Source organism: Bos mutus, chromosome 8, assembly GCF_027580195.1.
Source record: "Bos mutus isolate GX-2022 chromosome 8, NWIPB_WYAK_1.1, whole genome shotgun sequence".
NCBI lineage: Eukaryota > Metazoa > Chordata > Mammalia > Artiodactyla > Bovidae > Bos > Bos mutus.
The window spans coordinates 105,648,509-105,918,166 of NC_091624.1; the positions used below are offsets into that span (position 1 = coordinate 105,648,509).

General features: G+C 43.9%; 2 protein-coding genes across 3 annotated transcripts; one reads left to right on the top strand and one right to left on the bottom strand.

Annotated features, from left to right (window-relative positions):
- The first annotated feature begins 23,833 nt into the window (after window positions 1-23,833).
- HMGB2 (high mobility group box 2) lies at window positions 23,834-26,222 on the top strand. The gene is made up of 5 exons (XM_005892760.3): window positions 23,834-23,974; window positions 24,329-24,512; window positions 24,766-24,911; window positions 24,996-25,170; window positions 25,665-26,222. Exons 2-5 carry the CDS (start codon window positions 24,363-24,365, stop codon window positions 25,821-25,823), a joined length of 630 nt encoding a protein of 209 aa, XP_005892822.1. The 5' UTR covers window positions 23,834-23,974; window positions 24,329-24,362; the 3' UTR covers window positions 25,824-26,222.
- A 7,318-nt stretch (window positions 26,223-33,540) lies between these two features.
- Window positions 33,541-169,507, bottom strand: GALNT7 (polypeptide N-acetylgalactosaminyltransferase 7). 2 transcript variants are annotated; one of them, XM_070376038.1, is made up of 12 exons: window positions 169,313-169,507; window positions 99,797-100,257; window positions 60,002-60,168; window positions 55,385-55,515; window positions 55,065-55,144; window positions 52,111-52,293; window positions 49,191-49,308; window positions 47,640-47,762; window positions 43,579-43,797; window positions 41,205-41,303; window positions 40,208-40,336; window positions 33,541-35,967 (listed from the first exon to the last, which is right to left on the bottom strand). In XM_070376038.1, the coding sequence occupies exons 1-12, from the start codon at window positions 169,436-169,438 to the stop codon at window positions 35,830-35,832; spliced, it is 1,974 nt and encodes a 657-aa protein (XP_070232139.1). In that variant the 5' UTR covers window positions 169,439-169,507; the 3' UTR covers window positions 33,541-35,829. The 2 variants fall into 2 exon arrangements, with proteins under 2 accessions (XP_070232139.1, XP_070232137.1); XM_070376036.1 differs by lacking the exon at window positions 52,111-52,293 and adding an exon at window positions 52,443-52,625.
- Between the last annotated feature and the right edge of the window lie 100,151 nt (window positions 169,508-269,658).

The following is a 269,658-nucleotide window of genomic DNA, read 5'->3' on the forward strand; positions in this document are numbered from 1 at the left end:
GGAGGGGGGGTTGTGATGTTTTCTGGCTCTGGTAGCTCCCGGGAAGTTGAGCTGTGTTCAGCTCCTGGATTTTGCAGAGCTGGCACTTTAGACGAAGAGGTCACTTAACTCCTGAAGCGAAGCACAAAAGGCGGGAGGCGGGGGTAGGAGGGGAGGGCATGCGAGGGTAGGAAGGGAGGTGATGCGAGAGGAGGGAAGGTGTGGGGGAAAAAAGTTTCGGGCCTTTTTTGTATCTGTGAAAAAGTTTTTGATGTAAATATGTCTTTTGTGGGGCTTCCCAAGTGGCTCAGTGATAAAGAATCCGCCTGCCAAACGCAGGAGACATGGGTTCGACCCTTGGGTGGTGAAGATCCCCTGGAGAAGGAAATGGCAACCCACTCCAGTATTGTTGCCTGGAAAAGCCCATGGACAGAGGAGCCTGGCGGGCTACAGTCCATGGGGTTGCAAGAGTCAGACACGACTAAGCAACTAAACAACGTTTTTGTGGGAAACCCAAACCAAGGGAAACGGCGCTCTGGCAGTTTTTGGGTCCCAGAGGTCTCATGTCTAACCCCATGGGGTCTGGGTAGCAGCTCTGCCGACTGACGCCCGAGATGGTCCATCAGGGCGCCTGCGGGGGGCTGTGGGCAGGGGGATGACATGCGTCCTAACCTCCCGTTCGGCAGGAGGACTGAAGGATCTCCAGATCCTAGCATTGTCCGTGCGAGGATCGCGCTGGCTTGCGGGGCGCACTCTGTCTGGCCTCCTGAGGTGGAGCTCCGGACGAGTGGACTTAAAGGGGCTGCTTTCCTCCTCCAGCCCGGGCACCTCCACTTTGTCCTCGAAGGAACCTAATCACCCTTGAAAAATAAAAAGCAGAACCCCTCCGAGTTCCGGTCAGCCACGAGCTCCCAGAGACCGAAGGCGCACGCTCGGCCGAGAGCGCCCCGGGAAAGTGGCGCTTCGAACTCGTGAGCGCGCGCACGAGTGTCTGGGTACGTGTCTGTGTGCTCGCGCGTGTGAATGTACGTGTGTACGCCTGCCTGTGGAGGGCGGTGTGGAAGGTTGGGAGTGGCTGGTACGAAAGCTGCACCTTTGCTAATGGTAGCGCGTCATTTATCAGTACGTATATCCTGTTCAATCCCATTGTTTAAACAAAAATAGAAAGCAGTAGGGTTTTTTTGAAAGCTCTTTTATATTTGCTGAGTAAACTGAGTGATAGATGAGTTTTTAAAAATGTAAACTGTCATCTACCCTGATATTCATAGCCATCCAGTCCATCTGTGCACTTCCGCTCTAAGAAACAGCAAAGGAAGAAAAACTTTAAATAAATGTAGTGGGCAAAAGATGCTGAATGGTGAGTGTTGTGTTTTCTTTTCAAGCTGCACCGTCCAGTAGGGTATCTGCTTGCCTTATGTGGATATCGAGCACTTTAAATGTGGTTAATTGTGAATGAAAAACTGAATTGTTCATTTTAATTCATTAAAAAATCTTAAACTGATTTCATTTATTGGAAAACTTCTAAATATGTTTGGAACAATCTATTTTTTCGACTTAAGTGTTAAGTCTAAACTTAAAACCTGAACTGAGATATGCCAGTATATATAAACTACCAGCAGGATTTCAAAGACTTAGTAACATTTTTCTTAAGAATATTACTTTAGTAATTTTTTTACATTAATTACAAGTTCAAATTATATTTTCGCTATACTGGGTTAAATAAAATATAACATTAAAGTTGACCTGTTTCAACTTTGCAAAATATGCCTACTGTAAGATTTAAAACTACACATATAGCTCGCATTATGTTTGTATTAGATATTGTTGGCTTAAAGTATTAAAATGAAGAGTAATATTTCTTATTGTTTATGGATATAGTTTCTTAAATAATAAAAATGAGAATATATGGACAGGATGGACCAACTTCAGGGTGGTGGTCATGTTAGGAGAGAGGCCATGGATGTTATGTGGGAATGGCTGAAAGGTGGTTTCCATTTACAATCTAAAGTAAACATTTTAGGATGTTAGATTTTCTTATTTTTGGTACTTTTATATATAATTTAAAATAATTTATAATACTGTGTGGTTCTTGCCCAAAAGTTTATAACCTGTCTTCTCAAATATAATCAAATCATATGATTATACAGTGGAAGTGAGAAATAGATTTAAGGGACTAGATCTGATAGATACAGTACCTGATGAACTATGGATGGAGGTTCATGACATTGTACAGGAGACAAGGATCAAGACCATCCCCATGGAAAATAAATGCAAAAAAGCAAAATGGCTGTCTGAGGAGGCCTTACAAATAGCTGTGAAAAGAAGAGAAGTGAAAAGCAAAGAGGAAAGATATAAGCATCTGAATGCAGATGCTTATATGCTCCAAAGGAGAGCAAGGAGAGATAAGAAAGCCTTCCTCAGCGATCAAGGCAAAGAAATAGAGGAAAACAACAGAATGGGAAAGACTAGAGATCTCTTCAAGAAAATTAGAGATACCAAGGAAACATTTCATGCAAAGATGGGCTCGATAAAGGACAGAAATGGTATGGACCTAATAGAAGCAGAAGATATTAAGAAGAGATGGCAAGAATACACAGACGAACTATACAAAAAAGATCTTCACAACCAAGATAATCATGATGGTGTGATCACTCACCTAGAGCCAGACATCCTGGAATGTGAAGTCAAGTGGGCCTTAGAAAGCATCACTACGAACAAAGCTAGTGGAGGTGACGGAATTCCAGTTGAGCTATTTCAAATCCTAAAAGATGATGCTGTGAAAGTGCCGCACTCAACCTGCCAGCAAATTTGGAAAACTCAGCAGTGGCCACAGAACTGGAAGAGGTCAGTTTTCATTCTAATCCCAAAGAAAGGCAATGCCAAAGAATGCTCAAACTACCACACAATTGTACTCATCTCACACGCTAGTAAAGTAATGCTCAAAATTCTCCACTCCAGGCTTCAGCAATATGTGAACCATGAACTTCCAGATGTTCAAGCTGGTTTTAGAAAAGGCAGAGGAACCAGAGATCAAACTGCCAACATCTGCTGGATCATGGAATAAGCAAGAGAGTTCCAGAAAAACATCTATTTCTGCCTTATTGACTATGCCAAAGCCTTTGACTGTGTGGATCACAATAAACTGTGGAAAATTCTTCAAGAGATGGGAATACCAGACCACTTGACCTGCCTCTGAGAAACCTATATGCAGGTCAGGAAGCAAGAGTTAGAACTGGACATGGAACAACAGACTGGTTCCAAATAGGAAAAGGAGTACGTCAAGGCTGTATATTGTCACCCTGCTTATTTAACCTCTAAGCAGAGTACATCATGAGAAACGCTGGGCTGGAAGAAGCACAAGCTGGAATCAAGATTGCCGGGAGAAATATCAATAACCTCAGATATGCAGATGACACCACCCTTATGGCAGAAAGTGAAGAGGACCTAAAAAGCCTCTTGATGAAAGTGAAAGAGGAGAATGAAAAAGTTGGCTTAAAGCTCAACATTCAGAAAACGAAGATCATTGCATCTGGTCCCATCACTTCATGGGAAATAGATGGGAAAACAATGTCAGACTTTATTTTGGGGGGCTCCAAAATAATTGCAGATGGTGATTGCAGCCATGAAATTAAAAGACGCTTACTCCTTGGAAGTAAAGTTATGACCAACCTGCTGCTGCTGCTGCTGCTAAGTCACTTCAGTCGTGTCCGACTCTGTGCGACCCCAGAGACAGCAGCCCACCAGGCTCCCCCGTCCCTGGGATTCTCCAGGCAAGAACACTGGAGTGGGTTGCCATTTCCTTCTCCAATGCATGAAAGGGAAAAGTGAAAGTGAAGTTGTTCAGTCGTGTCCGACTCTTCGTGACCCCATGGTCTGCAGCCTACCAGGCTCCTCCGTCCATGGGATTTTCCAGGCAAGAGTACTGGAGTGGGGTGCCATTGCCCTCTCCAATCACCAACCTAGATAGCATATTAAAGAGCAGAGACGTTACTTTGCCAACAAAGGTCCGTCTAGTCAAGGCTATGGTTTTTCCAGTGGTCATATATGGATGTGAGAGTTGGACTGTGAAGAAAGCTGAGCACCGAAGAATTGATGCTTTTGAACTGTGGTGTTGGAGAAGACTCTTGAGAGTCCCTTGGACTGCAAGGAAATCCAACCAGTCTATTCTAAAGGAAATCAGTCCTGGGTGTTCATTGGAAGGACTGATGCTGAAGCTGAAACTCCAATACTTTGGCCACCTCATGTGAAGAGTGGACTCATTGGAAAAGACCCTAATGCTGGGAGGGATTGGGGGCAGGAGAAGAAGGGGATGACAGAGGATGAGATGGCTGGATGGCATCACTGATTCGATGGACATGAGTTTGAGTGGACTCCGGGAGTTGATGATGGACAGGGAGGCCTGGCGTGCTGCAATTCATGGAGTCGCAAAGAGTTGGACACGACTGAGCGACTGAACTTAACTGAAAGTGATAAACTGACTATGCCTCCTTTACAGACAATGCAATGTTTTTAAAAGTTCCAATCAAATACTCATTTATTGGCACGCCAGGATCTTTTCTGGGCCCTTGGGATAGAAAAATAATTGAGAAAGGGTCCTAATCATTTTGGGTCTCAGTCTAAATGGGGAGACAGGTACCTTAACAAGCACATGATACTTGCTGCTGTAAACGAACGTTTGTGTCCCCCACAAAATTTTTATGTTGAAACCAAATCCTTAATGTGATGAGATTTGAAGGTCAGGTCTTTAGGAGGTGATTAGGCCATAAGAATGGAGCCCCTAGGAGTGGGATTAGTGCCCTAGAAAAGAGGCTCTAGAGAGCAACCTCACTCCTTCTGCCATCCATGTGAGAAGATTGCCATCTAGTAACCAGAAAGTGGACACTCACCAGCCATGAATCTATCAGCACCTTGATCTTGGACTTCCCACCCTCCAGAACTGGAAGAAATAAATTTTGTTTATAAGCGCCCCCTGCCTACCGCCCCACCACCAGCCAACAGTATTTTTTATAGTAGCCTAGACAAACTAGCAGAGAAGGCAATGGCAACCCACTCCAGTACTCTTGCCTGGAAAATCCCATGGACGGAGGAGCCTGGTGGGCTGCAGTCCATGGGGTTGCTAAGAGTTGGACACGACTGAGTGACTTCACTTTCACTTTTCCCTTTCATGCATTGGAGAAGGAAATGGCAACCCACTCCATTGTTCTTGCCTGGAGAATCCCAGGGACGGTGGGGCCTGGTGGGCTCCCATCTATGGGGTCGCACAGGGTCAGACACAACTGAATCGACTTAGCAGCAGCAGCAGCAGCAGACAAACTCGGGCTTCCCTGGCAGCTCAGCTAGTAAAGAATCCACCTGCAATGCAGGAGACCCTGGTTTGATTCCTGGGTCAGGAATTTCCCCTGGAGAAGGGATAGGCTACCCACTCCAGTATTCTTGGGCTTCCCTGGTGGTTCAGACAGTAAAGCATCTGTCTGCAATGTGGGAGACCTGAGTTCAATATCTGGGTTGGGAAGATCCCCTGGAGGAGGGCCTGACAACCCACCCCAGTATTCTTGCCTGGAGAATCCCCATGGACAGAGGAGCCTGGCGGGCTACTGTCCATGGGGTTGCAGAGAGTCGGGCATGACTGAGTGACTAAGCACACAAACAGACTAAGACACATCCCTCAATAAAATTAAAGGAAAAGTATAGACTTAGCATACAGGAGGAAATGATTCACCTCTGGCAAGTAGAAAATGTTCCTGGAGTAGATGACATGTAAATTCACCATCCCTGATTTAAAGTATCTCTTTAGTGTATCTGTTGTCCCTACAAAGAAATTTTCTTAACAACCATGGTTCATTGTTTATTTCTACAACTTCTCATATTCAGCAGGAGGCATAATCCAAGTCAAGGTTGGAATCGTGTTTTGGGGAGCTTCAAGTCCATCGGATCCCAATGAGTCAGACACGACTTAGCAACTGAACTTCAACAAAGTTTATGTAATCTGAGGGACGTTTAAGAAAAAACATACAGAATTATGAATGCAAAATTAGATACGAGCCTTGTCCAGGTGAGGGACTCTGAACCTTATATCCGTTTGCTTCATGGTAAATCTTCCTCACAACAGACAAAAAAGAAATATAGATTAAACCTAAATAATAAGCCTATTTTTGACATCATCAAAATGTTCTTTGCTTTCTGAAAGGGTCCAAAATATTCTTTAAAAAGAATTTTTCCCTGCCTTTCTTCCCTCTAAGGCTTTTAATATGATTGAATTTTTTCTAGCTTTACTGCAAAGTAAGCAATTCCATAATTTCAAAAATATGCAAATTGGTCCTTAATCCTCACATGAACATGATTGTAAGTTCTAATGACACAAAAAGATTCAGTATGAAAAACCAAAGCCCATTTCCCCTCATCTCTCCAAATCCATGTCCCTAAAAGCAACTAATGTTAATTTCCTGTGTTTCCTTCTAAGAAAACAATTATGTGTATATAGCATAAATTGGCTTCCCTGGTGGCTCAGAGGGTAAAGAATCTGCATGAAATGTAGGAGACCCAGGTTCAGTCCCTGGCTTGAGAAGATCCCCTGGAGAAGGCAATGGCTACCCACTCCAGTTTTCTTGCCTCAAGAATTCCATGGACAAAGGAGCCTGGTGGGCTACAGTCCATGGGATGGCAATGAGTTAGACATGACTGAGCAACTAACATACCAGTATAAACATCTTTATAGAGGAATAATTTTACTTTATTGCAACTAAGATCATGCTGTTTTATTCCATGCTTTGTCCTAGTTTAAATTACAATAAGCACAACAAAAAAGTGCACACCACATAAATGTCCAGTTTAAGCAGTTGTGGTAAAATAACCATCCATGTAACTGCAACCCAGCTCAAGAAATAGAACACTGTCAACAGGGCCAACGCTCAGAAGACTCAGGGCCACCGTCTTACTCTCTCCACTCTGCTTGTAGCTCAGTGATTACCACGATGAAATTCTTAACCGCTTTTCTTTGAATTTGTGGGTTCTATGGGCTCTCCTCACCCATCTCTGCTCTGCCTTAGCACCGAGAGCTGATGGCAGGGAGTGACTGCTGGCGTGGGCAGTCCCTCCCTCTCCTTGCCAGCAAGCTGAGTGGGGAATCAGGCCCCTGTAAGAGTCTGCCTTTGACCAGTAAGAACCGCTGTACCCAAGGGAGAGCAACATTAAATAGCAGATTAGAAAAACACTGTAGCAGGTCCAGAGACAGACCAAGGGACAAAGGAAAAGATTTTTGCAGGCGGCACCACCAGTGCAGCTGACCCTGACTGACTGTTGGCACCCTACGTGCTCCTTTTCCATCATAATCATCTCCAGGCCATCAGCAGCTATGCTGACTTAGGATGGTCACTGCCTCCTTTTTCTTTATAATTTTATGGCACAGTTACGAACTCTAAAAAGACTTTTTAGTTGCCTGGTTTTGAACTTAAGGAAAGTGGAATCGCATACTTCGTTACTGTTTTCTCTGACTTCACTGATTTGAAGATCTGCTTGTACCTCGCTTAACTAGCTCTTTTCATTGTGGATGAATAAAATACACTTTATTTAACCCATCCTATTATTGATGGACATAGGAGTTGGTTCCAGTTTGAGGCCATGATCATTCTTGTGCATGTGCTCTGGTACATCTGTGATTGCAGTTTAACAGGACAGGTATTGATGAACAGAACTGCTGAATCATGTCTGAATTTCCAAACATATACCTATGGTCTGGTAATTCTAAATCCTCTAAAATTTAATGAGGTTTGCTTCTTAACCAAGAATATGGTTACTTTTTAAAAATATTCTGTATGTAGTTAAAAACAATTTATTTTCTGTGTTAGGTTAGTGTTCTATTTATGCCCATTGGGTACTATTAAATGGATTAATAACTCATATATCCTTAGAGACTTTTTTGTCTGTTTGTTCCACTAAGTAAAAATATCCCACTTAGTTTGATTTCTCTCTTTAGTTCTATCAATTCTTGCTTTATGTACGTTAAGACTATATTATTAACACATATTAAAAACTGTTATGTAAACCCAGAGCTGAACATTTTAGCATTCTGTAGTGACCTTCTGATCTTAGCTTTAATTGTTTTGTCTGGTTGCTATCAATATATCAATAGTTATAGCACCTGTCTTTTATTTGGTGTTGGCATATTTTTCCATCTTTTTACGTTCAGCCTTTCTGTATCCTAATGTCTTAGATGTGTTTCTAGAACATGTGGTTTAGCATGTTTTCTTTTTAAATCTAGCCTGATAATCTTTGCATTTTAACTAGGGCATTTAGTCCATTTGCTGCTGCTAAGTCATTTCAGTCGTGTCCGACTCTGTGCGACCCCATAGACGGCAGCCCACCAGGCCCCACCGTCCCTGGGATTCTCCAGGCAAGAACACTGGAGTGGGTTGCCATTTCCTTCTCCAATGCATGAAAGTGAAAAGTGAAAGTGAAGTCGCTCAGTCGTGTCCGATTCTTAGGGACCCCATGGACTGCAGCCTACCAGGCTCCTCCATCCATGGAATTTTCCAGGGCAGACTACTGGAGTGGGTTGCCATTGCCTTCTGCATTAGTCCATTTAGAGTTATGTAATTACTAATATATTTTAATATATTTAAATCCAACTATACTAATTCTTCACTTTTTGTGCTTTGTATTTGTTTTGCCTACTCTATGTTCTTTTTTTGCTTTCTTTTGGATTATTTTTTATAGTCCCATTAGTTAGTTTGGAAATTATATACTTTGTTTCTATTCTTTTAACACTGAAACTTACGTCTTCTTCACATTTTTTAGCCTAGTATTAATCTTTACTTTGCCCTCTTTCATTTGGGATTTTTTTTTTTCTAGCGTCTTTTGAAAGCTTTTTTCTGTCTTTGATCTTCTAGTTTCATTTAAAGTAAAATGCCTTTTATTTTTTTAATTCTTACTTGGACTTTATTGGTTTCTTAAATTAATAGAGTAACATCTTTAATCAATTTTTAAAAATTTTTCAGCCATTATTTCTTCACATATCACCTGGTGCTACAGTCCATGGGGTGGCAGAGTAAGACACAACTTGGTGACTGAACAATGAGAACAATCATCTGGGACCTTACTGTCTCATTCATTTCTGGGGCTCCAATTCCATATATATTAGACCATTCCAGTGTTTCCTCCTTGTCTCCTGCTCTATCTTCAGTATTTTTTTATTTTTAATTTGTCTCTCCTTTCTTCATTTGGCATGTTTTGTAAACCTACCTTCCTACTCATTGTCTCTTTAGGTGTGCCTAATCAGCTCTAAAATTTACCCAGAGTTTTAATCCTTTTAATTGTTCTGTTTTCTAGTTATATAATTCCAGTTTGGTTATTTTTCAAATCTTAGAAGTCACTTTTTATGGTTTCCAGTTTTTTGACAAGATTTATAAGCTTGACTTTTTTCTCATGAATAGAACAAGCATAGTGATACAAAGACTAGGCTTGATATTAAGTTTTTCTTTTGTCTGTGGTTTCTGTTGGTGCTGGCTGATTATGACTATCCTTTCATCTCATCACCTTGGATTATTTGCTATTCATTTTATTTGGAAAAGTAATTATGGAAATAATTTAAGGCACTGGATCATGTTGCATTCTTCCAAATAGGAGTTTCATTGCCTTCTTTCAGGTCCTAAGGGTGCTAATAGTCCTAAGCCAATACTTGAGGATTTCTAAGCCAAAATAATGATCCTGGTCCACATCTCCACTTTGGGGTTATGCTTCTTGGGGTCCTGTCAGACTGGGGGATGTTTCACTAGGGTTACCATCTTTAATGTGTATTGGACTCCAAGCCTAGACCCAAATGACTGACAAATGCTCAGCTTTTTTTCTCACCTCTTTTCTTAAGTTGCCTGGTTATAACTGTACCGTCTTATGTTAAAAACAACATCTGCAATCTAATACTGTTCAGAGTCTAACATCTTGGTTAGTCTATCTCTGCTGCTTCCATGATTTTCTTCTCACCAGAATGTGAGGTGTACAAAAAGCAGAGATAATTCCCAGGTAATGCAGGAGCTTGCTCTACAAATAAACTATTTGTGGCTGACTACCAAGATGGAATAGTATTAATCTTCAAAAATAAGTTGAATATAGCTTTAAATCCCCAGGATAAACCAAGAATTCTCAGGACATCTCTTCATCCATAATCCAACTGGATTATGATAAGATCCAATAAGACCCGCGCAACATTCCTGCACTATGGTCTAATCATCTGGGTCCAGGAGGAACATTTTACTAACAATTCTCTTTTTAGTATATCAAAATAAAATGCTGCTTCTCTCTGAGCCTATCTACACTGTAGGCCTCATATGATTTTCCATTAAACTACTTTGTCATATTATATTCTAGACAATAGGTTTAGTGTCATAGTTGGAGTGAACATCCATATGTGCATACGTGCTAAGTCACTTCAGTTATGTCCAACTCTGTGTGACCCTACAGATTGTAGCCTGCCAGACTGCTCTGTCCATGGGATTCTGCAGCAAGAATACTGGAGTGGGTTGCTGTGCCTTCCTCAAGGGGATCTTCCCAACACAGGGAATGAACCTGCACCTCTTATATCTCCTGCATTGGCAGGTGAGTTCTTTACCACTAGTGTTACCTGGGAAGCCCAAACATCTATATAACTGGCTCTAATTAGGCTGATGATAACTAGAACATTCTTGTTCATTATCTAAAGCCAATAATTATAGTACTTTCAGAGACTTTCTTCGTTTAAGAACATGGGAGAAAAATTAATTATATAATCATTCTGTAAGAGCATGGAGTCTGTTTAGTTCTGAAACTTTTTTCATTTCCTGAAATCTATCCATAGCAACATGGAAATGAAAATAAATTCACACGAAACAATTTTCAGCAAACAGCTGACTAACAAAACCCCAACACTCCAAATTACATGTGAATACTGTAGTAGGCAACTGAGACCAGAAGCAGTACAAGTGTATGTAGGAACTCAAGAGGACATTTTGGGAAAGAATTGAGCTTGAATAGGGTTCAAACATCCAAGAGGGTGAGACAGGACAGAAAGTTACTAATCAGAGATAGCAGATCTTAGAAAATACCAGTAAAATACCTTTCTAAAAGCAATATTATTATTTTGGAAAGCAAAGCCTTGGTGCCTGAAGCCTGTGAATAAATCAGGAAGTTGAGAACTCTGTGCAGAAGCTCTTCAGAGCCAGGTTAGGTACTGAGAGGCAGAGGAAACGTAACTTCATAAAGCTGCCATATTTTAGGGAAGTCATTTGCTATAGCAAAGGAGGAGAAAGCCCACCAGAGATTAGTTCTGTAAGGCTATTGTGGCCCTTCTTTCTACCTCCTGATGATAGTCTAGGAAAATTAAAATATAAGGATTGTTAAAGTCATATGCATAATAGTTACTGAAAGCTACAGTAAGAAAACACAATTTTCTTACAGAAGATGAAAATTTACCATAAAACAAATGGAATTATAATTTCAATATGAATCTGAAAAGCTTAACAAAACAATCATAGCTGTGAAGTAAAATCACAAAGAAATAATAAGCATAAGACTCAGGTAGCTGGGAGCCAGACAATAGGTTATTAATGTCTATATTTTATGAGAATATAATCAGAGAATTGAGTGTTTTGACGTCTTGGGGATGTGTAGTAAAGACTTAACCTTACTGGTTTGGTCTTTGCCCTCATGTCCTGGGAGGTAATTTCTAAGAAGAGTAGCTTTGTTTACCTGGGGCCCTGGGCCACGTGGTATCCTTTCTACCTCCAGAGGGCCTGGAGACTAAAAAACCAGCCATGAGGGCTGTCAACCATGTCCATATAACTGAGCCCCAGTGAAAACTCTGAAAACCAAGACTCAGATAAGCTCCCCTAGATGGCAGTATTCTGTGTGTGTCATTGCGCATTGTTTCTGGGAGAGTAATGCTGTCCATGACTCCACTGGGACAGGCCAACTAGAAGCTGGACATTTGGATTTCTGGCCTCTGTCTGTGTACCAATTCTCTTGGCTGATTTTAGTTTCCTTTTGCTGTAATAAACCATAACTGTGAGTATAACTGTTTTCAGTAAATTCTCTGAATCCTTCAAATATATCATCAACCCGAACAAAGGTCTTGGGAACCCTGAACTCTGAAGCTGGTGTCAGAAGTGAGGGTGGTCTCCTATGGACCACTTCCCTAACTTTGCAGGAAGTTTTTGAAGTTTGGCCACAAAAGAATGTATAATCAGGTTTGTAAGTCACGCCTACTGATGATAGTCTGGCCTTTCCCATTATCTCAGGCTGCTTTCTTGCTCCCAGGATCAGCATCTTTGCCCTAGGGCTGTCTTCTGAGAATGAAGACAACACTGTCAGAGCATTTCGGAAAAAGGGCCTGGCTCTCCTCTCATCAGGTCTCACCTAATGACTGACAGGATCGGTTGTAACAGATATCCTAGCTCTCTTGCCCCTCAGGTGGGTAACTTTGAGGCCTGGGTTTCATACTAATTCCCAGTTTTCCCATGGGATTACTCCAGGCAATACCAGTGGTAGCCAGCCGGCTTGATAAGGCACCCTTTATTTACTGCCTTCCCTTCTTTGTCTGACTTCCCCACCTCTGACTGGTGTTTCCTGAATCCTCCAGATAAACTACCTGCACTCAAATCCTTGTCTCGGGATTATAGAGGGCATTTCCACAAGGCTATTTCCCTAAAATCCGCCCAGGAGCTAAAGTACTTGGTCCAGTGGGTGAGCACAGGATTCAAGCCAAGCCAGCTGGAATCCTTCCCAGGGAATTTTGTTCAATCTGAAATAGGGAGATGGGAGCTCTTTTTCCTCTTTGCTTGTTTCTCCTCCCTCTCAATGTATTTCCAGTAGAACCTAGGACAAAGTAGGAACCTGCTAAATATTTGCAGAATATTTAATGCATACAAGTCCTACAATTTTTTTGCTGCCAAAAGATATCAATAATCAGGCATTAATTTAAAATGTGTGAAATACTCTTATTACAGTATACCACAGTGCCATAGGACTTCCCTGGTGGCTCAGATGGTAAAGCAGGAGACCCGGGTTCAATCCCTGGGTCGGGAAGATCCCCTGGAGAAGGAAATGGCAATCCACTCCAGTAATATTGCCTGGAAAATCCCACGGACAGAGGAGTCTGGTAGGCTACAGTCCATAGGGTTGCAAAGAGTCAGAGACGCCTGAGCAACTTCACTTTCTTTCTTTCACAGTGCCATAGCACACTGCAGTACTTGATTGAGCATAGGCTCAGGAACCAGACTGCTTGAGACTCAAGCTCAGCCACTTGCCAGTTGTTTGACTGTGTAGGTTATTTGTTTAGTCTCTCAGCTTCTTTCTCTAGCCTCTCCTCTGGACTGCAAGGGTTCTGGAACCCTGAACACGTCCTAGACTCACATGCCAGGACGTCTCCAGTTGGGTTCTGCTGACGGGAGCTCAGTAGTCAGGAGGAGGGTGGAAGGTGCTCTTCCTCTCCTGGGGCTCCAGTAGCCTCAGCAGCGCTGTGCTCCTCTGTGCTGGCTCCAGGAACAGGGGGCCCGGAAGGCTGCTGGCTTCCTGTAAAGCAGCTAGCAGACATCATCCTAATAATCCAACAGTTCACTTCTAAAAATCTCAGGAGCACACATTTGTGGGTTTTGGATAACACAGCTTTCTCTTCTGTTTCCCCAGGGCAGGGATGCTAGGTGTTCTTGCAGCACCCTCCGGAGAGCAACACTCTCTCCCTTTTGGTCCTGCAGTCCTTCTGTCAGGATTCCCTCAAAACAAAGGGAGTAACATCCCTTCTGAAATGTCCAAAGTGGCTTTTCTCTTCCTGACTGAATACGAACTGATACTGTGACCTAGGGCAACTAACTTACTCTTTTTGCCTCAGTGACTTCCTCTGTAACGTGAAGATAACAGTAGTATTTCTCTCTCATTGGCATTATTAGGATTAACTATTTTTAGAGCACTTAGAACAGTGGCTGGCATAAAGCAGACATAATGTTTGTTAAATGGCATCGCGTATCACATTCTCTCGTTAAATACATATGACATTAGCCATGAATGTTATAAGTCCAACACCCCCAGCACACATCTGTCACTATGTACAACCTGCCCCATGGTCTGCCCTTATCATTACTGCTTGTTGCAGTCACCTCTCTACCTGTCTTGTCTTCTCCTTTGCTCTTGTGTCATAAATCAGCATGTATGTTTTCAGTGTTTTTTTCTCACCTGCTTTAGACATAATATAGGCATCCAGAGGCACGGAGCTTTAAGGTTTCCCTGAAGATGTTGCAGGGGTGGGAGGGGGATGCAGGCTGGGCAGCAGCGCCGGCACTGGAGGACAAGCATTAGAAGCTAACATGAATCCAGGCTGTTGAGAGTGGAGTGCTACAGGGATTTTGCGCAGGAGAAAGGCTTGAGAAATACAGATTCTTTGGGTTAAATCTTATCCATGTTAAGATTATTTTACATTTGTATGGAATTATCCCACTGACTTCTGTTTTTGATTTTTGAGCATAGACTTGCTTTTGATTTCCTACTCAGCAGAGAGAACACACTCAGATTCTAGGTTACATTTAATCCATTCCCAAGATCCTTGAAACCTCCTCACCCTCCCACTCCTGGAACCACCCCCCTCCAAAAAAAGACACCCCCCCCCACACACACACACAATGTGGGAATGAGAAAGGTCTTGAGGTTACTGAACAGACAAAATACTGCTGTGTCTGTACAAAGGTGGGATCATTGTCCAGAGAACTGGTTATAGAAATTCCTAGAATGACAAAGTTTTCCACAAAGTAAGATCAGTTTAACTTTCATTTCAGCTTGTCCTACTAAGCAAAGAATAACTCTTTCTTCTTTACTAATTAGTCCAATCTTCAACTATGGGTAATTTTTTTTAGTCTAATTAGAATTCTAGGCTTTGAATTTAGATGGGTGTTTTTTAAAGTGTATCTGAAAAATCTCATATTGTTTGCAAACATATTTTTAAACACCATCAAATTACTAAGCATAGTAAATTATTTAGAGGGCAAAGTTGTATGTCACTCCTATGAGTATTTACACCAGAATTTACAATTTTTATCATTACCAAACTTTAAATTGTCATTGGCTAGATACAAGATCTGCATACTATTAATATATCACAAATTGACTTTCACTGGAAATACCTACAAAAAAGTAGACAAAAAATTTTTTAGAAGATACAAAAGAGTTCTTTTCCTACTGTATGAAAGCAATATATATTCGGTTAAATATGAGCCAAATGAACAATGCTATTACCCAATTCAATAACTGCTGACTCTCTTCACTGCTCTTTTCTAAAATAGAAGAATAGTAGTCATTTCCTCTCAAATGATCCCTCTGTTTTCATACTGTATTTTGCAGTTCTCATTGTTAAAGTTTAAATTGTTCTTGACTATTTTGGATTCAGTACTCTGCAAGTGGAAAAAATAAAATCATTGGTTTTTGAGGGAAAAAAACTTTACTGAGGCATATTTTACATATCACAAATTTATCCACTCAAGTGTACACTTCGAAGATTTTTAGTTAATTTATACAGTTGTGAAACTATCACCATAATTCAGTTTCAGAATATTTCCATCTTCTGAAAAAAGCTTTGTGCCTCTCTGCTGTCAAACTGGTTTCTACATTCAGCCCTAGGGCAACCACTCTTCTGCTTTCTGTGCCTTTTCTAGAAATTTCACAAAGACACAATCATACAATATGTTGTCTTTTGTGTCTTGCTTGCCTTAGTATAAAGTTTTTAAGGGTTCATCCATGTTATAGCTTGTATTAGTGTCTGTCCGTTTTCCCCTTGATTCCTTTTTATTGATGAAGAATTCCAGTATATAGATATACCACCTTTTTGTTTATTCGTTCATCAGTTTGTGGACATTGGGATTGTTTCTAGTTTTTGGCTGTTATAAGAAAAGCTGCTATAAACATTCATATACAAGTTATTTCTGTGGATATAGGTTTTCTTTTCTCTTGAGTAGATCCTAGGAGTGGAATTGCCAGATAAATATAGGTGCAAATTTTGAGAAACTGCTAAATGGTTTTCCATAGTGACTGTATCCATTAGTACCTTGATGCATCAGTGTTCCAATTTTTCCATATCTTCACCCACACTTGCTATTTCCTGCCTTTTCGACTATAGGCACCCCAGTAGGTGTGAAGTAGTATTTTACTGTAGGTTTAATTTGCATTTTCCTGATGATTAATGATGTAAAACACATTTTCATATGCTTAGTAGCCATTAGTCATTGGCTTTTTAGCATAGACTTATTCAAGACCTGGTATCCTACATACAGGAGGATGATTTCTTGCACATGTACATATCTATGTATATACATATGTAAATATATATACATATATCCCTATATATGTATATGTGTGTGCATATATATACATATATATCGCTATGTAGGGACTCCTAGGTGCTTCACTGGTAAAAAATCCACCTGCCAATGTAGGAGACTCGAGTTTGATCCCTGGGTCAGGAAGATGTCCTAGAGAAGGAAATAGCAACCCACTGCTGTATTCTTGCCTGAAAAATTCCATGGACAGTGGAGCCTGGTTGGCTACAGTCTGCAGGGCCACAAAGACTCAGACACAACTAACCGAGCATGAGAAATATCTTTGTAACTAGGACCCCAACCAAAGTACAGCATGCTAGGCACATTACAGCTTAATACAAATGATTACTTTTATCATTTTCTGAACAACAGACCGAAGATCCTTACTATTTAACTCCATTTATTTGTGCTATCTCTTTTTACAGTCTACTTCTGTGCTGTGCTGTGCTTATTCGCTCAGTCATATCCAACTCTTTTCGACCCCATGGATGGCAGTCCACCAGGATCCTCTGTCCAAGGGGATTCTCTGGGCAAGAATACTGGAGTGGGTTGCCATGCCCTCCTCCAGCGGATCTTCTCAATCCAGGGATCGAACCCAGGTCTCCTGTATCGCAGGAAGGATTTTTACCCACTGAGCCACCAGGGAAGCCCAGAGTCTACTTCTACATGCTATAAAAACTCACAGTTCAGTTCAGTCGCTCAGTCGTGTCCAGCTCTTTGTGACCCCCTGAACTGCAGCATGCCAGGCTCCCCTGTCCATCACCAACTACCGGAGCCTACTCAAACTCATCTCCATAGTCGGTGATGCCATCCAACCATCTCATCCTTGGTCGTCCCCTTCTCCTCTCACCTTCAATCTTTCCCAGCATCAGGGTCTTTTCAAATGAGTCAGCTCTTCGCATCAGGTGGCCAAAGTATTGGAGTTTCAGTTTCAGCATCATTCCTTCCAATGAATATTCAGGACTGATATCCTTTAGGATGGACTGGTTGGATCTCCTTGAAGTCCAAGGGACTCTCAAGAGTCTTCTCCAACACCATAGTTCAAAAGCATCAATTCTTTGGTGCTCCAACTTTCACATCCATACATGACTACTGTATGTAGTCTACATACATACATAGCCTTGACTAGATGGACCTTTGTTGGCAAAGTAATGTCTCTGCTTTTTAATATGCTGTCTAGGTTGGTCATAGATTTTCCTCCAAGGAGCATGCATCTTTTAATTGCCTGGCTGCAGTGACCATCTGCAGTGATTTTGGAGCCCAAGAAAATAAAGCCTGTTACTGTTTCCCCATCTATTTGCCATGAAGTAATGGGACCAGATGCCATGATCTTCAGTCAGTTCAGTTCAGTTCAGTCGCTCAGTTGTGTCCGACTCTTTGCGACCCCATGAATCGCAGCACGCCAGGCCTCCTTGTCCATCACCAACTCCCAGAGTTCACTCAGACTCACGTCCAACGAGTCAGATCCAACCATCTCATCCTCTGTCATCCCCTTCTCCTCCTGCCCCCAATCCCTCCCAGCATCAGAGTCTTTTCCAATGAGTCAACTCTTCACATGAGGTGGCCAAAGTACTGGAGTTTCAGCTTTAGCATCATTCCTTCCATGATCTAGATTTCTGAATTTTTAAGCCAACTTTTTCACTCTCCTCTTTCACTTTCATCAAGAGGCTCTTTAGTAGTTCTTCGCTTTCTGCCATAAGGGTGGTGTCATCTACATATCTGAGGTTACTGAGATCTCTCCCAGCAATCTTGATTCTAGCTTGTGCTTCATCCAGCCTGGCATTTCTCATGATGTACTCTGCATTTAAGTTAAATAAGCAGGCTGACAATATACAGCCTTGATGTACGCCTTTCCCAATTTGGAACCAGTCTGTTGTTCCATGTCCAGTTCTAACTGTTGCTTCCTGACCTGCATACAGATTTTTCAGGAAGCAGGTCAAGTGATCTGGCATTCCCATCTCTTTAAGAATTTTCCAGTTTGTTGTGATCCACACTGTCAAAGGCTTGGGCATAGTCAGTAAAGCATAGATGTTTTTCTGGAATTCTCTTGCTTTTTTGATGATTCAACGGATGTTGGCAATTTGATCTCTGGTTCCTCTGACTTTTCTAAACCCAGCTTGGACATCTGGAAGTTCACGGTTCACATACTGTTGAAGCCTGTCTTGGAGAATTTTGAGCATTGCTTTGCTAGCATGTGAGATGAGTGCAATTGTGCGGTAGTTCGGTGGCTCAGAGGACAAAGCGTCTGCCTGCAATGCAGGAGACCAGGGTTCCATCCCTGGGTTGGGAATATTCTCTGGAGAAGGAAATGGCCAACACGAAGGAATGGAAGAGCCGGACACGATTGAGCGACTTCACTTTCACTTTGAGCATTCTTTGGCATTACCTTGGGGATTGGAATGAAAACTGACCTTTTCCAGTCCAGGATAAAAACCCACAGTATTATTCTGTATGAAACAAATAATTCTCTTAAAATTTACATAATTATCCTTGCCTGTAATTTTTTTCTCCTCCTGAGGATTTAGGATCATTTTCCTTAAGCAGGATTGCAGGAAATGAATTCTCAGCTTTTCTTTTTTTGTCTGAAAACATCTTATTTCGGCTTGATTCTTGAAAGCTTTTTCTCTACATATAGAACTTGGTTAGCTTTTTTTTTTTTCTCTAGTAATTTAAAGATGTCATTCTATGACCTTCTGGATTTCATGGTTCTGTTGAAGAGTCAGGATTCAGACTTAGTGTTGCTTTTTAAAATTTACTGTCTTTTCCCTCTGATTCCTAAGATGTTATCTGTCTTTTGTTTTCACATTTTTATTATGATTTGCTCCAGATGACCTCCTCTACTAGCAGAGATTTGACCTTTATTCTATGAGACAGAACCAACCTCTCTAATAGGTAGAAGGATAAGGGGCTGAGTATCTCAATCCAATGAGGGACTGAATCGTATGTATCCAGGCCGTGTTGTAAAGTCTTAGTAAGATGAAGTTCACATCTGGCTCACTCCTGATCCTTGGATATTGTCACATGGGCTTTTGCTTGAGGTCCTAGTGGTCTCTGTCTCCTTATCCTTGAAAGACTATCAAAGATTCATGTCTGCTTTTTTGGTGGACATTTGCTGCTGCTGCTGCTGCTGCTGCTAAGTCGCTTCAGTCGTGTCCGACTCTGTGCGACCCCATAGATGGCAGCCCACCAGGCTTCCCCGTCCCTGGGATTCTCTAGGCAAGAACACTGGAGTGGGTTGCCATTTCCTTCTCCAATGCATGAAAGTGAAAAGTTCACACTAATTCACAAAAGTAATAGTGTTTTTTTTTAAGAAAAAATACTTCATTTACTTATCATTTGTCATTGAAAATGCTAGCAGCAGCAGAAGTTTTTGTTTTTTCTTAACCTGCATTTTCATTTCTTCAAAAATTTACTGTTGAGTGACATCACTAAGTTGACTCTCTGAACAATTAGGCCTCAGAACTACTGGTCTACTCACAAGTCGATGTGCCCATGTGATAACACTTTAGTATGCTTATCCTTCTCTCATTGCCTTTGAAACAACTTGAAAATATTAAACTCCAATATAAGATTCAACTCCATCTTTCAGAAACTAGTATGTGTTGCAGAGCAATTAATAGCTTTCTGTTTTTCATATTAACTATGCCACTTCAGAGAACAACAATTATTTTATATGCAACTTACCTTATGGAAAGTATACTTAATTGTGACTATATGAGTTGAGGGGCTTCAATGATAAAAGAATCCACCTGCACTGCATGAGACTAAGGAGACTGGAGTTCGGGAAGATCCCTTGGAGTAGGAAATGGCAACCCATTCCAGCAATCTTTCTGGGAAAATCCCATGGACAGAGGAGCCTGGCAAGCCATAGTCCATAGAATCACAAAGAGTCAAGACACAACTAAGCAAGTATATCACCAGGTAATGATGAGTTGATAAACTAATAAAATTAATAGTAATTATTGATAAATTATTCACTGCTTTGTGAGGGGGAGATACAAAAAATGTATATATTTCCCTTTCCTCAAGGTTTTCTAGTCTGATTTGATGATTAGATTATGAAAAGTACAAATTTTTAGGATAAGTGACTGAGTAAATGACATGAATTTCAATAGGTAGTACAACCCAGCACACTTCTACACAATCCTGCCAGGTTGACATTGCTATAGATAAATATCAGTTTATCTGGACAAACTAGGGGACAACCTTTCCAAACAGCTTTGATCTTAGCTCATAATTAATTTATTGCTAAAGATTTTCACTGTTTACAGTTTGTGAGATGCTGAATTCAGGCAAAGTTTGGCAAATAAAGTGATATAATGGTATCATCTAGTGGAAAAAACCCTGGTAAGATCATTTTACCAGAAGACTAAGATGACTGAACAGTAGTATGTAATCCAAAGTTTGTCCTATATATTTTAGTACATTTGAGTAGCTGTAAAATTCTTCATCAAATACTGTTCTGAAATAACTGGGCTCACACTTATCAGTACTTATAACCAAAGGATTTCCTGGAACCAAGATATTTATCTTTTAATATTAATTATAATCTCTTAACCACCTAACAATTGTTAATATTAAAATATTCCTCATATTATGATCACACTGGATAAGGAAGTGGCAACCCACTCCAGTATTCTTGCCTGGGAAATCCCAAGGATAGCAGAGCCTGGCGGGCTACACTCCATGAGCTCTTAAAAGAGCTCTTAAAAGAGCTGTACACAACTTAGTGACTAAACAACACACACACATAGTGAAGGAAATGACAACCCATTCCAGTATTCTTGCTTGGAAAATCCCATGGACAGAGGAGCCTGGCAGACTACTGTCCACAGGGTCACAAAAAGTCAGACACAACTGAATGGCAACCCAACTTAGCATAGCATGATCACATACTCACAGAATTATAGAGGTTGTCCCCCAAATGTCACTTTACTGTCAACTAAAAGTCTAGAAATGTTAAATGTACCATTCAAAATCACAGCCCTTGTTGGACTGTAATTTATACATTTTTAAAAATAAAAAACATAAACACTTCCCTCTTTATCATCTTTTAGAAAGATGCCAGTATTTAAAAAAAAACAAATCTGGAAAATTAGTTTTGGAATATACAAAATTGATGTTTCTGAAAAGAAAAGGCTTTAAAGTTGACCACCTTTTCTTTAGAAATACAATCTTATTTTCCCATTTATAACCACTGCAGGATTAGGAGCAAAATGAGAAACATCTTTAGTACTATCTCTTCAAAGGACATTTCAGTTTTCTGATTAAGTCACAATAGTATGACTAATGGGATAGTGAATATACTAAGTAATTCATAATAGTGAACTAGGCCTTTTGTATATTTAATCCATTCTTTCTAAACAACGTTTGGGATTAAGATTTGTGTGTGTGTGATCCAACTCATCATCTGATGCACTTGCTCAGTTGCTTAGTCTGATCTGGCTCTTTGTGACTCTATGGACTGTGGCCTGCCAGGGTCCTCTGTCCATACCAGATTCTCTATATAGTTTCTATTAAAAAACTGTTCTACAACCAACCACTGTCTAGATTTCACTCAAATCTTATTTATGACTTCATTGTGCATCTCAATGTTACTTTTAGATCAGGAAGTACAGCAGAGTGAAGACTTACATGGAGCGTAAAAGTAGACTAAATATAGAAATGTTTTCCTGTTCTTTGCTGTGATGAAATAAAGAATGGAAACTGGTGTCAGCAGTGTTGGCTCCTTCTGATGGTTCTAAGGGAAAGATCTATTCCCGACCCTTTCTTTAGCTTGTAGATGGCCATCCTCTCTGTGTCTTTTCACATCATCTTACCTCCATACCTGACTCTATGGCCAAACTTAACCTTTCTTCTTACAAGGAAACTGGTCATATTAGATTAGGGGTCCACCCAGTTCAAGTATGACCTCATTGTAACTAATTACGTTTGCAATGACCCTATTGTCAAATAAGATCAGTTACAATTGTGCTATAAAAACACACAAAAATCCAAATTAAAAAAATCGTACTACATTATTCAAATAGCAACAAAAAGATCACTAATGCCTTAGTTTTCAAATTTATTTTTAAATTCAGTGATACTAAGTACATGCATAACATTGTGCAAATAACATCCATTTCCGTTTTCAAAAACCTAGTTTTTATTAATAAATCTAGATAAACAGCTGCCAGAACTGAGGTTCAACCGAGTAGGATAACCGTATACAAACCAAATAGGAGCACGCAGTCTAACAAATGCCAGCGAACTTACTGAGAAAAAACAGAATATTTAAAATCTGTTGAAACCAACTGTCACAGTAACATATGTGCCAACAGGAAAAATAACCGAAGTTAAATACGACACAGAAATAGCTTAAGATGTCAGTCAACGTCCTCCTACCCCGGGAAGGGCGACTGGTGACGCCTGGAAGCAGTAAGTTAAGGTCGCTCGGATGCGCTCGCACGCGCTCGCACCAGAAACTAAAACGAAGGTTCTTAACTTGCGCTTGGAGAACCCTTGAAACGACAGGGCATGCTTAAATGCGGTGGGGGTGCAGAGCGTTCACGGGATCTTCGACAGGAAGGTTTTAAAAACGACCGCATTGCAGGGACCGGACAGGGACCATCGCGGTGACAGCGAGCGGGCCTTAAGGTCGGGGTCGCAGGGCTTAGAACCCTCCGCGGAGCGATCGGGTGACGGGTGAAGGATGGATGCGAGGTGTGGACCTAGCCCCGGGTTCGCGGTCCGGGAACTAGGCCCGGATGCAGGGGCGGGGCCGGGAAGACACCGCCTACCCGCGGCCCTGTTTACCCCGGAATATGACGCCCAGACAAAGGGAGAGGGAAGAGGGGTCCCGCAGGGACTTCACAGGCGTGGCTATAGCCCCGAGGGGTTGGGAACATCTCTCTCCCCCCCCCCCCCCACCCGGTCCGCGTCACCCGTCTTCCTCTGGTCCTACCCAAGCCTCTGCGACACCCGGCGGGGCTGGCCGTTGGCCGCAGCGCACGCTCGTCAACCTGCCCATTTGTTATTCTCTGGATGGGGCGGCGACCACCGAGCCGGGAGCCAGGGCTGCGGGCCTCGCTGGGGCGGGGGACTAACAGGACCAGGGCAGCCGTCGGGGCCAGCAGGGACGTTACTTCTGCCGCCTTAGCGCCAGCAAAGCAAGTGACGGGGACCCGGAAGACCTGCCCTGCGGCTCGCGACTGGGAATTTTTAAATCTGGCTGGGTTTACCCCGCGGGCCAGCCACGCCCCCCGCCGCCTGCCTCAGCCAGTCAGCGCCAGGCCCGCCATTTTTCAAACCCTCTTCTGGCCGCCAATCAGGATCGAGTAGCACATTCCTCTCCTGACCGGTTCTAACGGGTCTGGGAGTTAACGACCCGGGCGACCCACCGAACCTGCTAGGCTGCGGCCGGGGGGACGGACCTGGCGACATACCGACCAATAGAAAGCCGTATTAGTGAGGGGGCGGGGCCTCCTCGAGTTTGAATAATCCCCAGGGCCAATCGGAGCGGCAGGGGTGTGGTCTGTGACCCGGCTCGTCAAGTTGCAGTGGCGCGGAGAAGTCTGCAAAACAAGAGGCGGAGGATTGCGTTAGCGAAGAACCAGTTCACGCCGGAGCCGGGGAAGCAGCGTAGCGGTCAGACGCGGCCGCTGCGCGGAACTCTGAGGAAAATCTTCCGCCAGGCAAGAGCCCGCTCCGGGCCCCGGGTGCGCGGTCGGCTGGCCTCCTTCCGTCATGGCTTGCTGGGGCACCGCGGCTGCTGGGGGCGAGCCCCGCTGGTGGTTTCCGGGTGCGGGCCTGACGGGCCGGGCTGCGGAGGCGGGAAGCTCGGCCGGGCCCGGCTCCGGAGTCTTTTGAACGCGGGGCGCGAGGCGGCAGCTGGGGACGCGGCTCGCGGCGTGGAAGCCCGGGGCTTTCCTGTCAGGAAGGGCTAGGCTGGGGCGGGCGGCAGGCCCGCGAGTGTGGCGCGGGGGAGGGCGGGGGCGTTTGGGCGGGAAGCAGCCCCGCCCGCCAGCGCTCGACCGCTCTCCCGCCAGGTGGACACGCCGCCTCCGCCGCAGCAGCAGCATCATGGGGAAGGGCGACCCCAACAAGCCGCGGGGCAAGATGTCTTCGTACGCCTTCTTCGTGCAGACCTGCCGCGAGGAGCACAAGAAGAAGCATCCCGACTCCTCAGTCAATTTCGCAGAGTTTTCCAAGAAATGTTCCGAGAGATGGAAGGTGAGCCGGGGCGCCCGGGGGCCTCACGCGGGCGGGTGGCCGTGACTTTGAACTTCCCCTCGGGACTGACGCGCGCGCATGTTCTATTACGAGTTTGAAGTACAGGACTTAGGGTGCTTGTTTATTTTAAGGTGACTGAGGCAAAACGGTCCTTACTGAGGAAAACCGGGAGCTAAAGAAGATCACGCTCTTTTGGAGACGGATACAGTTTTCGAGTCCTGCTATATATTCACTATTCTTTTTATGCTAACAGACCATGTCGGCCAAGGAAAAGTCCAAGTTCGAAGACATGGCAAAAAGTGACAAAGCTCGCTACGACAGGGAAATGAAAAATTATGTCCCTCCTAAAGGTGACAAGAAGGGAAAGAAAAAAGATCCCAACGCTCCGAAAAGGCCTCCGTAAGTGTCTTTTAAAACCAACCGAATTGCCTTCCCCCCGTTTTTTTTCATTCAGGTTATTACAACTCTGTTCCTTCCTTTCAGATCTGCCTTCTTCCTGTTTTGCTCCGAACATCGCCCAAAGATCAAAAGCGAACACCCTGGCTTATCCATTGGGGATACTGCAAAAAAATTGGGTGAAATGTGGTCTGAGCAGTCAGCCAAAGATAAACAGCCGTATGAACAGAAAGCAGCTAAGCTAAAGGAGAAATACGAAAAGGTGTGTTGTCCTCACTTTTTTTTTAAGCCAGTGTGAAATCCAGTAGATATTTTCTAAGTCAGTATGTTAGAAATAGAAACTGTAGGAATTTGGGAGCTATACATAGTTCTGTGTTAATGGTTTTCAGCTTTGTTTTGAAAAGGTCTAGTGAGAGTTGTACACTTAGGCAACACAAGCTAATTGAAACTTTTCTTTTGACCGAAACCAATGTCTGTAGCCTTGGTAGGTTGGTGCATTCAGACTCATTTGTAGTAAAATAGGTCTCTTAGTTGAAAAGACTGACATCAGTCTAATACACCCCAGTTATTTTACATCAGCTTTCTAAGACCTTTCTTAGCTTTCTAAGACCTAGGGGGATCAAATGCTCTCAAAACCGGAGTTTTAGACTATCATTGGGGTTATTGGCCAATAATCGCAGATTGTTTACAACTTAGTGGTTTTTAAGGTTGGGTAATGACACCGGATGCTGATTTTATTTTTTTTAACTATTTCAGGATATTGCTGCATACCGTGCCAAGGGCAAGAGTGAAGCGGGAAAAAAGGGTCCTGGCAGGCCGACAGGCTCCAAGAAGAAGAATGAACCAGAAGATGAGGAAGAAGAGGAGGAGGAGGAAGATGAAGATGAGGAGGAGGAGGATGAAGATGAGGAATAAATGGCTATCTTGTAATGATATGTGTGGAGTGTGCGTGTGTGCTCAGGCAATTGTTTTGCTAAGAATGTGAATTCAAGTGCAGCTCAATATTAGCTTCAGTATAAAAACTGTACAGATTTTTGTATAGCTGATAAGATTCTTTGTAGAGAAAATACTTTTTTAAAAATGCAAGTTGTGGCTTTTTGAGGGGCTACTACATACAGTTAGAGTTTCAAGCTTCTGATGTTAAATGTTTCTAAATATTTAATGGTTTCTTTAATTTCTTGACTTGTGTATGGTAGCACAGCAAACTCATAGAAATTAGCATCAATAGCAACTTTTGGGTTTTCTAGAATGAGAATGTTGCGTTTTTTGTTTTTTGTTTTTTTTTTAAATTTTGTAATAAAATTATATATATTATTCCTATTGTCCTTGTCTTACATGCTAAATTAGCTTTTACTTTCATGGTCTGGAGCCGTATCACTTTTTTTGTCTTTCTGCCTAATAGTTCTTAGACATGGTTGATTTAGTATGTTTTGTTAAAAGTCAAACATGCCAATATTCATATTTACACAGAGTGTTCTTTAAAAATCAGTTATGGAATTTAATGAACTTTAAAAATTTATGCAGTCTTACACACTGAGCAGGTTTTGTTCTTGACATTTATGTTCATTTGTTAGCTAACTTGACCCTTGGGTTTTTTCTTTTTAGTTGGCATTTTAAGATTTCAAAAATCGGTGTGGTCTTAAGCCTAGAATTCTGGGTAACTAAGCCAAGAAAGCTTTTGAGATGATTATTATGATTTTCCGTGACTAACAAGATAAAATTCACTAGGATTTCTGTTTACAGGTGAAAGCAGTTATTAAGAAATGCTGATTTGAGAAAGCAGTTGCTTGTATTTGAATTAGGTAAACACTTCAAATCATTATCAAGTTATTAGTGAAAGTTGGCCAAGTGTTGGCTGGAAGAGTATAAAGGAAACCTATTTGTTGATGGTTTGACAGTTAAACCTGACAATCTTGGTTACCTAGTTTTTACAATAGAAACCAAAATTCTTAAAACCCAACCATGGGAGCCTGGGTTGTCTATCTTATGCCATATTCAGAGTAAATATTTTAAGATTCATTTCTTACATAACATTGTTAAATGGGAGGTGTAAGTTATTAGCATAATTCCCAGAGCGGATGTACTCAGGTAAAATCTTCAAACTTCTTAGTGATGGCCCTCCATTATCATACCACAGTTGTTATTTGGGGGCCTTCGCGGATCGTAAAAACTAGTTTTATGTGTTTAAAAACGATTTCCTGATGTTAGGTGACTTAACACTAAAACATTGTGGGGTAAAGTATTTTAAAGACATACCCATATCTGGATCCCAAGTCCCCAGCTTTACCTAATAACTGCTGTGTGGACTCTGCCTCTGGGTTTATTTCTCTCCATTTGTATATGGGGTCAATATCTACTTTGAAGTGTTCTAATGATTAAACAAGAATGTATTTACAAGTATTTACAACAGTCCTTAATGCTTAGAAAAGATGCTAGTTTCTAAAACAAATACAGTGAAAGTCTGTTTCTTAAGAATTTCTTTAAAACTCGATTCATGAAGTAGACCTATCAGGTTCCTTGTCACTTTTTTGGGGATTTTTTTGGGACTACTTTCATTTTCTTTAAATGAACTACATTTTAAATGTGTAAGCTAAGAATGACACATTTAAAAAAAAAGCTGCTGTGTAATCTCAGCATTTGAGATGAGTCCTCATTTGATATTTTCTCTTAAGTGTTGATCAAAATTTGCAACACCCTTGTTTTTAAGACTAAATGACTTCAAGGAGTGGTTATGTTGGAAAGCATTAAAATATGGGTAAGAGTCATGTTCTATTCCAGACCAGCCAGTACTTGGCGGGTGTGCTTATGAAGACCATACCCCGCTTTTTCTTTTTAAAAACAAGTCATATCTTTATGTAAATGGGCTATATAGTGGGTAGTTTACAATCTTGATTTCCAACTACCAGCTTCTCCCAAGAGGCGACTCCAGGAGTACAATGACACATCCTTCAAGAGAGATGGGAAGCACAATAGTCACAAAGGAAGCTTACTATATATGTTGTCCTGCCCCTTAATTCTCGTTTTAGGTTCTTGGCTCAACAGAATTGCCACATTTCACTTAAATAGCCATCTGCATAGTACTCCACTGAATAGATCATAATTTAACCAGTTCCCTAAAGATAGTTATGTTTGAATTTTTTTGCTTTAAGAACACTGCCATGAATATCTTATATGTACGATTTCAGAAATTTCTATAAAAAGCATTTAAAAGTTTGCACATTAAAAAATGTGCTAATTATAATAGCTAAAACCTGTACTTGGTATATGCTGGAACCTGCTCTCTGGCTGTTAAGCTGCTGAAACTTGCCAAAATTGCTCTCAGAAGTTTTACTGAAACATACTCCACAGCAATGACTGTTTCAGAGTGCCTGTTTCCTCAGCAATGTTATCAAACTTCTTAATCTTTGCTATCCTGATATATAAAAAAATGGTTTCTCCTATTATGAATTTAGTATATTTTTTATGTTAAAGAGCCATTTGTATTTCCGATGGCCTTCTGTCTCATTGGTCTTTTTTTAGTCATTTGTGGGAAATAAGGAAAATGACCCTTTGTGAAATGCATTGTAAATATTGGTATTTTTTCTTTGTTGTCTTTTGACTTTATGATGCTTTTTTTCATGCAAAGATTTATTTTTATGAGGCAAATTTATTCTTTAGTGGCCTTGGGAGACCTTTCCCAAAGTTATCTTTGCTTTCTTATTACTTAATTAAATCTTTGATCCTTCTGGAATTTATTTTGGTACAAGAACTGAAGTAGGGTCTCAAGTTTCTTTCCAGATGGTAGCCACTACTTTTGGTCTTCTAATCTATAAAAGCTGGGTTAGAAGATCCTAAGGTGCCCTACGTATTAAAGCAGTAACTTGCAAAGTTGCTCAATGCAAGACAGTAAGCATTTTTGTATTCTGCTTTTCAACAGAAATCATTTACTGTAAGTAGTAAACCATGTTTGTCTTAGCACAAACAGCATTATCTTAAAGTTAACTTCATTACATGCCACTAAAAATGTTGATAAAGCAGTAATGACTTTATTTCTTGGGGAATAGCAAGAAGAAAGCTAAAGGACCTGTTTTGCCAATGCATAAGATATAATCCTTTTAAAAATAAAACATCTGTAGAAATAAGCCATTTGTGTACACGTCATGCCAGAAAGAGCAGGTGATCTATAAACATTTGTAAGCATAAATGCCCAGGGTAAAGGTGACAGCTACTGTTCAGCTCAGTCCTGTTGCTAAATGGAAATGTGAGTCTAAGATCCCAAATGTCCCAAAATTTTAAGTGGAACCAGAATTCTAGATATTTTTAAAAATGTGTAGTCTGAATTGTAAACATTGGCAGTGAATTCAAATGTTGAATTCAAAGAAAACATGTTTGTAGGTAAGATTCTGTCAAGGGTCACGGATTGGTTACTCCTATAAATTAGTGTATGTAAATGTAATATTAATGATATTTACTTGAGTTAGGGGTATTGGTAAAAGTTTATGTATAGGCCTCCCAGCTAAGCATTATTTTCCCAGTTGTCTAGAAACCCTCGCCCTGTATGGAAACTCATCTAACTTCTTATCCAGTTGTACAGTCTCTGAAGTCTAAACGGAATGTCACTGGGCTCCTGGGCCCTTGTTCTTCAGGACTTGGCCCAACCCTCTCTTAGCCTCATCTTAGGAGTTACCATAGCTAATAGAATACCGGCTCAGGAGCACAAATAGTATTTCACATTAAAAGCAAACAACTTTTAAGCAAAACTGCAATTCAATCATATTCATGTGTTATTCTTCAATTCTCTGTATTTCTACAGTAAAGCTGAAACAGCATATACAGAGAACAAACTAAAATACAAAGAAAAAAGTTATGAAAGAAATTAAGAGTGAGCTGATTTCAAAAAAGTGAGCTGATGAGCTTATATTGAGAATCAGATCAGTTTGAATAGGGCTCAGTTTCTCTTTTTAAGTGAATTACTTTTTTTAATTAAAATTTTTTTTTCTATTTTTTGGCTATGCCACGCAGCATGTGGGATCTTAGTTCCCCAACTAGGCATCAAACCTGATCCCCCTGCAGTAGAAGCATGGAATCTTAACCACTGGGAGGTCCCAAGGATCTTTTTTTCTGATCAGTTTGGTAACATCAGACCTGGCGTATAACCTTTCAGTTTCCTCAGGTGTTAAAATCAGATTTTTCTTTTTCTGAGCGTTAAATGAGGCAATACATCCAAGACACTTCTCTTGGTGGTAAGAAAAATAAATATTAGCTAAAAGTATGCATGATAACATGTATATATATTAATAATATAGTTGTCATAATAAGATTACCAGATTCACTTCTGAGATTCTTAACTCTCTAAGTGGAGAGGAAAACTAGTTATGTGGAAAATACAATAGAAATTCCTCCCACAGAGCTCTGGGGATACTCAATATTGGAGCTATGTCCTTGACTTCAATACTAAATTTGGGTATTTGGACAAGTTATTTAACTTTTTTTTTTTTTTAAGTATAGTTGATTTACAATATTGTATTAAGTTTCAGGTGTACAGCATAGTGAATTCAGTTATTTTGCAGATCAAATTCCATTATAGGTTGTTAATAAGATATTGGGTATAATTCCCTGTGCTATATGGTAAATTCTTGTTGGTTATCAATTTTTACCTAGTTTGTTAATCCCATACCCCTAATTTGTCATTCACCTCTTCCCTTTACCCTCTGGTAACCATAAAGTAACCACTTATTAATCCCATATTATTTATCCACATATATTTGATCACATATTCATGTGTGACTTACTGTAGTTTTAGTTGTCTTTGATTTTACAAAACATATTTGTTGAATGAAGTCTTTTGGGAATTGCCTTTTTCACTCGACACTGCCCTACTGTCTTGTTTATAACCAGTTCATTCATGTTCATTGCCTTGTAACAGTCTATTGTGCGACAATACCACAATTGATCCACTCTCCTGTTGATGGATATTTAGGTTGTCCTGGAGTTTTTGCTGTTAAAAATGACACTGGTATAAAAATTGCTATACAGTTCTCCTGGCTTTCAAGCACAGCCCCCTCCAGTGATCTTGTCCCGTAAATCCCAGCTGACTGGGGCAGCCTCCTCAGCTGCCAAGGCTTGAGCTCCGCTTTCCTGGATGGTAGCTGGGAAAGTTCTTCAGGCAGCCGGACATGCTGAACCCGGGTTCACCCTGTGTGCTTCCTTTCTCTCACGTTATCACAGTCTGCTTTGCCTGTTACCCAGTTCCTGAAAACAGCTGCTGCGTATTTTTTTGTCCAGTTTTATAGCCGTTTAGGACAACAGCATACTGTTGAGGATGGTAACAATTACTGTGCCATGGCCAGACAGGGAAGCCTATTCATCTCTATTTTTTACGGAAAGTTTCAGTTTTGTTTTGGGCACTTAATCATTAAGGCAGCTGGAGTTTATGTGCTCATATCAAAAGCCCCAGAGAAATTTCATTTAAAGATAATTGAAAGAATGTTCTTAGACGTTCTTCCAGATGCACAGTTAAATGATAAAGTAGACCACTGAAAACTACATTCTGTACATGCTGTGAGGTAGAGGTAACCATTTATTCCCTTGTGGATAACCATTTCAACCCCAGTCTAAGAAGCTTAAGTTATGATCTTAAACTCTTCACTTGGAAAGTGGAGGCAATGACATGTCACATATGAAAGACGGGCATACACACATACACAGAGCCCTATAGGGTCTGCAGTATAGCTGTCTTAGTTCTTCTGATTAACGACTGATTTTAAGACTTTGAAACCAGATAACAATAGGTACCATTTATATTACTCTGACTACATGACAGGAAGTATTCTAAGCATTTCATGTATGTTAACTCATACAATCCTGATAAAAAGCCTATAAAATAGGCACTGTTATTTCCTTCATATTACTAATGGGAAAACTGAGGCATGGAGAAGCACTGATAACTTGCCAGGGTAACACAAGTAATTTGTAATGAAACAGGGATGCCAGTACAGACAAGTCCACTGTATATGCTATTCATATGAGCAGATTGTAAACATTCTGTTATGAGAATTAAGGAGCCCTCATCCCACCACTGCTCAGACGCCCAAGGCCTGATCCACTTATAAAACTGCACATACCAATCACAGTTATCGGCATTTCAAAATCTTAAAATTGAGATTGGCAAAGCAATTATTGAATTTAGCTTAGAAACAACCCTTCTATTAATCTCTAATCCCAGGGACAGTGCTCCTCCCAAATCATTCTCTCTTTTATCCAATTTTTTTTCAACAGATTCTATTGAATAATAAGCATTCTCATAGGGCTCGGTACTTCTAAAAGTACTTTCCACATGGATGAATATTCATATACCCAATTACTGATCCATTAGCCGTCTGGCTCAGGTCATGTACTTGTCATGGTCTTCCATTGAATTATAAGTGGATAAAAAAAATAATAAAAAAACCAACACACAGCTTGTCCAGAAATGATGATATATAGTCCAAGATCCCTTCACTCCAGGCTGGTGCTCTATCACTTTTTCAGGCACAGCAGCTGAGAAGTGAAGCCACAACAATGGCTGAGAGAGTTTCCCAGACCAACATAGCCACTTACTGGAATGCTGGCAGCAGTACCTTCTCTTGAGGTGTCATGGGTTGTGCTATGAGGTCCTATAGCCCATTTCTCACTTCATTTGGGAAGGCTTCCTTATCTAGTTGATCTAGAAGATTGTTAAGACTTTACTTAAATTTTTGGTTTTAATAGGCAATGGTATAGGAGAATACACTGCCAAGGATATATGTTGCTGGGGTTGTGTTTTATATTTGGTAAGTGACTTAAAAAAACTGCTATACATAAGCAACCGGGGCAAAAATAATTCTTTATGTTTCCTTTTTAGATATAAGCTCTGAGTAGTCTAAGCAAATTCTAACCAACACTCAAGCATATACTCAATATATGGTTGTTGCTGTTATTCAGTCGCTAAGTTGTGTCCGACTCTCTGCAGCCCCAAAGGACTGTAGCATGCCAGGCTTCCCTGTCCTTCACTATCTCCCAGTGTTTGCTCAAACTCATGTCAGCTGAGTCAGTGATGCCATCCAACCATCTCACCTTCTGTCGCCTGCTTCTTCTCTTGCTCTGAATCCTTCCCAGCATCAGGGTCTTTTCTAATGAGCTGGCTCTTGGAATCAGGTGGCCAAAGTATTGGAGCTTCAGCTTCAGTATCAGTCCTTGCAATGAATATTCAGGGTTGATTTCCTTTAGGATTGACTGGTTTGATCTCCTTGCTGTCCAAGGGACTCTCAGGAGTTTTCTCCAGTACCATAGTTCGAAAGCACCAATACTACTGTATCTTGCAAACAATGAGTGTGTGTTCTCAGTCATATCTGACTCTTGGCGACCACATGGACTGTAGCCCCTCCAGGCTCCTCTGTCCATGGAATTTTCCAGGCAGGAATACTGGAGTGGGTTGCCATTTCCTTCTCCAGGGGATCTTCCTGACCCAGGGATTGAACCTGCATCTCTTGCATCTCTTGCATTCGTAGATTCTTTACTGCTGTGCCACACCCTTATAAACAATAAAGTCAAGTAATTACTTCAAACATGCAGTGTTTAGATATATATAAAAAAGGATTACAAGTACTAAAAAAAAAAAAAAAAAACCCATGGATTAAAATACAATATTTTATTTATTTCTCACCTAAAAAACAAGCAACCCAGAATTAAGATATACATAAACTTCTCAAATTTACCCCTAATAAAATTTTGAATATTTATACAATTTCTACAGAAACATACAGTGTATCAAAATCTGCATAAATCAAATTTATAAAATGAGTAGAAATGCATAGTGATATTATCAACTTACAAAGCAAGGATATGGAATTATTTCCAAAACAGCCTACAGTAGAAAATAGTCATTATGGCAGCAGCTTCTGATGTTTTTTGTGTTTGGTAAGGTTTCTGATTTCAATATATAGAGTCATTTTTTATAGAGTATCTTAATGAATTGCACAAAATACCCATTTAAAATTTACATGCACAGTTTCTGTGCCACTGTTCTTAGGCCTATGCATAGTTAACAAGGTTATAATCTATTCAACAAGGAAAATGCGACCTACTTGCAAACACACAAGTATTAAATACCAATTCTCTTAGTTTCTTACTTATGGTTGATTTATTTTGCAGTTATATAGGCATAGAAATGTATTCCTTTTTAAACATCCCTAGAGATGAATGAAAGCTCAAATGGTTGATCAGAGATCAGGAGCAAAATACAAATTGACGATTCAAAATTATAAATAAAACTCTGTTTAAGATGTTTAACTTTGACTCTCCAAATTTAAGAGCTAAGCTTGGAAGAAGCAAGTTTGTAGGCTTTTCTTTTTAAATAAATGTAGGTGCTCTTTTCTGTTTTCTTTTTTAAGCTTTAGTAAAATATATTTTTCTCTGGTAGTAGTTTGTGAATTCCTTTCATTGATCATGATAACAGGATCAGTCTCTAATTTACTTGCCATTCTCTGCCTCATTAATTTTCTTTTTATTTATTTATTTATTTTGCCTCTGATGGAGCATTTTAATCTTGTGGGGTATAAGAGACTATTTAGATATTAAAATCAACTGACCACTTGCAGTATTTGGTTTTCCTCTTGTAGATACTATCTCAATAAATGTGTGAATTCAAACAAGTCTTCTTTTCATTGGAAAAACACTAACAGAAATATGCTTCCTAAAAAAAAAAAAATAAGAAACACTAGGGAACTAACAGATAACTGAACAGAAAGGAGTTCATATTTGTTCATGAACTGTATTTTTCAATAGGCTTTTTTAAAATTTAAAGACTGTGCAGGGAATTTCTTGAAGAAATAACTGAAAGGTCCATTCAGCCTTGACTATATAAATTGCACAGCTTAGGTTATAAGACACAGTAGTCTTGTAAGGCTTAATCCAACAAGGGTTTGGAAATTCTCACCTTGGTTAGAACAAACCTTTGATGTGTTTACAGTGGTGTTGTGTTCTTTGTGTTACTCTCATTTCAAGGTTTCAAAACTGAGAAATATTAATAGTTTTCTAAAGTGACAGGTAATGGGGAAAAGCCAATCCTCAATGTCAGAGGACTTTTCTTCTCAAGTTAGTAGGAACCCCTCCCGCCTTAGGAGTTGGGACTGATAGAGGGCAATGGAATGCCGACAAGTAGAGGAGTTAATGCCTCACAAATCTTCCAACTCTTTGGAATAGCCCTGGATTTTCCATCTTGTCATTTGTTTTTTGAGCCATACAGCATTCAATTTCAGAGCAAATGGAGGCGAGTAAATTCAGTCCTCAGACAGGTAACGAACGATTCCATCAATACCATCCTACAAATTGCATTCAAAGCTCCTGAAATAGTATACCAAGAAATGAAAGAGGCACTAAATGTGTTGAAATTCACCTTTCAAAAAAGCAGCATGACCGTGGAGGAAGGCCACCTTGGCTAATAACCTGTGGCAGTGCTTCAAAAAGATGTAAAATTAAATAAAGACATAACAGGTTGATAATCACCAAGTTACATAGGAAAGTCTGGTTACTCCAACCTTTTTTTTCAAGTGTGTTTAAAAAAAAAAAAAAAAAAATCAAACTGCCTTTCAGACCCCTGAGTGTAATCCCAAAGAAGACAACAATGCTTTTAACTCTGTTCTAAATAAAACAGAGCTAAACGCACAGATTACCAACAGCATCTTAAAACAAAACAAAAAAGATGTAAACATCTACAAAGTTTAAGGTAAAAGCAGTTTTGTAAACAGTAACTGCAGATGATCATGTTATTGTAAAAATCACAGTTTGTCAACGTCCTCAGGCCCGCGGAGCCTCTGGGTTTGGAGCTGTACAGGTGACAAGAGTTGCAGCAGGTTTCAGGCGGCTTTCAGTCCTGTATAAGCTTACGTGTCAGTAGGTAGGTTACTGATTTCTTTCGTTCCTTCTAAACACTATGGATGTTATTTATCTCCCACTTTTGAGTCATTTTGCTGGAGTCGCAGTCGGAGATGAACACTTGATGGAGGACCTCTGAGCGATCCAAGCACTTTCCGGAAGGAATGTGAGTCAGCCTGTGCAGGTTCTGGAAAACAGAGGGAAACACAGCGTTACACGTGAGCTCTGTGCTGTCACTGGCATTAGACAGGTCACTTCCTGGCTTTCGTAAGAAGACAATTCAAGCAAATTGGTCAGGTGTGAAGCAGCTTCACCCCAGACTCTGGGTTTCTCTTGTCAGTCTTCTACATCCTTTTGTTGTTCAGGTGTGATGTGCTGCGGGTACCTCCAATTCAACACATACAAACTTAAATTCATCATCTTCTCCTCCAGACCAGCTCCCCTAGTTCCTATCCAGCTAATCCAGCTGTCCTGAGCTTAGGACAGCGCAGCTCAGGCTGCATGCCCGCCTTCCTTCGAGTCACCAGCTGAACATGGACATTTGCAGGACTTGGGCTTGTACCCTTTCCCATCCCCACCGCCCTTGTCTTAGTCAAGTCCTTGTCACCTGCTGGAGGTTCGATTCAGCTCGCAGAGTGCAGTCCTCAGACTAGCTAAGATTGGGTCTGTAGGGTCGAAACAATTTCCTAATAATACAAAGACCTTAACTGTCTTTTCCACTGTATGGACATTTATACAGACAGTGCAAAAGCCATGCTGGGTCAAAGAGCTGGGGCTGTAACATCAATCAAGTGGTCACGTTCTCCGTAGCCACAGACTCACAATTAGAAAAAAAGCCAGTTTCATTTTAGAATGTCCTTGATGAAGCAGTAAAACGTGTTTGTTTTATTAAGACTTGACCCTGAGAGACAGTAGGTAAGAATGGCCAGAACATGGGCAGTTGCTGGACTTGAGGGCTGAACGAGCGCCTTTTCTTGTCATGTGACTTAAAAGGACAAATCGCAGGCAGATTACAATTATGCAAACTTGGGGCTGGGGAGACATTTTACAGAAAATAAAGTGAGCCTGTCACTTCAAGGGGAAAAGAAAAACAATATAAAGCTGACAGTTATTTGTTGCCATTGATAAAACCTAAGTTTTCAAGCAAAAATTTGAGTTTTAGAAAACTTGTATCCATCATCAAGAATGTGACAGCACCACAAGATTTAAAGACTTTTCTGGTGAAAAATGGTTATATTTGTGATTTCAGGAGCAGTATATGATGAAATGTGCCATCATTTGGAAGATCTGGATGACTTAGTGAGTCGATATTTTCCAAATGAGCTGTGAAAGTGTGATGTTACAAAAGATCCATTCAAAGTTTGAGACAGACAAGTGGCTTTAATGCAACAGAAGACAAAATGTTCACTGACAGGGATTCCAGATTCCACATTGCAAATAACTTGGACACAGGTCCCCTGATCTAGGAAGATCCCACACGTGGCAGAGCAACAACCCCTGGCAACTCCAGAAGTGCACCACATCTCCTGAAGCCCGTGCTCTAGGGTCCGGGAGCCACAGCTGTTTGAAGCCTGGGCACCTAGAGCCTGTGCTCCACAATGAGAAGCCCGTGCAGCACAGCTAGAGTGGAGCCCCTACTCACAGCAACTAAAGAAAGCCTGGGCACAGCTATGGTGACCCAGCACAGCTATAAATGAATGAATGAATAAAAAGAAACCACCACCTACACCCTTGTGTAGCACAATTATCTGAAAAGGCTATTAAATTATCCCTTGTTTTCAAACTGCATGTCTAGACAAGGCTGGATTTTCCTAAAATACTCAACTAGAACAACATCTCGCATCAAACTAAATGCAGAAGCAGAATAGGAATCCAGAGTTCTTCTATTAAATCAGATACTAAAGGCATTTGTGAAACTATAAAACAGTGCCATTCTTCTCATTGTGGTGGGGAAAATAGCTATTTTTCATTAAAAGTGTTATTTATATTAACATGTAATAGGGTTATGACTATTACTTTTACATGAATATGTACAGCAATACTCATAACAGTTCTCAGGTTTAATTCCCAATTCAGAAACCCCATTAGCTGTAAGCTGTATAACAAATCTCCCTGGGAGTGTGTCAGCAGTTAGTAAGGATGTAAATGGGTCCAGAGGAGCAGAGTGAGAACTGCTGACTGAGCTGGCCTCCTGCTCACCAGTCCAGGCTTGAAAATGTTTCCAGAATTATCTTCCTAAAAGTACCCACTGTTTGCTATCACTGTGATCCTCAGCTAAGGTTGGTCACTCCCCAAAGACCATAAAAAGTTCCATGCTCTTTCCCATGGAGAACAACTTAGGGAACCAGAAAACACCCAGCTCCTAGAATTCTCTACACTAAGACGCTATGACTCTGCTCACTTGTCATTGCATTCATCCTTCATGAAAAGTCTTATCACACCTCAAGATCCCGTGCAGTGATACTTCCTACCCAAAACTCACCAGAAATAAAGCCTCCTATTAATCTCTCTTTCCCTATCCTATGGCATTTTATTTCTTTAATATCTTGTTTTTGTTTCTTATTTATTATTTTTGACTGTGCTGGGTCTGTGGTGTTGGAGAAGACTCTTGAGAGTCCCTTGGACTGCAAGGAGATCCAACCAGTCCATTCTGAAGGAGATCAGACCTGGGATTTCTTTGGAGGGAATGATGCTGAAGCTGAAACTCCAGTACTTTGGCCACCTCATGCAAAGAGTTGACTCATTGGAAAAGACTCTGATGCTGGGAAGGATTGGGGGCAGGAGGAGAAGGGGACGACAGAGGATGAGATGGCTGGATGGCATCACTGACTCGATGGACGTGAGTCTCAGTGAACTCCAGGAGTTGGTGATGGACAGGGAGGCCTGGCGTGCTGCGGTTCATGGGGTTGCAAAGAGTCGGACACGACTGAGCGACTGATCTAATCTGATCTGATCTGGGTCTTCCTTGTAGGGCACCAGCTTTCTCTTCTCTAGTTGTGGTGAGCAGGCTTCTCACTGGGGCGGCTTCTCTTGTGGAGCCCGGGCTCTAGGGTGCATGGGGTTCAGCAGTTGCTGTGTCTGGGCTCCCAGGCTCTGGAGCACAGGCTCAGTAGTTGCGGCGCACAGGCTTTGTTGCTCTGTGGCAGTGGGGTCTTCCCGGATCAGGGATCAAACCTGTGTCTCCTGCATTGGCAGGCGGATTCTTTACCACTGAGTCACCAAGGAAGCCCCATTTTGCTTATTTTTATTTCTACATGGGCTTTAGCTATTTTTTGAAAGGCCCCAGTGAATATTTATTAATAGTAACATCTGATGCACAAACTGATATTCGGTGCTGTGCCCTTTAAAATATAGTATCGAAAATATGTGTATCCCATTTTTTATCCATTCCTTCTCATATTTTTTTGCATCTGTTAACCTTCTTTTACTAGTTAACTAATCATCCCTTGGCTTTACTGCTATTATTCATCTTTCTTTGTGGAAATAAATGCTCTGTTCTCTGGGAGTTATATTAATCTTCTTCCTAACATCAGCAACTGACACAAACTTACCGCTTCTTGGTAATTATCTATGCAACATATATAATTCCCATAACTGGGAATATTCAGCTAGGCCATTAACATCGTCACTACATGGCAAACAAGTGTTTTCTGGCAGGGAGGGCATGACAACAAATACAAGATGTGTACAGAAAGTTAAGGGCTGCCAGCTTCTTTCAGTTTGGGGGAGCTTTTTCAGCTTTTTGTTTCACAATAAATTGATTTACTTTAGCCAAGTCTAGACTTCGAAAATTATAGAGTACCATTCGAATGTTGGAATCCTCAACTTGGCATACAACATTGAAAATTCACACCTGAAATAGAAACACTGCTCCCACAGAGTCAAATGAAGAACTAAATGTGGCTTTTAAAACAAGCAACAGGCAACACCTATCCTGCATTTAACAGCCAGGAGGAGAAGCTGTGAAGCCTGGAATCCAACACGTTACCTGTTCATCTCTATCGCCACCTGCTGGACAACAGGCAGCAATATTTTAAAAGTTAAACTAACCGAGGCATTCATTAAAACTATATATACTTATGTATATATAAATAAGCCATTCACTAAAATTATATATATTATCATTTAGATTAAAAAGATCAGATTTTGATATTATAACAATGGTGATGATTGCCTCAGGGAACCCTGGTTTCCCTATGTGGATAAATGAACAGTGGGTCTGCATGGACCCTGGGTGGTACCTGTCCGTGATGACATTGTACTAGAGAATAAAAGGGGTGCTCTGTTATCGAACGGTGATTCTCCAGTGATCAGGAAAATGAGAGGGAAATGCAAGCCAGTGAGAATGCAGGTTTTAACGTTTACATGTCTCAATTCCATATATTAAAATGAAACAGCATATATTTCAGAACTAAGATGCAGAATACCTTGAAGTACTGCCATTCCTTAAATTCATTCAGATTGCAGTGTGTAATCATAACTTTGGATCCATCAGGCCCCTTCGTCAAACACTGGTCATACTGCATGAGTTGATTGGCTTCATTAATTCGGAAAAGCTATTTAAAAAAGAAAGAAACCCAACTCTTATAATTAGACTCAATGACTACCCTATTTCTCTATCACATTTCTGTATGTTCAGAACTGCAAGTCCAAAGACAGGAATTACTCATTTTGATGGTAGTGAAGACCGCTTCTAACTATTAAAAGCTTATGTTCTTTAGCCTTTTAGATACAGAATCGGTCGTTAAGATTTTAATCACACCAACAGTGTAAGAAAATGAAAATGTGGAAACAGACCTGATAATGTATCACCATCTAAATTAGAGACAAGAAAAATACTCACATAGGAAGGGAAGACAATATGTGGTTGCCTTTCTCAGTCATGTCTGACTCTTTGCAATCCCATGGACTGTAGTTTGCCAGGCTCCTCTGTCCATGGGATTCCCCAGGCAAGAATAATGGAGTGGGTTGCCATTTCCTCCTCCAGGGGATCTTCCCAACCCAGAGAATGAACCCGCGTCTCCTGCATTACAGGCGGATTTTTACCATCTGAACCACCTGGGAACATGACTGGTAATAACATCCCAGCTTCTTGGGGGGAATATGTGGAAAACTGAACAATAGCTGAACAAACAAAACTGTTAGGGAGTGAGGCTTACACAATTATACACTCAAGCAAGAACATATTCTAGTCTCTTATATGAGACACAAATTCTAGATTGCGGTTGCTTACATAAAAACCAATACTGCTCTTATTCCCTCATTTAAGCAAATGCTTCAGCACTGTTGGCTTTTCACAGAATGTTTTACTTTATCAAACAATCACAGTTACCAAACTGAAAACAGGCTACAGCCTGTGCTGCGTCAGCGCCTTGGCTCCCAGTGCACACCAGCTGCGTCTGGGAGCCTGAGCCAGCGGTGTACCTGATTCCCGCCCATCCTGTGGCAGGGGCCCAGCTCCACAAAGCCTCCATTGGTCTTCCCCATGCTGTCGATGCAGTACACAGTTTCAAAGCCTCTGATCTGAAAGAAATGAACGAAGGGTCACAGGTTTAGATTCTGATAAGCTCTAGCAGGAGGTCAGAGAACTTTGTCTTGAGGCTGAGGTCCACATGGAGGGTGGGGCATGTGCAGCCTGGTACCTACTGTCCTGTTAGGCCTCTTAGAACACAGAGCTATAGTCATCTCTCAAACCACTTATGGTCTTTTTTTTTTTTTCCTACTTATCATATTTATTTGTGAAGCAATTTTGTTACATGCAAAGAGAGAGGGTTTCCTGTTGTTCTTAGATTTATAAGATTGTTTACACTTGAAAAGTCATTGGTTAGGACTTCCCTGGTGGTACAGTGGACAGAAGTCCACCTGCTAATTCTGGGGACACGGGTTTGATCCCTGGTCCGGGAAGATTCCACATACTGAGAAGCAACTAGGCCCATGCTCCGCAAGAAGAGAAGCCACTGCAATGAGAAGCCCATGCACCTCGACTAGTGAGTAGCCCCCGTGGGCTGCAACTGGAGAAAAGCCCGTGCAGCAACCAAGACCAGCCCAGTCAAAAAACAATAATAATGATAACAATTAATTAATTAATTTTAAAAAGCCACCGGTTAGATAGCGTGAAACCACTTATGGTCTGAAAGTCAACACTGGAAGGGGTTCATTTCAATGAAGGACCTTGGCCTATAAAGTTCGATAAAAGATGAAAGAAATAAAAAAAATATCATTAGTACCATTTCAGATTCATGACAGGCAGAGCAAAGGGACCTGACTACAGTGGTCACAGACACTGGCCCTAAGTATCTAGACCATCAGTGATCCTGGGAAGTAAGGCTCTCACGCCTGACAGCTGTATTCAGGGGCTGGGGTTCATGGAGAGGTGGAGGGGTAGCTATGACCAGTAGGCTGTGCTGTGCTGCTGCTAAGTCACTTCAGTCGTGTCCGACTCTGCGACCCCACAGACGGCAGCCCACTAGGCTCCTCTGTCCCTGGGATTCTCCAGGCAAGAGTACTGGAGTGGTTTGCCATTGTAACATGTGTGCTCAGTCGTGTCCCATTCCTTGCGACCCCATGGACTGTAGCCCACCAGGCTCCTCTGTCCATGGGATTCTCCAGGCAAGAATACTGGAGTGGGTTGCCATTTCCTTCTCCAGGGTATATTTCCCACCCGGGGATCAAACCCGGTTTCTGGCATCTCTAGCTTTGGCAGGTGGATTCTTTACCACTGAGTCAAATGCGGGGAGTCAAGCTATAGCTGACAAATAATACAGACCACCTATGGACAAACTGTATATACTCTAAGTACGTGGCAAACATGTGCTTCCATCTCTGGAATGCATGTTTTGTACAAAAACAATCTCCCTTTTTGGAAATACTACTACAGATTTATAACTTGATTAGAGATCACTATTGGCATCCGTTGGCAGCTGGATGTGCTTGTCGGGGCTCTGGGACAGAGGTCTGGGTTAAAGGTGGACATCTGAGAGCCATCAGCGTGTGAAGGGTGGGCTCTGAATTCTCTACTGGGCAAGCTCACCAAGAGAATTCATCCCTTCCACACAGAAGGCTCTAGGCTAGTGAGTAATTCTCGAGAGCAAAAGATAACCAAACCAAAATGAAGTCTGGGCTTTCAGGAGCTCTGGTCCAGCTGGGAGTTAAACACAGCTCATCAAAATAGAAGACGGAAATATGGGACAGAGAACTGTTAGGACACAGGAGCAGAGAGAGATCGAGCACATCCTGCTACCCAAACTACTGACCTCTTACCAAAAAGGTCAGGTCGCTTTGCCCTACCTGCTTCTCTAGGGGCTGGGGCTCCTCAGGGACAGATCCAGCCTCTTTGCATTCTTCTCACTCAGTCCCATGAAACGTGCTGCAGGCTCCAAATATACGTCACATCCTTAGATCTACATGTAGCCTCCTTTCTGGGCCCGAGGTCTCTCGGACAGCCCACTGGGGTGTCTACCAGACCATGTGTGCCCTCCTGACCCCTTCCCATGCACCCTCACTGGCAACTTCCTCACCATGGCTGCCACCTAATGTGCTGGGCAAATATCGGGTTTGGCCAAAAAGTTCATTCGGGTTTTTCTGTGACACTGCATGGAAAACCCAAATGAACTTTTTGGCCAACCCGATAAAACCAAACTAGCTGTCCACCTGGCCCACACCTTCCACTCACTTGCCTTGTTTTCCACCAAACTTCCCCGCCTCAAATTCTTCTCTCTTCCCCAACATTTCCGTCTCACTCTGCTTTCTCCTGAGCTCAGTCTCCAAACACACACATGATCACCCAGCTGACACTTACTTCTCCCCAGTCGACATTTTTGGGCGGCAGAGGGTAGTGTGAGGTGATGTCATAAGCTATTTCTTCCATGAACCATTTGAAACTCTTACAGTTGTGATCTTCTCGAAACTTCTTCAGCTCTGATATATCCCCATATGCCAAGGCCTTCGATTCTGGGCGACTGGCATAGAAGTAGTCTTTGTACTCATCCCACCAGACCTCCACAACTCTAACGTAATTCTGGGGAAAAAAAGAAATGAACATTATTATAAAAATATTTGTACTATCATAAACAGTCTCTTCCTGACATATGAAATATGACACACTCGTTTCAAGAGGACTGTATATTTAATTGTGTGCAAGCGAGCTCATGACCCTGGCATGTCACTGTCATGAGTGTTCCACCAAAGAGTGGTGGACAAAGAATCTGGTATCAGTGCGCTGAAGGTCACATGTGCATGTGTGCTCAGCTGCTCAGTCATGTTCGATTCTTTGTGACCCCCATGGACAGTAGCCCACCAGGCTCCTCTATCCATGAGATTCTCCAGGGAAGAACACTGGAGTGGGCTGCCATTTCCTTCTCCAGGGGATCTTCCTGTCTTAGGGATTAAACCTGCGTTTCCTGCACTGGCAGGCAGGTTCTTTACCACTGCACCACCTGGGGAGCCCTAAAAAGGTTACATGCTCTGAGATAATATGTTCTCTCCTGCTGATGAAGCCGAGTGAAGACAGGGTTTGTGAGAAGCTGGCTGGAATCACCCCCACCCCCTCACCCTGTCCCCTGCCCCTGCCCAGAACAATCTCCTCTCTGAGCACCACACTGTTGCACCTGCAGAAACCACAGGGATAAACAACAGCTCTGCTCACTCAGACACATTCCTGCAGGCGCCTCTGCCTGTCTGGTAACAGCTATACCTGAACCACTTCACTATAGCCCAGAATTAAGTGGATATTTCCCCCTCCCCACGTCCCAGTGGTGCATCCTGAAAAGCAACTGAAGAACAATCAAGTAAGCTGACATGTGATAACTAAGACCTAACTTCTGCCGTTGTACTGAATGCGGGTGTGAATGGATGTAGTCCAGACCCAGCGAGGTCCTCGCACTTGGACATCAGCTGGCAGTAAACTTCATAAAGGACTTGGGAGTCCGTCTTTTCAGCTGGGTGGCCATAATGTTTCTGCTGCTACTACTCATGTCCACTGCTGCAGTGAGAAAGCAGCACAGGCAACATGCAAAGCAACAGCAGACCTTGGTTCCAACGCAACTTTACTTACTAAAAGGGGCTGCATTGGGCCCGCTGGCCAAGGTGACCATTCTATATCAGGAGCAGGAACATCTAGTATTCAGATTCAATGTTTTCTTGGCTACAAGGTAACTATCAAAGGGTGATTGCCTGGCCACGGGCCTGTTGCTGCAAAAGCCTGTGGGCTCAAGAAGTTCTAAGTGGCAGCTTCCTAAAAGAGCACAATATTACTGCTAAATATTTTGAATTCTTGCAAATGCATCCAAAGTTAGACACAGTCCGTGTCTTCTAGGTACTCATGAACATGAAGAATTCAGGGCATATGTATAAGGTTACAGTAACAAAAAGGAGGAGCATTTAACTATTTGGGATGGGGGGACAGGGCTGGCTTGGTTTGAGGGAGTGGTTAGTGAGTTGGGGTCGGGACTTGCAGCAAAGGGCAACACAGCTATGTGACAAACCACGGTGTGTGTGGAGCCCTCAAGGAGGTCAGTTACCATCTCTGGATGCAGGATTCACTGAGAGAAAAGCTGCCTCCATTTCTCCATTTAAAGTGAAAAGTGTGTGAGTCGCTCCAGTCATGTCTGACTCTGCGACCTCAAAGACTGTGTAGCCCGCCAGGCTCCTCTGTCCATGGGATCTCCCGGGCAAGAATACTGGAGTGGGTTGCCATTTCCTTCTCCAGGGGTCTTCCCGACCCAGGACTGAACCTGCATCTCCTATATTGCAGGCAGACTCTCTACCGTCTGAGCCACCAGGGAAACTCCTTTGGATAATTAAGAAGTGAATCTGCGTGAAGCATTTAGATTTTTGTACACACTCAGCTCTCACAAAGTGCCAGCTCTTGGTGACACCAGTGTTCGTTTTTAGGGACTTTGCATGTCACCTCTCAGCTGACAGCCATCCGCATAGAAGGGTCTATGCAGGCAGCAGACATCAGATTCAGTTTCCAAGGGAATAACCCTGACGGGGAGTGGAGATGGCCTGAGGGGTGGGACGGAGGGGAGAGGGATGGGGGGGGTGGGTGAGCACCCGTGGGAGACCTGAGGGCCTTTGCTGAGCAAGGAGAGACGGGAACCAGGGGCGGTGTGGGAGGTGGGAGGCGGGAGGTGGTGAAGGGACTACCTGCCTCATCTCACCTCGTGGGCTCAGCGGTCACAGAAAAAGGAACCGTCTCCAAGGAAAAGTTAATGGCTCAGCTCTGACAATGCTGAGTCTGAAACACCTGAGGACCACCTAAGACGAGGGTTCTAGGGAATTCCCTGGGGGACCAGTGGTTAGGGCCCTGTGCTTTCACTGTTCCATCTCTGGTTAGGGAACTAAGGCCCCATAAGCCGTGTGGTGCAAAAAAAAAAAAAAAAAAACCAACAAAATTAAAAGAAGAGGAGGGTTCTGGGAGACAGCTGATGCGAGAGGTCTGCAGTTCAGAGAAGACCACTGGCTGGAGAAACAGCCCTGGAGGCGGAGGGGACACACAGAGGCAGGGGACGGAGGTGCTGGCGACGGCTGCACTTGCTGGGCTTTGAGAAGACCCACGGCTAACCTGACAGTGATGGGTGCTGCCCTCTCATCTCTTTCTGTTCCTCGTAGCACAGGCTCTCCTGAGCTGACCTGACGTCATGAATTCCTGGTGACTGTGGGGCTGATTCCAAGGGCAGGTTCTCCTCCTGCGAGGCCGCGGGCCTGGTGTTATGTGGGAACTCTCTCTGTCTAACGAGGCTCCACGATGGTCATTTTGAAGATAATCTAGCTGGTCAGAGGGCTGTGCTGGTTCTTATAGCCTCATTTCTCCTTCAGTTATCTATTCCCTTTGGGGAACAGTCCTGAGTTGCAGCTGTAGCCAGAAATAGACTTCCTTCTGCTTTTGACTTGGTTAAGGGTTTCAGAAGATGAAGGGCACCAGTCACATGCTCTTAGAGTCTATGGCAGCCACACGGCTCCTACGTTGCTCCATCAAGGAGTAAGGTCCTGGTCCTGCCAGCAGCGGGGCCTGTAGACTCTAGGGTGAAACTCTCCTGGTTTGTCCCTCGTTTGGGGGACAAAAGATACTAAACTATTTAAAACAATTTTTTACTGTTATTTTTAAACTTTTAATTCTGTATTGGGGTATAGCCAATTGACAATGTCGGGATAGTCAACAGAGAGGGCACTTAGCCATACAAAAGATACTGAACTTTTATAAGCACTGTTCACAACTCTGACTTTGTTTACTACTCAAACTCCTATTATAATCACTTTACTTTTCAAAAAATCAGATAAGAACAATATTTTACTGATGTGTGAATGATACAAACTGGTATTTTCTTTCCAGCTATTTTCCTACAGTGTTGCTGCTACTGCTGCTAAGTTGCTTCAGTCGTGTCCGACTCTGTGCGACCCTCCATAGACGGCAGCCCACCAGGCTCCGCCGTCTATGAGATTCTCCAGGCAAGAACACTGGAGTGGGCTGCCATTTCCTTCTACAATGCATGAAAGTGAAAAGTGAAAGTGAAGTCGCTCAGTCGTGTCCGACTCTTAGCAACCCAATGGACTGCAGCCTACCAGGCTCCTCCGTCCATAGGATTCTCCAGGGAAGAGTACTAGAGTGGGTTGTCAGCTTTTACAAATTAATTTGAGGTATCTTCACAGAAAACACTTGATACAGGAATGATAATCAGAGTAGGATACAAGGAATAATCTTAAACAGTAAGAAGTTTCACAAATAAATCTAGCCTAAGTTAAAAGTGACACCCAGCATGACGGCTTCAAAGGTGTCACCCAGCCATCAGGTTGACACCAAGTGGCCATGTGGCACACGTGTCAGCTCCCAGTCTCCCCACTTTTAACCAAAAGACTCACCTTTAGGGTAGGAGAAGACCCGACATAGACGGGTGGGGGGTTCCCCTGCCAGCCCTCAAGACGGTAGATGTGCCCGACACGGGAACAAGGGACAAACAGCAGCTTGCCTCCACACTGCCAGATCTGTCAGGAAAGACACACGTGCAGCGGTTTCAAATGCCAGCTCTGTCCTGTGAAACCTAAACACTAGACACTAGACACAGTGTCCATAGGGAATTTATACGCCAAACAGATCCTGCAATGACTTCCTGTTTCTCGAGCTCACATACTAACAAAGAGGCTGCTGGGGAACCCAGGTGTGCCCGGGACCCAGGACCCCTTCCTGAGCCCCTGCAGCACCCGAGATACCCCCATGGTAACCCGCAGAGCCATACAGACATCCCAGTCCTCACACCCTCGTAACCCCCCTCCCCGCTCCACCAGCTAACATGTCTCCCATGGGGGAGTGTTCTGATCAACGCCTCACCAGCTTCTGCACCTCTGCTCCCCTCTGCCATCGCTCCCCTATTTATTTATAGTAGGAGATTATCCTTATGAAGGGCAGCTGGGGGTCATGCCCTCCCCCTCAGCCTCTCTGATGGTTTCCACTGCCTGCTGGATTAGTAACAGTGGAACAGCACTGGAGGCCCCCCACTGTGGCCCTAATATCCCTGCCCACATGGTCTTCCCCTTAATCTCTGTCTGATTCACGCATTCAGCTTCTGCCAGCATTCCTGTCTCCTGAACTCTCATATCCCCTACCCTGTGCCTTTTCCCATTCTACCTGCTTAGAAGCGTCCCCCAACCAATCTCACGCCCATCTTCCTAGTTCTGTCTTGAACACTTCCTCCAGCAGGATCCCACCAACTGCTCCTTCATCACATCAGCTGAATGTGGGTCCACCTTCTGATTGTGTTACGAGTTTAAGTAGAAGTCCCATCTCTTATCAACTGTAAGTTCCTTGACAGCGGGGACTGGGTTTCTCCTCTCATCCCTCACGGGGCTGAGCTCCAGACATTCAAGACAAGGTGAACAATTATCTGTTCAACTCAAACCGGATCACTGTTCTCTCTCTTTCTTTCAGGAAGAGGGTGGGGAGCTGCAGCTCCCGTGTCAGTGTGAGGACCCCAGTCCCTGTTGGGGTCTGCCTCTGTCCTGAAGCATCCTGTCCTACAGGGATGAAAGGCAGCTTCAGCAGTGGATGGGCAAACGGGACCCGACAACTGCTGATTCCCCCAGGGGCTCTGATAACAAAAGGCTCCAGTATGGAAAACCTTTGGGGGAGGGGTGGGGGATGGGAAAGGAGGCATTTTTATTCTGAAGCTTGCTGGCCTCCGTTTTTAGCTGAGCCGTGTACATACGCAGTCGGAGCTTGCATTTTCCCTTATTTTTTCCCAAAAGGCAAGTATGTTTGTTAGTCATTCCTTATAATTTAGAGAAATGCATCAAACAGTCCCCCCACCACCCCCTCCTCCACCCCATACACACAACCTGAAAGAAACCAGCCTTATCGTATAGTCACAAGAATCAGTAACTTCTTGGAAAAATTGCAGTTGTTTAATGAAATGTTACCTTGTATGAGATCTCAAAGTTTTCACCACCCCAAATCTGGAGGCCTGGATCATAGAGACCCAGTTCAAAGAAGAAGTCTCTTTCGATGGCGAATAACCCTCCAGCCATGGCTGGGGACCTAAGGGAAAGAAATGCTGGAACAACTTTGAAAGACAAATGCCCAAGACCCCTTCAACCACAGACAACAAAGCTTTTTGGAATACAGTTAAGTAATGCATAGAAGAGACAAAACTGATGGCCAAACATTAAGAAATTATAAAGCCTTCACCAAGCAATTCTGTTCATAATTTCTTATGAATTCACTACAATTTTTAACTGAAATGGTATGATATATTTCATTACAAATTAGAGCATTACATCATTTCGCCATTAGAGGGCATCTTGGTTCCTTGGTTGACTTAAAAATTAAGCCTTGTGAGTTAAAACAGAATTTTTGCTTTCACTCCTCAAAAGGACTGAGCCATAAGCCGTGGCTGGCTAAATGTTCCCGCAATGATTTATGAGTCATTCCAGGATGAGTGAAACCATACACCATGAAAGTAGTATCTCATTTTTGAAATTTTATAGCTCAGGGGTTTGCCAAATAAGGGTGTAGCTCATGGGAGGACAGCCTGGGTTCATTGTAAGTTTGCAAATGTGGCCCGGAAATGACACAGGAGAATGAGACAGAGTTATTTACTGTGTCAGGACGCAGGGATGCCAGAGGGTGACTCGTGGGCCTTCCTGAGTGCGATCCTGAACTGGGTACTTTTTAGCGACAAGAGAAAAAAAAAAAGACTTGGTAGCTTTCTATGGTGAGCCCCTCCCAGCATCAGAAGTTAGAGGAGAATAATTTTCATCCTGTTCCCTCGGGAACAAAGGATTGTCGCTGCATACGAATCTTAGGTAGGTCCCTCCATTGGAGCCTCTTCATCAGCACACCTGATATCAATCTATCGCCGATTCCCGCTGATTGCACCATCAACTCACATAGTGGGTTCACACGGTGAAGCCACTTCTTCCCAGCCTCACTGCTGCCATCCTAGCCCACGGACAGAACCCTGACGGCGTCCTCTTTCCTGCCCCACCGGAGCCCCATCAGGCAGCTGGGTAGCGCCGCCCTGCTGTGCTGACCCCCTCCTGCCCCAGGGCCCAGGCTCCTGTCCTCCTGCCACTCCACAGCCCTCATCCCTCAGGGCTCGGCCTCGGGAACAGTTTCTGGGCTTTGCTTCTCACCACTCGTACTCGCTGCTCCACAGTCATTCATGTAGTGAACTGTTTAATTTCTGTCTCGCCTGCTGCGTGTTCAGTGCCACGAGGGAACACAGCTCATTAAAAGGAAATGTCATCACGTCAGGGGAAAGTCATCCTCTCAAAAGGCTTTTCTTCTCAGAGTATGCAGCTGAACTCACTAAATAGCACTGGTGCATTTTCGGTTATATTTTCACACCACGTTTATTTAACTGTCATTTAACATTATTATGACTATGCCCTTTTGATCTTTAAACATATTCCCAGTTATCTCAGTACATATTTGAAAAATGTATCTTAATGTGAAAGCCAGTGAGTTATTTAAAGGGAAACCTTCCTTAAATTTTTCTAGCACATTTTAAAAAATTCTCTTTACTAGCCCATGGGTTTGGTGGGAATATACCTGTAGTCACCATCCCTTATTTTTTCCCTCCCAGAATTATTTGTGAGTCAGGTTAAACATATCAGTGGTAGGCTCTTGGACAATTTTGGGAAAAAAAAAAAAACAAAACCTCAAACAAATTTGGAAAATGTCACATAAAGCTGAAAGGTTGTATAATTTCCTTATGTTTGCCATTTCAGTATCCTGGTATCACGACATGCCCAGACCCCACCAGCTTTTTGCATGACATCGGACACTGTCCCCAAACTGAGTTCGAGCATCATCAGTAGCGCAACAGGAAGAGAGAGACCAAAAGCAGAACCATAAGATCAAAAAAATAAAATTAGACACATTTAGAAACCTACATTAGCATCTAACTAAACAATTCATTTGGGGCCACTCTTTAAAAGATGGTAAAAATGTTCTAGTAAAAAGACCAAAAAAGAGAGAAGAACATAAATTTTTCTATTTGAAGAGGCACAAGAAAGGAGAAAGGAAGATTCTGGAAAAACATCTCCTTTTAATCAAATGCTCTTCTGAGAATGAAGTCATAAAGGAATTCTGTGTAACATTTCCCAAGTCATGTATTTTTATTCATCAAATTTAACTGGCATAAAATTACTATTTAAGAGCATACAAAACAAAAGAAAGAAAAAAAAATCTTGTTACTGCCTTTTGTTGTTAATACTACCCTCCAAGGCATCAAAGTAGATACAAAACTTGGATAGTAAGTAAAGTTTACACATTTTAAACTTATAGAATTATATGTCTAGTCCACTTTCCCAGGTGGGCTCAGTGGTAAAGAACCCACCTGCCAATGCAGGAGACATGGGTTTGCTTCCTGAATCGGGAAGATCCCTGGAGGAGGAAGTAGCAACCTATTCCAGTATTCTTGCCTGGGGAATCTCATGGACAGTGGAGCCTGGCGGGCTACAGTCCATGGGGTCGAAAAGAGTCAGACATGACTTAGCGACTAAACAAAATAACAAACAAAAACCTAAAACTGCAAAGCTTTTCTTGTTTTTCACCTGTATTTGGAACTGATACCATAAAACATGCCCACCCTCCAAGTCTGCCCCCAAATGGAGCTTGCTTTTAAGAAGAAAGCAACCACAAAGATGAAAGGGTGAATTTAAACCCCTGAAACAGCACAAAGAAAGAAATCCTTTCATAGTCTGAGACAGCATCTACAGTGTTAATTATATTTATATATATATATATAAAAATATATATATTTAGCTTGGCAAGAGGTTAATAGGTTAGCAGCGACTGGAGAAAAGAAAAAAAGGTAAGTGATTTAGTGATTACCGATATGGTTCAGTTTTTGTCTTTCTCAGTCTCTTCTCTCGGGGGGTCAGAGGCACCCGTTTCCAGAGCATACTCCAGTCCCATGCTCCTCGGGCATACCCATCTTCGTCACCACCCCCTTGGGGCACAATCTCATATGTGTTGCCATTTATGACATCTATGAGCGGCACAGTGCAAATGGTTCTGTGTTGTGTTGTTGATGGATGGCAGCAAAGATGAAATGCAAGGGCGTGTGGGGACCCACGTGTTTACACCAGGACATGGGGAAGGAAGAAAAAAAAGTACTTAGAGAGAAACATTCCATGTTAAAAAGAGGAAGTAGCGAGCTTTACCGATAAGGTTCAGTTTTATGTTTTCTTTTGGCCTTTTCCTTGTGACTCAGGGGGATTCGCTTCCATAGCAAACTCCAGTCCCAGGCCCCTCTGGCAAAACCATCTTCATCCCCACCTTGCTGAGGCTCAATGGAATAGTCATTCCCATCTATGTAATCTATTAGAGGCACAGTGCATGTGGTTCTGAAACATTTACAGAAAATGAAAAAGCATTTAAGAAACCCAACACTTACTAGTTGAGCAGGTCTATCTGTATTATCTCTTGTTATTCTGGGTTGCTCTATTTTTTTTCCCCACTAAGGGACCTTAGGACTTCCCTAATGGCTCAGACAGTAAAGAATCCACCTACAATGCAGGAAATGCAGGTTCGACCCCTGGATCAGGAAGATCCCCTGGAGAAGGGAATGGCAACCCACTCCAGTATTCTTCCCTGGAGAATCCAATGGACAGAGAAGCCTGGAAGGCTACAGTCCATGGGTTGCAAAACAGTCAGACACAATTTAGCAACTAAGCAGCAGCAGGGGACATTAATATCTAATGGGAGGTCGACGTGAACGAATGCCTTAAAAAGTCAAGGAGGCTGTTTTCATAAGAGAAGGGGAGAGGGGACGTCCCTGGGCTCACAGACAAACGTTGGGGACAAAGAGCCGTGTCCTTGAACTTAGCAGCGCTTCCTCATTGTCACTCTGGTCCTACAGGCACGCTCTCTTGGTAACTTCACATTATTTCTCAGGTTTCCCTGCCCATTTTTTTCCCCTCCTTGCCCCTCCATTCAAAATCAGTGTGTGTGTGTGTGTGTGTGTGTGTGTGTGACTTCCCTGGTGGTCCTGTGGTTAAGACTTCAAACTCCCAATGCAGGGGGCATGGGTTCGATCCTTGGTCGGGGAACTATCAGGAAATTTAAGAGCCCACCTGCCTCATAAGGCCTGGCCTAAGACACAAAACAAATATAAATAAAGATTACAGTTTCTTAAAAAAAAAAAAATGAGTGTGTGTGTGTAGAAAGATAATACCTGCTACACTTTCAGCAGTGCTCCCAACTCTGCTGCTTTTTACTTCTTTGGAAGAAGTTATTATGAAAATCTGTTTCTATACATTTACTTGATCTTCTATCCTACTTCTTTTATTGCAAAAAATTAGCTTTTATCACACATACACAAAAAAACACAAAAATCCCTCAAAACCTGCTGAATAGCATAAATAGTGGCCTGAGAATTTGGAGCAAAAAAAAAAAATACCTTTTATCTGGGCTTCATAAAAATGCTAGTGGTATATGACTAATTAGGTATAGTGCCAACTCTGCTCAGATAATTGGTACACTGCTTGTTCTCGTGTTCATTTCATCAGAAAGGGTTTTAAAAGGCATCTCCCAAAATGGAGATTACAGGTTTTTCCAACCACGGTTAAGGTGCGTTTTAGATGTTTAGAAACCAAGAGGGGAAAATCCTTGGGGCTCAGGATTTTGACACAGGGGCTTTATTCCCGCCTGTGGACTCCTGCGGGCCAGTCGAGGGTCCGGTGGAATGACCTCACTCACCCTGCCTACATCTCAGAGGACTGCCCACTCTCACCAGGAGAGGGGAAGGCTGGCTATCTCTCCTCATGAGAGTCTTGTGATTCTCGGATTTTTAAGTATGCAGTGGAAGGTGTTCCAGAGGGATCTCAGCTGGATTCTTTATAAACTCTCCCGGTTGGGGCAAATTCATGAATTTCTCTCAGTCTCGGCATCCTATTTAGTTGAAGAGAGGTAATAATATCTATTTTGCAGGGTTGCAGTGAGAACATTGTTGATAGATCCTGGGATGATACAGTCCTCTGAAAGGTCTTCCTCTGACTCAGGCCACAGACACAGGGACATGTCTTATTTCCTTCTTAAAACTTTCATTTTAATTAATTCTTTGTTTCTGGCCGCTGTGGGATCTTAGTTCCCCGACCAGGGATAGAACCCACATACCCGGCATTGGAAGTATGGAGTCTTAACCACTAGACTGCCAGGGAAGTCCCCTTTATTTTTTCTAGGTTCTGACATAGTAAGGATTCTGGACTAAAAGCAGGGAAGGCTTTGGGAACCAGAAGACTGGTACTGCTGTCAACGTTTCAGATCCGATGTAAACTGAACAGTGATCACCACGTTCCCATGGGACAGCTGTATCCACGTCTAAACTTTAAAGGTCATGTGGAAATCCAAGGCTTTGACACAGAGGACAGCTAGCCCATACTATGTAAAATAATAATTTCCAAGATCATACAAAAACAAATAGGCATAATTTCAAAGCATGCTCCTTCAAGTCTTCAGAATGTTACCACAGTGTGGAGGGGGCAGTTAACATTACTCTTAGAGCAAGCTTGTGGAGCTGGAGGAAGTCTCTTTACTGACCCAACCATAAGGAGATTCTAAGTGAGATGTGCTGGGCTTATTCCAAACGTCTAACTGCCTGCATCTGAATCGGTCCCACGTTTCCGCCAAGCTCCACTCAGGGATACAACTAGCTAGAAAATAATACTCAACACGTAACTTGATACACTGAACAGAAATGAAATCAGGATGGGAATATTATTTGTCCTTCTAGGATGAGGTTTACTTTTCAACCAGCGAAGGAAATAAAAGCAAGGTAATGTTACCTGTCCTTAGATATGGGAGCTACAAGCGGTGCATACCAGTTAACGGCCACCTCACAGTGGGCATCGAGGTATATCAAAACCTTAAAAAAAAAAGAGGCAGGGTGAAAAAAACCCCACTTACAGGACATCATCTATCACGTACAATTTTAAACTAGATGCTAAGATAAGCTGGCCATAGTGTCGATTTTGATATTTAAGTTGTCTGGTTAAGTTAGCATTTTCATTTCAATTTTAAAAAATTAAAATGGTACCTAAAAATGTACATGATCTTTTAGTTACAAAATCCAAAACAGACACAAAAGATATTGAATGTTTCCTACCTGTCCAAGTTTGGCCTTCTGGGCACCGATACTTCGTGCCTGAATTAAACCTTCTCTTCTCTCATTTCGAAATACCTTGACTAGGCCATTCCACAGTTTAATATAGTCATCCAGTTTTTCTTTTAAGTGTTCTATGAATAAAAAACTCAGTCAATATTATACATTATATTTGTGGTTACAAACCAGTTAAGCTATCATTTTTCTCAAGAAACAAGGATAGGCAACAGGTCAGTAATTTTACACAGAAGCATGCTCAATGTTAACATATAGAGAAGCAAGGTGAAGTGTATTATTAAAGTTAAAATTCTGAGCTTAATACACCTATGGAGAACTATTAATAGCCTGAGAATGATCAAAACTCTCTCTAAACATACAGAACAAATAAACTCTCTCTATGCCAACTGACATGAAAACTTAAAACAATTCAAATGTTAATATCCTATGTAGAAGCTTTCAGGCACAATAGTTCTTTGGCTTTTGGCAGAAGCAATGGTTCAGGATTTCTGAAGATGCACTGTCTATGGATAACATTACATAGCCTCTTGGAATCCACACAGGGTATAGGTTAACATTTGTTTCTGAGCCATCCTCCCCCTACAATCAGTGATGAGAGGAGTAGTCTTGATGTGATGATCAATATAGTACCCATCAAGCTGGCAAATAACAATAATAAAAAAATCCCATCTTCTCTGTAGTTTAAGCATCAACACGTGTGTGCATGTGTGTGCACTAAGTCGCTTCAGTCATGTCTGACTCTGCAACCCTATAAACTGGAGCCCACCAGGCTCCTCTCTCCATGAGATTTTCCAGGCAAGAATACTGGAGTGGGTTGCCATTCCCTTCTCCAGGGGACCTTCTGGACCCAGAGATTGACCTGTGTCTCTCACGTCTCCTGCATTAGCCAACAGGTTCTTTACCACGAGCGCCACCTGGGAAGCCCCCAACAAGTGTGTATGTGTAAACATTTATTTATAAGTATTTATTTATATATTATAAACATGTGTTTATATTTATGAATATTTATAAATTTATAAATAAATATTTACACATTTATCTAATAAATACACATATCATTTACATATGTATGGATGTGTATATGGGCTTCCCTGGTGGCTCTATAGTAAAGAATCCACCTGCAGTGCAGGAGACACAGGAGACACGGGTTCAATCCCTGGGTGGGGAAGATCCCCTCGAGAAGGAAATGGCTACCCACCCTTGTATTTTTGCTTGGAGAATTCCACGGACAGAGGAGCCTGACTGGCTACAGACCATAAAGTCACGAAGAGTTGGATACAACTGAAACGAAAGCAACTGAGCACGCACTCACACAAGTATGCATATGAAAAGAAAAGGGAAAGTCGCATCTGACTCTTTGTGACCCCATGGACTATACAACCCAAGGAATTTTCCAGGCCAGAATATGGGAGTGGGGAGCCTTTCCCTTCTCCAGAGGATCTTCCTAACCCAGGGATTGAACCCAGGTCTCTCCCATTGCAGATGGATTCTTTACCAGCTGAGCCAGAGAGAAGACCAAGAATACTGGAGTGGGTAGCCAATCCCTTCTCCAGGGTATCTTCCAGACCCAAGAATTGAACTGGGGTCTCCTGCATTGCAGGTGGATTCTTTACCAACTGAGCTATCAGGAAAGCCCTATATATTTACACACACACACACACACACATACACATACATACATATGTTTGTAATTTGGTAGAGAAAATTTGGGGTTACAAAAACAAGATACATTTGTTAAACTTTCAATCTTGGCTTTGGAGCTGCAACAGAACGGTTTTTGTTTGTATCGCTATGAGCCCATAAAACTGGTTCATCACAGCCACAACTAATTCCTGGATTCTTAAAGACGTTTCTTGAATCACAAACGTTCTTTTTAAGTTGTTTAAAATTTTAGCCCACTAATACAAAAAAAAAGGCAAAAAACAGCTGTATTTAGTGATGAGCTAGTGGTTACTGGGCAAATCAAGCTGTACACTTAATACTTCACTCATTTTTAAGGAGCTTATAATTAGCAAGACACCCACACATGCGTATTCAAAACTGAGAAGAAAAAATTTTCCTTTCTCTATTTTGGCATCCAGTTTTAATGAGAATTATAAATAAAATTCTCATGCTGAGTTACTATTTTTCCCCAGAAAGTCTTGGTAATTTTCCCTTCAATAAAAGGTTTTTTTGTTTTGTTTTGTTTTTAAAGCTCTTACTTTACCTTTTTTTTTTTTTTTAGTTCAATACAGCCGTAAGTTGGTTTTTTCCTAAAGCCCTTCTGGATTGCATTAGGTATTTTCACGTATGTTATCTAAATAAATCTAAAATAAATTATTATTGTCAGAAACCTGTTTCTGTTCTTTAAATCTATTTCTAGGTAAGATAACTTGGCCACCATAGGGTTTCACAGATGCCAACACAGAGGCGGAGGGATCCCAGTCCCAAATAGGAAACACCTCTCCTGGGGGGTGATCATCCTGCCCAGCTTGGGACCACTGCTGGGCCACGTGACTTGCTATAACCAATAAGAGGCACGAGGAAATGATGAGTAGTTGTGAGCAGAAGTGCTCTTCCAGCCTTCTTTGCTAAGCCCTGCAAAGATGCATGGTCTCTGCAGCCCTTTGCTGGAGGCACAGGTGGAGAGCGGTGTTCTTAGTTTAAAGGCCCAAAACCCTCGCGTTTTGAGGACACTGTAACTTCCAGAAACTCGAGGCTTCTGAGCAGCCACCTCTTCTGTGTGGTTTTATATTAATTAGTTAAGTGTTTTGTCTTTCAGAGAAAAAAAATTATAACTCAAAGTTTTAATTAATGAATATACTGGGGAAAGAAAACAAACCTAGTTTTCAGTCAAGTCATGTTTACCAAATTTTGTATAATTTTACTGAGGCTAGGGCTGACAGATGTCAAGCTTGTTTTGAAATTGGGAGAAGTAATTAAAGACTTTCTGAACTTCTGTCCAAGGGTAGCCCCAACCAACGACTCTGCACTCTGAGTGAAGAAGATCCTATATATAATTGCCTTTTAAATGTGTTACAAAAGGCTGTCAGAGATTTGGAACAATAGAAGCACTGATCACACAAAAATTAAACTGGATAAAAAACTTAACCACAAAATTTTGTTCTTTCCTTGGGCCAAGCAAGAAAGCAAGATTTTAGAATGGGAAACATTTTATGATGTATCTTCACTTTTTTAAAGACTATGCTGAGCTTTTTAACTTGTATTAATAATGTAGTGGTTCTTAAAATCTGTACAAGCATGACATGGAATTTCTGTTATTTTTGTAGATTTAAGTTTTGCTAAATTTAAAACACTGTTGGCACCAACAATATCACTTAAAAACATATTATCAAATATTTATCCTGAGACAGGAATAGCATTCATAATGAAAATATTCCTACCATAGAAAATTGCAACCAAGATGTCTCAGCTAAAGGCATTTGATGACTGAAAAATTTAAAGTTATACATTCTCTCTGCTCTTTACTCTAAAATTATAAATTCTCTGCTGTGATTAGTTGAAGAAAGTGATTAGGTGTATAATGAGGAGGGGAAAAGGAAGTAAGTAGGTCATATTTCTATTTCTCTCCATGCTAATATAATGTGTGCAAGATCAAGATTCTGGTCATGTCTTTTCAAAAACAGCAGAGGTTTATAAACTTGGTTTAGAATTTGGAGAGTTCTATATTAAGTTTTGGAGGAAGCTTTTTTGAAGCCATTTTAAATGTTTTTTTTTTTCATGCTGATCATGTTCTGACTTCTTTTCTGACATCCTGGAGAAGACTCTTGAGAGTCCCTTGGACTGTAGCATTATCTATCTTTTGATATTTATGTCACTAAGAATATTTATTCAGCTTACAATAATGGATCTATTTGAAGAAAAAAAAATTAACTTAAAAGACCCCACCCCACTTAATTGGAAAATTATTGCTCAATCTCTCCCTTGTCAAGTGGAACCAAGACTAACTGATGCCACCATAGATGCATTAGCGCTCACTCCACAAGAAGAATAAAAAATAAAACACTGTTTCCAAATATCCTCAATCAAATATAGAACAAAGGAAGCTTTAGTAGATATTTTCTATTATAAACAAAATAGCCCATGGTTTCTGGTCAAATTCAATGTTTGCATCATCATTCAAATGCAAAATAAAGCTATTAAAATGTATATAGATCTCAGTATATAGATTTAGATAGGGCTTTAGGTGACATTACAACATACATGCCACTGCATTTTTTCAGTCATTTAATGAATTACCTTTACAATTAAATTTTTATAAAATCCAAGGCCCAAAGAATTGGTATAGTATAAGACTGTGATTAAATGTGCAGCCTATAGATTGGGAGGCAGCTGTTAATTACTACCTGTCACCTCTGGCAAGTTACTTAACATGTCTTAGTTTCGAGTGCAAAATGAAAATGAACAATATCTCTCACAAGGATTACTGTCAGAACTAAAGAAACTAATTTACATACAATGTCTGGCACAGTGCCAACTTGTTGATTATAGATGCTATCAATAGATACCATTAATTTCTACACTATTTTGAAATTACATGTTTGCGACTGTTTATAATTTAAACTTACTTTATAGATTGAATGTCAATCCCTTAGCCATTACCTTTGTTACTGAAATCATCAATTAACACGATTTCTGCTAAGTATTTCCTTGGAGTCCTTTTAATTACACTGTGGACTGTTCTCATGAGGGTGGACCACCCTTCATTATGGAAGACAATGATGATGCTGGCTGTGAGCAGGTTTTCATCGTAATGCCAGTACTTGCATCTGCAAAAGGAACATTTCATCATGTTTATTCAGAGATAATCTGCAATGCTTGGTTCCAACTGACAATGACTATGTTTTCTGGTTGGATTAAATATTATTGACTTTAAGGTAAGTAAATGAAATTTGTTGTTCAGTCACTCAGTCCTGTCTGACTCTTTGAGACCCCCATGGACTGCAGCAAGCCAGGCTTCCCTGTCCTCCACTATCTCCTGGAGTTTGCTCAAACTCATGTCCATTGAATTGGTGATGCCATCCTACCACCTCACCCTCTGTCAATCCCTTCTCCGGCCTTCAATCTTTTCCAGCATCAGGGTCTTTTTCAATGAGTTGGCTCTTCACATCAGATGGCCGAAGTGAATGAAATATAACCTTTTATATTTTAACAGAAACCCACAGTAGAAGAGAGAAGCTGCTGTGAGATGAAGTTACTCATATTCAAGTTACTTCTTCACCAACCAGCACTTACTGTGACAAAGAGAACTTATTTGTGAATTTATGCTTCTTAGCTGGGGATGGTATTAAGGTTTGTTTTTCAGGTCTTCAAGCTCGGTTATTTTCTGTTTTAAAACTCGAGCTTCTGGTGCAAGGGATTTATTTAACTTGCTGTGAATAAACCACTGTACTGCTGTGTTTGAAAGCTGTCCTGTTCTAATAGGGCTAAAGCATTCAGAAAAAAATTAAATGGGCTGAACTTCAGGATACAGGAAGCATTCCAAAATTAACTGCTGGATGAATAAACAAAGTTCTAATAGTGTTTAGAGTTATTAGATTGGCTAAAGGGGCTTTAACTATTTTACACAAAATTGCTTGAAACAACTGTAGCGGGAAGAATGTTGCAGAAGCCTTTCTCTAATTGGAAGGAATCCCAAAACAGGGCCTGATAAAGACTCGGGGAACCAGGGGAGGTTCAGTGAATTTCACAGAACCATCACACACACACACACACACACACACACAGAGTCAACCCTCCATATCTGTGTGTTCTGCATCTGAAGAGTCAACCGTGAATCAAAAATACTAGGAAAAAATTCCAGAGAGTTCCAAAAAGCAAAACTTGAATTTGCCAGGGCATCTATTTAATAGTGCTTGCCTCGTTTTTGTGTTTTGTTTAGTCCCTAAGTTGTGTCCAACTCTTTGTGACCCCATGGACTGTAGCACGCCAGGCTCCTCTGTCCATGGGATTCTTCAGGCAAGAATGCTGGAGTAGGTTGCCATTTCTTTCTCCAGGGGATCTTCTGAACCCGGAGACTGAATCCATGTCTCATACTTGGCAGGAGAATTCTTTACCATTTAGTCACCTGGAAAGCCCTACATTGTGTTAGGTATTATAAATAATCAATTGAAAGTATATGGGAGAGTGTGTATAGGTTATGTGTCAAGGACTTGAGTATCCACAAACTTTGGTATTCAAAGGGGTCCTGGAACCTATCTGCTGGTGGATACCAAGGTACAATCACGCCCATACTATGCATATACAAGTGTATGTGTATAGATGTATATGTGTGTATGTACACACACGCATACACTTTTTCCATTGGATATGGGAGAACAAGATAATAAGAATACAACAGGCAAATAAGAACAATTTGAGACCTGTTTTTTTTCTGCAGGAGTTAGTTTTCAAAACTAGCATCTGGTGCTTATTATCTTCCTCTGGATGAGTGGAAAGGAAAGAGGTTTTTTTAATTCCAAAGCTTTCCATGAAGTAATAAACAAGCTTATTCCCAAGGTTAAATTGAAAACCATAAAAGCGGTCTCGAACATTATCAGCTTGATAACCTACACCATCATTATCTAAAATAAGACCTGGCCCAATAGAGACACAAACAACTTTATCTCCAGGTGTTTGGGTCCCTTTCCAAACTCTCAGTTGTGTGTGCTCTTTGTTGCTGTCAGTCACTCAGTCATGTCCAACTCTTTGTGACCCCACGGACTGCAGCACGCCAGGCTTCCCTGTCCTGCACCATCTCCTGTTCTTAAGAGGTTGTTTTTACAGAAATGCAGACTGAGTCTGGAATCCGTTTTTTTCTTACTTCTTACATCTGCATTTCCTTGTTGAAGGAGTCCTAAGTACATGGGATCTTCTGAGCTAGACAGTAGCTCAGCATGGAGGAGCACACGTGCTCTCTGCTCTCATGAAGCCCACGGTCCTACAGGATGGCGAGACATGAAAGAGAAGACCGACTATGTCATTGGGGAAACCATGGTGCATTTGACAGGTGATCTCATTCAGTTTCAAGACAGGTGGCCAGGAAGGCGTCCTGGAGCCATGGGGTGAAGGGGAGACTAGAAGGATGATTTAAAAAGCACTGAGACCAAAGAAGTGGGGAGGAAAAGATAAAAGCACGGCAATGAATTGTGTGCACGTGATTCAGATAAAAAATGAGTAGATGGACGAGCTATGTCTTTGGAAGGTAGAATTAAAATCTGAAAAATAGTGAAGAAGAAAACTTACAAGGAAGGGCATTTTCAGTCGAATAGCAAATGCTAGCATATACTTATTATGTGTCAGACACTATCCCATGTGCTTTACTTTATTGACTTATTTAACCTCATAACAACCACTATGAGGTTAGTACTATTAATCTCCCCATTTTACAGATGAGATGACTGAGGCTCAGAGATGAACGGCTGCTTAATATCACTCAGAAAGCAATGAAGCCAGGACATAAATCTAGGCTGTCTTGGGTTTAACAGGAAATCTTGTTAAATGTAAAATAAAAAAAAAAAAATACTAGCTATACCTATCCATGAATGGTTAAGACGTGATTTAAGGTCTGAGAACTAATAATAACACTGAATATAATGTCAATACAAGGCACTCACTGAGCTTATTATGTGAGAGGAGCTCTCTCCTCTCCCCCTCTTCCCTGCCCTGTGCAGCCTGGAGATACCCCAGGAATGGACTGGGAGGGCAAGACACCCTTTGGCAAGTTAAAGCAGACTTTCCAAAGTTGGGAAGGGCCACATGCTCTTTCAGAATAACAAGTTAAAAAATACAGTAATGGCTGTACCAGTTTACATTCCCACAAACAGTGTTGGAGGGTTCCCTTCTCTCCACACCCTCACCAGAATTTGTTGTTTGTGGATTTTTCGATGAGAGCCTTTCTGACCAATGTGGTGATATCTCACCGTAGTTTTGATTTGCATTTCTCTATTGGTACAGCCACTATGGAGAATAGTATAGAGGTTCCTTAGAAAACTAAAAATAAAGCTATCATATGACCCTGCAATCCCATTCCTGGGCATGAAAGGTGAAAGTGAAACTCGCATAGTAGTAGCGAACTCTTTTCGACCCCATGGACTGTAGCCCACCAGGCTCCCCTGTCCATGGAATTCTCCAGGCCAGAATACTGGAGTGGGTAGCCGTTCCCTGCTTCAGGGAATCTTCCCAACTCAGGGATTGAACCCCAGGTCTCCCACATTACAGGCAGATTCTTTATCATCTGAGCCACCAGGGAAGCATATATACCCAGAGAAAGACATGGCCTGAAAATATACATGCACCCCAATGTTTATTGCAGCACTGTTTACAGTGGCCAAGACATGCAAACAGCCTAAATGTCCATCGACAGAGGAATGGATAAAGATGTGATGTGACGTGTGTGTGCGTGTATGAATATTAGTCAGCCATTAAAAAGAGGGAAATAAGGCCATTTGCAGGAACATGGATGGACCTAGGAGTGTCACACTGAATGAAGTCAGTCAGTCAGAGAAGGAGAATTATTATGTGACATCCCTTCTTTGTGGACTCAAAAGAAATGACACAAGTGAACTCACAAAGTAGAAAGAGACTGACCGACTTAGAAAATGAACTCACGGTTGCCGGGGGGAAGGGACACTTAAGGACTTTGGGAAGGACACGCTATATTTAAAACAGATAACCAACAAAAACCTATTGCATAGCACCTGGAACTCTGCTCAGTGTTACGTGGCAGCCTGGATGGGAGTGGGGTTTGTGGGAGAATGGATACATGAACAGGTATGGCTGAGTCCCTTCACTGTCCACCTGAAACTATTACAACATTGTTAATTGGCGTTAAAAGTAAATATACAAATAAAAAGCAATATGAAAGGTATAAAGATGTCCCAAGTGTGGGAAATAGAAAAGTGTGCACAAATATATTTTTCATCGCCATCCCCCCCACCGAAAAAACAAACAAAAAAATACATCGTGGAGGACTGCAGATCTTGAAAGATGTGATGAGTGTTTCTGGATAGAAACTAACCCGGGCAGGTATGTTTACTTTTGGATGGGAAGGGACAATGATCTCCCCTCAAAAAAAAAAAAAAAAAAAAACTATAAAAACAAACACTCTGATAAGAGATTCAGGCAATAATTTTCTTCCACTAGGCTTAAAGAAGCAGAACCAGATGGGAAAGATATTGATTTTGATTTATAGCAGATACTAGAACTGGTGAAAATATTTACATCATGGGAGGAAATTTGGAATTTGCTGATTTCTATGGCAAAAGATGACAGCTTGGGGAAACAAGCCAGATGAGGACTTTGAATGGGAGACAGAGAGGAGTTGAAAACATAGAGGGGATGAAGGAAGAGAGGAAGAGGATAGAATGAAGATGAGAGGGAGACCGTCGGGAGGGGACGTGCATTCCTACAGGACAGGGCGACAAGAGGTGGGAGAGAGTGAGTTGCCCGATTTCCCCATCTTCTCTCAACCATGTAAGGTGTGGAAATAACTCCAAAGATGTAAACTAGATTGTGTGGGAGCTCAGTTGCTCAGTCGTGTTCGGCTCTTTGTGACTGTGTACTGCAGCCCAGCAGGCTCCTCTGTCCATGGGATTCTCCGGGCAAGAGTACTGGGGCGGAGGGTCATTTCCTCTTCCAGTGGATCTTCCTGCATCTCCTGCATTCGCAGGCGGATTCTTCAGCACTAGCGCCACCTGGCGGCTCACACAGTAGAGGCTCTGTCTGCAATGTGGGAGACAACCTGGGTTCGACCCCTGGGTTGGGAAGATCCGCTCGAGAAGGAAATGGCAAGCCACTCCAGTATTCTTGCCTGGAGAATTCATGGACAGAGGAGCCTGGCAGGCTGCGGTCCGTGGGGTTGCAGAGTTGGACCCCACTGAGCGATTAACAGACAGTGCCACCTGGGAAGCCCTCATAAACTAGTTTACCTGCCAGTAACAACAACCCTCGGTATGTTTTTCCTATTTTCTTTGTCTTAAAAATTACACAAAGAACAATATTTTTTCAAGTATATCTCCTAAAGGCAAATACAAACAAAAATAAGTGAGATCTAATTAAACTTAAAAGCTTTGTGCAGCAAAGGAAACTATTGACATATCAAAAATATAACCTATTGAATAAGAGAAAATATCAGCAAATGATATGAGTGGTAAGGGATTTATATCCAATATATATAAAACAGCTCATGTAACTCAATATCAAAAAAACAAACAATCCAACTAAAAAAATGGGCAGCAGAGCTGAATAGACGTTTTCCCAAAGAGGAAATGCAGATGATCAACCAGAGCATGAAAAGATGTATAATATCGCTAATCATCAGGGAAATGCAAATGAAAAGCACAAGGAGATATTATCTAACACCTGTGAGACAGAGGAGCCTGGCCGGCTACTATCCATGGGGTCACAGAGTCGGACACGACTGAAGCGACTTAGCACACCCAATGTTCACAGCAGCATTATTTACAATTGCCAAGATATGGAAATGACCTAACTATCCATAAACAGATGAATGGATAAAGAAGATGTGGGATAGATATATACATGTATATGTATTTACCCAGTGGAATACTACTCAGTCACAAAAAGAGTGAAATTTTGCCATATGCAGCAACATGGACGGACTTTATGCTAAGTGAAATAAGTCAGACAGAGAAAGACAAATACTTATGATATCACTTATATGTGGAATCTAAAAAAAATACATCAAATTAGTGGATATAACAAAAAAGAAGCAGACTCGCAGATACAGAGAACAAACTAGTGGTTCCCAGTGGCTGGGGGAGGGTCAATGACGGGAGAGTGGGAGGAGCTAACTACTGGGTCTAAGATAAACAGGCTCAAGGATGGATCGTACAACACGGGGATATTCTTACCAAATATTCTTACCAATATTTGGTAAGAACCATACGTGGAAAGTAGCCTCTAAAATTATATAAAACTCTTTTAAAAATGGAGAAAAAATTACAAAAGCAATACGGAATTTGTTGCACAATATCCAAACAAGAGAGACGTTTATAAAGTAAAGGTAAAAGTTCCCTCCTGCTCCTCTCCCCGGCTGTGTCAAATCTTACCTCCTAGAGGAAATCACTGTTACTAGTTGCGTTTATTTAGATTTCTTTATACTCACGCAGACATGCAAACATGTGTCTGTGTATATGTACAGATCTATTCAGATGCGTATGTACAAATTCTTCTTCCATGTGAGTATCTAATTCTTGGAAGCTATTGCATAACGTTCCATAGTATGGCTGCTCTATCACCTACGTGACCTTCTCCTTACGGATGGACATTTCAGTTGGCTCTACGGTGACAGTGGTCATTCTTACATGTAAATCTCTATGCCCTTCCCTGGGAATCTTTTCTACAAAAGGCTCCAGACTGTAAGCTCAGTGAGGACAGGAACCTCATCTGTTTTGCTCACCCGCTTCTAACACAGAGCAGCTGCTCCATAAATATTTATCGGATTGCTTTGTGGATATATCTGAAATGCCTCTGGATGTGTTTTCTCCTCTGAGTAATGTCCACTCTCCACCCCACAGTGCTCCTATTTTGAGGCACTTTCAAGAATAAGTCAGTCCATATGGCAGGTGGGGGTGGGAAAGAACGGGGAGGCAGATGCTCCTCCAGGGGGAGGCTGAAAATCTGGAGGAAAGCAGGTGGCAGGACAGAATAAAAGCAGATGGATACTGGACAGAATAAAAGCAGATGACAACTCACTGACATATACACTGTTGTTACTATGCATAAAATAGATAACTAATGAGAACCTACTGTATAGCACATGAACTCTGCTCAATGCTCTGTGGTGACCTAGATGGGAAGGAAATCCAAGTAAGAGGGGATATATGTATAGGACTCACTGGAATAGACCATGATGCTGGGAAAGACTGAGGGCAAGAGGAGGAGGGGTGACAGAGGATGAGATGGTTGGATGGCGTCACCGACTCAACGGACATGAATCTGAGCAAACTCTGGGAGATAGTGAAGGACAGGGAAGCCTGGCATTCTGCAGTCCACGGGGTCGCAGAGTCAGACACGACTTAGCAAACTGAACAACAACAATATATACGTATAGCTGATCTGTTCTGCTGAACGGCAGAAACTAACACAACATTGTGAAGCAATTATGCTCCAATTAAAAAAAAAAAAAAAAAAGCAGATGGCAGGAGGGGCTTGAGCCTAGCTTCTGTTTCTGAACTTTAGGGGAGAGGCCAGGCGGGGAGGCTGCAGTATAGGACAGAAATGATGCTGGGGATATTCAGGCAGCAGGGAGCTAGGTAGTCCCTTCCCACCTCCTGTTTGCAGTCTTCTAGCCTCTAGATGGAGCCAGAGAGCATAGATGTTTCCACCTGCTGTCAGCACAATTAAGATCCAGGGCTTCCAGGAGCCACCACGTAAGGGGTAAGAAGTGCAGGTAAGTGATGGGCTGTTGGACTCAAGCCAGGGCCTGGTCCTGGGGCTCAGAGGGTCCTTTGTACCCATGAGAGCCCAAGTGTAGATGAGTGAGCGCCCACAGTGGGGAAGCTTGAGGAGGGACACTGGGGCAGGCAGGTGAGGAAGTTTAGTACATCTGGGAGCCAGAAGTGGACGGCAGAGATGGAGGGTACAGGGGCCAATACCACTCGGACACGGTAACCTCCAATCGCTGGATGCTCCAGAAGAAAGGGCAACCCCTTGGGGCACAGGAGCAGCCGGAGGGGGTCTACACTGCAGGCTGTCAGGTCCTGTTCTGGGAGACCTTGCAGCCCCCACAGACTGAGTGACCTTTAATCACAAGCCTTCAGTTGCCCCCGTCAGCCCGAAGGCAGGCTCAGGACAAAGCTTAGCTCTTTGGGTGGCTCTGCTGACTTCCTGTTGGGAGAGGAAGCTGCTGGGCAGGGCGCACAGAGTCAGAGCCGGTGACGATGCAGAGCCTGGACCAGAAGACAGAGCTGGAAGAAGCAGCCTGTGCTGAAGTCACACTGTCTGTTCTGCAGCATCTCTCTCGCTTTACTGCCATAGAATCACGGTAAGTTTTAAGAAGGAGGACTGACAGAAATACGAGGCCATGCTGAAAAAGGAGCATTCTGTGATAGACTCGTGAGTGATTTCTCCTTTCTGGCACTCTATTTTCCAAGAGACCTTAATGGCCCTGTGGCGTCCAGGGCACCATGCTCCAGGGTGAGTTATCACAGACCTGCTCTGGCCACACATGCTCACGTTCAGATCACTGGTTTGCAGGGATTCAAGCTGCAGCGTTTTCTGTTTTTTAATTTATTTTATTGAAGTAGAGTTGATTTACAATGTTGTGTTAATGTCTACTGTACAGTAAAGTGATTCAGATTTATATGCATGTGTGCTAAGTCTCTCATTCATGTCTGACTCTTTGGGACCCTATGGCAAGTAGCCCGCCAGACCCTTCTGTCCATGGGACTCTACAGGCAAGAATACTGCAGTGGGTTGCTGTGCCCTCCTCTAGGGGACCTTCTCGACCCAGGAATTGAACCCGCATCTTGTGCGTTCCCTGAATTGCTGGTGGATTCTTTACTGCTGAGCCACCAGGGAATATGAAATATATCTTTTTCATATCCTTTTCCATTATGGTTTATCACAGGATATTCAATATAGTTCCCTGTGCTATACAGTAGGACTTTGTTTACCCTGTGGTGTTTTTCTTAAAGTAATTTTACAGAATATTTCCATGACAGCTCTGTGGGCCAGGTACTTGTATCAGAAGACAGAAATGAAGAATTTTCTTTCTTCCTTTTTTTTGGCCACTTCTGCATGACATATGGGATCTTAGTTCCCTGACCAGGGATTGATCCCGCACCCCTGAATTGGAAGCACAGAGTCTTAACTACTGGATTCCAGGGAAGTCCCCAGAATGAAGAATTTTCATAGTGACTTTTCTGTAACTTAAAAAGCCAAAAATAGATTTCATAACATAAAATGACATGCCTATTAGCAATTTTCTTCTGTTTTACACTGTCCCAGCTAGGTTTTTTTTTTTTTAAATATCTGTAGTTTCATAAAAAGCCTTTATGTATTTAGGCTTCATGAATAAATAATATCTAATTCAGCTGACTATGAAAAATCGGTTACAGCTGGAAGGTTGCTTGGCCAGCCTGAGATCTGAGCATCCTGCTGGTTTTGAAAGCTGCCTGCTTCCACTTTCACAATAGGGATTGCTGAACAGACCAAGTTCAGATGTGGGCCCCCTCTCCCAGGGATGTCTGGGGAAACAAGGAACACAGCTCTTCATTGGCTCCTCTATTCTCACCCCAATGTAAACTAGTCCCTTCTTGATAATATATTCTTTCTTTTCACTTGGCACATAAAATTGAAGCACGATAAACTATTTTGTATTTAATCATTTCCTGAAAACTCTACCTCTGTTGTCTTGAAGAGTTTTGTATCCCTCTCCTCAGTTATTAGAAACTCTAGGATGGTCTCGTTACTTTTCCTCAATGTTCTTATCAATCAGTCTTCCCTTGAAGATTAAAATTAAGACAGTACTACACTGCTATATTTAAAATGGATAATCAACAAGGACCTACTATATACAGCATGGGGAACTCTGCTCAGTGTCGTGTGGCAGCCTGGACAGGAGGGGAGTTTGGGGGGAAATGGATACAAGAATTAGTATACGTATGACTAAATATGTGGTCTTCTCCAGCACCACAATTTGAAAGCATCAATTCTTCAGTGCTCAGCCTTCTTTATGGTCCAACTCTCACATCCGTACATGACTACTGGAAAAATCATAGCTTTGACTGTATGAACCTTTGTTGACAAACTGATGTCTCTGCTTTTGAATACGCTCTCTAGGTTTGTCATAGCTTTCCTTCCGAGAAGCAAGCGTCTTTTGATTTCACGGCTGGGAGGCAAGAAACCAGAATGGTCAGAAGGCAGGGCTGATGGATGGCTGCAGCTCAGCACGCCTGTAACCTCCATCAGGTTCACGCTCCCAGTCAGTCCAATCTAAATTAAAAAGCACAGGCTGGCCACCTGTGCAAGCTTTTAAGACAAGTTCCCCAGTTCCAACCAGGCAGTTGCATCTCAACTTCGTTTTCTGGGGCTGAGAGTTGAGGGGCTCAGGTTTATCTCACGTCCAAGTGACGATGTATTGGAGGAAAGGGGGAAATTCTTAGCAGAGAAGAATGAGTTGGATCAGAAATTCTGTAGTTCATTGTGGCTCATTTCTAAGGCAGAAAGCTACAAAACACCACAGCTCTATGTATCTCCCATGACAAACAGCAAGACCATTACCTACAAAGAACCACGGCTCTATGTATCTCATGTAACAAACGGCAAGGCCTCCCGTGAGCTCTGGCTCTCTGAAAAGCCTGCTGCTGCTGCTGCTAAGTCGCTTCAGTCGTGTCCGACTCTGTGCGACCCCATAGATGGCAGCCCACCAGGCTCCCCCGTCCCTGAGATTCTCTAGGCAAGAACACTGGAGTGGGTTGCCATTTCCTTCTCCAATGCATGAAAGTGAAAAGTGAAAGGGAAGTCGCTCAGTCGTGTCCGACTCTTAGCGACCCCATGGACTGCAGCCTACCAGGCTCCTCTATCCATGGGATTTTCCAGGCAAGAGTATTGGAGTGGGGTGCCATTGCCTTCTCGCTGAAAAGCCTATATCTGTCCTATTTCCGTTTCCGCTACCCTCCTCCGGCAGGAAATGGCAACCCACTCCAGTACTCTTGCCTGGAAAATTCCATGAATGGAGGAGCCTGGTGGGCTACTGTCCATGGGGTTGCAAACAGTTGGACACGACTGAGCTACTTCACTTTCTTTCTTTCTTTCCTCTGGCAGGCAGTTTCCCAGCTTCCTGCAGGCAGTGGGGGACAGCTGTCCAGTCCTCACCCAGAACAGTTCAGTGGCCAGTGACCCTCAGACAGTCGGAGCGTGGCTGGAATTCCCATCTCCGAAGAGCCAGACGCTTCCTGAGGTTACATCGCCCTGGGGCTCTGCAGTGACCTGGGATGGTGCACACAAACCCTGGGGTGGAGACCATGCAGGATGCTCCGAGAACACCTGCATCTCTGCTGTGCTGTCCCACCACTGCTCTGGCTTATTTAGCATCCTGACAAGCCAAGCAAGGGTAAAGGGCGTGCTCTATGCTCAGAGGTGCTCTTGGGAAGACAAGGATCTCACAGGTGTCAGGTGCCAGAGTGACTCCACGGGGGCACTCTGTCCCTATGTGGAGGACACCAAGCGGGGGGCACCAGGGATCTCAGGTTTTGGGAGCACTGGCTGGTAGGCCTGCAGGGAGGAGGCCATGAAGATTCTTTCTTAAAGGAGCTGGGAAAAATTTGAGGGAGCTAAAATCCTAGCACCGTGGATCATGTTTGAGCCAAGTAAGTGGTAATTTCCTTCTTTAGTTCAGTCACTCAGTCGTGTCCGACTCTTTGTGACCCCATGAATCACAGCACGCCAGGCCTCCCTGTCCATCACCAACTCCCAGAGTTCACTCAAACTCACGTCCATTGAGTTGGTGATGCCATCCAGCCATCTCATCCTCTGTCATCCCCTTCTCCTCCTGCTCCCAATCCCTCCCAGTGTCAGGGTCTTTTCCAATGAGTCAACTCTTTGCATGAGGTGGCCAGAGTACTGGAGTTTCAGCTTCAGCATGAGTCTTTCCAATGAAGACCCAGGACTGATCTCCTTTAGAATGGACTGGTTGGATCTCCTTGCAGTCCAAGGGACTCTCAAGAGTCTTCTCCAACACCACAGTTCAAAAGCATCAATTCTTCGGCCATCAGCTTTCTTCACAGTCCAACTCTCACATCCATACATGACTACTGGAAAAACCATAGCCTTGACTAGACAGACCTTTGTTGGCAAGGTAATGTCTCTGCTTTTCAATATGCTATCTAGGTTGGTCATAACTTACTTTCCAAGGAGTAAGTGTCCTTTAATTTCATGGCTGCAATCACCATCTGCAGTGATTTTGGAGCCCCCCAAAATAAAGTCTGACACTGTTTCCACTGTTTCCCCATCTATTTGCCATGAAGCGATGGGACTGGATGCCATGATCTTAGTTTTCTGAATGTTGAGCTTTAAGCCAACTTTTTCACTCTCCTCTTTCACTTTAATCAAGAGGCTTTTTAGCTCCTCTTCACTTTCTGCCATAAGTGCCATTTTTCCTCTTAGTGACCGTGATCTCATTTCATCCCAGGCTTGGGAAATGCATTTCTACCAGGCTGTATGGTACATACATGGTCACACCTGAATATTCCTGTCGGGGCTGCACTAGAGTTACATGACTTGCTCAAAGTCACAGCTAGTGACAAGCCAAGATTTAGATGAGAATGCTTTGACTTGAAGATTATTTTCCCTAAACCATAGATTTACTAAGAAATACTCCCCAACATCAGGCTTCCCTGGTGGCTCAGATGGTAAAGACTCTGCCTCCAACATGGAAGACCTGGGTTCGATCTCCTGGTTGGGAAGATCCCCTGGGGGAGGGGATGGCAACCCACTCCAGTATTCTTGCTTGGGAAATCCCAAGGATAGAGGAGCCAGGCGGGCTACAGTCCATAGGGTCACGAAGAATTGGACATGACTGAGCAACTAACACACACACACACTCCCCAATATATGCTTAAAAACAAACAGGAAAATGAATTTCTATTTTCACTCAACGCCCAGGGGATACAGGGTGGTGAACAGACGGTGGCACTCAGTTGTGTGGATGAATTTCTGCCTGATTCCAGGGCCAAGGGCACCAAGTGTGTCCAGGCAAACTAAGAAAGCTGACTCTGTCACTGGGTAGCTGTCTTCAAATGATCTTTTTTTCTTGAAAAGGAAAACATGCTTGGACAGATGTGTCTACTTAATGATCTGAAATATCAAACCACAATTTAGGGGAAAAAAAATCTGGCAGGGAATTTTAGTACTGGACATATGTTCTTGTGCATTTCTCTAAAACTCCTTGGGAAATGAGAAAGAACATTTCACAGTGGAAGCCATATGCTTCCAGCTATATTGGACTCTCAGCTCACACAGGAGCTTGCATTCCATGTTCTGACTTTATAGAAGCACCAGCTTAAACACCGATAGATCTGAGCTGAGACAAGCGCCGCTACAGGAGTAAGGATCTGGGTGCTATGGCCTGGATATAATGATGCTAAGGGCATTGACCAATGCTGGTTTGCATCTGTAACTTATTAATTTACACTGTGCCTTATTCCACAAAGGACTTCAAGAAGCTTATGAAGACACACAGGATACAACAATATAAAACTTCAAAATAGAGGAGAGGGAAAAGATGAAGAAAGAAAGGCTGAAGGGAAAAAAGAGGAAGGAAAAACAAGGCTTTAAAAGCACATACCAGGGGACTTCCCCTGGTGCCCCAGTCTCTAAGACTCTGAGCTCCCAATGCCAGGGACCTGGTTTTGATCCCTGGTCAGGGAACTAGATACCACGTGCTGCAACTAAGAGCTCACATGCCACAAACTAAAGATGCCACATGCTGCAATCAAGACCCAGTGCAGCCAAAATAAAAAAAAAAAAGTGCGTACCAGAAGGCCAAGGGGTCCTGCGTGCATAGTCCCGGAGTGCCGTTCACAGAGAAGACCCTCGGATCACATCCACCCCCCTGCCCTCCTGACCTGGACGGCACGGTGGCCTTGCACCCCACCTCCGCTCCATACCGAGAATGGATGGGTCACAATTTGGCTTGAATTTTCCAGCAGTGAAACCTGGTCAGGGCTGTGTTTAACAAACCAGTTGTGCAAAAAAAAGTACAATATACTTGGCGTGCAGACCAGATGGGATTTTTTTCCCCCCCCCTGGGGGGCCTCCTTATGGTGAAGGCAGTGATGAGTCTCCTGGGCTGTTTTCATGGAGGCTGTCAGTGGAGACCAATGGCATTGTACCAAAACACAAGTCAGTGTAACAGTTGTGTGGAGACCAAGTTGGGAATTTAACTTCAACACTGATTTGAAGATCACACTTTGCAAACACTCCTTAAAATGTTTACTGAGTCATCCCCTGTTCCATGTTTCATCGCTCAGTGAGTGATTATATGCCTTCTCCATGTGCTCCAGTTTCAACAAGGAAGTCACCTTGACCATGCGGAGGACTTGTATTTTGAAAGGCAGATTTTGACCCTGGTAATGACTGAAGAAAAGGTATAAGCTTACAAGGAAGCATGGTAAACTTACTCTGGACTGAGCAAATAGTTTCCCACCAGAGAATTGTTAGGTGCTAAAGGAGTTATCAATATAGGCTGTAGAACATTTACTTATGGAAGGTCTTAAACACAGGCTTATAGTGATGTTCCTATAGCAAAATGAGGAAATGTACATATATTTTATACAGGGCTTAAGAATTTGCCTGCCAATGTAGGGAACATGGGTTCAGTCCCTAGTCTGGGAAGATTCCATACGCCTCAGTGAACAGCTAAACCTGTGTGCCACAACTACTGAAGCCCGCATGCCCCAGAGCCCGTGTTCTGCAACAAAAGAAACCACGGTAATGAGAAGCCTGCCGACCCCAAGTAGAGAGTAGCCCCCTCGCATTACGACTAGAGTGAAAGCCCAAGCAGCAACAAAGATCCAGCACAGCCAAAAATAAACAAACAGGTTTTTACAAATCTATTTATTTGGCTGTGCCCGATTTTTATTGTGGCACAAGGGATCTTTAGTTTCGGCATTCAAAATCTTAGTTGTAGCATGTGGGATCTAGTTCCCTGACCAGGAATTGAACCTGGGCCCCCTTGGATTGGGAGCTAGGAGTCTTAGCCACTGGACCACGAGGGAAGTCCCCAGTATGTTTAGCAGTTTACCTTCGTAAAAGAACTAAAATGCCAGGTTGCTTGTTTAGCATGTGGTATAATTGACACATCAGTTTAGTTCAGTTTAGTCACTCAGTCGTGTCCGACTCTTTGTGACCCCATGGACTGCAGCACGCCAGGCTTCCCTGTCCATCACCAACTCCAGAGCCTACTCGAACTCATGTTCATCGAGTCAGTGATACCATCCAACCATCTCATCCTCTGTCATCCCCTTCTCCTTCCGCCTTCAATCTTTCCCAGCATCAAGATCTTTTCCAATGAGTCAGTTCTTGGCATCAGGTGACCAAAGTATTGGAGTTTCAGCTTCAGCATCAGTCCTTCCAATGAATATTTAGGACTGATTTCCTTTAGGATGGACTGGTTGGATCTCCTTGCAGTCCAAGGGACTCTCAAGAGTCTTCTCCAACACCACAGTTCACAAGCATCAATTCTTTGGAACTCAGCTTTCTTTACAGTCCAACTCTCACATTCATACATGACCACTGGAAAAACCATAGCCTTGACCAGACAGACCTTTGTTGGCAAAGTAATGTCTCTGCTTTTTAATATGCTGTCTAGGTTGGTAATAGCTTTTTTCCAAGGAGCAAGCGTCTTTTAATTTCATGGCTGCAGTCACCATCTGCAGTGATTTTGGAGCCCCCCAAAATAGTCTCTCACTGTTTCTACTGTTTCCCCATCTATTTGCCATTGAAGTGATGGGACTGGATGCCATGATCTTAGTTTTCTGAATGTTGAGCTTTAAGCCAACTTTTTCACTTTCCTCTTTCACTTTCATCAAGAGGTTCTTTAGTTCTTCACTTTCTTCCGTAAGGGTGGTGTCATCTGCATATCTGAGGTTATTGATATTTCTCCCAGCAATCTTGATTCCAGCTTGTGCTTCATCTAGCCTGGCATTTCACATGATGTACTCGGCATATTAGTTAAATAAGTATCGTGACAATATACAGCCTTGACATACTTTACTTGGGACCAGTCTGTTGTTTCATGTCCAGTTCTAACTGTTGCTTCTTGACCTGCTTACAGATTTCTCAGGAAGCAGGCCAGGTGGTCTGGTATTCCCATCTCTTTTAGAATTTTCCACAGTTTGTTGTGCTCCACAGTCAAAGGCTTTGGCATAGTCAATAAAGCAGAAGTATATGTTTTTCTGGAACTCTCTTGCTTTTATGATGATCCAACAGATGTTGGGAATTTGATCTCTGGTTCTTCCGCCTTTTCTAAAACCAGCTTGAACATCTGGAAGTTCACGGTTCGCATACTGTTGAAGCCTGGCTTGGAGAATTTTGAGCATTACTTTGCTTGCATGTGAGATGAGTGCAACTGTGCAGTAGTTTGAGCATTCTTTGGCATTGCCTTTCTTTGGGATTGGAATGAAAACTGACCTTTTCCAGTCTTGTGCCCACTGCTGAATTTTCCAGATTTGCGGGCATATTGAGTGCAGCACTTTCACAGCATCATCTTTTAGGATTTGAAATAGTTCAACTGGAATTCCATCACCTCCACTAGCTTTGTTTGTAGTAATGGTTCCTAAGGTCCACTTGAGTTCGCATTCCAGGATGTCTGGCTCTAGGTTGGTGAGTGATCATACCATCATGATTATCTGGGTCATGAAGATCTTTTTTGTATAGTTCTTCTGTGTATTCTTGCCACCTCTTCTTAATATCTTCTGCTTCTGATAAGTCCATACCATTTTTGTCCTTTATTGAGCCCATCTTTGCATGAAATGTTCCCTTGGTATCTCTAATTTTCTTGAAGAGATCTCTCGTCTTTTCCATTCTATTGTTTTCCTCTATTTCTTTGCACTGATCACTGAGGAGGGCTTTCTTATCTCTCCTTGCTATTCTTTGGAACTCTGGCTCCAAATGGGTGTGTCTTTCCTTTTCTCCTTTGCCTTTAGCTTCTCTTCTTTTATTAGTTATTTGTAAGGCCTTGTTAGACAACCATTTTGCCTTTTTGTATTTTTCTTGGGGATGGTTTTGATTACTGCCTCCTGTACAATGTCAGAAACCTCCATTCATAGTTCTTCAGGCACTCTATCAGATCTAATCCCTTGAATCTCTTTGTCACTTCCACTGTGTAGTTGTAAGGGATTTGATTTAGGTCATACCTGAATGGTCTAGTGGTTTTCCCTACTTTCTTCAATTTAAGTCTGAATTTGGCAATAAGGAGTTCGTGATCTGAGCCACAGTCAGCTCCTGGTCTTGTTTTTGCTGACTGTATAGAGCTTCTCCATCTTTGGCTGCAAAGAATATAAGCAATCTGATTTTGGTGTTGACCATCTGGTGATGTCCATGTGTAGTCTTCTCTTGTGTTGGTGGAAGAGGGTGTTTGCTATAACCAGTGCGTTCTCTTGGCAAAAATCTGTTAGCCTTTGCCCTGCTTCGTTTTGTACTCCAAGGCCAAATTTGCCTGTTACTCCAGGTAGCTCTTGACCCACCAGAGAACCACCAGAACTTACACAGGACTGGGGAAACAGACTCATGGAGGGCACAAACAAAACCTTGTGTGCACCAGAAGTGAGATGAAGTTAGTTATCAAAAGGGTTATGACTCAGAGATGAGATGTTATCATAAGGTAAGTTACATAAAGAAAGCTGAGAACCAGAATTGATGCTCTTGAACTGTGAGAAGACTCTTGAGAGTCCCTTGGGCTGCCAGGAGATCAAACCAGTCAATCCTAAAGGAAATCAACCCTAAATATTTACTGGAAGGACTGATGCTGAAGGTGAAGTTCCAATACTTTGGCCACCTGATGCAAAGAGTTGACTCACTGGAAAAGACCCTGATGCTGGGAAAGACTGAGGGCAGGAGGAGAAGGAGGCAACAGAGGATGAGATGGTTAGACAGCATCACCGACTCAGTGGACATGAATCTGAACAAACTTTGGGAGATAGCGAAGGATAGGGGAGCATGGAGTGCTGCAGTCCACTGGGGTCACAGAGAGTCAGACACAACTCATTGGCTGAATAACAACAAGATGTTACTGACAGGGTAAGTTAATTCTCACCCTGAAGAAGGTAGATGCCAGGAAATCTCAAGCCACAATTTTGGGAAACACTGTAATTCATTAAATTCTGCCAAAGGAACCCAAGGACTGAACACCTCTGAGATCACAAATAAGGTTAGTCATCAGCTTGCTGCCTTTTCTCCTCGGAGGCCCTAGGTTTCTAGCAGGTCTCGGGTAGACCACACACAAGGGAGACAATTACCAGAAAAAGAAAGAAAAAAAGGAAAAGGGCAACAGGAATCTGATTTGTGTGGGGTGGCAGCTGATGGAGCAGCGGGGACCAAGGGTGTGATGAATGGTGGGGAGAGTCAAGGAAACATCCCCAGGCATGAGGAAGGGTTACTGATCCTTTGATCCGGCTGGCCCAGTGGGATTCATCCCACTGAAATAATCAGTGTGGCACTGAGTTGGTAGCTACAAGGAGCATCATCTGTGTAAAAGCTCCTGCCTGGCTGCGAGGTGATTTTTATTTTCTTTTTTTAAATTTTCTGTTAAAGATACTTCCTCTTTCAAAATATTGAGAAGTGACATTGCTACTTGAGACAACCACAGCCAAACAGAACACCACGTGGCAGCTTCATAAGCATCAACCCCTTGGGCAAGAGGGGTTGGCCCTCTGTTTCTTTACTTTTTAAAAAAAAACTTTCTGGCCACATCATGTGGCATACGGGATCTTAGTTCTCCGACCAGGGATGGAACTTGTGCCTGTTGCAGCAGAAGCCTGGAGTCTGAACCCCTAGACCACCAGGGAAGTACCCTCTGGTAGCTCTTTTCTAACTAAAACCTTCCCATGAGGGCTTCCCAGTCCTAGAATTCCCCGTTCCCCACAGCACGTGCTCTGTGGGTGGCTTTACCTGAATGCATCTATTTTAAGCGAGGGCACATTTTATAAAAACATGACTATTTACACCCATGTGCATTTTGATTCAACAGGATACTGGACAGATTCTCACGTTAAACTGTGGGTGCCTCTGTGTTTCACTTCTGCCATGCTTTCCCTCCTGATACTGACTAGTTATACCATCGAATTCCATCTGATTACAGACCCAGCCCTCCCTGGGGTCTCCATCCTGTCGCAGGGGCAGAGCGGGGACAACACAGAACGGGAAGGGGAGGGCGGCTGTCCCTGGAGCAGACACTCTGCCCTGATGGGAAAAGGTTGCCATAGAGATAGATGTGAGAGCCTGAGAGCTTGGGGGTGGGTGGGAGGGTAAGGAGAAGAGGCCGTCTGGGAGGGTCAGGTGCCAACCCAGGGAGGTTTACAAATCCCAGCAAGAAAGTCAGCTCTTCCATGTGCCAGCACAGTGTTTCCAGAATTACCGAAAAAGTATCTCTAATTACCACCATTTTAGAAATAAAGTATTTCATGCGGTAGAAAAAAATTATACTTCTTCAAAATCCACCCAAGGCCTTAGAAATCAATCCTAGATATTGTGAAGCAGTTTTAAAACAGTTCTAGACGTTCTGAAGCAAATTGAGAGGTGTTCAATTACGCTTCTCAGGGAGTAAAAAGGTTTGTTTTTAAATTCCTTTCAAGGGACTTCCCTGCTGGTCCAGTAGGTTGACTCCAAGCTTCCACAGCAGGGAGTGTGGGTTCAATCCCTGGTTGGGGTTGAACTAAGATCCCACATGCTACACAGTGCAGGCAAAATAAATAAACAAAAGGAAATTTTTTTTTTTAATTCCTCTCAATAATGTAAGCAGAGAAGGCAATGGCACCCCACTCCAGTACTCTTGCCTGGAAAATCCCATGGATGGAGGAGCCTGGTAGGCTGCAGTCTATGGGGTCGCTAGTCGGACATGACTGAGCAACTTCACTTTCACTTTTCACTTTCACGCATTGGAGAAGGAAATGGCAACCCACTCCAGTGTTCTTGCCTGGAGAATCCCAGGGACCGGGGAGCCTGGTGGGCTGCCGTCTATGGGGTCACAGAGTCGGACACGACTGAAGCGACTTAGCAGCAGTAGCAGCAGTACTGTTAAGTAGACGTCACCGATGTAACACATACGCTGACCCTGGTTCCCATACCCCGAACCCCTCTGACCTGCCTGGCTATTTGCCCAAACGATGCTGGCCCCATATCTGCTGCCCCAGGTGAGCTTCAGAGCAAACACCTGCATGGTGAAGTTTCATACTTCACCGTGAAGTATGAAAGGCATGACCTAAGGCATGAGAGACGAAGCCGTCTCTGCAGCTCCCTCATTCCCTAAGATAATAGAAAACGAAAAACCATTTCCCTCTACAATTTTTATTCACATAACACTTGTTAATGGTAAGCTTCGGTTCATGGGGTCACTAAGAGTCAGACACGACTGAGCGACTTCACTTTCACTTTTTACTTTCCTGCATTGGAGAAGGAAATGGCAACCCACTCCAGTGTTCTTGCCTGGAGAATCCCAGGGACGGGGGAGCCTGGTGGGCTGCCATCTATGGGGTCGCACAGAGTCGGACACAACTGAAGTGACTTAGCAGCAGCAGCAGCAGCAGCAACACTTGTTATCCAAAAAAAAAAAAAGCATTTCTTCCCCTAAGCAAGACCTCAGAGGAGCAATTTAATTGAATCCTTTGGCTATACAAAGTCTTGTTTTCTGAAGCTGATGCCAATCTGTTCAGTTTCTCTTCTAGGGAGCAGAGACAACCGTGCTACTGCCACAGTTTGAAGGAAAGCAGTTTGTCTGTATTTACCGCCAGAGTATTCTCCCCTTAATTTTTAAAGATTTATGCGTGATATAATTCATATCCCTACATACCACCAGTAACAGCACCCTCTGTACCTCTGCAGAACTGGCAAAACTAGCAGCTGTACTCCTAAACACGTTCCATTAGCATTCTGTATTTTCAGATTCTAGAAATACGAATGTGTGCGTGCTCAGTCGTGTCTGACTCTTTGTGACCCCATGGACTGTAGCCCATCAGGCTCCTCTGTCCACAGGATTTCCTAGGCAAGAATACTGGAGTGGGTTGCCATGCCCTCCTCCAGGGGATCTTCCCAACCCAGGGATCAAACCAGCATTTCTTGGGTCTTCTGCATTGGCAGGTGGGTTCTTTACCACTAGTGCCTGGGAAGCCCTAGAAATATGCATACATGGGTATTACCTTTCTCTCCTCTTCACAGGACTTTTGTAAATAACTTGCCCACAATCAGCTGGGCGGGGGGTACGGTACTGGATCCCACTTGTATGTGACACCTCCCAGCGCCATGTCTGCGAACTTTCCCCCTCAACAGCTGTCCATCCCTTCTCCTGCATTATGACAAGTGACTTCATGGCTGTGGTCCGTTAGATTGCACTGTGCTCCCCTGAGATGAAGACCGAAGTAAGAACCGAGGGATTCTTGGGCTTTGTTTATGGGCTACTGGACAGAATTCCAATCACTTCTCTTGAAGAACAGGGGAGATAAAATCTGAGCATATTAAGCATTCCTGATAAAAGTTGAGGCTAGTTACTAGGGAATTAAACAGATTCAATGTAGCACCTAACCACATAGATAAGTGATGCGTTGGAGCTTGAGACTAAGATAACACCACCTTCACCTGGTCGCCAGTCCCTTCGAAACTCTGGTTAGGTCTGCTCATCAACAGGGGCTATCTCAGCACTAAGTCTAATACGTATTCTAAACAGTGCAGGTTTAGAATACCTCCTGGTTCACAGCCCCGGCACTGACTGCAGCAGCCTTTGTGAGCTGTCTTGGCCCCACTCCAGCCTCCTTCCTGAGCCCTGTAGCACTAAGACCCCGAAGGAGGTGCCGGCAAGTGGGGGGGTGGGGAGAAAAGACAGATGAATGACCCTACACTGAAGCACAACGGGACCAATTTATTTCTGTTCTCTGAATGGAAACACTTAACAGTCTATGCTTTTTGGTCTTGACATTTCAAAAAGCCATTATCAGATTTTCTCTCGCGTACGAATTAACCAGTAAACATATTCAGTTTATCAGATTACCATTTCCAGTGTTCTGAAGATCTGCATTTACTGTAACAGTACACTAGGCACTTTTCCCACTAATATTTAAGTCTATAGACTAAATATTTCTGTGATTAACCTGTACTCCAAACTAAAATATGCAAGAACACAGTGGCTCCTTATTTTTCATGGATTCTCTGTTTGTTAATTTGCTTACTCCTTAAAATGTATTTGTAACTCAAAACTAGTACGTGGCACATTTTTTTAAAAGACTTTTTGTTATGTGGACCATTTTCAAAGTCTTTACTGAATTTGTTACAATATTGCTTTGGTCTTATGTTTTAGTTTTTGGCTGCGAGGCATGTGGGATCTTAGCTGCCCAACCAGGGATCTAACCCGCACCCCTGCACTGGAAGGCAAAGTCCTAACCATTGGACCACTGGGGAAGTTAATTGCGACGTTTTCGTGGTTATTGGAGAGCATGTGCAGAGAGGGGAAATGGGATCGGGTGGACACAAGATGATGCTCTTCCTCTGACACTCCTTTTCAGGGTCTGTTTAGTCCACTTATTTCTCATTTTTGTGCTTTTGGTTGCTGAGTTTGCTGTTTAAAATGGCCCCTGAGCTTGGGATGCAGCGCGATGTGAGGTTGCTGTGTGGGGTTCCTGCATGCGTGAGGCTGTGCTGAGACTGAGGGGGAAGCGTGTGTGTTACGCAGGCTTCTTGCAGGCATGAGTCCCCTGGGCTGCTGGCCATGAAGTCAATGTTGTGATGTAACAATACACATTAAGTAACGTGTGTTTAGATAGAAACACACATAAAACAAGGTGATGCATGCATTGGGGATGGAAATGTGCCAGAGGCATGTAAGAACTAATCCATGTGTTTCCTCCATGAGCGATGGTTCTGTATTCCTCGCCCAGTGGGACTCAGAACTCACCACCACGACTGCAGAACTTCCCTGGTGGAAGTGGTTAAGACTGTGCCTTCCAGTGCAAAGGGTCCAGGTTTGATCCCTGGTCGGGGACCTAAGACCCCACATGCCACACAGCCAAAAAAAAAGAACAAACCAATCAGAAAACAGAATCAATTTTGTAACAAATTCAATAAAGACTTTGAACATGGTCCACATCACAAAAACTCTTAAATAATAATAAAAAAAAACTGACTGATGCAGTCAGTTCATCAAAGTGCAGATGCACAGAAGCTCTGTGTCAGCAATGAGGACAGTGACAGTGGCCAGCCGTGAAGTCTGCCACTCTGGACCGCCCACGACAAAGGGGAAGAGTGGTGGGTGGATTTCTATTCTATGGGAAAAAGCTTCTGGCTGCCAAAATAACCTGCAAGGTGTAAGAGGTAGAGACGGAATTACATTCCCTCCATTAAAATTAGATTTATGCTCTGAAAACAATTATTAGACCAGAGAATAGAACTTTAATCAGTGGAGCCATAAAAAGTCTGGGTAAGCTGGGAAAATTCTGTAAAATGTTCAGAGATGCCTTGTACAAAAACGTGCCCTGAATACTGCAGGAAGCTGCCAAAAGAACAGAAAGAGAGACTGAAGAAGAGAGACCTTTAGCGCTTAGCAGGGATAGTAACAGAGAAATGGGGCTTCCCTGGTAGCTCAGCGGTACAGAATATGCCTGCAATGTAAGAGACATGGGTTAGATCCCTGGGTAGGGAAGATCCCCTGGAGAAGGAAATGGCAACCCACTCCAGTAGTCTTGCCTGCAAAATCCCATGGACTGGTGGGCTACAGTTGATGGGGTCACAAAGAGTCGGACATGATTGAGCTACTAAAAAACAAGAGAGAAATGAGCCTGTTTCGCTAGCAAGCCTACCCTTTTAAAGGACTATGTGTTCTCTTGCTTAGGTGACAGGATAAGCTCCAATAATGCTTAGAGTTAGAAGAAATACAGGGTTAAACTGGAAAACCGATGTATGTTTATAGAAATTACAAAGGTGTTTATTGTTATGAAGTATTTATTTACATACTACACCCCACAGCCCTAATGTATCTTAATTCTTTCTTCACTTCTCTTAATGATGCAAATTATAGATTCAGTCACCCCACACTCTCCAATAAACTAATTCTTCATCTTAAGCTGACACTAAGGATGCCTCCTCCTCTTATGGAACAGGATGACTGGATAGAGGACAATGGAGAGGCTGATATGCCCTAAGGATGGGGCTGAACACACCCCTGCATGATGAGAGACTCGCAGAGAAAGAGCTTTTGCGGGGTCTCTGCTATGCCAGCTGAGAGTGATTTCTGACCATTGGGGCTCATGATACCCACTGTGTTGTATGACTTTTATGTTTTTTTATCCCCTGGAGGAGGGTATGGCAACCTACTCCAGTATTCTTGCTAGAGAATCCCATGGACAGAGGGAGCTGGTGGGGGTGGGGTGGGTGGGTGAGCGATAGTCCATAGGATTGTAAGAGTTGTACACAACTGAGGGGAAACAGTGGAAACAGTGTCAGACTTTATCTTTTGGGGCTCCAAAATCACTGCAGATGGTGACTGCAGCCATGAAATTAAAAGACGCTTACTCCTTGGAAGGAAAGTTATGACCAACCTAGATAGCATATTGACAAGCAGAGACATTACTTTGCCAACAAAGGTCCTTCTAGTCAAGGCTATGGTTTTTCCAGTGGTCATGTATGGATGTGAGAGTTGGACTGTGAAGAAAGCTGAGTGCTGAAGAATTGATGCTTTTGAACTGTGGTGTTGGAGAAGACTCTTGTAAGTCCCTTGGACTGCAAGGAGATCCAACCAGTCCATCCTGAAGGAGATCAGCCCTGGGATTTCTTTGGAAGGAATGATGCTAAAGCTGAAACTCCAGTACTTTGGCCACCTCATGCGAAGAGTTGACTCATTGGAAAAGACTCTGATGCTGGGAGGGATTGGGGGCAGGAGGAGAAGGGGACGACAGAGGATGAGATGGCTGGATGGCATCACCAACTCAATGGACGTGAGTTTGAGTGAACTCTGGGAGTTGGTGATGGACAGGGAGGCCTGGCGTGCTGTGATTCATGGGGTTGCAAAGAGTCGGACATGACTGAGCGACTGAACTAACTGAACTGAATGAGTAACTAAACAATAACAACATCAGATTTAATACTCACCAGGAAATAGAGTGTGTATGTCTATCACCCATATCGGCCAAGAAGAGGTCCAAGCTCTCTGACTCATCTCAGCTGTGAGAGGTCCATGCCTCGCTGCACGCATGGGCTCGGGGCTCCCAGGCACCTGAGGCTCCATCTCCTCAGGCTCAGGCTCCACCCGCTGCCACACCCTCTCCAGGGTAGGGCCACTGCAGAACCCACCAGGTGGGGGCTGCCAGCTTCAACACACCCTGAAGTGTGGAGATCCATGGACAGTTTGGGGGATTGCTCCTTCACAGCATCTCCTCGGCATGGGCTGGAGGCCGGTCCAGGTGACAGGACCTCACACTGATGGCGGATCTGCCCTATCCCTTAACACAGACCCTCTGCTCGGGGACCACACCCACCTGCCCCCTGCTCTCCCTGAAGTGTCTTTTTCCAACTCAGATCTAAGCAGAGGCCCCTGCTACAAAGGGACAGGATTTTAAATGCCTCTAGTTAAAGAGAGAGTCACTTTGTAATTGATAATACACTATTATGTTTGCTTTGCTCCTAAGTAGAACACTTTATTACTGTAAATATGCTTCATAAACATGCATCACAGATAACACACTTGAATGACTCTCTGAAGAGCAGGCCTCCCTGGTCTTTTATGAGGGTAGTGAGAGGCCTGGGAGGACCAGATGCCTCCTGTGGGCAGGCACAGGGTTGGGGACCGGCTTTATCCCACCCTCACCCCTAGGGCCTGTGGCTGCAGGGCTGGAAGCAGAGCAGCAAGTGTCTGCCCTGATCCTATGTCTGTTGTGACTTTCTAAGAAGAGTGGTCACACCTTGCAGGGCCAGGGTACCCCCGCCCTGGCTGGGGCTAGGGATAAGTGATGGCGCCCACACCCTGCTAAGCCAGAGTGGCAACTGCTGCACACCAGTTTTGCTCAGCTTTGCATCTATAGACACATTAGGAAGACTCGGGGAGGATGCAGAAACATAGAGAAAACTACCCGGAAAAGGGAACAGACCTCGGTGGATGCCTAATCGAGTGGTTTCCAAACTGGACAGGGGAGCCTGGGGGTTTCAAGGAGATGGGAGGACCAGTGCACGGAGATGCTCCCCAGGGAGCCACAGGGAGAGAGGATTCTGCAGATTCTGTGCCAGAAATCAGCTAAAAACACTGGCGACTCCCTTTCTTCATGGATGGGGACACTGAGACTCAGAGTGGGCCTCGGGGGACTTCCCTGGGAATCCCGTGGTTAAGACTCCAAGCTTCCAATGCAGAGGCTATGGACTGGATCCCTGGTTAGGGGACTAAGTTCCCACATTTCAAAGTATGGCCAAAAAAAAAAAAAAAAAGAGAGAGAGAGAGAGAGGAGTGGACTGCGGGGAATGTGTCCTCAGAGAATTCCTGCCCGATGAGGGCAGAGACACAGAAGCAACAACCAGAGGTATGTCACTCACATATCGCACTTCATGGTGGAAACTGACGGGAAAAAGAAGACAGTTCAAACGCCCTGCCGGGTTGGTTTTGTCTTGTCAAGGACATACTATCTTGTATCATAACCACTCACATCTTAAGTTACTTCAGCTTTGACTGCATTCCTCTGATTCCTCTGTGTATCTGCTCAAAGTTTTGTAATCATTAGAACAGAAATAATAAATGCCTTGTGACTACTCAGGTATTATATAGAAGACTCTTTTTTTTTTTTTAATGGAATGGGGAGAGTAAAAATAATCAATGCATGTCCTCAAGTTGCTATATCTTCCTCTTAAAAAGCTTTTGTGTGCCCACAAACAATTACTGAAATACCACCAATACGTCTGCGTGTTCGGCCACAGGTGTTCTGAAGTCCATCACAAAACCCTCACGGCTAATAACTAACTTCATTTTACATTTATTTATTCGGCGATGTCACAGACCTCTGCCTGCTGTCTCCCCCAAAGGCTGTAAGTCTCATCTGTTTTTTCCATCGTGTTACCCAACCCGGCCCTGGTCCATCCCCCTCCACTCAGCATTGTGGTGACTGGCCCTGCAGAGCAGCGATTATCAACCAGGGGAGACTCTGCCCTGCAGGGCACATGTGGTGGAGTCTGGGGACACTCAGGTTGTCACGGCTGGGGACAGGGAGGAGCTGTGTGTGCCATGGGCATCGGGTGGAGAGATCCCAGAGATGCTGCTAACCACCCACAAGGCACAGGACGGCCCGCCTGCAAAGGCCGCCAATAGTGCTGAGATGCAGAACACGTGGCCGAGAAGCAGGACAGATTTCTGCGGCAATGAGAGAAAAACCTTTGCCCTTTTACCTTTTTCTAACTTTCTGTTTTCCTCTTTAAAAAAAGTGCAGGCTTCCCTGTTGGCTCAGTGGTAAAGGACCCCCCTGCCAATGCAAGAGACACAGGTTCAATCCCTGATCTGGGAAGATCCCACATGCCTCGGAGCAGCTAAGCCCTTGCACCACAACTACCAAGCCTGCACACTTAGAGCTCATGTTCTGCAGCTCCCCCCCCCCCACCCCCGACAACTAGAGAATACCACTTGTTCGCCATGACTAGAGAAAGCCACACAGCAACAGAGACCCAGTGCAGCCAATAGATAAATAAATTAAATTAAATTTAAAAAACCATTTTATTTTTTTTTTCAAGCTGGTTTTATTTTTATTTTTATTTATTTTAAATTTTTAAAAGAAAATCCATCCTGAACCCTCAAATTAAATTAAAAACCATTTTAAAAAGAAGCTCCTTCCACCTTAAAAAAAAAAAAAAGTTAATGTGCTGTATATACTGCAATGAGGGGCTTCCCAGGTGGCGCTAGTGGTAAAGAACCTGCCTGCCAATGCAGGAGCCATAAGAGACACAGGTTCCATCCCTGGGTCAGGAAGATCCCCTTGAGGAGGGTACGGCAACCCACTCCAGTATTCTTGCCTGGAGAATCCGCATTGACAGAGGAACCTGGTGGGCTACAGTCCACACAGTTGCAAACAGTTGGACTCGACTGAAGCAAACTTAGCACACGTGCACTTGTACAACACACCCCCGGCCATTAGTTTATCATCACTAACAAGGCAATGGGGTGTGGAAGCCAGAAGCGGGGTCCCACCACCCCAAACTTCTAGTTATACGACCTTCAACTTATCTGCTTCTGAGCCTCAGTTCTGTCCTCTGTAAACACAGAGGGGAAAAAAAAAAACCTGCGCTGTTTCAGCATAGCTCTAAGAAGGGGGACTGTGTGGGAGAACACAGTAGGCTACCAGATGCCCAGCAGGCGCTCCGTAAGCGGATAAGGCGTTAACTGAGTGCCCTGTGTTCATCAGCTGCGGCAGCAGCGAAGGAGAACGGATCAGCATGGCCACGACAGTTCATGACGTGGGAGTAGAAGACAAGTTTAGACCTCATTTTAAGATGACTGAGAGGGACTTCCCTGATGGTCCAGTGGTTGGGACTCTGCTTTCACTGCTGAGAGTCTGGGTTCAATCCCTAGTCGGGGAACTAAGATCCCATAAACTTTGTGGCATGGCCAATAAATAAATAAAGCAACTGAGAAATATTTCCCCCAAACCATAGGAATAAGTGTAAATGAACTCCGAGGCTGGAAACTGCATGTCCTCGGTGATGGCACAGGACCCCAGCACACCTTCTCCTCAGCCTCCGCCCCCCGCGGCCTCCCACCAGCCCCCACCCGGCGACACCCAGGCTGCACCGCAGGGACAGTTCAGTTCAGTCACTCGGTCGTGCCTGACTCTTTGAGGCCCCATGAACCACAGCACACCAGGCCTCCCTGTCCATCACCCATTCCCAGAGCTTACTCAAACTCATGTCCATTGAGTCGGTGATGCCATCCAACCATCTCATCCTCTGTCGTCTCCTTCTCCTCCTGCCTTCAATCTTTCCCAGCATCAGGGTCTTTTCAAATGAGTCAGCTCTTCACATCAGCTGACCAAAGTATTGGAGTTTCAGCTTCAGCATCAGTCCCTCCAATGAATATTCAGGACTGATCTCCTTTAGGATGGACTGGCTAGATCTCCTTGCAGTCCTAGGGACTTTCAAGAGTCTTCTCCAACACCACAGTTCAAAAGCATCAATTCTGCAGTGCTCAGCTGTCTTTATAGTCCAATTCTCACATCCATACATGACTACTGGAAAAACCATAGCCTTGACTAGACAGACGTTTGTTGACAAAGTAACGTCTCTGCTTTTCAATATGCTGTCTAGGTTGGTAATAGCTTTTTTTCCAAGGAGCAAGTGTCTTTTAATTTCATGGCTGCAGTCACCATCTGCAGTGATTTTGGAGCCCAGAAAAATAAATTCTGCCAGTTTCCACTGTTTCCCCATCTATTTCCTATGAAGTGATGGGACCAGATGCCATGATCTTAGTTTTTTGAATGTTAAGCTTTAAGCCAACTTTTTCACTCTCCTCTCTCACTTTTATCAAGAGACTCTTCAGTTCTTCTTCACTTTCTGCCATAAGGGTGGTGTTATCTGCATATCTGATGTTATTGATATTTCTCCCAGCAATCTTGATTCCAGCTTGTGCTTCCTCCAGCCCAGCATTTCTCATGATGTACTCTGCATATAAGTTAAATAAGCACGGTGACAATATGCAGCCTTGACGTAACTCCTTTTCCTATTTGGAACCAGTCTGTTGTTCCATGTCCAGTTCTAACTGTTGCTTCCTGGCCTGAATACAGATTTCTCAAGAGGCAGGTCAGGTGGTCTGGTACTTCCATCTCTTTTAGAATTTTCCACAGTTTATTGTGATCCACACAGTCAAAGGCTTTGGCATAGTCAATAAAGCAAAAATAGATGTTTTTCTGGAATTCTCTTGCTTTTTCAATAATCCAACAGATGTTGGCAATTTGATCTCTGGTTCCTCTGCCTTTTCTAAAACCAGCTTGAACATCTGGAAGTTCATGGTTCACGCATTGCTGAAGCCTGGCTTGGAGAATTTTGAGCTTTGCTTTACTAGCGTGTGAGATGAGTGTAATTGTGTGGTAGTTTGAGCATTCTTTGGCATTGCTTTTCTTTGGGATTGGAATGAAAACTGACCTTTTCCAGTCCTGTGGCCACTGCTGAGTCTTCCAAATTTGCTGGCATGTTGAGTGCAGCACTTTCACAGCATCATCTTTCAGGATTTGAAATAGCTCATCTGGAATTCTATCACTTTCACTAGCTTTGTTCATAGTGATGCTTCCTAAGACCCACTTGACTTCACATTCCAGGATGTCTGGCTCTAGATGAGTGATCATACCATCGTGATTATCTGGGTCAGGGAGATCTTTTTTGTACAGTTCTTCTGTGTATTCTCGCCACGTCTTCTTAATATCTTCTGCTTCTGATAAGTCCATACCATTTCTGTCCTTTATTGTGCCCATCTTTGCATGAAATGTTCCCTTGGTATCTCTAATTTTCTTGAGGAGATCTCTAGTCTTTCCCATTCTATTGTTTTCCTCTATTTCTTTGCACTGATTGCTGAGGAAGGCTTTCGTATCTCTCCTTGCTATTCTTTGGAACTCTGCATTCAAATGGGTAAATCTTTCCTTTTCTCCTTTGCTTTTCACTTCTCTTCTTTTCACAGGTATTTGTAAGGCCTCCTCAGACAGCCATTTTACTTTTTTGCATTTCTTTTTCTTGGGGATGTTCTTGATCCCTGTCTCCTGTACAATGTCATGAACCTCTGTCCATAGTTCATCAGGCACTCTGTCTATCAGATCTAGTCCCTTAAATCTATTTGTCACTTCCACTGTATATTCACAAGGGATTTGATTTAGGTCATACCTAAATGGTCCAGTGGTTTTCCCTACGTTCTTCAAAAAAGGAGGGACAGGACCAGCCAAACCCTAATCTAGGAGGCTCCATCTCTTTTTCAACACAAACTCTTCTTGGATTTCAATAAGAACCCCCCATGTTATTTTCAGGAAGGAGCTCTCTGCCTTCCTGAACCCTCTCCTACTGCCCTCACTGAGAGAAGTCCCGGCAGGGCTGCACTGAGTCCATCCGCCTCTAGGGGGAGCTCCCACCTCACTGAAGACGAGGCAAGAGTCTTTGAAGATCCCCCCCCCGCAGCCCCTTCCTCTGCGGGGACAGTCCTAGGAATACGGAGCTCAGATGTTCACATCTTTCTCCAGAGCCCTTTCTGCCAGTTACGTGCCTGCCGGGGCTTGCCATTCTGGAGAAGGTGTGGATGTTTTCCTTTCGATCGAAATGGCAGTGCTCCTTCTAAAAGGAGTTGCGTGTGTGCTAAGTAGCTTCAGTCCTGTCCAACTCTTTGTGACCCCGTGGACTGTAGCCTGCCAGGCTCCTCTGTCCATGGGATTTCCCAGCTAAGAATACCATTTCCTTCTCCAGGGTTGCCATTTCCTCCTCCAGGGGATTTTCCCCACCCAGGGATCCAACCCAGATCTCCTGCATTGGCAGGCGTGTTCTTTACCACTAAAGCCACCTGGAAAGACCCTGAAAGGAGTTACTGAGGTAACTAAAAATGGCAATCTTCTCCACATTAGCTACATTTGGGACTGCGGACACTCCCTCTAGGATTTTGGGATGAGGAAAGCAAAACCGTGGCCATTTCCCAGCAGTGAACTGGACGATATTACTGAAGTTAAACTATTTTTATATCATTTTAACCCATGGAATTACTTTGGCCTTTCCACAATTTAGCACTGTTCACCTTACATGTTGCAAGGATGACGAAAGAGTAATTCTATCTGATACTAAGTGCATTTCTTACCTATCTGTCTTAAAGTGAGCAAAGGTGACTAAGAAGTGCCTCCTGGGAATCCTATAAGTCTTTCTTGTTGCTCCCCGCATGGCCCCTACTTGAGAAAACATAGTGCACTGACTCCCGGGGACCTGCTGTCCTGGGCAGGAGCCGTCAGAACTGCCCAAGTGCACGGCCAGGCCCCCAGGACAGCTCTGCCCCACCCATCCCACCTCTCTTACACCCACTCACCTGGCTGACCTCCCCGGCTCATCACTGGGCCTGATCAGTAAATGCCTGTGTACCCACCCGGGCCCGGCTAGAGGTTGCTCTAATCTTTGTATCAGAACATCGCCACTGAGACAGTTGATCAAAGGGGCCGTGAGGGGTGTGCTCCTCTGCTGGTTTCCCTGGTAACTGATGAAAGTGAAGTCGCTCAGTCGTGTCTTTGCAACCCCATGGACCATAGCCTACCAGGCTCCTCTGTCCATGGGATTTTCCAGGCCAGAATACTGGAGTGGGTTGCCATTTCCTTCTCCAGGGGATCTTCCCGACCCAGGGATCGAACCCGGGTCTCCCGCTTTGTAGACAGACGCTTTACCGTCTGAACCACCAGGGAAGTCCTCAGGTAACTGATGAGCCCACCTCATTTCAATCCCTCCTATGACTGCCAACCTCAGTCTCCCCTGCCCGCCCCAGTGAAGCCTGCCACCTTGTTCTGCCCACCATCTGCCACCCGAGGTGGGATGTCTGACACCCCAGGAGCTGGCTAGTGGTGTGTAAGCTCCCCCCATCCATGGAACGACTGATGTCTCAGCTGCTGACTCCAGGCTCTTTCTTCAGTCCAGGCAAGTTCAGGGTTTGGTCAGGATAATGACCAAACTCTGAAAAGACCATTAGCTCCAAAACTTAGCTGCTCCAGTGGGACAGGGTACCACTCCCCCCCACCCCTGACTTAATCTTCATGCCAGTTCTCCAGATGGGCAGGAAACTCACCCTGGAGAGAAGGTCTCCCTGGCATGGTCTGTCACCAGGCTGGGCTGCTATGGGGTACCTCATGGCACCTTCATGAACATTTCTCTTCCTAACATTCAGGGAACTGACTCTAAATCCCTGGTTGGAGGTGGAGGGTTGTGGAAAAACGAAACAAGCAATCTGGGTTTGTAATTTTTTACCAAGCAAACTGTATCCTTCTATAACTAGGTGGTGGAGCTTTGAGGGAAAATGAAGTTGTATTAGTGGGAGGGACCTCATTTACCAAACCAGGCCTCAGCATGCAGGGATGTTCCCACAAGGGGTGGAACCACCCCGACAGGCTATTGAGGAGGAGCAGGGGCTCAAAGGTGCTGCTGCTCTGCTCATGGGGAGCCTGGAGCAACAGATGACCTCGTGTCCAGTTTCTGGAGGCATCCCTCTAAACTGCTGTGCAAGCTGGGGTGACCTAAGTTACCCCAACCTCTACAATAATTCCAGTTTTGTCTCCTGTGGTCAGTAGGGCCTCAAACAACAATCACCTGTGCCCCTGTCACTCAGAAAATTCCAGAGTGCAGTGTGTGTGTGTGTGTGTTTAGATGTGTCTGTGTTCAGATGTGTGTCTATGTTCAGACATATATGTGTGTGTGTGTTTAGAAGAGAAAGAAGAAACTAGGTATCAGAACACCATTTATTTTTAAAGTTAATGAGGAAAATCTCTGACCTCACAGAAAGTGGCTTCCAAGAGCAGAAACTTTCAGGCCAGTTAGAAAGCAATACTTTCTGTATGCAAAAGCAGCAGCACGTCCATTGTGGGTCATCCGAAACCAATTTAAGATGTGCTTCCTGCATGCAGGGTTAGCTCTACGGCTGCCATACTGTACTCTGAGAAATGAGATGTGCTTTGGGCAGTCCAAGAGGGGAAAGGAGCGAGTGTGAGTGACTGTGACCTGTGTTTTTGGATGGGGTTGTGTGGAACCAGCACACATGTGCTAATAGAAACTAGGATAAAGCACCGAAGTTCATGGTGCACTTATGTGATTCACACATACATGTGCGTACATCATTTATGTGCTATGCTGTGCTAAGTTGCTTCAGTTGTGTCCTACTCTTTGCAACCCTGTGGACCGTAGCCTGCCAGGCTCCTCTGTACATGGGATTCCCCAGGCAAGAATACTGGAGTGGGTTGCCAGGGGATCTTCAGGGGATCTTCCTGACCCAGGAATTGAACCTGTGCATTTTCAGGTGGGTTCTTTACCACTAATGCCACCTGGAAAGCCCCATGTACATCATATATAGATTATTCTAATATTCGTTTTCATCTCTTATGAGCAGCTCCTTACACTTCTAGTCAGTGTTAACTGAAACCCATGGGTCACGATGTATAGAAACAGAAATTAGAAAAGAACTCCGTAGCATAATTTGAAAATATTAATAGCAACTATTTGATAAATTAAAGCTCTATATTCTAAACAAGAGCATCAGAAAGAGCCTTTAACATGGAGAACGAAGACAGCTCACAAGCACAGCTACCTTAAATAAAATTAGAGTATAAACGTCAGTGTTTTGGTATCAGGTAAGAATAGAATTACCAAGTGCATAAGGCAGGAATGTCAATGTGTAATATCTTTAAAAAAAAAAAAGCCTCAGTTTCCCACAGACAAGCTTAACAAAGTTATTAACAATTAATCATATTAACATTTGCATAGCTCTCAGAGTTTTTGAGGTACTTTATTATTTCGCTCTGTCAATGCAACTGAGATAGCTTTCTACAAAACATAAATTCGACAGGAGTGTAGGCAGGAGGAAAGGTTAAACAGGAGAAGCAGATGAATTTGCTCAACTAGTCAAAATATTTAATTCATTTGTTTGAAACAAAATAGCTTGGATTCTATATCCCCCGACTGTCTGTCTTCTTGGGCATGAAAAGGGCAAGAATAATTTCCATGTATTTGCATCAGCAGTGAGTTCATAGTAAAGGAAATAAAACTCTACACTATTAGAAGAAAATCTGCTGCTCTGCTAAGTCTGCTAAGTCACGTCAGTCGTATCCGACTCTGTGCGATCCCATAGACGGCAGCCCACCAGGCTCCCCCGTCCCTGGGATTCTCCAGGCAAGAACACTGGAGTGAGTTGCCATTTCCTTCTCCAAGAAGAAAATCTAACAGACCACAAATTGCACTTCCTACAAAGCTGAAACTCCACTACTTTGGCCACCTCATGCGAAGAGTTGACTCATTGAAAAAGACTCTGATGCTGGGAGGGATTGGGGGCAAGAGGAGAAGAGGACGTCAGAGGATGAGATGGCTGGATGGCATCACTGACTCGATGGACGTGAGTCTGAGTGAACTCCAGGTGTTGGTGATGGACAGGGAGGCCTGGCGTGCTGCGATTCATGGGGTTGCAAAGAGTCGGACACAACTGAGCGACTGATCTGATCTGATGTGACACATGGGCTGCTCCAGCGGGCTCTGAGAGGTGGGGTGGGGCTTTGCCTGAGGCCGAAGTCCAGGCACAGCAGCTCCCAGCAGAGCAGTTCTTCTGCCCTTTGCCCCTCCTTGGGCAGTTGTGTCCTTCTTTGTGTCTCTGGACTTCCCTGATTCGTCCTTCCCTCCCCCCCATACCCCGTTCTAACTCTCATTTGCTCCCTGAATCTCCTTTGTCTGCTTCTGTGGACTCCACTCAATTTCCTATGGCAATACCAGGCCCCCACCCTCCGTAGAATCTGGATACCCCAGTAGCCTGACACTCCTCAAGTTCTCCTTAAACCTCTGGGAGGTGGTCTCCCCGGCACTGCGTTCAGCTCAGACTGTGGAGGGTGCTGGGGGCCTGCAAACGCGACCCTCCCTAAGCTTCCAGCTGTATCTCCACACCTGCTGCGGGATCCACGGGAGCCGCGGCACCTGCCTTCCTCCCAGTCCCTGCCTACCGTCCTGTCCTCTAGACTTGTAACCTTCTCCCAGGAAAGCCCCTCATCCTCGGGCCTGTCTCTAGTGTACCCCCCGGTAACTTGCCGTGGGCCCCCTCCCCTCCTCAGGCTCTCACATCACAGTGACCTTTCCCTTCCCCCACGGGTGGACGGCGAGCACCCTAAAGGCAGAGACCATACTTCTTACTGCATTCCTGATGGGCCAGCACAGCGCCTGGCTTACTGGAGATGCTCCATCTCTGCTGATCCCTGCAGAGAGCCATGTGCATTTTTTTTTATAGAAAACAAGTGTGAAGGCAGGTGAAGTCATTCTTGGCTCTAGTCTATAAAAAAAGAAGCAGGCCTCCGGTTCACTCAAAACACTGTTACTCACTCTCCTAACGAGCGATCAACAGCCAGCAAGTGAGTCAGCTCGGGGATGGGATTCAAAACTTCGAGAGACATGAGGGTGAGTCACCCCAGCAGCAGCGAGCGGTCCTGTCCAGATTTTCATCTGAAAGGACGATGGAGCGGCCACAGGAACGAGCAGGTGAGCCCTGGCAGATGCCGCAGATGGACAGATGGCCCAGAGCTGGGTGTCTAAGCATGGCAGGTGTGTGGCGGAGGCCAGAGAGCAAGCAGGCTGATCAGACCCCACAGCTGCAGAAATTCGGGGCTCATGAGGAATGTTCTCCACAGGGCTGAGTATTCAAGAGGGTGTGCATGTGTGACATGAATGCATGAGATGCTTTCAGCACTGTCTGTAGAGCATGCTCAGTTGCTAAGCTGAGTCTGACTCTTTGTGACCCCATGGACGGTAGTCCGCCAGGCTCCCCTGTCTGTGGGATTTCCCAGGCAAGAAAACTGGATCACTAGGAAAGACCCTGTTGCTGGGAAAGACTGAAAGCAGAAGGCAAAGGGGGCGGAAGAGGATGAGATGGTTAGATAGCATCACTGACTCAATGGACATGAATTTGAGCAAACTTCCTCCTTCCTCTTCCCAGGGATCTTCCTGATTCACAGACTGTACCTGTGTCTCCTGCACTGGCGGGCAGATTCTTCACCACTGAGCCACCAGGGAAGCCCGCCTGTGTAGCAGAAGGATGGTGCTAACATGCGTGGTAGATAACAATGCAGAACTTAGCAGCACTTTCTTTGCTGTTGACCTTTTTATTTTGCAGAAAAGTCTTTAAGACTGAGCACGTTCTAATTGGTGAATAACTCAACTCAGAAACTATTTATGAGTCTATGCTGAATTTTAAAGAGTTCAAACAGGAAAGAAGCCTATCCCATTTTTTTGTAAAGGGTGAGAAAGAATCAAATTTTTTAAAATCATCTGGATTCAGTTTAAAAAAATCTTTTTTCTGGGAGTTATGATGTTTGAAGATTTTGAATATAAGTTTTCTCACTAGCACAGAATTTGAAAAAGGAGCTTAGGAGCAGGTCTTGGTCCTTTTATCTGACTGGGGCCACAATCTTTGCTGGAACATGCAATAATCTCATTTCTGAGCAGTGCTCCAGTTATGCCAGAAAAAAGAACAAAGAGATGATCAGCCTGTGAAAAGGCTTGGCAGGAGGGAGGAAGGGAGATTAGAGGCAAGAGGAAAATTAGAAAGGAAGGGAGCGTGCAGGGAGAAAAGAGAGAAAGACAGGAAGAAAGATGATTGTAGAAGAGCAAGACCCAGAGAGACGGGGGCTTCAGAGGCACCTGGTGTGTCAGGGATTATCAAAAGGGATGAGGGCCTCGCCATCAATGAAAGTGCAAGGAGAAACAGGTCATGTGGACACGGCTGTGTGGGGCACCCACATTTTCCAAAAAGCAACAGAGGACCCCAAAGTTACGTAGTTTAGACAAATCGTGACCTGAAGAAAGTGCCCTAGCAATTAAAAAAAAAAAGCCACTACTTCTTAAGTTTCTAACCACTAGGCCTGTGATAAGATTCTTAGTCTATTATGTCCTTTAATCCCAATCCCAAATGCCAACCCAATGCCAATCCCAATGTGGGGGGTAGGTACTGGTAGACCCATGTTACGGATCAGGTTACTGAGGGCTGTGGGGTAAGGAGCTGGTCTAAGATCTCGTGTCTGGTAGTGGAGCCAAAGTCTGACCCCAGCAGACTCCTTCATTCACCCCTTTATTATTCATTGTCTTCCCAGATGTTCACTGCTGGGCACAGCCAAGCTCCTGGATGTCAGTTACTGGAAGGAGCTGGAGAAGACAAATACCTCGCTTTCAGGACCTTGTCATCTAGCAAACCCTGCCCTGAGGCATGTGGTCCAGGAAGGTGTGGGTGGAGGAGAGAGAAGGGCTACGGGGTAGGACCATAGCTCTGCCATCTTGCTGGGCAGACAGAAAAGAAGTCACAGCACTGAGCCTCAGACTTCACGTTCATATGTGGGAACCCTCTCAGTTTAAGTCCTGGCCTACAGCAGAAAGTCAGTAAGTACCCCTCTTTCCTTCCCCGTCAGGAGAAGGTGAGGAGGTGAGGAGAAGACCATCACAAGGTTGTCTGAGAACCCCAGTGACAGACTTGAGGTTCGAGTCTTATCTCCAGTAACTGGCAGGCACTCCAGGTGGGGACCACAGACTCTGTTTAGGGTCCCAAAGGTCTGTGCACGGCAGTTCTAGCAACAAGCTCAGCCCCTGCCAGGAGGGCTGCCATAAAATACAGGATGCACAGTTAAATTTGGATTTCAGATAAGCAACAAATATTTTCAATGTATAAGTATATCCCATACACTATTTGGGGGTATACTTATACTAAACATTTTTCATTATTTATCTGAAATTAAATTTGACTGAACTTCTTTTTTTTTTTTTTTCTTTCTAAATGTGGCAACTCTGAAACCAGGCAAATTTCTGCCTTGATCAGGAACAACCTGTTCCCACATCCTCCCTTTTCAGCCCCCCTGAGATCCTCCAACTCTTCTCTGTACTAGAGGTTATATCTCTCACCCCCTGGTTCTCTACTTCTTCTCTTTCTTTTTTTCTCTGCATCTTTCATGCAACCCCTTTCACTCCTACCAAATCAATATATGAAGCCTCCGGAGCAGCCCCGATAGGTCCAGCATTCGACTCCATGGTCATAAAGGATGCTGCTGTGGGGTCTGTGTAATGCCTGTGCCCGCTACGTTCACCTCCTAACATGAGGACTATGTTAACCCCGCCTCACTGGGAAGACATCGGGGAAGTTCCCTAGTGGCATGAATTATGTTTGCATCCACAGTAATGGAAGATGCTTAGATCCTCTGAGTAGAATCAGTTGCTGAATAAACTGAAAGAGAACAGCTTTGAGTTCATCCAGTAGGCACCACAATCAAAAGCCAAGAGCTAGAAACCCTTTGTTTTAAATCACACTACGTGAGAAGGCCCTGAACGTGTGGGTCATGGTTTCATCTGTCTGAGGACACCTTTATACGTACTCGGGAATTTCCACTTCCAGTTTCAGGGCTGAGTGTAAAACAGATAACTAGTGGGAATTCGCTGTACAGCACAGGGAGCTCAGCTGGGTGTTTTGTGATGACCTAAAGGGGTGGGACGGGGGGAGAGGTGCAAGGGAGACTCAAGAGTAAGGGGACATATGTATGACCGATTCACATAAAAAAAACCGAAGGTGGCAAACATCCAGTTAGTTTCAGGAGCATCCCCAGCAGTTCTCCTGTCTACCATCCTACAGTGAGACAGGGAGCTTGGTACAGAGGGAAAAGCCATGCACTGAGAAAGCTCTGCTATTAAAACACTGTCAGGTAAAACCAAACAACGCACTTAATAGTGAGTCCATGCCTGGGACAGGCTCATTTCTCACTGTGGGCTGTGAGAAGGGGACGTTCTGACCAGGGCCTGTCTGGGGACCACACTTTGAGCAGCACAGGTGTAGAAGACCCCAGAATTTTATACGCCGCCCCCGAAATAAAATAACACAAATGGGGAGCTCTCCCCTTTCTGCCCATTTTGGGGACCAAAGATCCTCTTATTCCCCTGCAGTAACTGACAATCTAACTCAGTATCTATCCACACAACCATGCCCCCAGTTTAGAAAGAGGAGGAAGGGGTGCTTACTCTTCTTGTCGCAAGTCGTTGACACTGCGATCCAAGGAGATCATGTCACTAGCCACCATGTTAAATCCAAACTCTTTAATGCTGGCTTGAACTGCGTGTTTGAATTCTGGTCCCAGAACCAATGGCTTGGCTTTCTCTCCAGGCCCACCGACCACTCCGGGAGGCTCAGGCTCTTTGGGCTCAAAGTTACCGAGGACCCCCGGGCGGAGCACAGGATCACGGTAGGTGAAAGTCTGGGGTTTAAACGTGAGATATTGCCTCCGCATGATGTCCTTCTGGTTCTCTCCTCCGGGGCGGCGCTCTTGTTCATGTCTGGCCTTGTTCCTTCTTCGAATAGACTCCAAGTCCACTTCTACGCCTTCCACGTGAGGCCAGGGCACCACGGGTTTGAATCTGTCATCCCCGAGGGCTAGTCCGTTGCCCGCTCTGTCAGGCATGGGGTTATTAACAGCTCTGTCTTCCTACACAAAAGGGAGGAGGGCATAGAGTGAGTACGTGAAGGCAACCACAGCAGAGTTCATGACACCAATGTGCACATTTTAAAAACAGCCCAGGCAATGATAAAATGTTATGAATCATGGAACTAAAGCAGGCCATGAACCAGGACCCCTCATTAGAGGAAACCATTCCTGGCGAGGAACAGCATACCAGCAATTGAATAATTCTTTGTCTCTGTTGTTGTTTAGTCGCTAGTCATGTTGAAATCTTTACAACCCCATGGACTGTAGCCTGCCAGGCTGCTGTGTCCATGGGATTCTCCAGGCGAGAATACTGGAGTGGGTTGCCACTTCCTTCTCCAGGGATCTTCCCAACCCAGGGATCAAACTGGGGTCTCCTGCATTAACAGGTGGATTCTTTACCACTCAGGCACCTGGGAAGCCCAATTCTTTGCCTTACCATTCCAAAATAAAGGGGTGGATGCATTTTTTACTACTCCCCTCATAAACTCGACTCTCTACCAAAAACCCCTTAATAAAGCACATTGCTGGGCTTCCCTGGTGGCTCAGTGGTAAAGAATCTGCCTGTAATACAGGAGACCTGGGTTCGATCCCTGGGTCCGATCCCTGGGTCGGGATGATCCCTCAGAGAAGGGAATGGCAACCCACTCCAGTATTCTGGCCTGGAGAATCCCAGGGACAGAGGAGCCTGGCAGGCTATAGTCCACAGGGTCACAAGAGTCAGATATGACTGAGCGACTAACACTTTCAAAGCACGTCGTTAACAGGTTGGAGCAATGAGGTTCTAAGACCTTTGCCCAAAGCAGGCACTCGACAGGTCCTGTTGTCTGGTGTGGTTTTCCCAGTTGTCTGGTGGATGAAGAGTATGACGTTCTGTCGGTCCCACGGCCACCTGGTGGTGGTGGTGCTGGGTGTCAGCCCACCCAAGGCTGGCTTAGTGGCCCAGATGGCAGAGGACGGGGGCTGGGATATGATCTTGACGGCCCCCACCTCAGTATTTCTGCTCTGGGAGAGTTCAGCTGAGTTCAGAACTATAAAACAAGCTCTGACGACTGAAACCAAGGCTAACAGAGCTCTTAAACCACACCCAGGACCTAGCTGGCCCCAGTCCAAAGGTGGCCCCAGGAAGACCGGATTCTGTGTGCATGAATATTGCAGAAGGTTGGTCTTCCTTTCTGTCCAGACACTCCTCGTCAGCTGCACAGATCTTCCTGTCAGAAGCCCTGCATGCTTCTGTCCCTGGGGTCACATGTGAAGTTTCTGTTAAGTCAGCGCCACTCTTTGTACAGCCGTGTTTCTCAACATCAAATGCACCTCAGTGGCTTTAAATACACTGACGTCAGAGTCCCACCCCTCTGACACCAAGATTTAATGGGTGGGAGCGTTTGGAGTTTTAAGAACACTCCAGGTGTTTTCAATATGCAGCAGGCTTGCGCTCCAATGGCTTAAAGGAAGGGCTGCCGGCTGTAACCAGACAAGGAGGCTATAGGCTGTGTGTGGCCGGTCTGGAATGGGTGAGCCGGGCAGAACCAGGACTGCAGACCCTGCTAACTGATCTGCCACCCTCCCTCCTCGTCAAGCCAGGATCCCCGAGTCCTGAAGACAGTCATAAAAGAGTTCATACCGTCTGACCGACATTTTTCTACTGTTAGAGCCATTTTGAAAAGTCAAGTTAAAGACTTTGAAGAGTGCAGAAGTAAGGCTGATAGGCAGGTTGCTGTCCAGTGGTGGTTTATTTAGAGACAAGGGTCTCTTTGGAAAGTCAGCTAATTCAAATGTGAATTTAGTCAATGTCAAAGTTTTGGTAAGGGCTAGCTGAGGACTGACTTGAGAGAGTTCAAAAAGGAACTTAACAAATGTATGTTGAGAGTCCGTTGGACTGCAAGATCAAACCAGTCAATCCTAAAGGAAATCAACCCTGAGTATTCAATGGAAGGACTGATGCTGAAGCTTCAGTATTTTGGCCACCTGATGTAAGGAGCTGACTCACTGGAAAAGACTTTGATGCTGGGAAAGATTGAAGGCAGGAGGAGAAGGGGATGACAGAGGGTGAGATGGTTGGATGGCATCACTGACTTGATGGACATGAGTTTAGGCAAACTCCAGGAGATAGTGAAAGACAGGGAAGCCTGGCATGCTGCAGACCAGGGGGTCGCAGAGTCAGACACGACTTGGCAACTGAACAACAATCTCTTTGTTTAGGTAATACTCTAAGCATGTGATACAACATTCATAGGATCCTTAACGGTATATCGTGAAAGGCAAGTCTTCCTGCCTTCCCTTTGGTACAGGCACTTATAGCCAGCATTTCCTTGTGAATCTTCCAGGTATAAACATACATGCGCATGGATGACGAGAACTTTTTGCTGAACAAGGGACACAGATTTTTACTGACCCATTAATTTTGAGAAGGAATCATAAGATGTTACAACCAGTTCAAAGGTGAATCCTTTGAATGACCTGGTGAAGAACAGACAAATATATAAACATCAAGAATACTGCAAAGAACTGACAAATAGATGCAAAACTGGTCAAACTGGTCCATACCCAGAGGGCAATAACCAACTGCATTCCACACGACAGGGTTTCCATTTCAATGGACAAGACTCTTGCAGGTTATTATCAGTTTTCTGTCATTTACAGGATTGTGAAACAGGTTGGAGTTCATGCAGGGATGAGATAACCTGCAAAGCTGAGCTGGAAAATGCACCCAGTAGCCTTTTGGATCCATTTCAAAGTTTTCCCACAAATTTCATCCCATAGCACAGAACTAAGTGTAACATGCGGCACCCCGTCCGACCATCTAAGGGTGATACCTTTGTTCAGGTACATGTGGATACGCCTTCTGCGTCAGGCTTCTGACCACTGCACGCCTGAGTCAAGCAGCAGGCACTTGTTGTTGCTATTTAGTCGCTAAGTCAAATCTGATTCTTTGTGAGCCCATGGAATGTAGCCCGCCAGGCTCTTCTGTCCATGGGGTTTCCCAGGTAAGAATACTGGAGTGGGTTGCCATGTCCTTCTCCAGGGGATCTTCCCGACCCAGGGATCAAACCCTAGTCTCTTATGTCTCCTGCACTGGCAAGCAGGTTCTTTACCACTAGCTCCACCATGGGAAGCCCATGGGAAGTACTGCAATAAACAAATTAAAATAGAGAAGTCCTTATAAAACTCTAAGATGCCAGACTCAAGTTGTTGATGTTGAACCAAGAACCCCACAAAAAGGAGGAAGACTCAGTCTCTCCCTTCAACTTTTCACATCAAGGCTCCAGTGAACTAGTAACTGGAGAGGAAAAGAGTGAGGGGAGGGAAATGGGTTCAGAAAAGTAGACTGAACAGGTCATCAGCCATTCTAGGACGTCCTCTGTGGTGTCTAATATTCCACTGGAGGAAAGCTGCTTATGGGAAGAATGTGGAACACGACAGTGAGTGAAATTTGGGTACCCAAGGCAGGAGACATCTGTTGTGGTTCGGTGGGCAGGTGCTGATGTGAGACTCACGAATATAAACATTTCTCAGGCTCACCCATCTCAACAAGAGAATGTTTAATGGATTCAAACTTCACGGTCATCTTCCTTCAAAAGCTGTTTTGATCTTTCCTTTGTCTAACCTTTGACTTTTCTATTTTTGGGTCACGCCAAGTGACTTGTGGATCTTAGTTCCCTGCTGCTGCTGCTGCTAAGTCACTTCAGTCGTGTCCAACTCTGTGCCACCCAGAGATGGCAGCCCACCAGGTTCCCCCATCCCTGGGATTCTCCAGGCACATTGGAGTGGGTTGCCATTGCCTTCTCTCCTTAGTTCCCTGACTAGTGATCAAACCTGGGCCCTTGGCAGTGAAAGCAGAGTCCTAACTGCTGGACTGCCAGGGAAGTCCCTAGCCTTTGACTCCTGGTATTCCATTTAGACCTGTTAGGAGCCTGCCTGTTCTCCTCCTCGCTCTAGTATCTCTTCATCTCCCCAGCAAGGTGACCAGGTTCATTTGATCCTTCCTCCCTCCGTGTCCTCAGCCCACATCTTGCTTCTCATCTCTGGGTTCACAGTCAAAGGCTTCCTGAACATTTCTACTGGGATCACCGTGGCACCTAAACTTAAGATGCCTGGGAATGAACTTGCTGTGACTCCATGGCACACACCTGCTTCATTCACTGTCTTCCCCACCTCGGGGCTGGGAACCCCCATCCACTCAACTGATCAAACGCAAGTCCTCCACTTCATCCCGAGCCTCCTGTTCCGACATCTGAACAATCACTGACTCCTGCCAGTCCCACCGCCCGCGTGGCTCCAGAATCCGGCCATTTTCTCCACACCCTCACTGTGGTGGAGTAAGATTCGTATTTTATGGCAGGACAATAAAAATTTAAACACAAAAGTTCTCCTCTGCCCTTTGTCCTCCTCTCTGCCCTCCACTGTGCATCACATATTTGCATTATGCATCAACCAGACCGCCCCCTTCAGCATAAATACCTGCTCAGTCCCAAAGAGCAGCATTCTCCTAGCATCAACAAGACAGCTCCTTAAAGATAACATTCCTTCTTGAACATGTAAGGGTCCATGTGACCCACCACAATGATACTTAGATCTGGATTGCATAAACTGTCAGTAAGACCTCATTTGATGTCCAGCCCTCTGTCTAAAATACTTACATACCTGTGCCTTGACTTCTAACAGGTGGAACAGTTCTCAGATGCACCTTCTAGATTATTATCCTCAAACCTGGCTCCCATAAAATCTCCCATATCTTTCTTAGATCAACTAACTTTTTGTGGACACTGCAAAGGCCTAGGACAGTCCACAGTCACCTCTCAACAGGATTACTAGAATAGGAAGAACAGTGGTGACTGCAAACACTCTGCCCTTAAGTGCTTCACACGTATTTATTGTTGCTGTTCAGTTGCGTCCAACTCTTTGCGACCCCATGAACTGCAACCTGCCAGGCTTCCCTGTCCTTCACTATATCCCAGAGTTGGCTCAAACTCATGTCCATTGAGTCGGTGATGCCATCCAATCATCTCTTCCCTTGTGGCTCAGACAGTAAAGAATTTGCTTGCAATGCAGGAGACCAGGCTTGATCCCTTGGTCTGGAAGATCTGCTGGAGGAGGAAATGGCAACCCACTCCAGTACTCTTGCCTGGAGAATTCCATGGACAGAAGAGCCTGGTGGGCAACAGTCCATGGGGTCACAAAGAGTCGGGCATGACTGAGCACAGGCACACACACCGTAGAGACAAAACAGAAACAGAGAAGTGACCTAATGTCAGGATCAGTACAGGGCAGGGTGAAGCGTGCCTCCAGGCAGAGCCATGCTCCTGATTCCTAGGTGTTAGTGCCTCCCATTCCAACGCTGCACTCACTGCCCTTCGTCGTTATTGTTCTGCAGCCAAAGCAGTGGTGGTGGTGGTGGCGGCTTAGTCGCTCAGTTGTGTCTGACTCCTTTGTGACTCCCAGGCTCCTCTGTCCCTGGGATTCTCCAGGCAAGAATACTGGAGTGGGTTGCCATTTCCTTCTCCAGGGGATCTTCCCGACCCAGGGACAGAACCCACATCTCCTGCATATCCTGCATTGGTAGGCGGATTCTTTACCACTGAGCCACCAGGGAAACCTGTAACCAAAGTGACTTCCCTGAAATTCAGGTATGAATAGGTCCTTTCTCCTGCTTGCAGGCTCCACACTGGTCCTCTTCCCCGAGAGAGTGGATGCTCTTCCTGGGACATTTCCGGCTCCTGCCTGTACTCACCTCTTCACCTCACTCTCTGGAACAGGAAGCACTCCAGGCTCTTGGACCACAGGGTCGCTACAAAGAAGATGTCACTGGAGTGCCCAGAGCAGCCAGACAGGGTGGATGGGTAGGGCTGTGTTCCCGCAAAACCTCATGTACAAAGACAGGCAAGTGGGAATGGATCTGCCCCTCCCCCTCCAACTCTGCACTAGACTGTAAGTTCCATGAAAGGGGAGGAACCACATCCATGGGGTGCGCCACTGCACCCCAGTGCTTCTCCTGACATGCGACCCTCACTAACCATCTACAAATAGATGCCTGGATCCTACCATTTCTGCCTGGTTTATGAGAGGGAGCCTGAGATGAAGGATGAGAAGGGAGCACACGGACCAGGAAAGAGGGGCTCAATCAGAGAGAATACTGATATGGGCAATACTCAAGGAATTCAGCAAGAGAAGAACTTGATATCCCCTGCACAGTGCTGTGCTCTTAGTAACACTATCTAATAGTCACTGGAAAAAACTTGGATTTCCTCACTTCTCAAATCCGAAGGCAAAACCAATCTGAGAACTCTCTGCCTGACTTCAAGTCAATTAAGAAAAATCATGTCAAATCATCACCTTCTGCGATTCAAAGGATGCAGTCAGTGTAATAGTACTAAGCTCCCTGGAGAGAGAGGATACACGCTCCTCCTCCTGGATACTGAATGAGACTTGAGTTGGCTTTTTGACTCGCTGGTGTTCACACACCTTCAGAAGCACCAGCTGATTCCCTTTACAGTCAAAATCAACAGGTCACTGTTGACCAGAAATGGAAGGTGGAATCGGTGGGTCATCTTCTAAGATCAGCATGTCCATAAAGGTGGAAATGTACTGAAAAACAGAATCACCTATTCCCAGATGGAAATAGGGGATTGTCAGGAATCAGGTCAGACTACTCACTTTACATCTCACAATTTACAAAGCTCCCCATCACCCCCAAATCACCCTTATAATATCTTCCTGAGACAGTCATGCCCTGGTAGAAATAATATGAACACAAAGGAATTTAGAGCCAGTGAAAGTAATGCAGGCGTGGCTCTGAAACGCCATGGAAACCTCGAAAGCTAAGCTGGTAATGAAGAGCTCCTGCACAAACCAGAGGTCCTGAGAAGGCGGCTTCGCTCTGGGACGTGGCTGCCGCTGACGGCCGCCTGCAATTCGGTTGTTGTCCTGCCTGAGCCACAGAGCCTAGGACTTAACAGGTCAAACTAAGTTCTATAGTTTAAAAGCCCTCTTGATAAAAATTAAAAAAAATAATAAAAAAAAAAAACAAAAAAAACACCTTTAATTAGAAAGATCATATCAGCATCCTTTCTCTAACTGCACTTGATCACCAGCCAAGAAGCCCAAGAAGTGGAAGAGACCAGGGAGGTGGGGGAGGGGGGTAGTCAAGGAGTTAAGAAGACACAGGGTGTGCCCATGGGCTGGGCATCCCCACCCTGCCTGCGGCAGGATGTGGGTGGGGGCGCGGTCTCTCTCTGGTACCTAGAGCTAGATTCTGAGCTCACCCTTTCCCTGCTGAAATCCTGTGCTGATAAAGACCACCACTCTGGCTCCTTCCAGAGAGCTGAGAGCTGTCTGCACTGCACTGGGGATCAGTGGTCCATTTCGGGCATGGGAGGTGGGGGGTGGGGAGTGGGGGGTTGCTGTCAAGTAATTTGCTCAATCAGGGTTTAAAATGGATACACTCAAGATTAAACAGAGACCTTGCAAAGTGAAAAAGTCAAAGTGTTAGTCAGGTCCAGTAGCTCTCCAGGCTCCTCTGTTCATGGGATTCTCCAGCCAAGAATACTGGAGTGGGTTGCCATTTCCTCCTCCAGGGAATTTTCCCAACCCAAGGATTGAACTGGGGTCTCCTGCATTGTAGGCAGACTCTTTACCATCTGAGCCACTGGGAAAACCCAAATAGAGACTTTACCGGTCCCTGAATATGTAGGATGCATTTTCTTATGGAAAAGGACCCTATTCAAATACATTTTAAGACCAATGGCAATGCCTCCATTGGCAGTAAAGGCAGAACTGGAAATGGAGGAGGGTGTGACTCATCAGTGAGAAAAAGGATTACCTTCTGATAAAAATAACAAATAAATAAAAGTGGTTGGCAGTAATATTAGTAAGTCTGGGTAATAAAATCCATCATGTTTCCCTAGAAGCGTATGGTATAATTTTAAACAAAATGTAGTTGAACTAAATTAACTGATCAAAATTGATTAAAATTGTGATAAAATTTACTTTTTAAAAACCATGTCGATGTACTGCATTTTTGTAAATGCATAAGGAAGGTAAACTGCAAATTCCTTAGTAATATAAACTTTCCATTTTCAACAGAGAAATTAAAATTACAACTGGAAAAGGGGGAGGTTTCATACAAGACCCTTCTCTGTATTAACACTATCACCTCTAATGTTCTATTGTGTAAGTAGGAAGTAAGTTCAAGCCAGCAGGTTTTTGAACTCCACCCTTCCTCTCAGGTCCCAGAATATTTCTAACACTGCCCTTCTCGAGTTGCCTTAGGATCTGTTCACAGGGTTCTCCCCAGACAATGGTTCTCAGGGTGGTTATCTGTGTGTACACAGTAGGTACTCAGCGTGCGTTTCTTCATGGACTGAACACATGAGGAATGTCTTGCTCCGGGTTGTGTCACCTATTTATTTGCTGGAATGTAAACTGGCTTTGCACCCACTGGCTGTGTCACTGCTGGATTTGGTTTAAGGTAGCATTTTTGAGTCAAACCAGTCAATCCTAAAAGAAATCAACCCTGAATATACATTGGAAGGACTGATGCCGAAGCTCCAAAAACACTTTGGCCACCTGATGAGAAGAGCTAACTCATTGGAAAAGAACCTGATGCTCGGAAAGACTGAGGGCAAGAAGAGAAGGGGTGTGACAGAGGATGAGATGGATGGATGGCATCACTGACTCAATGGACATGAGTTTGAGCAAACTCCAGGAGACAGTGAAGTAAAGGGAAGCCTGGCGTGCTGCCGTCCATGGGGTTGCACAGAATCAGACGTGACTTAGCAACCAAACAAAAATAACAACAAGAGTATTTTGAGAATCTGAGTGAGATAACTGAAAACATTACTTTCCCTATGAATCTAAACCTTAAATAATCCTTTTTTAGTTTTTCTTCTTCAGATTTGAATAAATCAGGCCTGCAAGTCCAGTTTGTTATTTCGTGGAAAATGAGTACTTTATTTAAACACGAGGAAGTAAGTCTGCTGGTGTTAGTCTGAGCCTGTAGGCCAATTTATCTCACCAATGGTCTCCTGTTAAATTTGGTCCTTGTTTTAAAACAGAAATAAACTAGAGATTCTAAATCAGGTCAGAAAACTACCAGACAGTTCTCAAGAAGGAATAAATGAAAAGAAGAAATGGGCAAATAAAGGACCAGAATATAGGTTAATGTCTACAAATAAAAGGATAATACATTAGTTATCCTTTTACAGAAAATTTTTATTTGTGAGACTGTTTAACGGCCTAGATCAAAGTTAATTACCATATACCGCTAACCAAGAGATCTATGAAACATGCAATTTAAACACCTTTATGAAATCCAAATAACTATTTTTCATGCCTTAGCTCATTAACCGAGTCACATACATTAGTTACAGATTTAAAACAATATTTCTTGTTGTGAATATATAGTATTACATTTTTAGCTGATGAGAACTGAATTTTAAGAATCAACTATAAGTACTAAACAACTGATCGGTAAATCATTTTGTAGTAGATTTCAAAAGGTGATGAAGCTATATTTGTCAAAGTTTATGCCATGATTTCAGTGGCAAGAGTACAGACCTTAAGACAGGACTGTAAAAACAAGTCACACCAATGTCATTCAAAAGCCCCATCTCCCACAAGTAATAAAAGGCAGATTATAACACCTCTCAGAAATCATAAAAGGATACAGTTGGGCAGATTTTAACTCTCTGCGTTTGGGAGATGAGCAGTTACTGAATTTTAAAAAGAAAGCTCCTAAGTGGTACTTTCATCCTAAAAACAGCATATAATAAGTTACACAAAATATTTTAATAAAAGTGTCAACATTTCACAATACAGGTCCCACCACATTATTCCCACAAAATGACCTATCTAAAAATAAGGAAAGGATTGGGGGAAGAATGAGGAGAGAAAGACAAAGGCAAAGCAAGGGGAGAAAATGGTAAATTAAAATCTGTGAAGATTTTTAAACACATGAATAATGTATGTATGCATACATATTATATATGCAGTGGAGAGTGGGAATATACATTTAAAAGCCAAATAGCCTAGTAGGATGAGAAGCAAGAAATTAACCCTGCTGAATAGACCCTTCAAAGGAACAGCCACAGCATTTTGTCAGGTGGAGACAGAGGACCTACTGAGCTGAACCAGCAGAAAAACGAGCCCCCCACATCTGTTCCTCCTTTGCCCTGTGGAACCTTCTCTCAGCTGTGCCCATCAGCTCCACTTTCTTACCTAGAAGCGCTGAGATTCTCCATGCTCTTTTCCAGATCATCTTTATTTATTTTTTGTATTTTTTTGGATGTGGACCATTTTTAAAGTCTTTTATTGAATTTGTTACAAGGCACGTGGGTCTTAGCTCCCTGACCAGGGATCAAACCTGCAACCCCCCTGCATCGGAAGTGCAGAATCTTAACCACTTTGGGGCCAGGGAAGTCCCCAGATTATTTTCAATATATTTTAAAAAAGCAAGTCCTTCATCAGTCCCTAGGGACCACACTGTTACAACTTTTTTTCTTTTTTTTAATCCAGGGACATGCTTATTTAATCCTATCCTTTGGTTTTTGTCACTTATATAGCAAAGAATTGATGCATCAGAAGTGCAGAATCTTAACCACTTTGGGGCCAGGGAAGTCCCCAAATTATTTTTAATATATTTTAAAAGAGCAAGTCCTTCATCAGTCTCTAGGGACCACACTGTTACAATCTTTTTCTTTTTTTAATCCAGGGACATGCTTATTTAATCCTATCCTGTGGTTTTTGTCATTAATATAACAAAGAATTGATGCTTTCGAATGGTGGTGCTGGAGAAGATTCTTAAGAGTCCTTTGGACAGCAAGAAGATCAAACCAGTCAATCCTAAAGAAAATCAACCCTGAATATTTATTGGAAGGACTGAATCGGAAGCTCCAATACTTTGGTCACCTGATGCAAAAAGCCTACTCATTGGAGAAGACCCTGATGCTGGGTAAGATTGAGGGCAGGAGGAGAAGGGGACGACAGAGGATGAGATGACTGGATGGCATCAGTGACTCAATGGACATGAGTTTGAGCAAACTCCAGGAGACAGTGAAGTAAAGGGAAGCCTGGTGTCCTGCAGTCCATGGGGTTGCAAACAGTTGGACACAACTGAGCGACTGAACAACAACAACACAACAATGAACTTCATAATCTAACACCAATCAAACCAAACAGACAGTTTAATTCTTCATTCTCCTTCACATCTGGCGATCCCAGTGAAGACACCTAATGATTTTCAAATCTTCCTGAAAACTTTCTTGAAATGTATGTCACCACCAGGATCATCAATAATGCTTAGGATGTGAAGCAAAGCATTTTACTGAGGAAGAGCAGAAAGAAGTCAGACATAGCCTTTGTGTTCAAAGAGACCGTCGGGAATACCCTTTAGAAAGCTGAGCAAGCCGTGCTTTCATCCTTCCAGGGAAGTTCTGGAAGGAACGGAGCACCCTCAAGGCAGATGCTGCTGCTGCGCATTCTGAGATGACTGAAGTGCGTCCTCGCTCTGCCCTGAAGCCTGCCTCCATCACAGCTCGAAAAACAGCACTGCCATGTAGGGCTTCAAAGCACAGACACTGATTGGTATAAGATAATCTCTTGCAAATCTGAAAAAAGTAATATCACCTCAAGGAAGAAAATACCTCAACGTTCCCAGGGCAGATACACCATTTTAAAGTATGGGACAACATTTACTACCGGGTCGTGACAAGAAATCCATTTTAGGAGGTGGTGACAAAGGAAACCTATGTACGTGAGAAAGAAAAATACAGAGTAGATCGGGTTATCACTAATAAATGTTCTGACATTTTAGTTTTGAATGGCAGCAGGCCTGCTCTCAAGGGGTGTGCTTCTCCAGGGATGCAGTAGCTCTATCGTGAGTGTTATCTGGCATTCAGGTCAGTATTTACATGTATCATTAAAAGGCGAAAGAACCGTTCTTCTGGTTATCCAAATATTTGTTACAGGTCTACTTCCTGCTAGATGCTCTCCAAGGTATTAGCAGGGGGCCCGGGCTTCTGTGTAGAGGAAGGGAGACTGGGAGAGGCTGGATCTGTGTTTGCAGGCATTGAGGCACAGGAGTGAGGGGGGGCACGGCTGGGGGATAAGAAGCGGGGCTAAGAAGTGGGGCTTGGCAGCCATTCTAGACTAAGGCAAAGGCACAAAAGCATTAAAAAGAACATGGAATACTCAGGGAACTACAGATGGTTTGGTGTGATGAGTGGAGGGGACACATGGGGAGGAAGCAGGAGATGCGATGCCAGCGTGTGTGCACGCTCAGTTGTGTCCAACTCTTTGCAATCCCAGGGACTGTAGCCCCCTGGGATCCTCTGTCCATGGGATTTCCCAGGCAAGAATGCTGGAATGGGTTGCCATTCCCTTCTCCAGGGGATCTTCCTGACCCAGTGATCGAACCCAGGTCTCCCGTGCTGCAGGCGGTTTCCTGTACTGCAGGCCGACTCTTTACCAACTGAGCCAGCGCTCACAAGGCTGAAAACGAGGTGTCTTATTAAATGCATGAGAAGCTGAGGCCCGAGGGGCGGCTTCGCTCTGTGGTAGGACTCACTCACAGTTCCGAGACACATGACAGCAGCTGGGGCCAGGAGCCTGGGTCTGGGGGTGTCGGGACTCCTCGGGTTTATCTTCTCCGCAACCGTCCGATTGACGGACTGTTGAGCCCCCACTCTGCTGGCTGCAGGGACACAGCATACGCACCCCTGCTCCCAGGGAGGCCTCCATCCTGTGGGAGACATGCAATGAAATCATCACACAAACGGGGTGCCCTGGGAGGTCTGATCTGGCCTGGGAAGTCAGGGAAGGCTCCCCGAGAGGGAAGAGTTATGCAGGACAAGGTCAAGAGAGGAGGGGAGAGCATTCCAGGTCGGGATCGTGTACTGCAAAGTCCCCCAGAGGCTCCCCTGGTGCCTCGCAAAGAGGGGGCGGGGAGGATGGTTGTCTGTGTGTAGACAGTAGGTACTCAGTGCATCTTTCTAGAATACCTCATAAATGATTGGAACAATCATTCCATTTCATGGGAAATGGAATGGCTCTGTGGGAAGCAGAACCACAGCTGCTGAAGAGGAATGGGAAGCACCTCTCCATGAGCAGAGGGAAGCCAGTCCATCAGAGATGCTAAATGTCACGCTCTGACACATCCCAACCAACCTTGGCCGGTCAAACACAACTGCAACCAGATCTGATAGCCCTTCACGACCAGTGGTAAAATTCTGGTGCATAATAAGTGTGGTACTTGGGACAGTCAAGTCTCACTAAATGCTTCACTTGTATTTTGCTATTAATCATTCAGGTTTTTTTTTTGTTTGTTTTTTTCCTTATTAAAAACACTCCCGAGGACTTTCCTGGTGAAGTGGTAAAGAATTCACCTGCCAATACAGGAGATCCCACATGCTGCCGAGAAACGAAGCCCGTGCAGCACAACTGCAGAGCTTGTGCTCTAGAGCCTGGGAAGGGCAGCTACTGAAGCCCCCTGCACCCTAGAGCCCTTGTTCCGCAACAAGAGAAGCCACCTCAATGAGACGCTTGTGCACCTCAGAGAAAAACCTGAGCAGCTATGAAGGCCCAGCACAGCCAGAAATAAGTAGATAAAATTATAAAACAAAACAAAACAAAACAAACATTTCCTTCTTGTACTTGGTAAGCAAGACATTTATCCTGGTATCTACAGATAGAGGGAAAAAAGGCACAGGGAAGGCAGTGGCCAAGGTGTCAGAGTACGCCCCAAGTCTACAAAGTCAGCAGAGAGCCTCCAGAGGCTTAAAAGAGAAAAAGGAATTGGAAAAAAAAAAAAAAGACCACAGTGGTAAACCAATCTGTCACCCAGCATGTTTTACTGAATGTTGACTTCCAAGGTGATGACCACAAAGGTGATGACAGGGGGAGGAGGAGGTAGAACCCTGGTGACGTAACGAGCACCTGTCTCCAGTCATCCTTGTCATCAGCCTTGGAGCTGGGTATCAGGGCTGTCCCATTTTGCAGATGAGAAAACCAAGGCACAGGGTCTGAGGGACTTTGAAAGCCACACACTCTGGGGGTGGCAGAGGCGAGACACAGACCCAGGGCCTCTGATGCCAGAGCCCACATTCTGAACCACTTTATTCTCTCCTGGGACCGAGGTACCCATGAGTCTTTCATACCTTATAACTATACAAATTGATAAATATCATTAAGATTTCTGAGGTACGAAAGCTAAAATACAGTCCTTAGAATCACTGTTAATTTCAATAAAAAATTTACTTTCAAACCAATAATATCAGCTAGAATTAGTAATAAATAGTTCAGAAAGTGCTGTTTTCATATACAGAATATTCTAGAAGATTACTTATATTTCATATATATTTCATATAAATAATCTTCTAGAAATACTAAATCCAATTAGCATTTCAAGAATTAGTAGTAACTTGCTATGAGGCCCACTAGCCTAGGTGACTATCAGGATGTAAGAAAACAGACTATATCTCATTTCATGTGACTTTATTTCTGCAGAAAGAAAAAGTGAAAGTCACTCAGTTTGTGACCTCAGGCACTGTAGTCCACAGAATTCTCCAGGCCAGAATACTGGAGTGGGTAGCCCTTCCCTTTTACTGGGGATCTTCCCAACCCAGGAATCAAACCGGGGTCTCCTGCATTGCACATGGATTCTTTACCAGCTGAGCCACAAGGGAAGCCCAAGAATACTGGAGTGGGTAGCCTATCCCTTCTCCAGCAGATCTTCCCAACCCAGGAATCGAACCAGGGTCTCCTGCATTGCAGGCAGATTCTTTACCAACTGAGCTATCATGGAAGCACTATTTCTGCAAAGAAAGATAGAAATTAGGGCACTAATTTCCTCAGGCACACGGGACTGGGCTGCTATGCCTCCTATTCTGACTTCACAGAAACAGAGAATGGTTTCAAAAATCTTATATTTGTCTGACAAATATGAAGTAAATGCAATAAGGTTTTCAAATTGAACTGAGGAAGAGTTACAGCATTCGGCTTCTAGTTCTTTCTAAACTGTTGGTCTTCTGCTCCTGGGAGCATTCAAATGTTTCTTTCAGTGTCATTTTATGTATAAGTTTATGAGCATATACCTTCTGCTCTGGAGAAGGAAACAGCAACCCACTCCAGTATTCTTGCCTGGAAAATTCCATGGACAGGGAGCCTGGTGGGCTACGGTCTGTGGGATTGCAAAGAGTCAGACACGACTGAGCACACAGCACAGAGCACAAGACACCTCATTCCTGTTTTCCTGAAAGGCAGTCTTGGTTTCAATCACACGGAGGTCCCACCAAGATCCTATTTTCAACAAATTTCCTGCATATCTACCTTGGCTGATGCATGTTGCTATGCTTCTAGAAAGCTAGTCAGTGGTGAACTTGAGGAACATAAAAATCTCTTTTTCTAAACACACATCAGTGGTTCCTAACATTTTTAGGGTCACAAAGATTTCATACCCTCTTCATGGGGAGGGGAGTACAAACAGTGTAACTTAGTAGAGTTCTTTGTAGAACCATCTAACCTGTATGTACCAACATCCTTAATAACCTTCCTTCTGAATACAAAGCTTCAGAAGTGGGAATGTATTCAAGGGGGATAATCCTAATCACAGGGAAGATATTAGGCGTAACAGTTCAGTGCAACATATACCAGCTAATATACTAGAAACAAACAGTATGTCCATAATGAAGACTAGTCAAGAAAATTATGCTGCACTTATGCAATTGAATAGTACTTAACCATAAAAATGTTAAAGAAAAATAATTCTTGCAGAATATCCTCATGATATATTAGTTTTTTAAAAGTAGGAGACATACATTAATTATGCATACTGCTTGCTCCATATGATCTCAAATACAAAAAGAAAAACACAGAAATGACTAGAAGGAAAGTTATAAGTAGTAGTTGTCTCTTTGGTGAGATTGTAGATGATATTTTTCTTATGTCCTGGTTTTCCTTGGTTTCTATACTGAACATACGTTTGTATAAAGTTTTTAGGAATTGTTCAGCTTCCTTTTAAATTTGTTTTAATAATTATTTACTAATAAAACTTACTCACTAGAAAACAGTTCATATAATAACTTGAGATTTTTTTCTTTTGTATAAGGCGGCTGAACATCACAGTAAGCTATAAAGTTTGTTGGTAGCCAAAGAGGTTGCCATACATGATTTAGGAATGGAACAGAGAGAGAATACACAACAAGCACAGCTTAGAGGAGACTCAGAGAAGCAGTGCTCATAACCAGAGACTCAGAGAAACAGTGCTCATAACCAGAGGTTCATACACAGGACACAGCTAGAAACATTCTTCATTCGCGGACACAACCAAACTTTAGGTAGCATTAAAACAAAAACAAAACCCAGCGTTAGCAAACTCTTAAAACAAGCACAAAAGCCAGAATGCAAATTCAATTATTAATCACTCAGTCATCTATTATCAATCACTTAAAAGCAAAGGATGTCATGAGAATTACATCTTCTAAAATAAGACAGTCAGGAGGTAACAGGCCATGTCGCGCACTGCAGAGCAAGTAATGTGAAGTTGTTTCTTTTTAAAAAGAACAAATAAATACTTTACTTCACTCTGTTCTCTACTGATCTCCCCTATACCATCTACCAGTTATATCATTCCAAGATACTTCTTTAAAGGGAGTTAAATGTAAAGATATAAATTTTAAAAATTAAAGAAGTTAAAAGTCTTTATCTTGTTTTCTCTCCAAAGCTGTAGACACACACAATAAATTAGAAGAAATTCAAGGTAATTAATGATAAAATGGATTTTACCATTAATTTTGATGTCATTTTTTATTATATTGTCTTTTAACCATACATTAAAGTATATTACATACACATAATTTTAAGACATTTCATTTCTAGTGTAGAGGATATGATAAAGTAAACAAATTATGTTGGTGGGTGCCAAAATTTGGAGTACTGAGAAATGATTTTTTCTTTTTTAGCTTTTAAATCTTGTATTGAGGTATAGCCAATTAACAATGTTATGACTTTGCTGTTCAGGTGAACAGCAAAGGGACTCAGTCATACATAGACATGTATCCATTCTCCCCACAAACTGCCCTCCCATCCAGGCTGCCATATAACACTGAGCAAAATTCCATGTGCTCTACGGTAGGTCCTTGTTGGTTATCCACTTTAAATGTAACAGTGTGTACAGGCAACCATAAGGTCATTCTCTAAATCTGAGTCCCTTTCTGTTTTGTAAGTAAGTTCCTTTGTATCAAGAAATGATACTGTATGCATGTATGTATTTCAAGATCCTCCAATAGAAATGAAGATAGATATAGCCCCAAAAGCAAGAAGGTAATGAATAGTACACTTTCAAATTACAGCCTGGACTAATTCAGATGAAACCATCAGGACTGTCTGCTGCTGACAGCACTGACTCCCCCACACAAGGGAGAGGAAGGCCAGGGGGACAGGGACACCCTAATTCAGCCCTGTACCCCCAGGTCCAAACAAACTGCTGGCAGGAGGTGTCTGAACCAGGTAAGGAGCATGCAGCCCTCTGCTTCAGCTGCATGCAGAGGACAGACTGCTGGGACAGACAGACAGACAGGCAGGCAGGATCGGAGAGAGTCACTTCCTTCTTCAGGAGACACAGGATGAAAGACGGAGCTGCGAGAAAGGTCTGGAACTCCGGGGTCCCCTAAGGCAGCATAAAGGCTGTTTCCTGCACTGATTTATTTGAGAAACTCTCACATGTGGTTAAAAAGGGAGTAAAATTCTGAGGACTGGATTAGAGATTCTAAACATCTGATGTTTACAAACAACAATAAAAGGTTTCTTGTTGCTTAGCCAGCTAAGTCAAGTTTGATTCTTTGCAACCCCATGGACTGTAGCCCACCAGGCTCCTCTGTCCATGGGATTCTCCAGGCAGGAATATGGGAGTGGGTTGCCATTTCCTTCTCCAGGGAATCTTCCCAAGCCAGGGATCCTGCACTGGCAGGTGGATTCTTTACCACTGAACCACCAGGGAAGCCTGGTAAAAGGTAACCTGACGCTAAACATTCGGCCTGGCCATTTGCCTATAACACGAGGGTTAAAGGCTGACAAAACTGAGTTACAAAGAAAGCATTTATATTTACAATGAGGGACATGAACAAATTTTTTTTCTTTACTTCTTTGAACATACATCTTCAATAGGAAAAACAGGAATAGGATAATCAACAGAAAACTTTTTTAAAAAGTCTTTGTCAAGGACAGTTTGTCTTAGAGAAACTATACCAAGTTTACTGGTGATATGGTGGGCGCTGTGAGAACCCCCAGGACCTCTGACCCCAGCTGCAGGGGGCCCGGCTCAGGACGGTCCTGGCAGCCAGACCTCCCTGGGACCTCTGCTACAGGGGCTACGAGGCTGCCTGCCCCACGGCCAAGGCCCCTTGTGGGATGTGGCGGCCCAGAGTGACTGTCCAGGCGGAGGTCCCAGATTCAGCCTCCCTCTCCCCAGGAGAACACCTGCGATCCTGGCTCTCTGGGGTGGGCCTGGGACTTCTATAGCCCCCATCACAGCTCAGCCTTGGGCAGCCCCTCCCTCCCAAAGCCACTGCCCTCAGAATCCCGGTCACAGAGCCCCACACCCAGCCCAGCTCAGGGCCATTTCCTAGAGAGCCCAACTCCCATGAAGATAAGCGTGGTGTGTTCCTCAGAAACCCATTAGATAAGCAGAGACCACAGTTTTTACATCAGTTTCCTCCCCTCTAAAGTTGGAACAATATGAGGCAAGCATAGGGTCACTGCAAGGAAGAGGTGAGGTGTTGTATAGAAACACCGAGTGTCCGCAACACCGCATACGTGCTAAACGGCAGGCCATTATTAAAGAGACATTAGAATGTCTTTCAAGACAGATGACTGCTTAAAGCCCTCTGAAGAACTGTAGGGACGATGCTGGCGAGAACAGACTCTGAAAATATGAAGTTACTTCCTGGTAGTTGCTCTTAAGCTCCCTACATTCCCTACCCTGACCCCCTCCCACCACCAAATTCTTGATCTTTCTTTTGTTTCACAGTCAATCCCGTTCTTGTTTCTTTACATTTTTCTCCCTGTGCCAATTATTTAGCAATGACATTACAATCAAATTAGAAAAATGTCTCAAAAAGAATAAGAACAGGTATTGGGCGGGGGGGGGGGGGCAGTGGTTATTACCCAAAGCAAACAGATCTCCTACCTTCTAGAAATCCTGAGACTGACCAGGGTGAGACAGCATGAATTTATTTGTAAAACACAAACCTACAAGCTACTCATAACTCCTAAGACTCTGACTTAATAGATCTGGGGAGTATAGCAATTTGTACTTTTAAAAACTCCCCAGGTACAAAAAAGAACTGCAAAGAAAATCTCAACCTCTTCAGGGTTTCATTCTTAATAGTAACACAGATAGTGTAATTTCAAACATATGTATATATGAAAGAGGTAAGCAAATATATTAATAAGAACCAAGACTTTCAAAATAAGAGACATAAAAGTGTTCAGAAAGTTAGTTAAATTTAAATCAGAGTACTAGTATGAACACATGATTAAAAGAAGTCCACATGTTGCTTTGTTCTTAATACTGAAAGGACCTAGAAGCAATGACATAAAAGTGGAATTTGTGTGTCTGATGTCAGCTCTTTACTTCTAAATAGTATACCTTCCCTGGCAGTCCATCGGTTAGGACTCTGAGCTTCCAATACAGGGAACGAGGTCCGGGAACTAGGATTCCTTCTGCTGTGCAGCATGGCCAAAAAATAATAATAATAATAAATAGATAAATAAATATCATCTTTCAAGAAAAGGAACCAGGTCCCATTGGATAAATGGCTGATTCTGGGTCTGAGGCAGGAAATTATAAGGTGAATCAACTGGCTTTTGACAGAGAGGACAGTGGAACTGAAAAAATGGTGGGAAAGTCTGATTTAGTGAGAGCTATTCCAGACACGGTAATTAAAGAGAAAGCATTAAGCATTTACCCTGGCTTTTCAGAAGGAGCTGTAGACAAACCTCAGAGGATGGGGGAATGGTCTGCTTCACAGAAGAACATCAGCTGGGTCTGAGGAGGAAACACTGGATCTTGGCAGGGGCTGAAGGATGTTGAAGCCCTTAGATGAGGACCAGCTGCTGGGGGACATGCACATGGTACCCAGCATCACTCCTGCATCTAACTGGCAGCTCCTACCATGAACAAGCGATCACATAACACCATTAATAACGGGACGATCTGGCATCGTCCGCCTCCTAATGTGCCGTGATCTGAAGCACACATGACAATGAAGAAGCATTCTTACCAATGAGGCTTTACCTAAATTAAATCAGGCTGAGACACACAGAGAGGAGGTCTATTCACACAGAGGGAAGTGGAGGAGAGGGTGGGGGAGAAAGTGAGTCTGTTATTAACTGTTGATCTAAGAGGTGTTCACAGGGATGGATGTTGACTGTACTATTTCAACTTCTTGTATGCATGCATCCTTAGTCACTCAGTCATGTCTGACACTTTGCAACCCTTTGGACTACAGCCTGCCAGGCTCCTCTGTCCATGGGATTATCTATACTGGAGTGGGTTGCCATGCCCTACTCCAGAGGATCTTTCAGACCCAGGGATTGAACCCATGTCCTACGTCTCATGTGTCTCCTGCATTGCAGGCAGATTCCTTACCAGCTGAGCTATCAGTTCAGTTCAGTTCAGTCACTCAGTCCTGTCTGACTCTTTGAGACCCCATGAACTGCAGCACGCCAGACCTCCCTGTCCATCACCAACTCCCGGAGTCCACCCAAACTCATGTCCATTGAGTCAGTGATGCCATCCAACCATCTCATCCTGTGTTGTCCCCTTCTCCTCCTGCCCTCAATCTTTCCCAGCATCAGGGTCTTTTCCAATGAGTCAGCTCTTCACATCAGGTGGCCAAATTATTGGAGTTTCAGCTTCAACATCAGTCCTTCCAATGAACACCCAGGACTGATTTCCTTTAGGATGGATTGGTTGGATGTCCTTGAAGTCCAAGGGACTCTCAAGTTTTCTCCAACACCACACTTCAAAAGCATCCATTCTTCTGCACTCAGCTTTCTTTATAGTCCAACTCTCACATCCGTACATGACGACTGGAAAAACCATAGCCTTGACTAGACAGACCTTTGTTGACAAAGTAATGTCTCTGCTTTTTAATATGCTGTCTAGGTTGGTCATAACTTTCCTTCCAAGGAGTAAGCGTCTTTTAATTTCATGGCTGGCAATCACCATTTGCAGTGATTTTGGAGCCCAAGAAAATAAAAGTCTGCCACTGTTTCCTTATCTGTTTGCCATGAAGTGATGGGACCAGATGCCATGATCTTAGTTTTCTGAATGTTGAGCTTTAAGCCAACTTTTTCCCCTCTCCTCTTTCACTTTCATCAAGAGGCTTTTTAGTTCCTCTTCACTTTCTGCCGTAAGGGTGGTGTCATCTGCATATCTGAGGTTATTGATATGTCTCTCGGCAATCTTGATTCCAGCCAGGGAAGCCCCTAACTTCTTGTGTATTTGAAGACAATTTTCATTATAAAAAATTTAAGAGAAAAAAAATTTTTTTAAGTTTTAAAAATGATTCTGAGGTTTGACAAATTTTGGACTAGGGACCTCATTTATGGGAGTTAGTTTTACTGCAAAAGGGAAGTAAAGGAATTGCCAGAGAAAATATATCCCACATAATGCACTGTGCAATTTTTTAATTTAATGTTTTTACTGTTGAATACCTTACTCTTGGTCACAGAGTTGTTTTATGTAAGAATTGGTATCATCTGCTTCTCTTAGATCAAAGTTTAACTACTCATGTAATTCAAGCTTAGAAATCTTACTATACTAAAAAAACTACTATTATTTATTCATCAAATTTATTGAACACTTAACAAGGGTTAGAGCAAGGCAGTATACCGTATTAAAAGAGGTGGGAAGGGCTACTGCATGACTTCTTGATGATTAGAGTCAGTATCAAGTTCAAAATTGTGAAACTCACTCATTAGGCAGCTTTCAAAGGGCTCATCTTGTTAAAACGAGAGGACTGCTTATCCTTAGGAAGCTCCATCACAGTACAAGTGGTTCCTGGAACTGATTTAGAGAAGTGCTGACACTAACTAGGACGGGGTTCTTTTTTTTTTTTAAAGGAAGAATCTCACTGTGAAGAAAATTATACTGTTATTGCCCCCAAAAGATCCAGAGTCAGAAATGTAGTCTGCTGCTTTGACCTTAGTAGTGATTTTATGTAAAACATTGGACCTCAGTGATAGAAGGTGGATAGTCTTAGCTCTAAAATAGGAGACGGGAATTAGAGTTTCCAGTCCACGTCTTCCCCTAACTAGCTATATGTTGTTGTTTAATTGCTAAGTTGTGTCTGACCCTCTGGGACTCCATAGACTATAGTCCACGAGGCTCCTCTGTCCATGGAATTCTCCAGGCAGCAATACTGGAGTGGGTTGCCATTTCCTTCTCCAGGGGATCTTCCCAACCCAGGGATTGAAACCGAGTCTCCTGCATCACACGCAGATGCTTTACCACTGAGCCACTTGGGAAGCTCAAATAGTCTCAGGTAAATTGAGTCAGCTCACTGGTAAACAGGGACGGTAGAAGGAGTCTGACTTCACAGAGCTGTCAAGAGCATCAAATGAAGGGACTCTACAGAGAAGTAGATGTGACAGGTCAGGAGAGGGAGGCGAGGTTCACAGTTCCTAAACAGGTGTTTTTAATGTGAAAGTTTTCACTGCTTCATATGCACAACTTTGAAAATTAGGTGATTTTAAAACAAATCCGTACCAAGTGGACATAGCGGGTACAGATCACAAAGCCAATGTCGAGTTCTCTATGAAACACACCAGACGTTTATGTGACTGCTGAGCCTGTGCTGGTGGGCAGACCCACAGAAGGGGAGTACAGAAGATTAAGAGGCAGTATTTAGAAACTTTAAAGCAATTTGATAGCTTAATAGTATGTCTTCCAAATCTTACACAGGTTTGAACTCTGTATGTTTTTTAAGATTTTTTTTTTAAATTTGTTACAATATTGTTTCTGTTTTATGTTCTGATTTTCTGGCCAGGAGGCATGTGGGATCTCAGCTCCCTGACCAGGGATGGAACCCACACCCCCTGGATTGGAAGGCAGAGTCTCAACCACTGGACCGCCAGGGATGTCCCTGTGTATGTTTTTTTTAATACGTTTTGATAAATTTCCATTTTTCTGTTAATTCACTTTCACTGTATGGCATAGAAATACTGGTTTGTGACTGGATAGAAATAAAAACCACCACCAACAAAACTAAGTGTGTTCCCTTTACAGAGCATGGCCTGAGGAAAACAAAGAGTCTGCCTCTTTGACTCCTGCTACAGTTCAGGTGTATCTCTCACTGGATCAACCTCTCTGAACAGTAGTAGGGGAAGAGTGGGGGAAGTCGAATAAATCTGAATGGCATGACACTGAGATAAGTGCAGTTAGTTAATGTCCTTGCCTATACAAGAAAGTCTGGTACAACAGCCGCACTTGCCAACATCTGAGTCAGATCTGGATTTTAAAACTGGTATCTGACTTTTACCCTTTCCAGATGAAGTTTCAATAGTTAACTGAACAACCATTTAATAGTTCAGTTCAGTTCAGTCACTCAGTCGTGTCCAACTCTTTGCAACCACATGAATTGCAGCACGCCAGGCCTCCCTGTCCATCACCAACTCCAGGAGTTCACTCAAACTCATGTCCATTGAGTCGGTGATGCCGGCCAACCATCTCATCCTGTGTCGTCCCCTTCTCCTCCTGCCCCCAATCCCTCCCAGCATCAGAGTCTTTTCAAATGAGTCACCTCTTCGCATGAGGTGGCCAAAGTACTGGAGTTTCAGCTTTAGCATCATTCCTTCCAAAGAACACCCAGGACTGATCTCCTTCAGAATGGACTGGTTGGATCTCCTTGCAGGCCAAGGGACTCTCAAGAGTCTTCTCCAACACCACAGTTCAAAAGCATCAATTCTTCGGTGCTCAGCTTTCTTTACAGTCCAACTCTCACATCCATACATGACTACTGGAAAAACCATAGCTTTGACTAGATGGACTTTTGTTGGCAAAGTAATGTCTCTGCTGTTGAATATGCTATCTAGGTTGGTCATAACTTTCCTTCCAAGGAATAAGCGTCTTTTAATTTCATGGCTACAATCACCATCTGCCATGATTTTGGAGCCCCCAAAAATAAAGTCTGACTCTGTTTCCCCATCTATTTCCCATGAAGTGACAGGACCAGATGCCATGATCTTCGTTTTCTGAATGTTGAGCTTTAAGCCAACGTTCACTTTTTCACTCTCCTCTTTCACTTTCATCAACAAGCTTTTTCACTTTCATCAAGAGGTTCTTCTTCACTTTCTGCCATAAGGGTGGTGTCATCTGCATATCTGAGGTTATTTGAAATAGTAGAGTTCTCAATAAGTTAAACGCTAAGAATCTTCCAAGACTGAGTCTAGAAATCGCACTTTTAGAATCTGGTTTTGTTATCTCTGTAGGTGATTCCACAACTCCAATTAGTTTCTTTAAAAAATGTGTGTGTGTATGCCAAGTAACTTAGTTGTGTCTGACTGTTTCCAAGCCTACGGACCATAGCCATCCAGGCTCCTCTGTCCATGGGATTCTCCAGGCAAGAATACTGGAGTGGTTGTCATGCTCTCCTCCAGGGGACCTTCCCAACCCAGGGATCAAAAAACCCGGGTATCCTGTGTCTCCTGCATTGGCAGGCAGATTCTTTACCACTAGGGCTACCTGGGAAGCTAATGCTCCCCTAATTTAAAAAAGTGGGCCTAAGACCTTAACAGGCATCTCACCAAAGTGGGTGTCGTCAGGGAAACACCCATTTAAACCATGAGAGAGACACCACGACAGGGCTATGAGAATGACCAGACTCCAGCACACTGACACCACCAAATACTGGAGAGGAGGTGGAGCCACAGGAATGCTTGTTCTCTGCTGGTGGGAATGCAGAATCGTATAGCATCTGGAAGACAGTCAGGCACCTTCTTAGCAATCTAAACATACTCCTACCATACAATCCAGCAACCACACTCCTTGGCAGTTACCTAGGACCTGAGAAGTTATGGTCACACAAAAACCTGCACATGGATAATTACAGCAGTTTTATTCACAACTGCTGTAATTTGAAATTTGAAAGCAACCAAGATGTCCTTCAGTAGATGAATGGATGAATATATTGTGATACAACTAAACAATGGACTCTTATGCAGGGCTAAAAAGAAATGAGCTGTCAAGCCATTTCTTGACTTGACATTAAATATGTAGTACATGGGATCGCAAAGCATCAGACACGACTGAGTGACTCACACACACACACACACACACACACACACAAGCGAAAGAAGGGCTTCCCTGGCAGCTGAGACAGTAAAGATTCCACGTGCAATGCAGAAGACCTGTGTTCAATCCATGGGTCAGGAAGATTTCCTGGAGAAGGGAATGGCAACCCACTCTAGTATTCTTGCCTGGAGAATTTCACAGACAGAGGAGCCTTGTGGACTACAGTCCATGGGGTTGCAAAGAAGTCAGTCACTTCTTAAGTGAAAGAAACTACTCTGAAAAGGCTATGAATCCACCTTATGAATGTCACCTATGAATGACACCTATGAATGTCACCTCCAGATGTGACATTCTGGAGAAGATGAAACTGTGAAGACAGTAAAAATATCAGGAGCTAAAGGGAATAAAGGGGTGAGTAAGTGGAGCACGAAGGATTCTTAGGAGAGTGAAAATCTGTATGTGTCTATAATGGTAGTCATACATATGTCCAAATTCATGGAATGTACACCACCAAGAGGGAACCCTAATATAAACTATGGATTTTCGGTGACTGGTATATGTCACTGTAGATTCATCAGTTATAACAGGTATACCAGTCTGCTGAGAGATGCTGATAATGGGAGAGACTATGTGTGTGCAGGGGGTCAGGGGATATATGAGAAATCTCTATATCATTCCCTCGACTTTGCTGTGAACCTATAACAGCTCTAAAAAATAGTCTTTTTTTTTTTTAACCTTTCATCTCATTTATTAATTAGCTTCTCACCAAAGAAAGGATCAGGTCTGTGTACTAAATGATTGCTAGATCTACTCCGTTTGACAAGTTCAGCTCCATATTTATTGCTTCTGTTTTGTTTGTGTTGACTTTTATTACTGGACTGGAGATTAACTTCATAAAGGAAGAGATTATTCCTGTCTTTTCACTGCTGTACCCTAGTACCTAGTAGATCTTCAGGAAGACAAATGTTGATGAAAAGAAAGAGAATCACCGAAATGACCAAGCACCTACAAGCTGCTGGCTACTTAAGAGCCGGGCCCATGGCTCATTCACCTTTGCATACTGAGCACCTACTAAAGGGCTGGAAAGAGCAGGGGTCAGTGAGTGTTGATAGAACAAAATGAATGAATGAGCGGATGGATGGATGGATGGAGGGACGGGAGCACTGGGCAATTCCAAAAGTAAGATACGCTTTTCACTCTCAACTAAAACTATTTTAATGATTACAATTAACTCTTAGCATACATTTTTATTTCACTATTATTATTTACACGGCATATTATCAATCCTACAACACACACAATGTGAACAGTAATGCTCAAAATAAATGTAAACAGGAAATCTAAGTGGTTGAGAAACTTGTCAGACTTGCTGTCTTTTAGAGTATGTGTACAGAATGTTCTTCAAACAGCCCTCTATTAAAAAACAGACATGCACAATACACAACACACACACACACACACACACACACTTCACAACAGCCATGGTTGGGTGTTGTTTCTATAGCAAAGGAAACAAAATATTTACAGAGAATTTTAGGTAAATGTGATACAATCTTGTTCTCCATAATTAAAAGAATGCTCTCACATTTAAGATAAAGCTTTTTAGCTTTCAAAAAAACTTCTCACATTTACTCAATTAGAAAGTACTTGGAATGGAACTTCTCAACTAATCCCAAACGCCAACAATCTCTTCTAAGCCTGGAGCAGTTGAATAAGTTTCTTTTTCTGATATATATATATATCAGAAGCCATTTTTCATTCACAAATGAAATGACTTCTAATCTACAGAAAACATCTCTGTGAAGATTTGAGGGTAAACTATCTGTCTTCATTATCATTTAAACTTCTTAAGAGATTTCACCAGGCCCAGTGAATAGCAGAAAGTATCGGAATTTAATCTGTTTTCCTACCCTGTCTTGAGAAGCCAGGAGAAAATTTAATGAAGTGATTCAGTCAGATAAATTAAGGTTATTATGAAATTTAATCAGAGAACTCTGTGGAGCCTGATGGCTTTATGATGGTATTTTATAAACAACTGTCAGCACTGTTAGCATTTTTTTCCCTTTAAGATGGAGCCTCTGTCAGTGGGGACAGTCTTCCATAAGCAAGCTGGCAAACTGATCAGCTTGATCCTTGAAGACTGTCAGAGTGAGGTCAGGCTGAAGAATATCTGTGTCTCCCCAAATCTGCAAATCTAATTTATGATGGCTATTAAGTTCCATTCTCACTGTATATCATTAAGTACCTAAGGATAAATATGGGCATGAAGGTTTAAGGAAAAATACAACAGCAAAACCACCCCCTCAGATCACTTAAAGTGAAGAAATGTAAATGACTCTGACATCTGAGTCTTTGGCCAACGTACATATTAAATCCACCTCAAATAAGAAGGCTGTGCAAGGGAATTTTGAGTTTCTTTTCTGGAAAACTATTTTAAAATGCACAAAACAGGGACTTCCCTGTGGTCTAGTGACTGAGATTCTGTGCTCCCACTGCAGGGGGTTCTCTTGGTCAGGGAACTAAGATCCCCCATGGGGTCTGGCATGGCCAAAACACACACACACACACACAAATAAAACTGTAATATTAAAAAATAAAATATAAACTAATTAAAAATACATTAAAAATTTTTTTCAATGCACAAAGTAAAACATGCTTTTCACCTCAACATTACATTCTTAAAGGTGTTAGTTACTAATTATAAGTAGGGCAAATTAATGGACTGATGCCACATGAAATAAAAATGGTATCTTTCGACTAAAGTAGGATGTATGAGGGCTTCTCCAGTGGCTTGGTGGTAAAGAATCCTCCTGCAATGCAGGAGATGGAGGAGACATGGGTTCGCTCCCTGGGGAATCCCCATGGACAGAAAAGCCTGGCGGGCTACAGTCCGTGGGGTCACACAGAGCTGGAACGACTAAGCACACACACACGGATCTGTGAAACATTTCACTGGTCTAGATGTGGACCTGTTGACTGGTTACAAGGTTTACATCCACCCTGGCACTTTTTATGAGGAAAGTGTCTGCAAGAGTAAATCAGTGCTTGGAAAAACATTAATGGAGGGGAGAGTGAGTGCTCGGAACCAGCTGACATGGAAACAGCATGTGGCCTTTCCTGCCAGTAACCACTAAGCCGGTTCCAAAGAACCGAATGTTTGGGAAAATGTAGTCGAAACAACAGTGTCGAAATAACTGACAAAGAGAGTTGTAGTTCTTAAAGGATGCTATAATTCTAACATTTCACTAACTAGAGAAATGAGCTTCCTGCTGCTACTGCTAGGTCGCTTCAGTTGTATCCGACTCTGTGCGATCCCACAGAGCTTCCTGGTTAATTCAAATAGGTGGTTTTACTGCACCACCTGCCTGAAGAAGTCTCCAGGTTGCCATCCTCTCAATGACGACTAAACCTAAAGCACTGTGAGATTTTCTATACTTACAGGACCCTAATTACTGAATTTTTCATATCAACTTCATTTTCATGTAATCTTATTCTTCTCATAGAACAAAGACTTCGGTACGTTTTAATTTTTCGCCTTTGTATGACTGTTTAGAGAGAACGATGCACGTTGTTGTTGCTGTCCAGTTGTTAAGTCTCGTGTCTGACTCTTGGTGACCCCTTCCCTGTCTTTCACTATCTCCCGGAGTTTGCTCAGACTCATGTCCATTGAGTTGGTGATGCCATCCAACCATCTCATACTCTGCTGCCCCATTCTCCTCCTGCTGTCAATCTTTCCCAGCATCCGGGTCTTTTCCAATGAGATTCACATACAGGCCTTTATTTATTTACGGTTGTTTGTCTTGCTTGCTGTTTTAAATACAAAATTACTGGTTTTACAGCTAGAGAAAAATGGCAACGTCACTGCTGCTGGAACTGTGATCCAGCCTTTGGGTCAGCTCTAGAACTTTCTTTAGAAGCCCAGGTGCCAAGCGCCCCCAGGGACTATCAGATCACTCCTTGAAAAGATTCCCCATATCCAGGACATCATCTCAGGTGTTGGGATGAGCAGTGGGCCGCTGCCCAGCTAGCAGCTCTGATCCTTACTTAACTAGTCCCTCTAGGACTCAAGTGCATTTAAAAAGAGAAAAACGGGTACTTCCCTGGCAGTTCAGTGGTTAGGACTTGAGGGGGGTGCAGGTTGGATCTCTAGTAGGGAAGCTTAGATTCCACATGCCCCATGGTTAAAAAACCAAAACATAAAGTAGATGCAATATTGTAATAAATTCAATAGAGACTTTAAAAATGGTCTACATCCAAAAAAAAAAAAAATCTTAAAAAAAAAAGAGACAAAAATGTGAGGGGGCTAATTCAGAACCTCTTGGACAGCTGGATTTGCAACTTCAACTAACTTCCTTTGTCTGCCCACTGTGTTCCCGGGAGGTAACAGAGAGTCCCAGTACCCGCCTTCGAGGAGCGAGGAGCGGAGGCTCTGGGGGCAGGTAGGGAGAGAAGGGAGCTGCAGGCAGTAATGATCAGGTTACAGAGGGCGCGGGCGCAGGGTCCAAACCACAACTTGGCTCCCTGGTCTGGCACGTGGCCACGGCCCAGGCAGAGAGAGTTCCTGAAGCTCAGCTGCAGGCTGGGGGCCAGGATGGGCTGGCGCGGCGCGGCTCTGATACGGAGAGCTGTGAAGTAACGCTCTGGAAACTGTCGGGCAATAATTGGGGCTGAAGGAAGAGAATGAAAACGATCAGCCAAGATGCGAGTTTGGGAGCGAGGCGGAAGGCAAAGGCAACAGGTGAGGCCTGACCCACGCAGGTGGCTGCAAACCCTCGGCTGCCCAGGAGGGTAACTCGACTCCATGAGGCCGAGAACCGGGATCCCTGGCTGAAGGCCTCTATTGAAAGCACACAAAAACGTGCGCCGGGAGCCAGCGTTCTCCTTTTCAGGGTGCGCCTGCGTCTGCCCGCTCTTTCCCTTTGAGGATTTCTTACACTCTGGTGTTTCCTCAGTGCTCTCAGTCCCCTGCAGACATCCTGCCCTCCCTCCTGGAACACACTCTGTGTCCGGGGGAGGCTGCTCAGGGATAAGAGGCCTGAAGTCACTGCCGCCTAACACAGTGATCTGGGTCAAAACACACACTGATGACTTCTCAGGATAAAACTTCTTAGGCGATCAAAATCCAAGGGCTGAAATACCCGTCACAACATGGACACTTTTGGAGTTTTTCGGGAGCTTGGTACTTCTTCTGCATTTTGAATTGAACTTTATTGTTTACAGGAACAACACCTGAACTTCTTTTAAAACACCAGGTTAGAGGACACAGTCTAATGATCACATGTTAGGTATTTCTTGCAAGAAAATATCAGTAATGATGGGTTGTGTTATTTCCAGAAGCCTCTTGATCTTTCTGTGAACAGGAGATTGTTTGGGGTTTACCAAATTTGCCAGGAGCCATAGGAAGCCCCTGAACTAACTTTATAAAGTGAAAACATTAGCAAAGAGCAGGAATCAACATCTCAATGACACATAGTGGAAGAATCCATTTAAACTCACCTAAATTCCTTACTCTAACATCAAACCTCTACAAAGAATTATGAAGACCTGTTTTTAGTAATTAAAGGAAAGGCTGTTACATAATTCATTATGGAGATGGAAGACTTTTTAAAACTAAAGTTGATAAAAAACTAGATTTGATGTGCTATATGTCAGTGCTTTAATATTTATTGGAACAGTTGTATTTTTAACTTAATTTTTATTTTCATAAAAGTGGATTTAATTACAAGGTTTTTGGTTTGGAAGACCTTCAAAAATTACTAAGAAATAACTGCCATATAGTTATCAGATCATAGTTTTCAGAATATGTGCAAAGAGTCTCCTTTAATGATTGCAAAGTATGTGCGTGCTAAGTCGCTTCAGTCATGTCTGACTCTTTGCAACCCCGTGGACTGCAGCCCACCAGGATCCTCTGTCTATGGGTTTCTCCAGGCAAGAATACTGTAATGGGTTGCCATTTCCTCCCCCAGGGGATCTTCCTGACAGTATGTAATAAAAATATCAACCTGAGACTCTTCTAAGACAATGGTGATCATTCCTATTTGTCCATCACAGTTCATTTGTATCAGAGACTACTGCTCATTGCCTGACCAGGTTTGCAAACATCGCCACGCCGCTGATTTTTTGTCATTGTTGTTCTCATTGGCTTCCAGCCCACTTCTTAACGTTCTCAAATGGCATTGGTTGAAAATCCCATGGACGGAGGAGCCTGGTGGGCTGCAGTCCATGGGGTCACTAAGAGTCGGACACGACTGAGCGACTTCAATTTCACTTTTCACTTTCATGCATTGGAGAAGGAAATGGCAACCCACTCCAGTGTTCTTGCCTGGAGAATCCCAGGGATGGGGGAGCCTGGTGGGCTGCCGTCTATGGGGTCGCACAGAGTCCTACACGACTTAGCAGCAGCAGCAACAAACCCCCAGGTACAGGAAGCAGCTCTTCATTGAGGCTACCTGAACACACACAGAGTTCAGCATCAGGGGTATCATTTTAATTGTGCAATAAAACTTTCCAGCACAGAAGGACAAATGCTACCAGACAGGCAGAGACTGTAAATAGAGAAACAGAAAAAAGGATCTTGGATACTGAAAATACATCAGATAATTTCAAATAAGGAGTCTTCTGTTTATCATTTGGTCAACTTAAACTTACTAACGAATACATATATTTTTCTCAGATATTCAATACAGTAAAAGTCGTTTAAGAGCAACACAAACTCTATTCATATACAACCCACTGCATTATTTATTATACTTAGTTTCACAAAGTGGAATTTTCCCTGAAGTGATCAAGTATGTTAAAAGGGAAAACAGGGTTGTGGTTCCAGTTCTCAGTATTTTCCATAAAAGATATTTTAAAAACCTGGCTATTGTAGTCAGTCCTAAGAAATCTACTTGTGGAGAAATAATTGCTCTCTAACACCCAATAGTAGACAGACAGACGGAACTCAGAAACGCTAAAGCTGTGCTGCTCGCCTGTACTCCATTGTGTATGTGAGTCCAGAGTCCAGCAGTCAGGCCTCAAAATGCTTTCAATCTTTCTCTCACAGCAAAGCAGCACATATTCATAGGTGAGGGCATTCCAGCAAGAGAATGTCATCATACCAAGGAAAAAGTGAGGCAAGTCAGAGGATGGGGGCCCACCAGGAGGAGTCCCTGGGTGACCTGGAGACCTTGATCTCTTCATGTCTCGGTCGGAATTTTTCATTTGTAAACAGTTAGAGGCAAAACTAAGGCTTCTCTGGTGGCTCAAATTGTAAAAGAATCGGCCTGCAATGCAGGAGAACCACGTTTGATCCCTGGGTCAGGAAGATCCCCAGAGAAGGAAATGACAACTCACTCCACTATTTCTGCCTGAAGAATTCCATGGACAGAAGAGCCTGGAGGGTTACATACAGTCCATGGGGGTCGCAAAGAGTAGGACATGACTGAGCAACTGGTATACACACACACAGAGGCAAAACTATGGAGACTGTATAGCGATCGGCGGCTGCTAAGGGCCGAGGGGATGAACAAGTGGAGCAGAGAGGACTTTGAGAGCAGCGGAAACACGCCGTGTGATGCTGTGATGATGGACACATGCCATCATGCATCTGTGCAAACCCAAAGCACACACCACACCAAGAGTGAACCCTAAAGGGAACTACGAACTTGTGGGTGATGACGTGTCGGGAGTAGGTTCCTCAGTTACAAATAATGTACCATCTGGCGGGGGATGTTGATAATGGGGGGAGCTATGCGTGCGAAGGGCCAGAGGGCACACTAAAAATCTGTACTTTCCTCTCAACTTTGTTGTGAACCTAAAAGTGTTGCTTTAAAAAGGTTCTGTTTTTTTTTTAAAGACAGTCAAGATAATCTAGACTCAAGCCTCTTTCAACTAGGAGCCATAAAACCTGCCTAATTACTGTTAAAAGGCTGTTTAAACAGTCCAGAACTTGTAGGGTGCAATGAATACCAATATTGTATTTCATAGGCCTTGTTAATTACTTGCAATTTCTGTAGGTGGACATATACTAGGCTTTTTTTTTTTTTCAACTAGCACTATCTTTTTAAATTTAAAAAAATGTTTTATTTTTTTGGCCCTGCCACAAGGCATATGGGATCTTGATTAATAGTTTTTTGACCAGGGATCAAACCCACAGGCCCTGCATTGGGAGCTCAGAGTCTTAAATCAATGGGCCACCAAGAGGAGCCCGGACAAACTGATTTTTAATAAGAATGTGAATTAAAGAACTAGGAAAATATTTAATAATTACAGTCACTTACCTTAAATAAAACTGTCAGATAATCTGGTAAGTTTAATCATGTCATACTGAATTAGTGTTTTTTTTTTTTTTTTAACACTGCTCCTGATAAGTTGCTTCAGTCGTTTTAACACTAAGTTTGCTTTTTGGCAAATAGTTTGCTCCATATTTTTGACTCATCTAAAACAATCCTGGCGTTACCTCTGGATGACCTGAGGTTTATTATCTCCCCATGTAGGACATGGGCTGCTCTTGTCAGCTCTGAGAGAAAGAGAAGAAGCCATGTGACTCACTGGCAGAGAACTGCATAAAATCACGGGTCCGTTCTGTCGCTGGCTACAGGATATGGAAATTTCACCAGAAAACCTTGAGCTAAATATGTTTTTCACTCTTTGAAAACTGAGAGGCTGACGAACTTTTATATTAGGTCATGATGACCAGAAATACATTAAAATAATATCAATGGACTGCAGTTTTGATACAGGCTTTTACAAAGCAGTTTCAAAAGAGCAATTCATGATGCTGCAAACAAATGCTAATGTCTAAAAGACATCAAGGGAATGGAAGTTCATATAAAATTGACCTAGTCACGTCCATCACAATGAAACTCGCATTAACAAGAGCACGTAGACTCTGTGTGTGTGTGTGTGTGTGTGTGTGTTTGCATGTGCATGTGAATGTGAGCTGGAACACATACCAGTATGGTATGGTACATTTAATTTCCTGGCAATCAAAAGAGTAACCTGAAAGTCATTTTTGCTGCCAATCCCTTTGTTGTTATTGAAGATCTACGTACAATATTAGTATGCTTCCTTACACATATGTAGGACTTCTCTGGTGGCTTAGATGGTAAAGCATCTGGACTACAATGTGGGAGACCCAGGTTCGATCCCTGGGTTGGGAAGATCCTCTGGAGAAGGAAATGGCAACCCACTCCAGTACTCTTGCCTGGCAGAGGAGCACTGTAGGCTACAGTCCATGGGGTCACAAAGAGTAGGACACAACTGAGTGACTTCACTTCACTTACACATATGTTAACAATAGTGAGAAGCAGGGTACAGTAAGGATGCCAAGTTTGTTATCGGAAGACTCAGGTGTGAATGTACCCCTATATGGGAAAGCTGGACGCACTGGCTGTGCTTAGTCATAGGTAAAATGACAAACTGGACTAGCTCAGTGGTTTTTAATTAAAGGAACTTGTCAGGGGACTTCCCTGGTGGTCCAGCTGGGGAACTAGGATCCTGCATGCTGCATTACGAGGTCAAAATAAAAAAAGGTAACTGTCAGAATCACCTATGTACCTTTTTCAAAACACACATGCCCAGGCTCACACGCAGATTTTTACCATACCAGATCCTAATGAGGGTCCAGACAGGAATGCACATTTGAAAAACTTTCCCGGTGGTTCTAGAGAACTCCTTGTTGTAGTTTAGTCACTCACTCGTGTCTGACTTTTTGCGACCCTATGGACTATAGCCTGCCAGGCTCCTCTGTCCTTGGAATTTCCTAGGAAAGAATACAGGAATGGGTTGCCGTTTCCTTCTCCAGGGCATCTTCATGACCCAGGGATTGAACTCAAGTCTCCTGCATTGGCAGGTGGACTCTTAACCACTGAGCCACCAGGGAAGCCCTAAGAACTCCTAGAAATGGTTATTTGCAGTACAAGAACAAAGATAACCCTACATTTAGAAGATGGTCTCATGTGGCTGTTGAGTGTTTGAAACGTGGCTGGCCCACACTGAGATGTGCTGTAAGTGTAAAGTACACAGCAAATGTCAAAGGGAAAGGAGAATGTTAAAAAGTATCTCATTTTTTTAAGTATTTACTACATGCTGATACTTTGGGGGCAAGAGGAGAAGGGGACGACAGAGGATGAGATGGCTGGATGGCATCACCGACTCGATGGATGTGAGTCTAAGTGAACTCCGGGAGTTGGTGATGGACAGGGAGGCCTGGCGTGCTGCGATTCATAGGGTCGCAAAGAGTTGGACACGACTGAGCGACTGATCTGATCTGATACTTTACCTTGGCTACACTGAGTTAATTATGTTAAAATTAATTTCACCGGGGTTAAAGCTTTTTACTGGGGCTACTAGAAATTTTAAATTACATATGAGACCTGCATTTAATTTTCTCATAGATAGCACCAGAAGAGAGTTTCAATCAAGTACCTTCCACAGAAATAGTTAATAGATTTTTTTTTTTTTTTACTTTTTGGCTGTGCTGTGAGGTATGTGGGATTTTAGTTCCCCAACCAGGGATCTAATCCATGACTCCTGCATTGGAAGCTCAGAATCTTAACCACTGGACCACCAGGGGAGTCCCAATTTTTAATTTTTTTGAAGAATAAAAAAGAAAGATGGGACCAATACAGCAAATATAGAAGGAAAAAGAAATAGAGAAAGTAATTTTCTGCTTTCATTGTCTTCTGATAGAGATGTGTGCAGGGTTGACTGTTTCTCACGTGGCTGTCAGTGTGTTTACGAAATCATCAATGAAGGTGAGTTCTGGATATTGAAATTCTAGCTCCTCAACACAGGCGCCAAGCCCACACAGACTCAAAGCAGAGGTTTCCTGGCGTCCTTCCTGCCAGGAGGTAGAAGCAGTCATTTCCCAGGCTAGCATGAGCCGCGCTGATGCTGCGGTGTTTCCGTGTGCCTGTTATTAAGTATTTCCGGAATTGCCAGGCTCTGCCTGAGTGGAGAGGCACACGAGGTCAGGAACTTTCTGTGCTGGACCGCTGGGATTGGCTGGCACGTGGGGTGGAAAAAGAACTCAACTCAAGGAGCCTAAGGCCGTCTGCGCCCTCCCGAGGGCACAGTGCCGAGGTGCGCGAGGCTGCCATAGATGGGAGGGCGCTGAGATGCAGGGATGGATGCAAGGCCATTCCGGCTGAGGGACCATTTTTCTTTTGGCTCCAAGTCACTACACAAAAACATTCACAGAATCAGGGAAGATGTGGGTTTTTCAACTGGTAGAGAGTGAGACAAAACGTGGAGGTAGATGGGGTGCATGTGACACAGAAGTGTGCCTCCTTCTCCTACCACTGCGATGTTACCCAGAAGGGACAGGACATGTGGGACTTCCCTGGTGGTCCAGTGGCTAAGACATCATGCTCCCACCACAGGGGCCCTGAGTTCGATCCCTGGTTAGGGATCCCACACCCCGCAACCTAAAAGACCCCGAATGCCTCAAAGAAGACTGAAGATCCTGTGTGCCTCAGTGAAGACCTTGTGCAGCCAAAAGAAAAGGGAGCCAAGAGATGGGCTGGCCCCAGGCAACCCCACTCAGAAGGGGCCGTGCCGAAAACCTTTGTTCCTGCGGAAAGGAACAGTAAACATAACACCAGCAACACCAGGTCAGAGGAGTGTGGGAAGAGTGACGGGACGGGGTGGGGAGAAACATGCCCTGCAGATAGTAAAATGAACTCTGAAATCACAACAACGGAAGGTTGGGCACCACTGTAGATAAAACAGACTGATGAAACAAAGTTCAGACACAGACTCAAAGGTACGTAAGAATTTAGTATTTAATAATGTGATACTTCAAAATGTTGCCTTGTTTAATGGATACTAGAGCAATTGGCAAACCATCTGGACAAAAATTAGATCCCTAAACCATTCCACTCACCAAAACACATTCTAGAAATTCCAATAACTGAGATTTAAATGTAAGAAGGATTTCACAGAAGTACTGAAAGAAAACATAGTCTTAAACTGAAGAACTTTCTAAACTTGGTACCAGAGGTAGCAACAAAACCATTTGTGGGTGTGATTACAGAAAAAATGTTAAGATCCTATCCCTCCAAAGCCACAGTAAGGTTTGGGTTTCATCCTTCTGAGAACCCACTGAAACTAAAGACAAGGCGGTGGTTATTCAGTTGCTAAGTCGTGTCTGACTCTGTGATCCCACGGACTGTAGCCCCCCAGGCTCCTCTGTCCATGGGATTCTCCAGGCAAGGATACTGGAGTGGGTTGCCATTTCCTCCTCCAGGGGATCTTCCTGACCCAGGGATCAAAACTATATCTCCTGCATTAGCAAGTGGATTCTTTACCACAGAGCGACCTGGGAAGACCTAAAGACAAGGTACAAAGAGGAAACCTGTGACGGGGAAGAGAAAGGCAGAAGGCAGAGCATCATTTTCCTGGCAGACAAGGAGCAGATGTGAGAGTGCTGCAAGAAAAGGAGGAGATGGTCTCGGTCCATGCAGACCACAGAGGAGAAGACGCAGGCCCCCAGGGGCAGAAGGGCAGGAGAAAAGGGGAAGGGGTCCCATTCTCACTGTATGAAGTGGGCTCAGCCCCTCGGGAAGGGATCTCCCAGCTCCACCCACGCAGAACCACCCTAGAACATACCTATGCTCTCCTCCCTCCAATGCCCATCAAGCCCAGGAAGAAGCAGCTGTGGTAGGTCTGCCTTGTCTAGTGCAGGGCTGTACCACTGATCTGTGTTTCTCCTTCAAGGACTTCTTCGAGGCCCCCTTCAGCACCAGCCCCTCACCCCACACTGAGGTCTGACCAGGAACAGCCTTAAAGAGCATCTGCTTCTCAAGTTCTCAGTAACGTGGGATAGCTGTCACCCTTTGGCAAAACAAAGACACCTGGCATACAATATCAAGATTGCTATGAAACAGGGATATTTATCATAAAGAATAAAAAAATTAATGCATATTATGAACGTGAAAATCAGACTTTCTAACGATTCATAAGGGCTTCCCTGGTGGCTCAGTGATAAAGAATCCGCCTGCTAATGCAGGAGGTGCAGTTTTGATCCCTGGGTCGGGAAGACCCCTCGGAGAAGGAAATGGCAACCCACTCCAGTATTCTTGCCTGGAGAATCCCATGGACAGAGGAGCCTGGTGGGCTACAGGCCATGGGGTCACAAAGAGTTAGACATGACTTAGCGGCTACACAACATAATTCATAAAAATAGGACCTGCTGAGTTTTCTCTTAGAAAAACTCTTTCCTCTCTTCCTCGCTTTAGAAGTATAAACTTAGGCAGACTGTCACTTCTCTCAAAACTTCAAAAACCACTAAGAGATAGAGGTCTGACAGTTCGCTGCCTTCTATGAAGAAAAGCAGCAACATGGCATTGTAACAGGAGTGGATGAAGAGATGTTTGTGGGGTCTGGACTGGCTGGAGCATTCCCAGGCTCTGCAGGGCAATTAACATGAAAGGCTGTAGGACGCTGCCCGCTGCCCGCAGTTAGCAAGAAAACAATGCTCCTCCTAAGATGCCCTCTCTGATACCAATGATTGGTGTCTGCTCTGAATAGGAGGGGCATTTCCATTAATTTAATACAGTGTTGAACTTAATCCCATAGACTGAAAATGACTTGCCAGTTCAGCTCAATACAGAAATAGGATATAACCCAGTTCTCTTTGCTCAAAATAGATTGCATTCTTGTCCTACAACAACTGCAAATGCTTCAAAGCACTCAAGGTTTTTTTCTTTTTTCTTTTAATTTGGATTCCACAAGGCAGCAAGTTACACTGGGAAGAGTGAGTATTTTGCAATTAATCATATTAATATCGAGACTTTCCATTTCCTACCTGTGTGACTTTGCCCAAATTTGTAATTAGTTAATTAAAATCACTTAACTTAATAATCCTACTCTTTTACTGAAAAGGATATGAGGTGGTCTACCTAAAGACATTGTTTCCGAGGTGTCTCAGTGGTAAAGAATCCACCTGCCAAGCAGGAGATGGGTTTGATCCCTGGATTGAGAAGACCCCCGGAGAAGGAAATGGCAATCCACTCTAGAATTCTTGCCTGTAGAATCTCATGGACAGAAGAGTCTGGTGGGCTACGGTCCATGGGAGTCACAAAGAGTTGGACACCACTGAGTGACTAAAAAAAAAAACAACCTAAAGACATACCATAAAAATACAATTTTTTGTATTTAAAAAAAAATTGTATTTTTAAAAATATCAGGCAGAAAAGAGAAACAAAGACAGTAAAATCAAGGGGGGAAAAAAAGACAAACATAAACTTCATTCTAAAAGGTATTATATAGTTGCTAAAAGCTAAGTGAAAAAAATCTGGCTCTGAACTTTAAAGACATTAAAACAAAGTCTAAACAATCACTTTCAAACCCATTAGACAACATACTTAATCTGAACAAATTTATTTGAGATGGATAACATCACAGATCTTGAAGGTTTATCATAAGAATTAAATGCTCTGTGAAAACACCTTGTGTAATCCTTGCTCACAGAAGCTGTCCCATAAAATAGTCTCTCTTTCTCTTAGGCTTTGCTGTGATACATTTCCTGATTTTAAGCCGGGGTTCAGAAGTGGTATTTGATAAAGGCTATTCTAATCCCTTTTTTATTCAGAACATTACTTTTGCCTCACTGAAATAAAAAGCAACATTCAATGCACCCCATAATATAGAATTTCAGGATTATAGAATCTCTGTACTAAAAAGAATACAAATGACTATATCCCGCAAATTATGTTTGCTGCAACATCCTTAATGAGAAAACATGGCTTTGCACCCCTTAGCATCCTCTCCAGATCAGACAGCATTACTTTTCAAAAGGACTAAAACTGCTGTTAGCAAGCAGAGGAGAATATATACTATTCAAATTACTAGGTCTTACATCTGGAACCTTAAAACATGTAGGAAGTTGTCAGATCTCTAATATTAGTGTGGTAATTAGGATTACCCCCAACTTCCAAAAAAAACCAGTATGTAAAACTCATTTTTCCCTTTCTTAAAGTGCAGAAACCTACAGATTTTAGAAAGTGCATCTGAGAACAAAGTGGTTTAGAACATGGTGGCATGGATGACACGTGAAGATAACTGAAAAAGGCTTTAAAAACAACTCATCTGAGTGACTGTCTTTCTGCCTTAAATAATCAAGGAGGAATGTGGCTCTCTCTAAGAAAAAGACCTGACATTTCCTTCTCTTGGCATAAAATTGTCCTGTCGCAGAAGGCAAGAGCCTTTCAGTGGAACGCAATGTAATTAATTCCAAAGGCCTGTGACATAAGGTAGACGTGTAATTGGATAGCTAAATGACTTCTTCCATGTACAAGTAGAATTCGAATCCTAAGCTTCATGAAAATCCCTCATTTATCTAAACGGTCAGCAAATGAATTCTTTGGGTTATGAAGGCTTGCAGCAATTGATATTTTCCTATTCTCTACCAGGACTGCCAAATCTTCTATGAATTTGAAATCAATAAAATGCTGAAATATTCCCATTAAATTTGAACTTCTGTTGATTCAGAAGGAACACGATGACTCTTTTAGTGCCTAGTGTCATTTGCTGCTGCTGCTACTGCTGCTAAGTCGCTTCAGTCGTGTCCGACTCTGTGCAACCCCATAGATGGCAGCCCACCAGGCTTCCCCATCCCTGGGATTCTCAAGGCAAGAACACTGGAGTGGGTTGCCATTTCCTTCTCCAATGCATGAAAGTGAAAAGTCAAAGTGAAGTCGCTGAGTATGGTCGGACTCTTAGCAACCCCATGGACTGCAGCCCACCAGGCTCCTCCATCCATGGGATTTTCCAGGCAACAGTACTGGAGTGGGGTGCCGTTGATTCACTGTTATTACAGAACCATGACTCTAATCTCACGTCATCCTTCTACAAGAGGCTCACTGTAGAGCTCATGTGCTCCATCCTACCTTCAAATCCTCTTACCACCTTCCACTTAGCCAAAATAGAAGACAACCGAACTTGAGACTTACAAATCCTCAAGAACTTTTTGTTGTTGTTAAAAGTAAACTTGGGTGCTTCCCTAATGACTCAGTGGTAAAGAATCCGACTGCCAATGCAGGAGATGCAGGTTCGATCCATGGATCGGGACGATCCCTTGGAGAAGGAAATGGAAACCCACTCCAGTATTCTTGCCTGGGAAATCCCACGGACAGAGGAGCCTGGCAGGCTACAGTCCATTGGGTTGCAAAGAGTCGGACACGACTGAGCATGCACACACACAATACTCTAGGCAGGGACTTCCCTGGTGGTCCAGGGGATGAGACCGTGCATCCAATGCACAGGGCCCGGGTTCAGTCCCAGGTTAGGGAATTAGATCCTGTGTGGCACAACTAAGACCTGTGCAGCCAAATAAATAGTTAAAAAAAAAAAAATCCTCTGGGCAGCCCGGTGAGGGTGGTAGGATCCCCATCTCACACAAGGGTGAGGCTCTGACAGGTTATGTAATATTCCCCAATCTACCTGGAAGCCCAGAGGGTGGGTGAGGGCTTCTGCACACAAGTTTAGGCTCTGGAGCCCTTGCGTCCTGTCCCCCTTCCTCTCAGCCTGCTTGTCCCCTCACTAGGGTCCTGGTGGCAGCCAGGATGCCTCAGAGGTGGAGGACAGCCCAACTCCCGCTGACCCTGCTTATACAGACACTGCTGCTGCTGCTGCTAAGTCGCTTCAGTCGTGTCCGACTCTGTGGGACCCCATAGACAGCAGTCCACGAGGCTCCCCCGTCCCTGGGATTCTCCAGGTAAGAACACTGGAGTGGGTTGCCATTTCCTTCTCCAATGCATGAAAGTGAAAAGTCAAAGTGAAGTCGCTGAGTCTGACTCTTAGCGATCCCATGGACTGCGGCCTACCAGGCTCCTCCGTCCATGGGATTTTCCAGGCAAGAGTGCTGGAGTGGGGTGCCATTGCCTTCTCCAATACAGACCCTGGGATCCCATAATTGCTGGGAGCTGGCATATTGCATATTGAGTGCATATTGCATATTGATTGCAGCACTTTCTACAGCATCATCTTTCAGGATCTGGAATAGCTCAACTGGAATTCTATCACTGCCGGGAGCCAGCGTGAGGAACTCCGCCCGTGGCAAAGGTCATGAGGAAGGAGGCTCGGCATACGCAAAGGCGGGATCGAGCCTCAGGAGTCCCCCTGGAAATTCGTGAGCATCTACCCCCAAAACCAGAGTCTGCCTACTTTCTGCTTTGTGCTTTCACCTACACCTCTGACTTTACGGGGGGCTGTCCCCCACTACCTCTCTCTGAAAAAAGAGTTAACTTACAGCTCCAGTTAATAAAGTTCCTGGGTCTGATAGTGTTTCAACCTACAAAATCCTTTGGAAGTCCTCTAGCCTGCCTGAATAGGTTTTTCCGGCCACATGTGATTGCTCAGAGCCTCCCAACTGTGAGAGGCATGAGATGTTCTAAACTGTCTAAATACAGATTCCTTTGAGCAGTTAAAAGATTGATTAGACATTGTATTGGTGAAGGGTTTTTCACTTGTTGGGCCAATGTTTGCTGCTAAGTCTCCATATCCCTTACCTGCTGTGTCCCTGGCAGTGTCTGTAACCTTGGACCCTTGAGTTAATTCTTTTACTTGTTATAGCCCAGCACACCTTTGCCCTATAGGAATGCAACTTTATGTAATGCTTTTGGAGGCATAATTAATTCCCAGACCAGAAGGAATGGTGGTGAGAATTATTTTTCAATATTGCACCACATTAGGTACTGTGGCACCTAATTTGTTGTTCAGTCACTAAGTCCTGACTACAGCACACCAGGCCCCTGTCCTTCATTATCTCCCAGAATTTGTTCAAATTCATGACCACTGAGTCAGTGATGCCATCCAACCATCTCATCCTCTGCCACCCCCTTCTCCTCCTGCCCTCAGTCTTTCCCAGCATCAGGGTATTTTCCAATGAGTTGGCTCTTTACATCAGGAAGCCAAATTATTGTGTCAGCTTCAGCATCAGTCCTTCCAGTTAATTTTTAGGGTTGACCTCCTTTAGGATTGACTGGCTTGATTTCCTTGCTGTCCAGGGGACTCTCAAGAGTTTTCTCCAGCACCACAATTTGAAAGTATCAATTCTCCAGTTCTCAGACTTGTTTATGATCCAACTCTCACATCTGTACATGACTACTGGAAACACCATAGTTTGACTGTAAGGACCTTTTTCAGCAAAGCTCAAAACAAAATAGGAATATCTCTAATGTCAAGTAGTGCCATTTTCTATGCCTCTACAGGATAAGATTTCAGAAAGAAGAGAAAAGGCTTTTTCATATTTTAGAATTGAGTTGATTGGGAAATGAATTACTTTTATCATAAGAGCTGGTCCAAGGTTATCAAAGCCCTTGATATCCTTTCTCTTGTTTCATTTGCATGAAATTTCATGATGGTTCTAAAAAAGCATGTTATGATAGATGCATCACAAATTTATAAAAGCTCAAGTTACAGAAGTCCTGCCTGGCATATCTGTTTTATTTAAGATAGGAATATAATTTCAGAGATAAGAATGTGAGACTCTGGGGTTACTTTTAGAGCTTATAAAAAATACGGCATTCATGGAATCAGACCCCATACTACCTGTATCTTGACAATCTCAAATGATATAGTTCCTTTTGTTTCCCTGTAAAAAATAGATAAAATAAAAGATCTAAAATTTTCACCTTCTCTGAAATACACACACCTCTCAAATGTACAAATCTGCCCCTGGATGTCAGGTGGGCTTCTTGGATGGCTCAATAGGTAAAGAATCTGCCTGCAATTCGATACTCAGGGGACACAGGTTCCATCCCTGGGTCGGGAAGATCCCCTGGAGGAGGAAGTAGCAACCCACTCCAGTATTCTTGCCTGGAGAATCCCATGGACAGAGGAGCCTGGTGGGCTACAGTCTATAGCACTGAAAAAAGTTGGACACAACTTAGCAACTGAACACATAATGGATGTCAGGTAAAGTACCAAACCTGGATATGCATTAATCTGATATTTCAACAACAGAAATGAAGACAATGTTCAAAAAGCAAAGTCCAAATATGGAAACAGGTCTGAGGTTAGGTCATTACTTCACTTGTTGTTTAGCTGCTAAGTCCTGTCTGACTCTTTGTGACCCTATGGACTGTAGGTTGCCAGGCTCCTCTGACCATGGGATTTCCCAGGCAAGAATCCTGAAGTGGGTTGCCATTTCCTCCTCCTGGGGATCTTCTCAACCCAGGGATGGAACACACATCTCCTCCATTGGCAGGCAGATTCTTTACCCATGAGCCACCAGGGAAACAAAGTTATTACACTACAGCAGCCTAGCCACCAAGCGAATCTGTTTTCCTGACAACCAACAACAACCTTCATGTGATCATACTAATAGTGCCTGCGCCTGTCTGAGCTCCAAGCTCCTTTCAGAAGGGCCTGTGGAATACATGAAACTCGTTAGTCAAACACACTTCAACTCTAGACTCTCCATTATCAAAACGGGAACTAGGAGACTGCAGTGTAATTATCTATAACTTAATGTCATGCATTGTACAAGAGTTAACTTTTTCCTGTTAATTAGGGAACTATCAAACAACTATAAGTGTCTCATTCATATGTGAAGAGAAGTGAGCAGTTGGGGCTATTATTAATTTCCATATCACCTGAAGGCAGCTACACTTTTGACTTTATAATATCAATAAGAGGCTCATTTTAGTTTGGGGGTTTAAATTAAAATGTCTATAGAAGCCACATGGTGAGTCTTTTTCCATATGGCATTGTTAAATTCCACATGACATTTCTGAAGCTTCTTTGCATTCCACACCTGATCCAGTGTCTGTCTGCTGTCTAAGACCACACATCTGAGTACACCAAGCCCAGGTTCCCTTCCCCACCTCAAGAACCACATTCACAGGAAGCACGGAACACGACAAAATCCTTCATAGTGATCACAGAGTGTCCAGAGAAATTTGTCAGGGTAAGGAGGACTCCGTTGCTACACTGAGAAATTATTTATCTTCAGACCCAGTGTCCCGAGAGAAGAAAGTATATCTCTGGCTTTCACTCAGATACTGAAGGCCCCAGGACGTGAGGGGGTATTCCATGCTGCTTTTGTTCATTTGCAGAATGATCCAAGAAGGAGAACTGACTCAAGCCTGTAAATTTAAATTCTGGAATGAATGGAACTGCATTAGACCCAGAGAAGTGTTTCAAATATGAAACTTACTGTAAAGTTAGCCTAGAACCCGAGTCAGTAACTCAGATCCGCTTCATTCCTTGGAAGACTGTTTTGCCTATCCGTTTAATAGATGGGTTTTTGAAAGTATTTATTTGTTTATTTGGCTGCAAGGGTCTTAGTTGTGGCATGTGGGATCTTTAGCTGTGGCACGTGAACTCTTAGTTACTGCATGCAGGATCTAGTTCCCTGACCAGGGACTGAACCTGGGCCCCCTGCATTGGGAGTATGGAGTCTTAGCCACTGGATCATCAGGGAAGTCCGTGATAGATGATTTTAAATCCCCCTTAAGATGTAACTAAAGTTGGTCACAAATACTTAGGGAAGAGGCTGAATGAGTAACACTAAGGTATAAGAGGTGCGACAGACTTGTTTAATGACACCTTGTCAAACTCAACACACAATTTCAAATCCCAGAGGCACACTTCGTACTTTGGTCTTGATATTAAAGGAGAGAAATGGCTTTATAAATACATCATGTATGTGCATGTGAAACCAAACCTTATGAACAAATTGAATTTTTAGTATTAAATGGGCATTGAAAACTGGCTCCTGCCACTTCACCAAGGGTTCTGGCTGAACTTTAGCAAAGGAAATCTAGGTTGCAAGTTCCCAGGTCACACAGCTGTTCACTGGTCTCTTCAGCAGTCCCAAAAGACAGAGAGGTCTAGCGTCAGGTCTGGATGCTCCCTCAGCTAAAAGCCAGATTTACCTCTCATAAAATCCTGATGGAAGACTCACGTGACACCCTCTCCAAAAAAGGCCTTAGATTCAAAACTTGATATGAATTTTGATTTACCATCAGCAGACACCATCTTTTCCCTTGTTTCTAACTGTAATAAATCCCTAAATTTACACTCAAAGCTACTGCAATTATCAAAGTATTGACAAAAAAAAAGAAATTCCCCAAACTTTCCAAACATTTTCTAAAAGTTGCAACATGGTATTTACCAATCCTTGGTACTAAGACGAATTGCCCACATTAAATTTAAATTGTCCCTCTAAACCCAAGGCATGTAGAAAACACTCCTCTAAAAATACTCTGTATTAATGAGTTACATTAAATCTGACAATAAGAGCTCCAATTAGCTTACATCATTAGCTTTCTTAACCTTCTATGAGCTCTTAATGCTTTTAACACTCTGTACCCTAAGCAAATACTGTAAAATAAATAATCAAGTCATGAAGCAATTAGTTGGACCATTACAGAAATATTTAATTAGACCATCAAAAAGACCTTAAATCCATTTACAAATAAGAAAGCTGAAAACTAAGTCTAATTGCCTTTACTATAAAATTTCCTAACTACATAGTCTATGAACAAAATTTATATTAATATTAACCCAAAAACTCAGAGTAAATACAGCAATAAAGGATGAGTTTTGTTAACAACTAAACGTGTTTAGCCTCTTCTTTAAAACTTAATACTGTAGCCTACAGCTCTGGTACAATCATCTATTTTATAATCCACTCAGATACCTCCCCAGTAAATGACAGATTTATTCCCCATTCATTAGGTGTATATTCTTCAGACACCAAGTAAAAATGATATTTCCTCTTAACTGGAAAAAACATTTTAACTTTTGAGATTATAGTTAAAGCAAACGTACTACTCGATCATTAGCCCTATTAACTAAATGCCAACAAATTGAGAAGTAATTCCTTTTTTCTACTTTGTTGAATTCTGGGTTATCATTCATCTACAAAGAAATTACTACAAATTCCATATAAAATACTATACATCACAGTTAATGATTCTTTGTCAAAAAAGATCAACAGAAATCCAGGCATCTTTAAAAAATTATGGAAAAACAAATTATACTCTTGTACAAAAACATGCTTCATCTTTGATGGCTGTTTCTTATACACAAAGGTGAGGTCTGGGGAGAGACACAGGGTGGGAGCAACTTCCTGTCTGTGATCTGAGAGTCTTGCTCAGAAATCTCTAGCTTATACATATAATTACCATGATAGTAATTCATGTGGGTTAAAGCAGAAGATTCATGTGGGTTAAAGCAGAAGATTGTTTCTGTACAGGTGCATGTTACTCGTAAATAATCTGTGTGTAAGTTACAGAAGCCCATTTAAGTTAGCTTAAGCAAAATGGCATTTATTATAAGGATGCAAGCAAATGTCATAGAACCTAATTTGCAGAAAGAATGGGTAGGTCTCGGGGAAATGAGAAGGTTCTCAGGCAGAAGCAGAATTGTTTCCTGGGCTCGTCCTTCTCTGAACACCCTTCACCTCTGCTTCTGGGAAGAAAGTCCACCTTATTCCTATCTCTGATGACTGGCTTCTTCACCAAGACTTCTAGGTTTTCTTCCCCAAACTTTGCCCTGTAAGTCAGTTCAGTTCAGTCACTCAGTCGTGTCCGACTCTCTGCGACCCCATGAATCGCAGCACGCCAGGCCTCCCTGTCCATCACCAACTCCCAGAGTTTACTCAGACTCACGTCCATAGAGTCGGTGATGCCATCCAGCCATCTCATCCTCTGTCGTCCCCTTCTCCTCCTGCCCCCAATCCCTCCCAGCGTCAGGATCTTTTGGTCCACAAACCTCTGGGCTCTAATGCCTGATGATCTGAGGTGGAGCTGATGTAATAGTACAAAAAGTAAAGTGCACAATAAATGTATCGTGCTTGGACAATCCTGAACCATCCCACCAACGCCCATCTGTAGAAAAACTATCCCACTGTTATAGTTGGGGACTGCCACTAAGTGACTGTGATGCTTAGAAAGCTGATCATGGTGCCGTGTCTACAAACCACCTCTAGAGGACAATGCCATGTGACTCAAAGGTCCCAGGACCAAGGCTGTGATTAATCTAGCTCAGATACGGCTGCTCCTATCAGCTGTGTCCGTGGGACAGGGCCATGCCTTCCCCCATGGAGAGCAACAGACACCAGGCTGTGGCCTCAGGTCCGTCTGAGACAATGCTATCCAGAGGATGACATTAACCACTGGCACAGACAGGAACACGGAGGGAGAGAGGCTCAGGCGGGTGCAACCTGAGTTAGGAAGGGTCCCTAAACTTTAATTCTGCTGCCTCTCAAGGTGATGATGACCACACAAGAGCTCACCTGCACAGGCAGAAGTGACACTACCCCGGCCCGCTCTGGCACCCCAGGCCTGGAAGCTGGGCCACTGTCAACGTCTGGCGATTCTGATACCCCTCAGGACAGGCCCCATGTGTGGAAACTAGGAATTGTTCTGGGAGGGAAAACGAATATGAAGACAAGATGAGACAGCTTCAGCTTGAAGATTTAAGTAAAAAGCAACAGGACTCTTCTGCTTATAAAAATGACATCTAGGCAAGAACAGGGCTAAAGGACAGAATCGTAATGGACCAGCAGGACGGAGAACACCCGTCAAACTCCAAATTCTGAACCAAGAAGACCTTCTTAAAGTCCAAACAAGAATGTTTCTAGGGCAACTGAATAAGGCTTCTTTGTAATACAAAGTACACATAAGAACACACGCCATCTTGGAATAGTAACTACTTCCTTCTCCCTCCAAATCTGCAGTTCCTACCTGCCCCCTTCCCCACCACACGCACCCACACCTGCCCCCCAGCCTGCCAAAGTCCTCCCTCTGATGATGAGCCCCAAAGTGCACTCTCCTCCACAAGCTTCTCTTTTCTACTTTGCATGTACAATTCACTCTATTTGAATCTTGTTGTTTAGTCGCTAGCTAAGTCATGTCCAACTCTTTACAACCTCATGGACTGTGGCCTGACAGGCTCCTCTGTTCATGGGATTCTCCAGGCAAGAATACTGGAGTGGGTTGCCATTTCCTTCTCCAGGGGATCTTCCCTACCCAGGGTTCGAACCTGCAGCTCCTGCACTGGCAGGCAGATTCTTCGCCACTGAGCCACCTGGGAAACCCTCTATTTTAATACTTAAGGTGTAATATTAGTTTCTTCACATTCACCTGGTTCCACAAACTAGGCTGCTCCTTTCCCGGTGACACAGCCTACATCCTTATCAGCTTTGCTTCAAGACCAAGAACAATGAAAGACACCGACAGTCTAAGTGGCTTTTAGATGAGTCACATAAATAAAATAAACTCACGAAAGGCTCAAGGAAATGTATAAACAGCAGTTTCATAACAGGTTTCAAAAGGAAAGAAAGGGAAGCCCAAGCTGCATCCTTAACTTGGAGGCTGTGAGGATGGAGGCGAGCTCTTTGCGGTCCTGGTGCAAGACAGGTGAGGAACCTGGAAAAGAAAGCCTGTTCCTGTCTCCTGGGGAAGATAAACCCATATCAGGACCAGCCCAGACCTGCTCTCTGAGTTCTCTCAGTGCTGCTGCTGCTGCTTCTGCTGCTAAGTCACTTCAGTCGTGTCCGACTCTGTGCGACCCCACAGATGGGAAGCCCACCAGGCTCCCCCGGCCCTGGGATTCTCCAGAAAAGAACACTGGAGTGGGTTGCCATTTCCTTCTCCAATGCATGAAAGTGAAAGTGAAGTCGCTCAGCCGTATCCAACTCTTAAGGAGCCCATTGACTGCAGCCTACCAGGCTTCTCTGTCCATAGGATTTTCTAGGCAAGAGTACTGGAGCTGGGTGCCATTGCCTTCTCCATCTCTCAGTGCTGCTGGGCTCAAAACCTTCAGGCATGAACTTTCCATACGAGGACTTTAGACCCAGCAAATACCGCACTTCTCATTCAACTACTGTCTCTCCACTCTAGTCTTCCCTTCTCTCTTTGACCCTAGCTTTGGGAACTCTCTCAACCTTTCTCCCTGGACGACTGTCTCCCCTTTAGGCTTTGCCAACGGAGGCACGCAAGGGAGGCAGGGAGGCTGACAGGAGAGATCCCCTGTTTGCTTGCTATCTGAGTGAAGGCCCTTCGCCACAGCAGCATGGATGGTTCCAGAAGCTAGCATTTACCCCACTCAGCCCCCACTCTCATTCAGCCTCATGACACTCTAGAGAGACAGGAGGCCAGGGCCCCCACCAGGCTGCCCCTATGGTCTGAACCCCGAGATGCAGGCCCCCTGTGAGCTGCCAAATTCTGATAGCCTCAGCTCTTCCTGTGGCCACTCCCCGCCCCAAGGGTGGGAGCTCTTCTTTGAACCACTTAGTTTCAAGATCTCCACTGTGTTTCGTCACTTCTCCACTGTGAGACCTACGGCTCAGTGCTGCTATGAGAACCCTTTGCTTACTCCTCCAATGACCCATAACCCTTTCTGCGTGGTTGATCACCTTCGCCAACCCTGCAAAGGCCAGACCTCCTCCACGTTTCTGACCTAAAACATCAGACACAGGGAGGAGGGACTGTTCCAGTTAGCAGGGAAAAAAAAAGACAAGATAAGAAACCATTCCATCTATTAACAATCCAACAAACAACAGGTCAGGATTGTAATAACTCGTAGTAACTCAACGTGACGGCAAACTTCCTGAAGGCTTGTGTTAAACAGTGCTGCTTGGTGGGTGCCTAAGTAAAACCTTGTCCTGTTGATGCGAGCTCAGCAGACAAGCCTGAGAGTCTCAGAACCAACAGGTGACACAAAAAGTAACAGATTTTAGGGACTTCCCTGGTGGTCCAGTGGTTAAGACTTTTCCTTCCAGGTCAGGGGAGGGTGGTTTTGATTCCTGGTAGTGGAGCTAAGATTCTCATATGCCTCCCAGTCAAAAAACCAGAACATAAACAACAGAAACAATATTGTTACCAAATTCAATAGAGACTTTTAAAAATGGTCCACATAAAAAAAAGTAACAGATTTTAAGTTTGGGTCAGAAGATTCCCAGAGAAGGAAATGGCAACCCACTCCAGTATTCTTGCCTGGGAAATCCCATGGACAGAGGAGCCTGGTGGGCTATAGTCCATGGGGTTCAAAACAGTTGGACACGACTTAGTGACTAGATACCAGATACCAAAACCAAGATGATCTTTCCAGGGAAGGGGAAGTTAGGGAGGCCTAAAGGTTGACTGACAAGTGGCTTTTGACCCCTGTTTTACAACTTTATCGTCAAAAAAACCCACATGTTATTATCCTGTGGCAAAGACCACTATTCCTCGCAATTCCCTTTCTCTTCTTCCATCTCACTGATTAAGTCCTCCAAATCTCACAGTTTCATCCATGTTTGTGGCTATGTAGACTACAGATCCATTCCCAGCATCCCTCAGAGTGAGGACATTTGATCAGCCGGACGTAGCTGAAGGTGATGTTACAGATGGAGCAGCCACCCCTTTCTGCATCCATCTTTCCTACTGTGGGGACATAGACCATGAGTTAATGACCGAGCAACAAGGCAGAAGGGGCACTGATGCCAACGATGTCATGCAGGGCCAACCAAGACTGGCTGGGTCATTGTGGGTATTTATGTAGCTGGGAAAGTCCTAACGTTTTAGACTTCTGTTACACTAGTCAAATCTGTATTTTGATACAAACCCCAAACATCTATGCACCACCCTCACATTCACATGGAACCAGGAGAGCCCTCCCTCTTCCCTGGGACAGCTGGGAAGACGGCAAGAGCCCTCTGTCTCAGAGACCTCCAGAGGCATGTGCTCACTGAGCAGGCACTGAAAACGGGCAAGACAGATGATGCTAATTTTCAACACAGAACTTCCCTGGAGCAAAGGAAGAATATCTGTGATTACTGCAGGGAGTTTTTGAAATAAAAGGTGGTGCTTTCGGTGTGAACATTATTAGATGCATATTTTAAAATTAGAAGCTTCACTCAACCTTGCTTATGTAAAAAAATGTATCCACCAAATATTTATGACGTGGCTTTGATTTTCTGTGCCTGTAAAACGTCTATAAAAGTATTTATTTGGTTTAGTGGACCTGCTTTGATTATTTTCATGATACGAAATTAGTTCCCAGGAACTGAAACATAATTTATATGCTGGACATCTAATTCTACATGAATAGAAATCTAATATGGGTTATACCTAAAACCGTGTATCTAACAGCCCAAGTCAAAGAACCACTTGTGTTGGGATTCCCTGGATATAATAAATTCTTAAATATAAATACTCAGACTTATCGGGCTGCTGAAGCAATGGGGCAAGACGTAGGACAAGCCAAGCAGGGTTGTTCTAAGAGACCTACTTGAACTGGTTGCTAGGATTTTTCTGTAATTGTGAAGTGTGTGCTGCATATAAGAATTTAACAACAGAACTGAAATCATGTTTGATGAATAATACGGCAGGATCAGAGAGCTGTTGGAGAGCAACACAGGAGCTCGCCAGAGTTTCCTAAGATGATCATGTGGTCCTCGGGTCTGAGGACCAAGGATGAAGTGCAGGCACCACCCGCAGACAAGGAGTGTTTGTCACTGGAACAGAAGCTTGTAGAAGGGCTCAGGTCTGTCTTCTCCAGCCAGTAAGACACGGCTGATGAGCAGGAGACCGAGTCATCATTATTATTTAGTTGCTCAGTCATGTCCGACTCTTTGGGCCCTCATACACTGTAGCCTGCCAGGCTCCTCTGTTCATGGGATTCTCCACACAAGAATACTGGAGTGGGTTGCCATTTCCTTCTCCAGGGGATCTTTCCTGACCCAGGGATGGAACCTGTGTCTCTTGAGTCTCCTGCATTGGCAGGTGGGTTCTTTACCACTGGTGCCACCTGGGAAGCCCTATGCAAGGACTAAACAGGCATAATTCTCATTTTTAAACATTCCTAGTATGGGGAACAATATCTGAGAAAAATCAGAAGTGGCGGAACTAAATTAGTAAAAAGAAGATTTAGTCTTTACAGCACAGAGACAACAGGACCAAGACCAGTAAAGTTAACGATGCATTTACTAAGCCTCATAATTAACCCCACAGTGGTGACTTCAAGTTCTTAACGCTCATTCACTAAGTGGAGGTTTAAAAGCTCAGACTGCTCAGCAACCACAGCTCAAAACTACGTGGACGGTGCCCGGTGAGAAAGAGCGGGAGACAGTGGGGTGCACGTCCAGCACAGACCAGAGGCTTGTCCAGCTGTGTTCACCTTCCAATCACTTCTGTTTTTCTCCATCTAACTGTTGGCTTAGCCAGGATGCACCCAAAATTAGTTAAACAGCAACTTTTATAAAGCATCTAAAAACTCAGAATCATATTGATGCTTTTTATTTTTTGGTAAGGGACAGGTGGAAAAACAACTCTGCAAATATGATTATACACGATGATGTCAGATCTGTGATTCCCAGCACACTGGCATTTCTTTTTTCTTTCTAATATCCTCTTTCCCATAAATCACCTCCATGCTAAAATGACCAGATGTTAAAAGATTAGCTTACAGAACTATATCCTAGAAACAGTATATAAATTGAAATATTTCTACAGTAAAATTTTTAAAAAGGCAATCCACAAAGTAGTGCACGCGTGGTCCACCCCTGTGCTGTGCTGTGCTCAGTCACTTCAGTCATATCCAGCTATTTGTGACCCTATGGACTGAGCCCGCCAGCCACCTCTGTCCACGGGATTCTCCAGGCAAGAATACTGGAATGGGTTGTCATGCCCTCCTCTAGGGGATCTTCCCCACCCAGGGATAGGATCCAGGTATCCTGAATTGCAGGCATATTCTTTAATATCTGAGCCACCGGGGAAGCCCTGGATTATTGCAAAAAACATGAAGCTGTTGAATATCCTGACCTTAAATACAGCTTGTCTCCTGCTTGCCTGTTTATGTGAAACATGTTCTTTTTTTGGGAGGGGAGGCAGATTTTTTCTTTAATTTTTCAAAATTTATTTTTAATTGAAGGATAACTGTTTTACAGTATTATGTTGGTTTCTTCCATACATCAACATGAATCAGCCACAGGTATACGTATGTCCCCTCCCTCTTGAACCTCTCACCCTTCTAGTTGTTACAGAGCCCTGGTTTGAGTTCCCTGAATCATACAGCAAATTCCCACCAGCTCTCTATTTCACACATGGTCATGTATGTTTCCCTTCTACCCTCTCCATTTGTCCCACTCTCTCCTCTCCCCTCGAGTCCCTGCCACCCCTCACCCCGCCTCGTGCTGTGTCTACAAGTCTGTTCTCTATGGACAGACACATTCTGATTAGAAGACAGGAGCCAGGCCTTGCGGTTGCACCAGGAAATAAGCCTCCCCACAACACAGACGTGGCTTCCAGTACCTCCTGGTAACTCATCTCAGAGAGCAATTCTAAGCTGAGTATGTCTGGGCTTCAGGTCTCTTCTGCTTGTGCCAAATACCCAACACGTTTCAATCCCCTACACTGCCCGGGACAGGAAGTATTTACGAAGGCTTATAAATCATTCAGCTGTAGTCCCTGTATTCTGAGAACCTCAGGGAAGTCTCTTAGTGAGTAACTGCAATCATCCAAATCTTAAGGATGCTAGCTTGCCCCCTACCCACCCCTGCAAAGTGAGCTTTCCCCATCTTTCTTTCTGGGGCTCATTTTCCTTCACTCCAGCAGTCAGGCAGGCATCTAAGAGAGGGGTCAACACCCCCAGGAGTCCCCCATGTGCCCACCATCCAGTCTCTGGACACTGGACATTCTCCAGGTAGACAAATGGGATTCCAAGTGGTGGTGAGCAGATAGGAATGCAGGTTTCTGCTTCACCACAGACCAGTCAAAGCCTGCTGCTTTTGTTTGTTGTTTTAGGGTGTCAGTTGTCAAACAAAAGCAGCTATGAGGAGCAGCACTGGCCCCTAGATTTAAGAAATAAGTAAATCGAATACATATCTAAATGGAAGGCACTAGAAATAAATCCAGGACCAGACTTAATAAGGCATTGCACATTTTCTGATCTTTCTTTTTTTTTAATCCATAAAGACTCTGACAAGTGGACTCATGCCTCATCATCTGATGAGAGACGGTGGGCATGGAGGGAAGTGGATTGAAACCTTCACTTGCAGGGTGTTAACACACTAAAGCATCACAGTATGGTTTTCATTTTTTTTTTCAACAATGTTATCAAGTAATGTTGCATGTTCCACTTGGTAATTTTAATTTCATTTGACTTTCATCACTGCATATATGAGGCAGTTTTAAATGAAGCCCATGCCAACCGAGGAAAATCGGCAGTTCTTTGGCAGAAAGGAATCTCCTGCAAGAACACTGAATCTTTCATGTTACTTCTGTTTCTGGTCAATAGGTCACAAGAGGCAACAACTTCTTAGAGCATCTTGTCAAAAAGTGAGGCATGTAAGAGCTGTGGGGGGAGGCTGCACAGCAGTAACAGAATGAGCAGAAAGGTGTAGAAAAGGGTTGTCTCTAAATTTAGAAATGAAATTTAAATTTTTCATTAGCACCGACTCATCACGAGAGTTATGGGTGTAACTGTGAAGGCTCGGTTATCTTAATTAAAAAGAACTGGGTATTTTCAGAAAATGTGATCTCTGTGTGTTAGAAAATTCTGAGTAAGCCTGCTGGACTTATCATTCAGAGGCAACATGCTGGGTGCCCAAATGGCAGGCTGGGGTTTTCTAGCTACTCTGTGGTCAAGAAAACATAAGCCTGACATTTTTAACCTTGAAGGAATTATTCTCATATTCAGTACCCACTGGAACCCAGAAACACTGATCAACTTCTCCACAAATGTCTCATAACCAAAGAAGGAAATCTTCTGTCCAAGGGAGGAAAAACTAGTTGAGTAAATTTATTTTCACAAAGAAGTGAAAGACATAGTAGGAAAGGCATCATAATTCATTAGAAAATAAGAAGAGTGAACGTGAATATATTACCTCTGCTGTTACCTCAAGTTTGCTTTTCTATAATATTAAAAACCTATTCCTCAACGGTCACGACAACATCCTTTCAGGTACTGTCTGCATTTTATCAGCCCTTTGAAGCCATAAATCACTACACAAGATATGTCTGCTTTCAGACACAAGTAGCTGGTATTTAAGCTAAAGAAGGAGATCCAAATCAGAATACAAGTTGCAAGCCACTCTATCTTTGGGAAGTGATTTTTTTTTTTTTGCCAACATAGAACAGAGACTTTAGCGTTGACTTTTTCTCTTCACGTTGCCAGTTAATCGAGCAGAGGTCGAGGATGATAACTGCGTCTAGGGAAACAGGCCTGCGCACTGCAAAACGGCGTACCAGGCTCTGCTGTGGCTTCTCCCATTCAGGCGCAGGTACGGCGGTACTCTTCCAATGGCAGTGATTCATGGAAAAGAAAGTGAAGCCAGGTTCACTAAAGCCTTCCTCAGATTTCAAAGGGGACGATGAAGAGAGGATCTAAGAATACCCACGCGGAATACACATCCTCTGGCCCACTCTTCAGGCCATGCCAGCGCTTCTCAAGCTGAGAGGCAAGGAGGACCTGAGGAAAGCAGGGCCTTTGGGGCTCTACCATCCTTGCAAGTTTGAGGTTGCTTTTCAAAGTTTTCCAGGTTAACAACTGTGTTTATGTGCCCTCTACTTTATTTATTTCATCCAAAGTCTTTTTTATTTTATATTGGAGTATAGTTGATTAACAAGGTTATGTTAGTTTCAGGTATACAGCAAAGTGATTCAGTTATACACACACAAAGTATCTATTCTTTTTCAAGTTCTTTTCCCATTTAGGCTATTACAGATTACTGAGCAGAGTTCCCTGTGCTATACTATAGGTCCTTGTTGGTTATCCATTTTAAATATAGCAGTGTGCACACGGAAGGAAAGCTATGACAAAGCTAGGCAGTGAATTAAAAAGCAGAGACATCATTTTGCCGACAAAGGTCCATATAGCCAAAGCTATGGTTTTTCCAGTGGTCATGTATGGATATGAGAGTTGGACCATAAAGAAGGCTGAGTCCCAAAGAACTGATGCTTTCAAACTCTGGTGCTAGAGAAGACTCTTGAGAGTCCCTTGGACAGTGAGGAGATCAAACCGGTCAATCCTAAAGGAAATCAACCCTGAATATTAGTTGGAAGGACTGATGCTGAAGCTGAAGTTCCAATAATTTGGCTACCTGATGCCAAGAGCCGACTTACTGGTAAAGACCCTGATGCTGGGAAAGACTGAAGGCAAAAGGAGAAGACAGTAATAGGGGATAAGATGGGTTAGATAGTATCACCAACTCGATGGACATTAGTTGATCAAACTCTGGGAGGTAGTCAAGGACAGTGGAGCCTGACAGGCTGCAGTCCATACTGTCATGAAGGGTCGGACACAGCTTAAGAGACTGAACAACAAGCGTGTACATGGCAATTCCAACCTCCCAGTCTATTACTCCTCCTCCCCAGATCCTTACATTTATTTTTTTAACTTTTTATTTTGTCTTGGGGTATAGCTGATTAACAATGTTGTGATAGCTTCAGGTGAACAGTGAAGGAACTCAGTCGTACACACACATGCATCCATTCTCCCCCAAACTCCCCTCCCATCCAGGCTGCCACACTTACATTTATAGAAGTTATATGTGTCATGGTTTGGAGCTAAATGATAATTACGAAAAGAAGACTACCTCCATTTCATACTGAAAATGTACCAAGGTATTTGGAAGCCATTCTCTTTTATTAGCACAAATTTGGAATAGAGAATTTTAGAAAACTATTTGCTAAAAGTATTATTCTCTTGACCACCCACTAAGAGCTCCCTAGACTGTAAACAAATTTATTTTAATTGACCACCACAATGGAAACACTCTCCTGCAAACTTCTTTTATAAACATTGGATTTCGAATTCCTCAAGTCCATTATGAAGGGCAAGTTAATGAAATTGCATGCCTGTATTTCCCCATTCTACCAAGTCTTTGCTTAAGCACTAAAATCTAATTATATATTTTACATGATCAAAATTTCCAATCTTGACAGTGATCATTTAGCTTAAAAAACTAAACCCTCTACCATAGTAGAAAAATCTGCATATGTAATGAGATTTCAGTCTTTTCTATTCCATTATCCTAAAAAAGCACTTTGTCATCATTTGTTCTGTACCATAAATGAGCTTATTTGCCAAAATATCAAATGGATTTTTAAATTCATTTTAAACACCCTGACAAGAGTTAGTAGATTTTTGAACATGGGGTTTTAAACACTTTCTTTTACAGAAAAGATGTAAAATCCTATGGATTGTCAAGGTAAAAACACTAAGACTTACATGGGACACCTTGCTATATTAGAGACTATGAAACAAATTGTCAGACTAAATTTTAAGAAGCATAATGATCAAATTGTCTATAAGCTATGGTAAAATACTAAATTTCGTGATGAAATACTGGGAAAAGTGGGTTGGATTTAAATTGTCCCAAGTAAGCAGAATTAAAACCTCTATCTAATAAGTCAAGAATTGCAGAAAATGTCTCATATAAGTTTTCAAATGGCTGTATAAAGTAGATCTTTGATTTTTCAGATACAAGAGCCATGACTAACCAACTCCAGTCCAATATAACCTATCACAGGGTAAATTTTTCTAGGCAAACATTTTCCATCATAAGCATATTTTTCTTAGCAGCAATAAACAATCAAGCAAACAAAAATATCTTAATTAATTTAACCCCACTAGGTCCTTAAGTCATTTTTGAAATGTTTAGGCAAGTGACTAATGAGCCATAAATCTAAAATAGCAGTGGAATCTCCCTTCCAGTTTTCCATACCTGGACATCTTTACCCAGGTACCTTTGATATATTCTGGCAAAAATGAGGCTCTCATGACTCACTTAAGTGTAGGGATCATTTTGGTTTCTTCTGGGGGGATAAAGGAGCTATTTTATAGAATAAGAGATACTAATAATATGTATATGAAATATTTGGGCCTCCCAGGTAGCTCAGTGGTCAAGAAACTGCCTGCCAATGCGGGAGACGTGGGTTTGATCCCTGGGTCAGGAAGATCCCCTGGAGAAAGAAGTGGCAACCCACTTCAATATTCTTGCCTAGAGAATCTCATGGACAAAGAAGCCTGGTGGGTTACAGTCCATAGGGTCGCACTGAGTCGTATTTAAAAAGACAAGAACTACAAATGCAAAAACCATGTGTAAGCTAGATAATCACTGAATGCGCAGTTTACTATTGAGCAGAGTAACATCCCTCCAAAGGACCAAATGTATTCTTAAACCCAGGGACCCAATAAAAGATTTTAAAAAGAGAGATGAGGTCATCTTTGCTATACTATTCTCATGCAGAACGGCTCCCAACAGTATGTGATTTAATTTTAATTCATCCAGTTTAAAATATTCTCGGTAATAACATATTCCGACTGCTTGGCCTGGAAGCCTCTTAGCAGGCTCGTTGGTACTGATATAATGCTGCAGCTAATTGTACCTTCTAGATTTGGGAGACTGGGCCGTTCTGCGGCAATTCTACAGACCTAATTAGATAATGCAAAGTTAATTTTTTCCTCAAGTTTCGGTGTAGCGGTTCTTACACTCAGTGAGCTGAAACAGGCCTCCCTACTGGTGCGTTTAAATGCTTCTCAGGAGCCACTCTTTAAAACTCTCCGAAGGCCAGGGAGCCCAGGAGGGAATTTATAATGGTGCAGAAATGAGAACGTTTCTCATTTTGAAATATTCAGGATCTTGGCAAATGAAGCAACTGCAAGTTAGTTCTCCCCTCTCCAGAAAAGACTGAAGGAAGCCTTGGGTAATTGCAGTTCAGCATGTCTTAGTGCTGCTTTAGGGATCACGGGACTGAACCAGAATTACACTGTAGAGCTCATTTCATAAAACTAGCACTACTGAAACTCTGAGCACACAGTTTTGTTATTGTTTCTTCCTTTGGTTACACATCAGCCAAATTAATGTATTATTAAAAACTAAAAATTGCCTAATAGCCTCAATATAAAATTCCTTTCCTTCCTAATTCCAAATATTAAAATGTTGTTCCAGCCACTGCTATACAAGTTACTGGATTTCAGATTAAAAGACTGCTCCAAATGCCTAATATGTATTATCATCATATTTTAATATAATGTATATAGTATACACAGCATATATGATCAAAATTACATGACTGTGGTTCAGCTTAACATACATGTACATATGTGTCTATGTCTACACATGGGTTGGGGCGGGGTAGGGGGCGGTGTGGAGAGGCACCTAATTAAGGCAGAAGAGAGATAACCCCACTTTCCAGGTGGCTCAGACAGTAAAGAACCTGCCTGCCAATGCAGGAGACACAGGTTTGATCCCTGGATCGGGAAGATCCCCAGGAGAAGGAAATGGCAACCCATTCCAGCAATGTGCCCTGGAGAACTCCATGGATAGTATTATTGCCTGGCAGGCTGCAGTCCTTGCGGTTACAAACAGTTGGACAGGACTCTGTGACAAAACAACCAACCTACCTCATTTGTGGGCAGGCCCTCTCTGGTAGTCACACTTTACTTCTCCAGTAAAACCCTCCTCTCTGATTTGATCTGTCGTTTTCCCCTGGGAAGGTGAGTGTTCCCTGCTTGAATGTTTCTCCTGAGCCGGTGTACCTGGGCATCCTGTTAACTGGATGCGCCACAGGCCCTCCTCATCCCTGGGGCCAGCAATCGGTGCAGGCCCCAGGGGCTCTTGCATCCTTTGTTCTCCTTCTCAGCAGTTCTGGTCGAGAAACACTCTCCAGGTCATCCTACTTCTGTCTATAGCACTGATTCCCACTCTGGGCTCCGTGTAACCTGCAGAAACCCCAACTCCACTGACCTGGAATCACTTTAGGCCCAAAACACACAAATGTTTTATCTTCAGCTCCCAGCTCTACTCATCCTCTGGACCACAACTTTGCAGTCTTTACAGAGACTCATCTTCTAGACCAGACTTTCAAAAATCCAGTCCCTAGACTAGCAGCTTCACCTGGGAACTAGTTACCATCGCAAATTCTCTGCCCGACCCTGGACCTCCCGAATCAGAAAGTCTGGGCAGAAGGCCAGATGACCCGGGTTCTAACACACCCTATGGGCAATTCTGATGACTGTTCAAGGTTGAGGACTACAGCTTCAGACAGTTTGTTCCTTTGGAGGAACCAGCATCTGATCCCCACCACCTCGTCCAGCGAGCGCAGCTCCTGCTCCCACCAGCCACAATGGTAATTCTATAGTCATCACCTTCCTCCCCAAGCACTTGTTTTCCTGGCCCCCTCCTGTTTAAAGCTTGGCAGAAGCCACAGAGAGAGTTCTCTCCTCACTGAAATCCGGCCTCGGCATTGTTCCCAGATCACCCTGTGGAGCCAGCTCGGAACATTCACAGTATTCAGTGTTTCGGGCTCAGACTCTGTTTCTCTCTCCAGGTTCTCTTCCAGGCACCTGTCCCCAGGGTCTGCAGAGATCCTTTCTGCTTCTGCACGCCCATTCCCTATCCCCATGCACTTGACCTCCAACCCTCCCTCCCAGGGACCAGCTGTCTGACCGCCCGCCAGTCCACCCCAGGCTGGATGCTGCTTCCCTGAGACCTGGGACCAGCAGCTACTGCAACCCTCCTTTCACCCTCTGCTACCGTTACTTGTGCATCTGGCCCACAAACTTGACAATCTAGGACCACGCGTAGCACGATGACCACATAATTCATCATCTGACCCGGAGCGTCCCTGAGGACACCCAGCATCCTATCAAGTGCTGCCAGCCCTCCAGACGGCTCAGCACCACCACGCGGGCCTTCTGTCTACTTCTCTTGCATTCTGGCCTCTTCCACCCTCAGGGCGGCCCTGCCTGTCCCCTGGGCCAGCCAGGCTCTGCCCAGAGAGTTGCAGCCAGGCCTCAGCCACCATCACCCCTGCCTTCTCCTCCCCACCACTCAGCCTACACCACCTCACATGCTTCTGTCTGTCTGAAATGAACACTCCAGTATCTCTGTGGCCCCCTCCAGCACAGCCCACAGGAGCTCATCTGTGTTGTTAAAATCTGCAGGGGGGGTTGGGGAGGAGTGAGAGGAGGGGAAAGGGTTAGAGGGCACAGCTGGTCAGGACGCCTGAGAATGACTGTGTACACGACCTTGGGCAGGGTTCATGGCTCTGTAACTCAGGGGCCTCCCTTCTACAGTGAGGATTACATGAGACTGTGCTAGAGGGTTATTACTACAATTAACATCACACAGGACTGACTGTGTTATCTGTTATCACCATGCATTTTACTGCTTTAGAGAATCACCAATGACCAGAGCACACGATGGTATTGAGGAGACAAGAGGGGTTTGAATCTTCCAATCAGGGAGTCAGAAGCAGAATGTCACCACACCCCCAACTCCACCTTGGAGGCTTCCAAAACGCTGCTCTTCCTGCTCCACCAGAAACACCCCAACCCGGTTCCTTAGCCTCCCATTCAGCGCCTTCAGAATGTGGCCCAGACTTACTCTTGCAATCTTAGGTTCCACCACTTGTCATGAGTAAAACCAGCCTCCATTTGGTCTCACCAGATTCCTTGCATCCAGAACACTCTTCCTTGTGCGAACCCCACCCTGTTCCAGGTGGAGCCAAACACTGGGCTCTGGCCTCCGAGCACCCACCTTCTGCAGCTGTGGTGGGACCTTTGGGTGGGGGTGACACCCCACTGTGGGTGCAATAAGGGACGGAGCCTGTGTCTGGGACACCCCTACGTCTCCAGCGCCCAGCCGGGTGCCTCGGGGGTCCTCCATTCACTATTTAGGGTAGATGGAAGGGTGGAGGTTGGGAGGTACGGTAAAAAGGCCTGATTCATGAATGAAAAGAAAACTGCTATTTTTATAGACAAATACCTTCTGTGTGGTCATTGGATCAAGACCTGAGTAAGTAACATCTTTACTACGTCAAAAGCTTTCCACCTCCTCTACAGCACTGAGTCTCCGATGCCTGGAGCGATGCCTGGCGCTGAGTAAATGCTCGGTGGGTATGTGACACTTCTACTGAGAGAGTGACTGCCGTGCTTACAGCGCAAATACTCTCCCAGCTCTCACGTTGTTAATACACCTTCTACCCTTTCACCCTTCCCTCTTCCACCTTACAGAACCCAAATATAAAAGCATTCCTGAGATTCCCTGGTGGTCCTGTGGCTAAGCCTTTGAGCTCCCACTGCAGGGGACCAAGGTTCCATCCCTGGTCAGAGAACTAGATCCCACATACTGCAATTAAGACCTGACGCAACCAAAAAGAAAAAAAAGTCATTCCTTTCATAGCTTCAGCCTGTGTCCATTCTACCCTAGAGAAATTTCAAATTCTTGATTTCACTAGTTTTCTTCTTCTGTCAGATTGTGCATTCTTTCTTTAGGGATGAAAATCAGAATCCAAAATACGAACAAAGACAACAATTGAGGTTGAAGCTGAATAATCACAACCCAGTTCCAATGTTCGAGAGCTGTTCAAATCTTGCTGACCAAGCTTCTTCTTTTTTTTTTTTTAATAACTCAAGTTGGAAATTACAAATAATGTTTACAAATGGCCCAAGCTCAGAACTCTGATGTTCATTAATGCATTATTTTCTCTCTCATCTCTAATTTACTATTAACTGATCTAATGTAGTGTTTACCAGAACCAAAGTGAAGCGGGTACCTTATCTCCCTTTTCAAGCAGCTGGTCCCATCACGAAATAGTTTCCCAAATTCTGTTTCCACGCTTTCTTTACTAGTAATTGTGCACTCCCTGAACGGCTGTTCTGAGCCTTCTCCACCTGCTAAGGGAACATCCTGTGGCTGCTCCCAGAGTGAGGTGTCCTTACACAGACACCAGAGTAAGGAGGGGAAGGAAGCAAGGCCATGTGGGTGCTCGAGTCTTTTCTTCAACTAGGATGTGATCCCTTCAGAGCAGGGCTTTTCCTTGAGGCCATCTTGGTGCTCTCAGTGGGGTCTGGAGCAGGGGGTGGCGGTGTGTCCCAGAAATTAGAATTGTATTTTGGGTATTCATCCCTGAAGAATGAATGTACCATCCGACAGAGGAAGAAAAGTAATGAAATCAAGAATGTGAAATTTCTAGAGCTGAATGGACACAGCCTGAGGCTGTGAGAGGAATGCTTTTATAGTCAGGGTCTGTATAGTGGAAGAGGGACGGTGAGGAAGTAGAGTGTGTATTAGTAGCATGGACAGAGTTCTGTGAGAACTGGGGGAGTATCTGCACTGTACTCATGGCAGTCACTCCCTCAACAGATGTGTCAAATACCCATGGAGTGTTTGCTAAGCCCAACCACTGCTCTAACAGGACTGATGTCTGACCTTCCACCACCGGATGGAAAATACTTCCACAGAATTGACAGGCACAGAAATTCTTAGGGACGTCTGCATTTTCAGGGCGCCCAGCCCTGCAGGGGAGAGACGTGGATGAAGGCTGCAGCACCGTGGAAGGGGAGGGAGAAATTCCACGAGCAGGAAGCGTGACTCCTGCCTCTCAAAGACTCAGTGCTTCACAGGCACCTTTAAGAAATGCGACAGCTTCAGAGTCTCAACCCAGGAGAACGCATGTACGCAAAACTGCATTAATTTCAGGAAGCCCGTAGAACCCAAATTTCTTAGACTTGGTAACATGGGAGGTTTTCATTGCAGGAGTGGGAGAGGACAGCAAAACAGAGAACGACAGTGACAACACAGTGAGACAACAGTGACCTCTTCTGACGCTACACTTCTGCTAAGTGACAGCTCCACCCCTAATAAATGAGCTTTTGTTTGAAATAAAATATCATGGTCAAGGCGGAGAAGGCAATGGCACCCCACTCCACTACTTCTGCCTGGAGAATCCCATGGACGGAGCAGCCTGGTAGGCTGCAGTCCATGAGGTCGCTAGAGTCAGACACGACAGAGTGACTTCACTTTCACTTTTCACTTTCATGCATTGGAGAAGGAAATGGCAACCCACTCCAGTGTTCTTGCCTGGAGAATCCCAGGGACGGGGGAAGCCTGGTGGGCTGCCGTCTCTGTGGTCGCACAGAGTCGGACACGACTGAAGTGACTTAGCAGCAGCAGCATCATGGTCAAGGGCAGAATTTTTCTGGTTGAAACTGATCACAGCTGAGATAAAAGGCTTTGCTAGGGTATAACCTGACCAACTGGGTAGTCAATTCAGTCACAGCCTCATTAACCAAGGCTCCTTTCCACTGGTCTCAGCTTATCACATAAAACCTCTCCATCTAGCAACAGTTCTTGAATGAGTCCTACTCTGCACGCCCTGAACCTAAATGGCATTAACAGTTTGACTTAAGCAACATTGGTACGTACTGAGAACCACCAGTTCACATGCAGCTTCTCACCAGCACTGAATTTGTTATAGGAGAAGCACAGATCTTTCAACATCTCCATTTTAGAACTTTATTTTTGGAGGCTAATGATTCAATGTTAAACACTCAGGGCTGGAACCTTGGAGAAATGGTCTAGGAGATACTGTAATTTATTTAATTAAAGGAACTGTCTACACTTTGGAAGTGCTAAACAGATGGTTGTAGTACAAGCTGACCTTAAAATATTCTGAGAACAAAGCCTAAAAAGATAAGCCTTCACATTAAAACTGCAAAATGTAACATTGGAATGTACAGATTTCGGTCTTCAGAACCTTCCATGTAATAAACAACCTGTCACTTTGCTATCACTTATTGGGTGCCTCTGGTCACCTTCCTTCTCCTTCACTCCCATGTGCAAACACCTAGTCCTGGTGCCTCTGCATCTCCATTGAATCGCTCTTGAATTAACTGACTTTTCTCCCCTTCCCCTGTCACTCTGCCAATTCCATCAACATCACATCCCACCCGGGCTATTATAACCTCCAACAGGAATTCCCATCTGCTCCTGCTCTAAACCAATACCACCAGAGTGATCTCTTCAAAGCACAAATCTGATCGTGTCTCTCCTCTATATAAAAATCCTTCCACGAGCTTCGTCTTTGGAGTTGATGGCTGCTCTAAAGACCTGATCCCTGGCCTGGTCTCCTGGCACCCTCACTCTTCATGTCCTAATGGTTGTTGTTCAGTCGCTCAGTCATGCCTGACTCTCTGTGACCCCATGAACTGCAGCACTTCATGCTTCTCTGTCCTTCACTATCTTCTGGAATTTGCTCAAATTGCTCTCCATTGAGTTGGTGATATCTCCAACCATCTCATCCTGTTGCCCACCTCTCCTGCCCTCAATCTTTCCCATCATCAGTGTCTTTTCCAATGAGTCGGCTCTCTGCATCAGGTGGCCAAAGTAATGTTCTAACTCCACTGGTCTTATTCTGCCTCCTCAGATCACCATGCTACCTCCTACCTCAGAACCTTTGCACATACTCCTCCCTCTCAGGCCTGCCCCCCACCCACTCCCAGATCAACAGTGACTCTTCTTCAGATCCTCAGACTCTAACTCAAGGGCCATTTCTTCAGATAAGGCTTTCATGCCCAAGCACCACCATTTGTTACCCGCTGTGGGTTTTTTTTTTTCCACAGCATGTGGCACAGTTATTATTTATAGGCCTATGAAGTCTTGATTGATGTGATTTTTGACCCAGTAGCCTACATGATTCAAAAGGTTAGGGAAAAGGAGTATTTCCCTATCAAGTAGCACCAGGACGTAGGAGGTACTCAAAAAAGTTTGTTGAATAAATGAAAACTTATCCAACAGAGTATGATTTGAATGCTAAGATCACGTTTCACATCATTCACATCAGAGAAACAGCAAGAGGCCCAGAGATGAGAAAGTGACAAGAAATGTGTTTCTGTTGTCTTGACCATAGGTGACCTGTTTTGCTGATTAGATCTAAAGGAGGAAGTAGTCCAGAGGAAAAAGCACCCGGCTGCAGAAGACTTTTGTGCCTGGAACACTGAAAGATTAAGGCAGGAAGCTACATGTGGTGAACCCACCAGGACCAGCTTGCTAGAGTAGAGGCAGAATTTGTATTTGGTAAATGGGATTATTCCAGACTATCTCAGGTCATTTATCAGAATCCAGAAAGCCCTATAAATGGACCAGCATTAAGGAGAGGCAGATGTTTCACCATGGGTGGAGTATGTGTAATCATAAAGTAAAAGACCAAAAGGGGGAAGGGAAACTCAGGAGTCTTCCCTAAGTGAGATGTCCTTGGGCAGCTGCATCTCAGAAGCTCTTGGTTAGTTTTGAGCAGTAGTACCTTATTTGCACTCTTATGACTTATCCGTTATATCTTCAACTGCTTAGTTAACATATACCTGCAAACTTAATAAAGACATTTGGCTCTCCAGATACATAAAGCAATCTTCTTAATGTTAATTGTTTGAAAGTCTTACAAACCTAGTTTTGGCAAAGCTAGTTTCTGTCTTTGGCAAATGACAGAAATTATACTGGATCCACCGACAAGCTATATTCAATAAGCTGGACCAAAAATTAAGTTATAACCACCTCCTATAGCTATTAAATGAGCTCGAGGCCCAGTCCCTGTATTAGCAGTAATTAAAATATTTCAGTATTTCAGGACCTTGGGGCTGACACTCCATCACCCCTTTGTAAGATTTTGTCATCTGAATTACAGGACATTCTGAATATGGCTAATTCTGTCACTCTTTCCTCAGTTTCTCGCCCAGGAAATGGCGTTTAAACGTCTCCAGCTCTGTTAAAGGCCATTTGTGATCACAAAATACAGTATTCGGTAGTCCTTGGTAAGTCATTTTGAAAGCAAAATCATAAAGAGGTCACCATCACTCCACGAAAGTTGAAGGGCTTAAAACGACAAACACATTCAAAAGGAAAACTGGGTACTTTTTATTATCCTTATTTAAATGACTTCAAGGGAAACCCCCCACCCCTCCAAGACGTTACAGAGATCCCAGTGCCATTAAGTCTTCAAATAGACGCTACAACTTTAGAGTACATCTCAAGAGTAAATCTAACCCCAACACAGGGGCAGGAGCTGACAAGGAAATCTCTTCCTACGATTCTTAGGGTTGAAAGGATGCCTGCTCACTCAACTTCCAGACGTTAACTTTTCAGAAGGAAAGTTAATAAAGGGGACCCCTTGGATGCAATGCAGATGCTGTTTGCAGAAGGCGCTGGAAGCGGCACGTCTCCCACCCCACCCCACTCTCGGCCCCTCGCCCCGCCCCGCCCCGCCGCGGCCCGGTCGCCCCCTGCCCCCGGGAAGGAGGGGCGCGGCCGCAACGGGGGGCGCGGCCGCGTCAGCGGTCACCTACGTCCCGGGGCGCCGATGGAGCCGCCGGGGAACGTCGGGCGGCGGACACCGCGTCCGCAGCCCCTCGGCTCAAGTTAGTTTGGGCGCTCGGCCGGAGCCTGGGGAGGGGCGGGGAAAGGGGTGTTCCGGCCCGACGGGGCGGCCGGGAGAGGGGCTGCGGGACTGGGGGGCCCGGGGGTGGGCGAGGGAGGCAGGTCCCGGGCGAGGCCTCGGCCGCTCCTCGCCGGTCTCGGCGCCGGAGCCTAGGGGGCGGCGCTCTTCTCAGGGCCGGGGGCGGGGCCGCGCGCTCCCATCCCGGCGGACGGTGGGGGCGCCGAGGGCCGAGCAGCCGGGGGGCGCCCGAGACGCGCGGGGGCGGCGGCTGCCGGACCCCGGGGCCTGGTCCGCACCGGGCGGTGGCGGCGGCCGCGGCCCCCTCGCCTCCGTCAGGCCTGCACGCGCCACAGGCCGCAGCCCGGACCAGCCCCGCGTCCCCGGCCGCCGCCGCGGCGGTCCCGGCCCGGCCCTCCTCCGCTCCCGCCCGCGGTCCCCGCGCGGAGGGCGGCCGCCGAGCCTCCGCCGCAGCGTGGGGCGGGGAGGCGGGGGCCGGGCTCAGGGGCCCCCCACCCGCCGCGCCACCTGCGGAGCCCGTGCGCGACCCACCGCCCCCGCTCCCGCCAAGCGCGCGAACAAAACAAGTTGCAGGTCGCCGTCGCCGGAGGGGGGCGGGCGGGTCACTCACCCTCATCCTGCTCAGCGAGCTCGGCTCGTCCGGCCGCGGGGACAGGGAGGACCAGAGGACCACCAGCCCCAGGAAGCTGCCCACCACCAGCAAACTGCGTAAGAGGAGCCCGATCTTCAGCCTCATCTTCCTCCGGCGGCGAGAGGCGCACAGCCCGGCGCAGCCGCCGCCGCCACCGCCTCCCCTCCCCTCCCCTCCCCTCCCTCCTTCCCCCTCCGCGCTCGCCGCCTCCGCCCGCCCCCGCCGCCCGGCGGCCGCCCTCCCCGCCGCCGATCTGGAACTCCCCTCGCCGGACGGGCCGCCCCTCCCCGCCCTCCCTCCCCGCCGCCGGGTCCGCAGTCCCTGCTCCGCCGCTGTCCGCTCGACCCCTCCAGGTCCTCCTACCTCGCGGCTGACTAACTTACACTCTTCCCCAGGGCTGTCCTCAGCCTCGGCCCCAACCGCTCAGCACTTGAATGCTGCCCGTTTCTCCCAACTTTTATTGTCCATTGAGGCTGTAACTCCGGCCCTAACGCCTGTCCCCCCCTGCCCCGCGTTCCCCCAGCCCCCGCCGCGGGGCCGGCAGGAAGGGAACCAGGAAGTCGGGGCTGCAGCTGCTGCTGCAGCTCCACGTGGCTGATTTATCGTCGGGAGGATTTTTTTTTTCTTATTGATCGTTCTCGCTTCTTCACACGGCTCCTTAAGGAGGTGGATTTGTAACCGCCAGGCCCGGTGTGATGTGCAAATATCACCGGACCGCAGAAGCTCTCTTGGAAAGCAGACGTGTCGTACGTCGTCGCCCTGCCTGGAGCTAATTAGAAGAAAGCCAACCTGGTGCTAAATCAGCAATATCTTGTTCAAGGGCTCAGTTTTATATATCCCCAGGACCGAGGATTTGGGGGGAGGAGGGCTTAAAAACAATACTTCACCCTCATCGCCTCCTAATTCAGTCCCCATTTTTGCCACTCATTGAGGTTCCTTGATTTGTGTTTTTTAAAAGCCTTTCTGCCTGAAACTTACATTACCCAGGAAGGGATATTGACAAATGTTTACTCATATGCCCCACCCAGAGGAAATAATTTTTGTGCCCCTGTCTTCCAATAAAGATGTCAGTCACCTCACCGCACTGCCGAGTGCACATGATTATGTTATCCGTGTGAGATAGCCTAATTGCCTAATGCAAGCTGAACAGTTTGATATCTTATCCTAAGTTTGGGGAAGGTAAAGATGGATCCTTCTTCCTGTTAGTACAATTGTCTCTTACCTGCAGGTACTTTAAAACAAGTATTTTTAAAACAAGGTTGTTTAAATCTCTAGAATGACATAGAGAATTTGAATCATCAGGCTAGATAAAGAATTTGACCAGACCAACTCCATATGCTTCATGACTTGGGTTATAGTACCTAGTACACTGAGGAATTCCATAGATGCCCTCATGTCAGAATTTCCACACAACGTTTGCACTGAACAACAGCGGGAAATGTAGAATGGATGACAATATGGTCAGGTCTGTTCTTGGCTGGATAATTGTGCACAGTAATGCATGTTAGCCCAGTACATATAGCACCTGGAGTCCTGGCAAGGCTTGAATACAAATCACTGTCTGACTCAGCATTTTTATCAACTGCTTAAATCAAAATCAGTTGTTTTTCCTATACGACAAGGGAGACTTTGCTGAAGACCTTTTTTTTTCTTTTTTTTTAAATGAAAAACACCTGAAATATTTAATTGATAAAAGTATTAGTCATCTGGGTCATGGAGAAAGTTACTGCCCACTCCTGGGTCAATTCAGGTTCGTGTGGGGATCTAAGCATTATCTGTACCCAGGTGACTCTGACCCAGCTGATCTGTGCGCCTCCTTCGGAGAAACAGTGAAAGGAAGGCGTGCTTGGGGAAATTTTTATTTAGATGAGAGGTTCTCAACCTCTGGAATCTAATGCCTGATGATCTGAGGCAGAGCTGATGTAATAATAATAGAATGCACAATAAACGTAATGCATTTTCAGTTCCGTTCAGTTGCTCAGTCGTGTCCGACTCTTCTTGACCCCACGAACTGCAGCACACCAGGCCTCCCTGTCCATCACCAACTCCCAGAGTTCACCCAGACTCACATCCATCGAGTCGGTAATGCCATCCAGCCGTCTCATCCTCTGTCGTCCCCTTCTCCTCCTGCCCCCAATCCCTCCCAGCATCAGGGTCTTTTCCAATGAGTCAACTCTTCGCATGAGGTGGCCAAAGTACTGGAGTTTCAGCTTTAGCATCATTCCTTCCAAAGAACACTCAGGGCTGATCTCCTTCAGAATGGACTGGTTGGATCTCCTTGCAGTCCAAGGGACTCTCAAGAGTCTTCTCCAACACCACAGTTCAAAGGCATCAATTCTTCGACGCTCAGCTTTCTTCACAGTCCAACTCTCACATCCATACATGACTACTGGAAAAACCATAGCCTTGACTAGACAGAACTTTGATGGCAAAGTAATGTCTCTGCTTTTTAATATGCTATCTAGGTTGGATCATTCCCAAATCATCCCTCTCCCCACCCCAGTCCGTGGAAAAATTGTCTTCTACAAAATCAGTCCCTGGCGCCCAAAAGATTGGGGACCGATGACTTAGATAACTGGAAAGCTGGAACAGGATGATTTCTAGACCTCACTTGGGCTATTTACAAATGAGGAGGATTCCTCCACAAAACTGCCTTCCCTAGACAGAGTCTGGGCTTGGAGGAGGTGACCTTCAAGGGGTCTTAACTCCAGTCACAGGAGGGAATAAGTCCATTTGAAACCAGCAGCTAAGGTCCACCAGGAGTAACGAAACCTTTCATTTGTCCTCTCCTTTTCACAGTCAGAGGACGCAGTTTTTTATTATTAGGAAAATAGGAATGTTTATTTGTACTGTTACGAGCACAGACAGGCAGGTGTGCACACTGAAAGTGGTCCTTATCACTTGCTAAGGTGAACAGAAGGAGTTTGGGGCAGAAATGGTATTCAGAGAAGACCCTGTCATCCCCTGTATGTTTTGCACAGAGAACTTAAAATATGTGTGAAAGGACACAAAATTAGAAGTTGACCAGTGGGTGTGTAGCTGTAAAAGCCCACAGTTCCTCTGAGCCCTAACTATGTTTAAAAGAAACTCTAAGTATAAAATACATGCCTATTGGCAACATTTGCAGCCAGGCTGCCTCAGCAGAATTGACACAGCTCTGCTTAGAAAATGAGCTGTGTGTCCACAGCTTAGGTCAGGGTCAGTTACCCTCTCTGAACCTAGGGCTCTTATCTGCCCAATAGTGATTGCAGTACCACATGGTCAAAAGGAGTAATGGAGGTCAAGTACATATGCAAATATAAGTTCAGATAGAGGAATGAGGCTAGTCCCAGTGTGTGAGGGTATATTTTTTTTTTTTTTTAATGAATACTGTTGCAATTGTTTTTTAGTCAGTCAGTCATTTCCAACTCTTTAATCCTACAGACTGTAGCCGGCTAGGCTCCTCTGTCCATGGGATTCTCCAGGCTAGAGTGGTTTGCCAATTCCTTCTCCAAGGGATCTTCCCAATCCAGGGATCCAGCCGAGGCTCCTGCATTGCAGGCAGTTTCTTTACCAGTGAGCCACCAGGGAAGCCCAAAGTTATCTCTTACTGCATAGCAAATTACCTTCAAATTTGGGGTTTTAAAACAACAAACTCTGACTGTTTCACACAGTTCTGAGTCAGGAGTCCAGACTGACTCTGAGACCCTCCTCCCAGCTAGGTGGTCCTGGCTCAGGGTCTCTCCTGAGGTTGTTGCCAGGCTGTCAGCTGGGGCTGCAGTCATGGCTTAGCTCTGCCTGGAGAAATCTGCCTCCACGTTCACCCGCAAGGCCTAAAGGCAGGGCTCCCTGGCTACTGTGGGACACGTCTCACGAGGCTGCTCAAGACAAGGCATCAGACTTCCTCCAGAGGGAATGATAGGGACGGAAAGAGGGAGAGAAAGAGACAGAAGACTCCAGAAGCTGCAGTCTGGTGCATTGTGGAAAGGGGCCACGGAAAGGTGTGAATAATAGGAGGCCAGGGGCTTCGGAGGCTTAAAAACAGCATTGGAAATCAACATACTCCTTTTTTTCTCTTATCATTTGTAGTAATTCAGTTACCATTTTGCTATGCTGAAGTCTTTCAAAAAGAATCCATATCTTAAATAATTGCTCATTTCTGATTATCTTGCAAGGAAATACTCTGTATACTCTGTGTAGTCTTCACTTCTTCTAAAATGAAGGTGTTGGACCAAAGAATCTTGAACACCCCTCCCAGTTCTGAAATTCTGAAGTTGACCTGTGACATTAATAGATGGTTGAGACTTTTAAATTTCTATTCTTACGTGGAATACAACCAAGTCAAATACTGCCTCTATACTCCCCCCGCCGCCCCCGGCATGGAATACTATTTCTGTAATAAGCTTAAAAAGATGGGTAATTCCTGAGTTGTGCTCATCTGGAATAAAGACTATTGTCACTGGGCTTCCATTTGATGAGGTTAATGGTCTCCTACAGTGTTGTGAAGGCAGAAATGCTTATTTAAAAGCACTTTTAGATTGAATGCCATAGAATACCGCCTCTCGGGAAGCCGGGGCTGTTTTCAGACTCCACGAATCAGAAGGACTCTTTTGACTTGACCGTTTATTTAAGTGGTAAATGAAACACATTCTGTCTCCTAACACTCTTGTTTGGAACCCCTTCAGCAGCTTCTCCTTTTGCTTTCAGAATTAAGCCCAAACCTCTCAATTTACTCCAAAGACCATAGCAAGGCCGCCTCTGCTACATCCACAATCAAGTTCTCTCTTTTTTTTTTTTTTTCTGGGATCATAATGATAACGCAGTTATTCCCTTACTCAGAACACTCTCTTGGTTTCAAAACCAACTATCTCCCACCAAACTCCCAAGCATCCTTCAGAATCAGTTTATACATCCGTTCTTCCAGAATATTCCAATTCTCTTTAGACTCCAGCCCTTGCCCCATGCTCTCCAAGCCCCCGTCCGCGTTTGCTCGTGGCATGTAGGGCTGAGCCTTGACATTGCTTACCCAGTGGTCTGTCACCCCCATCAGGCCATTCATCTGGCGTTGTCTTCCCGGGTACGTGCAGTGCCTGACACACAGGGCCTGTGCTGGGAGCCAGGGAGTGAAAGCAAATTCACACATGCTTCGTTTCACAAGTTCACTCTACGTTTTAAGCAAATTTGGAATCGTTGTGTGATAGAAGATATGCTGCATTTATGTACGGGAGTAGAAAATATCCTTGTTAGAAAGTAACTGAAGAAAAGGTGAACTTTCCAGGCATCAGCAAGATGCAGTATGACATGCGTGCATGCTAAGTCCCTTCAGTTGTTTCCAACTCTTTGCAATCCCATGTTGCATGTTGCCTGCCAGGCTCTCCATGCCATGGGATTCTCCAGGCAAGAATACAGGTTGCCATGCCTTTCTCTAGGGGCTCTTCCCTACTCAGGGATCAAACGTAAGTCTCTTGCATCTCCATTGGCAGGTGGGTTCTTTACCACTAGCACCATCTGGGAATCCCTGCACTATGACATAATTGGGAAGTAAAAGATTTGGAATTAGCAGTTATCTACTCCCTCTCCAGCCTCTAATTGTCAGATCTTTCAAGGTAATCTCTCTGCAGTCTATACCTCAGTTTCTTTATTTGTGTGCAATTTGTATGCATGGACAGTGAGGAGATCAAACCAGTCAATCCTAAAGGAAGTCAATCCTGAGTATTCATTGGAATGATTCTTGCTGAAGCCTAAACTCCAATACTTTGACCACCTGATACAAAGATTCCACTCATTGGAAAAGACCCTGATGCTGGGAAAGATTGAAGGCAAAAGGTAAAGGGGCTGGCAGAGAATGAGATGGTTAGATAGCATCACCGACTCAATGGACATATATTTGAGCAAATTCTGGGAGATAGTGGAGTACATGGGAGCCTGGCATACTGCAGTCCATGGGGTCACAAAGAGTCAGAACAACTTAGCAACTGAACAACAGCAGCTGCCCTGAAATGTCTAAAAAGGCTTCTAGGCACAGTCCATTATTAAAAATAATACAATCATTTTTATAACTAATGAAAAATATAAAAAAAAAAAAGAAAAAAAAAAATATATCAGGTACTTCTGTCACTAAAAAATAAAAAAGTCTTAGAAACTACAGCTACATGCTGCCCCCCCTTCATCTCAGCTATGAAGTTCTTTACTTGTTTTCCCTAACCTTTATGAGTTTCAGTGTGTTTATACAACTTAATGTGTGTAGAGGTGGGAGTGCTTTTTCTCCCCCGTGCTTTAATCATTTTGAATTAGAAGATCTTAAAAGATCTTCACCTTTTCGCCTTTTAAGATCTAAGTGTTTTGTGAAAGTATTTTAGAGGTAGGTGACTGCACCCTTATGTAGGGTCAGGGGAAAGAGGGTTCACTGTTCTACATTTTTATCTGACCACAAGGAGTGCTGTAATTCCTAGATAATAAGTGGAAACTACTTGTGTGCTCAACAGTTGGGAAGTTTATACGCACAAACTGTTGTACTACCTTGACAAATTTCAGTGTTGAAAACTTTTTCCATGTCATTTAACCACACTCTGCCGAGAACTTCAATCCTTCTTCCGTGAATTTCATACCTTAATTTCATGAAATTTTAATACTTGAAGGGAAATTAGAAATGTGACTAGACAAGTCTCTTACTTTATGTATGACAGGTGGGTTCTCTGTGCCTCTTACTGACAGAGTTTCTTTCTGCTCCACCTCTGTTGTGTCACAGTCATGGTTTGACAAATTAGCAGTACAGTCGTCCATCCGTATCTGAGGGAGTGGTTTCAGGACCCCTGGGACCAAAATCCAAAGATGCTCGAGTCCCTTATGTGAAATGGTGTATATTTGCATAAAACCTCTACACGTGCATATATAGTCCTATCCAACTCTTTGCGACCCTGTAAACTGTAGCCTGCCAGGCTCCTCCATCCATGGGATTTCCCAGTCAAGAATACTGCAGTGGGTTGCCATTTCTTCCTCCAAGGGATTTTCCTGACACAGGGATGGAACCTAGGTCTCCTGCATCTCTTGCCTTGGTAGGCAGATTCTCTACCACTGAGCTACCTGGGAAGCCCAACCTTGCACATCTTCCTTTATTTTTTAAATCATCTCTGCTGCTGCTGCTGCTAAGTCACTTCATTCGTGTCCGACTCTGTGTGACCCCATAGACGGCAGCCCACCGGGCTCCCCCGTCCCTGGGATTCTCCAGGCAAGAACACTGGAGTGGGTTGCCATTTCCTTCTCCAATGCATGAAAAGTGAAAAGTGAAAGTGAAGTCACTCAGTCGTGTCCAACTCTTAGCGACCCCATGGACTGCAGCCTACCAGGCTCCTCTGCCCATGGGATTTTCCAGGCAAGAGTACTGGAGTGGGGTGCCATTGCCTTCTCTAGATTGCTTGTAATACCTAATGCAGTGTAAATGCTATGTAAATAATTGTAAATACATTATAAATGTTATTTAAACAGATCCCATTAACTAGACAAATTCAAGTTTTGCTTTTTAGAAACTTCTGGAATTTTTCTCCTGAATATTTTCAGAACGCAGAGCCAACGGCCAGCCATTTTACCAAGACAGATCCTGGTTTGTCCTGAAGGTATCAGGTCTCCATATTAATGAACTGAGATTCTGGGCGATGCAGTTCACCTAATCTCTCTGGCCATGCCACAGTGGGTGTAGCTGGATAAACAGGGTCTCTGCAGAGACGTGAAGAGGTATGGACCAGGAGAAAGACACCCAGGAGGAAGGGGGACATTCTCCTGCTCGTCCAACCTGCAGCCCCAAAGGCACTTAATGGGAACAACAAAGAAGCGCTTTGCACCCTCTTCTGAATGGTTTTGATTAGTTACAATAAGATTGGTCTGTTTTTAGTAATGGACTATGCTTAGAAGCCATTTCATACACTGCAGAGGAGATAAGCAAAGTTGCATACAAATGAAATTGAGGTGGAGGCTCAGTATACGCAGAGTGGCACCCTTAATGATCCAGGAATTAGAGGCTGGATTGAGTGTTGGTATGTTTGCATGTGTGCGCACTTAGTTGCTCACTCCTGTCTGACTCTTTGTGACCCCATGGACTGTAGCCCACCAGGGTCCTCTGTCTTATGGGATTTTCCAGGTAAGGATACTGGAGTGACTTGTCATTTCCTTCTTCAGGGGATCTTCCTGACCCAGGGATTGAACCCACATCTCCTGCATTGGCATACGGACTCTTTACCACTGAGTCACCAGGAAAGCCTGGATTGAGAGAAGATATCTGGTAATTATAAGCCTTATGTTTTCCAATGATGTCATTCCCCACCTTGCTGATGCCTGGAAATATCATCCTTTCAATTATTCTCTAACAACAATGAACAGGAGATTTTCTCTTTACTTAAAAGTGTGTCTCTATGTTAATGACTACTTGAACAGCCACCCTGGGAAATGTGGGCCAAGAGTGCTGATCTTCACAACAACTCAAAATACTGTCATTTAGAACTTTGGTTGTATAATTTTTCACTTGTGGGGATACATGGCATACATGGGTGTTATTGTGGTGAAAGTGAAGTGAAAGTGTTAGTTGCTCAGTCGTATCCTACTCTTTTCGATTCCATGAACTATAGCTTGCCAGGCTCCTCTGTCCATGGGATTCTCCAGGCAAGAATACTGGAGTGAGTGGGTTGCCACTCCCTTTTCCAAGGGATCTTCCCGACCCAGGGATTGAACCTGGGTTTCCCTCATTTTGGGTAGAATCTTTACCATCCTGAGCCACTAGGCCTGTATGTAAACTGAGAGTGAAGTGTGGCATTCTTGTAGTTACTGATCAGGAACAATGCTAAATAGATCGTTTTGCAGGAAAAAAATACTGTCTTTTAGATCAGTTTGGTTCAGTCCCTCATTAGTGTCCCAACTCTTTCCGACCCCATGGACTGCAGCACAGCCAGGCTTCCCTGCCCATCATCAACTCCTGGAGCCTATTCAAACTCATGTCCATCATGTCAGTGATGCCATCCAAACATTTCATCCACCGTCTTCTCCTCCCACCTTCAATCTTTTCCAGCATCAAGGTCTTTTCCAATGACTCAGTTCTTCGCATCAGGTGGCTAAAGTATTGGAGTTTCAGCTTCAGCATCAGTCTTTCCAATAAATATTCAGGACTGATTTCCCTTAGGATTGACTGGTTGGATCTCCTTGCAGTCCAAGGGACTCTCAAGAGTCTTCTCCAACACCACAGTTCAAAAGCATCAATTCTTTATAAAGAAAGCACTCAGCTTTCTTTATAGTCCAGCTCTCACATCCATACATAACTGCTGGAAAAACCATAGCTTTGACTAGACAGACCTTTGTTGGCAAAGTAATGTCTCTGATTTTTAATATGCTGTCTAGATTACTCAAAGCTTTTCTTCCAAGGAACAAGTGTCTTTTAATTTCATGGTTGCAGTCACCATCTGCAGTATTCTGGAGCACCCCAAAATAAATTCTGTCTCTGTTGCCATTGTTTTCCCATCTATTTGCCATGAAGTGATGGGACTGGATGCCATGATCTTAGTTTTCTGAATGTTGAGATTTAAGCCAACTTTTTCACTCTCCTCTTTCACTTTTATCAAGAGGCTCTTTAGTTTTTCTTTGCTTTCTGCCATAAGGGTGGTGTCATCTGTATATCTGAGGTTATTGATATTTCTCCCAGCAATCTTGATTCCAGCTTGTGCTTCATCCAGCCCAGCATTTCACGTGACGTCTTTTAGATAATTGTATCTTTTGGCATATTGCAAGGAGTTTTGAAATTTGAATTTGAATTCCATTTTTTGGGGGTGGGGGGAATGGTCTTTGAGAACTTCATCTTAGGGATGGCTTCTATTTCTGAAACTATGTAAAAAAGATTTTTAATAAACTAAATCACTTTTTATGGTCTTTTATTGTATATTTATAGCTATTTCTATTCATTCATAGTTTCTGGAGCCTGTATCATGTGCTTGGCGTTTTTCTAGACTATGGGATACGGCAATAAACTAGAGGAGCAGACATCCTAGTCGTCATGGTGTCTGACAATAAACAAGGTATATAAATGGTTATATATTGCTATCAAATGCTGGTATTTCACTTAGGTGCCAAGTATTATCTTAAGAGCGTATAAGAATAACTCATTTGGTTAAGTGGTGTGTGCGTGTATGTGTGCTCAGTCATGTCTGACTCTTTTTGACTTCATGGACTATAGCCCACCAGGCTCTTCTGTCCATGGGATTCTCCAGGCAAGACTACTGGAGTGGGTTGCCATTCCATTTTCCAGGGGATCTTCCTGCGCCAGGAATTGAACCTGCATCTCTTGTGTCTCCTGCATTGGCAGGCACAACCAATGAATGCACCTTTCCACTGTGCCACCAGGGTAACCCGTTAAGTGGGACAGTAGAAGAGAAAATGCTATGGAAAGAAATGAAGGGAAATGGAATTTGAAATGTGGACAGGAGTGAGGGAAGTTTGCAGTTTTAAAGAGTCTGAGACAGTCTCACTGAGAAGATAATATCTGGACAAGACCTGAAGGGCTGAGGGAAAAAAATAGTGGATGCCTGAGTGGAGGTGGCTTCAGGCTGAAAGGGAAATAGGTTACAGAGACCCTGAGGCAAGAACATTCCTGCTTGTTTTGGAAAAAGCAAGCAAGGAAGGAGAGCTTTGGCTGAGAAAGTGAGGGAGAGCATTAGGATCTAAGTGACGACAGTGGCTTTAGAATGAGATGAGGGGCCCTCAACAGTGCCAAGGGGTGGCCTGTTCCAACCCATATCCATACGGAATCACAGTTTCTGCTTCTGGGATTGGTAAGGAAAGGAATTGAAACTCAACATTCAAAAAACTAAGATCACGGCATCTGGTCCCATCACTTCATGGCAAATAGAAGGGGAAAAAATGGAAACAGTGGCAGATTTTCTTTTCTTGGGTTCCAAAATCACTTCGGATGGTGACTGCTATGAAATTAAAAGATGCTTGCTCCTGGGAAAAAAAGCTATGACAAACTTAGCATATTAAAAAGCAGAACCATCACTTTTCCAACAAAGGTCTGTATAGTCTAAGCTATTGTTTTTCCAGCAGTCACGTATGGATGTGAGAATTGGACCATAAAGAAGGCTGAGCACCGAAAGATTGATGCTTTCGAACTGTGGTGCTAGAGAAAACTCTCGGAGAAGGCGATGGCACCCCACTCCAGTACTCTTGCCTGGAAAATCCCATGGACGGAGGAGCCTGGTAGGCTGCAGTCCAAGGGGTCGCTAAGAGTCGGACACGACTGAGCGACTTCACTTTCACTTTTCACTTTCATGCATTGCAGAAGGAAATGGCAACCCACTCCAGTGTTGTTGCCTGGAGAATCCCAGGGACAGAGGAGCCTGGTGGGCTTCCGTCTATGGGGTCGCACAGAGTCAGACACGACTGACGTGATGTAGCAGCAGCAGCAGTAGCAGCAGCAGAGAAAACTCTTCAGAGTCCCATGGACAGCAGGGAGATCAAACCAGTCAATCCTAAAGGAAATCAGTCCTGAATATTCATTGGAAGGACTTATGCTGAAGCTGAAGCTCCTACATTTTGGCTACCTGATGTGAAGAGCTGACTCACTGAAAAAGACCCTGATGCTGGGAAAGATTGAGGGCAGCAGGAGAAGAGGGTGGCAGAGGATGAGATAGTTGGATGGCATGACTGACTCAATGGACGTGAGTTGGAGCAAACTCCGGGAGATAATGAAGGACAGGGAAGCCTGGCATGTTGCACTTCATGGAGTCACAAAGAATTGGACATGACTTAGCAGGGACAAATATCAATAACCTCAGATATGCAGATGACACCACCCTTATGGCAGAAAGCAAAGAAGAACTAAAGAGCCTCTTGATGAAAGTGAAAGAGGAGAGTGAAAAAGTTGGCTTAAAGCTCAACATTCAGAAAACTAACATCATGGCATCTAGTCCTATCACTTCATGGCAAATAGATGGGGAAACAGTGGAAACAGTGTCAGACTTTATTTTTTGGGGCTCCAAAATCACTGCGGATGGTGACTGCAACCATGAAATTAAAAGACGCTTGCTCCTTGGAAGGAAAGTTATGACCAACCTAGATAGCATATTCAAAAGCAGAGACATTACTTTGCCATCAAAGGTCCATCTAGTCAAGACTATGGTTTGTCCAGTACTCATGTATGGATGTGAGAGTTGGACTGTGAAGAAAGCTGAGTGCTGAAGAATTGATGCTTTTGAACTGTGGTGTTGGAGAAGACTCTTGAGAGTCCCTTGGACTGCAAGGAGATCCAACCAGTCCATTCTAAAGGAGATCAGCCCTGGGTGTTCTTTGGAAGGAATGATGCTGAAGCTGAAACTCCAGTACTTTGGCCACCTCATGCGAAGAGTTGACTCATTTGAAAAGACCCTGATGCTGGGAGGGATTGAGGGCAGGAGGAGAAGGGGTCAACAGAGGATGAGATGGCTGGATGGTATCACCGACTCAATAGACGTGAGTTTGGGTGAATTCCGGGAGTTGGTGATGGACCTGGAGGCCTGGTGTGTTGCAGTTCATGGGGTCACAAAGAGTCGGACACGACTGAGCGATTGAACTGAACTGAACTAGCAGCTGAACAACAACAACAACGAGGAAAGGAACAAAGATAAAAGCAAGGACCAGTTAGATAAGGCTAATTTAAAAATCCAGACAGGGGCTTGTGGTAGCCTCATGGACGAGAATTCCAGTTGTGGAGGTGGTTACAATAGGTCAGATTATGGATGTATTTTGATTATTCTTCAACTATTATGGTTCCAAATCATTGAAGTCTTGCTGCTTCCAGGCTCTCTGTAAGTAGTTAAATTAATAACCTGTAAAACAAACTCTTTAAAGGCTCTGGCAGCACCCATTATTTAAAGAAATTCTGTAAGCCATTACTTGGCAGTCTGGTTTAGATTTTCATGTGTACAGTATATCTTCAAGCAGGACTACCTGTGCTTGGAGATAGAATCTCCCACATAACAATGGCAATTTAGGTGCAGGGCCAACTGAGCTGATGAAAGCAACTGAAAATACTATGTAGAATACCTTTATGATCTTTCTATAAATGTGCCTGTGGGTAACAAGAAAGTCAAGAAGCCTAAGGTCAAAGACTGAGCAGACAAGTTAAGCTCAGAAGAGAAACCAGCTTTTGCCTTAGGGCTTTGACCAGAACCTGAGGTGCCTGAGTGGGCTTCCCAGGGATTCATTGGTAAAGAATCTGCCCGTAATGCGGGAGATGCAGGAGACACGGGTTAGATTCCTGGGTCAGGAAGATCCCCTGGAAGAGGAAACCCTATCCAGTATCTTTGCCTCGGAAATCCCAAGGAGAGAGGAGTCTGGAGGGCTGCAGTCCATGGGGTTGCAAAAGAGTCGGACATGACTGGGCGACTGAACATAAACACACACATACATATATTATTGCTTTAGTATTTTTCATTAAAATGATATACTTTTATAAAGTTAAGCTTAGCTTTGTACAAAACAATGATACCAGTAATATCACAGGACCGTGGTATTACTTTTTCTACACTTATTAAGAGTAATACATAATTATCAGAATTAAAAAATTCATGTTCTACTTAATCATCTCTTTTAGCCCCAACTTTACTACACTTGAGAAATAACTTACTTATTATATGCCATATTTGTCTAGTTAATGTTTTAGGTTCAAGCTTCTGTGAACAATATGGGTTTTGTTCACCTGACAGAGTATCTAGTTTTATGAATTATGATCTAATTTGGGGATTTATGTTCATAAATAGCTGAATATAAAGTGAATGTTTAATAGGTACTATATATAAGTTAATTTGTTTTTATTTTATTTATTGAAAAACTTTTATTGGGGTTAACTTATTTTTTTAACGATTTGTTTTAAAACCGAGTACTCCTTCCTCACATCCATCCCGTAAATGGAATCCCACTGATATGACATAAAATGTTCCTATGACAAAACAGAATAAGTTAGTTAATAAATGGAAAAAAATTTTTTAAGACCAGAATTCTTTGGTTTACAAGTAGCTCACCTGAGTAAAATACAGATAGCTACTGTCTTGAGGTGATATTAATAATTCTGTTGCCAGAGATGATAAGTGACAACAAAAGCCGTTAATTTCACACTTCGGATACAGATTTCTTTTCGAATGATAAAATATACAAACTTTGGGTTTTGTGACTCAAATAAAAATACAGAGGGAATTGTAAAATCTACATCTGGGGAAGTTCTCAGGATAGAGACCTGTTTGGGATGATTTATGTGTTGTCTGAAAGCAAGGGTGTGGTTTCTTGGTTGTTTCTGGCTTTGTGGCTATTATTATTAAGTCTTTTTAAAGAGCCAAATGTTAAGAGGTGGAAACTAGGAAGACAGGGTGAAGTCAGCAAAATAAAACTGAGGTACATAGCCAAGAGGATGATTTAATAGGCTCCATTAGATAGGTTAAGGTAAAAAGCCCACAAGATTTTCTCTTCCTGCATTTTAAAAACAAAGACTTTGGCCACCTGATGTGAAGAACTGACTCCTTGGAAAATACTCTGATGCTGGGAAAGACTGAGGGCAGAAGGAGAAGGAGGCGGCAGAGGATGAGATGGTTTGATGGCATGACTGACTCAATGGACGTGAGTTTGAGTAAACTCCAGGAGATAGTGAAGAACAGGGAAGCCTGGCGTGCTGCAGTCCCTGGGGTCCCAAAGAGCGACTGAACAACAAACAACAACAAAAAGAAAACAGAAATCTTTAGCACAAATCCTATCTACAGAGACTGGGCAGTTTTGAGGACAGAAGCTGACTGATGAACACTCACACTCGTGGTGGGGCATGGACTCTGGGAATAAGCCCTTTCCTGAGTACCTACAACCGCAGACATATTGGCTGAGCTGTCTGTTATTCTTACCAATTAGATGTGACTGAGCTTCCATTACCTGTATTGTCCCATCAAGAGATTTAGCCATCAGATAGATTTTAATTATTGAACCAAGATGTGAGTAATTAGAAAGGAGGGAACCTAAGAAGAAACACCAGTTCTTCTGCATTGACCTACAGGTGGGAACTGGGAGGTACTTTTAATTTTGTTGTTGTTGTTGTTTGACATCGAAAAAGAAATATTCTTGGAACTTCCCTGGTGGTCCAGTGGCTCAGACTCTGAGTTCCCAATGCCTGGGTTCAGTCCTTGGTTGGAGAACTAAGGTCCCACATGCCACAAATAAGACCTGGCGCAACCAAGTAAATAAATAAAAAGAAATAGTCTTAAATCTACAAGATAAACGCAAGAAAATCGAGGAATGAAATACTTCTGATCAACAGCCTGTAGTCAGTGCCCCTCGTGCTTGAGCCCTAACCCCACCATCGGTGGCTCCAGTGTCCTCCAAGAGCATCTCGTCTTTCCTGTTCTCAGGGTATAATTTAAACAGCCTGTTTCACATGTTACTCTAAATCACCTCGTCTTTTTGGAAATTGGATCCGCATGATAAATAATGAATGGTGACTTTGGCCTCACTTTCGACTCACTTCATTAGGCTTTAGATGGGAATCACAGGGACCCATAAATGTACATTTCAGTTGTCCTGGCGCCGAGCAGTAATGGCTGGAGTTCATAAATAAAATAAGAGCAACGGTTCTGTCTTGTGTGCACTCTGGGAAAACAGCAGACAGATACCTGCTCTGGAGGACTTAGGGCAGGCGGGGCAGCCCTGGAGGCAGAGTTGCTGGACAGTCCTTGTCCTGCCCTGATGGAAAGACTGCTGTTTGGTCTTTGCAACCACGTTGCACGAGTAACAGTCATCTTCAAGGGACCAAAGAATCTCTGCTCTATACGTTATAGTGCGAGAGTCTCTCTGCAAACTATTAAAATAAGTTATTTTACCTTCTTTCTTAGAAGACCAGGACCAAGTGAAAGTAACTGACCTGAGAACACTGTGCATGCATGCATGCTCAGTCACTCAGTCGTGTCCAGCTCTTTTGCAACCCGGTGGACTATAGCCTACCAGGGTCCTCTGTCCATGGGATTTCCCAGCCAAGAATACTAGAGTGGGTTGCCATTTCCTCCTCCAGGGCATCTTCCTGATCCAGGGATCAAACCTGAGTCTCTTGCATTGGCAGGCAGATTCTTTACCACTGAGCCACCTGGGAAGCCCAACCTGAGAAAACACCACACTGGAAATAGGATTTGCACCCATTTCTACAAACTCCCAGTCTAGCATTTCATTTACTTTGAGGCAGCTCCTATGTCATGTTGAAGACATGATTCATTTGTTCCATGTAATGAAGTCATTGTAAACTGAGTGCAGGTGCTGGAGACACAGGGCTGGGCAAGATGGGGAAATCCCCAGCTTTCACAAAGCTTAGAGACCCCAAGGGAAGGTGGACAGTAAGTTATATAACGTGTGTTATCATGAGACACAGCTCACATTCGGGACATGATGCAATGGAGGCACCGCACACTGCCTAGTCTAGTGGATAACAGAGGGCCTGCTGGAAGAAGTGGCCTTGAAGAGAAGACTGACACTGATGGGGCAGGAGGGGTTACCCAGGCACAGAGGTGGCTGAGAGGGGGTTAAGCGGACAGATTGGAGTCCCTGCGGCTCGTGTGAGTGGTCCCCATTGGGCAATGGCTAAACTGAGGATTTTAGAAATAATCTTTTTTTTTTTTTTTTAATGTGGGACCATTTTCAAAGTCTCTGTTGAATTTCTTACAACATTGCTTCTATTTTGTTTTGGTTTTTTGGTTGTGTGGCATGGATCTTAGCTCCCCAACCAGGGATCAAACCTGCACGCCCTGCACTGGAAGGCAAAGTTGTAAGTGCTGGAACACCAGGGGAGTCCCTAGAGATAAGCTTACAGGCAGCAGGAGAGGGAGGAAAACAGCCGCGACAGAGCGAGGACCGAGAGCCACAGACAGCCAACGGTCTACAAGCTTTAGCTTAGAGTCTCTCCTTCTATTACTAGATAATGTTGTTGCTGTTGTTGTTTTTCAGTCAACAAGTCATGTCCGACTCTTTGCAACCCCATGGAATGCAGCACGCCAGGCTTCCCTGTCTCTCACCATCTCCTGGAGTTTGCCCAAGTTCATATCCATTGAATTGGTGATGCCATCCAACCGTCTTATCCTCTGTTGCCCTCTTCTCCTTCTGCCTTCAATCGTTCCCAGCATCAGCGTCTTTTCCAGTGAGCTGGCTCTTCACACCAGGTGGCCAAAGTATTGGAACTTCAGCTTCAGCATCAGTTCTTCCAGTGAGTATTCAGGGTTGATTTCCTTTAGGATCGACTGGTTGGATCTCTTTGCAGTCCAAGGGACTCTCAAGAGTCTTCTCCAGCACCACAGTTCAAAAGCATCAATTCTTTGGTGCTCTGCCTTCTTTATGGTCCAACCCTCACATCCGTACATGACTACTGGAAAAACCGTAGCTTTGACTTTATGGACCTTTGCCGGCAAAGTGACGTCTTTGCTTTTTAATACACTGTCTAGGTTTGTCATAGCTTTCCTGCCAAGAAGCAATCGTCTTCTTAGATAACGTTAAGAATGCACATATGTTTATTTTCCTAAAAGTAGACTAAAGGAAGAGAAGCCAACTTTCTCCTTCAGTTTAGTCAATTTATGTCCATCGAATTGCTGCCTCATTCACAGGTGTGTAACACCTGGACTCAGTGCTATTGCAGACTCAGTGGCAAGTAAATATGTCCTGGTGTCTGCTTACCCATGCACTCACTGACAGCAATCGGACGAGAAGACAGGACAAGACACAAGGAAACAGCTGGGCCTGTCTACAAAGAGCTATTAGATGGACTGTTTAAAGTTATGACAAATAACCAAGTTGATCTCAGGATTACCTCTGAGAGTAAGGGGGTCTAGGTTTTTTTTTTTCTTTAAGATTAAGAGCAAATTTTACTTTTATGCCACCAAGTTACTTTTTGCTTAAAAATTTGGGCGCATACCATATGCCAGCCATGACACTAGCAACTCGAATTAAGGACCTTGCTCCTGGCCTCTGGGGATCTGTAGTCTCGGGGTGGGACAGGGTGGGGTGTGGAGCTGAAGACATGGGAACAAAGTGTCACCGTGGGCTATGCTCTAGAAAAGGAGCTACAGTAACCGGTGACTTTGTGAACCTGTGGGGGTGTCCCCTCACAGGGCAAGTGAGACCTCGCCTTTCCTACACTGTTCTTCTGTCAACACAGTTCTAAATAAGATGGAGGAAATCCAACACACTTCTGTTTCCTTTGAAAATTTTCTGCATCAGTCAATGCAAATTGACTTCAGAAATGAAACTGTTTTCATCAGAAGGAGACATTTTCCAAGTGATTAAACACTTTTCCATCAGCACCGATCAGAAGACGTCAACCAGTGGACTGGGCCCTGGAAACCTTGATAAGAATGTCAGGTTTGCTTTCTTTAAAAAAAGAAAAAAAGAAAATCCATTCACAGTATTAAAAGTATTTGTATAATTTTCTTCTTACACGCTATGTACAGATTTTCATATCTCAACATGGAAAAGATTGTGGTTGTATTTGAAACAAGCAAGGGCATAATAAACCTCACCATTCACATTGATTTCATCAATTTATTCATGCAACACATGTTGAGTGACTGTGCCAGACTAGAGACACAAAGTCCTACAATTGCAGACTGAAAGCTCTTGCTTTTCCAGGAGCTTACAGCCTGGAAAATCTGAATGGAATGGTTAATTGTTACAGAAAGTGTTTCTTTTCCTTGGCTGTTCTTCTCACTACTACCTTTAATTAAAAATTTAAGATTCTCTAACTATTTTCAAATATTCTTTTTTCCTGTTAGAGTTGTGTGAAAGCACTCTTTTCTGGGATATCTGTCATTTGCTTTATGCCATAACTTCTGATATTATGAACATGTCAACAGATCAGAGATTCACTGCCTTGATTCACCCTAGTTGATGCCTTCTGTTCAAAAGGAAAGAAAGGAACAGCGGAAGGAAGGAAAGAAGATTCTAATGAGCATAGCTACCCATGAAGCTCCTTACAGATACTATATGATAAATTGAAGCAAAAAATTGAAGGAGCAGCAATTTGGGAGCACAGAAAGGGGGAAAAGTAATAGGTGGAATTATACACCAAATCAGGATTATTTTTAATCAGTTGAGAAAGTAGGAGGTTAATAATCCATCAATTCAATCTAAGGGAAATCCTCAATTACCTAAGCCAAGGATTGAGAAAGTCTTAAATCAGATATGTTAGCAAGAGGAAGTAACTTAGTACAGTTCCTGAATTCAACATTACATAAAATTTCAGCCACCAATTGCTCTTGTGGAATCTACCAAATGACTTGAACTATGTCTCTGGACTAGAAAGGAGCCAATTTAATAAATTATTGCAAAGGAATGATGTTTGATTTCATGAGTCATTGGAAACTTAATAACAAAAGCAAGTCAGTCAAGGGGGAAAATAGTTCAAGTCTGTTGAATCTGAGGTTTTAACTTTTATTTTGCTGCTTTAATTTTGAAATCTCAGCATTAGAAATCAGAGTTTTTCATTTCCTTTCTCTGTTCTTCAGTCTCAAGAGACAGTTTATTGAATTCATTGTATTATATATGTACATTTTAATTTTTTTATATTTAAAATTTATTTACTTTAGTTGGAGGCTAATTACTTTACAGTATTGTAGTGGTTTTTGCCATATATTGATATGAATCAGCCATGGGTTTACATGTGTTCCAAAAACCTAAGAAGTAAAACAATCTGCACTTTAAAATGTTCATATATAATACATATATGAATACATATATATGCATAATATATATAATACACATATAATATATATAATGCATAATGCATATATGAACATTTTAAAGTGCAGGTTGTTTTACTTCATAGGTTTTTAAAAATGTTGATTGCACTGATAAAAAGTGCTGTGGATAAGAATTCGCACCTGCATACAAGCAGGCATTTAAAACAACTTTCCATCATTTTAAATATGTTGGGCTTCCCTGATAGCTCAGTTGGTAATGAATCCGCCTGCAATACGGGAGACTCTGGTTCAATTCCTGGGTCAGGAAAATCCCCTGGAGAAGAGAAAAGCTACACACTCCAGTATTCTGGCCTGGAGAATTTCATGGACTGCATAGTCCATGGAGTCGCAGAGTCAGACACAACTGAGCGACTTTCACTTTCTCATACTTTAGGATCAGCTAGTTAAAACAGGAACTTTACCACTTAAGAGTTTCCTTCAATGTGCATTTACTGATCTCCAGGAGTGTGAGCACTGCCATTTAAGAGCAGGACAGCTCTTAAAGCTGCTACTCACAACAGCTCCAGACTAGTCCTCAGTCTGCATTTAGACCTACCATCTGCCATTCAGTTCAGAGCTCATTGGGTAGTAAAGTCCCTTCTCATTTCTGTCAATTCAAAGAATAGCTGTTTCAAAGCATAAAGTACATAAACCACAATTGCACTTATCTCACACGCTAGCAAAGTAATGCTCAAAATTCTCCAAGCCAGATTTCAACAGTACTTGAACCATGAACTTCCAGATGTTCAAGCTGGATTTATAAAAGGCAGAGGAACCAGAGATCAAATTGCCAACATCCAGGGGATCATTGAAAAAGCAAAAGTGTTCCAGGAAAACATCTACTTCTGCTTTACTGACTACTCCAAAGCCTTTGACTGTGTAGATCACAACAAACTGGAAAATTCTTCAAGAGATTGGAATACCAGACCACCTGACCTGCCTCCTGAAAAATCTGTATGCAGGTCAAGAGGCAACAGTTAGAACTGGACATGGAACAACAGACTGGTTCCTCATCCAGAAAGGAGTAAGTCAAGGATGTATACTGTCACCCTACTTATTTAACTTATATGCAGAGTGCATCATGAGAAACGCTGGACTGGATGAAGCACAAGCTGGAACCAAGATTGCCAGGAGAAATATCAATAACCTCAGATATACAGATGACACCACCCTTACGGCAGAAAGTGAAGAAGAACTAAAGAGCCTCTTGATAAAAGTGAAAGAAGAACGTGAAAAAGTTGGCTTAAAACTCAACATTCAGAAAACTAAGATCATGGCATCTGGTCCCATCACTTCATGGCAAATAGATGGGCAAACAATGAAAACAGTGACAGACTTTATTTTGGGGGGCTCCAAAATCACTGCAGATGGTGATTGCAGCCATTAAATTAAAAGACGCTTGCTCCTTGGAAGAAACGCTATGACCAACCTAGACAGCATATTAAAAATCAGGGACATTACTTTGCCAAGAAAGGTCCGTCTAGTCAAAGCTATGGTTTTTCCAGTAGTCATGTATGGATGTGAGAGTTGGACTATAAAGAAAGCAGAGTGTAGAAGAATTGATGCTGTTGAACTGTGGTGTTAGAGAGAACTCCTGAGAGTCCCTTGGACAGCAAGGAGATCCAACCAGTCCATCCTAAAGGAAATCAGTCCTGAATATACATTGGGAGGACTGATGCTGAAGCTGAAATGCCAATACTTTGGCCACCTGTTGCAAAGAACTGGCTCTTTGGAAAAGACTCTGATGCTGGGAAAGATTGAAGGCAGGAGGAGAAGGGGTCGACAGAAGATGGGATGGATGGATGGCATCACTGATGCCATGGACATGAGTTTGAGTAGGCTCTGGGAGTTGGTGATGGATAGGGAAGCCTGGCGGGCTGCAGTTCATGGGGTTGCAAAGAGTCCGACATGACTGACCAACTGAACTGAAGAATAGCTGTTTCAAAGCGTAAAGTACATGAGGACTTCCCTGGTGGTCCAGTGGTTAAGAATTGCAGTTAAGAATCTGTGAATCCACTGCACAGGGCACAAGTTTGATCACTGGCCAGGGACCTAAAATCCTGCATGTCCCTCATGGTGCAGCCAAGAAATAAATCAATAAAAAGCATAAAGTGCAAGGCAATGATAGATTGGAGGACTGAACGCTAGAGTTTTGCGCATGGGGTTTCAACAGAACACACATCCTCATGCCCAAAGAGAGCCTTGGGCTGCTTCGCCAGAACCGTAGTGTGTTCACCAAACTCCGCCTGCTTCTTCCCAGAAACATATCATTAGTACATTTTCTAGTTGCACCTCCTGGGGTCATGTGACTGAATTCTGGCCAATGGAAGTTGCAGTACACCACTTAGAGGCATGACTGCTAGTCCTCCTGGTGCCCAGTTCTCCAGATTCTTTGACCCGCAGATGCACAGAATTCAGGGAAGCTGGGGTCCAGGTATGGAAGAGACCCTCTTAGGGCGAGTATGGAAGACCTCCCCACCCCAGCCACCCCCCCTACTTCCTCCTCCTGCACCGTCACCCGAGCAAGAGCTTAGCTTCTATTGCAGTACACCCCTGAGGTTGGGGTCGTCATAGAAGTTAATCCATGGTGAATAATACAGGTGTAAAGGGAGACGGTGGGCAGGAGAAAGAGAAACCAAATATCATTGCTTTGCAGTTGGCCACCATCGCCACGTTACTCTGTGTGGACAGGAATATCAGCTGTGTGGACAGCAAAAATCAGAACCACACGACATAAAAAAATTTACTAAGCCGTTATATTAAGGTTCAAATATTGTTGAATACCTTGCAACCATCCACTGTTTATTACCAGCAAGTTCTGCATATCTGTGTCACCTTTCCCCAGACGTAGAGCTGCTGCCTTGCCCTTGGGACCCAATTGTTCACCTCTGCCCTCCTCATTTCCCCTATGATTGTATAGCTTCATTAGCCTTCATTCCTTTTCCAAGTTGTTAAAATCATTTTTTATTTTTCATAAATTGTTGATAGCCGCTTCTTTGAAATTAATTTGCATGGGGAGGAAGATAGACTCAATTATTTCAGCATGACTATAAAAGCCAGTTTTGTTTAATTGAATTTTGTTCTTGTTAAAAATTAATATTTTCTATTGTGTTTTGTTTTTTTTTTTCCTACCAGATATTGCAGTATGTTATAATGGTCTAGTCAAAACCAGAACAGTGATGATGCCACAACAGAACAATGGCTTGAAATAGAAGACCCCAGAGCATGTCAGAAGCATAACAGAATACCCAACAGTCTATGTAAAAGCCACTCCTCTGTGTACTGTTTTTATATATTTGGGGATATTTCTGAAACTTTATTTGAGTAAGCATCTCCTGCTCCCTATATTTGTGTTTTTCTTTCCCCGTCTTTTCTATATTCTTTTAAAAAAATAATATAGTGTGACAGCAGAGCCTCTGGAACGGCTCCCAGTCTTTCCTGCTTCCTAGTTCTCTTCCCGTGCTAACTAGCCCATCCCCCGTCCCCTCCCACCCTGTACCAGGATCAGTCGCTGTGGCCCTAGAACACAGCAGGAGTGATGGCATGTCCTTGAGTTTTAGTCCGAGACATGGTTTCCATCTCAGGGGCTCACACATTTTCTCTCTTGGCTCCCTCCCTCCTGGGAAGCAGGCTGTCACAGTCCCATGAGAGGACACTCAGGAGGGGCCCCTGGGACGAGGAGTGAAGCCCACAGCCAGCGAGAACCCACCGCTGCCAACAAACAGGTAAGCAAGCTGGGGAGGGGGTCTTCCCATAGCTGGGACTTAAGTGACGGTTGAGCCAGGACCCAGGGGTGCCACCCAGAGTCCCAAGTCTCAGAAACCGTGTGAGATGACGAACGTTTGTTGTTTCATACTACCCTGGTAAGTTTTGGGGTAATTTGTTCCAGGGGTCCCCAGCCTCCAGGATCTAATGCCTGATGATCCGAGGTAGAGCTGATGTGATAATAATAGAAATAAAGTGCATAATAAATTTAATGCACTTGAATCATTCCAACACTATTCTCCCCACCTGAGTCCGTCAAAAAACTGTCTTTCACAAAACTGACCCCTGGTGCTAAAAAGATCGGGCACTGCTGTTACACAATAGATAAGAAAAAGACATAGCACATAAAATCAATAAAACTAATACGGGTCAATGATGAGTAAAAGACAGGATTTGGCAAGTTTTGACACTTCCGTTTCATCTTAATTGTCTTCCTCAAAATTAATTCCTTGGAGTAAACGTGGTTACCAACAGGGCATTAGAAAAATGAACATTTAGCTTTGGGAAATAAAATGTAACTAAAGGATTATTTTCCATTTTATTAATCTCATTAAACGGTATGGCAGTGCATTTGTTTCTGTTAAAAAACATGATACCACTCTTTGGGAAAAAAGCTACTTCAAATTAGCCTTAAACTATTACTTTTTAGCAACGTGTAGTAACATAATGCAGAGAATTATAATGGCACCCCACTCTAGTACCCTTGCCTGGAGAATCCCATGGACAGAGGAGCCTGGTGGGCTGTATGTAGTCCGAGGGGTCGCTAAAAGTTGGAAACGACTGAGTGACTTCATTTTCACTTTTCAGTTTCATGCATTGGAGAAGGCAATGGCACCCCACTCCAGTGTTCTTGCCTTGAGAATCCCAGGAACGGGGGAGCCTGGTGGGTTGCCATCCGTGGGGTCACTAAGAGTCAGACATGACTGAGTGACTTCACTTTCACTTTTCACTTTCATGCATTGGAGAAGGAAATGGCACCCCACTCCAGTACTCTTGCCTGTAAAATCCCACGGATGGAGGAGCCTGGTGGGCTGCCGTCCATGGGGTCGCTAGGAGTCGGACATGACTGAGTGACTTCACTTACACTTTTCACTTTCATGCATTGGAGAAGGAAATGGCAACCCACTCCAGTGTTGTTGCCTGGAGAATGCCAGGGACGGGAAGCCTGGTGGGCTGCCGTCTATGGGGTCACACAGAGTCGGACACGACTGAAGCGATGCAGCAGCAGCAGTAACATAATGATTGCTTAGTAGAAATTCCTAAGAGATGGTCTGACTTAAGCATATATTTAAACATAACATTATAAATAAGTTCTTCTGCAGTCCTTGAAGAGAGTATATTTCCTGCACACATTCTCCTTTATACACCTAAGCTTGTTTGCCGTCTCAGTTTTTATTCCTGGTAAAGTTAAACTTGAACAGAGTAAACGAATGCTAACAATGTCCGAATTAGTGAAGCCCAAATGAGTAAGCTTTATTCTGTGTGATGGCGCTGGAATGGATAAAAGCCCAAGTTCTGAGTCGAGGCAATAGTTATGAGCTACCAAGTCCCCGCCAGGATTCCAGCTCAGCATTCTCCACGCTTCACTGCAGCTGGAATCCAGATTTTGAAACTGAATTGTCTCAGTCTGGCCACAGTGGTCATTTCACATTCCCACTAAATTTTCCCTCAACCAGAATGCATGTGTGCTCAGTCACTCAGTCATGTCCGACTCTGCAACTCCAGGGACCGTAGCTGGCCAGGTTCCTGTGTCCATGGGATTTCCAAGGCAAGAATACTGGAGTGGGAAAATACTGGAGTGGGTTTCCATTTCCTCTGTCGGGATCTTCCCGACCTAGGGATCGAACCTGAGCCTCGTGCATTGGCAGGATTCTTTACTGCCAAGTCACTAGGGAAGCCCCAGCTAGAATGACTAGGAATAACTGATTTTTCCATGTAGAAAAAGAATAAAAGTGAATCTCTATTTCAGAACATTAAAGAAAAAACTGAATCAAGGGCTTATGTATGAAAGGCAGAGCTTTTAAGCATTTTAGAAGCAGACATAGAGAGATTATTCTCATGACCTTGGAAGAATTTCTTCATCAAAATACAAAAATAGCAAAGCACAAAGGAAAAGATCAGAAAAATCTGACTACACTGTGAACTTCTCTCTCTCCTTTTCTTTTAAGTATTATATAATGGATAATGATTTTTAAGGGGAGTAGTGTGATTTAATAAGTTTCATCATTTTTGCAATTTTGCTGCAGATCTTAGTAATACAAGAGAGAGTAATACAAGAGATCTGGCTCCAAGATCACTTTTGTGTGTGTGTATTCGTGGTTTTAATGGCTGTCACAGCCTTAATTTTTCATTCATATTTTTCTTACATCCTTCATTTTCTCAATTACAGTTTTCTTTTAGTACTGTAGTATCTTTGTAAGTTGCATCAAAATTAAGGGAAGAGGCAATAAATAAGTAAGTTGAACAAACCATTAGATTCAGTTTATGCTGCCAACATTTAAGTATTTCTAACTCAAGCCTTCAAAAATTATAAAAATTTTATAGTAAACAATAGATAATTTATGGAGACTTTCTGGCAATAATGAATGCAAATATAGGTAAATCTACAACTAACTCAGATTTGGAACATCTAAACACCCTATAATCTCAGAAACAGAACCCCAAGCCTATCAGTTAGAGATAATACTTACTAGTCATCTAAAGATTCAGGTTGTCGAATCATCTTGTTAATTTTTATCAGGTTGGGTCTTGCATCTCATTTGCTAAATAGGGAGAATAACAGACTCAAACTCTACCTGTGCTTCCTGTAAGCTCTCTGAGAACACAAAGGAGCATGGGGGCCCCGCTATTGTTCCTCCCAATTCAATCCCGTTATTCGATGCAGAAGACACAAAACTCTCATCAACAGTTACTGACTACTTTTATTGTCATTGCCATGTGGGAGTGCTGAAAGACTGTTTGGAATTCATTCAAGTAACAGAGGAGAGTGCATAGTGCAGCCTTCTGCATTAAAGAAGAAGAGAAAAGTATTCACTGCAATCAAAGGTGCAAGCGATAGAGAATCAACACAAATAAAACCAGCGTCAGCCAGAAAGCCTATAGGAAACCATGGAAGGGAGACCAAAATCGGGTTCTTTGGAGGTGAATGGTATAAAGAAAATACAGTGTTATTTGCAACACAATTTTTGTAAAAGAAAGAAAAGCCAGAATAGCCTATTAGCCAGACCCTTCTTCACAAACCGAGTTCCAGACAGTGGTTCCATTTATAAGGACTCCAGCGAACTGTATACAACACTGAGGAGGAGAGTTCACAAAAATGCTTGTGACTGTCATGTTCCTGCCAACCCTAATCTTTCACAGTTGAGTAATCCCTACAACCTCATTCATTGAAAAACCATGAATGTCTCACATTTTTTCTCATAAAAACGTGCATAAGATGGATTATAGCTGAAGGTATATTAGAAAAATTCCAAAGATTACTTAATAATTTTTTATCATAGTTAATTAAAGTCATTTTAGCAGTTGAGAACATTCCAACCCTAGGTGAAAAGCCTGCATGATTCTGGACTTATTCATACCCCTCAGAGACCTAGGTGGCAGTAGAGGTAAAGAACCCACCTGCTAATGTTGGAGACATAAGAGACACAGGTTCAATCCCTGGGTTGGGATGATCCCCTAGAGGAGGGCATGGCAACCCACTCCAGTATTCCTACCTGGAGAATCCTATGGACAGAGGAGTCTGGTAGGCTACAGTCCATAGGCTTGCAGAAAGTTGGACATGACTGAAGCAACTTCACATGCATACATGGAGAAACTTGAGTATTTTACATGAATATCACTCTGTTACAAAAGTATAATAGAGATTTACTTTGATGACACTGAAAAAGTGAAATGTGTAATTAAAGAATATATTCAAGATTGATGATGACATCTGCCAGATAATGTAAGGATTGCCTAAATGTAATGCACTATTATAGATTGTAGCAATTGATCATATTAGCATAAACGTCAAAGTCGGATTCTGAACACCTGAAAGTCATATTGCTTTGGGAGAGAAGATAGTGAGCTGTGCTCCTGTGGTAATCAGAATGGTGGTTTGCAGATTCCAGGCTGTCTCTCCATCAGCACATGCTAAGGCTGTATTTCCTGTGCACTTGGAATTAGGTGTGGCAGCTCATTTCCCTGCTACAGAAAGCGAAAGCTCCACAGGGCAGCATCTCTGCCACCACATCCGGTTTTCCTCCAGCTTGGTGATTGTCAGTTTTTAAGATGGCAGCCACGTGGCCCCTTGGGCCACCCCCCTCACCCCTCCCACCCCACCCCACCCAGGGGTTATCAGAACCAGAGACCTGCTTTCAAACTGCAATAGAAATAGAACTTGAACAAGAAGTAAGTAAAATGTGTGCTTTAAGCCACTGAGATTTTGGAGTTTGTCACCGTGTCACAACCCACTTACCCATCACAACACCATATACAAAGGTACACAAGAATCACATCACCAAGAGTGAAATAAAGACAGGTTGTCAGCCTCAGTTCTGTTTCGTTCTTTCCCAAAAACCACTCATAGTTGCCTGGAGAAAGAGCGTCCCCCAACTTGTGTGCATTATTTGAGAATTACAGAGATGCGGCTGGTGGAGCCAGGGATGGATGGTGTATGTTACTGTGGGTAGCTGGAGGAATAGCAGCCATGTCAGGTAGCCTAGTGTGCACTCCTCTGCATTTATTTACATTAAATGAAAAGGAAAAATACCGGGTGATTCTTTTTAAAAGTAATTTCTTCCCATTCCATTTGAGCTCTGATATTTATCTTCCTGACCAGGCATGTGCTAGGGCAAAAATTTGGGAGCCCTTTTATTTCTTTATTTTTAAAATTCAAATTATAGATAATGTTGACTTTATTTAAGGTTTTATTATTATTTTAAAATGGGAGGAATCTCATTGATTTGTTCAAAGCAATGTTCCTGGTACCTAGAATAATGCACAGAATAAGTAGACCCCCAAAAAATATATAAATATTTTTTTAAATTGAAGTATAGCAGTGTCAGACTTTATTTTTTTGGGCTCCAAAATCACTGCAGATGGTGATTGCAGCCATGAAATTAAAAGACGCTTACTCCTTGGAAGGAAAGTTATGACCAACCTAGATAGCATATTCAAAAGCAGGGACATTACTTTGCCAACAAAGGTCTGTCTAGTCAAGGCTGTGGTTTTTCCAGTGGTCATGTATGGATGTGAGAGTTGGACTGTAAAGAAGGCTGAACACTGAAGAATTGATGCTTTTGAACTGTGGTGTTGGAGAAGACTCTTGAGAGTCCTTTGGACTGCAAGGAGATCCAACCAGTCCATTCTGAAGGAGATCAGCCCTGGGATTTCTTTGGAAGGAATGATGCTAAAGCTGAAACGCCAGTACTTTGGCCACCTCATGCAAAGAGTTGACTCATTGGAAAAGACTCTGATGCTGGGAGGGATTGGGGGCAGGAGGAGAAGGGACGACAGAGGATGAGATGGCTGGATGGCATCACAGACTCGATGGACATGAGTCTGAGTGAACTCCGGGAGTTGGTGATGTACCGGGAGGCCTGGCGTGCTGGGATTCATGGGGTCGCAATGAGTCGGACACGACTGAGCGACTGATCTGAACTGAACTGAACTGATAGTTGCTTTACAGTGCAGTGCCAATCTCTGCCGTACAGCATGGTGGCTCAGTTATACACATATATTCGTTCTTTTTCTATATTCTTTTCCACTGTGGTTGATCACAAGACACTGAGTATAGTTCCCTGTGCTGGACAGTAGGACCTTGTTGTTTGCCCATTCTTGGTGTGATAATTTGTATCCACCAACACCAAACTCCCAATCCAGCCATCCCTCTCTGTTCCCACCTACCCCTTAGCAACCACAGGTTTGTTCTCTGTGTCTGTGAGTCTGTTTATGTTTTGTTGCTAGGTTCATTTATTTCATATCTTAGATTCCACATACAAGTAATCTCATACGGTATTTGTCTTTCTCTTTCTGACTTACTTCACTTAGTATGATACTCTTGTTGCCTCCATGTTGCTGAAAGTGGCATGATTTCATTCTTTTTTATGACTGAGTAATATTCCATTGAATGGATAAAGATGCACCACATCTTTAGCCATTCCTCTGTCAATGGACCTTTGCTTCCATGTTTTAACTATTGTGAATAGCACTGCTGTCAATATCAGGGTGCATGTATTTTTTGAATTATGGCATAATTCTGGATGTATTACCAAGAGTGGGATTGCTGGAACATATAGTAATTTTATTTTTAGTTTTCTGAGGAACCTCCATACTGTTCTCCATAGTGGCTACAACAATTTATATTCCTACCAAACAGTGTACAAGGATGCCCTTTTCTCCACACCCTCTCCAGCATATATCATTTATGGAATTTTTGATGATGGCTGACTGGTGTTAGGTGATATCTTACTGTAGTTTTGATTTGCATTTCTCCAATAATTAGTGATGTTGAGCATCTTTTTGTGTGCTTACTTGTCATCTGTGTCTTCTTTGGAGAAATGAGTAAACTAAAAATAATTTTTGAAAGAATCTATGGTTTTGTTAGAAGACTTCATTATCTGCAAGACTCGGTGTTAGTTAACAGTCTGACGTGGCTTCCCTAAAACTCAAGTACCATTTTAAACTTCAATAATAGAAGTGTCAGGTCCAGGACAAATGGAAAATATAGTGCGTTCTACTCTTCCTAACCTTTGGTTAATTTCTTGCATCACACACCAAGACAGATATTTATAAATTCTATTCCAGAGCTTCCTTAACTTTTTTGTGACACCACGGTGACCCTAAAACATGATACTATTTGTAGAGTACATGTGGGTAAAAAAGCTTTCTTGGACCATTCTTAGGGCTGAAGCACTAAAATGCAGGAACTAACATTTTTCTTCGAAGATCCTTCACTTCTAACAGAAGTTGTTTAAATGCTGATAATGAAAGAATGGGCTTCCCAGATGACACTAGTGGTAAAGAACCTGCCTGCCAATGCAGGCGATGCAAGAGATGCAGGAAGGTCCCCTGGAGGAGGGCATGACAACCCACTCCAGTACTCTTGCCTGGAGGATCCCATGGACAGAGGAGCCTGATGGGCTATAGTCCATGGGGTTGCAAAGAATTGGACACAACTGAAGCCACTTAGCATGCACCATGCCATGAAAGAATATTTACATAACAAGGGAAAGGGGCTTTCTTTAATTCTAACAACCACCACAGTACGCGGGAGAGAACATGGAAACAAACACGGAGCTTTCTCTCTAACCCCTTGGCCAGGACACCAGGAGAACCTGATGTATTTTGACAGGCTTGGAACTTGGCTCTGCTGGGTCAGGAGAACCCCTGGGAAGAAGAGGGCTTTGAAGACTTGGGATAATGGTTATTTTAGTCACAGCTAACTCATGGGACGTGTAAGGCACTTTGCACACATTGAACGTAAAGAGTCCATTTAACAACCATCTGGGATGGGTGTTATTTCTTCTACTTTTTAATTAAGGAAACTGAGGCTTAGAGATGTGTAATGTTATATCCAGATTTATGCAAGAATGGAATGGAAGAACCAGGTTTGAATATAGGACTGAGCCCCAAATCTCGTTCTTTTTTTCTGGAAACAGGGAGACAGAAAGGACTTATTTGTCCATACCATCTTCAGACATTAAAGGATTCTTGGTGACCAAGAGAGTATGTTTCTGATATTCTGAGTCAGTTTAGTACTTGGGAGTGGAATCGTGAAGGAAGACAGACTTAATTTCAGAATTTATTGTTGTTGTTATTTAGTTGCTAAGTCGTGTCCGAATCCTTGCAACCCCATGGACTTTTAGCCTGCCAGGCTGCTCTGTCCCTGGGATTTCCCAGGCAAGAATACTGATGGATTGCCATTTCCACCTCCAGGGGATCTTCCTAACCCCGGTATGGAACCCATGTTTCCTGCATTAGCAGGTGGATTCTTTACCACTAGCCACCTGGGAAACCCCTTATTTCAGGTTAAGAAATGATTCTCTGCAAAGATTGGATTTCCCACCCAGTTGGTATTTAGTAAGTGACTACTTCTTAGTTTTAGAGGAGGATCCTGCTTGGGCAACCTCTGCTTTTTCTCCACTTTCAAGAGTCTGATGTTATAGTGTAAAAAGCACAAGAAGATTCTGTTAAAGATGTTGTTGCTCTTTGTGCTTTTTCTTAGGAGGGATTTGTATTTTGGGCTAAGTAAATGTAGATGAACCCTGGCGGAGGACATGGCCCCCCACTCCAGTATTCTTGCCTTGAGAATCCCCATGGACAGAGGAGCCTGCTGGGCTACAGTCCACGGGGTCACTAAAAGTCGGACACGACTGAGCGACTAAGCACAGCAGACATGGATCAAGAGCCAGTTTCCGTGAGAGAAGCTTCAGTGGTTCTCCTGAGAGTTTACAAGGGCCTTTCTTAGAAAACTGCCCTATTATTTTGAAGTTTCTAGGACCTGGTCAGAAATACATTCATTCTGAAAAATCAAAATACAGTCTCAAACCTCCACCATCAACACGATTGGAATAGAAGACCCATTACTTTTCCCCTCCTTCCCCAACAAACAAATGGACATCAGTCAACAAGAAATCTTAGAATTTATAGATTGTCCTACTTTGGGATTGTTTTAAGTAATTTTTAATATGGTCTTGTTGAGGGGTGTATATGTGTAAGATGTATTTGTTTTCAGATTTCCTCCTGTATTTTACTGCTTTTTTTAAACATTTTTTTTATTACTGTGCAAACCTGTTATACAGTACACAGGGACTCAGAAATTCACTTAATTTGACACATTTGTGAAAGCTAAGTCTAACTGAACTGATCTTTTTCTTTTTTTTTTTTCCAGCCACACATCTCGAGGTATGTAAGATCTTAGTTCCCTGATGAGGAGTTGAACCTGAGTGCCCTGCATTGGAAGCATAGAGTCTTAACCACTGGACTGCTGGGCAAGTCCCATTACTGCTTTTATTAGGGGGAATAATACCCACTTCCTTTTACCATCACTTCCCAAATACACTTCCAGTTCCTGCTTTAGGATAGCAACTACTCTTAAAAACCAAAGATTCTCTGGGAAGAATATTTTCATCCTTGAGAGTGCAGGAGGATTAACATAAAGCCTCTGCCCCTGAGCAGAATGGAGAGATTGCAGAGCGGGCAGCATCCAGGCTGCCTTTGCCCCCCTCTCTCTACTCTTCACTTCCTTTAGATCAGGCCAGTTGGGGCCCCACGAACCCTCCCGTCCCCTGAGAATCCTGGGATGATTTTTGTTTGTTTTGCTTTTAAGAAATGTTTATTTTTATGTTTTTATTTGGCTCTACCGGGACTTAGTTGTGGCATGTGGAATATAGTTCTCTGACCAGGGGTTAAACCCAGGTCCCCTGCATTGGGAGCTCAGAAGTTTAGCCTCTGGATCACCAGGGAAATCTGCTGGGATGATTTTGGAACTGTAGCTGTTCTCCTCTTGATTTTTCACTCCCCAAACCAAAGATGCCTGGGACAAGACTGAGCCAGCACAGGAAGGGAATTCTGGATGAGGATGTGGACTTTCAGTCTCTTGCAAACCATCTCCCTTTTCCTTGGTTAAAGGTACCAGTCATTATCAGGAAGGAAGAAAGATTGAAGGTAAAAGGAAAGTTTGGTGGATCTGGATTCTAGGTAATTCTGTCATTAATAGCATTAATTATTTGGTAAACAAAGGTGAACACATACATATCAATAAAATTTGCTGAACGACGTCTACCTAAATGAAATATCTGCATCATGTACCTCCTGACCTATCCTTCCTATTTTTATTTTTATATTTACTTTATTTTTATTTATATGGCTGCACCGGGTCGTAGTCGATGGTGTGGGAACTCTCAGTTGTGGCATGTGGGTCAGTTCCCTGACTGGGGATTGAACCTGGACCTCTTGCATTGGCAACATGAACAGCCAGGGAAATCCCATTCCTACTATTTTGAAAATAAAAAACTATTATGTGCCTAATAGATAATCAATACATTCTTGTTGAATAAAAAAAAAAATGATACCATTAGGATGGTTTTAGTCTTTGAAATCTGTATCTTGAAAGGTGAAACCATCTTAAAACTGAAGTCTATTCTGTTCAGTAGATCCATGGCTATTGAGAGGATAAATGGGATAAATCTTTTAAGGTATTCAGCACAGGGCCTGACACTCAGTAAGCAGTGAATGAACATTAATCATCATTATTATCATTATTCATCTATAAATATATAGAATAAAAGGACATATGTACACAGGGAATTGTAACAGTAATAAATAAGAAGTTCATTTGATTTTCTTATCTGTGCACTTAAATTTTCTTGAGCTTTTAGATTACTGTGTGTTGTTTTCTTCTGTTTTTGCACAGGTTTTAATATTTATAGGAAAATAAACTACTAAATACTACCCCTCTGTAGAAATATATGGGACATGGTTAAATGCTTTAAATGTCACCAAGCTAAGCCTATTCAATTATTTCTGTCAAAATGCCTTTATGTTTTAAACACATACAGTCTCTTTAGGAAACATGGTCACTCTATTATTTGGAGCCAGGCCTTCTGTTACTCTGAAGTCTGGACACATAAGTCATTGTCATTAGTCAGTGGATTGACAGATGCTTCTCTGAAGCGTGGGCAGAGCTCAGAATCTTATCCTAGAAGGTAAAGAAAAATCTCATGTTAACAGAGTTGGAAACCTCTTGGTATCAAGTTGATAGTTCAGTACCTTAACGTGAACTATCTTCCAGAAAGTTACTCAAGTTCAAGGAAATCCCTGATGAATTAGTTCAGTTACCATCATATGAGGGCTTCCTAGGTGGTGCTGGTGGTAAAGAATCTGCCTGCCAGTGCAGGAGATACAGGTTCGATCCCCGGGTAGGGAAGATCCCCTAGAGGAGGGCATGGCAACCTACTCCAGTATTCTTGCCTGGAGAATCCCACAGACAGAGGAGCTTTGGGCTACAGTCCATAGGGTCCCAAAGAGTCGGACACAACTGAAGTGACTTAGCACATCATTATGTGGGCCAAAGAGTGAATTTGCATACGTTCTCACGGAGTCCACAGTGTCATTCGTTACTAGTTTTCAGACTCTTTTGGTTAGCTTTCCACCAGAATGTTATTATTTTTTTTAAACAACATTTAAATTTAACTTCTGTTCACCTTTCTTACTACTTGTTTTTGTCTAGTATGATTTTTATGCCTTTAGGTGCCTATGAATTATTTATGCACCCATATGCTTTTCTTCCTACATCTCCGTGCTGTGTTTTAAGTGAAAAGTTATGAAAGAATATTAAATAAGATGGGAGCAAAACCAAGAGAAATGCAATATAGTCCTGTGTGTGTACTGATAACGGCAGCTGGCAAGTGTTACTGGATTCAGCCAGGGGAAAAAAAAATAAAAAACAAATATGAGATATTCTGTAGCTGCCTTCGCTGGCTGTTCATTTTATATCACCCTAAGGCAAGATTATTTCCTAGAAGACACCATTCTGTAACAGAATCTGTTCTCAACTCAAATCTCCCTAGCCCCCCTGCTCCACATGACAGGTGATTTTACTAAATCATAATACATTTTGTTAGCAGTATGGGGGAAGGGGATTAATGAATGCTGGATCATCTGTAACATCAGTGGGTAAATGACCAAGTTTCATTTCCCCAGATCAGATGTATTTGCAAATCAAACCCTGGTAGCTTGCAAAAAGGCAGACATTGCTAGACTCATATTTTACATTCATTTTAAGTCATAAATCTTTAGAGTGCCTGTTAAGTCCAGAGATACAATTATATATCTCCTTCCATGCTGTTGACAGAGAAGAGAAGACTTTTTCGGCCACACTTGCACTGTTCTATCCGAACATACCATCGATTCATATCCATCACAGGTTTTTCTCAAAGACCCATCTCTCTTCATCTTCTCCAAAAGGCATAAAATGCATGCATTTTTTTCCGATAGAGAGACAGTTTTAGTCTGAAATCCCCAACTTTGCATTTGCATCTTCAAAATCTCTCTGTGGGGAGTAAGCTTCTTTCTTGGCTTTCAAGTCAGAAAAAAAAAAAAAAAGAGAGAAAATGGTGTTTCATGTCTAACTTGATTTTCTGTGTCTTTCTATCACCTAACACCTGTTTCTTTCTTCTGTCCTCATAGTCAGCCATACGATTTTTGTGTTAAAAATTATACCTCATCCATCACAGAGTTAGAGATCAGAAAAAAAGCCGATCAAGGCTGTTGGGGAAGAAACCATCTGCTGACTTTCAAGTGGATTCAAAGAAGGTGCAAAGTAATACATTTTAGTTGATTGTAGCATTAAGAAAACAAGACCAGGGGGCATTAAGTCAACCACAACAAACAATGAGTGATTTTTCTTTGCTCTAATACCTCAACCTGCTACAGTATATCTACCAAAATAATTTATTTCTTTTTCTTTAGCAGTGAAAGAAAACATGCTTTCTTACAGCTCTTGTTGTCGTTCAGTCACCAGGTCGAGTCCAACTCTTTGCGACCCCATGGACTGCAGCACACCAGGCCTCCCTGTCCCTCGCCATCTCCCAGAGTTTGCTCAAACTCATGTCCATTGAGTCTGTGATGCCATACAACTATCTCATCTGCGAATGTAGAATGATCTCTGAAGCAGCTGTGCAGCAATGTGGTTGGGGGTGTGTTTGCAGCCTGGAAATCAAGCACAGCCTTGCTATGTCATCTTTAACAATTCTCTGTTCTTGTGGTGTCCTGGGTGCTGATTTCTCCTTTGTAAAACACACACTGCCTTTTATCTGCTACAGTAAATGTAGGGGAAAAAAATCATTGAGGCCTCTCATCAGAGTGTTTTCTTGTGTGTGTATGTGCTCAGTCACTGAGTCATGTCTGACTCTTTTCGACCCCATGGACTGCAGCCTGCCAGGCTCCTCTGTCCATGGAATGCTCCAAGCAAGAATATTGGCATTGGTTGCCATTTCCTCCTCCAGGGGATCTTCCCAACCCAGGGATCAAAACTACTTCTTCTGTGCCTCCTGCACTGGCAGGTGGATTCTTTACCATTGTGCCACCTGAGAAGAAGCCCTGTTTACTTGTATGATTAATTTTATTTTTAAGGAGCACAGGTTCATTTACTTTCAGGTTCATTTACTATGTTATGGCTTCATTTCTCAGTCACCGTACATCTTCTACTTTAGCTACTGACATCATTCTCTATTAATGTGTGTCACCCATATAAAAAAATTAGATCCTGAATAGCCAGTGCAGGCCTTCCTGTTTTTCTTTCATATCACGCCTGTGTTAAGCAGTTAATTTTAACTCCCTTCTTTGCTAGATTGTTCATGTTGGAAAGAATACTATCTAAACTTTTCTCCAGTGATGATGAAACGGACCAGAGATGATAAATCTTGCCACATACAGATTTTCAAAACCATTGATCCACTGTTGCTTTCATGTTAAAGAGAGAATTGAAACCTCAGGGCTAAAACAAAATGACTCCAGGGCTGAGGAGGCCAGCTGGCCGATTGGGGTGGTTGATTTCAGATGGGTTTCAGAGCGTTGCCTCTGTGGATGATCAGTTGCATGCTTGCACCTGGGCATCCCTGCCTTGGGGCTGAAGGATGTGTGGGTCCTCAGGTCAGCCTGGCTGGAGGGTGACTTAGTTATCCTTGCAGAATGCTCCCAGCATCCCCACAGGTCCGTGCCTTTGCCCACTGGTCAGACTGAAGGCATCCTCTTGTCCCTCCAAAGCCAGATGAGAGAGGAGAACTCAGAGTGGTCCATATGTGAATCTCATAGCTATGTTGTGACTTAAACAAGTCACAACGTGTATGATTAATTTTACTTGTATGTAAAATTATTTTACTCCTCTGATGCAATGACTTGCTCTGAGCACCAACGAGGGGATCCCAGCTTTGACAGCAGAGGCTATGTGGTTTCACGAACCTCCACTCCCATCAGTAGAGATCAAAATATTTGTGTGAATTTTCTGCACTTGTCCAGTGTATGTGTTAGTCGCTCATGTCTGACTAACTAGTTAGTCATGTCTGACTTTTCAACTCCATGGACTGTATGTAGCTCACCAGGCTCCTCTGTCTATGGGATTTTCCAGGCAAGAATATTGGAGTGGTTGCCATTCCCTTCACCAGGGGAAGATCCCTTCCCGACCCAGGGATCAAACTTGGGTCTCCTGTATTGCAGGATTCTTTACCATCTGAGCCACCAAGTAAACCCAGTCACATTATATGACTGGGTCCTTATAAACCCAGTCATACTGGGTTACTTTTAGAAAAAAACACAGGAATGTGAAAAGGTGGCTGTTTCAGGGCTTTCCTGGCACAAGCTGCCTGCCCAGAACTGAGGCTGGGATGAGGTGGGCAGGAAGGTGGCTCCGGCTGCTACCAGGGCCTGTCTGCCAGGACGTCCCGCCTCTCTGCTGCAGCTTTTTCCTGCGCCATGAGGGTGAACCTGCAGCAGGTTTGGCCATATAAGCAACCCTGGGGTGCAGGCTTTTTAGGAGGTGTGAGGGGTGTGGTGGCTACAGAGATAAATCCTCGTCCCCAGCAGAGGATTTGCCCATGTGAAACATGGTGCTTCCTTCTCTTTTCAGGGTTTTTATGAAATTTCTCATGGACTGACGGCATGAGTTTACTTTGTTTTGGTTTTGTTTTTACAATTTTTGACCTTCACAGCTCAAAGAGCTGGTCTCCTGTGTGCAGCATTCAGAGATCATTCCCATTGTGTGTGTGTTTAAAAAGGTTTGATATTGCATGTATACCTGCAACTTTCAGAAGGTCTCATGTAAAAGTCTCATTTTATATTTGTGTTAAAAGTCTGTTAATGCTAATAGTAAATGCAAAACAGGTCAGAAAAGAGCCCACAGCGATTCTAGCAGGGACAACACAGCAGTCGTGATTATAATGACCTAACAATTAAGGGTTAGGTGAAAATCCCTCTACACTCGGGAGACTGTTCTGAATCTTCATCACGTACAGGTGCCACAGCTAAGCCTGCGTGCTCTGCCCGGTCTTACTCAGAACTGGAAACACCCTGTGGACTCCTGTTTCCTCACCTCCTGGCCTGCTCCTCTGACCGAAGGACACGGCTCTGGGACTCCTGTGAGTTCTGACTGGCCTGCTATTACGACGCTTCTTTCTGATAAGTGCCCTGTTGTTTGTTGTTGTTCAGTTGCTCAGTCGTGTCCAGCTCTTTGCGACCCCATGGACTGCAGCACAGCCAGGCTTCCCTGTCCTTCACTGTCTCCCGGAGCTTGTTCAACCTCATATCCACTGAGTCGGTGATGCCGTCCAACCATCTCATCCTCTGCCGCCCCCTTCTCCTCCTGCCCTCAATCTTTCCCAGCATCAGGGTCTTTTCCAATGAGTTGGCTCTTTGCATCAAGTGGCCAAAGTATTGGAGCTCAGCTTCAGCATCAGTCCTTCCAGTGAGTATTGAGGGTTGATTTCCCTTATGATTGACTGGTGTGATCGCCTTGTCATCCAAGGAGATCAAAGCTTAAGCTTAAGCTGTACTCCCAGCTTAAGCCATAAGTGAAGTTATATGTTTTTGTCAACTGTGCTCAAGTCACATTTGTCTTTATTTCATAAAGTTATATTGATGATATCTAGCATAATCCTTTTATGATCAGCACTGAAATACTTTTTTGGGGGAGAAGTTAACAAAACAGACTCAGAATTGGTGGAAAACCTTTTCAAAGACTGAAAGTGCCAATCATAGTGTTTTGTTTTTTTTTTTAAACAATTTACAGGAAGTTCAACATGACATTTGATTTCTTCTTGCCAAAGCTAACATTACAGTTCGCTTTAATTCTCTCCTCCCTGCCTTTTAAAAAATTTGTATTGGATAAGGTTTTGGCTCCACATGTGCTGTTCCTGCTTTCGCATCAAGGCTGTAATTAAGTCTTTGTTTGTTCTGACTTGCAGTTCCTTCCTGGCACTGGATAAGAGCTAAGATGTTGCTTCTGCAGGTCCTTCCCGCAATAAAAGTGGAGGTAACAGCAAAATGATTACTAGCTTTAGTAATGGGAATTATAATACAGACAACAAAACAAATTTACCTTAATATTAAAAGCAGGATGCAGAAGTTTATCAACCACTTGTCAAGCTAACCCACTTAGGAATTCCAAAATAATTTTTAATCTTTGCATTAATGTTTCTTTCCATTTTCCTTCTTGAAAAACACATCAAATTTTGAACAGTGTGCTACTTCTTGGGTTTATGTATACTTTCATTTTTCAAAAGCAATGGACTATGTTAAAGCATTGCTTCATTTCTTCCAGTCTGGTTTTTTAAGGTCAGAGTGACCATTTAATCCAGCATGTTCTGGAACTAGATGCTTGGAAAAACAGCCTTCTCCCTGGTTACTCTTACACAACCTTGAGTCATTTTCTTCACTCTAAAGAGATACGTTCAGCATTGGAGAAAAGTAAACCTTACCTTGTCATCTTAGGTTTAGCGCAAGATTAGGTGTGAATATTCAAGAAATACTTTGCAATCTGAAAAACAATAAAAAAAAATCTTAATTTGGGGGTGGATCTTGCATCTTATTAACTCTGCAATTAGGCAACTATTATAAACTAAAATCTAGATTTTGAGGTTATAAAATGGGTCAGGAAATGGGAATAAAAGCCAGCTTCCATCCTCTCTGTTCTGTGTTTGATTTACTAGATGAAAAGGGGGCCAGCCTTGGTCTTCTAAAGCAGTGGTCCCCGGACTTTTCTGACACCAGGGACCAGTGTCCACTTTTTTCAGGGATGAAGGCAGGGTGGGGTTGTGATTTGGGGATGATTTAAGTGCATTACATTTATCGTGCACTTTATTTCTATTATTATTATATCAGCTCCACCTCAGATCATGAGACATTAGATCCGGAGGTTCGGGACCCCTGCTCTAGAGGACATGGTCTTTCCATCAGCTCTGCTGGGCTGAGTCCTTGGCCCTGGCAGCGCTGGGCTGCTGTTGAAGGCCCTCCACAGGCGATTGTCCTGGCTGTTGGAACCCGTTTACCCGTCAGCCCCTCTGCTTCAGTCGTGGGGTCCGTGAACACGCTGTGCTTATTTCTGCTTCTTGCCCCATCCATCTTTTACCCATACAACGCTGTCTGTGTCTCTGCCTTCTACTGTTTGGCCCTCCACCCTCTGGAGGGCCATCCTGATCATTCTCTCTCTCTCTCTTTTATAATATTTATTTTTTATTTATGTGGCTGCTCCAGGTCTTAGTTGCAGCCCGTGGGATCTTCAGTCTTAGCTGTGGCACTCAGTATCTTTTTTGTTGCTAGGTGCAAACTCTTAGTTTGGGCACGTGGGATCTAGTTCCCTGACCTGGGATTGAATCCAGACCCCCTGCTTTGGAACCTCAGAGTCTTAGCCACTGGACCAACTGGGAAGTCCTCCCACCGAGTCTTCTGTTGGTGCTGTAGTTCACATCCCTCGCTCCCTCCTCTGAACTCCAAAACTTGTGCCTATGCCGTTTCATATTTTTCTCTTGTTCATATATGACTTTACATCGTGTACATGCTCAGTCGTTCAGTCGTGTCTGACTCTGAGACCCTATGGACTGTAGCCCGCCAGGCTCGTCTGTCCATGGGATTCTCCAGACAAGAATACTAGAGTGGACTGCCGTTTCTTCCTCCAGGGGATCTTCCCCACCCAGGGATCAAACCCACATCTCCTGCATTGGCAGGGGGATTCTTTACAGCTGAGCCACCTGGGAAGCCCTGACATAACACTGCATGCTCCTTACAAACTGTGTTCTACATCCACCACGACACAGTAGTTCTGCAAGCCTTGTGTAACTGAATTGATGCGTAATTGGCAGTGGGCTCCTTTTGTTCTCCACCCACTGTGCACAGCCCAGTTCTGGTGACTTGGATTTCAGGCTGACTGTAGTGGGTACCCTGTCCTAAATGATGGTATTTGGAAGTGGGGCCTTTGGAGGTAAACAGGCCATGAGGGTGGAGCCTGAATTAATGGAATTAGTGCTCTTATAGGAGAGAGACAGGAAGTCTGTCTCCACCAAGCAAGAAGGCGGCTGCCCAAGATCCAGGAAGAGGGCCCTCAGCAGGAACCTGACCACGCTGGCGCCTTGATCTTAGACTTGCAGCCTCCAGAACTGCAAGAAGCAAATGTTTGTCTTTGAAGATATTCAGTGTATGGTATTTTTGTTGTTAGTCAGTTGTTCAGTCATGTCTGACTCTTTGAGGCCCCATGGACTGCAGCACAGCCAGGCTTCCCTGTCCTTCACTATCTCCCAGAGTTTGCTCAAACTCATTTTCATTGAATTGTTGATGCTATCCAACCATCTCATCCTCTGCTGCCCCCTTCCCCTTTTGCCCTCAATCTTTCCCAGCATCAGGGTCTTTTCCAATGAGTTAGCTCTTCACATCAGGTGGCCAAAGTATTGGAGCTTCAACTTCAGCATCAGTCCTTCCAATGAGTATTCAGGGTTGATTTCCTTACTATTGACTGGTTTGATTCCTTACTGTCCAAGGGACTCTCAAAAGTCTTCTCCAGCACTACAATTCGAAAGCATCAATTCTTTGGCTCTCAGCCTTCTTTATGGTACAACTCTCACATCCATACATGACTACTGGAAAAACCATAGCTTTGATTAGATGGACTTTGATGGCAAAGTAATGTCTCTGCTTTTTAATATGCTGTCTAAGTTGGTCATAGCTTTTCTTCCAAGGAGAAAGCATCTTTTAATTTCATGGCTGCAATCACCATCTGCAGTGATTTTGGAGCCCAAGAAAATAAAGTCTGTCACTGTTTCCGTTGTTACCCCATCTATTTGCCATGAAGCAATGGGACTGGATGCTATGATCTTAATTTTTTGAATGTTGATTTTCTTTTTTTGTATTTGTTTTTGTTGTAGCAGGCAATGAATAGGTCAGAGTCCAGTCAGGAGAAAAGAACCCAAATTATGCAGTTAAATACAAAGGATTTAGCACAGAATACTGGTCATGGAGGTGTTGGAAGAGCTCACAGGGCAAAGAGCAAATGGTGAAGCCAGAGAGTAACAGCAGCAAGAAGTAGCCAGCAGCTCTAGGACTGGAGGGACAAAGAGAGGAGGTGGCTTGGCAAGAACAGGGGCCACCAACGTGGGGCTGGCTGGGGGAAGCTGGGACCCTGGAGGAGTCACAGCCACTGCCAGAAATCCTGGCCAGAGCAAGGAAGAAAGGGAGGCAGACCGGCCTCTCCCTGTCTCCCATACTAGCCACTCTCAGCTCCTGCCAGCGACTCTGGCCAAACTGACCAGAGCCAACTGGCAAAGAAGGCTGGGTGGTGTGTATTTTGCAGAAATCAACCCTTTGTGCTACAAACAGAGCAAGGGAAGCAGAGGAAAGAGACCAAAGAGCAAATAGCCAGATGATTACCACACTGATAGGCCAGAATGAAACGAACTCAGGACTGTTCTCCACGTGAGACTACAAATAGTTCAAAATAGCTCACAACTGATTTGATTCCATTTTAAAAGTTAAAAAAAATTAAATATTTATTTTATTTATTTATTTACTCTTGGTCACACCATGTAGCATGTGGGGTCTTCGTTCCTCCACCAGGGAGCAAACCCATGTTCCCCTGCAGTGGAAACAAGGAGTCTTAACCACTGGACAACTAGGGAAGTCCCTCCAAAATTTTCACTAGGATTAGTCTTTTATTGTTTCCTGGGTCTGGAAGATCCACTAAAGAAGGAAATGGCAGCCCACTCCAGTATTCTTGTCTGGGAAACCCAATGGACGGGGAGACTGGTGGGCTACAGTCCCTGGGGTCTCAAAGAGTTGGACACGACTGAGTCACCACCACCATCACCACCACCATTTCTGAATGATCACCATTTAATAATTTAGACTTCTTAAATAACTCAAATTCCTTTTATTGTAAATTATAAAATAAATACTAAGTCTGCTTTTTATCTTTGGCCCATTTCAAAAGGACTACAAGCAATTCTGGCATCTAACTGTCATCTTTCTCTAAAGAAAGAATTTCTATGAGATAGCAACCTCACCTAACCTAGTTCTCTAAATTCTATTTGCTTCCCTACTTAAACCTATTTAATGAATTTTCCATCTGTTAGTATATAAAAAACTAATCTCACCCTTTTATTATTAGCTGTTTTTCATCTGAAGAAATAAAAATCCAACTCAAACTAGCTTAAGCCAAGTAGGAAATGCATTTGCACTCAGATCCAGGAGCTTAAATGATATCACTTACATTCTGTTTCCCTCGCTGTGTCCCACCTTCCTCTCCTTGCTCTGAGCTACTGACCTTTGTTTAGTTCTGAAACAGTCTGGCTTCAAATGTTACATGTAGAATTCCAGGAAGAGCTCTGATTGGTCTGCTTGGGTCACAGGCCCAGCTGGTAGCCTCGTCTATGGTGGATTCTGATTGGCTAGACTTAGGTCAGGAAAGTGCCACTTGGACTGGGTTGAAGGTAAGTTTCCCCACCCACATCACACTACAGCTTGAGGAGGAGGTTGTTTCTGAAGAAAGGGATAGAAAGTGAAAGTGAAAGTCACTCAGTTGTGTCTGACTCTTTTCGACCCCATGGACTATACAGTCCATGGAATTCTCCAGGCCAGAATACTGGAGAGGGTAGCCTTTCCCTTCTCCAGGGTATCTTCCCAACCCAGGGTTCGAACCTAGGTCTTCCACATTGCAGGCAGATTCTTTACCAGTTGAGCCACAAGGGAAGCCCAAGAAGACTGGAGTGGGTAGCCTATCCCTTCTCCAGCGGATCTTCCCCACCCAGAAATTGAATATTGGGGTCTTCTGCATTGCAGGCAGGTTCTTTACCAACTGAACTATCAGGGAGTCCAAGAAGAAAGGGATAAAGACACTGAGAAGATAAAGACACATATTCAGTACACTCTTCCTTTTCCCCACAAATTTCTTAAAACAGGATTTTTGGCCATGCCTCCAGGCATTGCTTCCCTAATAGCTCAGTTAGTAAAGAGTCTGCCTGCAATGCAGGAGACCACTGTTCAGTTCCTGGGTTGGGAAGATCTGCTGGAGAAGGGATCGGCTACCCACTCCAGTCTTCTTGGGCTTCCTTTGTGGCTCAGCTGGTAAAGAATCCGCCCGCAATGTAGGAGACCTGGATTTGATCCCTGGGTTGGGAAGATCCCCTGGAGAAGGGAAAGCCTACCCAGTCCAGTATTCTGGCCTGGAGAATTCCATGGACTGTATAGTCCATGCAGTTGCAAAGAGTTGGACATGACTGAGCCACTTTCACTTTCAAGGCATTTAAATGCCCCAACTAAGGGTTGAACCCTTGTCCCTTGTTAGTGAAAGAGTGGAGTCCTAACTGCTGGACTACCAGGTTAAAATATTTTTTACTTTGCTATTTTGTCAAACAAGCCACCTGCTCCCTCTCTGTTGCCTCCAGACTCAATCTACCATCCTCTGTTTTTACCTTAGCTCTGTCAGGTTGGCAAAACAGGAAGTTTTACTGTAAAAGATTATTCTTTAAAAAATATTTTATTGGAGAATAGTTGATTTAAATGTTGTATTAGTTTCTGCTGTACAGCAAAATGAATCAGTTGTACATGTTCAGGCATGTGTTCTAAGTCACTTCAGTCATGTCCAACTCTGCAACCCCCTGGATTGTAGCCTGCTAGGCTCCTCTATCCATGGAATTGTTCAGGCAAGAATGCTGGAGTGGGTTGCCATGCCCTCCTCCAGGGGATCTTCCCTACCCAGGGACTGAACCCACATCTCTTGCGGTCAGTCTTGGCAGTCAGGTTCTTTACCAGTGGTGCCACCTGGAAAGCGCATAATTATACATCAGTTCAGTTCAGTTCAGTTCAGTTCAGGGCTTCCCTTGTAGCTCACTAGGTAAAGAATCTGCCTGCAGTGCAGGAGACTGGGGTTTGATCCCTGGGTTGGGAAGATCCCTTGGAGAAGGAAATGGCAACCCACTCCAGTATCCTTGCCTGGAAAATCTCATGGACAGAGGAGCCTGGTGGGCTGCAGTCCATGGGGTCACAAAGAGTTGGGCACGACTGAGTGACTAACACTTACTTACACTCACTCAGTTCGGTTCAGTCACTCAGTTGTGTCCAACTCTGCAACCCCATGGACTGCAGCACACCAGGGTTCCCCGTCCATCACCAGCTTCCAGAGCTTGCTCAAACTGATGTCCATTGAGTCAGTGATGCCATCCAACCATCTCATCCTCTGTCATCCCCTTCTCCTCCTGCCTTTAATCTTTCCCAGGATCAGGGTCTTTTGCAATGAGTGAGCTCTTTGCATCAGCTCTTTGCAAAGTATTGGATCTTCATCATCAGTCCTTCCAGTGAATATTCAGGACTGATCTCCTTTAGGATGGACTGGTTGGATCTCCTTGCAGTCCAAGGAACTCTCAACACCACAGTTCAAAAGCATCACTTCTTCGGTGCTCAGCTTTGTTTATAGTCTAATTCTCACATCCATGCATGACTACTGGAAAGGCCATAGCTTTGACTAGACAGACCTTTGTTGGAAAAGTAATGTCTCTGCTTTTGAATATACTGTCTAGGTTGGTCATAGCTTTTTTCCCAAGGAGCAAGTATCTTTTAATTTCATGGCTGTAGTCACCATCTGCAGTGATTTTGGAGCCCCCCAAAATAAAGTCTGTCACTGTTTCCATTGTTTTCCCATCTATTTGCCATGAAGTGATGGGACAGATGCCACAATCTTAGTTTTCTGAATGTTGAGATTTAAGCCAACTTTTTCACTCTCCTCTTTGACTTTCATCAAGAGTCTCTTTAGTTCTTTTTCACTTTTTGCCATAAGGGTGGTGTCATCTGCATATCTGCTGCTAAGTCGCTTCAGTCGTGTCCAACTCTGTGCGACCCCATAGACGGCAGCCTACCAGGCTCTGCCGTCCCTGGGATTCTCCAGGCAAGGACACTGGAGTGGGTTGCCATTGCCTTCTCCATTGTGTGAAAGTGAAAAGTGAAAGTAGAGTCACTCAGTCGCTTCCGACTTGTAGCGACCCCATGGATTGCAGCCTACCAGACTCCTCCATCCATGGGATTTTTAGGCAAGAGTACTGGAGTGGCTTGCCATTGCCTTCTCCATCTGCATATCTGAGGTTATTGATATTTCTCCTGGCAATCTTGATTCCAGCTTGTGCTTCATCCAGCCTGGCATTTCTCATGATGCACTCTGCATATAAGTTAAATAAGTAGGGTGACAGTATACAGCCTTGACTTACTCCTTTCCAGATATGGAACCAATCTGCTGTTCCATATCAGGTTCTAACTGTTGCTTCTTGACCTGCTTACAGATTTCTCAGGAGGCAGGTGAGGTGGGTCTGGTATTCCCATCTCTGGAAGAGTTTTCCACAGTTTGTTGTGATTCACACAGTCAAAGGCTTTGACATAGTCAATAAATCAGAAGTAGATGTTTTTCTGGAATTCTCTGGCTTTTTCAGTGATCCAACAGATGTTGGCAATTTGCCCTCTGGTTCCTCTGCCTTTTCTAAATCCAGCTTGAACATCTGGAAGTTCACGGTTCATGTACTGTTAAAGCCTGGCTTGGAGAATTTTGAGCATTACTTTACTAGCGTGTGAGATGAGTGCAATTGTGCGGTAGTTTGAACATTCTTTGGTATTGCCTTTTTTTGGGATTGGAATGAAAATTGACCTTTTCCGGTTCTGGGGCCACTGCTGAGTTTTCCGGATTTGCTGGCATATTGAATGCAGCACTTTCACAGCATCATCTTTTAGGATTTGAAAGAGGTCAACTGGAATTCTATCACCTCCACTAGCTTTGTTTGTAGTGATGCTTCCTAAGGCCCACTTAACTTTGCATTCCAGGATGTCTGGCTCTATGTTGGTTATCACACCATCGTGATTATCTGGGTCATGAAAATCTTTTTGTATAGTTCTTCTGTGTATTCTTGCCACCTCTTCTTAATACCTTCTGCTTCTGTTGGGTCCATACCATTTCTGTCCTTTATTGTGCCCATCTTTGCATGAAATGTTTCCTTGGTATCTCTGATTTTTTTGAAGAGATCTCTAGTCTTTCCCATTCTATTGTTTTCCTCTATTTCTTTGTATTGATCACTGAGGAAGGCTTTCTTATGTCTCCTTGCTATTCTTTGGAACTCTGCATTCAAATGGGTATATCTTTTCTTTTCTCCTTTGCCTTTAGCTTCTCTTCTTTTCTCAGCTATTTGTAAGGCCTCCTCAGACAGCCATTTTGCCTTTTTGCGTTTCTTTTTCTTGGGGATGGTCTTGACCACTGCCTCCTGTACAGTGTCATGAACCTCTGTCCATAGTTCTGCAGGCACTCTATCAGGTCTAATCCCTTGAATCTATTTGCCGCTTCCACTGTATAGTCGTAAGGGATTTGATTTAGGTCATACCTGAATGGTCTAGTGGTTTTCCCTCCACTCCTTTTCAGATTCTGTTCCCATATAGCTCATTACAGAGAACTGAATAGGGTTCCATGTGCTACACAGTTGATCCTACAAGATTATACATAAGGTAGAATATAGAGGATACATGGGAGCACAGGATATAGAGGAATATACCCTGAGTCACAGACTGGTTCCAAATAGGAAAAGGAGTTCGTCAAGGCTGTATATTGTCACCCTGCTTATTTAACTTATATGCAGAGTACATCATGAGAAACGCTGGACTAGAAGAAACACAAGCTGGAATCGAGATTGCCAGGAGAAATATCAATAACCTCAGATATGCAGATGACACCTTATGGCAGAAAGTGAAGAGGAACTAAAAAGCCTCTTGGTAAAAGTGAAAGTGGAGAGTGAAAAAGTTGGCTTAAAGCTCAACATTCAGAAAACGAAGATCATGGCATCCGGTCCCATCACTTCATGGGAAATAGATGGGGAAACAGTGAAAACAGTGTCAGACTTTATTTTTGGGGGCTCCAAAATCACTGCAGATGGTGACTGCAGCCATGAAATTAAAAGACACTTACTCCTTGGAAGGAAAGTTATGACCAACCTAGATTGCATATTCAAAAGCAGAGACATTACTTTGCCAACAAAGGTCTGTCTAAGTCAAGGCTATTTTTCCTGTGGTCATGTATGGATGTGAGAGTTGGACTGTGAAGAAGGCTGAGTGCCAAAGAATTGATGCTTTTGAACTGTGGTGTTGGAGAAGACTCTTGAGAGTCCCTTGGACTGCAAGGAGATCCAACCAGTCCATTCTGAAGGAGATCAGCCCTGGGATTTCTTTGGAAGGAATGATGCTAAAGCTGAAACTCCAGTACTTTGGCCACCTCATGCGAAGAGTTGACTCATTGTAAAAGACTGTGATGCTGGGAGGGATTGGGGGCAGGAGGAGAAGGGGACGACAGAGGATGAGATGGCTGGATGGCATTACTGACTCAATGTACGTGAGTCTGGGTGAACTCCTGGAGTTGGTGATGGACAGGGAGGCCTGGCGTGCTGGGATTCATGGGGTTGCAGAGTCGGACATGACTGAGTGACTGAACTGAACTGACCCTGAGTCACTGTGGAGTTTTATGTCACTGTGAATGCATAGATTGCTGTACAGAAATTCAGTTTCATTTCTCTGGATGTTCCCCCTTTTTATATATCACAGGGATATGTAAGCCTCCCAGCTCTTTCGGATGCTTGAACCTATGGGCTTCCCTGATGGCTTAGCAGTAAAGATTCTGCCTGCAATACAGGAGAGGAGAGTTCTATCCCTTGGTTGGAAAGATCCCCTGAAGTAGGAAATGGCAACCCACTCCAATATTCTTGCTTGGAAAATCCCATGGACAGAGGAGCCTGGTGGGCTGCAGTCCATGGGGTCGCAAAAAGCCGGGCACAAATGAGCAGGCACATATGCTGGAAGCTAGAAGAGTCAGTTGAGCTCTGAGCCTTCCAAAACCTGTGGCAAATATCCCCTCTGGTGTCTGACATTCTGGGTCTCAGCCGCCTCGATGGCCTCTGTCTTAGCACACCCAGTGACCGCCCACTCCTCTCTCTCTTGGTGCAGAGAGCATGGGACAAAGGAGACCCTGTTACTTTTTCCCTTGATCCCTTGACCCTTTAGCCTTTTCAGTAGGGGAACATCAGATGACACGGCATATGTATCAGAACATAGTCACAGTAATAACTGGAAAATTAGCATTAACCTTAATTAAGCACTGTTCACTATGGGGGTGCTTTACTGAATCTCAGCCACTCTTCAATAAGTATTATTATTGTGCTTGTTGATAGGTGGGTGAGGCAGGTCTTAGAGGGGGAAGAACTTGCCCCAGTGACGCAGTTAGTTACCAGGGGCTGGGTGGGTGGGGGGAGCCGGATGTTCACCTAGGTGATCTCTCTGACAGTTTTACCCTCCGCCAAGACCCAGGTTCTAAGTAGTCTGGCGCTTTGTCTGTACGTTTGACTTCAGGGACTGCAGAGCCAGGGTTTCACAAGGTGCGTGTCTGTGTGCCCACATCTCTGCTCTGCAGACCTTCCCTGCACTTCTGCACTCTGAGTCATGCGACCGGGCATCAGGGGTCCCCTCGTGTCATGGGGCTGTTGCCCTCCATCCGCTCAGCACTCCATCTCTAGGTTCTGCCTTCACTGCAGGCGGTAGCGCCTGCCTTGCCTGCCCCAGGAATCGCACTAATCCTTGGTTTCACTCCGCCCAGCCCACACCCTTCGTAAACAGACCTTTTATTCAACTCTCCTGCCTTTTCCTGTTTTGCGTGTGCCATTTGTTTCCTGCTGGGACCCTAACTGATCCATGGGTGTTCCGCAACCCTGACCTAGTTCTGCCTTCAAGTCACACCTCTGCCTCCCTAGAAACCTCCCCTCTCTTCCCCAGGACAGGTTCAACTCTGCCTCCTTCCTGAGTCCTGTACTCTTACTCAGGGTGGCCTTGTGAGGGTGGGGCCTCAGGCGCAGGGGCGGAACCGCCTCCAGGTCTGGCTCAGTCCCTCCACCTGGCGGGGCTCTGGTCCCCAGGCTTTATGGAACTGACTGCATCTCTCCAGGGCATACACTAATTGCTTTCTCAGAGACAGCATAGCCTAACCCCATCAAAATAAAACATTTCTCTTATGAGCGGGGCTCTGGCCCCGACCTGCAGAAACAGTGGATCTTCATTGCTCAGTTGCATTCAACCCTTTGCGACCCCCATGGACCTCATGGACCCCATGGACCCCACCAGGCTTCTCTGTCCATGGGATTCTCCAGGCAAGAATACTGGGAGTGGGTTGCCATTTTCTCTTCCAGGGGATCTTCCCAATCCAGGGAAGATCCTGCATTGCATCTTCTTGCATCTCCTGCATTGGCAGGTGAGTTGAGCCAGGGTCTTCATTATCATGCCTTAAAATCTTCGGATTCACATTCTTTTCCACTCTGCCTAGGGCCCTGGCAGCAGAAACAGAAGCCTGTAATAGCTTAGTGGCCCTCTGGAGAATGTTATCAACTGTGATGAAATGACTTTGATTCAGAATTTGGGGGATGGGCATTTAGAGAGACCATGTATCGTGGTTCCTGAGTGAATTGAGATGAGCAACCTCACTTCTGTGCACTTGTCTTTCTGCTTCACCTTTTCTCTCATGTTCTGAATATAGGAGTAAATGTGGAGTCCTAGGGGGAACCTTCACAGATGGACCCAATTTCACTTTGCTTTTTTATTTTTTGAGGTTTCACACTTAGGTCTAGCATCCGTTTTTTTGAGTTAATCTTTGTATATGATGCAAGGTGTGATCAGTTGTTGCTGTTCTTCTGCATAGGCTATTCAAATATTCCAGGGCCATTTGTTCTACACCTCGAGGCATGTGGGAACTTAGCTCCCAGACTAGGGATCCAGCCAGCAGCTGCTACAGTGGAAGGTGAAGTCTTAACCATTGGACGACAAGGATGTCCCCCTTGTTCCATTTTTGAAGGGTCACAAAGTCTTCCTGCAGGAAGTTATAGGTTTTTTTCTAGTGTGGAGGGAAGAGTTTGTTCAAAGGCAGTGAGGCAGGAGAAGGCGTGAGAAATCTGGGGAACTGAACACAGGACTGCACATTTCCCAGAGCTCATCCTCTTCAAACATTCTCGGGTCCTAAGGATGAGAGGCCAGGTATGGCATCAGCAAGACCACGTGGGTTGTGTATAGCAGTCATCAGTTCTGGATGGTTAGTGTCCTTATGTAGGGTAATCTAGTCCCCCCCACCCCCGTGTGTGTATGTGAGCGTGTGAGTTGCTCAGTCATGTCCGACTCTTTGTGACCGCGTGGACCATAGCCCGCCAGGTTCCTCTGTCCATGGGATTCTTCAGGCAACAATACTGGAGTGGATAGCCAGTCCCTTCTCCAGGGGATCTTCCCTATCCTCGGATTGAACCTGGATCCCCCACATTGCAGTCAGATTCTTTACCATCTGAGCCACCAGGGAAGCCTCTAACCCCCTGTAGCCCATCCCATTTTAGCACTAAAAGGAAACCCTTCCCTCCCAGACAAACCAGGACACATGGCATCCTGGCCTGGGATAGCAGTGGGCTATTTTGGGCATCACCCTGCATTAGTGTGCATGCATATGCACGTAACGAATTCCGTGTATGAATTTGTGTTCTTGGGTCCTTGCTGTACAGCGTGATGCTTTAATAATCCTCTTGCTCTTTGAGTTTTGAGCAGGATTTCTAACTCAAACTGTCACCCAAGATGACCTCTCCTCGCCTTCACAGGCGAATGTACTTTTTCATCATTGTGGTCTCTGAGGCATCTTGAACTTTCCTTTCCTGCTAGCAGACTTGAGTTTCCCCCAAGGATCTTTGAAGAACTCTCTTTTGACTTTTCCTGCTCAGAGAAATTTCCTTTTGAGCCTCAGAAGATGACTGGCTGTATTAAAACAAGCATGGCTATGACTGAGATGTTTGAAGACTGTTTCAGAAATTTAAAAATTGTGGGTTCATTTCAGTTTTCATTTGAGCCCTTGAATCACGTATTTAGTAGAGACCAGTTTGCAAGACTAGCAGGTATCCCAGCTGCCTTTGGGGGCAGTCTAAGGGCTCTTGCTCTCTGCTGCTCTCTGAGCCAAACAGCTGCGCTCTGAGTTGTTCTCCAGGCAGCTGGTGCACTCTGCAGCCCTGCAGGGACACCTCTTGGCGCCAGGGTCACACCTGGAGGCCTAGAGTGTCACTAGATGAGCCCAACAAGATGAGACATTCTACAGAAACGTCTGTCACTCCTTCCTAGACACACCGGGACTCACAGACGTCTGCAAATGGTTTGCTGGAATACAGACTCTATGTTGAGTTCAAGATCTAAAATATGCCTGTTTAATTGAAAGACATATTTGTGTTTGGAAAGTTTTTTTATTGCTATGGGCCCAACATTCATGTATAACTTTACAAAGGCTGCTGCTGGTGCTAAGTCCCTTCAGTCGTGTCCAACTCTGTGCGACCCCATAGACGGCATCCCACCAGGCTCCCCCATCCCTGGGATTCTCCAGACAAGAATTCTGGAGTGGGTTGCCATTTCCTTCTCCAATGCATGAAAGTGAAAAGTGAAAGTGAAGTCGCTCAGTTGTGTCCGACTCTGTGTGACCCCGTGGAGAGCAGCCTACCAGGCTCCTCTGTCCATGGGATTCTCTAGGCGAGAGTACTGGAGTGGCTTGCCATTTCCTTCTCCCTTTACAAAGGCAAGTTATTGTTTAGTCACTAAGTTCTGTCTGACTCTGCGACCCTGTGGACTGTAGCCTGCCAGGCTTCTCTGTCCCTGGGATTCTTCAGGCAAGAATACTGGAGTGGGTTACCATTTCTTTCTCCAAGGTATCTTCCCAACCTAGGGTTTGAGCCAGTGTCTCCTGCGTTGCAGGCAGATTCTTCACCATTTGAGCTCCCAGGGAAGCCCCCATGAAGAAAAGTAATGATCTCCAAACTTGGAAAATTGTCATCATGGTCACAATTATTGTGATTTTCATTTTGCTAGAAAGTCCGTTTTGGAAACACAGGAGGATAAACCACTGGGTTCATGTCCGCCGAAGTTACTGGTGTGTTCTGTGTCAGCCATTGCCAGATCCACACCAGTGAGAAAAACTGGAAGGTTCCCTGTGCTCTGGCCTGTTTAACACATGATGTTAGCCTGCGTTTTAATTTGTATTGTGTCTTCGAGCTTTGGTGTCAGAATTGGCTGCCAACTCTTCCATATTCTCCTACACCCTAGAGTGATTTATGTGGCATAGAAATGATCTGTGCTTTTCTTGGTCTATTCTTTTCTTGCCTTAAAATTATTCTAGTCGTGGTATACTTTAGGAGTGCTTTTTTAATCTTAAATTTTTCTTATGGGTTTGATATTTTAAGATTTTCAACCTAGTTTTGAGTCCGTTTTTTTTCCCCCCCTTGGAAATCATCTGTGATCTAGATTTTTAGATTTCTTGGGCCAAAATTATACTTTATCTTCTCATAATAAAAAAAATCCTGTGTATATGCAAGGCATGCTGCATTCTAATTTCTAATGCTGTTTATTTTGTGTCTGTTAGTTTATTCTCCAAAGTTTGATTATTTTATTGACTTTTCCTAAGTATTAACTTTTATTTATATTGAGAGAGAGAGAGATGGAAATGAGAACAATAGAGTTGTCCTTGTTGTTCAGTAGCTCAGTCACGTCTGACTCTTTCAATCCCATGGACTGCAGCACGAACGATAGAGAGAACGAAGTAATATTTACTAGTTCAACTGTATTTCTGTCTTTTGGGTCTACTTGGTCTATTTCTTGGACTTCCCTGGTGGCTCAGACAGTTAAGCATCTGCCTACAATGCAGGAGACCCGGGTTCAGTCCCTGGGTTGGGAAGATCCCGTGGAGAAGGAAATGACAACCCACTCCAGTATTCTTGCCTGGAGAATCCCATGGACGGAACAGCCTGGTAGCTACAGTCCACGGGGTCACAAAGAGTCAGACATGACTGAGTGATTTCACTTTTGGCCTGTTTCTTAGAGAAATGTATCACTGTGTCACATTTCTTATTCATTTGTTATCATCATTTGCTTTACAAGTTTCACAGTCATGTTTATAAGTCCAGGAAACTTTGCTACTGTTATATATTCCTTATTGTTTGTATCTTTTATAAATATATAAAATGGATGTTTCTTTTTAAAGCCATAAATGCTTTTTTCTTTACATTTTATTATTTCTAATGTTAATATTGCAGTGCCTATTTTCTTTTTGTCTGTTACAAATCTGTCTGTTATACCTTTTTATTGCCTTTCCTTCCTGCACCTGTTTGTGTGCTTTTGTTTGCTTTAATATCTACTAGACCTAAGGTTGGAGAAGGCAATGGCACCCCACTCCAGTACTCTTGCCTGGAAAATCCCATGGATGGAGAAGCCTGGTAGCTACAGTCCATGGGGTCGCTAAGAGTCGGGCACGACTGAGTGACTTCACTTTCACTTTTCACTTTCCTGCATTGGAGAAGGAAATGGCAACCCACTCCAGTGTTCTTGCCTGGAGAATCCCAGGGACGGGGGAGCCTGGTGGGCTGCCGTCTATGGGGTTGCATAGAGTCGGACACGACTGAAGCGACTTAGCAGCAGCAGCAGCAGACCTAAGGCGGCCTGGCCCTCTCTCATTGGATCATGATTTTATGTTCTTGACTCAGTGAACACCACAAGATAGAGATCAGCAAAAGGCTCTCCTCCTCTTTGTTTCCTATCCTATGCAATGTTCACATAGTATCCAGGTATTTACTCTACCAACTTCAGCCAGCTGCTTGAAGGTGGAAGTGATTTTTTTAATATTTGTCTGTCTGGGCTGGGCCCTAGTTGCAGCACGCAGGGTCTTTTAGTTGCAGCATGCAGGGTCTTTTAGTTGCAGCATGCAGGGTCTTTTAGTTGCAGCATGCAACCTCTTAGTTCCAGCATGTGGGATCTAGTTCCTTGACCAGGAATTGAACCCTGGCCCCCTGCATTGGGAGCACAGAGTCCCAGACCCTCAACCATCAGGAAAGTCCTTAAGGTAGAAATCTTTAATCAATCCACGTGGTTCTGGATTCAGGGGCTCCTTCTTACTTGCGATGGCAGAGCAGAGGGACAGATCATAAGGGGGCTTATTCTCAGCTGATGTGAACAGGCAACCTGCTTTGTTTCTGTAGAAGCGCCTCTGACTTTTCTTCATTTGATCTTTGGTGTTCTGAAATTCCTCCAAGAGTAGTTTTCAGTGGCGTGAAGTTCAGAGTCTTTCTTTCTAAAGACTTCAACACTGGGAATTTTTCTAATGTTTTCATTTGGTTTCCAAACTCACTAATTTACTGCTCGGCCCTGTCTGTTCTGCTGTTCAGTCCATTGATTGAGTTTTTATTTTGTCAATTACATGTAAACATTTGCACAGATGTAGTTCCTTCTTAAATCTCTCTCAGTATAATAATAATTATTATTATTATATGCACTTATATGGTAGATACTCTGTAGGTCTACAACCTTACCTCTATTCTTATCATTTCGTTGCTAAGTCATGTCAGACTCTTTGTGACCCCATGGACTGTAGCCCACCAGGCTCCTCTGTCCATGGGATTCTCCAGGCAAGACCACTGGAAGTGGTTGCCATTCCCTTCTCCAGGGGTCTTCCCTACCCAGGGATGGAACCTACATCTCTTCCATCTCCTGCATTGGCAGGCAGGTTCTTTACCAGCTGAGCCACCAGGGAAGCCCTCAGTCTATTCTAGGTATTGTCATTTATAAAAACTTGCACCCCGTTGAGGCTATGAACTATGGTTCCGGCCAAGTTCCTGGGTACCACCTCTTGTACCTCCTTGAAGGCATCACTGAGTACTTTCACTAGCCCTGGGCCACCCCCTCCATCCTTCTCTCTGTATGACAGAAAGGAACCTTTACTATGCAGTTGCATGCCCGAGTATGCACAGCCAGTCATCCATGAGCACAGCTGAGTCTGAGGTTGTCTTCCAGCTGCTCTTCCGTTGCTACCGGGTTTTTATTAGGCCCCTCTGCTGACTGAATTGGTTCTCCTCTCACGGTGTTGGTTTCCTTCAAGTGATTATAATTCTTATTTATTAACCAAAGGTCTCTGTTTGACTACCTGTAGAGGTGACCTTTTTGGTCTTCCCTGGTGGCTCAGATGGTAAAGAACCTGCCTGCAATGCAGGAGACTGGAGTTCGATCCCTCCCTGGATTGGGAAGATCCCTTGGAGAAAGGAACAACAATCCACTCCACTATTCTTGCCTGGAGAATCCCGGGGGACAGAGGAGCCTGGAGGGCTACAGTCCATGGGGTTGTGAAGAGTCAGACACGACTGAGCGACTAACACTGTCAGTTTTCAGAGGTGACCTTGTCTTGTCAATAATGCTTGTGGGAGAGAAGCAGCCATGTATCCTTGGCGTGGGACACTCATCTTTCCCGTCGGTAACCAGTGGGACCCAGTCCTGCTTTGCTGGCCCAACTCCAAACCTGTGCTGTGGCTAGTACAGGCCACAAGTGCCTGCCAATTGGCTCCAGTGGGGTGGGAGAGGGGCAGGGGGGCAAAGGAGGGTGGTGAGCCCTGCCTGGGCGTTCCAAGACAGCTGCCCAAGTAGCCACCCAGGGCTCCCCACCCCCACCGCCACCACCTTTCTGGGATGAGATAATCATTTCCCTGAGCTGCTGCCCTGGCTCACTTCCTCTCTTGAATGTGATGTGTAGTTTTCTCTTGTGATTGTTGCTTTGAGTATTCATCCAGTCTGCTTTCTATATCAGAAACACCTCAGAAACTTTTTTCTGTATACTGTTTTTTATATTTTGGGGCTCCTCTGGATGTATTCTTTATATTTTTTAATTAAAAAGTATTTATTTGTTTATTTATTTTATTTTTGGGCTGCGCTGGGTCCTTGTTGGGGGCTTCCTAGGTGGCGCTAGTGGTAAAGAACCCACCTGCCAATGCAGAAGACTTAAGAGATGCAGGTTCAATCCCTGGGTCGGGAAGATCCCCTGGAGGAAGGCATGGCAACCCACTCCAGTATTCTTGCCTGGAAAATCCCTTGGGCCAAGGAGCCTGACAGTCCATAGGGTTGCAAAGAGTCAGACTGAAGTGACTTAGCACACACACGTGCATGGATCCTTGTTGCTGTGAGTTGAAAGAATAGCAAGGGCTATTCTTTCTCGCCATGGGTGGACTTATTCCAGTGGCTTTTCTTGTTGCAGAGCACAGGTTGTTGGTGCTTGGGCTCAGTAGATTTGGCACATGGGCTTAGTTGCTCCAAGGCATGTGGGATCTTCCTGGACCAGGGATCGAACCCCTATCCCCTGCATTGGCAGGCGAGTTCTTAACCATGGGTCACCAGGGAAGTCCCTAGATTTATTATTCATTTTAAATCATGGGTTCTCAAACTTTAGCCTGCATCTGAGTGCCCTGGAGGTGAACTGCTGGCCCTAGAGCCCACTTTGAGAACCACTGCTTTAAAATATGTCTTTCATCTAATGAGCCTTTGGAAAACAGCCCTGCACTTGTGATTAGTTTACTGTTATTGATCTAATCTCAGAAATTTGGTTCATTTTAAACAAATTTTATTTTCTGAAACCCAAGATTTTGACAATTGGATCTTCATAGCTAAAGGGAACACCACCTTGAATGCTGGTTTTAAATAATCCCCTCCATGCCTCCTCTCCACTTAAAGATATTCCAGATCTTACTGTTACTCCCAAGTGATTTTAGCCCTCTTGTTGCCTTCCAGAACTTTTCACATAGTTCAAATTTGGAGTGAAGAAAAAGAGCCCTGCCCTGTGTCTGTGTGTGTGTGGGAACCTAGTTTGATATCTTGGCACGTGTACTTGTTGTTTAGTTGCTAAGTCATGTCTGACTCTGTGACCCCATGGACTGCAGCACACCAGGCTTCCCTGTCCTTCACCATCTCTGACAGTTTGCCCAAGTTCGTGTCCTTTGAATCGATGATGCTGTCCAACTATCTCATCCTTATCCACATGTAGTTACATAGTATTTATGGACAAAGAAGAATTTGGATATCTGAGCACTGTTTGAAAAATCTACATTTCTATGAGAGGAAAAGGCCCCAAAGTGCTGTGTCTCATGTACTTTCTATAGCACCATCTGATGTGGGCTCAGATAATTTAATCATCTGGTGAAGCCATTTCACTAGTGATTTCCCTGAAGTAGCCACTTGTACCTGAGAAATCCAAACAGAAGGGGGAGGATAAATATATACTCCTTCCTTTTGTCTCATATTCTGTCGTATCCTGTTTCTCCTCTCTCCTTCCAAATTTATTTTTAGACCCAGGCATATGATTACATGCTAACTTTCTTTTTTAAATATATTTTTAAAAATATTTATTTATTTGTTATTTAGTTTGGCTGTGCTGGGTTTTTGTTGCCTCTCTGGCTTTTCTCTGGTTGTGGCGAGAGGGGGCGGCTCTCTAGTTGGGGGCGGGGGTTTCTCATTGACGGGGCTTCTCCTGTTGCGGAGCACGGACTCTGGGCCGTTGAGGCTTCAGTAGTTGTGATGCCCGGGCTGAGCTGCTTCCCAGCATGTGGGATCTTCCCGGGCCTGGGATTGAACCCTGGTCTTCTGCCTTGGCAGTCGGATTCTTTACCACTGAGCCACCACGGAAGCCCACTAGTTTTCAAGATCAAATTTTCATATCCACTTCAGACTGTTTTTCAAGAGTGACTGTAACTTGCAAAATATGTTTAGTGGAGTGAGTTGTATGCATGTATGTGGATCATTAGGACACAGAGTATCATGTGCATAGTCGCTATGTATCATATAATATCTTTATTTTATGGTTTATTTTAACCTTGAGGGTTCTTCCTACCTCATGAACAAGACAGCCTTCCTTCCTCTGGGTCTCCTTAACGTAAATATTTGAATGTGCTCTGAGATTACGTTATTCCTACTACCTGTCATTGAAAGCTGAACTCAGACACTGCCTATTTTCAGCTCTAACTAATTTAAATTGGCAAGTGATTATGACCGCCTTGAATCTGAAATGCACACTTCAAGTGCAGAAATCACACTCTAGTGAATCAGCTTTTACATGTAAATATAAACAGCCTTAGAGTAAAGGAAATCCACATTAACTAGTCTTGTGTGAGCTGTAATCAGAACACATCCCATGTATATTTTCAGCTATAACATTCCCAGTGTAACCAAACAACTAAAAAGAATACCCATGTGCTTGAAGGTAAGTTATGACTGTCATGGGAACCATAATTTTGAACTTGATATTTGTGGTTATAAATCTCTGCTCTGTTTCTGCCTGAGCCTTTACTTAGACAAGAAGAAAAGCATTTTGGAGGCTTCTTTGCATATTGTGATGATAGCAGTTGGCCATACTCTGAGCTAGTACTCTGATGCTGGCCACCTAGTAGGTATCACTCCCCTTCTTCAGGGGTGTCATTTGATTGCTGTGATACATGGAGAAGGACGGGTTGAATTGTCCTTAGTGAGTGGGGGTTTTCTAGGTGAGAGAAATGAAGAAAGAAGAACAGCATCTTGGAAGTTTTTGTGCACTATGAATATGTGTGCGTGTGTGCTCAGCCGTGTCCGACTCTCTGAAACCCCATCGACTGCAGCCCGCCAGGCTCCCCTGTCCATGGGATTCTCCAGGCAAGAGTACTAGAGTGGGCTGCCATTTCCTCCTTCAGGTATCTTCCCCACCCGGGGATCAAACCTGCATCTCCTGCATCGTCAGGTGGATTCTCTACTGCTGAGCCAACAGGGAAGCCCATACAAATGGTATTTATCTTGAGAACAGCTATGAGCACAAACCTTGGTGACTTTTCCTTCTGTCTTGTTTGGAGAATTTAATAGTGTCTAGTTATAGCCCTGAAAAGGGTTCAGTCTGTCAGAAGACCAGCATCCTGACCTGTGACGTGGAGGTGACCTTTCTGGGTTTTTGTGAGACCTGGTGAGATAATATGAGTAATATCACATGTAGGTACTTCCCAAGGGATCGTTAGTGTTGTTGAAGAAGCTGAATCAAAGCAAGAGAGTAATGGTTAGCAAAGGAGATATATAAACCAAGTTTGGGTAGTGTATTATAATAAACAATGATTTAAAGAGTGATGTCTAGGCAGAAATTGCATTAGAAATATATGTCTATAACTGAGATGGGAGAGAGAAGGAATATTTATTTGAGCAATCACTCTGTTTTGCACTGTTGAAGTATATTAGCTATGCACTGCTGCAAAACAGAGTACAAGGTACAGTACCTGAAGACAATCCACACTTCTTTTTTTTTTCTCAATTATTTATTTGACTGTGTCTTGTCTTAGTTGCAGGACATCTGATATTTGTTGCAGTATGCAGCATCTTGTGTTCAGGTGTGTGGGCTTAGTTGCTTCCAGGCATGTGGGATCTTAGTTCCCAAACCAGGGTCGAAACTGTGTTACCTGCGTTAGAAGTTGGATTCTTAGCCACTGAACCATCAGAGGTCCCAGTCCACACCTCTTATTACACTTCTTTGTGCTAGGAATCTGGGTACAGCTTAGGTGGCACCTCTGATTCAGGGTCTCTGACAAGCTGCTGTCAACATGCTGGCCAGGGCTGTGGTTTCATCTGAATGCTCCACCCGGGAAGGATTTGCTCCCAAGCTCATGGGGTTGTTGGCAGAATTCAATTCCTTGTGGGTTGTTGGACTGGGAATCTGGGTTCCACTTGGTTGTTGGTTGGAACTGCCCTCAACTCCTTGCCACTCAGGCCTCTCCAGTGTGGAAGTTTGCATCACTAATGGAACCCAACAAGTCAGCAGAGAAAGTCTGCCAGAAACAGTGGGAGCTCAGTTTTGTTTGTTTTTAATTAATTAGTTTTAAAATTTTGGCTGTGCTGGGTCTTCATCTCAGTGCACCAACTCTTCTTTGGGGCATGTGGGCTTCTGTCCTTACAGAGCATGGGCTCTAGAGTGCATGGACTCTGATGTGGCAGCACACAGGGTTTAGTTCCCCCGAGGCATGTGAGATCTTAGGTCCCCAACCAGGCTTCAAGCCTGTGTCCCCTGCATTGGAAGGTGGATTCTTAAGCCCTGGACCACCAGGGAAGTCCCAGGGACTCAGTTTTATTAACCTGATCATTGCATGACATCCATTATCTTTGCTGCATTTTATTAGTTAGAAGGAACTTGCAGAGCCCACCTGTACTCAAAGGGGAGAGATTACACAGAATGTGAATACAGGAAGTAGAAGTCGTGGAGCCCTCCTTAGAGTCTCTTTGCCATAGCAGCTTACATGGATAGCATAGAAACTGAAAGTACAGCAAAATAAATGTAGCACTGACCATGTTCCATACATTCTCCAAGAATTTAAAGGTTTGTTCATTATTCCTCCCAAGAATCTTATGAAGGGGGTGTTAAAATTGTCCCTGTTTTGATAATGAACATTGAATCACAGAGCGCTTAAGTGACTCGTCTGAGATTGCACAGACAGTAAGTGATAGAGCTGGGTTGGGACCTTGACATTCTCACTCCAGAGCCCTTATTCCCAGCCACGACTCTACCCTTCATGTACTCTAGACCTCTGTACCATAAAAGTTACAAAGTTATTTATTGACATATATGTCAGATTTTGGTCATTCCTTGTTTTCTGTATTTGAAGAAGTTGTCTGACTAGAGTAGCTTTACATGAAATGAAAGTGTCCTGAGCAGGCGGGATGATGTATGTGCTGCTACATAGAATGTACTTGGTCTGTGTTCATTTCCTCCCCTTCTTTCGGCAGCGAGATGAGCACAGCAGAGTCAGGAGTCGGGAGCATCTGCAGGGAGGGTCTTTGAATGACTCAAGATTTAACAGTGTTTCTGTATTACTAGTTTCTTGAGGACTGAAAGCACATAGAAGTGTTTTCCTAGGAGCAGAACAATACCCCTAAGCTCTGGGAACAATGTTAGTCTGCTTGCTTTCAGAGTGGCACCCAAATAGTATCTGAGTAGGTTGTTGGTTTTGGGGGAGTGGTTTCAGAGACAGAGTTGAGCAGCACTTGCTTAGAGGGAGGTGGCTTTGGCCTCATTAAAAGTAAGATGCCATCCTCTGAGTGCTGTGATAAGTACCATGTGTATAAATTGACCTCTGCACCCTGTGAAGAGTCTTCTTCATTTTCTGCCATGTCTACTCACTTGGGTCAGTTGAAGCCCAGTTTCATGCTTTCTGTGCCACCTTCTCCCTGACTGAATAGGGCAGCTCTTCCTTGTGGCTCAGACAGTAAAGCATCTGCCTACAATGAGGGAGATCCAGGTTCGATCCCTGAGTTGGGAAGATCCTCTGTAGAAGGAAATGGCAACCCACTCCAGTACTCTTGCCTAGAAAATCCCATGGACGAAAGAGCCCAGTAGGCTACAGTCCATGGGGTCGCAAAGAGTCAGACACAACTGAGCGACTTCACTTCACTTCTACTCAATGAGGGAAAGAAAGGCACTGCAAAGTTATGCCCTGGGTCCTCCTAATGGTACCGTTCCTTCCTATGGGACATTTGATTACTAGAATAGAGCAGCTGCAACAATGCTTTCCATTTCTCGGTAATCTGAATATCTGCTCTCTGTCTGCAGTAGTATGGATGATTGAGAACTGAATATACAGGACCACCTAGTGTCTACATATATTTTTGAGATTATTGATCATGTATTATTGGATTGGCCAAAAGGTTTGCTCAGATTTATCTGTTCAGTTCAGTAGCTCTTTAAATCTTTGCGACCCCATGGGCTGCAGCACTCCAAGCTTCCCTGTCCATCACCAACTCCCAGAGCTTGTCCAAACTCATTTCCACCGAGTCGGTGATGCCATCCAACCATCTCATCCTCTGTCATCACCTTCTTCTTCTGCCTTCCATCTTTCCCAGCATCAGGATCTTTTCCAATGAGTTAGTTCTTTGCATCAGGTGGCCAAAGTATTGGAGTTTCAGCTTCCGCATCAGTCCTTCCAATGAATATTCAGGACTGATTTCCTTAGGATTGACTGGTTTGATCTCCATGCTGTCCAAGGGACTCTCAAGAGTCTTCTCCAACACCACAGTTCAAAAGCATCAATTCTTCGGTGCTCAGCTTTCTTTATAGTCCAACTCTCACATCCATACATGACTACTGGAAAAATCACAGCTTTGACTAGATGGACCTTTGTTGGCAAAGTAATGTCTCTACTTCTTAATATGCTGTCTAGGTTGGTCATAACTTTTCTTCCAAGAAGCAAGCATCTTTTAATTTAATGGTTGTACTCACCATCTGCAGTGATTTTGGAGCCCAAGAAAATAAAGTCTGTCACTGTTTCCATTGTTTCCCCATCTATTTCCCATGAAGTGATGGGGCTGGATGCCATGATCTTAGTTTTCTGAATGTTGAGCTTTAAGCCAGCTTTTTCACTTTCCTCTTTCACTTTCATCAAGAGACTCTAGTATTTTTGCCTTGAGAACCCCACGAACAGTATGAAAAGGTTTATCTGTAAGATGTTACAAACTTTTTGGCCAACCCAATAGAAGAAATGTTAACTCCTGAATTATTCTTTAACAAGATTTTAACACTTCTAATCCTTTAATGTCATGCTTGCATGCTCAGTCACTCAGACATGTCCAACTCTTTGCAACCCCCTGCACTGTAGCCTGCCAGGCTCCTCTGTCCATGGGATTTCCCAGGCAAGAATACTGGAGTGGGTTGCCATTTCCTTCTCCAGGGGATCTTCCCGACCCAGGGATTAATCCCAGGTCTTCTGCATTGGCAAGTGAATTCTTTAATTCTGAGCCACTGGGGGAGCCTCAGTCCATTAATGCCATTGGTAAAGAAAACAGTTTTCATTACACTTGGACATTAAACTCTGATATCGTTTTCCATGGCATAGCGGGTACCTTTTGGGATGCTGTTATGAACTGAATTGAGTCTGTCTAAAATTCATATGTTGAAGTCCAGCCTCTGTATTTGGAGATAGGACCTTTAAAGAAATAATTGAAGTTAACTGAGGTCATAAGGGCAAGGCTGTAATCCAGTAGGACTGATATCTTTACAGAAGAGGGAGCAGAGGTTTCTCTCCAGGGCGCACAGAAGAAAGGCCAAATGATGAGCAAGAAGGCGACTGTCTGCAAGCTAGGAAGAGAGGTCTCACCTGAACCACCCTGCTAACATCTTGATGTTGGATTCCTAGCTTCCAAAGCTGTGAGAAAATAAATATCTGTTGTTTAAGCCACCCAGTCTGTGATGGCAGGCCTAACAGATGAATACATGCTTCTATCCATCCAGGTAAATGCCTTCACCTACAGCCTGTCCTCACTGCCTGTTTCCTTCTAGTGTGCGAGCTTCTAAAGATGTGGCTGAGTTGCTAGCAAGTCAGTCATAAAACTTTGGCCCCTGAGCACAGCCACGTACCTGAGCCACTCATGGTCAATCCAGACTTGTCCCACAGATGCTCCCTTGTGGGAATTCAAAACAGGAACTCAGAAACTTGAGTAGTTTTGCTGAGATGTTGTAACAGAGTATTTGAAGTTTGGGCTCTGATGACCTTGTGCATGCTGCCTCAGAAAAAAGTAGGTCTTCTGGAGAAAGAAAAGAATAAAGAACATGTGGGAACAGGCAGAGAGAAGAAGCGAGAATCTGAGAGCCTGCTCTTGGAGAGAAAAGCAGCAGCCTTGGTTGTGGACTTCCTAGTTCTGACTTTGTCTTTTGAGGGGCCTTCCTTGAGCTGTCCACTAGGTTTCCACGAAATCCCTCCGATTCTGTACAAAAATTCCTCACACTTCAGCTGTCTCTAGGCAGCTTCTGTTTCTTGCAACCTAAGGATTTCTTAATAGACATATGGAAACATGCATAATTAGGACCTAAAGCATGAATTAAGTAGAAATCTAATAAACAGAAGGTTAATGCATGAATTTGCTAATCTTTTTTCCCTTTCTGTGGGAATAATGAGAATTTCATTCTTAACCCATGGCAGGGATAGGTCTCTGTTTTGTTTGCTATTTTTATTTCTTGTTGATCGTTTGTCTGAGGAGGGGCCTGTCTATGATCTATTGATATAACAAAAGACAGGGAGAATGTATTTCATTCATTCATTAAAAAATGATTGAATGTATACTTTAGAGAAGTGCTGGATTTAATCTTGGGCAAACAAATCTGACAAGTTGGGCCATAAAAAAAGGCTGAGTGCCAAAGAATTGATGCATTTAAACTGTGGTGTTGGAGAAGACTCTTGAGAGTCCTTTGGACAGCAAAGAGATCAAACCAGTCAATTCTAAAGGAAATAAACCCCAGATATTCATTGAAAGGACTGATATTGAAGCTGAAACTCCAACACCTTGGCCACCTGATGCGAATAGCTGACTCATTGGAAAAGACCCTGATACTAAGAAAGATTGACAGCAGGAGGAGAAGGGGGTGATAGAAGATGAGATGTCTGGATGCCATCACTGACTCAATGGATATGAATCTGAGCAAACTCTGGGAGACAGTAGAGGACAGAGGAGCCTGTGCTGCAGTCCATGGGGTCGCAAGGAGTTGGACATGACTTAGTGACTGAACAACAACAATAACAAATTTGAATTAAACTTTATTTCTGCCTGAAGTATTTTGTGGATTAACTGGTGGAGATGGACACAAGGCAGCCAGGTACAGCCACATGAATTGTTCACTGTAAGTCCAGGGATGCCTTTGAGATGTCTGAGCAATGAGCTCTGAGTGCATAGTTCACAACACTCAGAACCTAACGTGAAGCTCAAAACAGCTCAGCATGAGGCTGCGTGGTGACTGCCACAAAATGCCATGAACTAATCATATGGGGCATCAGTAATTCTACCCAGAAGGGAGGAAGAAAAGGAGGTCAATAAAGGCTATACTGAACGTGAGACAGTTGACATCTGGATGCCAAATTTCCAAGCAGCAGAGGATGAGAGTGTTCCTAGTATGGGATAACAAGGATAAAGGCACGGCCATTCCCCAAAATTGTGTCACAGTACGGTGGCGTCAGGACCTCTGAAGATCTGCTCATCCAGGAAAGCAGTAGAAATACTAGCAGAAACTGTTGAAACAAACATTCTCAGGACTCAGAATTAACCAAAGGCTTGTAACTACCCAAAGAGAGTTTATTCAGGAAAAAAACAGAACCTGCAAAACCAGGAGGCCTTGTGGCTTGCCCTCATCCCATCCCCTTCCCAAGGTCTGCTGTAGTCCTGAAAGCCAGCAGCTCACAACCATGGTAGCCATGAACCCCAGCAGCTCACCACCTCTGGAGCGGGCAGAGCAGCTCTGAAACCCCATCCCCAGAGGCCTCTAATTCCTTGACTTGTCCAGCACCTTCTAGCTCCGTCTCAAGCTGGTCTCTGTTGGACCTGATTCAGCAATCTCGCTGGACTTCTCAGGTGGCTCAGTGGTAAAGAATCCACCTGCCAATGCAGGAGACTCAGGTTTGACCCCTAGGTCAGGAGGATCTCCCCTGGAGGAGGAAATAGCAACCCACTCCAGTATTCTTGCCTGGAGAATCCCATGGACAAAAGAGCCTGGCGGGCTACAGTCCATGGAGTCACAAAGAGTCAGACACGACTGAATCGACTGAGCATGCATGCAGTCAGAAAGGACAGCATCCTGGCCTCTACTCCAGTCCTCGAGACAAGGCAGTTTTATCTCCTGAAGACTCCACCCAAGTCTTAGCACCCACGGAGGGAGAGTGCTGAGGTCTTCAAGAATGTGGCAAAGAGGTTAAGAAACTTAACAGGAGAAAAGAAAAATAAAGGCATTGAAAGTGCGATGGTTGTGATGCAAATGAACCTTATGTAAATGTAGACACTTACCAGGAGTTCTTTAGAGCTCTCGGGTAAATGTGCATTTAAGCAACAATAGTCCATTTTCCAGGAAACATCTTTAGCGCACATTTTTGATGTGGACCTTTTGAATAAAGCAATCAAAAATGTTTGTTCAGATACTGAACAATAAGACTGCAGCTTGAAAAACTAGCAATTGAGAGGGAGCAGCTTGACCAAACATGAGGAAAGTAATGGGATGCTTTACTGTTTGCTTTCCACTGCCTGAGTATCTGGAACATTTTCAGAGGGCTGGCAGCAGAGCTATTCTTTGTTGTTGTTTATTAAAAAATAATTTAAAAACATTTTTTTAATATAGACCACATTTTTAAGGTCTTTTACAGTATTGCTTCTGTTTCATGTTTTGGTTTTTGGGCCACAAGGCATGTGGGATCTTCGCTGCTAGACCAGAGACTGAACCTGTACCTCGTGCTTTGGAAGACAGAGTATTAACCACGGGACTGGCAGAGAAGTTCCTGGAGAGCCATTCTTGACATATAATTCAAGTTCCCAATATGTGCCTTATCTCTTGGGTACAGGAGAGAAACCTGAAAGTCCAGGTAGTCTTTGGAGCAAGGTCATCAGAAGGGAGTAGAAGGGGGTGATTACCTGGTGGACTGGTAGCCAGCCTTGCCTTTCTGCAGTCAGTGATGACTCCTGGCTGTTATTTGCCCTTCTGAGAAATAGGATAAAACTGATGAACTTTAGGGATTGAAAAAGCACTCCTCATAGACAAATAAAGCCTAGGAACACCTCAAAACTCAGAGCCAGGGAAGGTACCAAAAACGTTGAGGCAACATTCACCATAGAGCGAATAGATGGTGGACAAGCCCTGGGCAGGAAGGGTGGAGACAGAATAAGATAAGCCACATCCAGTGAGAGAAGACAGGAAAGCAGAAGAGAAGCGTGATGATCTTAAATATGAATAAAGATGCATAAATATGCAATTTGTATTTCCGCATCTGAGCATCCAATCTGACAGCTATTTATTGAGCAGTGACTCAGTAAGTGTGTATCCTGTGTGAAGGAAGCAAAGCTACCAATGTCCATCATATTTGAGTTTAAAATTCTGAGCCATGAAACTTGTCCCTTGAGATCTGCATAGAGTTTTCAACCATAAGGGCTCACGTTTGATTATCAGAGGGTTATTAAATTCAAAATATTTGCGATTCTTTTCCTGAAAAGAGTGAAACAACATAATTTACACTTGGGTCTAAGATTTTACTCTTCTTAAAAGATAAGTTGACCTATTCCAGCTTTATGTATGTAATGTCTTGACAGCAGGATATGACACCCCAGGGTTGGAGACCCAGACCATTTATCACTCACAGCAGATCAGCAGCCAGAGAGGCATTACACACTGACTCCTACATCCCAGGCCCCACTTGGTGATTTGATGAGGGCCCAGTGGTACCCATGGAATGAACGAGAGTACATCCCAGCAGTAGATCCCAAATGAGGGGACTCTGAGCTAAATAGGGTGCCTGGGACATCTACCCAGAGAAATGAGATTTCTCATTACCCTGGACTGTTTGCAACGTCTCTTGGTGGAAGATCTGGGCTTTATCTTTGCTACCCCGGGACTGTTTCTAGTGCTACCAGGACTGCTGCCAAGTTTATGGTAATTTGTTTACAGCAGTCCAAACAGACTAAGACATCATTCATTTTCAAGGTCTCATATAAATTCTTTTGAGTAAGCAAACCAGTTTGTAAGAATGGACACATTCAAGTTGAATTCTTGGGAAAGTGTACTCTAAGGTGGAGCTGGGGGGGCAGGGTATCAATTCAGGATGCTTTCAGTGTCGACGTGTAGAAAGGGAGAGGGGAGAGTAGGACAGGGTGGGGAGCAGCTGTGAAGACCTGGGACTTCAGGGGGCTCTGGAACCAGCAGAGCCCTGAGGCTTGTCAGTCCCCACCCGGACCATCACCAGCTGTGGGCTCCCTTGGTCGGGGGTGACCTCAGGTAAGACTCTATTTCCAGTCCACGCATTCCCTAGGTCACAGCACCTGCAGTGCTTAAGATGCTTTGCTGAGGGGATGTAGGTGCCCCACAGGGCCCCCAGCGTCGGTCCCTCCTAGACTTGCTCTGGAAATGATGCTGTGCCAAGCTCCTTTTAAAGATCGGTTTCTTCCCCTTTTCTTCTGGCTGCGCTTCAGTCTATTTTTAGTCCCTGAGTCTACTCTCACGCTATCTCCTCTCGCATGCCTAGAACATAGGCGCTGTCTCTCTAATCTTGCTTCGCTTCTTCTCTCGTCTCACCTGTTTGGACTCTGTTGACAAAATTATCTCCTGGACGTTGTCTTTTGACGTTTCACTCCACTCTTTTACCTTTGCTTTTTTTCTCACTTGTGCCTGATGAATATCCTAGCAGTAAGAAATATTTATTTGGCTTTTTCACATCTTTGGCTTTGTGCTTTCCATTGAGAGTTTTCTATCGTATTTTCATAAGTTCTCCTGCTTCCTGACACAGAGAGAGGACACATTCTCACTCCTCTCGGTAATTTTTCTTACGTTTTAAATTTCTTTCAGGTCTGACAGACATGTTCTTGTTTTTCATTGCTGAAACTCCCATCTCAGAAAGTTTAATGAACAAACAAAAAGAAGTCCCTATTCAGTTAAGTGAGGCAAATATACATAAAACAGTAACAAAATAATAAAGTGCTTTAAAGGATCTATAAATAAATGTCAGAAAAACACACACACACTCAAAGAGCCCTGACGTTTGAAGGTCCTTGCTGCATAGATATGACTTTACTATCTGCTACGTTTGGCCACAGAAAGTTGTCAATCCTGTTTGAAAAAATAAAAAGAAAATCACTGTTTAGATTTTAGCCTTTTTTTGGTAAGATTGTGATTTAGCGCTCAGTAAATGGGTGTTTTTCCTTCCAGCTTTATTGAGATGTCATTGACACACAGCACGGTGTAAGTTTAAGGTGTACAGCATCATGGTTTGACTTCATACATTGTGTGATGACTCCCACAATAAGGAACATCCATCTTCGCAGACAAAAAATTTTAAAATAGAAAGAAAGACTTTTTCCTTGTGATGAAAACGCTTAAGGTTTACTCTTTTGATAACTTTCATATATAACACGCAGCAGTGTTTATTACATTTGTCACGTTGTATGTTATATTTCTAGTACTTATTTATCTACATATTTGTCTTATAACTGGAAGTTTGTCCCTTTTGACTAGCTTCATCCAATCCCCTCCTTCATCCTCTACCTTCTGGTAACCACAGGACTGATCTCTCTTTCTGTCAGTTTGTTTGTTTTTGAAGTATAACCGGCTGACAACACTGTTAGTTCCTGGTACTCAGCATGGTGAGCTGATATTTCTGTGCATTCCAAACCGATCACCATGGCAAGTCTAGTTACGCTATATCACCGAACAAAGATATTCTGTAGTTACTGACTGTATTCCCCACACTGTATGATTCATACCGTGACTCACTTATTTTGCACCTGGAACCTTGCACCTCTTAATCTCTCTCACCTTCTTCCCTCCCCCACCTCCCTCCCTGCTGGCAACCACCTGTTTGCTCTCTGTTTCTACAACTCTGTTTCTCTCTGGTTATACTTGTTCATTTTTTTGGCTCTTCAGATTCCACGTACAGCTGAGATCATATAGTATTTGTCTTTCTCTGTCTGACTTCCTTCACTCTGTGTAATACACCTGTGTAGGTCCATCCACGTTGTCATAAATGGCAAGATTTCACTCTTTTTTAAGGCTAATATTCACACATGACTGTGTCTTAAGCCACCTGATCTGTGGTACTATTACCACAGCCCCGGTAAATGCGTAGAACCACTGGGATGAGCCCTGAGCCCAGTGACTTCACACTTAATTTTTTCGTTGTTGTTGTTGTTTAGTTGGTAAGTTGTGTCTGACTCTTCTGTGACCCCATGGACTGTAGCCCGCCAGGCTCCTCTGTCCATGGGATTTCCCCAGCAAGAATACTGGAGTGGGTAGCTATTTCCTTCTCGGGGATCTTCCAGACCCAGAGATCAAACCCGAGTCTGCTGCATGGCAGGCAGATTCTCGACCACTGAGCCACCATCGAAGCCCTACCTTTTCATACTCTGTGTCAGTTTTCAGAGCATCAGTTTAAAATGTGCCTGAGCACTGTGGTCCTCTCGCTGTCTCTCCGAGTGTGCAGACGCTGGATCTGGTCTGGATCTTGCTGATACATGCCCTGCTGTCTCCTTGACTGTGTGACTGTCACGCCGGTAGGTTCCCATGTTAGCTCTGAGCTTCTGCCTTTACTGTCTTCTCATCCTCACTTCCATTCTGTAATTCGCGCCCTCTGCCCTCCTTTCTCCTCCAGAAGTATTCCCGCCACTGCAGACCTAGGAATCTCATTTTTTTTTTTTTTTTTTTTTTCTTTTTCCTCTGTGACTTCTCTGAATGTTTCCACTTTCTGACATTTCCTCTTCTAGTAGTTGCAAAGCTATGCCTCTTGAAGCAGCTGTACTTTCGATGACTTTCCTTTGAGAGAGACTGCCTATCCATCCTTACCTATTTTATTTCTTTTTACCCTTTTGCAACCAGAAATCCATTTAAAAATACTGTAAATAGGAACTTCCCTGGTGGTCCAGCGGTTGAGACTTCACTTTCCGATGTTGTGGGTGGGATCGATCGCTGGTCAGGGTGCTGAGATACAACATGCCATGCAGTGTGTCCAATACATAAATAAATAATCGTAAATAATCTACATCTTTTCTGGAAATCACTTCTTAGTGAGAAAGTTAATTCTTAGGTAGGTTGATAAGGAGTTCAGGGCCCCTGAAGAGGAGAAAGGGGCCTGGGGCTCTTGAGGAGGAGAAATGAGTGCAGGGCTCTAGAGGAGGAGAAAAGGGCAAACATTTTTTTCTACATTTCTTTGTCTTAGTCACATCAGATGTTATTTTCTTTAAGCCCAGAGCTAATGATTACACAACAAAACAATTCATCTTGCTCAAGGGTATGCTTTTCCTTTTAGCTCTGTACTAATGATTATATAGACTTCCCTATAGTTCAGATGGTAAAGAATCTGCCTGCAGTGCAGGAGACCCAGGTTCGATCCCTTGGTCGGGAAGATCCCCTGGAGAAGGAAATGGCAATCCACTTCAGTATTATTGCCTAGAGAATCCCACGGACAGAAGAACCTGGCAGGCAACAGTCTATGGGGTCACAAAGAGTCAGACAGGACTAACACACACACACAATGATTATACGATTAGATAGATGTACTATGTATTATATAATGACTACAGTGTACTAATGATTATACATCTAATGATTATATAACAACAATATCTTTCTCAAGGACATGTTTCTCCTCCTTAACAGGAACCTTCTGACTAATCCTGTTATCTTAAGATGTATGTTGTGGGAATGGGTCTGGTAAGACCTTTCTATTGTTAGTAACCAGTTGAAAAAGTATATAAGGCCTTGATAAGACTAGAGAGTGGGGCACTCTCTGCCCCCTTCTGATGTCTATGTCAGAAGCTTTATCTGTCCCCTTTTATACTTTAGTAAAACTCTACTGTACAAAGCTCTGAGTGATCAAGCCTCATCTCTGGTCCCGAAGCTAAATTCTCTTCTTTGGAGAGAAGAATCCTACACAGGTCACTGTAAGCTATCATTAGGGCCTATTCTTGCTTATTATCATTCAGTCCCTGTCACGTCTGACTCTTTGTGACCCCATGGGCTGCTGCACACCAGGCTTCCCTGTCCTTCACTATCTCCTGGAGTTTGCTCAAACTCCTGTCCATTAAGTTGGTGATGCTATCCAATCATCTCATCCTCTGCCACCCACTTTTCCTCCTGTCCTCAATCTTTCCCAGCATCAGGGTCTTTTCCAATAAGTTGGCTTTTCACATTCATTTCCTTTAGGATTGACTGGTTTGATCTCCTTGCTGTCCAAGGGACTCTCAGGAATCTTCTCCGGCACAATTTGAAAGCATCAGTTCTTTGGCACTCAGCCTTCTTTATGGTCAGCTCTCACATCCATACATGACTACTGGAGCTCTCACATCCATACACGACTACTGGAAAAACCATAGCTTTGACCACATAGACCTTTGTCAGTTGGGCTTCCCTAGTGGCTCAGTTGGTAAAGAATCTGCCTGCAATGCAGGAGACCTGAGTTCAATCCCTGGGTTTGGAAGATCCCCTGGAGAAGGGAATGGCTACACACAGTATTTCTGCCTGGAGAATTCCATGGACAGAGGAGACTGGCAGGCTACAGCCCATGGGGTTGCAAAGAGCTGGACACAACTGAGCAACTAACATGTCACTTGTCAGCAAAGTGATGTCTCAGCTTTTTAATAGACTGTATAGGTTTGTCATTCTTTCCTGTGGACTCTATTTATTTTCATTCTCACCTGAAGGGTAAACATTGGCATTGACGGGCAGCTTCTTTACCACTGAGCCACCAGAGAAGCCCAGGGAGCCTGGTGGGCTACAGTGCACAGGGTCGCAAAGAGTTGGACATGACTGAGTGCGCACACAAGGGTAGACATAGCTATGGTTGAGTCTGTCCACTTCCTTCTTCCCTGCCTTTTTCTGATGTCATCAAAATATAGACAATATAATGTCTATATTTTATTTTTGGGCTGTCCATGCCATATGGCTTGTGGAATTGTAGTCTTCCCACCGGAAATCAAACCCATGCCCTTAGCAGTGAAAGGGTGGAGTCCTAACCACGGACTGCCAGGGGAGTTCTACCTGCCCACTCCACCCCCACCCTTGATGACAAACTCTTCAGCTTTTGGCATGGACTTGTCTTTGTGATCCAAGTTTCTGATGAGTATTTTCTGGCACCGTCTCCTCCAGTGAACCTGGTGAAAACAAATAGGCAATAACCAGTGAAACGACGTGTCTTCTGGGGGCCATCTCACAGTCGTTTCCATCTTTCACTTTTCATTGAGTAGAATTGGTTTAATGCTCACACTGACTGTCAAGGAAGTCACACTGATGAGCCATAAATGCCATACAGCGGAAACAAAATGCTCAGCATTGATTCCTCTTCAACACGGTGCTGTAGCATTTTAAAAGTATTACTAAGTTCATTGCCTCAATATTTACCTCAAGAGCAGCTCAAGAGGGCCTTTACTGTTAGTATTTTCCTTATCTTGAAAAATATTGAAGCTGGAGTGGGAAGAATAGCTTTCTAAGTTTTATATTTTGAGCCTACATTTTACTGTAATGACCTTAAACATTTGTGAAAGCATTTCAGGCATTGCAGCAAAAAACCAAATCCTTGGGAGGCTATTCATAGTTTAGTGCCTCAAGTTTACATGGGCATGTTAATCCCAGTCAGCAGAGAAGAGTTCATTATGTCTCATGATTAAGCCCCTGTCACCGTGGGAATGCAGAAGTGTGAAAGGATGCTGGTACAGACACACCGAACACCAGATCTAAACATACCAACTTGGGGAGGGTGCAGACATGAGTCTCTAATGAGTTTTCTTTGAAGATCTTCCTTGAAAAGTTAAACTCAGATCGAGATTTTTTTCCAACAAAGTGGAATATTATCCAGATTTGCTTCTGAGATTACCTTGCTAGAATGACTGCTTTATTTATTCTTTTTAAATATTTATGTGCTGATTTATTTGGTTGCATTGGGCCTTAGTTGCAGCATGCAGGATCTTAGTTCCCTGACCAGGACTGGAACCTGGCCCCTGGCACTGGAAACTCCAAGTCCTAGTCTCTGGACCACAGGGAAGTGCCACTTCTTTCACTTAGAGTTGAGCTAAACAAAAAATGTAACCACTGAAATAGCACACAGTGAATTGATAGCCTTGGAAGAACCAGGGGAGATGGCTCAGAGAGGTGGGGGCGAGGACTTTGGGGTTCCCTTGGGGACGCGGCTCTTCCACAGAAGAAGAAGCTGCCTGTTTTTCCTAGTGGTTGAGCAAAACAGTCCTTTCTCTCCAGGACTCACCTTCCCTTTACAGCCAATATCTCTCTCTTTTCTCTCTTTTTTTTTTTTTTTTTTTATTTTTGATTTGGACCATTTTTAAAGGCCTTATTGAATTTGTTACAATATTGTTTCTGTTGATTATGTTTTGGTTTCTTGGCCACAAGGCATGTGGCAATCTTAGCTCCCCACCCAGAAATTAAACCTACTGGAAGTCTTAACCACTGGACCTCCAGGGGAAGTCCTAATAGCTGACTTCTGGAAAGGCTTGTTGTCTATACTTACTCTATTTATCCACCTCTTAATTCCTTAATCAGGGCCTCCCAGGTGGCACTAGTGGTAAAGAACCCACCTGCCAAAGCAGGAGACAGAAGAGATGTGGGTTTGATCCCTGGGTGGGAAAGATCCCCTGGAGGGAATGGCAGCCCACTCCAGTATTCTTGCCTGGAGAATTCCATGAGCAGAGGAGCCTGGAGGGCTACAGTCCATGGGGTCCCAAAGAATTGGACATGACTAAAACGACTTACCATGCACCATCCTTAATCAACACATGCTAAAGTAGCCTCTACCCTTCTGTAGAGATGACTTTTCATTATCAAAAAATAACCTTCAGCTCACTCATCTAGCAGGCATATTTCGTCCTCCCTCTGTGACACCTTGGCCTCCATGAAAAGCACCTTTTCTGCTTTCCGTCTTATTCCTCTTTTGTCTCCTTTCCCTATTCTCTTCCTCCCTAGACCATCAGCCCCACATTTGCTCCTTAGAGAATTTATTCTGTACTTATGCCTTCATTGTCAATTTCCCAGTTCAGAATCTTCATTTTACACTCTCAGCTGTGGGATGACCAACCAGTATACACACTTGACATCCCTAAAGCACCCTAGATTGGACATTTCTGAGTTGAGCATGCGATTTCTCACAGCACCACCATCACCACCCTAAGCCTGCTGGTGCTCGGGTTTCCCTCGAAGTGGTGCCAGCACCGTCCACCCATGTATAGGAAGAAGCTTGTGGTAAGGTATTCATCCTGGATGCCTCCTATCCTCCTCTATCCAGTTTGTGGTTAAGTCTTGCTAATTTTACCTGTATCTCCTCCCATCCCTGCCGCCACCATCCTGACTCTGAGCTCCTGTCACCTCCGTCCTCAGCCGTCACTCCAGCCTCCTGACTGCTCCCCCACATCTGTTTTTTGCTCCCATCTGATCTCTTAAGTTGCAGGAAATGGGAGCTTTTAAAAACACACCTCTGTTCCTACTACTTTCTCGCTAAGTATCCTTCAGTGGAACTCTGTTGCTTTAAGGAGAAAGATCAAAGTCGTCATGGTCTCTGGAGTCCTAGAACCTCTGTCTCCCCTTCAGCCTCATCCCTGCCCCTTGCTTTGGCCACAGGGGCTTTCCTTCAGTTCCTCATGCACACCATGACCCACCCCAGTGCCTTTGCATGTGTGTTTCTTGTTCCTTGGTGGTTCTTCCCCCGTCCTTATCCTTGTCTCCTTCACCAGTGACTCCTGTGTGGGGGAAATCTCTCAGAAGAACTCTTTTGTGGATGTGAAAGCTTTCATTCTCTGCTGTGAAAAATGTTTTCTTCTTATGGAAAAGCAGAAGGAGTCAAAGAAGGAGTCAAAATGCCCACTGTCTGTTGTTCTCAACCAAATTTTATACCAAGATCTGCAATTCCTTTTTCCAGAGGAGAGAATGTAATGCATGCAGAATCTCTTGCTTAAAGACTCCCTTTTGTTCATGTTTTTGTTTAGAGCTTATCATTGCTTGCCTTTTTATACTATTAGGAAAGTGGGAGAAATTTGTTCCTGGGCATCCTGGATTAGATAGGAGAATAAGATTATCACCTCAGGTTAGCCATTTCTTTCTTTTTTTTTTTTTGGATGTTTCTAATTAAAAAATTTTTTGTTTTATATTGGAGTATAGCTGATGAACAATGTAGTGTTAGTTTCAGATGTAAAGCAAAGTGATTCAGTTGTACGTATACATGTATCTATTCTTTTTCAAATTATTTTCCCATTTAGGTTATTACAGGATATTGAGCAGAGGTCCCTGTGTTATACCCTTGTTTATCCACTGTATAATGGTGTGTATCTGTTAATCCCAAACCCTGAATTTATTTTTAACTTCCCTTTTACCCTTTGGCAGTCATAAATTTGCCAAGCCTGTGAGCAAGGCTGGCCATTTCAACCCAAAGAGAAGGTAATAAAAGAATCGCAGTGCCTTTCCCATCCCTCCGTCCATGCACTAGCCTGCCAGCCCTGCGGAGGGACAAGCATCTGCAGTGACACCCAGAATGGCCAAGATGCAGTGTAACAGCATTCTGAGAGGCAGTAAAGCTGCAATGAAACCTCTTTAACTGTCTCTGCTTCTCAGGGCCTAGATACTTCCATCACTTTCTATTTACTGAAGAAATAAAAGTCATGCCTAAACTGGCAGGCTCCGCAGGCACGTCTGCTCATCCTTTGGCTGGCAGGGGAAATGTGGTTTCCTGGAGAAAACCCTCGCTGTGTCTGCGGACAGAGTCAGGTGCCCCGCTGCAAGCTCTCACAGCACACCATGGTTGTACTTCAAGTTGTTTACCCCACATGTAGCTATGAAGTCCTGAGGTTATGTGATTGCTATCTGACGGCTCCATCAGAAGCTGAGCGCCTGGGGGTGGGAACCACATCTGCGTGTCTCGCCCCGTGTACTTCCCACAGCGCTGGCTTGTGCTGGTGCCTGAGGAACACTGGTGGAATGAATGAATACTTGGGTGAATGGGCAGAAGAGGAGAAGAAGCCCTAGGTTCATAATATTGTCAGGTGAGTGGTCTTAGAAATATAAAACTGAGCTCTATGGGAAAGGAGCCTAAAAAAGAATGGGTATAAGTATATGGATGGGCTTCCCTGAGCTCAGTGGTAAAGAACCCCCCTGTCAAGGCAGGAGACACAGGCTCAATTTCTGGGTTGGGAAGGTTCTTGGAGAAAGAAATGCCTACCCACTCCAGTATTCTTGCCTGGAAAATTCCATGGACAGAGGAGCCTAGCGGCTACAGACCACGGGGTCACAAAAGAAGCCGACATAACTCTCACTGACTAAACATAGACAACAGCGTGTCTAAGTAGAACTGATCCACTTTGCTGTACACCTGGAACTAACAACGTTGTAAATCACCCAGTAAAAATTAAAAAAATATATAGAATCATCTGAAAATCTTATAATTTCTTGATAATAGCTGGTTTATATTTAGACATCTCTTATTCAAAATTTTGGTGAAGTCTTCCCAAAGAGAGAAAATGGCATTAGAATCAATATCATTTCTTTGTGGTTCTAAAGTGTTGGACTGAAAAGGCGCTTTTCTCCTTGATTCCTGCTCTCTGATGTCTGTTGGAAGTGTAAGCTCTGCATCCTGTGTGTGTTTCCATGTGTGCATCTGTATGTGTGTGTGTGTCCATGTGTGTGCATGTCTGTGTATGTCTGTGTATGTGTGTCTGTGTGTGTCCGTTTGTGTGTGTGTGCCCATATGCATGTTCTTGTGTGTCCGTGTCCGTGTGTGTGTCCATGTGTGTCTGTGTGTTGTGTGTATGTGTGTGTCTCTGTGTGTGTGTTTCGTGCGGCCCCCACCACCCACCATCTGGTGTGTATGGCTCTGGGCACATGGCTGTGGTCACCGTCTGTCAAACCCGCAGTTCTGTGTCTTCTTTCCCACTCTTCTGTGATTCCATCCCCTGTTTTCACAATGACTCACTTTCTCCCTGGTGCTTCCCCAAGGCCATAGTTATTGCCATGTGTCCCAACTGTGTGCTTTTAATGTTCCTTCCGTGGGTCTTGTTTTGCCTCCTCTGTTCTTTGCATGACAAATATCTGCTCAGCTGGTCTTCCCTGGAGCCTGACAGCAGGGCTTCCACGCCAAGCCACATTCCAGAATTCCAGAGCCTGAAGATCCTGCCCTTCCACCTGCTTTAGGGAAGAAAAGCACACATTTAAACCTGACCTTGAGTTCCTAAGTGATATCTGGGGAGTAAACAAAACGATGAGGTATTTTGCAGTAGCTCAGCTGGTAAAGAATCCACCTGCAGAGACCTGGGTTCGATCCCTGGGTTGGGAAGATCCCCTGGAGGAGGGCTGGCAACCCACTCCAGTTTCTTACCTGGAGAATCTCCAGGGTCAGAGAAGCCTGGCAGGCTACAGTCCTTGGGGTCACAAAGAGTTGGACATGACTGAGTGAGTGAACACACACAACCCCCTACCTTATTCCTCCCAGCATACTTTATCTGATCAGCAGTTTATTGAATGAGCTTTTACAACATCCAGCTCAATTTTGCATCTTTGCTCCATTTATCCAGGCCCCAGAACCCCACCTACATGGTGAAGAATTCCCTTTGGCGTGTTTAAAACTGCCTTACCACCTGTTTCTACCTGTGATTCCTGGCTCCTTTCCCTTTTTTAAAAATCTCAGCCCCTGAATTTGATGCACCTGTTTTTGTTATTCTTGCACTTACAACTTGGACCCCCTCCCTCTTTCTGAATTTTATTTTATTTATTGTTTATTTTTGGCTGCATCAGGTCTTAGTTGCAGCATGGGGTATCTTCGTTGTGGTACTTGGGCTCTGCAGTTGTGGTTCGAGGGCTTAGTTGCCAGGGGGATTGCATGTAGGATCTTAATTCCCCAAGTAGGAATTGAACCCATGTCCCCTGCATTGCAAGGAGGATTCTTAACCCTTGGCCACCAAGGAAGTCTCTGCTGCTGCTGCTGCTGCTGCTAAGTCGCTTCAGTCATGTCCAACTCTGTGCGACCTCATAGATGGCAGCCCACCAGGCTCCACTGTCCCTGGGATTCTCCAGGCAAGAACATTGGAGTGGGTTGCCATTTCCTTCTCCAAGGCATGAAAATGAAAAGTGAAAGTGAAGTGACTCAGTCGACCCCATGGACTGCAGCCCACCAGGCTCCTCCATCCAGGGATTTTCCAGGCAAGAGTACTGGAGTGGGGTGCCATTGCCTTCTCCGAGGGAAGTCCCTGGACCCTCTGTTTTGCAGACTCTGTCTCTTTTTTCATTTGTGTTGCTGTCATCTGTGCTGGGTAATTAATTTCTCCAGTGACCAGCTGGAACCTCAGCTTCTCCCAAACATTCCTCTGCCTGCTGTCCCACTGGGTGCCACCCTCTCCCCACCCCAGCCCACCAACCAAGGAGATCCAGGCAACCATGGAACTAGGCTAAATTTCATTTTCTTCCAAGAAATCTGAAACAAAACAAACCTTTCTTGGTGGTTGACACAGTTTGGGATGTCCAGATTTGGAAAATGAGTGAATTGGGATGTTGGCTGTATAGTGAAAAAGACTGTGATGTATCATTAATGTGCTTTTAGAATGATCAGTCCTGTTTTTCCATTTAGAACCTACGTATTTTAACATTTGTATGAAAGTTCTCATTGTTAGGAAGGTATTTTTTGTTGTTGTTAAATAGAAAGGTAACATCGTATCTAAATTATTGTGGGTATTTGGATACTTGTCTGACTACTTAGATGTTGAAGGTCCGTTGTAACCTCATCCATGACCTATTTGCGGCTGCTGACCTGGGCGCCCTTCTGACTCTCCTTCCCCACTTCCATTTTGATTAAGGTTTGTGAAAAGAATGCTACTCCCTTCATTTCACTCCTTAATAATCCTTCTCTCCACTTTTTCCTCATGTGACCATTCCCATCCTCACTAGTACAGCTCCAAGCATAGGTTGTTCTGTCACTTCTTATGGCAAGCAGGATCTGTACCTGAATGGAGGCTATTTTCTTACCGTGTGACATGTGAAATGTTCTCATGATTGTCTTGAAAATGCCCTAATTCTTGTCATTCTGGTGTGATGAGTAATCAGCCTGGAGCTGCCCACAATTTCAGCCCAGATAAATTGTCAGATTTTTCAGCTGCAGCTTAGTAAGAACCAGGCTTTGTCTTTGTCTGCTGTAGAATTTTTAATTTATCACATAAAGTGAAGGAAAGATATATCCCCATGTAGATTTTTAAAATTTCACTGCAAACATATGATTTTCAAATGCATAATGACATGTCTTCGAAAAAGATTATGGTTAGTCCCCTTTCCTTGAAATTCAGGAACAGCTTATTTATCAAAAACACCATGAAGTCTGTCCAGACGTCTTTGTCCGTGGTCTCCTAGATATAATTAACACTTAACTCTGAATTCAGATATTCTTTAGATTGTGTAACCATCAGCATTTGGGGACATTTTGTTTGAAATCCATGAGGTTAGAGCTATAGAAAAACTGCAACATTTTCACTCTTTAATCAATTCAGAAAATGCACGTTTTAGGTTCCTCTGGAGAATTAATTAAACATCCAGTTATTTTAAAAGTGAATCGTTGGAGGGGAAATTGTGATTAAGTCACACGTTTGCTGTAAGTGATGCTCAGAAGCTCGGTCTAGAATAAATCGTGGAGGAGGAGGTGTAACAAGCAGTCTCTCACCTTGGGGTTTCTGAGTTTCTGCAGATGTCTGCTGTGCTCATTTCTCCCCTGGTAATTCTATTATTGCTTCCCTGGTGTTTCAGCAGTAAAGAATCCGCCTGCCAATGCAGGAGACACAGGAGATGTCCTGGAGAAGGAAATGGCAACCCACTCCAGTATTCTTGCCTGGGAAACCCATGGACATAGGAGCCTGACAGGTTGCAGTCCATGGGGTCACAAAAGAGCTGGACACAACTTAGCAACTCAACAACAACCACAAGAAATTCTATTACTGTTTGAAAGAGAGGGTTTGTGGGCAAAGATCTAGAGATGTGGCAGCCTGGGGGCACTGCCAGAGAGCAGACCTCGAGACCGGCTCTGCAAGGTATCCCCCTGCAACTGTGTTCATGGCGCCTTCTCTCGATGCCACGATTCAGATCTGCTGGATGTGTGCGGTTGCATCAAGTGTAGCGATTTGTCAGAAAAAATCAGGAGCCTGGTGACCTACTGGACTGGTGAATTCTTCTCCAAAAATAACTTTATGTAGAAAGTATTGGTTTACAGAAATACTTAGAGTTTTCTCATCGTATTTGATGTCATTGTTGTTTAGTTGCTAAGTCGTGTCCGACTCTTTGTGATGCCATGGACTGCAGCCCACCAGGCTCCTCTGTCCATGGGATTTCCCAGGCAAGAATACTGGAGTGGGTTGCCATTTCCTTCTCCAGGGGATCTTCCCAACCTAGGGATCGAACCCATGTCTTCTGCTTGGCAGGCAGATTCTTTACCATTGAGCCACCTCGGAGGCCCATTTGATATCATAGATCTGCATTATTTCCCCCAAGTGATTCATTAAACTGTGTGTGTGTGTGTGTGTGTGTGTGTGTGTTGAGTTTAAAATGCATAACTTCAGTGCTGACAGTATCTATTAATGTGTTTATTGAACACTTCTATTTATTAAGTACACAGACTAAAAAACTTGTATTTGATTTCATTTGCTTGACCAAACATATCCACTCTTATGTAAAAATGTACTTTGACAACAACAATAAATTGGGTTTTAGGGTATTTCTTCCACGTCAGACTCTGCACGGTTTCAAATACTTATCCTGTTCCATCCTTACCAGCTTCTAAAACACATTTCAGAACTGAGCCAGCACACATGGCCTCAAGCGGGGTCCCTGTGGGTCCCTTAATGAAGAAGAGGTGATCTGAGCTTGACCCCCTGTGAAGCCCAGGCTTGTGTGAGCCAGAAGCAGATGGAGGCTTGTGCTCATCCAGCCCTCCTGTAGTTGGTTCCTGGGGCCTGGTAATATCCTTCCAGTGAATTCCTGCTTGAGTTTTCCAGCATAATTCTTGCCATTCAAGAACACTGGCTGCCAGACATCTGTATCATACCCCATCTTCAGCTGAGAGTTTGGGTCATGGCAAAGTTGTCTTATTCAGCCAGTGGTTAGACAGTGAATAGCAGAGCTGAAATCTGAACCCTGATCTGTTTGATGCCAAGCTTGTATCCTGAGCCAGTACTCTCAGTTCCAAACAGAAAACATTACAAAGACTTCCTTATTGTAGTTTTTAGAGAATTAATTCTCAGCTTAAGGGCACACACCAGGAGTTGGTGACAGACAGGGAAGCCTGGCGTGCTGCAGCCCATGGGGCTGCAAAGAGTCAGACAGGACTGAGTGACTGAACTCAACTAAAGGACACAGACAATTGACGTGGTGCTTGGGCTTAGTTGCTCAGTTGTGTCCGACTCTTTGCAACCCTGTGTACTGTAGCCTACCAGGGTCCTCTGACCGTGGGATTCTCCAGGCAGGAATACTGGAGTGGGTAGCCATTCGCTTCCCCAGTGGACCTTCCTGACCCCAGAGATTGAACCCAACTTTCTAGTGTCTCCTGCGCTGCAGGCAGATTCTGTATCTGCCGAGCCATCAGGGAAGCCCACTTCACATGGTAGATGGCTCCAAGTGTTGAGGCTTCTTCAAGAAAAGATGACGCCGTGTTGATCAACTCGAGAAGACGCCCTGCCAAGCTTTCAGTGCAGAACCTCTGAGGGAGCTTGTGTTGGTGGCAGGTCCCCACTGTCTTTTTGAAGACTCTTCATGGGGTGGAGTTTCTACTTTCTTCTCTGCTTGCCAGTCACCTGCCTCTCTCTTGTTCATTCTTTCTCTGCCTCTAAAACTGACTCCCTGTGTTGATTCCCACCATAGACTTTTCCTTCTCTGAGAGGAATGTTAGACAAGTATTTTCTCCAAAAAATAGCATAGAATCCTTGTTCTGTTTTCTCCAAAATAGAACAGATCTTTTTTTTTGTTGGCGGAGCGGGGCGGGGGGGAGGGGGGCGGCAGGGGGCTGTGCTGGGTCTTAACTGCATGCAGGATCTAGTTCCTTGACCAGGAATCGAACCTGGGCCCCCTGCCTTGGGAGCTTAGAGTGTTAACCACTGGACCACCAGGGGAGTCCCTGCATCCTGCTGTTTTACAAGGGGCTTTCTGATCCAGAGGACTGGAGATGTGCTTGTTGGGTCCTTGGTGCAGCCTGGTATGTGAGAGGACGGTTACCCCCGGGGAGACGCTGCACTATCTGGCAGCTCCTTTCCTCAGAGACATTAAGTTTAAATTTCTCCGTCCTTAACCTCAGCCCAATTCATTCCCTCTGTTGAGCTCAGTAATGACTCTGACTGTTGTTTACACTCTGTGGATGCTTTCTGAGGAAAGTCACGTCCCCTCTAGTTGCTCCTCAGCAGAGCGGGGCGTTAGAGAAGCCTTTAATCACTTCTTTTCACACATCAGTCCCTTTGCCCTCTGAGTTTGGTCTGTGCTTCCCTCTTCACTTCCTTCAGTGTTAGCCCAATTGGAAAGTGTCTAGCATATGGATTTTTCCTGTTTCTGCCAAGGATTTTACAAATGGTTGCAGAAAAGAAGCTCTGAATTTTTAGAAGATCCAGGGTCTAACCCACCAAATTCCACTATTGCTTGGGCCAACATCCTTCTTCCGAATCCCTTTTGTACCGGATTTCCTTCTGATAATGGGAAGTTTAATTGCACAGCTTTGATTCGGAAATCCAGGTGGAGTTTGTATTTTGTGCAGCTCTCACCCTGAGGCTGTAAATCGCAAATGATAAAGTGGAATCCTACTTTTCAGTTATCTCATTGTGCTCAACTCCAGGCAGTGTTACTTATCTTAAAGATGATGGTAGGATGCATTAAGTTTTAATATATCTGCGGTGGCTTCTTGCTCTTCTAATAATCATCACTCTTTCTTCACAGGTATCTCTCTCTAGCCAGGGATCCCCTCTATGATCCTGAAACTCCAATCTCCTCCGGGATCGAACATTCATTTCTGCAGCTGTCTTCTTGCCCAGCAGTGTTCTTGGTTGTGCTTTAAGGCAGCCACACAGGGGTATTTATCCAGGACAGCACAGCTGGCATGTGTCCTGTCACTTTAGTCGTGTCCGACTCTGCGATCCCGTGGACTGTAGCCCTCCAGGCTCCTCTGTCCATGGGATTCTCCAGGCAAGAATACTGGAGTGGGTTGCCATTTCCCCCTTCAGGGGATCTTCTCCACCCAGGGATCGAACCACATCTCTTATGTCTCCTGCATTGGCAAGCAGATTCTTTACCACTAGTGCCACCTGGAAAGCCCACAGCACAGTTTAGCTGCCTATAAATACTGGGCCTAGGCTAGTTACTTACTGTGGGTGAAAACTGGCAATCAAGATCATTGTCTTCCTTGTTGCGATGGCTGGTGCGGCTGGCACGTTTCCTGCCCGGTTGGAAAGTATCAGTGAGCTGTTTGATGTACTTTATTTATGTGTCCTTTAAGAGAAATTTGAAGCCAGTGTCTGAAAGAAGGGAAGCCTGTTTAGTGTTGGCAGAGGGAATGCCACCTAGTTTGTTAACACTGGATAATGAGGAGTTTGAACTTGGCTTTATGGAAGTGTTTGCTGGAGCAGATTAAACTTTGTTCCTCACTGGTTTATTTTTTTATCATCATGCTGGAGCAGAATGAATGGCCTTGTATATTCCAGAGGCTGTGTGCTGTTTTCTCAAAGCTTCCCTGGGGAAGGAAAACACTTACAAGCCTCTCTCCTCTACCACCAGAGACCACAGAGAAGTAAAGGAGCAGAGGGCTGGTGATGAATTCAGGAGAATCCCTCCTCCTTCCCGCCAAGGTGTCTGCTCAAGTCTTCCTGCCCAGAATCAGGTTACCCTCAATTCTCAGTTCTGATGCGCTGTTGCCTGGAGGATCCCAGGGACAGGGGCGCCTGCTGGGCTGCCCTCTATAGGGTCGCACAGAGTTGGACACGACTGAAGCAACTTAGCAGCAGCAACAGACCTCTTTCTCATGCTGCTGAGAAAGCATATCAGAGCAGAAGTGAGTGAGAATGATGTTCTTCTAGGGAAAAAAAAATCAGATTCCTTTAACTCCATAAAAAATTTGGAAATTTTACAGCTTTACATGTTATGACTAAATCAGCTGTGACCCAAATTATAACCGATCAAGGTACTCATGCATGCATGCTAAGTCGTTTCAGTCGTGTCTGACTCTTTGCGACCCTGTGGACTGTACCCCACTAGGCTCCTCTGTCCATGGGATTCTCCAGGCAGGAATACTAGAGTGGGTAGCCATGACCTCCTCCAGGGATCTTCCACAAGTAGACTGAATAAGGAGTGGAGAGCGTGGCTGCCTTTCCCATGCTCCCTGGACAGACTTATATCAGCTAGCTGGTCTGGCAAGTGGAAATATTTAGGAAAAGGAAGAAGAGATGTTTGCACTACCTGTTCGTGTATACTCAGTCGCTCAGTGGTCTTGACTCTGCGACGCCGTGGACTGTAGCCCACCAGGCTTCTCTTTCCATGGGATTCTCCAGGCAACAATACTGGAGTGGGTTGCCATTGCCTTCCCCAGGGATCTTTCCCGCCCAGGGATCCAACCCGAGTCTCCTTCATTGGCAAGCAGATTCTTCACCACTGAGCCACCTGGGGAGCCCCGTTGTGCTACCCGGGATGCTTCATTCCTGGTTTGCTTCCTTAATTTTTATTTTAGAAAATTTAAAGACTTCAAAAGCATTCTGCATCTTCTTACCTTTTCTTTCTGTCCTATTCTTTGTGTAATCTCCAGTCATCTAGTAAAAACAATGATAAAACAGAGTAAGATGAGTGTTAAGTCTGGTTTTCCTTTCAACCTTGGCTCTGGCTGTGGTTTTGTAATCCGATAAGCAGATTTTCAGCCTGCTGGCAAGGTTTGCAGAATATTTGACTAGCCTCCCTGTGAATTCAATTATGGAAACAGCTTCAGCGGAGAAAGCTCTGCCACAAAGGACCATTATAGGGTTTTGAGAACTTGTGTGATTAGTGTCTGCCATTCAGCACTCAATAAATGTTTGATGAATGAGTGACTCGATAACTGGTAGAATTAATACATTGTCAGTTGCTTGTAATACCTCTGGGTACCTAAACCCATTATGTCTCTTGTTAGTGGGGCATGGATGCAGTTACTTCATTCAGTTCTGACACTGACAATAATTACTGTTATTCCAACCCTCCAAGCCAGGGAAAACATGTTTCACATCCACCATATTAGGTTCTGATAGTGGAACCTAGATCCTTTTCTTGTTTCCTTTTTATTCTAAAAACCACAGAATTTTCCACCATATGGCTGAACCACACCGACTCTGTTTTAGGCCCCCAGTCCCTTTCCTTCCCTTCCCTTCTGTGTGACTGAGCTTCAGCTGAACTCACAAGGAATGAGCCCAGTCGGATGAGTCCCCTGTCAGTCTTTACCCTTGCCTTCATGGAGCATGAAACCTGGGAGAATGCCTTTTGCGGACGCAGATGGTTACAGGTCATGAGACCCCGGATGGGGGGGATGGTGACCCCTGGTTCCCATCCCTGCAGACGTGCTTCCTCCTGGCGGTCAGATTCTCATTTTAGCTTTGCCCCCACCCCCACCTGACCTCCGATTTGTAAATGTGTTTACTTGGCTGTGTCGGGTCTTAGTTGAAGCATGAAGGATCTTTGTTGTGTCCTGCGGGCTCTTTCACTGTGGCACCGAGTCTCTAGTTGCAGTGGGCTTAGCTGCTCCAAGGCTTGTTGGATCTTAGTTCCCTGACCAGGTATCAAACCTGTGTCCCCAGCAGTGCAAGGTGGATTCTTAACCACTGGACCAGCAAGGAAGTCCTAGCTCTGGCCCCTTTAAGTCCTCTTGTATCCCTTTTGGAGGCATAGCCTTGAATGGCTCTGAGTGGTCATCCACATGACGCTGCCCATATGGAAGCTACCCACAAGTTACCCATAATTGCACTTTATGAAGCTGCTTGCTTCAGCTTCAGGTCTTCTTTTTTTCTTTTCTTTTTTTTGAGAGTTATGTTTTATTTGGTGGGAGTTTTTAGGGCTTTAAGCCCAGGAGACAGCATCTCAAGTAACTCTGAGAGAACTGCTCTGAGGAGGCAAGGGAGGAGCCAGGTTATATATAAGTTTTGCAACAAAGGGCAGGTAGTCTGAACATCAAAATATTATTGTTAACCAAAGAAAACCAGATCTCCCAAGTTAAAGAATTTGCAGCTTTTCTATGTATGGGAAGATGTGTGGTTTCTGTTTTTTTAATTAATTTATTTGACTGCACTGGCTCTTACTGAGGCATGTGGACTCTTGTTACAACTCTAGTTGCAGCATGCAGGATCTAGTTCCCTGACTGGGAATTGAACGTGGGTCCCCTAGCATTGGAAGTGCAGAGTCTTAGCCACTGGACTACCAGGAAAGCCCGTAGTTTTAGGTCTTAAAAGTCCCTTCTCAGTTCATATCGCCTCCTCCTTTAGAATACAGCACAGTTTAGGAATGAATGTCCTAAATCTTAGATATTGGTCATTTACCCATGGTTATACAACCAATTCATAGCCCAGTTTAACTTTAATAAAATTAGAACCTTAGGAATTAGAAACAAAAACACTAACAGCTTGCTCCTCCTGTAATGACTTACAAGAATCAGCTCAGTTGCTCACACGCAGTGTGTCTTGGAGAAATTTAAGAATATTAATCATTCCCATAGGTTGAATGGGAAAAGTAATTCTCCAATCCATTACTTCTGATTCTTCTCCCTTTCTGTGATTCAGCAGCGTAATCAAAACGAAGTGGAGTCTGGAGGTTGAGACCAGCCTGTAAGCCTTCTTCAGTCACTTTGGGAGTCTCTTCTGATGTTTGCCTTAAACTCGCCCCATTTCTCAGTTTCATGCACTTCTTGTTGCTTAATTAGTTTCAGAAATCAGTGTCACTACCCCGGAGAGCTTTCAAATCATGGATTCCTGCTTATAGATGGAGAAACAGGAATGTATGGGGTAAACACACTTATGGGGTTTCCATTGTTACTTCGGCTCCCTGAGTTCTGGTGCCCCAGGACTCACTTGCAGAGGGCTGGCGCTCCCCCCGCCACCCCCCCCCCAACCCCCCCCCCTCCCATGAACAGTGAAGAAGCCCAGAGCTATCACACAGTGAAGTCAACCCTGAATATTCATTGGAAGGACGGATGGTGAAGCTGAGGCTCCAGTACTTTGGCCACCTGATGTGGAGAGTCGACTCATTGGAAAAGACCCTGATGCTGGGAAAGATTGAGGAGAAGGGGACGACAGAGAATGAGATGGCTGGATGGCATCACTGTCTCGATGGACCTGAGTTTGAGCAAGCTCCAGGAGATGGGGAAGGACACAACTGAGCGACTGAACAACAACAACAGTCACACAGTGGGTCCCTCTGTCTTAGGTTCACTGAAGTTCAGGGCCATCAGAACAAGTATCTCTCCCAAGGGGCTCCATACAACATATCTGTATTTGCCATTTCCACCAATAAATAGAAACTCTCTGTATAATTTGTATACATCTCAGCGTATATTGGATCTTTTTCTCAGATTCCTTTCTCTAACTACTGATAATACCTAGTGACTATCTTTACTATGGACGTTTAGAAAGGGGTAAAAATGTCAGCATGACCTGGGAAAGGGGAGGGTCGATGTTCTCTGAAATGTGCTTCTCCCAGTGGGGGAACTCCACATGGCTCAGGTGGTTAGAGCAGATCAGAGTCACGACAGAATCCCTGTCGTCGGGGACCTGTGCTCTGCTATGGAGACATTTTTCCTGTCCACTGCCCGGTGGTGTGTATGTTAAAAATATTTTCTTTTTATTACTATAGTTCAGCTGTCCCTGGTCTTAGTTGCACAACGTAAGATATTTGTTGTGGCATGCAGTGTGTAGCTCCCTGGCTAGGGATTGAACCTGGGCACCCTGCATTGGGACGAGGGGGTTCTTAGCCACTGGGCCACCAAGGAAGTCCCTAATGACATGTACTTTGTGCCTCATTTTTTTTTCTTGGAGAAGAAATTATAAAACAACTCACCATATCAATCAAAATTCCCAATGAAGGTATATTTATTATGCTTTGGAGAGTGGGCTTCCATTCATATTGCTTTTCTCCCTCTCTAAGTCTTCCTTTTTTTGTTTCTACTCTGCATTTTCTAGGTTGAGATACTGTGCTTACTGAGAGGAATACTGGGAAGGATGGATTATTCCTGCCATCCATCCGTCCACACATCCTTTCAACACAACTGTGTCTGTGTGTACTTGCTAAGTCATTTCAATTGTGTCCGACTCTTTGCAACCCCATGGACCGTAGCCCACCAGGCTCCTCTGTCCATGGGATTCTCCAGGCAAGAATACTGGAGTGGGTTGCCATGCCCTCCTCCGGGGGATCTTCCTGACCCAGGAATCGAACCAGTGTCTCTTAAGGTCTCCTGCATTGGCAGGCCAGTTCTTTCCTACTAGCTTTGCTTGTTTACATCTTTTAGATAAACCAATTTCTGTCTTCACAGGTGGAGTAGCATTTAGGGGCCTTCTGTTTGTTTTTGGTCTGTTCTCTTTTGGTTGGTGGATTTGTTCTAAACCAGATGATTTATTGTCTCCTCATTTTTGCTGGGGCTGCAGTATAGCTTGTCAGGAACAGACCCCACAGAAAACAGCTTCATTTCCATGGAAGCATTTCCCCAACCTCAGGATGTGGTAAAATTGAGCAAACTCGGCCGGCACCACCCGCATTCTGAAGGTAAGGCACGTTGACGTCCATCAGGCCTTATTACCTCATTCTGATGGGGAATTACCCCTGTGCAATGAGAAACCGAGGAGTAAATTAGCAATAAAAACCTAATGTCTTCTTCGCTATTTTGTTTTATTGCTAAATCGTCTGACAGCAGCCTCCTTCCAAAATCCTCATTCATCAAGTAAAACACAATTCTATTGGCGATTTACATAAAGCAAGCTACAAAATAGCAATTTTTAATGTCATGGGAGGTGTTTAATAATTCAATTATTTTACAAGTTCTACTTGCCTTTTTAATTAAATGTATACAATGGCATATCAAAATAGAGAAGACTCTATTTCCTGTTTAAGGCATCTGCTTTACAAGATTTTTACTTAAATTCTCTTAAATTAAGCTAGTTCTTATGATCTTATTTTGATACCCTAATTTGATGAATAAATACTTTAGGGACATTCCAAGCAGTAAATAGCCTGGATATTTTAATGTAATTGTAAGAGTCCACAAACAGTTTTATTTTAGAAAAAGCTTCATGCTCAAACTTAAAAACTGCAAAATAATGCCACATAACCTACATGATTTCAAAGAAGTTTCCTATAAGAAAATGAAAATACTTAATTCCAATAAGAAAATCCAAGTGCTCAAACCCAAATCCATTTTGTTAACATTGAAGGGGTCTTGATATATCAGCCCCCAAATATGCCACTTTGGCATAAGAATTATTTTGAGGTCAGGCATTTGAGTACCTCAAATCCTTTATCTGCCTGAAAACAGAGCCTACCAAAACAAACAAAATGCAAAAGAACCCAATTTTTGTAAATCCCCTCCTAAGGAAAAACTCTAATCTCTGTTTTGAGAGGAAAAAGTTGGCACCACAACCAAAGACATTGTTACAAAAACTATCACATCTCCCAACTGTTCTCCTAAGGGCCCACTTGTATTTCCAGAAAGTCACTAGTCTTTTCATCAGTGCCCTTTCAACCCCCTCCCCTTCTGAGAACTCTTTTGTTCTCCCAGTGTGGCCCTCTGCCCCTTACATCCCCTAGTCAGATGGTACGCGCATGCGTGTATGCTCAGTCGCTTCAGTTGTGTCTGACTTTGCAACCCCATGGACTGTAGCTCGCCAGACTCCTCTGTCCATGGGATTCTCCAGGCAAGAATACTGGAGTGGGTTGCCATGCCTTCCTCCAGGGGAATCTTGCCAACCCAGGGATTGAACATACGTCTCTCGTGTCTCCTGCATTGACAGGCAGGTTCTTTACCACAATGCCACCTGGGAAAGCCACAGATACATACACATACACACACATTCTTTTTAAAAACTATTCTTTTCCATTATGGCTTATCACAGGTTATTGAATATGGTTGTCTGTGCTATATAGTAGGACCTTGTTGCTTATCCATCCTATCTATATATACAGTCACTTACATCTGCTAACCCTCCCTCCTCCATCCCCTCCCCCCACCCTCTTCCCCCAGCAACCACAAGTCTACTCTTTATGTCCGTGAGTCCCTTTTGGTTTTGTGAATAGGTTCATTTGTGTCATATTTTAGATTCCACCTGGAAGTGGTATCATATGGTATTTGTCTTTCTCTTTCTGACTTACCTTACTTAGCATGAGAATCTCTAGTTGCATGCATGTTGCTGCAAATGGCATTATTTTGTTCTTTTTTACGATTGGGTAATATTCCATTGTATACATGTACCATCTCTTCTTTATCCATCCTCTGTCAATGGAAACTTAGGTTGTTTTTCTCCCATCATTATTAATAATACATCGTTTCATTCTCAAAATGATCTGGTTTGTATGACAAATTATGCCGTAGAGAATCACATTGCTGAGTTGTAAGCTGCCAGAGGATAGGCTGTCATTGAGTGTGAACATGTTTCATTTACATCTTGTTGGCCAGCCTTGTTCACACCCACACCTCATCAGGACCACACTCCTGCAGGGGAGACTTAGGGAGGGTGAAGATTCACCAAGTTTCAAATGGGAGACAAGGGCTTCAGGGACAGCAAGAACACTGTTTTGGGGGAGTTTTATTTTGTTATTTTTCAGTTGTTAAGTTGGGTCTGACCCCTCGCCACCACCAAGGACTGCAAGCCACCAGTCTTCCCTGTCCTTCATCATCTCCTGGGGTTTTGCTCAAATTCAAAGTCAGTAACCATCTCATCCTCTGTTACCCCTTTCTCTTCCTGCTCTCAGTCTTTCCCAGCATCAGGGTCTTTTCCAGTGAGTTGGCTCTTCACATCAGTTGGCCAAAGTATTAGGACTTCAGCTTCATCATCTGTTCTTCCAATGAATATTCAGAGTTGATTTCCTTTAGGATTGACTGGTTCGATCTCCTTGCTGTCCAAGGGACTCTCAAGAGTCTTCTCCAGCACCACAGTTCCAAAGCATTGATTTTTTGGCTCTCAGCTTTCTTAATGGAACAACTCTCACATCCATACATGACTACTGGAACAGCCGTAGCTTTGACTAGATGGACTTTTGTCGGCAAAGTGATGTCTCTGCGTTTTAATATACTGTCTAGGTTTGTCATAGCTTTCCTTCCAGGAGCAACCATCATTTAATTTCATGGCTGCAGTTCACCAGAAATTTTTCTCCTAGCTCCATGAACTTTTTATTCTACCATGAAGCCTCACTTGTGTTGGGACTCAACAAACAGTTATCGAAATAAATTTAGAGTGTCAAATCCTCAGAGAAAAAGACCAGCCTGCTGACATTTCCTAAAGCAGTTTCCTCTAGTCTGGGAGAGAAGCCTGGAAGGAATGACCTGCAACAAGGTGGGAAGTCGGCCTCTCACGTTTCTCTTGCACCTAATGAGAAAGGTGCCCTGATCATGAGTCACCAAAGGATGACACTGATCTGATGCCCTGACCTCATTTTGGAGGCTGTTTATCAGGATGAATAGAAATAGGGGAGACTTTGCGAGACATGCGAGGAGAAGAACTTCCCAGGGCGGGTCTTGAGGACCTCTGAGCCCCACCCGGCTGGTGCCTCAGCTCCTGCAGAGCATCTGCCAGCTCCTCCGCAGTGGGGACATCCATCAGCCTCTTTAGAAGCCACGCCTGAGCTCAGCCCGTTCCCCCACAGCCTTTCTCTCTAGCCGTTTCAAACCTCACTGCGCTGACCCACACAGGCGGTTTTCTGGAGGCCAAGTGAAGTCTGAGGGCCGTTGGAACAAGGTCATTAGCTCTCCTCCATTTCAGTCTCTCCTGTCGCTCCCAGTCTGCATCTGAGGGCATCTGTCATCCAGACTAGCTGGCCCACTGAGCATTTCCAGGACTCTGCATAGATATTTCATCTTTCTTTGAGCTCTCATTCTTTAGAAATCATTCTCTTCCGACCGAAGGCGCTTCTGGGGATGGTGCGGGTCTGACCCTGGCCACTTGCTGGTGGGGAGACGGTGATGAGAAGTGACTGCTTGCTCAAGTGCCGTGTTCCTTTCGTGAGGCTGTTGCTTTGACATCTCAGCTACTCCAACACTTCCCCACTGCTTCCTCCAGGACATTAAAAAAAAATTGTCTTGAGGAAAACAAAGCATGACTGTTTCTCTTTCTTTCTCTATACCTCACCCCTACTATGGTTCATCACCTCGAATCCCTTCTATATAGGATGGTGGGGGGGGGACCTTGTTTGGGACTCCTGGGTCCCGGGTGCTTACTCCTTTATCAAGAATTCAGAGCCTCGATGATAGAAGTGGATCCTTGTGATTTGAGATGCACTGTCTAGATTTTGGCTGTAAAGGGGGCTTTTGCGTGTGCTGCATTTTTTCCCCACTGCAAGATCTGAGTACACGGGGCCTTGGATGATCAGCACGTTACAAATGACTACATTACGAGTTACATAACAAACAATTTGCTGGGTGATACAGATGTGAATAGCAAGCAGCAGTAAAGCAAAATGCTTTTCCACATCACATGCTTTCCTTCACACACCCATGGTACACACACACGTGCTAACATACAACTAGAAAAATACTTGGAAAAAAGTGCTTTGGAGGATTTGCTCTTTGTGCCATAAGAGTGCCATTTGATGGCACTTCTCTGGTGGCTCAGCAGTAAAGAATTCGCCAACAATGTAGGAGATGCAGGTCTGATCCCTTGGGTCAGGAAGATCACTTGGAGTAGGAAATGCAGCCTACCCCAGTCTTCTTGCCTGGAGAATCCCATGGACAAAGGAGCCTGGTGGGCTACAGTCCATGGGGTCACAAAGAGTTGGACACAACCGAGCAACTAGACAACCACAACAGTCTGTGTGCCACACTGAAAAGGCAAACAAAAAGAAAACGGTTCTCAGTTAACTTTTATTGTTGAAGACAGAGGACAAAGGGAAACAAACTTAAAAAAAAAAAAGAGAGATCTTACTATTTATTTTCAGTGAAAAGAAGGTTACAATCTAAGAGAAGGATGCTGGCAACTGACAGAAATACTCCCCTTTATTTTCTGCAACTGTTTCTAGGGAAGTTACCCAGTTGAGTTAAGCACAATGAGATACTGTTACACTTACAAAGACTTTTAATTAAACTTGCAGCATTTTTAAAAGATGAGAGGAACCATAGCTCATTCATATCAGCACAATGTTTTTGAAAAGATCCTGGCCAGAGGTTTACCACCAAAAGGTGTGTGTTTTTTTTTTTTTTTTTTTATCCCTCAGGATGTAACTCAAGAAAAATATGGTCTAGGCTAGACAGGCTGATATACTGAAAAACAAGGTTAAGCAAATTATTTAACCATACTATACCTTCTTTTAATTTTCAATATTATTCTATAGTAGCGTGAAGTTCACTGACAGGGGAAGGAGCAATAATAATACAACTGTTAATGCAGTGATTAATGCCTGGCATTTAATGGTAGGGGCCTTGACTTAATTACTACAGGTAGTGGAGAAATGTAAATGATTAAAAAAGATATTTGCTATGATACTATAATACTGCCTATTTTTGGTCTTCCAGCTCTGTGATCTTGACTTAAAGAGCTTTAAAATTAAGAGGTTGGGATTAACAGATACACTCTACTGTGTGTTTTTGTTATTCTGTCACTAAGTCATGTCCCTTCCTCTGCAACCCCATGGGCTGCAACACTCCAGGCTTCCCTGTCCTTCCGAGTCTCCTGGAGTCTGCTCAAACTCATGTCCATTGAGTCAGTGATGCCATCCAACCATCTCAATCTCTGTCTCTCACTTCTCCTCCTGCCCTCAATCTTTCCCAGCATCAGGGTCTTTTCCAATGTGTCAGCTGTTCACATCAGGTGGCCAAAGTATTGGAGCTTCAGCTTTAGCATCAGTCCTTCCGATGAATACTCAGGGTTGATTTCCTTTAGGATTGACTGGTTGGATCTCCTCATTATCCATGGGACTCTCAAGGGTCTTCTCCAGCACCACAGTTTGAAAGCATCAGTTCTTCAGTGCTCAGCCTTCTTTATGGTCCAACTCTCATAGCCATACACGACTACTGGAAAAACCATAGCTTTGACTATACAGACCCTTATCTCTGCCTTTTAATACACCATCTAGGTTTGTCATAGCTTTTCTTCCATGGAGCAAGCATCTTTCAATTTGTGGCTGCAGTCACCATCCACAGTGATTTTGGAGCCCAAGAAAATAAAACCTGTCACTGTTTCCACTTTTTCCCCAACCTATTTGTCACGAAGTGATGGGACTAGATGCCATGATTTTAGCTTTTTGAATGTTCAGTTTTAAGCCAGTTTTTTTCACTCTCCTCTTTCACGTTCATCAAGAGGCTCTTTAGTTCCTCTTTGCTTTCTGCTGTTAGGGTGGTATCATCTGCATATCTGAGGTTGTTGATGTTTCTCTTGGCAGTCTTGATTCCAGCTTGTGATTCATCCAGCTGGGCATTTCACACGATATACTCTGCATAGGAATTAAATAAGCGGGGTGACAATATAAAGCCTTGATGTACTCTTTTCCTAGTTTTGAACTAGTCCACTGTATATGTCCGGCTCTAACTATTGCTCCTTGACCTGCATACAGATTTCTCAGAAGACAGGTAAGGTGGTCTGGCATTCCTATCTCTTTAGGATTTTCCAGTTTGTCATGACCCACACAGTCAAAGGCTTTACCATAGTCAATGAAGCAGAAGTAAATATTTTTTTCTGGGATTCCCTTGCTTTTTCTATGATCCAACAGATGTTGGCAACTTGATCTCTGGTTCCTCTGCCTCTTCTAAATCCAACTTGTACCTCTGGAAGTTCTCAGTTCACGTACTGCTGAAGCCTAGCTTGAAGGATTTTGAGCATTACCTTGCTAGCATGTGAAATGGGTTCAATTTTACAGTAGTTTGAACTTTCTTTGGCACTGTGGTTCTTTGGGATTGAAATTAAAACTGACCTTTTCCCGTTCCTGCTGAGTTTTCCAAATTTGCTGGCATATTGAGTGCAGCATTTTAACAGCATTATCTTTTAGGACTTTAAATACTGTTTGTAGAATAGATAAACAACAAGGACCTACTGCATAGCCCAGGGAACTATATTCAATATCTTGTAATAACTTAAAATGGAAAAAGTCTGAAATGAGTGTGTATACACTTGTGTGCATGTATGTTCAGTTGTGTCTGAATCTTTGCAACATCATGGACTGTAGCCCACCAGGATCCTCTGTCCATGTATAGCCATATATAATTGAATCACTCTGCTATAGACCTGAAACAAATCAACTGTACTTCAATTAAAACATTTTTTAAAAATGAAGAGCTTTAAAGGGGGAAATTTCTTCTAGTAATAAATATTTATTAAACTGAGTTACAATCAGTTTAGATTTTGAATGAGTTGGAATTTTTATCATTTCTAAGTGATGGCTTTTAACTCCAGTCAATCATAAAGGAAATCAGTCCTGAATATTCATTGGAAGGACTGACACTGAAGCTGAAGTTCCAATACTTTGGCCACCTGATGCAAAGAACTGACTCATTGGAAAAGACCCTGATGATAGGAATAAGGCATGAGGAGAAGGGGACGACAGAGGATGAGATGGTTGGATGGCATCACCAACTCAATGGACGTGAGTTTGAATAGGGTCCGAGAGTTGGTGATGGACAGGGAAGACTGACATGTGCAGTCCATAGGGTTGCAAAGAGTCGGCCACGACTGAACTGAACTGAACTGATTTATTTATTTGGCTGCGTTGGGCCTTAGCTGTGGCATGTGGGATCTTTTGCGGCACACAGACTTGCTAGTTGTGGCACATAAGTGTGGGCTTCAGTAGTTGGTGGCACTTGGGCTAAGTAGCTCTGTGGCATGTGGGATATTAGTCCCCCAATCCAGGATCAAACCTGCATCCCCTGCATTGCAAGGTGGATTCCTAACCGTTGGACCATCAGAGAAGCCCCTAAGAGATGGCTTTTAGATGTATTATATGGTTTCTAAACACATTCAACATCAATAAAACTGGCTTTAAAAGGTATTTTCAAAATGTGAAACTGTACCAGAAAAATGAATAATCCAATCAAAAAATGCGCCAAAGAACTAAATAGACATTTCTCCCAAGAAGACATACAGATGGCTAACAAACACATGAAAAGATGCTCAACATCACTCATTATCAGAGAAATGCAAATCAAAACCACAGTGAGGTATCAACTCACACCAGTCAGAATGGCTGCAACCCATAAGTCTACAAGCAATAAATGCTGGAGAGGGTGTGGAGAAAAGGGAACCCTCTTACACTGTTGGTGGGAATGCAAACTAGTACAGCTTCTATGGAGAACAGTGTGGAGATTCCTTAAAAAACTGGAAATAGAACTGCCATATGACCCAGCAATCCCACTGCTGGGCATACACACCGAGGAAACCAGAATTGAAAGAGACACGTGTACCCCAATGTTCATTGCAGCACTGTTTACAATAGCCAGGACGTGGAAGCAACCTAGATGTCCACCAGCAGATGAATGAATAAGAAAGCTGTGGTACATATACACAATGGAGTATTACTCAGCTATAAAAAAGAATGCATTTGAGGCAGTTCTAATGAGGTGGATGAAACTGGAGCCTATTGTGCAGTGTAAAGTAAACCAGAAAGAGAAACATGAATACAGTATATGAATGCATATATGTGGAATTTAGAAAGATGGTAACGATGACCCTGTATGCAAGACAGCAAAAGAGACACACACGTAAAGAACAGACTTTTGGACTCTGTGGGAGAAGGCGAGGGTGGGATGATTTGAGAGACTAGCATTGAAACATGTATATTACCATATGTGAAACAGATGACCAGTGCAAAATCGATGCATGAAGCAGGCACCCAAAACCGGTGCTCTGGGACAACCCAGAGGGATGGGTGGGGAGGGAGGTGGGAAGGGAGTTCAGGACAGTGGGACACATGTACACCCATGGCTGATTCATGTGGATGTATGGCAAAAACCACCACAATATTTTAAAGTAATTAGCCTCCAATAAAATAAATAAATAAAATTTTTAAAAAAGAATGAAGAACAACAACAACAACAAAATTTTTTTAGTCAAAAAATTTTTTTAAATGTGAAATTATGGATCTAAGCCAAAGGGTGGATTCCAGACCATCAGAGTTCTCATCACCTAGCAGCTTGTTAGGAATGTAACTTCTTGGACCCCACCCCAGACTGAATGAATCAGAATTTGAGGTGGGGATGAGAAGGTGGCTCAGCAATCTGTTTTTATTTTATTTTATTTTATTGTTGACACCTCGTGGCTTGCAGGATCTTAGTTCCCCGATCAGGTTTCAAACCTGGGGCCCTGGTTATGAGAGCTCTGAGTCCTAACCACTGGACCACCTGGAAATCCTCAGCAATCTGTTTTGACAATCCCTTCAGGTACTATGGGGTCTTCCCTAGTGGCTTAGTGGTAAAGAATCCGCCTGCTATGCAGGAGACATGGATTCAATCCCTGGGTCAGGATGATCCCCTGGAGGAGGAAGTGGCAACCCACTCCAGTATTCTTGCCTGGGAAACCCCATGGACAGAGGAGCCTGGCGGGCTACAGTCCATGGGGGTCACAAAGAGTCAGACATGACTTAGCGACTAAACCAACAGGACCACCAGGTACTACAGTTTAATAACCACTGGCTTAAAGCACGCTAGAGGATTTTTGAAATAAGGTGTTTTTGGATATGTTCCTCTCAAGGTAAATGTAGCTCTAGATTACCCCTGACCATTCTTTAGACATCTGCATCCATATACAAAAGCTTGACAACCACAGCAGAGAATTAACTTGGATTTATTAATACTAGTGCTGAGACATTAAGAGCTAGGGCACAAAGTAGTGTATTATCTCTATTTGTAGACTTTTCTGTATCTAGCAGCCTTTAGTATCCCCGAGAAATTCTGATTTAGTATCCCCAGAATAGAAAAAATTCCCACAGAGTGAGCTGACATCAGTGCATTTCAGAGTCTCACATGGCTAATAGCTGTACTTGGACAGCACATTTCAGAAAGAATATTGAACCTATGGCTGATTCATGTTGATGTTTGGTAGAAACCAATGCAATACTGTAAAGCAATTATCTTTCAATTAAAAATAAGTAAATTAAAAAGAAAAAATATTGAGTGCTCAGTCATTTCAGTCCTGTCCAACTCTTTGCGACCCCGTAGACTGTAGTCCGAAGGGCTGAACCCATGAAGACTCCCGGAGTGCGGTGTTTGCTTGAGGGTTTCTCCTCCAGAACTAAGCACACAGCTTTAGTTGACTGCTCCTGCAGAGCACCCTGGGACATCTCAGGAGGAGGGAACAAGGCTGCACGCGGTGTGGTGC

Bases quoted from the DNA above. Each gene is read 5' to 3' on its own strand.
- HMGB2 (XM_005892760.3), top strand. From the start codon at position 24,363: ATGGGGAAGGGCGACCCCAACAAGCCGCGGGGCAAGATGTCTTCGTAC. The intron at 24,912-24,995 runs GTAAGTGTCTTT...CCTTCCTTTCAG, and splicing joins AACGCTCCGAAAAGGCCTCC to ATCTGCCTTCTTCCTGTTTT. The intron at 25,171-25,664 runs GTGTGTTGTCCT...TAACTATTTCAG, and splicing joins TAAAGGAGAAATACGAAAAG to GATATTGCTGCATACCGTGC.
- GALNT7 (XM_070376038.1), bottom strand. From the start codon at position 169,438: ATGAGGCTGAAGATCGGGCTCCTCTTACGCAGTTTGCTGGTGGTGGGC. The intron at 55,516-60,001 runs GTAATGGCTAAG...TTTTATTCATAG, and splicing joins TGATGATTTCAGTAACAAAG to AACACTTAAAAGAAAAACTG. The intron at 49,309-52,110 runs GTAATCACTAAA...TCTTTCCCTTAG, and splicing joins ACAAAAACTGAACCATATCG to GTCCCCAGCCATGGCTGGAG.